A 287,961-nucleotide genomic window follows, 5' to 3' on the forward strand; every position below is an offset into this window, starting at 1 on the left:
AAACTGTGTATGTGTATGAGATAGAAGATGAGTATTAGAATGAAACTATTATAATTCTCTTATAACAGTATGCATTTGAATGATCACCTAGGTATACCCACCTTGGTTCTATAGAGCCTACAGAGTAGAAAACCATTCTTGGTTTTGTTGAAGTTGGATCCAAATGGTTTATACACATAATTGTTAATAGGAAGTAGCTAACCCTTATATTATGTGAGTATTATCACTTTGGTATTGAGCATTTTGTTGTTCAGTAGTTTTAAACACCAACAAGCTATAAGCCCCATGGAGCTTGTGCAACATTTGAATCTAGCTATGTGCACTAGTTTTTTCAATACATCTATAAAGTTCTCCTTAGTACCAATCTTTTGTAGATTTACCTTTCCATCTTCAACCATGTTGCATACAAAATGATGTTATACATCAATTTTTTTTTTGTGGCATGGAAAGTAGGATTCTTCACCAAACATATTGTACTCTACCTATCATAGAAAATCATAATTCTTCCAGCATCATAGCCAATGTCTAAACACAAATGCTTAAGCCAAATTGCTTCTTGAATCACATGTGTAGATGCCATGTATTATGCCTCAATTTTTGATACTACAACTACACTCTAGCATTTTCTCATCCAATTAATAACACAACCATTTAACATGAATACATATCCACTGGCAGACCTTCTTCTATCAATGTGTCCAACCTAATTAATGTCAACATAACCTTCAATGCTAATCAATATATTAGATCCAACTAAGTTACCTTGATAGCAAAAAACATACTACGACTTCAAATATACTAGAACTCTTTTCACAACATCCCAATGTGACTTGCCTAGATTCACCATAAACTAACTCAGTACTCTCACTTCTTTTGCAATGTTTGTCCTTGTACTGACCATCATATACATGAGGCAACACTTGCATAAGGTATCTAATTCATGTATTTAATCTCATTAGGAGATTTTGGATTGTCACTAACCAATAGCTTCATTCCATGTAGCAATGAAACTACCTATTACTTCCAATCAGCCATATTAAATAGCTCCAAAATGTTGGTAATATATTTTCTCTAACTACGCAAAAGTTTTCTACCGAACCTATCCCTTCTGATTTACATCCCTAAAATAATTTTTTCCAACCTTAAATATTTCATTTCAAACTATATAGACAATTGGGATTTAATTCTAAAATCATTTTGTTACTATTGCCTATAATAACATATAATCTACATATAGAGCAATAATGAGTATCTAATCACCTTCAACTTTATAAGACACACAATGATCTAATTTAGATTTCATAAAATCCAAAGGAAAAACATATGTATCATACTTTTGATACCACATTCTACGTGACTGCTTCAAACAATACAAAAACTTTTTTAGCTTACATATCATATGTTATTTACCTTTTTCCGCAAAGTACTCTAGTTGGCACTTATATATCTCTTCTTCAAGATCACCATGAAGAATTGTTGTTGTCACATCTATCTGCTCAAATTCAAATTCATGTGCCACTACAAGTGACAACAAAAATTTGATAGATGTTACCTTAGCTATGAGAAAAATATTTCTCCATAATCAATCCCTTATTTCTAAGAATACCCCTTCACAACCAATCTTGCCTTGTACTTGTCAATCCTATCATCTAGACCATACTTCTTCTTAAACACCCATTTAAATCCCACATGCTTTCTACCTTAAGGCAAGGTACAAGATCCCAGGTTTTATTCTTCACCAAGGATTTCATTTTATCCTTCATGGCATTCAAGCAAGAATTTGAATTTGGTATATTTATTCCTTCTTTGATAGTCCTAGGCTCATCAACATCCATAAGCAAAGTGTAGGCACAATTAACATTTAACATAGAATAAGTAAACCTCTCTGGTGAATAACCATACCTATCAAGTTTCCACCTCTCTTGAGTAGATCTCCTCACTTCCTATGGTGAAACTTCATGTGGTTCAACATGAGGTTCAAAATCATGTTCTTCTTCACTTGCATGACCGCTTGAGCTCTCTTCATCCTCATTCTCAGGCAATTTTGGATCCTCATTCTTAGCTTCATTTAGAGTCTAAACTACCTTCCATCTAAAAGCCAAAGGGATTTAAACTTCTTCCTTTCTCTTTTTTTTCTTCTTTGACTACTCTAGTGAGACAGGTTTCATCTCACAAAAAATAACACTTCTACTGCAAAACACATTTTTAGTGAGAGGGTTCTATAATTTGTATCCCTTCACATTAATCCCATACCTAATGAAAATACATTTCCCCACTTTTTTATCCAACTTGGACCTACTCACTTCAGGTACATTAGCGTATACCTCACAACCAAAAACACACAAATATCATAACAAGGGCTTCTTGTTGGAAATATCAATGGGAAAGTAAGTTCAGGGGGGGTGAATAAAAACTTGAAACTTTTGCCTATATCACCAACATCGATCTCATAACTTAACATGTAAACTAAAATAACTTAACATCCATCACATACATAGCATAAAGTAAATAAAACATAACATGATAAATTGGTTACCTAGAAACCCTCCAATGAGAAGGTAAAATTGGGGTGGGGATGACACCCACAAATCTTCACTATTGCAATTGTAAATTGTGGCCAATTATGGCTACAATGTGTTTGATCATAAGTAATGATCTACCCTATGAAAGGTTTTCCCTATTAAATTCTTACAAAGACTATTAGGTCTTACCTTTTTAGAGGATTTAAACTTACAATAAAGTAAGCACTCAGTTAAGAGGTTTACAATAGCCTGTTAGGCCTACTCGATTAAGAGATTTTCTCTGCATCACCTATTAGAATGATTCAACACTGTGATCCATTAGTTAGTACCTTGCTTCTTGATTTCAGATCTCCTCCTTACTATTTAAACCTTGATCATCCTTATTGATCCTCCTTCTCAAATATGTCTCCTCTATCCTTTCACTTCTTTACTCTATTTTTCTCAAACTGATTCTGCAATGTATAACTCTATCATAGCCATCTAAACCACCATGAATGCCCTCTAAACTCTTAGCATTCATCTTCTCATGCATTCATAAACCTTTTAAGTTTTGGCTTTCTTAAATAAACATTGGTGGTGATGGATCAGGTAACAATCAATGGGTGTGGTTGATCCTTATTACCATCTAATGCTTCCCATAGTTTAATTGGTTGCATTTATTTCATAGGGATTCGTAATATGACTCCATAGTTATGTCTTATATCAAAATTATTATTATGTTGGCCCAAAAATGGTTTACATAAAAGTTTGTGCCATTACAAACATCTATGACATAAATTATTCACTCAACATCCAAAGGCTCGGCTATTACTATGCTCTTAATATTGATACTCAACTCTTAAATAGCTTGACACACTCTATTTACTTGACACCAAAATCACTTGGCATATACTATTTACTTAGCTCCATCTATTGGCTCGGCACTTGAATGACTTAGCATACACTGACTTCTCATCACCTACTAGTGCTCGGCACTAACAATCATATTACTCGACATGTACTATCTGAGAAATTATGTTTTGCATGCTTTGATTACTCGGCTTGCATTGATTGCTTGGCTTGCTCTGATCACTCAACATGCACTCGACACTCATCTTGTGTTATTCTTTGTTGAATAATGACTAAGTGTTTTATCACTACTTTTTCAAAACTAATATGAGATTAACAATCTCCCCCTTTGACATGAGTGGAAAAAACTTTCATGGAATATACATTATTATCTAATGCATAAGTCAGATAATGTTTCTTCATTTCTCGGCTTCAATACAAGACTTCAAAATTTTAAAATTTTAAAAAAAAAATCTATTATCCATACCTTATTACTCCCCCTAAGTAAATACTTCATTTCTATTTCTCCATTCATTACTCTTGCCAAGTAGATATTCTTCCTTGATAAATTTCCTTCAAAATTTCACAAAAATACATATCCAAAACTTCATATCCCCCTTTTTTGACACTTATGTGGGTTGTACACTTATAGTGTGTTTTTCTAGGAATGGCTAGTGTAGCTCCATTATAATCTTCAATGTTGCATCTCAGTTATCACATGTTGCATCTAATGAATGAATATATATTTCAAGATTTGCAACTAGGTCAACTAAGCCTTCATGAGTAGAAAGTTGGGAATATTTCTTCATCAAAATGTTTGCAAAGGCTAGTTCCTTGTGTAACACTTCCATGTGAGTTATTAACATGGACTAGATACTGATCAGAGTAGATCTGATATTGGCATCTTTTTCTTGTAACTCCAAAAGCCTACTTTGAGCCATAATTAACCTCTAAAAATGTATCTGACTATTACTAGTAGATAGTTTAATGTACTACCTATGAGTTGCAAATATCCTTGTAGCTAGTCAATAACCTATTGATTTTCCTTAGTGAGTAGATAAATATTGTATATCTTTGTGTAGAAAGAGAAAATGTTCTCCAACACCTTCTTCATACTTTCCATTTTGGTTACAAGATCAACCTATCTTAGTCAATAGCACTAGATATCTTCTCTGAAACCTTTGTATGAAATTTCATTTCTAACCATTCTAATGATTTAACATTGGAATCCAAGTCTTCATCCTTTATCTCATCCACAATGGTGACACATTGCTCTATAATGGGCTTATCTTCATTCATTTCTAGGAGACTGTAAGCAGTAATAAATATGTCTTTTATTTCATACAAAACTTGCATTTTCTTATGCTCCCTCCTTAAGATTTCTTTCCTCTTCTTCCTTTGTAGAGAATCTTGAAGAATGTTCACTTCTTAAACTATGATTTTATTCAAATCAAACTTTGGTAGCTCAACCACTTCATCTAAGCTTACATCCTCAAATGTGTTGGAATTAACAATGGGAAAGTAAACTCTGATAGGAGGTGGGGAAGGTCAATCAGCCCTTCTAAACTTTAACCATAAAAAAATTCACCACACATCCATCTCACAATTAGCATATAATTAAAATACCAAAATAAACATATTCATCCATAGCATAAAAATAATTAATACATATGACACAATATATTTGGTTACTTAGAAACCCTCCAATAAGAAGGTAAAACTAGGGTGGGGATGACACCCACAAATCTTCACTACTACAGTTGTAAAGTATAGCCAATTAAGGTTACAATAAGTTTGATCATAAACTATGATCTACCCTGTTAAAGGGTTACACATACTATTAGGTCTCACCCTATTAAAGGATTTCAACACCTTGCTAAAAGTGTGCCTGGTTAAAGGACTTTAACTTATAATCAAGTAAGCACCCTCTTAAAGGATTTATAAAAGCCTGCTAGAACTACTCGGTTAAGAGATTTTTACTAATTTACCTTTTAGAATATTTTAGCCTTGATCCTTTGGTTAGCACTGGTCTGCTAGATATCAAATCTTATCTTTCCTAATGTATACTTGATCCTCCTGATCAAATGTATCACTTTTGTCCTCTCTCTGCTTTCCTTTATTCTCTCTAACTAATTCTACAATTCATTTCTCTATCACAATTCCCTAGCCACCATGAATACTCTATCTGCACATGCAAACCTCTCCTTGCACACACAATCTCTTTAGGGTTTTCCCTCCTTAAAAAATACTTAGGTGACCTAAGGTTAGGTACGAATCAATGATTGTGATTCACCCATTTTTTTTCTTAGAACATCCCTTTTTCTGATTGGTTGGATTTACTACATAGGGATTCCTAATATACCTTTGTATACATCTTCTATAATCGCAAAAAAATCCTTAAGTTGGCCCAAAAATGGTTTACATAGAAGTTTGTACCATTACAAACAACTATGTCCAAAATTGTTTACTTGGCACTTGAAGCCTCTAATGCTCGGTATCTACTACATCTTCAATGTTATAACTCATCTCCTGAATAAATCAACATCCACTATTCACTTGGCATCTAAACTACTTAGCATATACTAGCTTTCTCATCACTAGAGTGAGTCATCACTATTTGTTTGCTTGGCACATACTATATATTACACTTGACATGCATCATTTGACATCTTATGCTTGACATACACTACTTACTCAAAATGCACTTTATGAATATGACTAAGTGTGTAGTCACTCATATGTCAAAACCAATCTAAGATTAACAATCTCCCCCTTTAACATGAGTGGTAAAAATACTTTGCCATGCATATATAACCTTAACTTATGAGCATAACTCAGATAATCTATATGCTTTACTCGACTCACATACAAAATTTCAAAATGTCAAAATTTTGGAAAACTTGTGACTTATCAATCATACCTCAAAAACTTCATAACCCCCCTGAGTTGATTGTTCTTTGTTGTATCTGAATTTGATACTCTTGTTGAGTAAATTTGTTGAATTGTTGGCTTGCCTTGTTTCTGCATTTACTCCCCCTTTATGTATGCTCTCTTGTTTGTCTCTTCTCCCTATTTAGTATTATCCCCCTTTTCTCAATATCCCCCTTTTTTGACACTTATGTCATGGGTGGTACACAAATAGTGTGTTTTTCCAAAAATGTTTGATGGTCCTCCATTATAATCTTGAGTATTACATCCTATTTTTTGCACGCTACCTCTAGAGAGTGAGATTGAATATCTAGCTTGGTAGCAAGGTCTACTAAGCCTTCATGAGTGGAAAGATGAGAATCTTTCTTCATCAAAGTTTCTATAAAGGCTAGTTCCTTGTGTAACACTTCCATGTATGGGTTCAACATGGATTAGATGGTAATCAAGGTAGCTCAAATGTTAGCATCTTGTGTTTGTAATGTGGTTAGCTAACCTTGAGTAGATAGAAGTCTTAGAAAATGTTATTGACTTTGACCAAGAGATCATTTTAAGGCTTTACCTATAATCTTCAGATCTCCCTCTAGTTGGTCAACATGCATCTATACTTCTTGAGTGAAATGCTTCACATCACACAACTTTATGTATAGAGAAAATATAATCTTTAGTACCTTCTTCACATATTCCATTTTGGTTGCAAGCTCAACTTGTCTTAGTGCAATGACACTAGAAATCTTTTCATTGAGCTTCGATTGGAACTTCTTCTCAGACCATTCTAGTAATTTGGTATTTGTATCTAGGTCTATATTACTTATCTTGTCAACAATAGTCACCAATTGCTCAATTATAGGTTTTTCCTCATTAGGTTTTGGGAGGCTAAATGCATCAAGAAATATATCTTTGATTTCATGTAGAACTTGTCTTTTCTTATGCTACCTTTTGAGTAACTCTCTGTGCTTCTTTCTTGCTAGAGCTTCCTACAATATGCTCATTTATTCTATGGTGTTTTTTGTAAGATCAAAATTTGGAAGTTCAATCACCTCATCTAAGTTGACATCTCCATAAGATGTGCCTTCTCCAACCTTAGATGTATTAGGACTAGGCCTTGATGATTGTAATGGTGTAGCATCTAGACTTGGCCTATGAAGAGTTTGACTAGGAATAGGAGATGTAGAGATTGGTAGGGTAACCAATGTTTGAATTGCTATCTATTCCTCTTGTTTCATAGTCAAAACTAACTCTTTATCCTATTATCTTCCTTCTCTTCTATCAAAACTTTACCTTGTTCCTGTGAGATAGGTGCAAGGTTGACTTCCTAACCTATATGGACTTGTATCCCTTCCTGCTCAATGGTCAAAATTGCTTGCATCGAAGCATTTGACACTAATGTGTTGAAATTTGATGTCATTGTGTCCTTTCTATGATATACTACAATGGGCATTGAAACATGTGTGTCAGTTATGACACCTTGTTTTCCTTTTGTAGCTTTTGGCTCTGTAGATTCAGGGGTCACACTGGATGTGTCATTTTTCTTTTCCCCTATTTATGCTTTATCAATATCAGTTGTTCTTACTAATACATGATTAGTGCATAATGTTGTAGCTAAAGTAGAATCCTATAGTATCCTTTTCAAGTTGTCATCTATCAAAGGATTGATGTTTTGAACTATGTTATCAGAAACATCCTTTACCTTTATTATGTCCTATTGACTTGCTTGGTCCACATGAGGGGGACAATCACTCAACATATGTAACTCAAGTACATTTTAATCTTGTTGTTGCTCTTCTTTAGTTGTAGCCTCTTCATCTACTTCCTTCTATGTGCCTCCCTCATGCCCATCTTTGACTGATACATCCTTAACAGTCTCTACCACCTCTTGAGCATCTTTTTCTTCACCAACCTCCTTAGGTGCTTTTTCACCTTCCTCTTCATTTTCTTTTTCAATTGTCAACCCATAGATGACTTTCCATATCTAGGTGCTCTATTTGACAACCTCCTTAATATTATTCTGTAAAATGTTGAAAGCTCTATGTTTTGGAACAAATCTCTCCTTATATTTTTTTTATGGTGTTATTCATTGATGAATAATCCAAAAATGACATTACTCTAGCTAGAGTAGTCTCCTTTATATTTCTTCCAGTTGTTTAATTTTATTTCCACCTCTACTCAACTCTATCATATAGAATTTTTGGTAAAGAGTTGGAAACATCAATAGGAGTGGTTCTAAATGTGGCCATCATCATATATATAGACTCTTCCACTTTATTCATGTCTAAATTTCCAATTTTATCAAAATCAACATGTGTGAACCTAGATAAATCTATATTATTCTTGATATTGTCACACAAGATGTCTAAATCAAAAGAGGGGTTGTGGCTTACCACTTGGAATTGATTGTTCTCATCTGATTCTATCCTCTCCTCATCTAATTCATATAGAGCTAAAAAAATTCTCCTCTTTCTCTTCTTAGGATCATCCTCCTTTGTAGTTGCAATAGTTATTTTGCCTTTAGGCTTCTTAGTTTCTTGTGTCTTCTTTATAGTTTCCCTTGTGCTAACCCTGGTAACAAGTACTATTGGGTTTTTTTGTGTAAGTTTCACAACTTTCTTTGGTTTACTCATTGCTAGCTCCTTAGCTATTCTCTTTTTTTTTTTTCTAGTTTAGGTGCTTCCTTGGAACCTTCATCGTGTTCTTCTTCTTCTTGGTCCTCTCCTTGACCTTAAGTAAGTGTAAGTGGGGCTTGGGTTGGTTGATCTTCTTCATCATCTTCATCATTATATTCTTCTTCTTCTTCTCCTTCCCCTTCACCAAATCTCTCTTTTAGCTTCTTGACAATTTTATTTTTCTTTCTTATCACAGAAGTATTTTTTAAGTCAATTGAGATCTTTGACTTGGCTTCCTCATAGTTTCTAAATGAGGTGGCACTTTTGTCTATGTCCTCTACCAATAGTGTTGTGATGGCTTCTGATGCCTCATCCACATTGATTTCATAGGGCAATGGTCTGATCCATTTGACTCTTGGAATATATGCTTGAACATATGTATGATCAACATCAAATAAGAAGCAAACATCATTATAATGTTTCTCCACTAGTGACACTATAATCCTCAATCTCTATTTCATAGACTTCTTGAAATCTTAAAAGTAGCTAGTCATAACTATTTCAAAATTTTCTCCAAGTTGTTCTATCAACTCTAACATTTGCACTTTTACTGGCCTATTTTCTTTCTACACAACCTTACTAAATGTGGGAAATGTGTTCTACACATGGAAAAATATGCAAACTAGTAGTGAACCAAATTTGCATTGTGCATTCTTTGTCTTTCTTATGGCTCTAAAGTTTTCTGATAATTGTTGGATTTGCAACTTAGCAAGATCATAAGAGTGGTCCTTCTTCACTATCTTGTAGCTTAAATCAACTATCATGCAAGACACATTGTTCAATCTTCTAGATTGAAAGAACTTGTGACAAATTATTCTCACTACAAATACAATTAGGGGATCTAAAATTATGTCTATGGTCATTCCTCTTTTGTTCCATATAGCCCATGAATTCTTCTTTATTACCTCCTTAGCATCACTATGCATGGTCTTGGGTTTGTATAGAGTAGGATAGCCTATTACTTGGTGGATGATTCTTTCTGTGATCCTAATAGTGCCATCTTCCAACCATATAGAGTGATCATGTATTCTACAAAGTACAATCTTAATCTATTCCATTTTGAATAAATTTGGAAAATCTAGGGCATAGGTTAACCCTTTTCTCTCTATGATTTTGTTCTCCTCCTTCAATAATCCATCAACACAATTTTCTATACAAATATCTAATTTCCATGTCTTCAATACTTCCAACCTTATAGGTGCAACAACATATAACATCCTTTATCATCAAAACTTGTGGTGGTATCATAGATAAGGCACCATATGGATCTCCGTTGTATGTTATCTCAGAATTAGCTTAGAAGGGTGGTTGTTTAACCTCATCACTTATTAATTGAACATTCAAAACTTCTTTTCCTTCCTTCCTAGTAGTAGTAGAAGAACTAGATGCCATTTTAAATAACTAGGGTTTTTGATAATTTAGACAACATAGCTTAGCACACAATAAATACCTTATGAATCTGATGATTGGTGATGAGTAGCAGTTGAATCCAATTCACAATGCTTGAATCTTTCTCCTCTATTTGCCTTATTCTCTTTGTTCTCTCTTCAATCTTAAATGAATACATATGATTCAAAAAATGACTATATAACCCTTAAAACTCAGCAATAAATGTTGAATGCTTACATAGCTATAAGCTTGACTAACATAGCAATTTCAACTCACTTGGCTAGCAACCACAATGAGCTCGACCAATAATATCACCTTTAATAGCTTGATATCAACTAAAATTTTATTTTCACTCGGCAGCAACTATGTAACTTAACAAAACTTATACATTTTTTCTAGGTTCTAACCAATACATTGCATCTTAATTCATGCATATATAATATTTTTAGAACTTATATTCTTGAAACTAATGTAGAATATATCAATTAATACCAGTCCCACATACCTTTTGATTGCCTAGTTGAGGGTGATGTGATCACCTAATCCATTGGATGAAGTGACCTCATCTAAACTTGATGTGTTGTAATCTTCCTTTTGCTTCCATGTCTTGTTCATTTACACTTTGACTTTTTCAACATCAACCTTCTCTTTTCCTTTGTTGAATTCATTGTTTGGTGCTTTTGACCTTGTTGGACAATTCTTGCTAATGTGACTAGTCTTCAAATAGATAAAACATGTAGTTTAACTCAACCATCTACTATAATCGCTTCTAAAATGTGTTCTAATGCAATTCTTAGGAACATGTCCATACTCTTGACAATAGTGACAACTATACCTTGTATTATAATTCCAATTGTAGTATTTTCCATTTTATTGTCCCTTTGTCTACTTGTTTGTTGTCCACTTGGCATCAATTATGCATTCATAAGCATTATGTCCATACTTCTAACAATGGTAGCAATATTCTTCAAATATTTTTGTGCTTGAAGTCTTGGTCCTACATTCATGTGCCTGACATCCTTTATTTTTGCACTTATGAAAGTTAACCATAAATTTCTTCTTTGGTTTCTGACTTGCATTGTTGCTCCTAAAAACATTTGTTTTATGACCTAACTTTCCATAATTATGACAAGTGGGTTTATAGTTCTTACCTTTGTCATTCCTTTGTTCACCACTCTTAGATGATTCTCCTTCTTTAGTACTAGTGTATCCCAATCTAGTAGTATCCTCATTAGATCTAGGAGATCTCATCAATTTCTTGAAGTACTTGATGGATTCACTATGTCTGTTGAGACTTTCAACAAATTACTTTTCTTTTTTTATTTTATTCCTTAGTTGTTCATTTTGTAACTTCAGGGTTGTGATCTCAATGTCCTTTCCATTCAACTCTTGATTGGAAATCATCATTTGATTCATTGTTTCCAGTTGTATGTGAGCAATCTTATTGACCTTTGATGTCTTCTCTTCCAATCTATTGGTTAGTATTCTTTTGTCATCTTCAATCATGACTTTGTCTTCCTTAGCTTTCTTTTTTTGATTGGTCACCTCACATAGCAATACTGATTGGACTTCTTGTTCTATCTTGAGACTTCTAACCTCTTTGGTTAAGGAACCATTCTTTTCCATCAGATCTGCAAGTTCTACATCAATTAACTCACCTAAGTTTCCATCTATAAAAAAATTAGTAGTTTCATCCTCTTGGTAATGAGTGTCATTTTTCTCAATAGCTATCTTTTTCCTTCTCTTCAATGAGCACTTTAGCTCCCCTCTTGCATTATTTAGTTGATGTAGGGCAAGTTAGATTTCAATATTCTAGTTGTCAACTTGTAGACTTCCATCTTCAAGATCTTTCCTCCAATTTTCAAAGCTTTCCTTTTTAGAGAACAAGGATCCAATACCAATTGTTGGAATTAATAATGGGAAAGTAAACTCTAGGGGGGTGGGGGTGAATCGGTCCTTCTAAACTTTAATCATAAACACATTCACCACACATCCATCTCATAATTATTGTGTAATTAAAATATCAAACTAAACATATTCATCCATAGCATGAAAACAATTAACACATATGACACAAGATATTTGGTTACCCAAAAACCCTCCAATGAGAAGGTAAAACTTGGCTAGGGATGACACCCACAAATATTTACTACTATAGTTGTAAACTGTAGCCAATTAAGGTTACAATAATTCTGATCATAAACTATGATCTACCCTATGAAAGGTTTTTCCTGTTAAAGGCCTACAAATACTATTAGGTCTCACCCTATTAAAGGATTTCAACACCCTACTAAAAGTGTACCTAGTTAAAGGACTTCAACTTACAATCAAGTAAGCACCTTGTTAAAGGATTTACAAAAGCCTGCTAAGACTACTCGGTTAAGAGATTGTTACTGATTTACCTATTAGAATGTTTCAGCCTTGATCCTTTGGTTAGGATTAGTCTCCTAGATATCAAATCTACTCTTTCTTGATGTATACTTGATCCTCCTAATTAGATGGAACACTTCTATCCTCTCTCTACTTTCCTCTATTCTCTCTAATTGATTCTACAATTCATTTCTCTATCACAATTTCTTAGCCACCATGAATACTTTGTCAACACATGTAAACCTCTCCCTTCACACATGAACACTTTAGGGTTTTCCCTCCTTAAAAAAGACTTAGGTGACCTACGGTTAGGTAGGAATCAATGATTGTGATTCACCCATTTTTTTGCTTAGAATATCCTTTTTTCTTATTGGTTTCATGTAGTGCATAGGGATTCATAATATACCTTTTCATATATCTTCTATAATTACAAAAAAATCCTCAAGTTGGCCCAAAAATGGTTTACACTAGAAATTTTTGCCATTACAAATAACTATTTACTCGGCACTTGAAGTGTCTAATGCTTGACATCTATTGCATCTTCAATGTTGTAACTCATCTCCTGAATGACTCAACATCCACTATTCACTCAGCATATATTAGCTTGCTCTTCACTGGAGTGTATCATCACTAACTATCTTCTCGACACATACTAGTGCTCGACACATTTTGGTGCTCAACACATACTATATATTATGCTCGACATGCACTTTATGAATATAACTAAGTGTGTAGTCACTCATATGTCAAAAATAATATGAGATTAGCAAAATGATGTAACTTCAACACTCTTTGCCTTCCTCTTTTTCTTGGCAACCTTAGGTGCTTCATTAGCTTCTTCTCCCTCGACACCTTCATCTTCTCCAAGGCCTTGTGTGAAAGTTCTAGTGGTGCTTGGCCTTTTGCTTCTTCTTCTTCTTCTTTTGCTTCCTCATCACCTTCACTAAACTTCTCTTTTAGTTTCTTCACTATTTTGTTCTTCCTTCTTATAACACAGGTAGTTTGTAAATTTATTGTTATTCAAGATTTTGCCTCATCATAGTTTCCAAAGGATATAGCATACTTGTAAATTTCCTCGGCCAATAGAATTGTGGTGGCTAAAAAGGCTTCATCCACATTAATTTCATATGGAAAGGGTTTTAACCATATGGGTATTGCTTCTTGCACATATGTATAATCTACATCAACTAGGAAACACACATCATCATAATGTTGTTCCACTAATGATATAGGAATCCTCAATCTTTGTTTCATGGATTTGTTGAAATCCTCAAAATAGCTAGTCATGACTAATTCAAAATTGTATCCAAGTTGCTCAATGAATTATGTAATCTTCTATGAAAATGACATGTCGGTCTTCCAAGAAACTTTACCAAAAGTGGGGAATGTGTTTTTCACATAGAAAAATATGAATACAATCAAACAACCAAACTTAAAAGATGCACTTTTGGCCTTCCTATTGGCTTCCAAGTTTTTTTATAATTTTTGTAGTTGTAACTTGGAAAGGTCATAGGAATGATCTCTCTTCACAATTTTATAACCTAAATTGACTCCCATACAAGAAACATTGTTCTGTTAGCTTGACTGAAAGAACTTAGGGAAATGACTTTAACTGCAAAGGTAAAAATGGAATCTAAAATAGTGTCAATTGATATCCCTTATTTATTCCATACAACACCTATGTTCTTTTCAATAACCTCCTTTACATCAATCTGCATGCTCTTCAGTTAATCAAGGTAGGATATCCAGTTACTCTATGCACAATCCTCTTAGAAATCCTGATTGGTCGACCCTATAACCAAATCTGGTTGTCATGTATATGGCTTAGAAAAATCCAAATCCACTTAGTTTTGAAACCTTGAGGAAATTCTAGGGCATGCGTTAACCCTTTTTGCTTGACAATCTTATTCTCTTCCCTCAAAACACCATTGTCACACAGCTTCTAGTAGGCCAACTTCTCCAATATGTCCAATGTAGCAACATCTCACATCCTAGATCATGAGAACCTTTGGTGCTATCATGGATAGCACACCAGAAGGATCTCCCTTGTATGAAAACTTGGGAATTACTTGGAATGGGGCTACTTCACATCATTGCCAATTTAATTTCCTAAGGTTTCTAATTAACAAAACAACATAACTCAGGACAAGGTAAATAAGTCTTGAATTTGTGGAATGGTGTTGAGTAGCAGTTAGATATGGTTAATAAATACTAGAATCTCCTTTTTCCAATCAATTTCATGTTCTTTGTGCTCTTTGACCTCTAGTGAATGCAAATAAGTTAAAAATCGACTATATAATTTATGCATAAGGCCTAGGGTTCTATGCAATAACCACTCCTAATTAAGGTTTTGTCCTATAATCATCCAATGATTCTTTTTTCTTGTCCTTCCACCAATCCAAGCCTCCAAAACTTCTCCTCCAACTTGCCTCCTAGGTTGTAGTTGGTTTGGTGTAGAGTTAAACTCCTTTCTAAGGCACTAGTCCTACTAGCCCTTCTTTGCCCTAGAACCCTAACCCTCACTTAGTATTTTTACTTCCACTAAATTAGAGTCTACTAATAATGTATATACCCACCATGACTTTCTTGACCTCATTCAACACTTATGGTCACAACAAAACCCAAAGAAAACTCAATTTCTTCACATAGGCTAATTAGGCCTAAGAGCTTTTGGGTCTAGTAACCCTATTTTTCTCTCATTCTCCAAATTATTCTAAAAATCCCTAAGAAAAACTTAAGAACCTAGTACCTATCTCCTATCACACCAAGAATCCAGATTTTTAGAGCTTTAGGGCACCCATAACCCTATTTACTCTTAAGCCCTAGTTTCTAGCCTTTATTTTAGGCCTCTAGTCTAGTCAGCAATCAAAAATCTCCCAAGTGTTTTAAACTCCAAATAAAACCTCCATTATACTTACACATTCAATCTAACATCACTTGGGCTTCTAGGAACTCCATTTTTTAGGCCCAACATGATCATGGTTGTGCTCTACAACATCTTTTATAAAATTGTCGAGGCTCACATACTCCTAGCAATCAGCCTAGGGAATCATTCCACATCTTGGAAACTTACCATAAAAATTTATAATGAAAAAAAAACACTATGTAAATATTCTAACCTATCACCCCACTTGGTTTCATGCATTTTCCACTATGGGTGATTAGGTTAGAACCATTTTTACACAAATAGCCCTGTGAAGATGATCCTCAAGCCAATCAACAAGAAAAATATATAACTTGCAAACCCGAGAACTCCAAAAAAAATGTGAATATGAAAAAGAACCAAGAAATTATAATCTATCAAAAACATAAACTTGATCTCCTGTACCAATATGTACATTGTCATACTACATCATAAACCAATGGAAAACTCTATAGAAATATTTGTATAGTACTCGCACACATGCACAAACTAGTGGTAATTCTTTCGACCCTTCAAAATATGATCTACCATGCTCATATACCCAAGCATAGGTAGTTACAACCTGAAAAACTACTAATTACAATTTCTTGCAAAAGTTGTTCAAGCAATTTTTGGACAACTTTGCAACTTTTTCTCTTTGGCCCTTTTGGTCAAATGGATTCAACTAGAACCTTTCTAGGACCATAGGACCTATTTAGACCATCAAAACCATTAGTTGACCATCCCTAATTTTATTTGACCTATTGAGCAACTTTGGCTCAATCAGAAACTTTGGCTCAATGAGCAACTTTTGAGCAACCTAAGACCTCGTGAGAAACATCACTCTTGTTAGATTGTGGCGACTGATCAGGAAAGTACTGTACATACTTCATAAATAGTGGGGTTCAGGGCATCACCCTGAAAAAAAAAATTTAGCAGTAGTCGACATGGTAGCCAACATATTATGGCCGACATATGGTCGACATGTTATAACCCTAAAGCGGTTTAATACTTGTATAAAAGGGCTTAGGGTTGGGTATTTTTCATTATGTTGTGATGCAAAATTGGTTCTTGCGGTGGTATTGAGCTGTAAGGGATTATGGATTGTAATCAGGTTGTAATCACTGGATTGTAATAAGATCAGACTTGCTGTTTGGTGGACGTAGCCCAGGGATTGGGTGAACCACGTTAAATCTTGGTGCCTTGTGTTCATTTCTGTGTGTTCTATTATTTTTCTATTATTTTTTATATTTGCATGTAGTTTTTATTTTTTTTCGTGGTTTATTCTAACAAGTGGTATCAGAGCAAGGTTGTCTTTCAATTATCCTTTGCAAGAAAGTCTCACAGTTAAGTGGGAGTCTCACAGTTGAGTGGGAGTGATGGTAGATGAGGGTAAGTTGAGGGTTGACAGGTTTAATGGGCAGAACTTTCAGTTATGGAAGATCCAAATGGAAGACTATCTATATCAGAAGGATTTATGGAAGTCGTTGGAAGGAAAAGCCAAGAATCAGGGAACTATGTCAGAGGCTGAATGGGATCTTTTGGATAGAAAGGCACTCAAAAGCATTCGATTATGCTTGGCACCATCAGTGGCATTTAATATTACAAAAGCAAAGACGACAGAAGATTTGATGAAAACCCTAGCGACACTATATGGAAAGCCCTCCGCTTCCAACAAGGTATTTCTCATGAAGTGTTTATTTAATATGAAAATGGCAGAAGGTGGATCAATTGCAGATCATTTAAATGAGTTTAATACTATTACTAGTCAGTTATCTTCTATGGGTATCAATTTTGATGAAGAAATTAGGGCTCTCTTGATTTTGTGTTCTTTGCCTGAAAGCTGGAATGGCTTGGTAATGGCGGTGAGTAATTCTGTTCCTGGATCTAGTACCCTAAAATATGATGATGATATCGGTGTTGTTTTGAGTGAGGAAACTCGTAGGAAATCCTCAGGTGGATCTACATCAGGAAGTGCTTTGAATGCACAAAGCAGGGGCAGAATGACTGAAAGAGGAAGTAACTCTAGAAATCGTGGGAAATCAAGAGGAAAGTCAAAGGGGAGGAGGTCTCAATCGAGAGGACCAAATGATTGCTGGTACTGTGGGAAACCAGGGCACAAAAAGAAAGATTGTTGGAATCAAAAGAAAAAAGAAGGAGATAAATCAGATGGAGACAAGGAGGAAAATGTGGTAAGTAACAAATCCGAAGAGGATGCTTTGCTTCTGTCTTTAGAGAGTGTTGATGATTCATGGATTTTAGATTCTGGCGCTTCATTTCATGCTACACCTCATAGAGGTTATTTCATTGATTATGTCCAAGGGGATTTTGGGCTTGTTTATTTGGGGGATAATGAACCCTGTCAAATTGTTGGAAAGAGAAAAATTAAGATTAAGTTGCAGAATGGGAATCATTGGCTACTACATGAGGTAAGACATGTTCCAAAGCTAAGTAGGAATTTAATTGCAGCAGGGCAACTCGGTGATGAGGGTTGTGTAGTTACTTTTAATGATAAAAATTGGAAAGTTTCAAAATGTTCCCTTGTAGTAGCAAAAGGTGTGAAAGTAGGCACCTTATATCTTTGTACAGGTCATATTGTTCCTTCTACTTTGATTGTTTCAGAGAAAAATGAATGTTCAGGAACAATTGCTGCAGTTGAGCAAGGAGAACAAATAGCTGCTGTAGATTCTGATACAGCGTTGTGGCACAATATACTTGGGCACATGAGTGAGAAAGGTATGAAAGTACTTCATTCAAAGAAAGTTTTACCAGGTCTAAAATGTGTGAATATGGATTTCTATGAAAGTTGTGTGTATGGAAAACAAAAGAGAGTGAGTTTTGTAAAGACAGGGAAGGAAAACAAAAAGGAGAAATTAGAGCTTGTGCATACAGATGTATGGGGACCGGCTCAGGTATCTTCCCTTGGTGGCTCTCATTATTATGTTACATTTATTGATGATGCAACTAGAAAAGTATGGGTTTATTTCCTTAGACATAAATCTGATGTATTTCAAAATTTTAAGAAATGGAAATGCTTGGTTGAAAATGAGACTAGTAAGAAATTAAAATGTCTCAGATCTGATAATGGTGGTGAGTATTGCAGTCATGAATTTGAAGATTATTGCTCCACTAATGGTATTCATAGACAAAAAACTATTCCAAGGACTCCACAGGAAAATGGAGTGGCTGAACGCATGAATAGGACTATAATGGAGCACATAAGGAGCATGAGGTTGCATGTTGGGTTGCCCTTACACATGTGGGCGGAGGTTGTCAATACTGTAGTATATTTGATTAATAGAGGTCCCTCTACTCCTTTGGGCTATGGTATTCTAGAGGAAGCATGGACTGGTAAGAAGGTGAGTTATTCTTTTCTCAAGACCTTCGGCTGTGAAGCTTTTTCTCATATAGACTCTGAAAATAGAACCAAGTTAGAAGCTAAATCAAAGAAATGTGTCTTTGTTGGATATGGCATTAATGAATTTGGCTATAGGCTTTGGGATTTTGAAAATCTTAAAATTGTTAGAGTTTGGGATGTCATATTCAATGAGAAAGTGTTGTACAAAGATCTATTGCAGCAACATGAGAAGAAAGAAGATGATTATGTAGTGTTGGATGATACTCCAAAAGCTGATGTTCCAGCCATTCCTCATGATGTGAAACAACTGCAACAAAAAATATCGCACACACCAGTGAATGTTAGACGGTCAACAAGGCAAATTAGACCTCCACAAAGGTTTTCTCCCTCTTTGTATTCTATTTTACTTACTGATGCTGGTGAACTTGAAAGTTATGATGAAGCTGTGCAGGTGGATACTAAGATTCAATGGGAGTCTGCAATGAAAGATGAAATGGACTCTTTGCTGAAAAATAAGACATGGCATTTGTGCAAGTTGCCTGCAGGTAAAAAGGCTTTACAAAATAAATGGGTTTACAGGTTGAAAGAAGAGGAAGGAGGTAAGAAAAGATTTAAGGCCAGGTTAGTTGTAAAAGGATTTGCACAGAAAAAGGGAATTGATTTTGATGAGATATTTTCTCCTGTTGTTAAAATGACTTCTATTCGTACTATTTTAAGTCTTGTGGCTACTGAAGATTTGCATTTAGAGAAGATGGATGTTAAAACAACCTTTCTTCATGGTGATTTGGATGAAGAAATATATATGGCTCAGCCATAGGGTTTTGAGGTCAAAGGTAAGGAGAACTTAGTGTGCAAATTGAAGAAAAGTTTATATGGCTTGAAGTAAGCACCTCGGCAATGGTATCTGAAATTCGATAGTTTTATGCATGAGCATGGATATAACAGGTGTCATTCAAATTATTGTGCTTATTTCAAGAGGTTGGATGATGATAGCTACATTATTTTTATGTCTATATGTTGATGATATGCTTATAGCTAGGTCTAACATGCATCATATTAAGGGGCTAAAATGCCAATTAGCACATGCATTTGCTATGAAGGATTTGGGGGCAGCAAAAAAAATCCTTGGTATGAAGATTTGCAGAGATAGGAATAACAGACCCTTGACGCTATCTCAGGCTGATTATGTTGAGAAGGTGTTGCAACGTTTCTGTATGGAGAATGCTAAAGCTGTCAGCACACCTTTACCCAGTCATTTAAATTGACTAAGGAGATGTGTCCCAAGACACAGGAAGAGGAGGATAAGATGTCCAAGGTACCCTATGCTTCAGCTAAAGGAAGTTTGATGTATGCTATGGTATGCACTAGGCTAGATATTGCACATGCAGTGGGAGTCGTTAGCAGGTATATGAGTCATCCAGGATTTGAGCATTGGAATGCTGTCAAGTGGATTCTCAGATATTTGAGAGGAACATCCAATAAGTGTTTACACTTTGGGGGCTCTACTACTGATTTACAGGGCTATGTTGACTCAAATTTGGCAGGGGATATTGATACCAGGCGGAGTACTACAGGTTATGTCTTTACTGTTGGTGGGGCAGCCGTGAGCTGGGTTTCTAGATTACAGAAGATTAATGCTTTATCCACTACAAAGGTAGAGTATGTTGCTGCTACAGAGGTAGCCAAGGAGATGATATGGCTTTAGTTCTTCTTGGAAGAATTGGGACATCCTCAAAAGGATAATTATTTGTTTACGGATAGCCAAAGTGCCATTCATCTTGCTAAGAATTCAGCTCTGCATTCTAAGACCAAACACATACAGTTGCGGTACCATTTCATTCGGTCAGTTTTGGAGGATGGACAGTTAAAGCTGGAGAAGATACATACCAATGACAATCCAACAGATATGTTGACAAAGGTTGTAACCAGGGAGAAGTTGAACTCCTCTTCAGCTTCGGTTGGTCTTTTAGACTGAACATGAAAAAAAGAACAGTAGAGTCCAGGATGGTTTGATCCAGTGGGAGCCCCATGTGGTAGTGGTATTGCTACAAGATCAGTCTCCAAGTGGGATATTTTTGTTTAGTGTGGAGCCTGATCAGTCCCCAATTGGGAGATTTTTAGATTGTGGTGACTGATCAGGAAAGTACTGTACATACTTCATAAATAGTGGGGTTCAGGGCATCGCCCCGAAAAAAAAAATTTTAGCAGTAGCCGACATATTATGGCCGACATGTTATAACCCTAAAGCAGTTTAATACTTGTATAAAAGGGCTTAGGGTTGGGTATTTTTCATTATGTTGTGATGCAAAATTGGTTCTTGCGGCGGTATTGAGCTGTAAGGGATTACGGATTGTAATCAGGTTGTAATCACTGGATTATAATAAGATCGGACTTGTTATTTGGTGGATGTAGCCCAGGGATTGGGTGAACCACGTTAAATCTTGGTGCCTTGTGTTCATTTTTGTGTGTTCTATTATTTTTTTGTTATTTGTTATATTTGCATGTAGTTTTTATTTCTGTCTGTGGTTTATCCTAACAACTCTTACATTTGGGTGAGTTGCACTTGAATGACTCTTGGAGATTATTTAACACACTCACACACCTAACTAACCCCTAAACATACCAAAAACCAAAATTAGGGAGGTTCCCTACACCAATAACTCAAAAATTTAGCATTAAATGCTTAATGCTTATACATCTGTAAGCTCAACTATCATAGGATTTTTAACATGCTCAGCTAACATAGGGAGCTCGTCTCATACTAGCCTTGTCTCCATCACTCAAAAATAACTAAAATTCCTTCCATGCTTATAAATAATATAGAAGAAAATATATCTATAGAGAAACTCTCACTCTTAACTTCTTCATTGCATCTTGATTCATGCATATTTATTCTTTTTAGATCTTAGATATTTGGAAATGACACATAATATAACTTTTTAAATGTTAATTCCACAAATACCTTTTATTTCCTAGTTAGGGGTGATGTGATCACTTGATCCATTGGATGACATGACCTCATCTAGACTTGGTGTACTATAATCTTCCTTCTTTTTCCATGTCTTGCTCATCTACACCTTCACTTTCTCAACATTGACCTTTTATTTACCTTTACTGAATTCATTGCTCAACGCTGGTGACCTAGTTAGATAGTTTTTGTTGACATGACCAATTTTGAGACAACTAAAGCATGTAATCTCACTCAACCATCTATTTTAGTTGCCTCTAAAATGTTTCCTTATGTAATTTTTAGGAACATGTCCATATTCTTGACAATAGTGACAATTGTACCTTGTGTTGTAATCCCAGTCATAGGAGTCTCCATTGTAGTGTACCTTTACCTATTTTTTTGATGTCCACTTGGTCTTAGATCTGAATTCATATGCTTTGTGTCCATACTTTTGACAATTGTAATAGTATCCTTCAAATCTTTGAGTGCTCATGGTTTTGGTCTTGCATTCATTTTCCTGATGTCCTTGTTTGTAGCAGTTGTAGCAGTATCCTTTGTATTTCTACTTGGGGTTATGGTTGACAATTTTGCTCCTATAAACGTTCACTATATGACCCAATTTTTGACAATTATGACAAGTGGGTTTGTAGTTCTTACCTTTGTTATTCCTTTCCTCACCACTTCTATCTGATTCTCCTTCCTTAGTATTAGTTTATCCCAATCCACCAGTATCATTTTTAGGTCTTGGTGATTCCATCAATTTATCAAAGTATTTTATGGCTTCACTTGGTTTTTTTAATGTTTCAATGAATTCCTTTTCCACTCTTAATTTATTTTGCAGTAAGGTATTTTGTGTTTCCAAAGTTGTAATCTCAATGTCTTTTCTATTTAATTCTTGATTTGCAATCATCATTTGATTCATTGTATCCAATTACATGTTTTCAAGCTTTTGCACATCTAATGTCTTATCTTTAAATCTTCTAGCTAGTCTCACACAAGAATACTGATTGAACTTCTTGTTCCATTTTCTAGTTCCTAACTTCTTCACTTAGGGCATTGTTCCTTTCTATTAGATCTACAATTACTGCATCAAACTCTTCTAAGTTTCCATCTTTAAATTATCTAGTAGTGTCAACTTCTTGGTATTGAGTGTCATCTTGTTGAATAACTATCTCTTTCCTTCTCTTTAATGAATTTTGCAGTTCAGCTCTTGCCCCCTTGAGTTGATGTAGGGAGAGTTGTATTTCAATCTTCTAGCTCTCAATAGTCTTTCCCAACTTGTAGACTTCCATCTTCAAGATCTTACCTGCAAAGCTGTAAAAAATTCCTTTCTAGAGAACTTAGATCTGATACCAACTATTGGAAATATCAATGGGAAAGAAAGTTCAGAGCGAGCGGGGGTGAATAAACACTTTAAAAACTTTCCTCTAAAATATATCACTAACATCCATCTCATAATTTAACGTATAAACTAAAATAACTTAACATGCATCACATCCATAGCATAAAGTAAATAACAACATTAAACAATAAATTGGTTACCCAGAAACCCTCCAATGAGAAGGTAAAACTAGGGTGGGGATGATACCCACAAATCTTCACTACTACATTTGTAAAGTGTGGCCAATTTTTTCTATAATGTGTTTGATCATAAGCTATAGTCTACCCTATGAAAGCTCTTCCCTATTAAAGGCTTACAAAGAGTGTTAGGTCTTACCTTGTTAGAGGACTTAAACTTAGAATAAAGTAAGCATCTGGTTAAGAGATTTACAACAACCTATTAGGACTACTTGGTTAAGATATTTTCTCTACATCACCTATTAGAATGATTCAACACCTTGATCCTTCGATTAACACCTTGTTGCTTGATGTCATATCTCCTCCTTACTATTTAAACCTTGATCATCCTAATAAAAAATGTCTCCTCTGTCCTTTCACTTCTTTATTTTGTTCTTCTCAAACTGATTCTACAATGTATAACTTTGTCATAGCCATCTAAACTACCATGAATTCCTTCTAAAATCTTTGCATTCATCACCTCACACATTCATAAACCTTTTAGGGTTAAACTTTCTTAAATAAACATTGGTGGTGATTGAATAGGTAAGAATCAATGGTTGTGGTTGATCCTTATTGTCGCCTAATGCTTCCCTCAATCTGATTGGTTGCATGTATTACATAGGGATCCATAATATGACTCCATACTTATCTTTTATAATCAAAATTATGATTATGTCAGCCCAAAAATAGTTTACATAGAAGTTTGTTCCATTACAAACATCTATGACATAAATTTTTGCTCGACATCCAAAGGCTCTGATGCTCAGCCTTCACTATGCTCTTAATACTGATACTTAGCTCTTGAATATCTTGGCACACTCTATTTACTCGGCACCAAAATCACTAGGCACATACTATTTAGTCATCTCCCTTTGTTGGCTTAGCACCTAAATGACTCGACATGTGCACTGACTACTCAACACCTACTAGTGCTTGGCACTATCATATTACTTGGCATGTACTATCTTAATAATTATGCTCAACATGCTTTGATCAGTCGGCTTGCATTGATTGCTCAACTCGCTTTGATCACTTGGCATACACTCGACACTCAACTTACACTTTTCTTTGTTGAATAATGACTAAGTGTTTTGTTACTACTTTGTCAAAACCATTATACCATACCATGTTTCCATAGGCATTTTATAAACTAGTGCTACCATAGGAGAATGATTCAACAAATAACGTGTTGTAGTCACTACTTTGGCCCAAAAATTTTGCTCCAGTCTAGCACTTCCCAACATGCTCCTTACTCTCTCCATCAACAATTGGTTCATCCTTTTTGCTACTTCATTCTATTAGGGAGTATAAGGTGTCATTTTATTCCTCTTGATGCCATGATCTACACAAAATTTGTCAAAATTTGCATTAAAAAACTCACCATCATTATCTGTCCTTAAACATTTAATCTTTCTCCTAGTCTAATTTTCAACAAGGTTTTTAAATTTCTAAAATGACTAAATGCTTCTGATTTATTATTCAAAAAATAAATGAATGTTCTTTTTGAATAATTATCAATAAAAAATACATAATATCTTGAATTAGATAGAGAAGGAACACCCTTGGACCAAATACATCTAAGTGAATATAGTTCAACAAACTAGAAGATTTTTGAGAACTAGAATAAAATTGGACACAATTTTTCTTTCCATAGATCAAAATGGTCATAAAAATCAAATTCAAGGTTACAATCAACCAACCCCTCAATGAGGTTTTTATTCTTTAAGGTTCTCAAATCTTTCTCACCAATATGGCCAAGCCAATAATGTGTTGCCATATTAATTTTATTAGACTTGACAAAGCCATTATTAAAACATACAGGTTTGGCATCTAACTTATACAATATTCCAATGCATTCACCCTTAGCTAAAATAATAGAACCCCTAGTCATTTTGCAACCACCATGGACAAATGTTACCTAAATACATCATTTAGCTTGCTGAAAAAAAGTAAGTTTCAAGCCAAATCAGGTATATGAAGTACTCGATAAATTCTCTTTACTCTACTACCAAGAGACTAGATTCTTCCTCTTCCAATAATCTCCAGTATAAGATCGTTTTCCAAGAACACTTCTCCACCATCGTATGTTTCATACTTAGTGTCAAAAGTGTAATTCTTCTTCTTCTTTTTCTCCTCCTTATAATCCTTCTAAATATGACCTTTCTGTTGATAGTTCCAACATTTCACCTTAGACCTTTTTCTAAAAGTGGAGGATCGTTGCTTATGAGACTTTTACTTTGTGTCCTACTTCTTACCTTTGTCCTTAGATCTACCTCATATAGTGAGAGATTATTTGGTTAGTTCAAAGAACTTCCTTTTCATTTCCTCTAACAAAAGTACAACAACTACTTTGTCCATTTTAAACTACGTAGTCATGCTTTTGATGGCCATTATCAATTGATCCCATGAATTAGGCAATGAGCACAACAATAACATGAAACACTCTTCTTCACTAATAGACACACCAACACATGTCAATTTCTCAATTACCATATTGAATGATTTTATATGATCTACCACAATTGTTCCTCCATCCATCCTCAAAGGGTATAATTTATTTCTCAAGAAAAGCTTGTTTACTAAGGATTTTCCTTGATAAATGTCTCCCAACTTCTTCCACAAGGAATGTGTAGTTTTCTCCTCATGGATATTCAATAAATTGAATCTACAAGACTCAGTCTAATCAGTCCTCTAACCATCCAGCCCACTAGATCCCAATATTCCTATTGTTGGAAATTTATTTGGGAAACTAAAATACTAAGAGGGAGGGGGGTGAATCAGGATCTATAAAACTTGTATCCTTCAAAACAACTTTACTACATTCACCACATTGACCTTCTCATATCTAGTTTATGCATATCATAACTTGTAACAAAAAAATGGTGTAGTAAATAGATCTAACTATTAATCATAACCATGAAATGTAAACACATAACACAAGATATTTGGTTACCTAGAAACCCTCCAAGGTGAAGGTAAAACTAGGGTGGGGACGACACCCACAAATCTTCACCATTGTAGTAACAAAGTTAACCTGTTAGGGTTACAATTTGATCACTTTTGATGATCTACCCTATGAAGGGTCTATCTTGCTAAAGGTGTTTAAGACTATTATATCTTACCCTATTAAAGGATTTTACACTTACAATAAAGTAAGGACTCTATGATGACCATCTAATTCTACCTTATATATGACTAAGTGTTTGACACTAATAGACAACAAGACTTAGAGATATCAACAATCTCGCCCTTTGACATTAGTGAAAAAAAAAAATTTCATGATTATATCTTTACAATACAAAGAATAATAGTACTCCCCCTAAGTCTATGACTCAATTCCTATAGAACTTCAAAAAAAATCTTAATATACAAACTTGACATGACTCAAATAGTGTAGTTGTAATACCTTGTTTGTTTTTGTCCTTTGAATCTCCTCATTACCATTTCAACTTCATTTTCCATTTTATTATTTCAATCATTAATCTCCCTTGTATATATATTAGTCATTAATCATCAATCCCCCTTATTTGTGACACTTATGCCTGTTGCTTTGCCTGCTAGGGTTGTGAGGGTGGAATTAAACCATATTTATCAATAAATGGTTCATGAATTTGGTTGATCATAGAAAATGCATGATCCCATGTGGTTGTTGTTGATTCCAAAACATGATTCTTCAAGTCCAAATTTGTTGCTAAGTCAATCAAGTTGTCAACAATTAAAAGATTATGATCTTTTTGCACTAGATCCTTTGCTGAAATCAACTCTCATTGCATAACCTCCAAATGCGGCATCTATTAATCTCATTATGGTTTTGACAAAGTAGTGATAAAACACTTAGTCATTATCTAGCATAGTTGGTTGGTCATCACTACTACTGAGCCATTACTAAAGCTAAGTGCATAGTGTGTGTCGAGTGAACAGAGTGAGCCAAGTGATCAGTGTGAACTAAGTGACCAAAGCATGCTGAGCATAAGTGTCCAGACAATACATGTTGAGTGATATGATAGTTAGTGTTAAGCACTAGTAGGTGTCAAGAAGTTAGTATGTGTCAAGTCACTCTAGTACTAAGAAAATAGTTAATGCTAAGCAAAGAGTGTATTCTGAATAATTCAGGAGTCAAGCAAACAACATAGGCACTTAATGTTGGGCATCAAAAGCCTGTTGATACTGAGTGAACTAATCATTAACATATAAGTTTGTAATGGAAAAAAATTTTATGTATACTATTTCTGGCCAACATAATCTTAAATTTTTGATATCAAGAGATAAGGATGGATTCATATCACACATCCCTATACAACCCATGCAAGCCATCAGAAAAAAGGAAAGCATTAAGTGGCAAAAAAAATAAACTAGAGAGATGACTACTTAAAGAGGTAAACCCTAAGAGGGAGATATAAGAAAAAGATAGATAATAAGGAGAGTATCATGTATGTAAGAAGGCATGGAGAAGATGCCTAAGTGAAGGTCAACCATTGTAGATCTAGTTGATGAGAACTAAACCGGTTGTGAAGAGAAACAATTTAAGGTTGGAGAAGATACATTCAATCAGAAGGATCAAGATACAATCAAGAAAGAGGAGATCTGACATCTAGTAGAAGGGAGCTAATTGAAGGATTAGGTACTGAATCATTTTGACAGGTGATACAAGGTAAATTTCTTAACAAAGTAGTCCTAACACACTTTTTTAAATCTCCTAATAGAGTGCTTACTTAATTTTGAGTTTAAATCCTTTAAATTAGGTGAGACCTAATAGTCTTTGTAAGCCTTTAACATGGATAACCTCTCATAGGGTAGATCATATATTATGATCAAAACTTTGTAGCCATAATTGGCTACACTTTATTGCTATAGTAGTGAAGATTGTGGGTGTCATCCCCACCCCAATTTTACCTTCTCCTTGGAGGGTTTCTAGGTAACCAAACTCTTTTATGTTATGTGTTAATTTAGATTATGCTATGGATGTGATGCATGTTACATATCTAAGTTTATATGCTAAGTTATGAGATGGATGAATGGTAAAATGTTTTATGGTTAAAAGTTCGAAGTACTTATTCACTCCCCCCACCCCTCTCAAAAATTATTTTCCCATTTTTATTTCCAACAATTGGTATTAGAGCTTTTTTCTTTAGAAAGTAAAGTTTGACAACTTGAGAGGAAAGATCTTGAAGATGGAAACCTAAAAATTAGGAAATACTATTGAGAACTAGAAGATTGAAATACAACTTGCCCTACATCAATTACAGGAATAAAGAGATGAATTGCAACAATCATTGAAGAGAAGAAAAGATATGGCCATTCAAAAAAATGACTCTCAATATCAAGAAGAAGATAATATAGGATTGTTTGAAGACAAGGACTCCAAAGAATTTGATGCAACAATTGTAAATCTGATGAAAAAGAATAATATCCTAAATGAAGAAGTCTAGAATGTGAAAAGGGAATAAGAAACTCAATCAGTTATGTTGTGTGAGATAACTAAACTAAAAAAGAAAGTTGAAGAAGACAAAGTCATGATTGAAGAAGATAAATGAATACTAGAAAAAAAACTTGAGGAGAAGACATCAGATGTGCAAAAACTAGCAAACATGCAACTGGACACAATAAATCAATTGCTGATTGCAAATCAAGAACTAAATAGGAAAGACATTGAGATTGCAACTATGAAATCACAAAATGACCTACTACAAAATGAATTGAAAGAAGAAAAATAATTTATTGAAAGGTTCAATAGACCTAGTGAAGCCATAAAATACTTTGAAAAGATAATGAATATACCAAGAACAAATGATGATACTACTGGATTGGAATATTCTACTACTAATGAAGAAGAATAATCTAAAAGTGGTGAATAAAGAAATAATAAGGGAAACACCAAAAAACCCACTTGTTATAATTATGGAAAATTAGGTCACACAACAAATGCTTATAGAAGTAATAGTGACAATCAAACCCATAAGCAAAAAAAATAGAGGACACTACTATAACTGCAAGAAGTAAGGACATCAAGCACATGAATGCAAGACCAAAACTATCAACACTCAAAAATTTGAAGGATATTGTTACAACTGTCAAAAGTATGGACACAAAGCATATGAATGCAGATCTAAATCTAAGTGGACATCAAAAAAGCAAATAAAGGTACACCATCATGGAAATTCTTACAATTGGGATGACAATACAAGTGCAGTTGTCACTATTATGAAGAATATGGTCATGTTACTATAAATTACATAAGAACTCACTTTAGATTCAATTACAAAAAGTGGTTAAATGGAGATATTATATGCTTCAGATGTCTTAAGTTCAGTCATGTATGTAGAAATTTCCCAACTCAGTCAATTGCACCGAGAAATGAATTCATCAAAAGTAAAGGAAAGGTAGATGCTAAAAAGACAAAGATGCAAATGAACAAGACATGGAGAAAGAAGGAAGATTGTAGAACATCAAGCCAAGATGAGGTCACTTTATCCAATGGATAAGGTGATCACATCGCCCCCAACGAGACAATCAAAGGTATATATGGAAATAATATCTAAAATGGTATATCTTGCATAAGTTTCAAGCATTTGAGGAATGAAAAGATTTATTTGTGTGAATTAAGGTGCAATGAAGTGATTAGAAGAAAGAGAAATTCTATCATTATGATATATTTTGTGTTGTTGCCAAGTATTGAAAGAATTGTAGTAATTGTCGAATATTCAAGGAATCATAGTGGGTTCCAAGTTAGCTATGCTGATTGAGCACGTTGAAAATCCTATGGCAACTGGGCTTACAATTGTGTAAGAAATAAGCATTAAATGCAAGGGTTTTAAGGTTATATAGTCAATATTTGAGTTATTTTCATTTACTAGATGATTGAAGAGCAAAAAGGTGATTTGTGAAAGAGGATTCTAGTGACTACAAACAAGATTCAACTGCTACATGACAATTTCCATTGAATCAAGAGGTATTTCACTTGTGTTGAGTTACATTGTTTCACATTTTGAAAACCCTAGTGAGTTAAAATGGTAGTGAGCTCTTCACCAATAGAGAGGAAGGAAGGTAAAGAGGTTATGAATGTTCAATTGATCAGCAATGATGTATGGAAACCTCTTGAATTTCATGATATACCTAAAATTTTGCATAAGGGAGACCCATTAGGTGCTTTATCAACAATTCCAACAAAATTTCTAATGATACATGATGTGAGGTGTTTCTTTATGTGTGAGGTAGGACAAGCATAATGGTATATCCGCATTCTTCATTGTTCTCTTTACTTGTCATCACATCCTAGTATATTTCCTCCTTTTTATTTCATTTTCTCTTCTTGCTTTTTGTATCCTTTCACTTTCACTCACCTTTTTTTATCATCTTTAGCATGGATGCATCTTATTATTTCTATGGCTTAACTTCCACAAATTTTTGCATCCCTTATTTTATTAAAAAAACATAACACATTTCCCTTTTTCATATTCTTTATTTCTCACCCAACCAATGAAACACTCAAATAAACTTCTTTATTTGTTGTTGTTGTATCTTCAATTTCCATATTTTCTTCCTTTTAAAACATCTTATCTTCTAATAGTTGCGGAAATCCTTCAAACTTTTTATAATTACTGATATTTTTCACAAATAAAAATTTATATGATCTTTTGAACTTTTCTATAATCTTTTTAGCTAGATTCATCAATCCATCCACAGTTTTTTTTTTCACACTCTAGCACTGATTCTTTCTTCCATTCTCTATTCCAACACATCTTTTTAGAAATATTTTTTAGTCCACAAATCTTGCATGGATACAAGTCCCAACACATCTCTTTGTTGTGACCCTCTCTATTACAATGAGAATATTTCATTTCTTTCTTTCCTTGTGCTGATTTTTTCACACATACATCATATTGAACATTATTATCACCATTATTATATCCAAAATCTACATTTTTTGGTCTCCAAATTGGCTCAATAGGCTCTCTCATTCCTTGTTCAAATTTTCCCAATCCTTTACCTTCATAACCCATTTTCTTCATTATCTTCAAGCCAACACTCTTATTATCATAATAAACAATTTTTTCAAAAAATTAACATTTTCTTTCTTACACTTTTTATCACAAACATTTTTAGCTCTAGAAAAATCATATTTCTCAACCACACAATCACACAAATCATTTGTGTCATATGATGCATCACATACAAGTGGTTTTGACTTGAAACTTTCATTATCTTGTTTCAGATTGGACATTTCTTTCTTCAGCATACAATTATCCTCTTCCAATTTCTTCACCTTTTCTTCTAAAATTTTGTTCTTTTTCTCAACATTATCAAACTACTTTAACTTTTCTTCTAATTTTTCATTCTTCTTTTTGACATCATCAAATAGTTTTAACATTTCCTCTAATTTGTAATTTTTCTCTTTAGCTTTGATCAATTCCTTTTCTAAATCTTAAATTTGCAATAAACACTCATAGTTTTGTTTTCCAACTTCTTTATAACATTTTATCAAATTTGAATTATATTCTTTCACACTTGTCAATTCTTCTTCCAAACTTAATTTTTCCTTTACTCTTTTTCTACCTTTTCCCATTGAGATTAAATTACGAACTCAATCACCTTTTCTAGAAATTTTTTAAAATTACTCTCTTCTTTTATTTTCCACAATAACTCAAAGATCTTAAGTGACAAATCCAACTCAATACACACTTACTAAATTATTTCTACATTAAAAGAGTACTAAAATTATTAATTGTTCATGTTATCTCTAGAATTTGTGCCTCCGACTGGATTCTAAAATTTAGTCACTTATACTAACATGGAAACACTCCTAGGTAGTGGGTGTGCCAAGGGTAGGAGTGAATCTCTGGGTTCTAGGTTGGTTCCTTATGATTTTTCACCTACTTGCTTCTTCAAACATGAAAATTAAACTGGAGAGGGAAAGGGATAGAAGGGTTACAATGAAAGTAAATGCTAAAAGGTAAACTAAAATGATACACCAAATATTAAGATGAAGATATTGTTGGCCTAACACGATGCAACCCTTCTGAATAGTTAAGATAAGCACACTATTGATCAGACAAAACTCATACATAAATATTTCACAAGAAGAAAAGTACTTCAAACAAGATGCTAAGGGGAATGCTAACATTCATAGTTAACTACTTGAGATAAAGTATAACTTCTGTTAGAGTAATTATTTGTTCTAACTTATTAATTAAATCACTTTGATTTAATTAATTAAGTTTCCTATTACTCTAGTTTTCTTAAGCTATCTTGTAGGTGATTATAATTAATATTTTATTAATTATATTGTGCAACCCTAGCTTTTTTAGGCTTTAGTTTCCCTTTTCAGGTTTCGTGATTCCTTTATAAGGATTCACCTCTTTGTATTTTATTGATTCACTTATTGGATTATATGAGATATTGCTATTTGCATGTCCATAAGATGGATCTGGCTTTTTGGCCTCCTTGATTTTTCCTTGCCTCTGTTCTTCGCTTCATCCATGAGATAGGTTTAGGCATGCAGGTGTTCTTGGGAGATTAGTTTTTCACCTAATCTAACAACTTCATGACTTAAAACCTATATGAACGCTCCAAAACTTTACTTGCAAATAAAACTAAGATAGAAACTCAGGGATTTAGAATGAATCATAAAAGCTATATTAGATTAGTAATTTAAGCAACAAAAGACACAAGAAGGGCTTTTGAACTATTCCTTCATTTAGGATTCAAAGGTAGTTCCACAACATTTCTCCAGACTAACTATAAAACAATATGCCAAAAAAAGCTATGAAGGATTCTTTAGAAATCATGACAAAACTATTCTTTACATAAAAAAACTCCAAAATTCTAGCCCTTTTTCCACATCTTGGAAATCCTTATAAAGAGAAGGATTTCAGAAAGCTTTAGATGGGAGGGGCACATCTCAAAAGACTATTAGAATGATACATATATTTTCAAAAAATTATATTTTTACACTTTTTGTATTCTAGTAAAACCAAGAAGATCATTATGAGATTCACCAGGTGGTATTTGTTGCAAGGACCCTTTAAACGATTGTGTTTCTTATATTCCCTTTAATCATGAAACTCTTTAACTAAATCAGCTCTTCAAGCCATGCCATATTTAATCACTCCTACCACGTCCACTTCTTCTTTGGGGCCATTTGAAATATCTAATCCTTTCTCCCAATTTCTTTGCTTGACTACTTAAACTTGAACCTATTAATTTCCACCACCTTTAGTCAAACTCTTAGTTGATTTCCCAACATGAGCCACATGTCATTATTTGATAAGCTAGACTCACCACCCTTTGCATCCTCGCAACTATATTTCCATGCTAGCCAGGTTAACTTGTGATGACATGATGTTACAACCTTACGATCACTTTATTAGGCATAACATCTTATCTTTCCCTTGTCTATCCTATGATCTCATGATTTTAGTTTAAACTATCCTTGGCATAGATCTTACTCTTTCTACATTTACCCTATGATCTCATGATTGTGATTAGCTGACCATTTTGTAACATCTCAAGCTTTATTTCTCTATTTTATGACCTTACGCCTAGTGTAAGATCATAACTCTACTTTTATCGGCTGAGTGATATCAAATTAACATACTTTCCTTTATCAATCAACAATCCTTCAAAAAATTAGACTTTGTCATGTCATGCGATCCTGCGATGCCATGATGCTATGAATAGATCTCAATCACCCCATCGCTATAACTAAGCCCTTAACACCATTTTAGATTGCAAGCATGCAACAAGTAGGAAATTTAATTGTTTCACAACCTCACATTCCATTTCATTAACTACTAGGTTTAAGTTGCAATGTTGCTCTAACCTTGGATGTTAATTGCTCTGACATGATTTTGTAGGTTTACAAGTTAATCCTTAACTCAACCACTAACCCCTGTGAACATGCTATCCAAAGCTTCACCATTTCACTGCACCAACCTCAGGTCAACATTAAATCAGTGTGACCAAGTGACAAACCATTCCTTACTACTTCTTTGGATGAAGGATGTTGAATGAATTCATGTTTCTTTCTTCAATGAAACTCATTCAAAATGTGACTATACCATATTTGCTGACCTTTCAACCTTCTTAGAGTGTGTGACATGTCAACCTTTGATTTTTCTCCCTCTAACTTTTTGCAATCTTGCAACTATCTTTCTTTGTTGACCATGTTGACCTACGATGTTGCAAACTCTTCATTCTAACCCTTATCACTCCTTCATAGCTCCTTAAAATCTTAGCTCTTTAACTGTCAAGATTGAGCAACACACATCACTTGACCATTTCTCTTTGCAACCACTAGCAGTCAATCCATTCATACCTCTGTGATATTGTGATTTTTGAATTTGCCCCTTGTCACTACTTCACAACTTAAGCTTTTGGTCATGGATGAGGCCGTGCAAAGTTGTGACCATTAGTCTAACTATATTTTATGTTATCATTACTTCACAACTCGATCCCTTAACTCATCACTAATCTTGGCAACCATGCAATGAAGTCATTCATGGCTTTGCAACCTAAACCATGCTTTACTTCTAACCTTTTGTAACTGTGTGAAGGCACTTAATTTGACTACAGTTCTTTCCATTATCGCACCATCACAACTTAAAGTTGAAGCTCATTTTGACAAAAATCACATCGATCCAATGGATGTGCCTTCATCCGATGCACTCCATCAAACAATATTTTCCTAAGCCACGTACCTAATCCACCATTCCATGTATCAACATGTCATATTCTCGCATTGACTAAACATCAATCATCTTCAAAATGTGGGCATACATTGATGATGGATCTTCTAAGATATGATGGTTCTAAAAGAAATCTGATTAGACCTCCTAGAAATGCAAGAGGTACTTGCTAGGATAGGTGTCATACTTCTACCACTTCACAACTTACTTCTTGACTTTAGCATTTAATTCTATGATCATGTGACTATCTATTAAACTGGTTGTTTCCTCTATCAACGCATCATTGTAACTTGAAAGCTTAATTGGATATTTAACCTTGTGATCAAGTGATATAAGCTTTTGCATCTTTGAGACTTAAACTCATGATTAAAGTTAACCACCTACAACTGTGCAAACAAGGTTTTTGCAGCATTACCACCTTAACTCAATGTTTTGTCTAACTCTGTGCAATCTTGTGAAAAAGAGTCTTTTTGTTTCACTGCCACTCTAGCCTTCTGGTTAGCTTAACCACTTGGGACTATGCAAGAACCTTAACCCTAACTGTTAGAAAGGCCAATTCGTACCATCACAACCCTCTTTATAGTTAGGCCATAACCTCTTGTAATCATGTGGACAAGCATGAATCATAGGATCACAACTTGACTTTGATTAAGCACAAAACATGAAAAAATAAGGGGTTAGAAAATTAAGGAATATAATCTTGAAGTTCATAATACAAAGAACATGGGTCATGGCCGCCACCCTGGATGTTTGAAACTGGTCAACATTTCTGTCAATTTTCATAGTGATAAAAATTGGTAACAGTTCACAAAAACCACTTTCCAAATATTCTAGATCAATAGGATAGGGGAAATAAAAATCTCACCTTTTAAAATCAGCAAATAACATTACAAAATGACATGATACTTGATTTTTTTGCACCCACAAATATATCTCTTGATTCTCTTTGTGAGATTTCCAACAATGCTTGTTCTTTTAGTCTCCAACATTAGCAAACAATCCTTTGTTTCTCTTCTCTAACTTTTTCACACACTTTTTGTTTCTATTTGTATAGCTCTCAAAAATACTTTTAATAGAAATAATTTGTTAATCAGCTCCTTGGATCTCCATTATTCTATGGAACAACCTTCAACTCTCATAAATATTCTTCACACCCAATCTCCTCATGTTTTTTTTTTGCAACAAATTCACACTGCTGCAAACCCTCAACTTTGTCTCTTTCCAATCATCAACTTTAGCTCTCCTGAATTTTTAACCTTGGGCTCTAAATCTTTCTCTACTAATTCATTCAACACTCTAACCATTAACTTTTCTCACATTATTTGTTGCAAAGCATTATAGACATAAACACTGAGCTTGATTCAATCATCAAATATCTTTTATTGTTGGTTCTAATCCACCATCAACTCTGATACCATATTAAAAATTTAGAATTCTCTAATACAATTATTCAAATTAGAACAAAATAGAGGAGTCTAGTGCTCAATTACCACATTGGAAACATAAATGTTGAAGCATAACATAATCAATAATATAGAGCCAAGATATTAAATTATATGCATTATCTTGATTCTCTCTACTCTATGATTCAACTTAATGCTTTGCAATAAATACATTAATATAAAATAGGATAGTAAAGTTGAGCGTCAAAACACTAATTTAAAATACAAAACCGAATGCCATCATCTAGAAATTTCCTAATTTCAAAATTTGTAATAATTTTTTCGTGTGTGGTTAATATGACTAGTTAACTGACCCAAAAAATGACAATTGGAGTCAATAATTACTTTTGACGAGCTCTTGAGGTCTCCCTCCATGAGTCAACCTCTGTATCAGACCAAGTGGACACATCATTTTTGTGGTTGCTTATATTTTAGCTAATATGATGCATTTATTTATTTTCAATAAGCACTACTTCCATTTATTTTGTCAAAATTATTTTTCCAACTTTATTTGGACTACAAATATAGAGTACGTTGGAGGGAAGGATATAATCTTCAACCACATAGGAATTTTTGAAGGCAGTTCTTATATAATTTCAGCTCTCACTATTTGGAGATAGTGATGCTCTTGCTTTTCCTAAGATATTCCAAAATACACTCTATGTGGAATTTGAAATATTCATGGAATCATTGACTTCTTAGGATGAGTAGCTATAACTTTTTGCATGGGACCATGTTGGGAAATACATATCACTTTTCTTTGGATCGAAAAAAATTATTCCTAAATTTTAGTAAGCAAAACTAAAATGTGTATAACCCTCCTAAATTTTTCTAGAGAAATTGTGAATCACATCAAGGTCTATGTAGATTAAGGTCATGTAGTTGGCCTTTGGATGAATGCAAAAAGTTACTAAGTACTCATAGATTCATACATGAGAAGGGGTAGTAATTGTTAGGAAAGCAACGGTGCAGAAACACTTTTCTAATGTCAAATTGACAAGCGAATTAGACAAATAAATTTTAGAGACAAGATATGTAAGAAATAAGAACATGCACAAACCAAATACAAAGGATAAAGAAATACAAAATTTAACATGGAAAACCCTTCTAGGAAAAAACCCACCACTAAAAAACCCTACGAAAACTTTTGTATTACAATAAAAAAATTTACATATAAAACTTGAGATTTTTCACATGCCTGGATTGCTTTCAATCTTTCTAATTTTCATTATCATGCTAAATCTTTTTGAATCTCGGAGCCATTTATGCACTCTACAATATATTGTATAAATTTGGTATAGAAATTGTTATATTACAAAACAACCTACCAGCTCAACTATCGGATGCAATAGAACTAGCACCAAAAATTAGCTTCAGCATGCTCACGCTACCTTCCTCCTTCACCACACATTTTAGAGACAAATCACATGTCATCCTCCCTCTTAACTCATCATATACCATGGATATAGAACATAGATGGGGATTGTAGGTACTCAACCAGATGACTATACAGACTTCACTATACTCATCAAAATTACTCACCGAGTTAAAATTGGAAAACCCCAACATAGAATGGTGTCTCTATATGGTGTTTCACTATACTGTACCTCACACTTTAGTATGGTAATTTTACATCAAACCATCATACGATATTTTCAAATTGTTATACAATGTTTCATTGTACGGTGATTGAACACCGCACTTCACCATCTTAATAATCTCCCATTTGAAAAAGTACAAAATTACTCAAACATGATTGACAAGAGTCAAGGGCTCTAAGCCCCATAGAGCTTGTGCACCATTTGAATTTAGCTATGTTCACTAGTTTTTTGAATGCATCTATGACATTCTCCTCAGTACCAATCTTTTGTAGCTTTACCTTTCCATCTTTGACCATGTCATGTACAAAATGATATTGTATATAAATGTGTTTTGTCTTGGCATGAAAAGTAGGATTCTTTGCCAAACATATTGTACTCTAACTATCGTAGAAAATCATAATTCTTCTAGCATCATAGCCAATATCTGAACACAAACTCTTAATTGATTCTTGAATTGCATGAGTAGATGCCATGTACTCTACCTCAACCGTTGATCATGTAAAATGATGCTCTTGAATCCGCCAACCATACATCATCAGATGCATGCACTGCCAAGGCTGCTATGAAGGAATCAATGTCACTCAAATAAGATTTAGTGTCATAAGTGTAATTATTCTTCTTCTTTTTCTCCTCCTTACAATCCATTTCACCTTGGACCTTTTTCCAAGAGTCAAGGATCGTCACTTGTGACACTTTCAATTTGTGTCCTTCTTCTTACTTTTGTCCTTATATCTACATTGTATAGTGAGATATTCTTTGGTCACTTCAAAGGAATTCCTCTGCATTTCCTCTAACAAAAGTGCAGTAGCTACTTCATTGATTTTAAATTGGGTAGTTGTACTTCTAATGGCCATTACCAAGTGATCCCATGAATTAGGCAATTAGCACAACAATAACATGCAACACTCTTCTTCACTAATGGACACACCAACATATGTCAACTACTCAATCACCATATTGAATGAGTTTAGATGATCCACCACATTCATTCCTCCATCCATCCTCAAATATTACAATTTATTTCTCAGGAAAAGCTTGTTTACCAAGGATTTTTCCTGATAAATGTCTCCCAACTTCTTCCACAAGGAATATGTCATTTTCTCCTATGGACATTCAATAAAAATGAATCTACAAGACTTAGTCTAATCAGTCCTCTTGCCTTCCAACCCACTAGATCCCAATCTTCCTACTATTGGAAGTTTAATTGGGACACTAAGATACTGATATGGGGGGGAGTGAATCAAGATCTATAAAAATTGTATTCTTCAAAATAACATTACTACATTTACCATATTGACCTTCTCATATCTAATTTATGCATATCATAACTTGTAAAATCAAATGCTATAATAAATGGATCTAACTATCGATCATACCCATGAAATATAAACACATAACAAAAGATATTTGGCTACCCAAAAACCCTTCAAGTTGAAGGTAAAACTGGGGTGGGGATGACACTCACAAATATTCATTACTGCAATAACAAAGTTAACCTATTAGGGTTACAATTTTGATCACTTCTGATTATCTACCCTGTAAGCAGTCTGTGCTACTAAAGGTGTTTAATAGTGTTAGGTCTTACCCTATTAAAGGATTTTACACTCACAATAAAGTAAGGACTCTATGATGACCATTTAATTCTACCTTATATGTGACTAAGTGTTTGACACTAATAGACAACTAGACTTAGAGATATCAACAATCTCCCCCTTTGACATTAGTGAACAAAACATTTTTTCATGAATACATCTTTACAATACAAAGAATAATAGTACTCCCCCAAATTCTATGACTAAGTTCCTATAGAACTTCAAAAAAAATCCTAATATATAAACTTGACATAACTCAAATAATCTAATTTCAATACCTTTTCTATTTTTTATCCTCTAAATCTCATAATTACCATTTTAACTTCATTTTCCATTTATTCTTTCAAGCATTGATCCCATTTGTATATATATCAATCATAATCATCTATCCCCCTTATTTTTGTCACTTACGTCTACTGCTTTGGCTATTGGAGCTATAAGGGTGAAATCAAACCATATTTATCAATAAATGGTTTGTGAATTTGGTTGATCATAACAAATGCATGATCCCATGTAGTTCTTGTTGATTCCAAAACATGAATCTTCAACTCCAAATTCATTGCTAAGTCAATCAAGTTGTCAACAATCAAAATATTGTTATCTTTTTGTACTAGGTCCTTTGCTGAAATCAACTCTCGTTGCATAACCTCCAAATGATGTATCTGAAAATCTTATTATAGTTTTGACAAAGTAGTGACAAAACACTTAGTCATTATCTAGCATAGTTGGTTGGTCATCACTATGACCAAGCCATTTCTTAAGCCAAGTAAATTGTGCATGTCGAGTGAATAAAGCAAGCTGAGTGATGAATGTGTGCTGAGTGATCAGAGCATGTCAGGCACAAGTGTCCAACCAATACATGTTGAGTGATATGATTGTTAGTGTTGAGCACTAGTAGGTGTCTAGTAGTCAGTATGTGCCAAGTCACTCTAGTGTTAGGCAAACAATTAATGCTGAGAAAATTATGTGTGTCATAGGATTCAGGAGCCAAACAAACAACATAAGACATAGTTAAGGTCGTGCATCATAAGCATGTTGATGCCGAGTGAACCATTCATTGACATACAAGTTTGTAATGGCACAACATTTTATGTAAACCATTTTTTCCTGACATAATCTTGATTGTTTTATATCAATAGATAAGGATGGATTCATAACATGCATCCCTATACAACCCATGCAAGCAATCAGAGAAAAGGGAAGCGTTAAGTGGCAATAGTAATCAACCAAAGCCATTGATTATTACCTAAAATTATCTCCAAATGCCTACTTAAAGAGTTAAACCATAAGAGGGAGATATAAGATGAATATAGATACTAAGGAGAGTATCATGTGCAAAATAATCCATGGAGAAGATGCTTAAGTGAAGGTTAAGCATTGCAGAACTAGTTGATGAGAACTAAACCAATTGTGAAGATAAGCAGTGAAATCTTAGCGAAGATACATTCAATCAGAAGGATCAAGATACAATCAAGAAAGAAGAGATATGACATCTAGTAGAAGGGTGCTAATTGAAGGATTAGGTACTGAATCATTTTGATAGGTGATATGGGATAAATATCTTAATAAAGTAGTTCTAACAGATGTATGTAAATCTCCTACCAAAGTGCTTACTTTATTGTGAGTTTAAATCCTTTTGTCAAGGTGAGACCTAAAAGTCTTTGTAAGCCTTTAATAGGGTAGGCCTCTTACAAGGTAAATCATATATTATGATCAAAACTTTGTAGCCATAATTTGCCACACTATATTGTTGTAGTAGTGAAGATTTGTGTGTGTCATCCCCACCCCATTTTTACCATCTCCTTGAAGGGTTTCTGGGCAACCAAAATATTTTATGTTGTGTGTTAATTTACATTATGTTATGGATGTGATGCATGTTACATATTTCAGTTTATATGCTAAGTTATGAGATGGATGAATGGTGAAATGTTTTATGGTTAAAGTTTGAAGTGCTAATTCACACACCCTCTCAGAATAGTATCAACATGACTATATAGAGATCAATTTGGCTCTCATTCTACTATTTTTTATATTTAACTCAACCAACCTTCCTTGTGAAACAATAATTTATTATAGTTTATTGAGCTTGATTGAGATGACTCAGAGATAGATTCTATATGTTTTTTTGAAATTATTTTGTAAATATTGGCACATATCAGAGTATATGTTGGAGGTGGGGGGGGGAGGGTAGGTGAATTAGTTATCCAACTAATATCACAATTATCAACCTCATTAAACTTTAACCATATGAGCAATATAATCAAAAACCACAACAAGATACTCATACACAATAACACCAGATATGTTAACTAGGAAAACCCTGGTGGGGATGCTACCCACACGATGATGTACTAATATAAATATTCCTTGTTAGAGGATGGAGCTTGTTAGGAGTCTATGAATACATTTTGTACATATGAGTCCCTATTAGGAGAGTTTGAATCCTTGTTAGGATATTCTAACCCTATTAGGAGTTGTGCCAACCATGTTAGGATTTTTGGAAGATAGATGGACCCATTGCCCAAACAACTTCAAGGGAGAGACAAATGAATCCACTATCCAAATGATCTCTGTATTATTCCTTGTAGAATAATAGAAATGAAATTTACTTCCTTCCTCTTCTTTTGTCCTATCAATTGGACCTCTGCTCCTTCTAATCTTGTAGCCAAATCGTAAAACTCACTTTTAATAACCTCTTGGATCACTTACACACATTTACCAAACACTCTGCTCCTTTTTTGTACTTTTCACTTCATACTCCAATGAATATTACCATTGATCACACATTTTAAAAACAAGGAAAACATCTTTCCTTTATACCATATCTTCAAAATAATTCCTTGAGTCGGCCTTGAGGTTTTCCCAATTAATTATAATAAGATAATTAATTAATTATAATTACAATATGTCATGCCCTAAATTTGTGAGCCAAAAACATAACCTAATTTTTTTTTTGAAAAAAGTACTATAGATTCTATGTGTAGGTCTATACTTCTTACGGATGTTCTATTGAACGAGGAGTAATCTAAATAACATTCTATGTTTCCTTGAGGGGGTTGGAAGTTTATAAATTTGATCATTCAAAAACCAAGGTTTCAAGCCTTCCATGAGAAGTCACCTGGTTGTCTAACATCGATAGCAATACTAAGTTATAATTATGTTATGGTTATATACCTTTCATCTTCTATACTCCAATTAGGACACTTAGTATATGCAAGTGAAGTTCAATTTCTCATCTTAATGTAGTTGCAATGGTTCTAGGGCTTGCGAACATGAAGATGTTTAATAATTGTCCTAAATGTTTTGAATACAAGTTACCCTATCACATACCTCTCTCATTTATCTTCCATTTCCATTTTATTGCATATATATATATCTCCTTAATGAACTTCTTATATCTTACCCCTCTTCCGACCTTGAACAATATAATACATTACTAATTAGGTATTTTGAATTATTTATTTGGTTACAATTTAGGGTTAATTATTTATTTACTTATTCATCAAATTTTGGTTTAAAATTAAGTATTAAATATTTATTGGATTTTATTTCAATTAATTTTTATTTATTTATTAATTACTCAATAGTACCAATATCCCCGAATGAAAGAATAAATCAATGCATTTAATTAATTTTGAATTGATATGACATGTCACAAAAGGGCATAAAATTTAAAGGCTAACATTGCTAATCATCATAATTTTTTTGTCCATTTAATAAAAATCCCAATAATTCTCACTAATATAATGTATTTCTAATCATCCCATTAAACACCACACCTTACTAATTTAATTAACCCTTAATTACACTTCCATTTATTAGATTCAATATTACAATTTTCTATAACCTAACTTTACCTCTACCTAACCATGACTTGAAAAAATAACCAACATAATTAAATAATGTAAACATACTTTAAAAGTTACATTAACTATCTATTTCTATGCCCCACCCCAACTTACTAATTCTTTAAATGTAGTGTTCCTTTTCTACATTCCTAACACTACCTAATACCATATTACTCTTTCACCTCCCCCCCCCCCCCCCCCCCACTTACTTTCCATCTCCAACATGGCCCGCCTCCTTCCTAAGTCCACATGACATGGGGCTTAAAGAGAAAATTGCTGCAATACATTTTCTTGGGGTTGGAAATGAATGATTTTAAGTATAAGACTTTTGTCCTTTCCTTGCAAGCAACTTTTTGTTGAAAACAACCTAGAGACAACCCTTTGGTCCTCCCATCTGTGAGGAGGAAGGAGTGATGGAGAGGCTTCCAAGGTGGTCAACCTTGGGAAGTCTCCCTAGTTTCTTTTTCATTATTTTTTTATTTATTAAGTACCATGTGTATTAGAGATGTCAGTTAAGATTTTATTTATTTATTTATTTGGGATTTCATTATTATTTTGTGGGAATTTACATAGGGTACTTCCTAGTATTATAAGATAGATGTCTAGAGTCCTTGTGATCATAGGCTTAATTAGTAAGTACACACTCTCTCTCTCTCTCTCTCTCTCTCTCTCTCTCTCTCTCTCTCTCTCTCTCTCTCTCTCTCTCTCTCTCTCTCTCTCTCTCTCTCTCTCTCTCTCTCTCTCTCTTTGTATGTTTTCTAAGATAGTGACACAAGGGTCATGAGATTTATGAGAACCCTTCCTTGTAAATGATTTAGGACTAGATGTTTTATTGTTGTTTGAGACTTACTCTAAGTCAAGATATTCTCCTATTATTATACTATGCACAAGATTTTAAGAATATTCCTTTTATTTTTTTAATGCTCTGTATTTGGGGGAGGACTTACTTTGTTTCCCCATACATTTTCCATAGAGGAAATGTATACCTATAGCAAGACTTTTCATAGATTTGGAATATGCATTTTCTCTTCTCAAGCAATTTTTATTTTAATTTTATTCTACCATGGAATTTTAGTGATTGAGTCGATGGTGTGAGGATGTTATCTTGTCTAAAGGTTTAAATAGACTTGAGTTCTAAATGAACCAATATTCTAGCGTGTATAATGAGCTAACACTTTTTCTTCCATTGTATTAAAATCACAACCTGTTTACATTACAATCATCCACATTAATTTAACTATTTAGGAAGAAGTATCATCCACAACAACTATGTAATATATCTATCAAATTAGTTATAGATCATTTAAAGAAAGAGGGTTTCATTTCTTAACTTCTCCATGGTACGTCAGATTACAAAAGATAAGACTCACAATGGAGCTTTCTTTGCAAGAAAATGAAATACAACTTCTCAATACTTCCTTACATATTTTCATCAACATACATTAATATGGAAAAATTTTACTTTACATCACATTGAAAGAAAACAAAATGGAGTTTAATCTTTACAACACTTTTTGTGATAACATGGGAAGCTTGATCTCTCTACACACTTGATCTCTCTACATTGTCAAGGGGGAAATTATAATGTCTTCAAGGAATTCCATCTTCACAAAATTTGCACACACACACAAACTAGGAGCCATGGAAGCTCACCTCCCATCCTAAGCTTCTATGAAGCCACCCACCAAGTAGGGGAAACAAGGTCCAAACAAAATACACGCACACATATCACCTACCATTGCATGAACACAACACATAACACAAAACAACTCCCTCCCATGGCTTGCACAATGATTCACCACTGGAATCGTCTCACATTGGGTGAAGGTGGACTCTATAAAGAGGAGATGCCATAACCAAACATAAACATCATATTGCATTTGCATTTTCCTTTCAAGGCCATCATAAAGATCTCCTCTTTCTTACATACAAAAGCCCTTGTATCTCCCCAAAATAACAAGGTATATGGCCTCAATGGTGCTCATACTCCATGAAGAAAAACAACTCCTCATCATGAGGTAAATCTTCTCAACTACAATGTTGAGCCCAACTAATTCCTTCACCCAAGGCTTCTCTTCCCTCCCAAGGGTGAGTGAAGCCTTCACACCCATGATCACATTCAACATTCAAATCCAATAAGAAAATCAAGACGGAAAAACCAAGAAATCTTCAAGAACACAATACACATTCACATTACCACAACACAATACCAAAATCCAAAATGCAAGATTCACAATACAATGCATGCTCCATTGACAAATCCTCCATACTTGTAGATTTATTTTTCCATACCAAAAGAAAGAAAGAAAAGAAACATGTTTTGAGACACCAACCTTGGTCCAAGCTAAAGGCAATGATAGTTGTAGTAGAGCTTGTTTCATCTCCCTCCAAAACCTAACTGCCTCTAAACTTAGAGAGTGGGTGAACACCCCACTATTTTGTACAACACTCTCAAATAAGGCCTTCCCACTATCTATTTTAGCAAAGACACTAAGCCTTTCCCTCTTACAAACTTGTCTCCTTCTAAATTTGCTATATTTGGCTTGGTGGGAACATGGAAGAGAACACATGTGGCAACTTAAATTTCGAATTGATGGAAGGATGCATGGGTAAAGGGCCCTCCTAGGCTATCTAGTCACTATCATGGTCAAAATTAGGTCCCTAACATGATATACTATCATATGGGTAACTTATTTCCACATAAAAGTCACTCTGGGACCACCTAATGGCCCCTCAAAACTCTAATCAAGTCTAAATTCGAATTTCCTTTGATTGAGACCCATCCTATCCTTTGTCAAGTGGGTTTACTTAATCACTAACTAGGTAATTAGTTTTAGGGTAACATGCTATAATGACCAAAACCTAGATGGCATGTCATTAACACACAAAATTCACAAGTGTCAAGTGACACATAAAAGCACATTCCACATCATCATAACATGTCCCCAATGCATTTTTGAGATTAAAAATTTCACACATAGCCAAGCTTATTACATTTACAACATAAAATACATCACAATGAGGCTTTTGAATCTTCCAAAGATTCACCTTTGTTAAACTGTGTTCACATAGGTGTGGACCTTGTTTCCCCCAAAAATTTCCATGGTTCCACTTCTTGCACTCTAAACCCAAGCATCAGTAGTCCAAGAAGGTCATATAAAATACATGTCATAAATACATTAAATTCAAATGTTATGTAATCCATATTAACATAATTCACTTAAATTTCTTTTCTTAACTATTTCAAATAAGACATTCAAAACGTTAAAATATCAAAATTTGCACATCACATTCAATAATAAATCATCATAATCAATTTAACACTATGCATCACTTCATAATCCATTTCCTATCATAATTTGACAAAATGTTGAATCTATATTGCTAAATCAGCCAACATGAAAATTAGTTCCAAATCAAAACCACCAAAATGTAGTCATCACAACTAGTATACTTGATTCAATTAAATTTAGTTTGATTACTAACACTATCTTGTTATCATTATGATATATTACATGATAAGGCATATGTCTCTAAAATTTCTAATGTTAGGAAATTAGGATGTTTTCATAATCATGTCTACATAGATTCAAAATCAATCATTAGGTAAACCCATTATATGTGTTAGTCAATATATTATATTTTCATCTTAATCAGCATTCGTTGTAGCCTATCCACCTAATACTATTTGTACAAAAATTGACTTATTATATTTACATTAAGCCGAGCTCTACTGTGTAAGCCTTTTCTAAATTTGATAACAATTTCTGTCTATAATTTTTATTAGTACTCACAAGGGTGGGTGTTAATTCAACTTTCCACAATGGCCTCCTAAAAAAACTATCCTAATAGATCATAACATACTACAGATCCATCAACATAGTTTTCTAAGTGATAACATCTCGAGTTGTTATTCTATAGGGTCTTAGCTTACTACCTTGATAAAATTTTGAATACGATACTTATGACAATAATGACCATAATGTATATTAGTACAATAAGATCTCAAGTTCAATAATAATAAGAAGGATACCAATCATGACATTGCTAAATCCCAAAACCTACTTATCATCATCCTACGATAAGGTGTATGGTAATAGCCTATAATTAACATATCTTGCATGAGAGATAAAGACATGATATGCCACTTCCTTACGCTTCCTAGTTTTGACCATATTTGTGTTATTTAGGCTTTATAATGTGGTACTGGGGAAGGGGCCTTACACAATATCGTTGTTGGCTCACAGTCTATACAAAACTTCACACATGCAATACTAGGGCTTGCAGACTCACTGATGTCACCAATTGATTATCCTCTATCACGGCCTAATTGTGCATCTTCTCACTACATCTCATATGTAAGATAGAGAACAAACATTAGGAACTTCTTTCCTAATACTCTGTCTCTAAACTACTCTCTATAAATTAGGTACAACTTCTATACATCTTTAACTTGGACTCTACACACTTGACCATGTCATCAAGATATAGTGTAGAAAATGTCCATGACTACATGTCACCAGATAATCAAAATATTATCAGTACCATTAATATCTCTTTCTGCTACTCGGCCAGTCTTTATAGAAACCATGCTATGTTGACATTAGTGACAAATACAGTCATGAATGCAACATGTCAAAACTCTCCAATTCTTCGGATACTCCCCCAAAGTAGTATCATTAGCATTCATGTTAACAATCTCCCCCTTTTGAATTGATGGCAACATTGATGAAAAACCATATAAGTTCCAAGAATACCAAATAGTACTCTACTACTGCTGTTGTCCTCTGGATTCTAGGATCAACATCAGTTGTCCACATGCTAAAACAATTCTCAACACATCAAGTACATACTCCTACTTCCTTACATGAAACATTTATGTTCTTCTTCTTTAGGATCGACAACAATTATTCACTTCACACTAAACAACTCACAATACATCAGGTGCATATTCTTGCTTCCTTACATGAATCTTTCTAAATCTCCCTAAAGAGATATCTCTTCCTCATTCATACTTAGGAGTTCTTCTCCCCCATTGCTTAGGAGATGTTTTTCATGCATATTGACTCCCGCATTGGCATCAATGTCAAAGGCCTCAATATTAAAAAATACCAATTGCTAATATGATGCTCCAAGTCTTCAACTAGTTTGAGTCTCCAAAGACACTATTCACAACCAAATACCAAGAGTCCTCAATGACTCAGCTTGTCATAGATACTCTCTCATATGGGAAGCATTAAAATTTAGTCTAGTCTACCAATGTGTTATGTACCATTGGACTGATGCACTTACTACATCATCTACTCAAAAGTAGGTAGGGGCATAACCCTAAGTATACCTCTCAAGTACTCAAATGTATCTTTAGGCAAAGGCTTTGTAAAGATATCTGCAATCTAATCTTTAGTACTCACATATTCCAATCTGATCTACTTTTCTATTGCTTTCTCTCTTAGCACATGATACTTAATAGATATGTGCTCAGTCTTAGAATGCAATACATAATTATTAGACATGCTCACTGTACTTGTGTTATCACATTAATTGGTAACATGTTCTTACAACTCAATTATGATATCCTTTAACATTTGCTTCATCAACATAACTTGATTACAGTTATTTGTTGTTGCAACATACTCTTCCTCAATTGTACTTTGTGAAATACAATCTTGCTTCTTGCTTAGCCAAGAAATCAATCTTCCTCCAAGAAAGAATGCTCCACCACTAATGCCCTTTCTGTCATCCATATTGCCTATCTAATCCGCATCAATATATGCACATAGAGTGAAATCACTCGATCTATCACACCAAATTTCATAGTCAGATGTTCCTTTCAAATATCTAAATATTCTCTTTACTACTACAAAATGATATTCCTTAGGATCATCTCAAAATCTAGCTACAATCCCAACTACATTTTCTATATCTAGTATGGTGTGAGTCAAATACTGCAAACCTCCAATCAAGGATCTATACTTCTTTTGCTCTATTGCAGATGTCTCATCTTTGCTAGATAACTTGTGACCAATTATCATAGGTGTACCAATAGGCTTAAAACTTTCTAATCTAAATATCTTTAATAAGTCTTTCAAGTACTTAGCTCGTGAAATAAAAATGCCATCACTATTCAACACAATCTACAATCCTAGGAAAAACTTCATTTCTCCCATCATGCTCATTTCAAACTCATTCTTCATCTCTTCATCAAACTTATCACTTGCTTCATCATTACGTCCAAATATTATGTCATCAAAAAATATTACTATTATCAGCAAACCATTCTCAACTTCTTTCAAATACAAGTTACTATTTGTTGTACATTTAGCAAATCCAAGCTTTGCCAATTAGTTGTCCAACCTTGCATACCAAGTTCTAGGTGCTTGCTTCAGACCATATAGAGCTTTCTTTAATCTGTATACCATGTCTTTGTCTTCTGATAAAGGAAAACCTTCAGGCTACTCAATATATACCTCTTCTTCAAGTTCTCCATTCAAGAAGATTGATTTAACATCCATTTAATAAACCTTGAACTTTTTATTTGTTGTATAAGCCAAGAACAACCTTACTACTTCCATTCCAGCTACAGGTGCATATATCTCCTCATCATCTATGTCTTCTTGTTCTGAATATTCCTTGCATACAAGTCTAGCCTTGTTCCTCACAACTTTGTCTTGCTCATTCATCTTGTATCTAAATACTTATTTGGTTCCTATCACATTTTTGTCTTTACGAACTAACTCCCATGTATCATTCTTCACAATCTGATCCAATTCTTCCTTCATTGATTGAATCCAATGATCATCTTTACATGCTTCATCTGTGTTCTTAGGTTCAACTTGAGATATCAAACATATCTCCTCATTTACTCTATTGTTTGTCATCACACCTTTGTCTTTGCTTCCAATTATCTGCTCAAGAGGGTGATTCTTTGTCAGATTTATCTCTAGGTTCAAATTTTTGCTCTTCTCTTTTCTCAATAGTTAACACATCATTCTACAAATCATTTTTAGTTTCAAAAAAAACTTTTGCATTTTGTCTAACAATTCTACAATTATCTTCTTCTTCATCTGAATTATACTCTACCATCTTTTCCTTAGTTCCAAACTTTTCATCAATCCTTACATTTGTGCATTCAACTATTTTCTTAGTTTTATAGTTAAAACATTTGTATGTCTTGCTTTTCAATGAATAACCAAGAAACATACCTTCATCACTTCTTGGATCAAACTTACCAATGTCACCATCTTTCTTTATATAACATTTGCTCCCAAATATTTTGAAATACTTAATTGATGGTAAATGACCAAACCATAGTTCATAAGGTATTTTGCTCATACCTTTTTTGATTTGTACTCTAATCAGAGTGTACATTGTTGTATTGACTACTACTCTCCAAAATGTCTTAGAAACACCTTTCTCAAACAACATCACTCTTGTTGCCTCTGCTACTTAATTATTTCTTCTTTCAACAATCCCATTCTACTCAAGTGTTCTAGGTGAGGATAACTATCTTTTGATTTCATTCTCTTCACAAAATATGTTAAACTCTCTAGACGTGAATTATCCTACTCTATCTGATCTCAAATATTTTATCTTAACACCAAATTCATTCTCAACTCTATTCTTAAATATCTTAAACTTCTCAAAAGGTTCAGATTTCTCTTTAAGAAATGCTACCCACATCATTCTAGTGAAATCATCAAAAAAAATCACAAAGTACCTTTCACTATAGAATCATCTTGGTCTTGAAGGACCACTTAGATCTGTGTGAACGATCTCCAACTTCTCTGTGGTAGTGAACTTCTTGCTAGGAAATGATACTTTCTTATGTTTAGCCAAAATACATTCTTTGCAAACAACATTAGTAGGCTTTGTAATCTTATGTAAGTCTCTGACTGCAAATGTACTACTAACCTTTATAATATTATCAAAATTAATGTGATAGAATCTTCTATGCCACAACCAACTATTGTCCACTTTAGCTATCAAACATGTCATTTCAATAGGATTCAGCTAAAATACATTACCTCTAGATCTTGTGCCTATTTTAATCAGCTTACCATCTCTATCTTTGATGATACAAGTTTTTTCAGTGAATTAAAATTGATAACCCTTGTCCACCAATTGTCCAACACTCAACAAATTATGCTTCAATCCATCAACACAATAAACATCATCAGTGTTAGTTTTACCATCAATAGTAATGGATCCAATTCCTATTATATGACAAGCTACATTGTTACCAACTCTAACAATACCTCCATCATGATTCCTGAACTTAACAAACTTATTCATATCACCAGTCATGTGATGTGAACAGCTCTTGCCAATTATCCAATCATATTTCTTTTCAACTTGGGAAACTAGAGCTCTTTCTTCTCTAATTTATCTATCAAGATCATCTTCCTTGATATCCACAAATCCCAATTCACCATCACTTTCACTTTGACCTTTCTCATCAGATTCTTCATCTTCATTGGTATACAAACAACTTCTATCTCTTCTAGGCTTAACATTTCACTTATAATTTTTCTCTCTTTTAGGACACTTACATGCATAATGACCAAATCCATCACAAGTCCAACATTTACAGATTTTCTTACCATCTTTTTCTCTTATCAGAAGAAGGGCTATACCTTTCTCAATCTTCTTGTCTTCATTCGATCTATTGCTACCAACAAAATCTCCATATGTTCTTGCACTCCTTGTCAAATTAGGTCAAATGTTCAGAGCACTAAAAGTTGTTTCAAATCTAGCTAGATCTCCAGACTATCTCAGATCTACTTCTAGAAATTCTAATCTTCCCAACAATGTTTCCTTGGTGAAATCCTTAATGTAGGGCATCAATAGTTGAATCATCTGAGCTACTTGATTGAATGGTGGCATCAAACTTTTCAAGATCTTCCATACTACTTCATCTTCTTCCTTGGTTCCACCAAGAGATCAAATTCCTACAATAATTTTTGATATTATACCAATATAGTTTCTTATAGATTCATCTTCCATCATCTTAGCATCTTGAAATACACATATCCAATTCTACAATCTCATTCTTTTTACATGTGCATCACCTTCAAAAATAGATTGTAATGCTTTCTAAATTTTGTGAGATTTTTGAAGTGACATTACCTAGCTGTATTCATTCTCTAGAAGAGATGATAGTAGAACTTCTTTAGCTCTCATGTTACTCATGAAAAAATCTCTCTCTGCTTTAGTGTATTGTTCAAGATATTCTTCTTTCACAATCATCTTACCACTCTTTGTCAAGATCCAATAACCTAGATCCATGCACAATAGCTAAATCTTCATCTTCTTGTTCCAATTGTCATAGTTAGCTCCATCAAATCTTGGACTATCCTTTCTAAAAAGATTCTCCATTGATCTCCCAAAGCTATTAAGATTATCCTTCAAGGACCTGAAGTTGTGATACCAATTGTTACAATATATAGTCCACCAAATAATATCACAATTATCAACCTTATTAAACTTTAACCATATGAGCAATATAATTAGAAACTACAACAAGATACTCATACACAAACACCATATATGTTAACTAGGGAAACCCTTGATCGAAGAGAAAACCCTGGTGAGGATGTTACCCACAAGATGATGTACTAGTATAAATATTCCTTATTTGAGGATGGACCCTATTAGGAGTCTATGAATACATTCAGTACATATGAGTCCTTGTTAGGAGACTTTGAATCCCTGTTAGGAGATTCCAACCCTGTTAGGAGTTGTGGAAGACAGTTGGACCCACTACCCAAACAAATTCAAGGGAAAGACCAATGAACCCACTGCTTAAAGGATCTCTATATTATTCCTTGTAGAATAATAGAAATGAAATGTACTTCCTTCCTCTTCTTTTGTCCTATCAACTAGACCTCTACTCTTAATCTTGTAACCAGATCACAAAAATAATATCTAATAATCCCTTGGATCGCTTACACACATTTACCAAACACTCTTCTCATTTTTTCACTTCTCACTTCATACTCCAATGGATACTACCATTGATCACACACTTTAAAAACAAGGAAAACATCTTTCCTTTATACCATATCTTTAAAATAATTCCTTGAGTCAGCCTTGAGGCTTTCCTAATTAATTATAATAAGATAATTAATTAATTACAATTACAATAGCACTGTTGGCTCACAATCTATACAAAACTTCACAAGTGTGATACTAGGGCTTACACACTTGCCAACATCACCAACTAACTATCCTCTGTCACTTCTTGATTGTGCATCTTCTCATTGCATCTCAGATGTAAGATAGTGAAAAAAGATTGAGAATTTCTTTCCCAATACTCTGTCTTTGAACTACTCTCTATAAATTAGGTACAACTTCCATACATCTTCGACTTAGACTTTGCACACTTGACCACATCATCAAGACACAATGTAGAACATGTCCATGACTACACATCACTAGAAAATTAAAACATTGTCTATACCATTAAGATCTTTCTCTTCTACTCAGCCAGTCTTTACATAAACCATGCTATGTTGGCATCAATGAAAAACATAGTCATGAATGCAACATGTCAATACTCTCCAATGCTTAGGATACTCCCCCAAAGTAGTATCATCAACATTCATGCTAACATCATATTTCACAGATCTTGTACTTTCTTTACAAGTTCTTCAATATTCTATACAAGTGCCTGCAACTCAACTTTTCTAAATGCAATGGTAGTAGAAACTTTCTCCAAGACTCTCTTCCCAAATTTCTTCTTAGACCATGCCATTAGTTTTTCATTTTCATCAATATCTTTAGTGATTCTAAATTTCTACCAACTAAGAAATAATGGGGGCTTGCTCATCAATGGTTTGAATGTCAAACACATCAACAAATTTTCTTTAATGCCATCCAACACTTTCTTTTGTTGTTGTTCGCTTTTCATCTATTCTTGCTTCTTCTTCCTTGCTAAAATATCCTATAAGGTGATAGTTTTCTCAAGAGCAAGATTGGCTAGATCCCATTTTGACATATCAATTACTTCATCTAGACTAACAATATTATCTGGAAAATTGTCTATAACCTTCTTTCCTTTACTTTTCTTGGAAGTGTTACTGCTCAACACTACTAGAGTAAGAGTAGGTGATGAGATGCCACCAATCGGCCTTGCTTGAACTTCAGTGCTTGGAACAACAATGGTAGCACTCGGTACTACATTCTCTTTTATTGTTTTTTCTTATCCAATCTCCTTATCTCCCTCATCCTGAGGTCTTGAGACATTTGGTCCTTCTTGACTTGTAGTAGAAGTTTATACATTGGTTTCCTTGACTAGTTCCTCTTGCTCTTTGCTTCTCCCTTGCTAGTTCCTTAGCTTCAGAGGTCTTTATTTGTTCAACAACAAGAGTGTTAGGTGTAGTATCACAAATAAGTGATAAGTTTCCTTATGGACTTGGCACACTTGAGATTTCTTCATCACTTTGATCATCTTTGATGGTCACTATGTCCACTACTTTCTCCTGTTCAACTTTATTGGTAGTTAATCCAAAAATATTCTTCAATAGAAACTCATTTTGTTGTACAATAACCTTATTATTATTCTGTAATATCATGAATTTTTTGAATTTAGAAACAAATCGATTGTTTCTCCAAAAATGTTTTTATTTATTTGATAAATTAGTTATAATCTTGGCCAATATGCCTTCTCTTATTTGTTTCTCTACTTATAATGCATGTTCCCATCTTCTATCTAATCTACTATACAAGTCACTTGGAATCTTCTTTTCCCTTTCAGTAGGAGCTAGTTTATTATTAGCCATAATATCTATCATGGCCTCCTCTACCTTAATTTCATCATCATTGCTCAATGTATCATACTTCACACATCTAAAACTTGATAACCCTATAGAGCTTATGATGTTGGCATATACCACATCAATATTTCTTGTCTTTGAAGGTACTATGATGGGGTGATGTCCAAGTTCATTAGACTCGGTCTTCTCTACATCTTCCTCTTTAATGTATTTCTTCTTTACTAGCCTTCTCCTCTTTGTTCGGCCTTTAGTGTCTATCACGTTCCTCTTCTTTGTACTGGTGCCACTAGGTTTAGTGATTTTAACCACTCCTTTCTTCATTGGTGGCTTGACACTTACTGTTGTTGTTATCCTAGTCCTCAGTCTTTGTGGTGCAAGAGGAGAGAAGGGCTTGGATGTTGTCTTCTCTACAACCTTTGTCACCTTAGGCTTTGTGATTTTCATTGTCTTACCCTTCTTTGCTAGTGGGGGAACCAATGCTAGGGATTTGACCTTTTTCTCTTCACTTTCTTCCTCTTTCTCATCACCACTGTCATTTTCTTCATCTTCTCCTAGACCTTGAGTCAACATCAAAGGTTCTTTTCCTTTTGTCTGTTTACCTAGTTTACCTTCTAGGTCTTCAATCATTTTATATTGCTTCTTATCTGTAGAAGCAATCTTGATATCAACTATTATTCTAGCCTTTACTTCTTCAAACTTTCCAAAGGGCTCTACCTCTGCATAAATTTCTTCCTTGAGTAGTGCAACAATGTTTTCACTCACATTATCAACTTCAACTTCATAATCAAAATATTCAAGCCATGTTTTTGTAGTCTTAATTGCCATTACAAATGTGTTATATGTATCTACTAGATAATATACATCATTTTAATGTTTCATTACTAATGATGTTGGGATCCTTATTCTTTTTCTCATCTTTTGTTTGAATTCCTCGAAATACTTATCCATAACATTTTCAAAATTTTCTCCCAACTGTGTTATGTAATCACTTATTTGTTTTGTAAAGATTTTCCTTGCTCCCAAATAATATTTCCAATAGCAAGAAAATAATTTTGAACATAGAAGAAATTATACATAACTAATGATCCAAACTTACACATAGAACTCTTCATCTTTCTAATTGATGTCAAGTTCTTTGCCAATTGTAACCTCTGCAAGACCATATTCGTGATTCTTCATCACAATCTTTCATGCTTTGTTAACCGCCATACATGGCACACTATTCAGTCTACTCGACCAATAAAATTTGTGAGAGGTGACTCTCAATGCAAACTCAATCATTAGATCTATAATGGTTGAAATAGACAATCCTCATCCATTCCAATTGACTTTTGTATTAGCCTCAATTTCTTCTCTCCTTAGGCAATGTATTGTCATCTTCTTATCCATTGTTAGATATTGATTACGTTATGAACTACTTTCTTCAAAATCTCAATAAGTCCATTCTCTAACCGCAACTTCATGTCATGAAATATGCTTAGAACTGATTTAATCTATTCAATCTTAAAATTCCTTGGAAATCTAGGACACAAGTTAACCCTTTCCTTTCAACAATTTTGAACTCATCTTTTAGAACATCTTCATCACATAATTTGTCATACGCCACATGGATCTCATAGTATCCAACTTCACCAATTTTGAACATGTAAAAACTCTTTATATCATGTATCATGATAACCTTAGGTGGTATCGATGATAACACACCCTTTGAATCTCCTTTTATAACAATATCCAAAATAGCATGAAACTTAGGTGGACAAAAAGTGTCATCATCACCAATTAAACATTGCTTACCTCTACTCCTTGGTTCTTTGTTGTAGATGATGAAGATGCCATATTCTCGTGTTAGAGCTCTGAAACTTTCTTTCAGTTCGGCACAACTAAAGATCAATACTTGATCACTCTTTCACTGCTAGTTTGCTTCCAATCACTTTTGAAATTGCTTCACTAATTTCTCAAATTGCTCTATGTTCTCAAAATTTGAATGCAAGGTGTAAAAAATACCTTGAAATTCTTGATATATATACCTCCATTCATTCAAGTTGGGGTCTCTATTAATGTTGTAATCTTTGTTAGGTGTAATCCAACTGTCTCAGTCATTACTAAACCCTTGAACTCAATCTCCACTATACAACTCATTCAATTCCATCTAACTCGGCCTATACATCAGTCTAACATTTGGGGTACTTGGTCCATATTGCAATGCTCGGTCAATTTAGACAATTTTACTAATGTTTGACACCCATTGTGTAAATAATTCTTTTGCACTATTCTTTTCATAGATCTATTCTATTACATCTTTTCTCATGTTAGTATAAAACTTTTCACATTTTATGTTAGGAATTGATGTAAGAAAAATCATTAAGTACTTAGTTCCTTACATATCTTTCTTGATCAATTTGAGGTTGTGTAATCACCTTTTCCATTGGATTGGGTGACCTTAACTTCATTTGTTCCACTGCTTCCAATTTCCACCTTTTTCTTTGAGGTTTGATTCATCTCCTTATTTGTTTGTTCAACATCCACTTTTTCTTTACCCTTGTTGTGTTTATTATTTGGTACTAGTGCTTGGGTCCTACAATTCTTATTCACATGTCCAATCTTGTGACAATTAGAACAAACTTTCTTCTATGTATTCCTATTTGTCTAGTAGGGTTTTGACTATGATCTACATTCATATGCTATATGCCCAAACTTTTTACAACTATAATAATAACCTTCAAATCTAGGTGCAACAAGTGTATTTTCCATTCTTGATGAACACTCACATATTTGACGTCCTTGCTTCTTGCAATAAAAACAATAACTAGTAAACTTAGGTTTAGGGTTTTGCATACCATTCTTTCTTCTACAAATGTTTGTAGTATGATCAAGTTTACCACAATGATAGCATGTTTGTTTGCCTTTTCACTTTGCATTGCTTGGTTCTCCACTCTTGTATGATTCTCCTTCTTTAGAAGATAAATTTTACTTTGTATGTACTTGTCCAGAGATGTTGCCAAATGACCTAGGTGATTTCATTAGTTCTTCAAAGTATTTTGATGTTTCACTGGGCTTGCCCATATTTTCCACAAGTTCTTTCTTAGATCTTAAATCATTCCTCAATAGGCCACTCTATGATCTTAGATTTTCTATCTCCATGACTTTCCTATTCAATTCCTAATTTGCAAGCATTAGTTGATTCATCATGTCTAGTTGAGTGTTTGTAAGATTTTGCACATCAGATGACCTTTCTTTAAGTCTGATAGCCATTTTTCTTTTTTATTTCATAGCTACAACATTTTCTTCTTCATTTTTCTTCTTTAGTTTGGTCCTTTCACATAGCCTTACTGACTGGATTTCATGTTCTCTCTTTAATCCTTTGACTTCTTCATCCAAGATATTATTCTTCTCTAGTAGGTCTGCAATGGTTGCATCATTTCCATTAGAGTTTCCATTGTCAAGCAATCCTTGTGTATCAAATTTTTCATAATGTGTATCATTTTGTTGAATCGCCAAGTCCTTTCTCTTTCTAAGGGATTTCTTCAGTTCCTCTCTTGCTACTTCAAGTTGTTGTAGTATGAGCTGAATGTCAATCACCTGTTGTCAAAAATCTTTCTCAATTTGTAAGCCTCCATCTCCAAGATCTAAACTCACATGATGTTAGACTTCCTTTAAGAGAACCAATGCTCTAATGCCAATTTTTGGAAGTTTAATTGGTAAACTAGGATACTAGGGGGGGTGAATCAAGATCTATAAAAAAATTATCCTTCAAAACAACTTTACTGCATTCACCATATTGACCTTCTCATATCTAGTTTATGCATATCATAACTTGTAAAATCAAATGTTGTAATAAATAGATCTAACTATCAATCATACCCATGAAATGTAAACACATAACACAAGATATTTGGTTACCCAAAAACCCTCCAAGGTGAAGGTAAAACTGGGGTGGGGATGACACCCACAAATCTTCACTGCTATAGTAACAAAGTTAACCTATTAGGGTTACAATTTTGATCACTTTTGATGATGTACCCTATGAGGGGTCTTCCCTACTAAAGGAATTTAAGACTGTTATGTCTTACCCTATTAAAGGATTTTACACTTAAAATAAAGTAAGAAATCTATTAGGAGATTTACAAAGGTCTATTAAAACGACTTTGTTAAGATATTTTCCCTGATTCAATCTGTTAGAACTGTCTCAGTACTTGATCCTTCAGTCTACACTATAATTTTTGATTATAGATCTCCTCTTTCCAATCTCTAATTTGATCTCCAATATGATATATCTTTTCTTAGTCCTTCACTACTTCATAATGCCACTAACCTCTATTCTCCACAACTCTCTTATGCATGCAACATCCATAACTTAACTCATTTGCTTCCTTTGCACACTTTGCAATTTCTTTTGTGGTAGCTCTCATCACTTTGATAAAAATAAGGTTTGGATCTATCTATTTAAAGACTTCTATGGGGTCTTCTAGATGCTTCCCTTTTTGCCTCTTCATCTAATTGGTTGTTCATTCCTCATAGGGATCGATGATCCACATCAAAATGCGTAACAACCTCTATAACAAACTTTGCAATTATTAAATGTCATGTCCATGTCATCTTCAAACAACTTACCTCAAAGTTTGTATCATTCCAGACATTTATGTTCTCTCTGTGTCACTCAACACTCACTATTTCTGACGCTTGGTCATAACTGTTATCTCTTCTATTGCTCATCCTTAACTGTACTCATTTTGTTCTGTCTTCTTGGCATTCAATAGGCTCGACTTGTACTGAGAATAATTGGTGGCCAAAGACTTGCTTGACTCCTATAGAGTTTGACATATGCATGATTATTTACAAGTCTTTACATGATTCAACCTATATAGAGTAGCTCGATCGCAGTAGTGACCATCTAAATCTGCCTTATATATGACTAAATGTTTGACACTAGTAGACAACAAGACTTAGAGATATCAACACCTACTTCATAGGTGAAGGTCTATTGCCAGACATAGCGATCCACAGATCTTGACCAACTAGCATATCTTCAACTTTAAGTTTCCACAACTCAAAGTTTATGCCTTACTTTTCAATGTCCACTCTTCCTGACATACCATACATCTTAAATGTTCAAGAAATTTTTTACAAAATCCCACTTAAAACAAATTCATACAAAAAATAAAACCCTACTCGACAAGGATAACACAACTGGCCAGGCTTTGATACCATTTGTTAGGAAAGCAACGTTGCAGAAATGCTTTTTAAATGCCAAATTGACAAGGGAATAAGAAAACAAATAAATTTTAGAGACAAGATATGCAAGAAACAAGAACATGAAAACACCAAATACATAGGACAGAGAAACACAATATTTAACATGGGAAAACCTTCTAGGAAAAAACCCACCACTTAAAGCCCCGATCAAAATTTTGTATTATAGTAGCAAAATTTACATACAAAACTTTGGATTTTCACAAGTCCAGATTGCTTTCAATCTTCCTAATTTTCAATCATCATGCTAAATATTAACAAATCTTGGAGCCATTTATGTAGTTTGCAATACATTGTAGAAATTTGGTATACAAACCATTATATTGCAAAATGGTCTACCAACTCAAATGTCGGACACAATAGAACTGACACCAAAAAATGGCTTCAATATGTTTGCCCTACCTACCTCCTTCACCACATATTTTGGAGACAAAATACACTCCATCTTAACTCATTGTATGCCATGGAGTTGGAACACCGATGAGGACTGTATGTGCTTGGCCGGATGACTATATGGAATTCACCGTACTCATCAAAATTACTCACCATATTAATATTGGAAAACCTCAACATAGAATGGTGTCTCCATATGATGTTTCATTGTAACGTACCTCACTGTTGTAGATGACTGTACATCAAACTATTGTACGATGTTTTTAAACTATTGTATAATGGTTCACCACATGATGACCAAACAGTATACTTCACCATCTTAACGATATTTCCATTATTCTAGAAAGGAAGTAGTCCTTGACTATAAGATACCTTCCCATTGTTTCTTTATTTTGAAGACACCAATCATTCTTTTCCAAAATAAAGGGGATACACTGCTCCAAAATAGATACGGCTGGGAGGTCTTCTCTCATAGTGGAAAAAAATATTATTTCATACATTTCTAATTTTATCCTAAACAGAAATCACAGTTTTTTTTTTTTGAATTTTTATGCCAAATTTGCAACTTTGTTTTCTAGTTGTATAACATTTAATTGTTTTAATAAATTATAATCACGCAGTTGTTTATAATTTAAGTTTCTTTTCACTATTGTTGGGAATCTTTAGCTGAGTTGGTGCTATTTATAAATTTATTAAGGCTCATATCAAGAAAATATTTTTATTCCTATATTTGATTTAGTTTAGATAATGTGAAATATGTTAAGTGTAAAATAGATTTATTCAATGTATCGATTTGGAAATAGTTTTTAACTAAAAAGAAAAATGAGACTTTTGCATCTTAATTTGTTTGTACAATCAAACAATTGTCTACGTTATTATGATTGCATGCTTTCACTTAGGGAATATTTTTTTCTTCTGTATATTTGAATAATATTTTATATTCTTAGGCCTGCATACCCTTCACTTGTCTCTTGAAATTTGTAGGGTCTATCTAGATTTCCCCAAAATGAGCCTCATATTGCATAGTTCTCCTCAACCTTTATGCCAATTGTTTCACTAAATTAGAATGAAAATAAAATTTATATGAAAACCATGGATAACAGTGGCAAGGGTTGGATCCAATTAAATGTAACATTGTATACTAGATGACTCACTTAGGTAAATGAGCACTTTGCGATGCACAGTTGAGTGAATGACTAAGTAGCTGATCCTGGTTTTGGTTTGAATTTTGAATCTGAATCTAAGGATTTGAAAGTTAGCTTGAAAGCGAACTTGACCATCTTTTCTGTTGCAAATTTGTGGGGTAGTTAGAGAATAAGAGTTCAATTTTTATTTGGCTACTTTCTCTATTGCAGTAGCATCATATCAATGTTTCAACACTTCAATTGATCCCTCTCTACGCAGCAAGACTGCATAACTATCTTGTGTACTGTTTTGAATTATTTATATATATTTCTAAAGTTTTTAATTAGATTTGTTTTACAATTTTATTTTATTTATGTTTAGGTTTATATACTAATGTTTTATTTCTCACTATATTAGATATTTTCAATGTATCCTTTTACATCTAAACTAAAAATTATTTTAGTTGATTAAATTTTAGTGTTTTATTTTGTTGAACTTAAAAAATATGTTAATATATTGATATTAGATTTATTTTAAATATTAATACTATATTTATTATAGATGTTTTATTGATATTAGATTTATTTTAAATTTATTTTTAATATTAATACTATATTTATTATAGATGTTTTATTTGAATGGTTAAAGATATCATTTTTTCTATTTTAAATTGAAAGATATATTTGTGTTTTAAATTTACTACAATTTAATATCAAGACATTTTTAACTCTATGTAAATTAATTTTTATATTTATATTATAAAGTGAAAGATATATTCCTATTTTAAATTTATTACAATTAAATATTTGAAATCAGTTTTATAGATATTAAATTTTACTTCTATTTTATCAAAGACTAGATAAAATAACTAACCAATTAATAAGATCTCTCAAGAAAATTAATATGATTTGGAAGGAAAGTGTAATCTTCAGCAAATCCATATTATATATTTATGGTTAAAAATTAAGTTTAAAATATTATTTCTATAAAAAAAATAGTATAATTTATATGAAATTGATAAAAATTAAAAAATTATTACAAATAATAACTCAAATAATGATTTTTTTAATTTAATAAATAATTAGTTTTCTAAACAATTCACATATGATAGCCTTTCCAAAATAATACATATTTGGTTGGTAAATTTAATAATTCATCTAATATATTTTAAAAAATCTAATAAGTTTATAAATTTTCTAAGCATATGATATGCTCAACTTTTTATGTTGGAGAAGGAAGGAGGAGGGAGGAAGAAGAAAAAAGAAGAGAAAGAAGAACACAAGGATGAGAGGAAAGAGAAGGGGGAGGATGAGAGGAAGGAGAAACAAGATGAGGGGGAGGAGGAGGAGTAGGTGTTAAGAAGAAGAAGAAGAAGAGGAGGAGGGGGGGGAAGGAATAAAATGGTAGAAGAAGCATAAGGAGAAAGATGAAGAGGAGACTGAAGAAAAGGGGTAGAAAAGTGGCAAAAGAATAAAAAGAAGAAGAATAAGGTGAAGAGAAAAAATCTAGAGGGTGAGGAGGAGAAGGGTGAAAGAAGAACAAAAGGAACAAGTTGGAAGTTGAAAAATGAGAAAAAAGAAGGTGAAGATAATAGAGGAGGGAAAGAAGGAGGAGGAGAAGTACCACAAGGTGGAGGAGCATTAGAAGGAAGAGAAAAAGGAAAAAATAGGAGGAGGATTAGAGATAATTCATGATAAAGATAATTGTTGAGTATGACATAGAGACATTAGAAACATGTCATATGCTACAAAAATAACACCTCATAGAGTAAAGTCATCCTTTCACCTCTTTTAATGTAGGTAGAAAGGTAATCCAATGAATAATGAGGATAAAATCTACCACAATAATAGAGGACAACTAAATAATAAGTTTAAGACATTGACACTACTCAAATTTGCAAGGTCATTTACCCAATCTGCAAAATATAGACAAAACCAATGGAAGCCATCATCTATGTAAACACCAACTTTTACAACATTTTAGAGGAGGATTTGGAACGATTCAAAATATTTTGCTCGATAAAATTACTCCCATATAAATATTTTCACCACATTGAACATGATATGAACATCACAAAAGATGCAATTAAAACAAATTAGAAACAAATTAGTACAATAAACTACACCATTTGGCACATCGAACATATCACTCCAAACAACAAATGAAGATGTATAAGATAAAGAAGAAAACATTGGAAACAACAATGTTACTCTAGAAGTTAACAAATGAAAAATGCTACAACAAGTAGACCAACATCCACTCTAGAAATTAACAAATGAGAAATGTTATCACATGTGGGACAAACATCCAAGAGTAATTTGAATGAACTTGAATGCTACCATAGATGGGATCAATATCTAACAGTAATTTGAATGAACTTGATTCCAAATAGATGGGACCAAAATGTGATTCCTTCTCACTTCACCAAATAGTGACAAATTTTATAGAGCTTGCCAAAAAAAGCTCATTGACCATAAACACACTATTCTACAATGAAAACCATGCGCACTCATTATCCAACCCCTAGAAGCAATGTGTAAACATAATTGTCAACCATGATATAAGTGCCTCTACCATACAATTGAACATGATCATTCGATGAATGATGGGTACAAAAAAACCCTTGGACCTACAAGGTACAAGTGCTAGTAAATAAATGAAAGACCCCTTTGAAATATGCATCTGTATAGCTATGGGTGATCTATGCATGGCGATGCAAAACATGACACCATATCTCATTAATAATAAATATCATTTATGTACTGTGGGGAGTGCATTTTATGTTTTTAATAAATTTTCCCATTGCCATTTTTAGTATTAACCAATCAAAACAAAAACAAATAGTAATTAAGTCGATAGGCTTCACTCCTTGAGAATTGTTGACCAGATTGTTCAAAATTTCCTGATAGTCTTATGTCGGCTTAAAGATTTGCAATGTCAAGAAAGAGTATTCTCTGCCAAACAATCTTCAATCATGTGGAGTGCAACGTCATCCTTCTTTTGAGAAATTTGACAATTTGAAAGTCTTAAGTTGGAAAAGCAATATCAGGAAATGGCTTAAATTTTTTGTCCCAACACATGGTCACACTAGTTATCAGGAAACTTCCATGGGAAACCCATATGCTGGTGTTGGTGTGAAAAGTGATTACCAATAATTTTGATGAAAATCACTTTGATTTTTGTTTAGAATGTAGCTATTTACAATGCGAATGCACAATTAAGAGCGTGTGCTTGCAAAGGTAATTGATTATGTTGATTATAATTGGTTATACAAATGATAGGGTTTTCTTATTTCTAATTTTTCTTTTGTTGTTGTATTAACAGATGAATAAGAAATTTAAGGCAACATATGTCTTGTTGGAGAAGGATACTTTTGTGGTAATGGTGGAGCTTAAAATCGATTGTGCTTTCATTATTATTTTTTAGCTATTCTTGATCTAATCACCAGAAAGTCTCATGGATGAAGGCAATCAACACACACACACGCACACACACACACACACACACACACACACACACACACACACACACACACACACACACACACACACACACACACATCTTTTTAACTAGACATGCATCGCTAATAAAAAATTCAAGGTAATAGAATACTTCATAAGTTTCACTATCATTGCAAATGGACAAAACCAAATTGAAGGGTCTGGGTTTATATTAGCAAATCCACTCTAAATGATCACTTTCAATAATTTATCCTTCATTTAAGAAGTTCTAAATTACTTTTTTCCTGATTGAGTTGTATGACTTTAGTTAGAACAAAATTTGGTACATGTTGTATGTTTTTAAAAATATTAAGCTAAATTCAAGGTTAAAAAAAGAATATTCAGTTCACTTTCATTATATAATTTTTTTTCAAGGCATAATCTAAAAATTTATATTTTTGAGATATAAATTATATTTTTTTAATAATATGATTAATTTCTATTTAGCAAAAAAATTTCATAAAAAGATGGATCTTCAAAAATATTATTTGACAATTTATTAGAATTGTTAAATTATGCTTTTCAAAAAAAAAAAAATCTTGAAGTGTTAGAATAAATGATAAATTAGAAATAAAACTATAGAATCAAGATGTAAAAAGATAAACTTTGTACAATTAAATCAATTAATTACAAAACTATATAAATATATCAATAAATAAATAATTTTATAATTGAAATGATGAAAATTTGATTTATTAATAAATAAAAATACAACCACAATCATACTAAAAAAACTTTCATATACCATAATGGAAAAGAGAATCTAATGTTCTATACAATGTAGAACGTGAGTCAAACATATGTATTCAAAGTTCTTGAAGATATAAACGTTGCACAAATTTGTTTGGGCCTACAAGAAGAAATATTATACTGATAGGAAAACAATTGTTTGCACTCTTATTAGCCATATACCAATAGATAATAATTGATGAATTTTAAAAGTATTTAGCCTTTTCAAACCTTTTTACTTGAAAAGATGTTGAGAAAGAGTTCATTATAACTAAATTCTAAAATCAATAAATATATAGAATTACACAATGACACCATGGAATTATAATGACAAGAGTTTATTCATAATATAATTTATCATTATTACATGATGAATTAAATTAACTTAACAAAATTTAAAATTGAATCTATTTCGTTATCATTATCTAGTTAGTATATGTGGCCACTCCATCTCAAAAATATTGTAACGCTATTTATATATAACACTATTGGCCTAATCCTTGCACCCTTCAAAGGTGCAAGTGCTAATTTTAATAATCTTTATAAATATTCATAACCCAAAAGCATTCAATAGAGAAGAATAGATCTCAAGATGAACGTAGTTAATGGGTCCCTTAAAATGTGATCTCGTAACCCAGAAGCATTCATAGAGAAGAATAGATATCGAGATGAACGTAGTTAGTGAGTCCTTAAAATGTGATCTCGTAAATGTCATTAAAATTCATTCAATTCGCTGCTTAAAATAAAACAAATAAAGAACTAAAGGGTATTTTTCGTAGAAAATCTGACGGCTGAGATACGTTCAAACCGTCTTCCGTTGTCCTCAGTTAATGTCTAACCATTGATCGTCGAGGCTCTCTCGTAGAGGCAACGCCTTCCACGTTAAAAAAATGTTTTAAATTTGAAGCATTTTCCCCGCGGCTTGAAAACTTCACAGAGCGACCCTATTAGTTTTATGCCTGCTCCAAAAATCTCTATAATCTTTGGGCAGCTCAAGCAAACTAATTTGCAAACTTTTCTCTATTCTTTGTTAAACCCTTACTAAAACATTTTCTGTCTGTTTAGTGGATTGTGATATTCGAAATTAAGGTAATTTAGCTGACGATCATTTTGTTCTCAGTCTTACATTGAGATTCAATTTGGAAGCAGAGTCAACAACTATCCTGAAATTGGACGGATTTGTTGTTTGTTTGCTTCAATATCATTCTATTTGTAGTTATTTTCCAAATTCTTCTTTCCATTCATGCTTCTGTCAGTCCAAGAAATTCCGTCTTTTGAAGTAAATAAGCTTTAAATTCGTATTCTGCAATGCGAGTTAAGCTAAACGCTGGCACATTTTATAAATATTTGCATTTATTTTAGTTAAATCCTTACATCAGATGACTTTGATGAACTTTGATGCTCAGAAAACGACTTTATTTTGGCAGATTGTAGAAACTCTTCTTATAGCGAGATGCAATTCACATTCCAAAACAAACTGGCCTTGAGGGCCACGGCTCCAATATCCTTGGAGCAAGCTTTGAAGAAAATAGACGTCAACCTAATAAGTCCTTCGGAGTTATTGTCTGGCACCTTCGTGGAATCCTTATGCTGGAAAATTTGCAGGGAAAATAATTTTGTTTGCATTATGAATCCTTTTGATGGTTTAAAGCTCCATTTTATTTACCAGGTACAAGCGATCTGGCCTAGAATCTTTCACTTCGTTGAATTTGAAGGCTTAATTACCGATTCTATCTAGTTCTAAATTCCATTCATGAACTGTTATCTCTAAAGTAAATTTTTTGTTCTGGAAAATCTACCAAATAACAGTACCAGTAGCCTTAATTTCAAGAAAAACCAGGAATCCTATCAGTGCTTTCCGAATTTTTTGAAGTGCTTGTTACACCTGTCCTTTGGCTAAGCCATTAACGGGAATCCATGCTGTCAAATTCACCTTAGATTTGCACCTTAGGTCTGGTTGCAAATACAAGTCTGACCTGCAGCTTGCTTCTAGGCCATAGCTGTGGGGACTGAGTGGTGTTAGTTTTAAGGAAAACTATTTTTGCAGAAGTTTAGAAATTCTGGAAAGCTCGATTTGGCATAAATGAGCACTATTTTCCTAATTTCCTTTCATATTTTGCCTGTTCTATAATAATCTAGCAATTTAAAAAAAAAATTAAAAATAATATCGGCGAATAGGAGGTTTTAAAATTTTTTTGGCAGTGTATTGGATTGGATTGCTTTTTCAAAGCTTTCCTGTATAAATTATATATAGTCTATTGAGAATTTTGTGTCGTTGATCCAGAAAAGCATCAGTAGCTTCTGTAGAGATTATCAGAAAAGCCTTGACATGATGAATATCTAAGAAAATACTAGTAGTTGGTTCAAATATCATTTGATCAAAATAGAGCAAATCTTCATGATCGAATTGTTTTTTAGTAGAATGTTCAACAAACATTGCATTCAAGGAGTATTTATTACTAAAATTATCCTTAAGTCCTAAAGTTGTTTTGGAATTTCAACTAACATGTGCACTGATCTTTGCAGAATGCACAGAGGAAAGCAGTTGAAAAAGCATTGATCGAACTAAAAGAATATTTACATGTAATTCTCAAGTTCTCATGCTATTTTTCTTGGTCGTTGAGGTCATTTGAAATAATGCTTTCTGTATATTTAATATTTTAGTTTAAATGTATTTGAAGGTTGAAATTGACGAAACGGCACACGTAGATGTAGTTTCCAGAACCCTGATGACCAAAGCTGTTGAAAGTGGTATGGCATCAGCATTAGTGAATCGAGGTTGGACCTCTCTTGAAAACGGTCTGATCATGAATGGTAATATTGCTTTCATGGAAGAAGGAGCTCACCTGGAGGCCATTTCTGTGGTAGATATCTAACGTTTTGATCTGATAAAGTTTTTTGTGGAATAGGCTTGAACAAGCTCTTCTATTAGAGTTAGCATATTTCTTTTGGCATTTAAAGGTGCACAGAATCATTTTGCAGGCAGCAGAGCTCGAAGGAGATGATCAAATGGTTTTTGTTATAGCACCAGATATTGTATGCTTCCATAGAATTAGGGTATGAAACCATTTAGTCAGAAACTTCTATCTATATTCTAAATGTCTGTTTAGTTTTGTACTTCGAATTTGAAAGTTTTGGCACTGAAATGCTTATAGATGTCACTTTTCTGGCGAGATATTGTCGTTGTGAGTTGAATTTTCAAGGGTTCTATTATTCTTTTAGGTGGCCTTTACCTATGAGGACCAACAAAATGAACAATGATTACCTATAGATCATCCACTATCATCAACTTTTCCTTAAATAATCTGTTTCACCTTTCCTGTGGTAAATTGCATACAATTGCGGAGAGGAGGCAAAAAAAGAGTTAATTCAGAGTTTGAAAAATGATCAAATTAAATGAATGAAAGGCCCATGTGATTTGGGGGAATGTCTTTTTATGTTGTTGGAGACAGAAAAACTGCTACGGTACTTCAATAGCTTCATTATTTATTATAGCTGCTATAGTATTCAGTAGCATTACTTCAGTCATCTATTTTATTTTATTTTGAAATATATGATATTTGAAGGTCGAATATTGTCATATTGCTTCACTGCCTCAAATTATAGGTTATATTAGACTTATAACATAGTCAAATCAAAGTGCTTTAAATGTTAAATTTGTTACAGAGTTGTCTTAGAACCAAGAATAGAATTTTCAAGTAAGGCGATCATCAATTGGATAACTGTCCAGATCAGGGATTTCTTGCCGATGGAAATGGAAGAAAGATTTGATAGTGGCTATGAAGTCAACTTGGAAGATTGGCTATGGAACTTGTGGGATGATTCAGGCCTTGAAAAGATAAAATGTTTTGTGCTTCCTTCCTTGACAGAAGGTTGTATATTGGGTAAGAATCATTTTCTGGTTGAATTTGATGTTAAATGCTAATATATGGCTAATTTTTTTTATTGGATCTAAACAATTCATATGATGATAACAGGCCTGAGTAAAATGCCCCCACAAAACAAGGATTTCCAAGAAGCAAAACAGTTTTGGCTACATAAAGTATGGGAAAAAGTTTATTTTCTGATTGACTTGCAATTTTTTTTCCTTTTCTTTCAATGAGCAAACCACCGTTGACTGTTTGTTATTACTGAGAGGGAATATGTTTTTTTTCCCAGAATGGTTTGGAATTTCCCAAAGATTGTTTCTATATAAATGTTCAATTTACTTTGGATGAGGAGAACTATAAAACCTGGTAAAATCTATTTGCCATACTGAATTTCATGTTTATTAATATTTATCAAAATTTAGAAGAATTCAATTTTCCTTTCCACTTGAATAGGATGCTTTTTATAGTGTATGAGAAAATTCTTCATGCTGCCAATATATCTTTGTCCTTTGTGGAACATTTTTGCTGAAAATCTAATCTATATTAGGTTCCCTTCAAGTTTTGTTTTTACAAGATCTGGCCTGTTGCCAGTGGCTCATACGATAAGAGCATCAAAAGTGTTACATGCTCTTGAGAACTTTAAAACATCTATTGCAGGTATAATTTTTCATTGAATTACAACTTAAAAAATTTACATTTCCAATTAGCTCAAAAGAAAATTAAGGATATTGATTTAATGAACTATCTGTCCAGGGGTTTGAGTTCAATTTGTTAACACTTTGGGTTTGAGTCTTGACTCTTGGTTTTCTAATGTTGAAATCTAGTATGGCTGTGATATCTAAAGGTAGATTTCCAAGATGTGACTGGGTTTTCCATTGTTGCTTTCTAATGTTGTTTATCATTAGTGCTCGAAAGGAGCTTGTATTGGTCTCATGTATGTCTTGAAAGGATCTATGAATTGTCTTAGTTGCTTGTATGAGCTGGCATATTTATAAACAATCTGCAATCTAAATTACTTATTTGATGTCCCAAGGAAACTAAAATGAATACTGATTTATTTTTCTTTTGGAATGCAGAATGGAACTTCTTTGATGGAGGTACTCCAAATTTTGAGGTAATTGTGCTTTCTATGTGATATTAATTAGTATGTTATCATTAAGATTGCCGTTACAGAAATTAAGTAAAAGTGATCAAAATAGTTCGGTAATATACTTTTAAGTGGCATTTGCAACCTGATTGTTGGAGGTTCTAAGTTTGATCCTTGAGGCAGCAGGGTGTATACCTTATTGTAAATGGAAAACAATCACCATGTGGGCTTCCAAGGGGAGTCCTAAAAAATGCATATTTTTTCAGACAGTCAGTCCTTAAATCATCTATAAAGCTTTTAACATGGTAGTGTTTTCTTTGACAGAGCATAAGTCAAGTTAATTCATCTCTGGAAGTCAATACATGGGTCACAGCAAAAGATATCCTTGGACCCCATTGTTCTACTGAGAGTCACAATGACCAAAACTGCACATTGAGTGACTGCACAATGAGTTCTTTGACAGTTTCTATATCAAGCCTTGGTATCAACAATCAACAATCTTTAAGATTCTTGTTAATACTGTATATGCTATCAACTTTTTCATTTATGCAGAACTGGTGAAAAAGGAGAAGCTAATATTATGTAACGCTGAATAGATTTTCGCAGATCAAAACCATTAACAGTTCAACCTAAAAAAGAAGATATTCAGGATATGTCTCAAAGACATGAGAACCAGTTTTGTATATGTCCAACTCCGACAACAAAACCCAAAAATGTTGTTAAAATTGTACCACATTTCACTAATCGTAGAATTAACCAAGGAAAAAGCACATCTCCAGGTATTTCTAGTGGTTCCCTGCTAGATATTAGCATGAGTAGAGTTGGTGTACCATGTTGCATTTAAACTGATATTGACTCAAAAACTTTATAGTGAGAAGGAAAGAGCAATCTGCTAACAAGATTCAGGGTTCTGATGGCTTCACTAAGGACTTTACTGCCATATCAAATGGTGAGAATAAGATAATTTAGGGTTTCATTTCTCTTAATTATTTCTCCAATATTAAGATGCTTCAAACATTTTACCAGCAATTATTCACATGATATGAGGGAATTTGAGAATCCTTGAGCAATGAAGTAATATATGTTAATAATAATGTGAATATGGTTTCAACTTTCAAGTGCAAGCTAATATTTAGATTGTAAGCAGAAGTAGAACCGGACAAAATCGTCTCTCCAGCATTAGCTACAGAAGGCAGACAGTCTACTCTCAAAGCTCCAACTTTTGCAAGGAGAAAACCATCTGCTAGTTAGTAAAGTACAATTTGTGTTTTGATTGAAATTACTGTTGTGTGATTGGATTTGCACTCAGCTATTGATTCCATGCAGCAATTCTACAAAAAAAAGTTAAAGCTGAAAGCAAGAATACCTCATCTGGAAGCCAAAGCAAGGATGTAAGTATATATCATTTTTTTATTGAACATGTTGAACTGCACAGTAATTTTTCAAGCAGACAAGACCATTGTGTATGGTAAAGAATTTATCTAGTATGTAGAAATATTTGCTTAAAATTATTGATTATTCATGTTTATTATGAGAGTTGCTAGTGTATTGACACTAAATTTGAACTTTGCAGGAAATAGGACGAAGTTTAACTGCTAGCACAAGTTTACCAAATGTAAGGGTCAAGAAAAGGACTTTTCTATACAGTAGTAAATTCTCTTCAATCTTTTCCTTGTCTGCCTCCATATTGTGAGAGTTGCAGGTGTGTTAACACTTAATGTGACCTTTCCAGGAAATGGGAGGAAGTACAAATGCTTTCACAAAGGTAACAAATGCAAGGCTTAAGAAGACCTCTTAAGTAGACGGATAAATCTCCATTTATAATATTTACTTTATTGTTTCCTTGACTGTCTAAATACTACTGCATTGTTATTTATAATTTGTAACAGGGAGTGAAAGTGACAAAGAAAAAGCTGGGTGAAAAAGATGTGAAAGCTATCTCCATTTGTCTAAAAGAAGTCCCCAAAAGAGTTACAGATGAAAAAGGATCTGGAAGCAAAAAGAGTAAGCATGTTCTAATCAACTAAACATAAGTTCTTTATCCTTGTCAGTATTGCTGTCTAAATAGAAATTGATTAGGCTTTCATATAATTTGATTTCTTCTTAGACCTTGCTTGTTCTGACTACTAAGTCTTACACAGATTTTGTTTTGTGCTTTCTTGGAAAATGACATTAATGTAGTTACCAAGAAGATGGGATCTCTGAGTTCAACTGGAGGACATCAGGTGTGTTTCCAAAACTCTCACTGTTGTCAGCACACAATCAGTTTTTGCTTGATTACCTACTGCTTGCATTAAAATTGTGCTAGGCAATTGTTACACACCAGGAATGCAACTTTAACATTGTACTGATATATTTGTCAATTGATAGACTATTTGAATAATCTTGGAAGTATAATCACAATACAGAAGCAAGCTGTTTCAAAAAGTAAGGCAAGGACTCCGCTTTCAAGAAATTAGTAATTAGATTATAGAACCATCTTGCCATGGAAAGGAAGATCACGTGATCACTATTGGTATAAATTCTCCAGGTCAGGAAAATTCATTGTATTGATCTGTTAAATTACCAGCATCACACCGGGTCAGTTTCCCTTAAGAAGCTCATTGAATGTGACACATCATTTTTAAATATAACAACCTAGATGCTTGGACAAGAAATTGACCCAGTTCTCATAAACTGTCCTTCAGGTCTCAGGATACCCAAGAAATATCTGTTAACATGTCCAAAATCCTTGGAGTGCATTGTAAGCATCTTATGAATGTCTGTCCCCAGTGGAGACATTCCTAGGTATGCCTGTATATTGCCCAATGTTACTAAAGAAGGAAAAGAAAAATCAGTTCATTTTCCTTTGTCTAAACCAGCGTTCCATAGGGAATGGGTCCTAGGGGGCTAGGACATATTCCCGGCCTTTCTTGCATTTTATGGGGATTCATCTCAAACATTTATAAACATCACCAAAACACATGGGGATGTTCGTCCTAGATAGGATGTGTGTAAATTCTCTTACCCCTTCTTAAAACCTCAACAAATTAAAAGGTGATTTCATTTGCTTAAAACTCAAACTTATTCACTCAGTTCTGTTGGACATTGCAAAAAATTGTGAGTCTCATATTCCTAATATTATAGGATTACTTTTGTTATCTACATTTATTTTGGAAAAGCTCTAAAATAAGGTTTTTTTTCTGTTACAAAAGTTAAGACAGAACTTTTGTTGAGCTATGATGAAAGTTTATTTGAGGGAATATATTGTTATAAATGGTTTGAACTTTCCGATTAAGTGTTCAGGTTCAAATTTTGAATAATTATGCAATTTGATTTGGTCTAAAATAAAATAAAATATACATTTGTAATTAGTTTTATATATCATAAATAACAAGTGCTTTAGCATTGTGATCGTTTGTTTCTTTAAATTATTTATTAATTTTTTCATGAATCCATGATCTATAATAGACTATAAAAATACATCTTTCGCCTAACTATATAATTTTTATTTTTTAATTTATTTGATGATACTTAACATTTCATCTTTACTGTCAAATAAAATTTGAAGATGGTCTTTGCCTTTAAGTAACATTGTCTTACAATGAAAAGAACTATTTTAAATTTCAAACTTCATTGTCAGCAGTTCCATACAATAAAATTTCTCTGTACTGTATAGTTGTATGATTAAGTCCACCTCATGTTTGATTGGTCACGTTGAGAGTTACAACATTGGTTACTGAAGCATACATGAGTTAAACAAGGGCCATAGAATTGGCTTGTTCCTGCTTTAGTTAGGTGGAAAATAGTTCTTAGATTTATAATTAATTTGCAGTTGAGAAATTGAAGTTTCTTGAGCATACATTGAATTGTTGTAGTTTTGAAAATTTTGGTGAGCACGCCTTTGTTTCTAAATGCAATTGTTTACAAGGTCAAGAATGCCAATAAATGTAGAGGCTTAATGCCATCTTGACAAAGTATTAAAATAGTCAGCTATCTTAGAAATAGAATGATCAAATAAGACCTCAATGGTTTTGGTCTAAGTTACCAATTCAGATTCTAGTTCGGATATGAGTTCGACATTTAGGTTCACAATTTGTTCAATTTTTTTGGGTTGGGTTTCTAGGTTCATTTTGGGTTTGTCTATACAAGATTTAAAAAAAATAAAAAAATATGTATTCATGTAAAACTATGCTGCAGCAAATAAGTTCGTACGCTACTATACTATTATTAAAGCAACTTAGCAAATACACCACCACATATATTAACATCTTAGTTCAAATGACATAACAAAATGCCAAAATACACCACCATATCAATGTTGTGGTTCAAAAACAATGTCAACATTAATAATCAGTCATCTATGGTCAAATATCATTAAAAACCATAAAACAAATCATCATCATTTTGCTGTTGCAAATTAGAAGCACAAAAAGTGCCACTAGCATCAGTACTAGCAGCCTTGAGATCAACCTCAGCATCACTAAGTAACTTGTGATCGCCATCATCAATTGCAAGTGTACCAAAGTGGGCTTCCAACTCTGCAGACTTTGTCTCCCCTTTATTGTAAGTATTTTCTTTGTGTGTTGTGAGCCTCAAGTTTGAATGCACAAACACCAAGTTATCTGCCTTCTTGGAGTTTAGTTTGTTGCGTTTTATTGAGTGGATGGAGTGTGTGCTCCAGTTCCCTTAGATGATGATGAACTAGCAACCTAATTCAAGATTTATAATGTTGAAATTAGAGAGTTAAGAGTTTTGAATATAATTTTTTGAAATACAAATTCAACATTTATCAACAAGAATTTAGAAATTAGAATCTTAAGAGTTCAAAGCTTAGTTATGACAATTTTTTAACAACAATGGGTTGTAGGTGTTGGTACATTTGTCCACGGGAGTACCACTGTTTATGAGAATAAACATTGTTCTTGTCTTCAAGAGCTTCAAGACCACAATCATCGGTGCTCGCAAAACTCATGAATTTAGACCTCATTGTAGGTTGTAGGTGCTCGGGAAAGAGTCTTTGAAGGCTGCCTTGTACCCTAGAGAAAATTCAGGATCTTTGTATGGGGCAACTTTAGTGGTACTCCCCTTGAGGACTAATTGACTATGGAACCTAGGGCTCAATGCAAAGACAAGTAGTCATTTTGTTCCATCATTCAATCATAATTAAAGAACCAAAAATCAGAATCGGCAAGGCCTACTTGAATCGTGAATTGCCTATGAATTGCCTATGAATCGGCTACAAATTGGCAAAGTGAAAAACCCTTGAAATTTAAAGAGTTTAACGATTTAAAACATATTTCATGCACTTAATGATTTAAAACATATTTCATGTACCCTTTATTGAATATAACTTAAACATAGTATAACATCATCAAATAGAAGCTAAAGCCTAACATACATAAACATTAAATCAATCACATACGTACAAAAATTTGGCAATTTTTGGGGCCAATTTTGGCGATTTTTGGCAATTTTTGGCAATTTTTGACAAAATCGTTGAGTTAGATGATTTTTGAGAAAAGATTGCCGAGATGAGTTACCTAGTTAGAAAAAATCACCTAGGCTTGCTCGAATTGCCAAATCATATGAATCACCACGATTTTTGGTTCTATGATCATAATTACTTGTAGCTTGAAGAACTTTTCATTAGGATCTTCCTCTTTCTCATTTATGATATTTCTAATTTCCTCAATCACGAAATCAATGCCATCATATCTCACTCAAGCAGGGCCTATCCATGTCAGTGTATCGGATCAAACTCAATATAGGCTCAATGAACTTTAGAAGTTACTCAACACAATCCCACTAAGAGTCATCTAGTATCAATGCCTTAAAAACAACTGCCCTGGCACTATTAGATTGCCTCCATATGCTCCAATTAGCAATGATTACCATTCTAGACAATGCCTCTTTAACCTTGATAAGGCATCTCAAAACAATAGTGTTGGAGGCAAAGCGGGTCTCGACAACCTATTTTAAGCTCAAAACAATAATAAATTAAAATCAAGACTAAAATTTCAATTCAAAAACATAAACATTTTACTAAACTAGAGTAACTAGATTTCTAAATCATGTTTAAATTTGTTGCCCCACTTTTACACCTTGTCCCAATTTTACAAAGTGGAGTAGATCATAGTCTTGTGTGGTCTGGTCAAGTCAATAGGTCTTTGCCCTCTTAGGTGAGGAGCTTCTTCATCGGGTTTTCACCTGTAGCCTTCCTCCGTATCACATATGAGCCGGGTGGGTTGTTCCTTGACTATTATAAGTCGGAGGGGTAGTTTAGATCCTTACTCGATAAAGATTCTCGGATTGTACTGCATCATGTGACTTGCCTTCAATATAGCCCACTTTGAGTTAAGAAAATCAAGTCGGCGGGAAATTGGGTTCTAGCTTCTCCTCGGCGGATTTCGCACCCCGAAGGCCTTTTTCCGCAGATCTCAGTATATACAGTAAAGGAATTCAACTGGAGCGAAATAGTTCATGTTTCTAAGAAATCTTTCGTATGTTGTCGCGATCCTACCACCGGAATCAATTATAACTTAATGGAATGATCAAAAGGTAGATGTGCGGAAAATGAAGAAAGGGCTTCTCCTCGGCGGGTTTCGAAATCCTAAGTGAGATTTCCGCAAAAGCACTATTAGAAGGGAAAGTTGACATATGGGTCCCACCTTCTGGCGAAGCTATTTGGCGATTTTTCGAAAAGGAGCTTTCCGAAGAGATAATATAAGACGGTGGGCCCTACCTTTTGGCGAAGCCGCTTGGAGATTTTCCGAAAAGGGTTGAAACGAAGTGACTTAAATAAAGAGAAGGCAGTGGCGGAAAAACAGAAATCGACTTCTCCATTGCGGGTTTTCTACCCTCAGAGGCGATTTTCCGCATCAGATGAGAAGACGCAACTGTAAGCATGGTAAGTATTCAGATTGATTGCAGATGGTTTTCAGAGGGGAATTGAGAGCAGATCATCCAAATTCACCTGTTATTTCAGAGAGAATTGACATATGCGGATTTTGCCCGAAGGAGTACTCCGTTTTCATTTTTCCGCGGGTTGCTAAACGAGAGGTAAGGCTGTAATTAATGAAAGTTACCGTTGAAATCAACGGGAATAGTGAAAAGACAAGGTTAAATCCGTTAGAAATTCTTACCCTCACTAACCCAACGGATTCAATCATAAATTCGCTCGTGTGGCGCGATTTATGAAATTAAACGGGCAAATCTGAAGTTTTCTATAAAGGGGAATGTAACAGATTTTCAAACTCCCGCTTTACTGTCGAATTGTTAAAATTGCTTAGTATATGCAATAATTCCCGAGTTTGCTGAGTTTGTTTTCTGTTGCATCACTATTATTCATCCGCATATCCATTATTATCCTTCAAGCAATATGGCAGCGAGATTTGCAGGTTTCGATAGCATGGGTGGCATCAAGTCCGCATGGTCGACCATAACGGACACTTCACTCCGTTTCTACGACATGCAGGACTTTCAGAGGAGATTGAAAACGGAACCTATCCACCCTATCACGGAGAGACTCAGAGGAAGCGGATTGGTGGAAGCAGCTGGCTTCCCAGTAGCAGTTCAAGCCCCGGAGTTGATTCTCGAATGCATCAACAACTACAACCCGGACACCAAGCAAATCCTCTTGCCTGATCAATCAGTTTTGATTTCAATCGACAGGCAAGCAGTGGTGAACTGTCTGAGAATTTCGGAGAGAGAAGAATTCTCTGACCTAACCATGGGTGGAGCTATGTCGGAGTTCTCCTTGAAGAAGATGATCTGGAGGAAAGAAATAATGAGCTCTTGGTTTCAGAAGCCAAGAGGAGCCAAGAGTAAGGTCCCTAAAACCCTCTTCGGTACTGACCTCAAACCAGAGATTGTGGACATCCTGGTCCTGTTGCATCGGCTCAAAGGTGAGGTAGAAGCTTTTAATTTTATGGAGCAATGTTTCTTTCTAGTGCAAGTTATCTGCTCAGATACTCAGTATATAGATTGGGCGCATGAGGTGAGTGAGCATCTTGCTAGAGCTCTCGCCGCAGCTAAGTTTTATAATTCTTTCTATATGTCGTCCTTTTTGATATACATGTTGGCTTCTCTTCAGTTATGGCCAGGACTTCCCAGAATTGAGGAATTTCCTGAAGATGTTAAAAGTTATGAGTTTTATCCATGCTTACAGTTGCAAAACAGTTATGCAGATTATGTCAGAGTGAATGACGCCTTTACTATGAGAATTTGCAGGGAACTTCAAGGATGTCCGGAGCGGAGATTCAGTCCTGAAGCGATGGCGGCAATCAGTCAATTTGGCTGTTATTTCATCCAGTTCTTATCCTTTTCTTATTTGCGTCTTGCAGCATTTGATGGTTTCCCAATGAAGCTGCCTAGATACCCAGACGACATGATCGTGCTCGTAGAGATCGTGAGACAAGCCGTCCAGGTGAACGTGCTGAGCGCCAGTATGCGGAAGAAAGGGTATGAATTCCCCATAAGAGTCAGAGCTTATAGCTGCGAGGCCAGACCGGATGCAAAGAACATCCTCAAGGCGTTTGAAAGCAAATACAAGCTGGAAGAGTATGAGGTAGTCAGGCCCATGTTCGATCCCAATGGTTATGCCCGAGATGTGCTCCAAATTGGGAGCGTGATCAAACATGTGACTACCATGGAAGACTACTGGGCGGACTGTAAAGACGAGCTGGAGAGCCGTGATCGGGCATTTGCAAGATTCACTGTGGAGCAGGTAAAAATGTATGGCGTCAATCTAGACGTGGAAGGAATCAAAGATGACGGCCAAAATATGTATAGTCATACATATTTGACCAAGTTGCGGAACACGCCTGTCAGTTCCGAACCATACTTCAATGTCGAGGAAGATTTCGATGTTATGATGGCGAAAATCATCAAGCGGACTGGAAAATGGGTAGAATGGACAGCTAAGAAAGGTCGGAGCAGAAGTAAAGCCACTCAAGCTTCACCAGCCACAGCTACCCCTGCTTCATCACAGAGCGCTACTCCCAGTACCACAACTTCAGCTGCACAAGGACCAGCTCAGTCCGCCGGAGGAGGAGATCAACCCCCAGAGAAGAACATTCCGATAGTACCAACATGCCAAGGCGGATCGTTGCTAGTCATCGGAACTCAGGCTGCAGCAGAGGAAAAGGAGGCCGAAGAGCCAAAGGATGGATCCACTTCTCCAATCCCTTTTTCTCTTTCCACTCCACCCCCATCTCCTCAGCTCGCCCCAAGTTCACCATCTCATCATAGCCCTACTCCAGCCATAAGTGCCCCGTCCTTGAAGCCTACTGGCTCCTCTATTCAAATTGTAAAGATCAAGGATGATCAAAGTAGTAGCACTGAACCTGAAGAAGAAAAGGAGATCCCTAGTTCCTCTCGACTTCTCTCTTGAGACCAGAGGAACCCATTCTCTGCGACTACTGCTGCAGTGACTCAAGTAAAGAGGAAGATGTTCACCATTGAGTCTCTGGGAACGGCCTCTAAGATAATTAGCACAGAGTCTTGGCTTGAAGACACCCTGGAGAAGAAGAGGAAGAGGAAAGATGACAGCACTCCTGCGAAAGATATAGTGTCTCAAGCAGTTCATTCGGGATCGATGATGGTGAAGGCCAAGAAGCAGAGAACCCTATCCATACTAGGGCATGATACAGAAACAGGGCACCTAACCATGGAGGTGGCGAAACCAAACAGAGTGGGAAAAATTGAAGATTTGACTCCAGCAGACTTCACTCTGCATTCCATCGATCTCGGAGAAGCCAGGCATGACACTAAAGTGGGCCTATGGAAATCAAGTAACGAAGTAATAGAGGAGCAGCTGGAGAACCTCAAGGTATCAAAGATTAAGATGAAAGCTGAGATCGAAGAACTAAGAAAATTCATCCGACAGTTAGTTGTCCCATTGGCAACTATTACCGGTTTACCCGCTACAGAGGATCCTTCGGCAGAAGAAGTGCAGGCCTTCATATCACAGCTGCAGAAAGATAGGCACTTCGGTCAGATCGGGAAAGAGTGGATCGAAAGGCTTAATACTGATGGAATCGCCCTCATTGGTCAAATCGGCAATGTGCTCATCCGATTAGAAGCAGAAAAGGGCAATATTACTGCCAATAGTAATATTCTGGCGGGAGAAGAGGCGAAATGCACAGAATCCATTTCTCTTCTGAATATGATCATCCAGATGAAAGCCAAGGATGCAATTGAAGCAAAGATTCTGAAGAAAGGAGATGAACCATTGAATGAATGGATCAGAAGCATGCAATTCAAGCGGGAAATGATCCAGGAAGCCGAGAAAGGGCTTAGAGAAACAGGGGATAAAGTAAAGAAGGCCCAAGAGAAAGCTTTTGAGCTCATGCGAGGATTGCACACTGAATCACAAACCAGTGGGCAAGGGAAGTCCTTCATCGACATTGATATGATGAAAAACAACTTCTCCACGCATTTGAGCAATCTGTCTGGGATAGCTTCAAGCAGCCAAAACAGAGTGTCAGAACTACAAACACTTAGCGGATGCGTGCACGTGGTAGCTGAGAAAGCAGTGAATCAGCAGAATCAAGCCAAAGAATTTACTCAAGAACATGCAAGGTGGCTATTGAGATTCACAAATGTACACGTACCAAGCTATGATGAATTAACCCCAATCATAGCGGCTGCTAAAGCATATAAGGCGAAAACTGAAAAGGGGAAGAAGCCCAAATGATTCAAAATTCCCCCTTTTGTTTTCTATTCCATTAATCTTAGGATTTTGTAAATGTGTAGATATGATAAGTTGGCATCTCGCCATTTGTCATCTTGAGAAGATGAGCCGATTTAAATTCCATTGTAACGGTCATCTCTCTCACCCTATATGTAAGATTTTGAATGATTAATAAAGGGTCGGCAAATTTTTGGTGTGAATCCGGTTGCAGAGACAATTGAATTTGTGCCATTTCTTTACTGTCCTTTTCTTTTCATTTGTGTATGAGATACTTCTTCGATATTGGATGGAAATGGTTTAGTGAACAGAGTTTCATTTCGTTGTTTCTATTTAATTGAACTAGTGAACCGATCAGAGTATTGGAGCTAGTAGTGGGAAATATCTCGGTTAGTGTTTTGTTCTCCATATGCATTCCCTTATATTTCAGTCATCTGCATTAGATCTTATATTACATTGTTGCGTGTCGGAAATCATGAGATCGTGAAGATCCGAACGCAGTAGCACTAACTAATCATCTCATATTGCATTCGCGGTCCATATCTTGCATTTCATTCTGTTGTGTTGCGGGAGCCATAAGATTGTGGGTGCCATATACATAACATCCTAACATTTAGATTCCTGCCTGAGTTTCACTTGTCTGGGTGAGACTTGGTTTCCTCTCCTGCTCTCGGGTTAAGAGCATACCCCGCATTAGTTTTAGGAATCAAACATAATTCATCGAATATCATTCATAATAGGGAGCTGTACCTACAAATTCAGAGATAAGCCAGTTAACAAGAAAACGGCTTTTCAACTGTTGCAAACAGATTTTGTTTATTGTTCGGGCATCAAGAGTCATATTGACAGAAGTAATTAAAAAGAACGAATCTGTTTACCAACAAAATTATAATTTTTAAACAATTTAACTTACCTTCAAGAGCTCCAACTCCAAGATTTGTCTAAATATGGCTTATGTCATATGGTGGTTCATGACAAACATTTGGATCTCTTGTGCATCTTCATACATTTTTTAATCCACTCAATCTTAGTACCAATTTTTTGTAGCATTAAGTTGATTGAGTGCACAACACAAGGTGTCCAAAAAGCATATTCAAAGCACTCCTCAACCAATAAGCTATCATCCCTACAATTCTTGGCATTGTTGGTTATTAATTGAACAATATTTTGAGGGCCAACTTGCTCAATGGCTTGGATGAGAATGCTTGCAATGAAAGGACCATCCTTCACCTCTCCTTTCCAATCCATAGCTTTTAGAAACATTGCACCTCTTGTGGACACTACAATAGCATTGACCAAATGACGACTTCTCGGATCTTTCCATCCATTAGATACTATGGTCACACCTGTTTCGATCCATGAATCCTTGATGGGCTGCATGGCAGCCTGATCACCTCTCTATCCAATAAAGTGGTGCACACCTTCTCATATCACAGGCCCTTCAACCCCTTTGGGGCCTCATTAATTGATCTCACCATTCTTTGCCAATACGATGAGCAAACAGCCTTAAATGCCAATCAACATGCATAGATACATCTCACTACAGCTTCCTCAACAAAGTCTCTAGCTTCCTTTTGAAATGACGTTTCCAAGGGTCCCATTTCTCTCTTTCTTATACCCAACTCTTAAGGAGGACCCAAGTGTTACATCCCAATTTAAAACATTCATATAGCCATTGAGTTTTCACATGAAGTTAGTTGACAATTAATTTTTTTTACAATCATGTGAAATGGTAAGATGGTTAATCGTTATAATTTCATAAGAAGATGAAATGCTAGTTAACCGTTATGATGATATTTTGAAGCTATTTTGGGAAGTTGATTATTTATCATGAATTCATGGGAATTGAAAACACGGTTAGCCATTATGATCGTTTATGATTAATAACTTGTGGAGAATTTCCTTGTAGGGAGCACGTCAAAGGGGTGGAAGCATTGTCAGAAAAGAATTGGGCACAAGGGCACCACCATCATTGGGCAAATAGGTGTGAATCTTGAATCACCATGGCTAAAGGTAAACGACTAGGCAAGCAAGAGTGTACGTTGGACAATACCATGACCTACTTGGATAACATATAAAATATTTAAATATTTAAACATAATCAAATTTGTACCTTTGATTATTTATATTGGTATCCTCATCATTTCATTATATACATATATAAATGCACATATGTATAAAGGTATGATGCCACCATGGTATTAAATTACCCAAGCTCATCTCTATTAACATACGTATACATATATATGCATATACTTTGGGAGGATATGAAGATAAAATAAATTCTCCAAATTATGCACATATATAGATATGCGTATCCTAATAGGTATAACCTTGGACACAAAAATAGTATGATGACATCATTCAAAAATAGTATATATATGCAAATATATATATATACATATATACATAATTATAAGTTATTCTTTTAATAAGGAGTCCTTCGAATTATTTTTCTGATAATTATAAGTCTCTATAAGAGACGAGGAGTACAATTGGCATCTTTCCTTCTTTTAAATCAGTGAACTAGGAAGCCGATAATCTTCTTGTAACTGCTATCAAGAGCCGCAGCTTCTATTTGAGCCTCCTATATTGTTCTCATTATATAGAAGCTGAAGAGTATGTTTGGTAGTAAGCATCAATTCTGTTGTTCTTTCCCATTCCGTTTTCTCTTTTCTTTTCCTTATTCTTATGGTTGATATTGGAGTCAAACCAAGCTACTGGTCTTGTGATTAGAGGCTCTACACAATCTGAAATCCGCATTGGCAAATCAGACTTTCAAGAGCCGGCCATTCAGAATTAATCAAGATCCATTGCTTCATTGTTCAGATTATGTGAATAGTTTATCTAATCTTTATTTTGGTATATGCACTGCATTCGAAAATATAGATGCAAAATAGTTTCAAGGATTTTCAATAAGCAATGCTTGGCTGTAAAGTAAATTAAGTCTATCGAATAGTTCATTCAATCAAGCACATTAAGTTATCTAACCATGTTAAGCTTGAGCCGAATACATATGTCATGCTATGATTTCCATCTGAAACAAGCTTGTCTTTCAAATCTGAATTATAATGCTTTGAAATTTCTTACAAGAAGTCCTTGAGTCTTAAGGATGACTTCATGTCAGTATTAAATATTATCTTCCATCAAATGGATTTCAGCAAAAGAATTGATATCCTCTATGAAAAGACACCCAGGACTCACCCAAATTGGATGGCCAAGAGAGAAGGTGAAGAGGTGGAAAGGAAGTTCTGTGAAAACAAAGAATAGGAATCAAAATTGATATGATAACTTTATTTTTAAAGAACTATTCAATAAGCTCATGTTTGTCAAATATGTACCCTGTTGCCAAGTCGAGTGGTGGAATTAAGAACCAAAATACTTAGTGGCTGGACAAGGTGTTCCATGTCTATTTCGGGTAGGGAGGGCCTTTCTCGAATGAGATTTGTGGGGATATTTTGAGGGTCCAAAGTTGGGAAGTTAAGTGTTACATCCCAAATTTTTGCCCTAAATTTTAATTTGATCATAGCCGTTGGTTTAATGAATTATTTTCATGTGAAGTGAGTTAGTTAATTATAGACGTTGCATCAATTTATTTCTTTTTTGATCATGTGAAGTGAGTGAGTTAATTATAAACATTATATCAATTTATTTCTTTCCTAATCATGTGAAGTGAGTTAAATTATATACGTCGTATCAATTGATAATAAGTTATTTTCATGATCATGTGAAATGAGTTGGTTATTATAGACATTGATGAAATCTCTAACGGTCACTAGATGATTGGCAGTGGTTTGAATTAAAAATTAATATATCTTGAAATAATGTCTTGGCGAGAATGTTTGTTTGAGTGAATGCAGGAAGAAGACTGAAGAGAGGGGAAGCATTGCTAAACGGGATCATCGGAAGGGGATGGTTAAATGGTCCAGTTACCAGAATTGATAGGTTTGACTTAAGACTACCCTGGTAAGGATACTAGGATTTGACAACATGTTGCATTGTGGAACTACATGAGCTATTAAAGGAACAATAAAATAAATAATATAAATAAAACATAATTCATATCTTTAAAAAATTATCAATGAATTTATTATTTAATCATTATTATACACTCTCAAATACGAACATATTTATATAAAAATAAGGTGATACCAATAAATTATAAGTTAGAATCTAATGATGCCACTTTATCAATACATGCACATGAATGTACATAAGGATGCATAACAATAATAAAATAATAATAAAAACTCTTTAGCTTCTTTTCTTTTCCCTCCTCTTCATTCGATTTAAATAGCTTTCGAATGGCTTCTTGTAATTGATGGTAGCCAAAGAGCCAAGCTCTTTCTTTTTAATATAGAGTCTCATGATTGTATCAGACACAATCTATTTTTCCTTCTCTGTTATCAGTGGCTCACTACTCTCTACGTTTATTCATAGAGTGGAGAAACTAGGAATAATTTCTGACCTCATTAACTGTTCTTCCATATTTCCATATCACCTTCGTGTCTCTATATCCACGGGTTCTAAGCAAGGGGCAGAGTCCATTCTTCCTACTGCGGAGTTTTAGAAGCAGATAGAGGTGTCACGTAAGATACCGTTGACCGTGTTTACTTTTTTTTAAATTTCCTTCCATATTGCTATGTCTGTCATGAGTAGGGTTTATCATGAGAACCGAGTATAGATATCGTTAGCCATGATTATGTTTCCTTTCATAATGCTATATCAGTTGGGTATCTTGTTTGTATAAAACCCTAAATATTGAAGCCAATTTAATTACAGACTGAATCGGGGTTGATAGTATTAGATTTCTAGTTCATAGAATCTGTCTTAATATCACAGATGTTCTTTATACATTAAAGTGTATCAATCACGTATATAAGAGATGGAATGCCATATAACCATGGACAACTAATTCTGCTAAGAATTTATAACATTCAATTATACCTTACAGAGATGAAAATAATATCATGAAATCCAACACCAAGGAATTCACCAGCAATAATGCCTTTACAAGTGAAGAGGTGTAAAGCAAATATAGTGGATATAAACTCGTGAGCACCTAGGAATCACCGGCATGGTAGCCTAAAAAGGTGAGGAAGTGTAGAGAGTCTGCACAAGCAAGAATGGAATCAGATTAAATAAATAATAGAAAAAAACTATAATAGCTCATGCATGTTCCAGTTATGAAATATGTTGTCAAGTCGAGTGGTGGAGATCGGATTTGCGAACCCAACTTGAAATCCTTGGCCAGGGTAGAAATAGGCAGATGTACCGAACATGTGATCTTTGTTGTTTGTCCAGACGCTTCAATTATTTTGGAGAATAATTGTTGGGACACTCAAACCACCTGATTACTCAGATGGCTGGACTAATGAACATCCCAAGCCCGATCTTGAGGTTCTCACATGGAAAATCAATACATATTGACAAATAGTCGAGAATATCTGGAAACACAATCATTATTTCATATCATCGTTCTTTCTAAATACACTTGATAATACAAAAAAGTCGACCACATATCGATACCATATACAAGAAAAATATAAATGCTGAAAATGACTCATATGAACATAACATCTTTGCCAAAACTATGTCGACCTGCATGTCAAAACATGAATGTCCATAGACAGATGAGAATGAAACATCTCCTTTCCAAAGATGGTCCAAGTGGGAATGGAACATTTGTTATGATTATTCCCCCCCACAATGTAAAATTCCCGCTTATTCCATTTTCTAGAGTCAAAACATTTCTTTCAATTTGCTTTAGTAGTGAGCATGTAATCCATCTTTGTTCCTATGGTCCTGTTGCCTGCATACAAATCTATCTCCTAAATACTTTGTGTTTCTCTGATGCACCATTGAATCTCTGAGTCTCCGAATAATCTAATGTGTCAGAAAGAATCCCTCAGTAGCTAGTAATTCCAATATATCACCCTCCTGTATATTGTCTTTGTGTGCTAGCATCTATCCCAAATTTGTAATTTGTGGTATCCTAATGAGATCTGTTGATGTCAGTTTTGTACCACTACATAACATATAGTAATGGAACACTTGATATGGGATATCAAACAATCAATTCCTCTTTTGAAAAGTTAATACTCATGAAGACATGAGAAAAACTCCAATATTCCTTACACCAATTTAGGATGAGTGGGGATAAGTAATGGTCCGCGGTTGGGAGGTTAAGCCTATGTCAATGCTTCTCCTCTCACCAATGCCGAGGCTTGGACAACAAGTTAAAAAGATTCATTTGTTAATACTGCATGTTTCTTTTACTTTTAACCCTTAGAAAAATAGATAGATATTTTAATTTCTAGATGGAGAAAACATTTACTTTTATGTTGAATAAGCATTTCAGTTGATATAATTAGTCGTTACTTTATTTTCAGTTGAATATGTTATCAATTAGAAATAGTTAAGTTGTTAGCAATAAATAAATATTTCTTTTTGTTTCTCGTGAAAATAGCTAAACATGAAAGACAGTTAGATTGGAAAGAGTTTCTTTCAGTTATAACCAATTAGTAGAAATCATTGTCATGTGACATGGAATCAGTTACTTATAAAATTAGATTAATAGGAGTTTAAAATTGGTTATGAAAAATTCGTATGTTACATTAAGCCCCTGACAATGTTTCCCCTCTCCACAAGATGCCAAGATATGCACCAGAAAAAGATGAGTTATGCATTCAAACATTTGTTGGTATCAATTATTTTACTTTGATAATGTTTATACAAGTAGAAGATATGATGGATTGATTTATATCATCGATTCAGTTATTTCCTTTAATGAAATCAATGTAATTGGTAACCAGTTAGATCGTTTGATCTTCCAAGTTCCAACTGAACATGGAATATATCTATATGCAAGAGATAGGTTTATCTGATGGATTGTTATTTCAGTCTTCCATTTATGTGAATAATGAATATGAGCATATTTTCTAATTGAATGTTATTGCCATAGTAGCAATGAAAGGAGAAGCGATGATATAGTGGTATTTGATGCTCTAAATGATACAATGGTATTTGATGCCCTAAATGATACAGTGGTATTTGATGCCCTAATTGATACAATGGTATTTGATACCCTAAATGATACGGTGGTATTTGATGCTCTATTGATACATTGGTATTTGATGCCCTAAATAATACAGTGGTATTTGATATCCTAAATGATACAGTGGTATTTGATGGTAATGGTGTTTCGATGAAGTGGTATAGCTATTTGATCCTAAGTGGTATATATGTATTAACCTAAGTTTTGTAGAAGCATTCCTAGAGGGATTTCAGTTTTTGAATTCTACGGTATGTAAATTTTTCCCCTGTTAAAATTATTGATGGTGTTTTCAAAATGTTAGTTATGAAATTTTCCATTTAATAGTTTTGTAACCATTAATCTCATTCACATGAACATAATTGTCATAACTATCTTCCTATGAATGTGAATTAGTACTGTATATCATTGAGATGTTAGTTGATAACTAAGGCTTGGAAAAAGTGGTTGTTGCACCAAGAATGTATGGCTCTCTGTGGGTGGTATATTGGGAGTGGAAGTTAAAGACATAAATGTTGTTTTTATTTTTTTCCTAGCATTTTGCTAATGATGAGAACTTGCCCTCTTGAGTGCTTCGTCTGCTTGTTTCTATTCTTGAATATATTTATTCATAATGTGGTTTAGAAGAAGGGTTTTAGGTAGTACTCCATCAACTCTTGGGTTCCTTGTACGAAATTTGATGCTGCTTTGAGGAATAAAGCACAAATGTGTTTTCACTCTACTATAAGAGCTACTAAATTTCTCTTTGTAGTGGCTGCAAATCTACATATAACCTCCACCTAGCAAAGGCTGAACCATTTCCACATATTTCCATTGTGGTCAACATCTATCTATTTTGAAACAAGAGTTTTCGGTGCTCTTGCAGCTATTCCGTGACTTTGAATCTACAAACAAGTTACAAGCGATATTAAATATTAAATAATTATAAAGAAAAACATGTGAAAAGTAGAAAATCCATGGTTCATACATTATATTATTTACAGTTATACATATACTAATTACAAAAACAAAAACAAAAACAAAAATATTATAGTTCCTCCAGTCATTGGTGTAAAACAAAGATATGAAGCGAAATGTGAAATTAGAGAATCAAGAGAATGCAAAATGCAAAATCACAGAGATATTCTAGGTTGTATGGTATATATATATATATTTTATAAATTGAAAGACAAATGAACATAAATTTGAAAGATATGAATAGAGAGATATGAGACATATGGACTTGCTCATTTATATCAATTTTTAATATTTATACCTAGAAGTTAAAACTAAAATAAAATCAATACATTCTAGTTGTATACAAAACCAAATGTATAGACAAGGTCAAAACTAGAATCAACATGCATCTTTTCTTTGCATATTGAAACAAAGAAGGCCAAAACCAAAAGTATAGACAATGTTACAAAAGTGGATTGTGAAACTTACTGTATTCTATAAGAAGTGGATTGTGAAAAAAAAACACAATGGGCTTCTACCGTGTATCGCCTTCTCTTTTGCAAATGTATTGTCGTTGCTGAGTATGTCAATTTTTTTTGTGTATCTCCTTCTACCTTTGACTTTGACTTCACCTTTCCTACACTTGCAAATGCACATGAAAGAATGCAAGTAGCAAAAACAGTAGACACGAGAATAACAAACATGGTGGACACAAGAAGAATGGTTATCGTACGTGCATAACAAACCCTGAAGAATGGTTATTGCACGTGTAACCTAAAAAATAAAAATAAAAACAATTAAAAAACTATTAAAAAAGTCAACCTACCTTGATGTCGTCCACATTCATAGGTCATTTGCACGACATTTCTTTTTGGCATGCCATCGCCAATGAATGCTTGGCAAAAAATTGTTGCAAATTTGACCAAGGTGTGTTTTGGCGAATTTGCAGTGAATTCCTTAGACAAAAAACAAATTTGCAACAATTTTGATTCGAACTCGATTTTGACAAGAATCGATTCTCAAATTCCAATGGACATGAGCAAATATGGCAACTTAGGTTTTGGCCAATAAAAAAAAACATTGATGCAAGTTGACCATTGCAAATCATGTAAATTGGCCTCCAACAAAAAATGCAAGTATGATTGGTCCAATGGTACAATGAATAGTTTGTGTTGGTGTTTTTTTTCTTGCAACCCTCAATTCTAAGAGATGACACAAAACAGGTCTTCTACACTTTAAGCTATATAGGTCTTAGGAGGGTGATCCTAGTGAAGGCCTTATAAAATGATATGGATTTTGAGGGAAATTAATACAAAGAAAAAATCAAGTCCAACTGGCATAGTGCATAAGCCCTAGCGATTGTTACTAACCTTTACTATGTTGATTTTATATAAATTTGTAAAGACCTTAAACTTGTAGACTATTGAAAATTTTTGTCAATGTACGAGGGAAGGATTTTCTTTTTAACAAGTGGAGGTATAGAAATAATTAATAGGAATTGGTTTATCCTCATTCAAATGAGCAAAAGGTTAATAAAACAAGTAGCATTTACATTCTTCCTTCGTAACTTTTTATCTTCATTACAAAAAGAAGACAATTTATATCTTCTCTAGATGTTTCACTATAAAGTTGAAATGTTGGATTAGTTGCAACTGACTATGCAAGGTGCCTAACTCATTATAACAAACAAATGCCTGCATCACATGGGTTCAAAAAGATTAAAGGTTACCCGACTTTGTCTTGCAAATCTTAAACCCTTAATATGTTTCTATTCATCAAAGACAACTTAACTCAATCCATTATGCCATTGTACTAATCATCTCGTATAATGTATTTAAAAGATTCACAACGAAATTATGTTGAACACTATTCTGATTGCATTTCAAACACAACAAATGCATGCCTAGAAGTGTGTTGTCCTCAATTTTGACATCAAAAAATTGTGGCAATACTATGCAATTTTCTCATGGATTGTAGGTGCATCCTCTTTGTTTAACGTATTGGTAAATTGTCATGAAAGAAATTCGTTATCCTTGGATCATGCTCTATAACTTTATTCGTGCATTTATTTTGAAGGTTTCTATAGAGTTAAATCCCCAAATGTTTGTAAGAAAGTTTTTCTTCTCTTACTGTAAATGCTTGATTTTTGGTAAAATTTCATGTCTTTTCTTCATTTTTCTTCTTGTTGAAATTAGTTTTGCATCTTGTTTTTGCCTTTTGGTAGTAGCCCTTGCAATCTTGCTCGTTTCGAGCTAACTTAGGCCTCAAATGGAGTTGTCTAGCTCAAGTTATAAAGGAAAAGGTAGGGTTTCAGGTTAACAACATGCCTTGTTTAAAAATTCTCCAAAAGTGGGCTTTTTATTGGCAATTACTAAAATAAAATTATTTTTAATATCTAAACTGGCTTCAAGCATCCATTTTAAAATTTCAGCTCATTCTAAGTTCATTTGACCATAGTTTTTAATGTTTTATGAAAAAAAGCCTTTTAAAGTATATTTTCATGTTACTCTATTGAAAACTATAGATATTTATTAAATTTAATTACATGAGACACTTCAAATGCATAAAGGTGGGGTTTTTATTACTCATTGCATATCATCAACATGCAAATCATCTTTTAAAACCTATTGCCAATAAAATAAAACTCCTAAATGCTTGTAAGTGGACTTTATATTTGCAATAACATAAATTTTATCACTTAAATGCTTATAATTGGGGGAATTTGAACCCAAAAGCACATGTTATTGCACTTTAAAAGTCCATTAATTTGATTTTTGACTTGAGTTATGATTTAAATGCATAATGGTGTGGAATTTGAACCCAAAAGCACGTGTATTTTAAATTACAGGAGTTTTTACATCTTAAAAACCCATCTATACTTCTCCAATAGAGGCATTTGGACATGATAATTCATATGGTGGAGTTTTTGAAGTGAAAAGCGCATGCTTTTCTATTCTAAAAACACGTCATTACTTTCATTAACACTGAAAACTCATTATGATGGGGAGTTTATTGCCGAAAGCACATGTGTTTGCATCTAAAAAGCACGTCTTTTCTTATAATAAGAGGCATTTTTTGCTAAAATACTCATGGGCGACGATTTTGAAGGCTAAAATCTATGTTTTGGCAATAAAAGAGTGCATCTTTAATGAGAATCCAACCATTGAAGCACATAGTGGTGATTTGGGATTGCGAAGCACATGCTTTTCTTTTCCAAAAAATCATCTTTACTTGCCTTTAAGGCATTTGAATCTTGAGTGGTGATTAGGACCCAAAAGCATGTGTTTTGGCCATGAAAAGGCTTGTCTTTACTCATTACTTCATGCACTTTTTATCAAAATAGCTTGGGTGGCAATTTCCAAGTGAAAAACATGTGCTGTTGAGTTGTAAAAACCCACTCATTTTGGGCGTTCTCAGGAAAAAACAGGTTTTTGGAGTAAAGAAGCACAAGATTCATCCCCAAAACTTCAAGATTTGCTCCTCTAGTAGGGTCGTTTTTGCATTAAATCCCTCAAGGATCTTTCATGGCTCATCAAAAGTGCAGATTTGGAGACATTTTATTCACAATACAGCCTGTTTATGACATTGTTTTGCACAAAAATACCTTAAGTTTGATCATTTCTCTCCATCAAATCTTCTAAGTGTAATACAGCCTGTTTATGACACATTTTTGAACAAAAATACCTTATGTTTGATCATTTTTCTCCATCAAATCTTCTAAGTGTTGCCTCAAGGCAAGTTCTAAGGTATTGTATTTCATTTTCAGCTTCTTTAGGGCTCTTTCCAAGTTCTTTTTGATGCCTTGGATGGCATTTTTTATATGCATTGCATATTGCTTGGTCAAAATGGTTGCTATTACTATGCATTTTTAATCTCCAACTTCCTAAACTTGACAAGCTATGAATTTTGACCCAAGAATGCACTCATTTTGCAAGGAATGATTCAAGATTCAAAGTCTATTTAACTCTCATTCATGCAATATTTCTAAATCCAAAAATCACATTGGATTCATTTTCAGATTTTGCATAAGAGATTAAAGAGACTTCTTCCTTTGCTTCTTGAGGAAAAAAGGTAAGATTCTTTGCCACTTCCATAGGGCTTTGCTATATATATTTGTTCTTTTATTTATGCAAGTCATTTCATTTCAATTTTCAGATTTGCATAATGTATATGATGTGTTCCTATTTAACGTTTGAATTCTCTAAGTTGCATGTGGAAGTACTTCACCTTACTTGTATGTGCAGTTTGGATTAAAAACCCTGTTATTGAAAGAAAATATCATGTAAACTGAGCTTATTTGAGCTCATTCACCACATGTTTTTGTGTCCAAAAACCCCACTTCCATGATCGCATGCTCTCCATCCATACTTTACATACCACTGCCACATGACTTAAAAACTCATGATAGTGCTCCCTTGCATGTGATTGCACATCTACTTATAAAGAAAACACAAAATCTCATTATAAGTAGACATTTTTAATCCATTTCCATGCATTTTTCATATAACATCATTGCTGTCTGCATATGTTTTCATACTCCAAAAACCCATTTTTGGGTATTTGAGCCCCAACATTTTCATCCATTTTCCGTCCCAACAAATTTCATCCATACCTTCCATGCAAAAGTTCTGTACTTCATGCTTGAATGCTAAAAAAATACAATGAATCCCTCTTGAAAATGTGTTTATATTGTGGAATTTTTAATGTCGTAGTTGCTTGGCGTACACACTTGCCATGATAGAGGATATCACTCCAGTTAAAGGTAAATAGAAACAAAAAATGAAGTACGAGTATGACTAGTATCACAACTCCATGCCTCCTTCACAAGTCACTTCGTATTGTGAAACATTACGGACATTGATATCTCGCACTTATATATCAAGGACCTTTTGAAGAGGGTAGATGCTTCCACTACAAGTGATATGTTATACATTAAGAAAAGTGGGAATCATCTAGTCTCTACTTTTCCTATGGCAGCCCATGAACTTGAGTTTGTATGTGCCCGCACCAAGAACTTTGATCTCCCATCAAGGACTATTAGGAACCAAGATGGGAAGACCATCATTAGTCTAGATCTAGAGACTATTGATAGAATCTTCCAAGTTCCACCTACTCCATTGGTGACTAACATCACAAAACAAAAAGCCCTGGAGAGATGGAACAATGACATGGTAGAATACAGTAGCTACGTGAATGCCAACTGGTTGGTAAACAAGAGGCCGAATCTTGTCAGATGGCCAAAAGAAGTGAACCGTTCTGATTTTAAGGAAGGAATCAATGATCTTATCATGTTACTTAGTTGCATTGTTGGACTTAGAATCCAATACCTTTGAGCCATAGATGCACAAGTATATCTCTCTCATTGTTCTCTCCAAACAAAAGAGGATCTTTTGAGGGATGATTAGTGATTTGTTATTAGAGCAAGTGCCTCAACCCTCTTCAATTCGGACTTTCTATACGAACTCATACCTAGTGTACATTTTTGCTGCTCTGGGTTCTTTCTGGGGTCTATCTATAAAGGGTGATTGCATGACAACACCAGTTTGGGAGTATTTTGATCAGCTCACCTTGAGGTCCAGCCAAATGCACTATAGGAGGGTACAAGATGCTTTCTTTGGGCATCATAAGTGCCTATTCAACAAGGAACTTCCAAAGAAGCGTGTATCCAACAAGGCTTGGGCGAAAGTGAATGAGTATGGTTGTTTGTTCTTCCACTTTCCCAACTTCACATACATGAGAGTTGGTTATTTTAGAGACGATCCATACACTCTTCCAAGGTATCCTACCAACGAGATCATTCTCATGGAGTTGGCAAGACAGTTGATGACGATACAATCTTACCAATCTTCCTTACATAGGCTAAGTGTTTGGATTTCATCAAAGAATTATCTAAAAATTGGTGGCTATTCACTAGATACAATACTAAAAGCCAAAAAACATGGAGTTTGAACTTCAAAGGATCAATTTGAAGAAATTCATGACACGGGCTTGTTTTGATTGGTAGGGCATAAATGACAAAATTAGAAAATCTTACATTCATGTTCATCACTTTGAAGACATTTGGGTTGATTTAAGCATAGAGATTGACATTCACTAGATGGACTATTGTTGATTGACTCTAAAGAAAATCATAGACTTTAACCTCACAGAGATCCTCGCGGCAGTTGAAGATGATGATCAAATACTGAATTTGGAATATAATGAGCATAATCTTGATAGGATGCCTATTTCTTCTCCATCCTACTCTTCCAAGGAGAGTGTTTCCATATGGGATCATTTTCAGTCTATTCTCGCCAACACAAATATCTGGTTGAAGAAAAGAGGGCTGAAAATCAGAAAGGTTAAGCTTGGAAAAGATTTTGGTCTTGGTGCTCTGATTGGTCGAAAGATCGAAATGAGAGGCAAACAAAAGGATGACATAGAGTCTTCAACAAAAAACTATTCTAAATCTCACCATCAAGGGTGACAAAGCAAAGAGATGTGTGATGAAATCTGCAGAACCTCAAAAGATTCAAATTGACCTTAGTGATGATGAGCATCCTCTGCCACCAAGAAAGTGCTCTCCAAGGAGACCTCTAGAAGTGTTCGTCTCTACTATTCTTGATTTTGTGCCAACCTCAGAGGAATCATTAAATTCATCTTTGCATGGTGCCATGGAAATTTGTTCTCTTGAGATGACATCATTTCATGTGGGTCCAACTCTGATGACACCAGCTATGTCCATCTCCTTGGTTGCTCCTGTAGTTTTGACAATGGAGCAACATCACAACTTGGAAAGTGTGTTTTATGCTTTCACCATGTCAATCGCTAATGTCGTGGTTCCATCCATACCATTAATGAATTTTCCTCAGCACAATTTGAGCAATTTATGGAAAAGGTCATGCATAGTAGCCCAACTCCAATGGTGATCATCTCCAAGGTCCCAACTATTGTAAGCATAGTTGCAAAAACCGATCTAGTATCCACTTGATTACCGCGACTACTACAAGGTCCTCTTCATACTTCCTCCTTGGCTTGTTGCAATTACTCAAAAGAGGAAGAAGGAAGAAGTTCCACTAGAGGACCATGATTCCAACATGGTTACAAAGGCTAAGATTCCTAAAACCGAAAAGGCCAAAGTGGTGTCAAGGATCTTACTAGGTGTTGACAACACCAAGTATGTGGAGGTGGTCGAGCATCTCATTGAAAATCTAGTAGAGAAAATGCAAACCAATGATTACAAGTTCACTTAAATTGAACTTGGTAAAAAATCCCTCTTAGCTTGTCAGTAGGATGCACATGATACTCTCAACATGATCAACCTAAAGGATGACAAGCTTTGGGAAAGGAATGTGTGGTATGAAATGCGAGTCAAGGATAAAACTCTAAGTTCATCACATAACCTACACATACATATGCATATAGAAAGAGAGAAGGCAAGGAGAAGAATCCTTTCACTCTCGATTCTAGAGAGCTAGGTCTAGAGAGATTAGTGCTAACCGAATAAGCAAGGAGCACTAATGCAAACTAGGTCTAGGAAGAATAGGGGAAAGATATCCAATTCCTTGAAAACCCTTGGTGTGTGTGTGTGATTAAAGCTAGATATATGTAAATATGTTGAAAGGAATAAGAAGGTAAAGAACACACCTTTGAAGCCTATTTTATGCTTCTTGTTCTGACCAAAATGAATGGAAATCTTCGGATCTAGGCTTGAAACTGTGTAAGGAACAAAACCCATAAATCTTTTGGCGAACTGTCATGGGCGAAATGGGATCATCAGGGGTCCAGTGCACCCCTATTGATAGTGTGCGATGTTCATTTTGATTTTGCAGTTCCAAAGAAAGCCAGAAAGGGTATTCAAATCTGCAACCTGTTCATCAATTTGATATCTGCAACCTACAATAAAAAGGGGTTTTTGTTGTTGATGGGGGGTTCGCCTTGGTCAAACCCTAGTTTAGGAATTAACCTTGAATTGAAATAGCATGAAATGTAAAGTAAATGTACAAATTCACCTTACAAAAGCCGGATCTCTTGAATCAAATGCAATATGCTTACTTCACCAATTGATTTGGACCAAGAAGATGAAGATGAATGGATGTAGAAGATGCAACAAAGGATCTTGAATGGATTGAAGAAGATCTTGACGATAAACTCCTTCAATTACTTGAATGCTTGAATCCTTGATCTTCAATGAAGGAATGCTTGAAAATTTAAAGACTTGAATGCTAGAGCATAGAGAGCTTGAGTTTGTGGATGCTTGAACACGTGTGAATGAAATATGAAAATGGAGCAAATGGAAAGGTTTAAATGGAGCTTTGAATTGACTAACTCTTGTAGGCCAACCTACATAGGAATTAACACCCTGAATATATCTTGACACGGGACTGAAAGGGGAGACCTAAGATAGGTTCCAATTAGGGGTGCACTGCACCCCTAACAGCTAGGTCCCAGGACCTCCGGGATCCTTTCAGGATCCTATCATGACCTAACAATGACATACAAATCAATCTATTTTAATGCATTTATAACATGTGCAAAATTATAGAGACCTTATCCATGATAATCAATATACAATTTATATTATTGTTATACTAAAAACCATCAAACTATATATATATATATATATATATATATATATATATATATATATATATATATATATATATATATATATATATATATATATATGCATACATATGTATATATGTATATATATGTATGTATATGTTTATATATACGTATATATATATATATATATATATATATATATATATATATACACACACACATATACAATTACAATTGAAATTTAAAATAATACATTACAATGAAAATAGAAATAGATAGATAATAGTCTATAAACAATACTTCACAACAATTAATATTAACAAATCTATTTTTAATAATAATGATAATTTATACGATTAAGAATTGTTTTGGATATTACCCAATTAAACTCATTAGCCATGAGATACGACTGCTCAAGTGACCATTCAGGATAGTCATCGCCTATATATGATTATTAATGCAAAAGAAGGATTGGGGAGAATAAAACATAATATGCATACTGCATAGACATATAAACAAGCAACGAACAAAGGTATCTAAGTAAATAGGAAGTTGTCCATGGACAATAACATGGCAAGCAAGACTTCTAGTAGAGGGAAACAAAGAAATTACGACCAGACCAGAAGAGAATAAAATAACAGACCAAAGAAGATGTGGCATGATACTAAGTAAGAAAAGAAAAGACATCAGCATCATATAGGTAGGGAATTATACAAGACAAGGACAATGTGGAATACTAATATTTAAAACAACAGGCAAACCAATAGAAAGACACAGTCAGCGTAGAATAGAAAGACGATAACCAAACAATGGGTATCATGAAAAAAACTAAAGCAACATGCAAGTCACTAGCCATTATCTATAGAAAGGAGTAAAAAAAGTATTGGAGAGACAAGGGGCTTGATAAGGTAGACGACGTGGAGTCAATACCAGTAGCAAAGAGATTGATAATAAAAGTAGGAGAACTAGTTGCAGGGACAAAACACACAAAGAATATAATAGTGATAGAGGATAACAACAGGGATAACTTGAACTCAACATTTTTAATAGTCAATATAAGAATTAGATACAGAGAGGAATTAGCATTAGTTCATAGAGACCATCAAAGGACTGGTCATTACTTATGAAAGTCCATTATTTTGATAAATTATTAATTCCCAATTAAGGAGATAATATAAAGAAGTAAGACTAAAATCCAAATAAGATCATAGAGCATCCAGTGCAATCCCAAATGTATATTATACTTTCTTTATCAAGTAATTCATAATGAGATAAGAGCTTTATAGTTCTTATAGGACCAAGTCAATCTTAGTAGAGGGCATCTGCTATGGTTGTCGAGTTTCTCCAAGTGAGAACTCAGTGATTAGAGGGCATTCCATATGATTGTCAAGATTTTGAATGGGGAATCGAGGGAGAGGTTTGTTATGAATCTCTAGAGACTATATATATATATATTGTAGTGGTCAATCATATGCATATGTTAGAGATAAAGAGGCTTGGTTAGAGGTGGGATCTCTACCAAGTAGTGTTGTAAAGAGCATAATCAGAGATCCCAAGAGGCCTTAGGAAGGGCACTCTTCATATGGTGATCGCCTAATCGAGAAGTTATTCTTATTAGAGGGTTAGGTGATTTGAGAAGAGTCCCTTTCGAGGGATTAGTAAGGGATAGTTTTTAGTTTGATATTTAACTTATTCTATGTTTCTAACATGTTTTTGGATTTTAATATATATTTCCCTTAATGTACTAACAAATTTGTTATATGTTGCGACATTCATTCCTTAAGATAGAAATGGGGACATTACAGATCCCAAAAAATTCTTGGATCTCCAGAATTAGGTGTAGAGCCCAAGATATAGCCGTTATAGCGCAAGGAGCAGATTCCAAGTGGATATATGAATGGAAGGAAGAACCTAGGGGAAATAGATTCTACCTCGAGCTTAATGCCATGAAAATAGGAGCTTTAAAGAGGATCTATTAGGTTTTACCCCAATTCCACCTAGTAGGAAGGAGAGAAAAGGGAAGAAGAGATGAAAGCCATAAGGAGATTGATGATCTAGCATTAAATAGGTAATAAACTTTCATTAAATTTGAGTTCGTCCAATTTAAGACGGTACAAGGAAGAGCAGGCAAAGAGAGGAGGATTCTAGATTGCATGACATCATTGAAATGATGAAGGCCTCTTCTGTAACGACCAAATCTTCAAAGTATGTTGTACAAATTGGGTGTGGAGAATTGGTGTGATTGCCTAATGTCTCAAGGAGTGGATGTAATCAGTGACAATTTTAGAGTATTGAGGCATGGGAGAAATATTCAGTTGGGTTGAAGGAGCTTCTTGATTCGTTTCATCAACAACTCAAAAATCTCTTGAAGTGGATCTTGTCGAGTCTCAAAATTGCAACTTGAGGAACATGACCTTGTATACTTATAACCCTAAATGTACAATCTTGGCCAATGGATAGGTGAAACCACAAAAGGGTCAAATTCTCTACTCTTTTGGTTTTGCTATACCAAGGCCGGTGTACCTTTACACTTTACTAATTTCTAAGAAGATTTAAGTAACTTCTAAAATAATATATAATTGAAACATCAAAATTATTGGAAAACCCTAAATCCTATTTACTAAGACAAATAAAATCTATCGCAGACCAGTCCCTTATCCATTTCAAGGTCAGAGTCAACTTGCTCCAAGGTTTTGCATAATTTTACAAGACAGTCCAAGATTTTTTTATGAACCATCAACCACCCAACCCTATCAATGCAAGAAAACTGAAGCTATAGTATTAACCGGTCTAATTACATTTAATGCTCAATGAAGAACCAATAAGATAAAAAACAACAGGACAACATTCACAATTGCTTCCTATTTATTCAAGTTAAAACCACAAGAATTCAATCGATTGCACAAGTTTTGAAGGTAATAATTAAATGTACCATTTAGTTATTGAAAAGACTGAACTTGAAGAAAAGGAAACACATTGCATCCAAAATGTGAAACAAGGATTTGCATATTGTATTCATACATACATATACATACATACATACATATATATATTTCTTTACATTGCATATTGTATATCATATATGCCTGCATATTATCATATATATACCCTTAGAGACCTAGAAAAACAAAAAATGACTATGGTTTCCACTTGCAAAAGTACATTTTCAGCCATAAGATGACATAATCCTTTGCCGCAAATTAGCTTGGTTGGCTGTATCTCCATATCATATTCCTTGATCTTGGCAATCCAGTTTCCTCTTTTTGTACCAAACTCCTGTTGTGTCAAGATGGTCTTGACAGTAGTATCCGAAACTAGAGCAGTGATATGAGAGTTCAATATGTAGAACTTGAAATGCTTCAGTGCTTTGACGAAAACACAAGCATGCTTCTCCATCTGGTTGTATTTCAACTCATGAGTCTTCAGAGGGCAACTCATGAATGAAATAGGTGATTCGATGCCTTCATCATTTTTCTACATCAAGATAGTAGATAGTATGCTTAGAAGCATAACTATAAATGATGAAGCTTTTCATGTAATCAAGACATAGGAGCATAGGTGCATGTGCTATTGCATCTTTGATTTTTGCAAATGCTGTCCTCCCTTCATGATTCTAGTGGAAAGCATCTTTCCCTTTCATCATATTAACAATGTGACGAGTCTTTTCAATGAAGTTGGGTACAAACCTTCTCAAGAAATTCACCTTCTCAAAGAAAGAATGAACCGTTGTCTTGTTTGATGGCAAAGATAAGCTTTGAATTGCTTGCACCCTCTCGGATCAATTTTAATACCTTCCTTGGACACAATGTGTCCCAACAACTTGCCTTCCATCAGACAAAAAGTTGATTTTTTGGTATTCAGTGATACGCTATGCTGTTTGCATCTCTCCAAGACTTGTCGGAGATGAGAGAAATGATCTTAAGTGCTTTGGAGAAAACATTCAAGTCATCTAAGTATACAATGATGCTTTCATTGATGAGACCATCGAAAACAAGGTACATTGCTTGCTGAAAAGTCACCCCGACGTCAATGAGACCAAAAGGCATTTGCTGGTATGCAAATGTTCCGCATGGGGTAGTGAACAACATCTTATATTGATCATCCTCATGGACTTCAATTTGATTGAAGCCTGAAAAACCATCCAACATAGGCAGCATCTCTGAACTAGTAATAACTTGTAACACTTGGTCCATGACCGATAGTGGATAACGCCACACATGTGGATTTCTCCATTCTTCTTTCGTAAAGGAACTATGTTAGTTACCCACGATGAATGATGAATGGGAAAAATAACACCCGCTTCTAGCATCTTTTGAATTTTGGATAGGATGGTACCTGAAATCTTGGGATTGTATTGCTTCTTCTAGCGGAAAAGAATTGCACCAAACTTAAGGGGAATATCATGTTGGACTTCCTTAGGATGAAAAGACTTTAGATCTTCGTAACAATATGCCAAAACATCATTGTATTCATGAAGCAATGTGATGAACTTTCCATTTTCCTCATTTGTACACCAATTACCAATGCTAACTAGTTTTGAATCATCTTCAGTTCCAATGTTGTATTTCTCATATTGTCCCGAGGAACTTGTCCTCATGTTTTGCTGCTCTTTGACATACCTATCATGCTTGTCAAACAACTTTTCCAAATAAATCAGACCCTTGGGGATCTTATTTCCTTTCCATTGAATAACTTCTTGACTAGTGTCACTATCTTTATTAGAGATAGCTTCATTGGGCGCATTTTCTCCTCCTTCAAAATACATGCCATCAAATCCTTCCTTACTCTCAAGGAAATTGATGATCAGAGTATCATCATTGAATACTTGCCAATGCTCACAGTTATTTGGGATACTTGGTTGGTAAACCAATTGTATCTCTTATATGCCATCTTCAAAGTCTTGGTGAGGAATGAGCAGAGTAGCTGAAACGACAAGTGAATCAGCCCTATCATTTAGCTCCCGAGGAATTACCAAGATATTGAAAGCATCAAATGTCTTAATGAAGTCCCAGACTAAATTACAGTAATGTCTAAGTTGGTCATTTCTGGCTTGATATTGACCTTTGACTTGACATACCACCAGCTCGGCATCCCCTTTGACATGAAGATTCTAAATTCCTTTAATTTGCACCATGTTTAATCCCAATATCAAAGCCTCATATTCAGATTTGTTATTGGTATTGGGAAATTGCAGCTTATAAGAATAAGAGAAAAACTCCCCTTCAAGTGAAATCAGTACAATTCCTGCTCTAGATCCTATAGAAGCACAACTTTCATCGGACTCCATTGTCCAAACATCATTAGAACTGCTTGTACTTGCTTCACAGTCAATGAGAATAAATTTTCCTTCAAGGGAAATAGTAGAATCCCTTTCAGAAACATTTTCTTCTTCTTTAAGAAGATCCATTGGATCATCTTCAAGAAATTTTTTTCCTTTAGCCGTGACTGACAATTGATTTGGAATGACAACCTCATCTAGATCTTTAGCAATATCAACAAATCTTTCAGTATTTGAAGTAAGGAAGAACTTTCAGAACTTGTCGAGTCCTTTACAAATTCTGATACTTCGTTAGCATGTAGGTAATAATTACCTATTCCATCTGATTCAAAAAGAATTTGAGCATGTGGATCATTCAATTTGACTACCAAATACTTTGTTTCTCTCTCAGGATGCAATTTCTGCATAACGCCTTTAATAGGTATTCTGGCTTTGGTCATGTCCATATTGAGTTCTCCACCCACGTCCTTACCGAAATTACGACCAAGTAACATGTCATAAGAAGCAGGCACATCTACAACCAAGATAGTCATCTTGATCTTTTTGTCCAGGAAGGACACAAAGGCAAACTGAGCATCTTTGATTTGTCCTTTCAGGGGTACTTGTTTATTCTCCATGGAATAGCAATTGCCAAAGGACTTAGTTAAGGTTAACCCCAAAGCATTTGCAACCTTAACTAGCTTAACATTGTCAGAAGCACTAGAATCTATGACGTAATTGCTTAGCTTGAAACCATTTATCAATAGGGAAAGGTAGAAAGGCTCAATCTTTCTTGGAACTGAGGATGGAATAGTGACTAGGTTATTGGGCATGCTTTTAGATTCAGGGGTAGACAAATGAGGTTGAGTAGATTGGGATTCCTTGATGAATTTTGTGAGCCTATCCAACTAATCTGGATATGCTTGTAGGTATTCTACCTCAGACATCTAGACTTTTGTCCTCTTAGCATGATCTATGATATCAAAAGCTTGGAAAGAGCTAGCTAGAGAGGAATTGAAATTTTCAGCCTGGGGTTTAGCATTAGCATTAAGCACACTGGGCTTTGAAATTCTAGAGGGAGTAGGTTGATCAACACTTACTTGGTTTTTAGCTGGGTCATTAGGTAGACTTGGCAGAGTTGTTCCCCTTTTTGCAATGGTGACAGGCATTTGAGGAGTGTCCAATTTCTTTTCAGCCTCTTTTTGTTGTTGAGCCAGCTTTGTTTGTGAATGTGTCATGACTGTGTAAGCTTGTGCGAAATCAATCTCATGGTCCTCATCATTAAATTGGACGTACCCGATAGTAGAGTCGCCAACTGCTTGATGATCTTCATGATATTGAGCTGTAATATCCTCAGAAGGATATTCTTCTTGATTATCACCAGTGAGATCAGCTTCATAGTAACTAGTAGCTGAATTGCTTGGTGGTGCTTCAAGTGCAAACCTCTGCGAAGGAGGAAACTTCTTCTAATTCTAGTTGCATAGTTATTTCCAGCATAAGGATATGGCCGCCTTGGTATATCCTTGTATGGAGCAGCAAACGACCCTTGAGATATGGTCTTCTTGAGAGCAAGAAGTTTATTTGCCAGTTTCTAAACCAATGTATGCAGTGAACCTGTTCATCGTGTGCGATCAAAACTCTTCAGAATCAAGATCAGCATTGACTCTATTTGTATCCTTTGAGATCATTTCCTCTTATGTGACCAAGTTGTCTTGTTTAGTAAGGACATTGCATCCCATTTGTTCCAAATTGCACATGACCTCTGTTTCAATTGATTGATAGTCTTCTAAGGCTCCTTGCAACTTTTTTAGAAGCTTTCCAAGTGTCTCTTCTTTGTGAACCATGAGTCCTTGACATCTATAGAACATTTTTGAAGATGGAATGACTTCACATGCAATCATGCTGTCTAGATCAGCATTAGCCATTTGATCCCAATCACACAAAATCTCTTTCAAGGTATTGGCTTCTTGATTCAAAGAAGCAATTAGGTAATGTAACATCTCTTCAACACCTCTGATATGTTCAAGAACTTTTACCACATCTTTGATGGCCTGAACTCCTTCAGAGACAACTTCTCCAAACGAAGTCTTTGCTTCTTCAATCATCCGTTTTTCCTAAGTTGTCTGAGACATGGTGATTGTATCATGTGAAGATTGTTGACGAATGACCTTATTTAGACGAGTAACCTCCTTCTTAAGCTGATTCTTCTTCTCCCAAACCTCATGATTGCTTTTAGACACATTGGCAAGTGCATGTTGGGCATCCTGCAAACATCCCAACCGTGATTGTTTACCAAGTTCAATTTTGGTGAACTTGTAATTAGGGTATTTTTTAGTGGCTAATATTCGCTAATTGGCTAATTTTAGAAAATTTTGGCTAATAATTTAGTTCTTAAAAATATTTAAAATCGCCACATTTTTATTAAATTGAGTTATAAAAAATAGTTAAAGATTTGCCAATTAATAATAGAAATTATTTTTATTTTTCAAAATAATTTAAGATTCGCTAATATTTTTATATCTCTTTTTCGAGGGGGGTTGCTTAAAGTTTACCTTGCTTGTAATCTAAATGGTTAAACTCCTTAGTTGGTTTATCTACCAAATGTTCTGCAATTTCTACAAACTTAGTCTTTTCAAAATCCACAACCAATCCTTGAAACAATCTTATCTTTCAAAGATTTAGACTTAGTTATCTTAATGGGAAGGTTGTTTGGAGGTACTATGCCTTTCTTCTCTTCATAGTGATTTTCCTCAACCATGCAAGCAAACTAAAACCCTCATCTGTTGAAATAGGGACAATGGCTACCACAGACATTGATCCTGATTGTATTTCAGTTGTGAATTCATGGGTGCTTGATGAGAAGATTCTGTCATGGACATTTTGAAACCAGCGATTGAGGTATCAAGTTGGGAAACCTGACCTTCCGTGAGAGTTGGAAAATCTTCAAACACATTTCCTAAATTCTCACACTGTTCAGCTATGAGAATAGAAGTTGCCGAAGAGATGGGGAGTGCCATATTCACTTCTGAAGCAGGGATGGTAGATGTAAATATTGTGGAGAATGAATCCACATTGTTGTCTATATCATCCAAGAAAAGGTATTTCTTGATTAGATGGACCTTGAGTATTTGTTGGCTGTGGAGGAGATATGATGACGATCCCTTCTTCCTCGTCATCTTCTTCATCAGACTCTTCCTTCAATTCTTTATCTCGTATGGGAACTTGAGAGAATTCTTGAAGTGATTTTGGTCCCTTTTTGCCTTTGAGCTTAAACTTGAGAGATCTAGCTAGGACTGAGGAACATGCACCATCTTTGCTTGTAATCTCCACCCAAGATGTCCTTCCAACTAGTCCAAAATGATCACAATCTACCCAGAGCTTAGGATGTACTCTCTTAAGACGATTGATCTTCAACCACTTCTTAGTATTTGCCAGGATGGACTAGAATCTATTAAAGATAGAAACACCTTCTTTTTGTTGCCAATGAATGGGAAAAGGACAATGCTTGTCAAAGCCGGCTTGATGATATTTTGGATCTAGATTGATGCCATCATCCTTGATCTAAAAATTGGGTCGAATCTCAATCATGTTGAGCTCAATGATTTGTTTCAATGTGAGCTTGTAGTAGTTAATCTTCATGATATCCAACTTTGTGCGCAAGTCAATCCGTATGTCCTCTATGCGATGAACATGGGTGAATGCTCTTTTGATATTTGAATGCATTCCTTGGTAGTCAAATTCAAACCTAGCTTTCAATTTTTTTAATGTGATACGCTGAAGTTCTACCTCCCTAACTTTTTCCTTGTAGACTAAATTGAGCATATATTGACCAATTGTTAATACTAAATCCTGGCCTATGCTATGTATTTTGATATGATTGCACCTCTATGAGCTGTCTGACCAACTCTATTAGAATGATCTTATTAGTAGCATATCTTGGCAAGGTATATGGTCCTCCTTTGAAATAACCAACTCTCAAATAAGTAAAAGTTGGAAATTGCAAAAGTATGCAACCAAATTGATTTGTCTGATTCCAAGCTTCATTTGATACTCTTCTAATTACCAACTCTTTATCAAACTGACACTTGAAATATCCAAAAAATGCATCTTGGACTCTCCTATAGTTAAATTTGCTCTATGTCAATGTGATTTGATCTTGATAGTTCCAAATAGGATCTTGAAGTCAGTCCCCTTTAATGGAGAGCCTTGAGAAGGATCCCATGGGAGCAATAATGGAAACCAAGTATGAATTCATGTGAAATGGTGTAACATACGAATTTTCCTAACCAAATTGATCTTCTATTTTACTCATAACTGATTCTACTTCACATGAAAAGGATTTCTATTGTCTATTATAACTAAAGAAGTAACGACTTCCTATTCTATTTGCCAATCATATTTGAACTGCTGAAATGAAATAAATAAATGAATATGTTACTAACTTTTCATCCATTATAAGATCAGCTGAAAGTGAGAACAACTATATTCTTTATCATCTAATATCTTCAAACTAACTAATAACATGTAAAGCTGGAAAACAAAGTAACAACTAACTAGCTAATCTATTATGAAAATTGAAGGTTAAGGTACAGGAGAAAAACATACAGTAACAATGCGAAAATCTTTTGACATGTTGTTCAAGCCTCAACATTGGTGAGAGGAGAAACATTGACATCGGCTTAACCTCCCAACCACAGACCATACTTATCCCCACACATCCTAACTTAATAGAACAACCCTCCCCACCTCGGGATTGGGCTTGGGATGTTCTTAAGTCCGGCCATCTGAGTAATCTGGTGGTTTGAGTGTTCCATCAATTATTCCTAAATAACTGAAGCATCTGGACAAACAACTAGATCTCATGATCGACACATCTGCCTATATCTACCTTGGCCAAGGATTTCAAAGTTGGGTTCTTGAACTCAATCTCCACCACTCGACTTGACAATGTATTTCATTACTAGAACATGCATGAGCTATTATGTAGTTTTCTAATACTTAGATAATTGATTTCTTTTTTTGAATCTTGCAGGTTATCTTCACCTCTTCAGCATTCTTGGCTTCCTACTGGTGATTCCTAGATGCTTGAGAAATTATATCCATTTCCTTTTAATTTACACCTCTTCACCTTTAATGGCATCCTTGCTGGTGAGATCCTCGGTGTTTGATCATTATGACATCATTTACTCTTTTATTATATGCATAGAAAGAAATGTAAAATGATGGACATGATCTTTGATTCATGGATTTTAATACCGATTCCATATAACAAAGCTGAGACAATCTCATAATTCTTTAATAGTATAGCAAAGGACATTATATCAGTTCCTTATGATGGTTTCTTCTAAAGATACTATGGTTAACATATTGTTCTCCACATTCAAACCAGTATTCAAATCGACTGCAATAATATCATCAATACAAAATGTGGCACAAAAGCTTATCACAGACTTGATGTAACAATGCGGATAGAAAGGAAGATAGAACAGACAGGCTACGTTATGGACTCATGTGATCTGAAGCAAGTTGTTTCTTCCTTCTGCGGCTGGGTTGATGAACTTCCTCATTTTCCTTGCTCGGTACTTGATATCGGGTGTAAGAGAAAGATAGAAAGGACTTGAAACATAATGGTATATTTGAACCTGAGGTCGTTCTGATATTTACTTGGCTAACTAAGCAAGAGATGGACGTAAGGAAGAAAGTAGTGTAGTACACAAATAATGATGTTCTTTTAAATGGCCGGTCTTGGCTCTTCGGCTACCTTTAGTTATCAAGAAGGCCATTCGTATGCATCACAAATTCAAATTATTAAAAGGAAGAAATAAGAAGGAAAAAGGAATAAGAAGAGTTGAAGAGTTTTGATTTTATTTTATTATTATTATGTGGTCTTTTATATGTTCATGTGTATATATTGGTGAAATGGCATCATTAGATTATTAAATTATAATTTATTGGTGTCACGTCATTTTTATATACATGTGTTCATATTTATGAGTTATAATAATGATAAAATAAGAAATTCCAATAATAAATCTCCAAAGGTATGAATTTATATTTTTAAATTATTTAAGTTTTTATTATATTGTTTTATTAATAGCTTATGTGGTCCTAATGATGCAATATGTTGTCAAGTCTTCATATCCTTTCCAAGGTAGTCTTAGGTCATACCTGTCAATCCTGATGACTAGACAAATCGACCATCCCCTTCCAATGATCCCGTTTGGCAATTCTTCCCCTTTCTTTAGTCTTCTTCCTGCAATCACCCCAAGCAAAACATTCTTGCCAAGACATTAATTCAAAGGTATATTGATCGTTAATTCCAATCAAACAATTGTCGATCATCTAATGGTAGCTTGATTATTTTCATCAACGTCAATAATAACTAACTCATTTCACATAACTCGTTATCAATTGGTACAACGCATATAACTAACTCACTTCACATGATTAGGAAAGAATAAATTGATACAACGTCTATAATTAATTAACTTGTTTCACATGATCAGGAAAGAAATAAATTGATACAACGTTTATACTTAACTAACTTGATTCACATGATTAGGAAAGAAATAAATTGATACAACGTCTATAATTAACTAACTTGTTTCACATGCTTAGGAAAGAAATAATTCATTAAACCAACGGCTATGATCAATTTAAAACTTAGGGCAAAATTTGGGATGTAACATACCCACCCCCTTAGATTTTTCATCGTCCTCGATGAACATAACAACAAAATTCAAGAAATACTTAGTTTATACTGGAAGAATAAAAAATATTTAGTTTTTAGTTTTCAGAAAAAAGATAGGGATATCTTTGAAACATGTCATGATAATCCTCCTAGGTGGCATTATCCTCAGCATATTGGTCCCACTGAACCTTGCACTAAGTCACTTCCCGATTTCATAAGCGTAGTTTACGTACTTCGAATATTCTGAGTGGTTTTACCTCTACCACCCTTGGTTCTCGTACCTGCAATAATTTCCAATCAATCATATGTTCATGGTGGGTAATATACTTTTTAAGATATGACATATGGAAGACATCATGCATCCTGGCAAGGGCTAGTGGTAAAGCAATCCTGTAAGCCACTGGGTTCACAACTTCCAGAACTTCAAAGGGTCCCACATATCTCGGGGATAACTTAGCATTTTTTCCAAACTTGATAGTACTCTTCTGATGTTTAACCCTTAGTAATACCTTATCCCCTATTGAGAATTCCCTATGTATTCTTTTGGCATCAGCATAACTTTTCTATCTATTGTTTGCTTCCTTTAACCTTTGATGAATTCAGGTTACTTGTTCCTCCATCTCTTGAAGCATTTCAGGCCCAACAATGATTCTATCTTCCAACTGATTCCAACTTATTGGGGTTTTGCATTTACAACCATACAAAGCCTCAAAGGGAGCCATTCTAATGGTGGGCTGATAGGAGTTATTATATGCAAATTCTACCAAGGGTAAGTATGTTTCTCATTTGTACTGTTGGTTCATATAGTATACTCTTAGAAGATCTTCTAGTACCTGATTTATTTGTTCTGTTTGACCATCTGTCTCAGGGTGATAGGCTAAACTAATGTTTAACTTGGAAGTCAAGGTTGTAAATAATGTTTGCCAGAATCTGGAAGTTATCCTAGCATCCCTATCTGAAATAATTTTCTCTGGAATTCTGTGCAACTTGAAAATCTCTTTCAAGAACTTATGGGCAATCTCGGGTGCTCCATCAGTTAAATTCCTTGGTATAAAATGAGCAACCTTTGTCAATCTGTCAACCACAACCAAAATAGTGTTGTGTTAGTTCCGTGTCATAGGTAATCCTTGTACGAAATCCATGGATATTACCTGCCATTTCCACTCGAGTACTTCATTTGGTTGCAATAGGCCTATTGGGTACCGATGTTATGCTTTTACTCTCTGGCATTCCAAACATCCTGACAAACTCAATTATGTCCCTTTTCATCCCCTTCCAGAAGTATAGAGGTTTTATATTAGATAACATTTTTGTTACTCTTGGATGTCTCGAATATGGGGTTGAATGAAATTCACCTAAGATCAGTCTTCGGAGTTCAGGGTTGTTAGGCACATAGATTCTGTGGTGATATCTTCTAAGCTAAACTCCGAATACTTAGGATCTTGTAGGTCTTTGACAAGAGCTAGACTGATTTCTGCATAAAACTCATCATGCTCTAAATGTAATGTTCCCAAATATGTTCAACTTTGAACAGACGAGCACTGTAACACAATAAACAACAAAGTGATGTATTTTGAGGTTAGAATGGTATCCAGACTGTGTGTGGCCATATGGTTGAGTACCTAGTGACTGTATGGTATCCTTCATTGGCCATACGATGGCATATGAGGAGATTGTACAGTGGAGAGGGAGAGAACAGTTGATGGCCATACGACATGCAGGGTGAGTAGTACGGTGGTGGGGATATGCCGTACGAAAGGCAAGGCAAGCCATACGGTGACTAGAAAATGGCAGTACGGTATACTTAAAGTAGTCTGTATGGTCTCAAGATGCTTGGCTGTATGGTACAGCAGGAGGAGCCGTACGGATACAAGGCCGTACAAACTCAGACAGAAGGATGAGGCGGTATGTGCCCTGAGTGTTATGAGGTGCAAACGGGGTATGGGAAGAATTGATTGAGATCTATACTGGACAAGTAATCACAAATATATCAGGTAATGCCAACAAGAATGAAGATACTGAATAGAAATATCCTTTAAGAATTGCCAAAAGATGGTGCTCCGATTGGCCGGATCCGAGTGAAGTGTTACAGGCAACAAAATAGGGTGAGGGTTGAATCCCACCGAATTTGCAAGAGCCAAATAGGGAAGATCTTTCACCTCTGAAATGGCGAACAACCAAGAATCCCAACCGAAATTCGCAGTACAAAGAAGATAATCCAAATTGCATACCTACTACTACCTACAAGCCGTGCTTAAATACCCTTCGAATAAGCATCCCGAAGGTTTACAAAAATAGCCGACGGCCAACACCTACAGAACAATTAAATAAAAATAGGTTCAAGATATACTAAATCAATCGAAACTTCTAAATACAAACATTAATAACTTGGGTCCAAATTAATTAAAATTGGGAACATTACAAATCCTCGCTACCCAAAAATTGCTTGTCCTCAAGCAATTTGCAACTCCAAGATCCCAAACCGTGCGTTGCCGTAGATAGCCATATTTGTTGGAAACTCCATGCTTCTTCAGGATCACATGAGCATGATTGAATTCAATTGAGGTTAGTAGACCACCATTAGGATTCCGATGCACCACTCTGATATAAACGTTGTCATATCCTGAGTCACCGAGATCCCAAGGATGCCAATCATAACATATATCAATGTCATCATGTTCATCAATTTCTTCAGGTATGGTGATACACACAGATGCCGATGTTGGTACAAACCCAAAAATTCTAGCTATAGATAAAACCTTGGTGGCACACAGAACCCTGGTTGAAACCTTGACGATGGATAGAGCCTCGGCAATGAGCAATGCCTCAACGATTGTAGCTGCACTGGTGGACACACAATGATGACATGGATGACCATGATGATGACGACGGGCACAAGCTCGACGAGGGACACAAACTCAGTGTTGGTGATAGACACAAACTTGGTGTTAGTGACAGGCACAAACTTGACATCGGTGACGAACATAAACTCAACGATGGACACAAACTTGGCATCAGTAACGGACACAACGATAGTGATTGACACAATGATGGTGACAAACACAATGATGACGATGAATAGAACGACGATAATGATGGTGATGGATACGACGACGACAACGAATACAAACTCGACGACGGTGATGAACACAACAACAAAGATAGACACGATGGTGGCAGACATAATGGTGATTGACATAAACTCGACAACGATGATGGACACAACAACGTTGACATACATGATGACGATGGACCTGGCGATGGACTTTGCAACAGACATGGTGACAATGATAGACACGGCAACGGCCACGGTGATGATGATGAAAACAAACGCAACTATGGTGACGGATACAACCACAATGACAGACATACAATCTTGGTGATAGACATGATGATGGACATAGCTTCGGTGAAAGACACACAGTTTCAGCAACAAGCTTGGTGACTGGCATAACTTGATTTGTACGTCTTCACAAGATCCATGTGAGCAACTTCTTCAGTTTTTTGGTGTTCTCCCCCAGTTGGTGTAGAAGAAAGTTTTAGCAATTCCTCTTGGAGCGGCCCTGTAATAATGTCTTCCTTCTAGTGGAATGCATCGTCCCTATTGCTGCCATCTATTTTCTCCCACTTGTGCAAATGAGATTTTAGTTTTTCTTCACAATGCTTGAAAATATGATTGACCAATTTACATGCGGCTATAGAGGGGACACATTCAAGATTACGAACAACCCATAATATAGATGTGATGGGTTGGGATATTTCATCCATCTCCTCAATGCACGAAATCATAAGACTCTCCATAGCAATTGGAATCTTAGTATCATGATTTTCCTTGATGGTGAACAAGAAGTGATGAAACATATCCTGGACCAAATTTTGCAATTCGAGATCTAAGAGAAGATTACTTACTTTGATATTTGCACAATTCTCCAATATTGTAGATCTCCTAACAAAAGGGTCACTACTGAAGTCATCAAGACTCTAAAAGCTGTCAACTATCAATTGCAATATCTCTATCATGGTGTTATCATTATACGGTGCTTTAGGAGCCGAAATTCTCAAGACCTCACTAAGACATGCTGCAACTACCAATCTTTTATCCTTGTCATTGTGTCTCAAAAGCCTGGGTTGACTTAAGACATCCTTAATCGGCGAGAGGATTCTCTATATAAATTTTGAAGGTAATTGGTCCACTTGACACAAACATACTCACAATATATCTAATGGAAGATCAACACCCTCACTGAGCTCTTTGCCAATCCTTTGTAGTGCCTTCAACCACCACTCTCCATCGTTGTTTGGGGCCATAGTGTGATCCAAGTACCAAAATCTCTCAATCATCTCAGTAGGCTGGCAAGATCACTAGCTCTGATACCACTGTAATGTTCTCAAATACGTTCAACTCTGAATAGACGAGCACTGTAACATGATGAACAACAAAGTGATGTATTTTGAGGTTAGAATGGTATCCAAACTATGTGTAGCCGTACAGTTGAGTGCCTGGTGACTGTACAGTATCCTTTACTGGCTGTACGATGGCATATGAGGAGACTGTATGGTAGAGAGGGAGAGAACAATTGATGGCCATACGACATATAGGGTGAGCAGTATGGTGGTGGGGATATGCCGTACGGAAGGCAAGGCAAGCTGTACGGTGACTGGAAAATGGCAGTACGGTATACTTAAAGTAGTCCGTACAGTCTCAAGATGCTTGGTCGTACGGTACAGCAGGAGGGGCCGTACGGATACAAAGCCGTACAAACCCAGATAGGAGGATGACGTGGTATGTGCCTTGAGTGTTATGAGGCGCGAACGGGGTATGGGAAGAATTGATTGAGATCTATACTAGACAAGTAATCGCGAATATATCAGATAATGCTAACAAGGATGAAGATACTGAATAGAAATATCCTTTAAGAATTGCCAAAAGATGGTACTCCGATTTGCCAGATCTAAGCGAAGTGTTACAGGTGATGGAATAGGGTGTGGGTTGAATCCCACCAAAACCACAAGAGTCAAATAGGGAAGATCTTTCACCTCTGAAATGGCGAACAACCAAGAATCCCAATCGGAATTCATAGTACAGAGAAAATAATCCAAATTGCATACCTACTACTACCTACAAGCCGTGCTTAAATACCCTTCGGATAAACATCCTGAGGGTTTACAAAAATAGCTGAAGGCCAACACCTATAGAACAATTAGATAAAAATAGGTTTGAAATATACTAAATCAATCAGAACTCCTAAATACAAACATTAATAACTTGGGCCCAAATTAATTAAAATTGGGAACATTACACTAAATGTCGTAAAATCTGATCTCTTAACCTGAAGCCTATAGTAGTTATCGCCGAGATGTGTCTTCTCCGGCTTAGGGCATCTGCCACCTTGCTTTCCTTACCTTTAATATAACTTATGTCAAACTCATAATCAGCTAAGAATTCTAGCCACCTCCTCTATCTAGCATTAAGATTCGGTTGGGTGAAAATATACTTCAAAATATGATGATTAGATCTAAGTGCAAAAGGTTTTCCGATTAAGTAATGTCTCCACGTTTGCAACGCATGCACAATTGTTGCTAATTCAAGATCATGGGGTGCGTAATTCTGTTCATAGTTTTTCAATTTCCTAGATTCATAGGTAATAACTTGTTCATCCCGCATTAATACACCTCCTAATCCTTCTCCGAATGCATCTGTTATAACTATGAACTGCTTTTGTGGATCAGGTACCCTTAGAATAGGTGCTATAGTCAATTTTTCTTTCAGAGACTCAAAAGCTGATTGACACTTCTCTGTCCAAATAAATTTCTTTCCCTTCCTCTAAAGTGAAGTGATTGGATAGGCTATCTTTGAAAAATTTCTGACAAACTTTCTATAGAACCCTGCTAACCCCATAAAGCTCCTAACTTTGGATACATTCCTAGGTATGGGCCATTCCTTAATTGCTTTTATCTTTGATGGATCCACTGCTATGCTATACCCTGAGCTGATATAATGTGCCTTAGATACTGAATTTCCTTTTGGTAGAAATTGGTAAAAAGCGCACTTAGATAATTTCCCATATAGTTTGTGTTCCTTTAATCTTTGTAGAACTATTTCTAAATGCCTTTGATGTTCTTCCTCGTTCTTAGAATATATTAAGATGTCGTCTATAAAGACTGATACAAACTTGTCCAGACAATCTTGAAAGATGGTTGTTCATTAGATTCATGAAAGTTATTGGGGCATTGGTTAACCCGAATGGCAACACCGTGAACTCGTAATGTCCATACCTGGTTTTGAATGCGGTTTTATGTATATCTTCATCCTTTATTCGAAGTTGATGGTATCCTGACCTTAAGTCAATTTTTGAAAATATTGTCTCACCCTTCATTTGATCAAAAAAATCATCTATCCTCGGCAATGGGTATCGGTTTTTGATGGTGACTTTGTCAAGCATCCTGTAATCTATGCATAATCTTATGGTTCCATCCTTCTTCCTCACAAACAGAACTGGGGCTCCCCATGGTGAGACAATAGGCTGAATCAACTTCTTATCTAGCACATCTTGAAGTTGGATCTACAATTCCATTAATTTTGTAGTTGTCATTCTATACGAGGCTCGAGATATGGGTTCCACTCCTGGTAACAAGTCTATGGTGAAATCAAATGCTCGAGAAGGGGGTAGTCCAGGAAGTTATTCAGGAAACACATCTTGATAATTCTTCAAATAAGGGTATTTTTCTTTGAAGGACTCTTTTAACTTTTGATTGATTTCTCCATCTTCATAAATGTAGTCATCTCCATAGGTGGTGTTTTTTGGTTCCCTTGTGTCCTCTATCCTAACTGCAAAAATCTCACAGCCCTTTCTCCCATATCTTTGAACTTGCATTGCAGAAATCTGTTTAGATCTAATTTTGTGCTTAATCCCTGAAATGCTTGTTGGTCTACCTTGATCATCCACACAGTTTACAGTTTTGGCAAGACAATCTACTTTGGCCTTATGTTCACTGAGCCAGTTGATTCCTATGATAATATCCTATGACCCAAAGGGTGCTACATATAAGTTCAATTCCGTTAAAAAATTCGGGAAGTCAACTGAGCTTCAAATAGGCATTGCTCTACCTCAGCTCTTGACTGGTTCGCATACTCAACTGTCCATGGTTTTGCCATAAAACTAGATCTTTTCAGAAATCTACTTAATAGTCTAGGTGATATAAAACATTCAGATGCTCCAGTATCAATTAATACGGACACAGGGTTTCAGTAGATCTTACTCGGAGTTTCAATGGGGCCTATCTGTTGGTCTGCTTGCCTATTATCCAAAACTGCATGAATCCTTTGCTGAAAGACTTGCGGCTGCTGTGGTAAAGGTGGTCGTTGTGGCTGGCTGACATTGGGTTTACTAGGGCATCGATTTACATAATGATCTCCTCCATAGTTAAAACATCTTCTGGTGGTCCTTTCTTTTCATTGTTCCTGTTGTTTTTACTCATATTATAATTGCTTTTGGCATCCTTAGCTCCATTGCTCTTTAACTCTAGTTTGCTGTTTTTGTAGTCCTTAAATTTCTTTTTCTGAGGCCCGAAATCAGCACCATTTGAATTCTAGGTTGTCTTCCTTTTGTTGTCTCGGATGGAGTCATCCTTTCTGATCTTGTGTTTTTTCCAAACAGCCTTCTCTAGGGCCTCTTTGATGGTTCAAGGAGCGAGAACATCCCAAGCTCCTCCTATCCTATTGTTCAATCCCATGATAAATTTCCTCACCTTCAAATTGGTGTCTTGCTAATAAGGTGGCACGTATTTTAGCAATCAAGTTAACTTCTCCCAGTACTTATGTATTGAAATGTCTCCTTGTTTCAAGTTTTGGAAGTCTAAAAGCTTCTGATCATAAAATGTTTACGGCAACCAATGTTTTCGGATATGTTCACAAATTTTTTCTAGGTCATTTAAGTGGTTCTAATGTTCTATTCAACCTTGGTATTTCCCCACCAGGTTGCAGCTTCTCCGATAAAGTGATATATTCCCCAAACTGCCTTTGAGGTTTTAGAGAAATTCCTAATCTCAAAATATTGTTCCATCTTAGTTAACCATGCTTCTGCTTCCTCCCCGAACTCATAACCAAAAAACTTAGGTGGTTTTATTTTCTTAATGTTTGTTGATAAATCAGCCGCTACCTCTTTCTTCTTTTGCTTCTCCGATTGCTTGAGAGAGGGAGTTTTCTTATGCTCAAAGACTTCTATCTCCGCTCTGGGAGGTGGTGAGGTTTGAGTTTCCTTGCGGTTCTGCCCTATCTGGGCTGCCATTTCACTCATTTTTTTTCCATGGTTTCTAGCTTTAGTTGTGTTTCTTGCAAGATCTGGAGTAGCAATTCATTAGAAGATTGAGGGTTCTCACGTATTATATCTTGATTTTCATTGTTCTCGTTGCTGTTCATTTTTATGTTTATGGTTTCCCACCTATTAATTTACAGTTGTCAATTATGTGAAAAAGAAAAGAAGAGATCTTTACAAAAAGAAAAGTCTTACGAACACATAACTAAATTTAATTTATTATTTCGTTGCTTCATTTAGAGCAACCTTATTTACAAAATTTCCTCTATTGAGGATGTTTACATCAACATAACATTTAATCTTACTTTGCATTACTTAGTTTTGGTTCAATTTGGTATATATCCTGCACCATCCAGGATCTATGAAACTGTAAGAGAGAATTGCTCTGTTGAGCATTCTAGTTTTGAATCAGCTTGTTTCTATATGCTGCTTTGCTAGCAGGAGTCCACTTGACTCTTTCCTTCTTCATCTGCTGATTTGCCTCATTCAGAGTTTCATTATCTTGGGGTATAGACGAACAAGTGTAATCAAATTTAGTCATGTTTTTAATGAGATAGGGAAAGATGGGGTGTCGAGTATTCTTGTGGGGTGTTTTACGTACTTGCATCCTGTAGTCAATTCAGAATCCTTTCAAGTTTGAAGAAGGTAGTGTGCCCTAGGTTCAGTGTCGAACCCAACACTCTGATACCATATGTAACATACGAATTTTCCTAACCAAAATGATCTTCTATTTTACTCATAACTGATTCTACTTCACATGAAAAGGATTTCTATTATCTATTATAACTAAAGAAGTAACTACTTCCTATTCTATTTGCCAATCATATTTCAACTGCTGAAATGAAATAAATAAATGAATACGTTAGCAACTTTTCATCCATTCTAAGATCAGCTGAAAGTGAGAACAACTATATTCTTTATCATCTAATATCTTCAAACTAATTGATAACATGTAAAGCTGAAAAACAAAGTAATGACTAACTAGCTAATCTATTATGAAAATTGAAGGTTAAGGTATAGGAGAAAAACATGCAGTAACAATGGGGAAATCCTTTGACATGTTGTTCAAGTCATAGCATTGGTGAGAGGAGAAGCATTGACATAGGCTTAACCTCCCAACCATGGACAATACTTATCGCCACACATCCTAACTTAATAGAACGACCCTCCCAACCTTGGGATCAGGCTTGGGATGTTGTTAAGTCCAGCCATCTGAGTAATCTGGTGGTTTGAGTGTCCCATCAATTATTCTTAAATAACTGAAACATTTGGACAAACAGATAGATCTCATGATCGGCACATCTGCCTATATCTACCTTGGCCAAGGATTTCAAAGTTGGGTTAATGAACTTGATTTCCGCCACTCGACTTGACAACGTATTTCATTACCAGAACATGCATGAGCTATTATGTAGTTTTCTGATACTTAGATAATTGATTTCTTTTTTTGAATCTTGCAGGTTATCTTCACCTCTTCAGCATTCTTGGCTTCCTGCTGATGATTCCTAGGTGCTTGAGAAATTATATCCATTTCTTTTTAATTTACACTTCTTCACCTTTAATAGCATCCTTGGTGAGATCGTTGGTGTTTGATCATTATGACATCATTTACTCTTTTATTATATGCATGGAAAGAAATGTAAAATGATGGATAGGATCTTTGATTCATGGATTTTAATACCGATTCCATATAACAAAGCTAGGACAATCACATAATTCTTTAATAGTATAGCAAAGGACATTATATCAGTTCCTTATGATGGTTTCGTCTAAAGATACTATGGTTAACATATTGTTCTCCATATTCAAACCAGTATTCAAACCGACTGCAATAATATCATCAATACAGAATGTGGCACAAAAGCTTATCTTAGACTTGATGTAACAATGTGGATAGAAAGGAAGATAGAACAGACAGGCTATGTTATGGACTCACGTGATCCGAAGCAAGTTGTTTCTTCCTCCCGCGGTTGGGTTGATGAACTTCCTCATTTTCCTTGCTTGATACTTGATATCGGGTGTAAGAAAGAGATAGAAAGGACTTGAAAACGAATGATATATTTGAATTTGAGGTCATTCTGATATTTACTCGGTTGACTCAGCAATAGACGGACGTAAGGAAGAAAGTAGTGCAGTACACGAATAATGATGTTCTTTTAAATGACCGATCTTGGCTCTTCGACTACCTTCAGTTATCAAGAAGGCCATTTGTATGCATCGCAAATTCGAATTATTAAAAGTAAGAAATAAGGAGGAAAAAGGAATAAGAAGAGTTAAAGAGTTTTGATTTTGTTTTATTATTCTTATGCGCTCTTTTATACGTTCATGTGTATATACTGGTGAAATGGCATCATTAGATTATTAAATTATAATTTATTGGTGTCACTTCATTTTTATATACATGTGTTCGTATTTAAGAGTTATAATAATGATAAAATAAGAAATTCCAATAATAAATCTCCAAAGGTATGAATTTATATTTTTAAATAATTTAAGTTTTTATTATATTATTTTATTAATAGCTCATGTAGTCCTAATAATGCAATATGTTGTCAAGTCTTCGTATCCTTTCCAAGGTAGTTTTAGGTCATACTTGTTGATCCTGATGACTAGACAAATCGACCATCCCCTTTTGATGATCTCGTTTAGCAATGCTTCTCCTTTCTTCAGTCTTCTTTCTGCAATCACCCCAAGCAAAACATTCTTGCCAAAACATTCTTGCCAAAACATTAATTCAAAGATATATTGATCGTTAATTCCAATCAAACAATTGTCGATCATCTAATGGTAGCTTGATTATTTTCATCAACATCTATACTAACTAACTCATTTCACATAACTCGTTATCAGTTGGTACAACGTATATAACTAACTCACTTCACATGATTAGGAAAAAATAAATTGATACAACATCTATAATTAATTAACTTGTTTCACATGATCAGGAAAGAAATAAATTGATACGTCTATAATTAACTAACTTGTTTCACATGATCAAGAAAGAAATAAATTGATACAACGTCTATAATTAACTAACTTGTTTCATATGATCAGGAAAGAAATAATTTGTTAAACCAACGGCTATGATCAATTTAAAACTTAGGGAAAAATTTGGGATGTAACAAATGGTGCCAACGTTCCCACATTAAGTAATTGTTTACATAATGCTGTATTGATAATCTCTCCCCAGAAGATGGGTTCTTCGTTATCGAAGATCTGAACGATAGACTTGTACATCCATGGTTCAAAATCATTAGATTCCTTAAGGCCATATGCTCTACTAAGGAGAGTAATCAAATCCTTACATTCTGGCTTGAAGTCAGATCTGTGTATTGTCTTGGGCCATCTGCAAAAGTTACTTCTTTTAACATCCACCCAATATGCATTCATATACCTTTGATAATCCAACTTCTTCTCATTCCATAATTCTAGAGACGTCTCTTTTGACAAGTCTACACATTTTGCACTTGGAGGAACTCTGAAGATCTGTTCAGTAAAATCTGAGTCCAGGTTGATGATAACCTTGCCATCTGCATTCTTGATTGTTTTGGTCTTAGGACTAAAATGTCAAGCACATCCAAAGATGAATATTGGTTCCAAGGTGTTATGAAGTTTTCACGCCATTGCCCCAAAACTTTGGGGACCCCCTTTTTTTGATCGCCTTGGCAATAAATAATTTTTTGAAGTTGTCCAAAAATTTTCGGTTTTAGAAAATTTTACTTCTTGGACGCCTTCGGGTCGAGAGGGAGGAGGTTAAATTTATTTTTCACCCAGTTTTAAGTTTGATTTTCCAGAATGACTAATTTTATCTTTAGGCCGAACAAGTTTCAAAGAACAACACTTGACAAGATAAAATTGTAAATTTTGTACTTAGACGATTTTTTTTTGAAAATTTGGATATAATTGTATAAACTTGAGTAATTTTCAAAAAATGAAATTTTTGTTAGATTTGGGTTTTTTGGAAAATCTTGAATTTTTTCAGTGAAAAAAAATTAATTTTTTGATGTAAAAATCAAATTGCAAAATCAATTTTGGATTCTAGAGAAATGATTTATTTCTGTTAATAAATTAAAATTGCATAGCAAAATCGATTTAGTTTAAATTGCAAAAATTGGCATTAAATGGATTAAATCTACCTTGAAGATTTTAAAATATTTAAAGAAATTGGTAATTTAAAATTGAAAAAATCAATTTTGGCTTGCCAAATCCAATTTTTAATGATATATTAATTACCAAATCGTCATTAAATGAAAACATTTAGCATCTCCAAGGCTCTTTTTTTTTTTTTTTTTTTTTGCAATTTTGGTCTAACCGGCAATTTAAAAATGCATATTTCATTGTGGCAAAATTAATTTTTAGCTTATCATTTAATTCGGGCTAGAATTGTGTATTAATTAATATTTTTTTTCCCTCCTAGGTGTAACTCGGCCAGCAAAAGAAGGCAAGTGAATTGGGTATAAGAGAGATCTCCTTCCCCTTACCTCCTCATTCATTCCATCCTCCTCTTCTATGCTTGGGCGAATTTTGAGGAAGGCAGCGATTTTTCTTAAGGTGATTTTTCCAAATTTTGGGATTCTTGCAAAGGTGGATTTCCAGTGTTGGCAATCTGATTTTTTTTCCATGAAGGTTGCATTTTTGCCTTAGGCAACTTCTTGTGGCAAATCAGAATTTCTTGCTCTAAGGCGATTTTTGTGGAGCTGAAATTTGTGGAAGAGAAAATTCTGATTTTCTATAGGGGTTGCGATTTTATAGCAGATCTGGATAGTATTATTTGGCAAAGGAAATAGGTGATTAAAGGCTGATTTTTTTGCACATGCATGGGCAATTTCAAGTGGGCAGAATTCTGATTTGTTCAACTAGGGCATCAATATTTGCAAAGGGTTTGAAATTCTTAGGTCTGATCTGAAATTCAAAAGAAGACCCGGCCATTGGTAAAGGTAAGTTCAATTCATTTAGAGTTGAAAGTGGTCCTTTAACGGATTTCGCTCTTTTGTTCTTGTCTAGTTTTGCTTCTCTTGGTTCTTCTTGCATTCATCATTCACCACTTCATCATCACATCCTAGGTTGAAGATTGGAGATTGATAAGTGTAGAATTCATTATAGGACATTTGAAGAGGCAGAAATAAGCTACACCACCCTAGGAATGAAGTTGAGAGATATAAGTGTAATCCATCCTAAGGCACGAAGAGGCAAAAATAAGTGTTAGTCCCATCCTAAGTTGAAGATTGGAGATTGATAAGTGTAGTGATAGGACTTGGCGAGACAGAAATAAGTGTAGAATCCATCGATAGAAAGAAGGTTGGAGATCGATAAGGGTAGTCCATATCACTTAGAATGAAGGGGTAGAAATAAGTGTTTAGGATGGTAGATGTTAGTACAAGCAAGAACCCTAAGGGAACAAATACTAAGAAAGACAAAGAGGATATGATGCCCAAAACAACTTTCTTCTTAAAAATGAGGTGAATAACCGATACCAATGTCGGTACAGTAAATATGATACAGGGAAAGGACAAACTAAAGGAAGGACAATCCCCCATGGCAAAGAAGATATACAGAAGTGGAATTGTACACGCAGCATCTTTTCCTCCTACCTTGCCTTGTCCAAAATTGGTTATGGAGTGCGCATCTAGGTTTGATCTGATTAGTAAATCCATCATTTTTGATGAAGGTAAGAGGGTGTTAGCCAACATTGGCAGATAGGCGATCGAAGAAGCATTTAACATTCCCCAGTACAAGAGCCTGACAGTGGTAATGATGGATCAGGCCGCCAAGTCATTTCAGGATAACCAGGAAGCTTATTTCATGCATCTAAAACAGAATTGGCTACACGAGGGAAAGAAAGGAGTAACCAGATCATCTAGGCTCACGGTGGTAGATTTCAAATTAGAATATGGAGATCTCATTGTGCTCCTCAACCGGATCATGGGCCTAGGTCAAGGTATGCAATTCAAAAATTAGATGTACTTCTTTATTGATGAAATTGAAAAAGGAAAAAGAAGATTTGATTGGGCTAGGATCATAAGTGAGAATCTAGAGTTGCAACTTAGAACTGTACAAAACCAAAAGCAATTCTACATGGGATCCTATCTAAATTACCTAATTACTAGATTGTATAAAAATCTGGGACTTAAGGCCTTAGGAGAAGTCGGCAGTGGGCTGGGGCAATATTTGGTGCATGAATGCTATTCACAGCTTCATTTGCACAACAACAAGGATTACAAAATGTTTTGTGATGCCTTTGCCATGAAGACAGTAAGGGTATTACAAGGGACACCTGCTAGGAGACTCTCATCGGAAGCAGAAGCAAAGATAAAGAAGTATGGGAGTTGATTTATCTAATTTCCACAATTCACCTACATTAGAGTAGAGTAGGAAGCGTAGTTTGTCCCAAGAGGCTTCCAAGATACCCACCTGACCAGGTAGTTTTGATGGAATTGGCTAGGCAACTTGAGCATTATGACAGAATAATGAGAATCGAAGGTAAGACAGGGATTACCTTCTCATCCGGAATTGGCAATGATAGTTGCCCCAATCAGGTCGCCTTTGCAGTTGCGGAGAAGGAATTAGAATGGTATCATTTGGGATGGTACAAAGCAAGGCAAGGATTTGATCCTAATGGTCTTATCAAGGTATCTCACAGAAATGCATTTAAACATGTTCCCACTATAGAAGACTTTTGGGCCAATGCCAAGGATGACTTTCACGTGAGAAAGCTAGCTTTCTCAAGGTTGTCAGTGAACATGATGAAAGATATCAAATGGACAGGCCTTGATATTCCCGATCAACTAGAAGATGATGGAGATGTGCTGAGAGAAGATTATGATACAGTAGAAGGAACAGTGTTGGATCTAGTAGATTGGGATGATCATCAGGATCCTTCCTTGGAGGTAGTTATAAGAGCAGTTGATTTGCATATTGAGTCATGGTACAATGAAAGATTAATGAAGCTACAAAGTCAAAGGATTCCCCTTACTTATGAGAAGATGAAGCCAAAAGAAGGTCCAGCGGAATTAGTCGGACAGAAGGGTGAAGGAAGTAGCCAACAACAAAAAACAGTTAGGAGCAAGAAGAGAGCTTTAGAGGTCAAGAAAAACAAAGAACATTTAGAAGCTCCAACAAAGAGATAGCTCGCAACACTGTCAAGGGAAAGTATACTTCAGGCTAGAGGCCAAGAAGATAACACAAGCGAACAAAGGACCGCGGTAGAAGTTGTTGATGCGAGTTTTGTGTCACTACATAACATATTAGTAATTGGATGCTTGATACAAAATATCAAATACACAATTCCTCTCTTGAAAAGTTATCTCTCATGGGACATGAGTATAACTCCAATGTTCCTTACACCGTTGGATACTCGCTCAGTTTTATCAATGTGATTTGCTGGTAATCACGTAGGCGGCCTTACGTTTTCTTGTTTGAGAAAAATTTGGATCTTGGTGAGAAAATGGAGATGGTGGTTCGGTGTGAATGCTAGATGATGTTGATGGCGCGATGATGGCAATGTAGGGTGAATGGCGATGGAAGGTGAGAATGCCGACGTTTTGGTTTACTTCTCTAACTAACCTCTTCTAAGCATGAAATTTGGCTGCTCAACTACTCCTACTCCTAAGAATGGAAGGTTAGCAGATGGACGGGGATCGAATCTAATGAAGGCTAACCAGCGGCCCTACCTCCATAGATGCAACGCTTCAAAGGAAAGTAAACTAGATCACCACACAAAGCCTCCCAACCAGCCGCTAGGATGCTAGTGGCCTAGTGTTGACCCCTATCAAACATCTACCAAAGCTACCATGCAACTATCCATTTTATTTTACTCTTACTCTAACAACTTGAAATGAATTGCTTCAACTTGAAAAGAAAATTTAACTATGTGGAAGTAGAAAACATGCAATAACACCCAATGTTCTTAGTCAACATGCAATGAAAAAGAGAGCACTTTGGTATTATTTTCGCAACAATTTCTCCAACCCCCTTCCCTTTACAAATGAGAGCCAATGGCCTTATATAGAGGTCCAAAATACAATGGACGGTAGAGATCAAAACAAGATTGACGATCCAGATTGGATCCAAAACCCTAATTAGGGTTGCCACCCCATCGGCCAATGAGAAGATGCCACCTCATCAATGGACCAATGAAAAAAGTGCAAAAGTGGCAACCAATGAGAAGGCACCAAAATGGTGGCCAATCAGAAACAAACACTTGTCCTATTCTAGAAGAAAGAGAAAGTTGCCACTTGGGCTTACATAAGATGATCTTCTAATATAATTCTTCCTTTTTCTTTTGTTCTTTTAGCTAAGGCAATGAACTTAGCTAGCCTTTCGTTAACTTCTTCCATAGGAGGACAAGGTGTGTGTTTCGCTCGGAGTTCTGCTGACTTTGCCACACTGTTTGCTGCTTGTAGTATCCTTTCGTGATCCTTCTCATATTCCTTTGCAAACCCAATAAAAGCATTGAGTGAGGAAAGGGTGTTCAGATGTTTCCTTTTGCGGCAGCCTTTCCTAACTCATCCAATCTCGATCCAAATCCTGTCTCACTGACATCCTCCTCTCTAATACCCTCAAAATCAAGCGCCACCCCAACGTCGCTCATCATGGTCGAAATGGAAGTGTCGACGCTTGGGCCGTGTTGTGCAATCTCATCATGAATTTCTTCAAGTGTTCTGAATCTGGTAGTCACTTGATTCCGAATCAGAGCTCACCTCCACTGCGGCCCCTTTATCACTCGAATTGACCTCTTGGCTTCTAGCCTTAGTTATACTCTCCCTTGACGGCGCTGCCCGCTGTCTCTTGGCTGGAGGTTCCGAACGTTCTTGGCTTTTCTCTACCTCCAAAGCCCTCTTCTTGCTATTTCTAACTGTCTCCGATTGCCGGCCACTTCCTTCACCCTTCTGTCCGATTGATTCTACTAGACCTTCCTTCGGTTTCATCATCTCATAAGTAAGGAGAACCTTTTGTCTTTGTAGCTTTCTCAACTTGGCATTATACCACGACTCGGTATGCAAATCTACTGCCCTTGTGACTGCCTCCAAGGAAGGATCTTGATGATCGTCCCAATCCACTGAATTCAACTCTGTTCCAACTACTGTCTCATAGTCTTCTCTCAACACACTACGATCATCTTCCAATTGATCGGGAATATCAAGGCCTCTCCATCTGATATCTCTCATCATGTTCACCGACAATCTCGAGAAAGCTAGCTTTCTCACGTGAAAATCATCCTTTGCATTGGCCCAAAAGTCCTCTATAGTGGGAACATGCTTAAATTCGCTTCCATGAGATGCCTTGATAAGACCAACAGGGTCGAATCCTTGCCTTGCTCTGTACCATCCTAGATGATACCACTCCAATTCCTTTTCCGCAGCCTCAAAGGTGGCCCGATTTGGGCAACTATCATTGCCAATTATAATTGAGAAGGAAACGCCTGTTTTCCCCTCATTCCTCATTACTCTATCATAGTGCTCAAGCTGCCTAGCCAATTCCATCAAAACTACCTTGTCGGGCGGGTATCTTGGAAGCCTCTTGGGACAAACTGTACTTCCTGCCACTCTAATGTATGTGAATTGCGGGAATTGGATGAACCAACTCCCAAACTTCTTAATCCTTGCTTCTGCTTCCGATGAAAGTCTCTTAGCAGGCGCCCCTTGTAATACCCTTACTGTCTTCATGGCGAATGCATCACAAAACATCTTGTAATCCTTGTTATTGTGCAAATGAAGCTGCGGATAGCATTCATGCACCAAATATTGCCCCGGCCCATTACCAATCTCTCCTAAGGCCCTAAGTCCCGGACTCTCATACAATCTAGCAATTAAGTAAAACAGATAGGATCCCATGTAGAATTGCCTTTGGTTTTGAATTGTTCTAAGTTGCAACTCTAAATTTTCACTTATGATCCTAGCCCAATCAAATTTTCCTTTTCCCTTTTCAATTTCATCAATGAAGAAGTACATCCAGTTTTCGAATTGCATAGCTTGAGCTAGGCCCATGATCCGGTTGAGAAGAACAATGAGATCGCCATATTCCGGCTTGAAATCTGCCACTGTAAGCTTTGTTGATTTGTTAACTCCTTTCCTTCCTTCGTGTATCCAATTCCGCTTTAGATGTGAGAAGTAGGCCTCTTGGTTACCTTGAAATGATTTGGCCGCCTGATCCACCATTACAACTGTCATGCCCTTGCTCTGGGGAATATTAAATGTCTCTTCAATTGCTTGTTCGCCAATGTTGGCCAACACTCTCTTCCCTTCGCCAAAAATGATGGATTTACTGTCTAGATCAAATCTGGATGCACACTCCATAATCAATTCCGGACAAGGCAAAGTAGGAGGAAAAGCTGCTGCATGTACAATTCCGCTCTTGTATATCCTCTTTGCCAAGGGGGATTGTCCTTCCTTTAGTCTGTCCCTCATCCGTATCATGTCCACTGTAGCGATATTAGTATCGGTTATTTTCTTCATTTTCGAGAAGAAGGAAGTTTTGGGCGTCATATCCTCTTTGTCTTTCTTAGCGTTTGCCCGCTTGGGATTCTTACTTGCACTATCATCCTCCATGCTCGTCGCCCTATTACGGGATGGTAGAGTGGTGGACCAAAAGGCAAGAAGAACCAAGTAGTGCAATTCTTAGAAAAGAGCGAAAGAATGGATGTCAGCTTAAGCACTCCTTGCAACTCTAGATGATGACTTTCACCTTAACTAATAATCTTACAGCAACTTTTCGGAACCTGGGATATGACATCAAAGAATTACAAATCCCTTTGCAAATTAGAAAACAAAGCCTCTAAGCTTATCCAACACTTGCCTTCTATGCAAAAATCAAACTTTCATATGTATCTCTTCTCCCAACAAAATTGCCCAAATCTGATATAAAAATTGCGGCCCCTCTAGAAAATCAGAATTTTGTCTTCCCCAAATTTCGGCCCTCACAAAATTCGGCTAAGCATGAAAAAAAATCTGCCCTTCCACAAAATTCGCCCAAGCAAAGAAGGAGCAAAATCTGTAAAATCTGCCACCTAGGGCACAAATCGTAGCCCACAAAGTGGAGCAAAAATCCCCAAAAACGCAAAAAATCTGGCCCTTAGACAAATCGCCCAACAATGGCAATGGAGAAATTGCCCAAAAATCGCCAAAAAACTGCCTTCCACCAATTTCGCCCAAGTCTGGAAATCTGCCCTTGCTTCAAATTCGCCCAAGCATGAGGAGCAAATGAATTGATGAAAATGAAATGGGAGGGGACTCCCTTTATAGCAGCTTTCACCTTCCTCCCAGGCTGGCCGACTTGGTCCTATAGAGGAAAAAAAACAAAATTAAAGCTAAGTTAGTGGCCCACTTTAAATACTTTGCCAAAATTTTAATTTTCTAAAATGAAAACTGCACTTTTAATTTACTAATTAACCACAAATTGCAAAACGAAATTGAATGGTGCCTTGGGGATGCTAAAAATTTCTATTTAATGAGGGTTTGCTAATTAATACATCCTTGAAGTTGAATTTTGGCTAACCAAAAGCCATTTCTTAATATTAATTTACCAATTTCATTAAATACCAAAAGCTTTCAAGGAAAATTTAATCTATTAAAGCCAATTTTTTTGCAATTTCCCTCTAAATCGATTTTGCTAAATAATTAAAATTTTATGACAAAAAATAAAATTGCCTCTAGAGTAAAAATCGATTTTGCAATTTAACTTCATCTTACAAAATTAAATTCTATTTCACCAAAAAAAATAAGATTTTCCAAGAACCTAAGTCTAACGAAAAATTTCCTTATTTGAAAATCATTCAAATTTACAATTAAATCCAAATTTTCAAAAGAAATCGTCTAAGTACAAAATTCACAATCTTATCCTGCCAAGTTGAAATCAATTTTGATCTTATTCGGCCTAAGGATAGAACTGATAGCTCTGGAAAATCAAGTTGAAACCGGGCGAAAAATACATCTAACCTTCTCCACTGGCCCTAAAGGCGATTAAAAAGGGGGTCCCCAAGATTTTGGGGCGATGTGTGAAAACCTCACAACATCTGGCGACTCCACGGGTGAAATGTTCCTGAACATTTCGAGAAACAAGTAACTAGAACAAAATCTCAGGATGGCCTATCCGCAAATCACTTAAGGACGAGCACTCAACAAGGGAAAGGACTCTCAAGTTGAACCTAAGCACTCTGACCATAAGTTACTCACGTGTGTGCAAATGATTTATTCCCCGCTCGACAAGAAGTTGATAGTCTCTCAGATCCATTAAACTTAGCTATTATAAATATCCTTACTTCGAAAGCAACCCGGATAGAGCTCCGCTGCCAGTCAGGCGTCTATAGCCCCGACGGAGTTATCGCTGTGGCACCACAATCACGGTTCTGCCTTTAGTGATTATCTTTATAGCACCGGCAGAGATGACTGCACACCCTTTAACCAAATTTTATCTTTATTTTCACTCTAATATTGCCTTTTCTCTTTTCTCCTGATATTTTCTCTTTTTTTTCTCTCTTTTCAATCTTTTGTTTGGTTTGCAGGCAATGAAGCTTGCGGAGGGTTTGGAAGACCACAGTGGCGCTGAAGCAGGTGTATGATTTTTACTAAGTCCAACTTCACTTTAAAACACCAAGAACTTAGAGCAATTAAGTGTGAGTAGAATGTTGTGACCATGTCAAAAGATAACTTAAGAACCTCTATAGAGTCTAACCCAAATTTATGACAAGTCCTACCATAGACCAACGACTAAACACATCCTTTAATCTCTGAACCTTGTTAAATGCATTCGAGAAATGAACAAGACAGACTCCGTTTCGTCCCAATATAATATAAAATCTACACACCTCGCCCATGAGTGATAACATGGAACCCTCCTTTGCACTTGCCAAGGTCCAAAACCAAAACTACTCTCCGACTGAGGGAAGCAAAAAGATCTCAAGTCAAATGACTTGATGCAAATCAAATTCAAGCTCCCTCAAAACACCTAAACTAAGCAACTAAAAGAAAACTACTCTAAACAATTGAAAGGGAAACTACTCTAACCCTTGGGCCAAATGGTCCAAGATAAACTCTATTCTAAAGAACTGAAAGCAAACCTAAACTAACTATGTACAAAGGGCTTCGGACAGAGTCCTAGGCTTGGAAATAATGCTTGAGGAATTGCCCATTGACGGGCAATGGGACATCTCCTCCAATGAGTGTCTTGAGTCTAAATGCATTATCTCCGATGATCTTAGCAGTCTGGAAAGGACCTTTCCAAAGTTTGTCGAATTTATTATGTTGTCCTTTCTTTTCATGGGCTTTGTCCCAATATAAGACCAAGTCAGAAATCCTGAAGGCCTTGTTTTGTGCTTTTCTGTCAAACCAACGTTTTACTACCCCTTGATGTTTTGCAAATTTTTCCAGGGCTTCGTCTCTTTTCTCATCTAACTGCATCAGTTGAGTCAACCTGCCTTGGACTCTGTCTTCGTTCTCATCATAGTATTCCTGTATGAACCTTAAAGTTGGAATTTTCAATTGAATTGGGAATACAGGGTCTTGTCCATAAACCATATGAAAAGGAGTGATCCCTATGGACTCTTTAACTCTTGTTCTATCTGCCCACAAAGCGTATCTCAGTTGTGTGTGCCAATCTTTTGGGTTCCTGTCTAAAAGTTTTCCAATCACAGTCAAAAGGTTCTTGTTTGTGGATTCTGCTAGGCCATTTCCCTGGAGATAGTAACCTGATGAAAATTTTAAAATAATCCCGTGATCAAATGCCCATGTATGAAATTTCAAAGAAGTGAAAGCAGAACCATTATCACAAACAAAAGAAGGACACCCAAACCTGGTAGTGATTCTTTCCTCTAAAAATTTGATAACAATCTCAGCAGTGCAATTCTTGAAAGCTTGGGCTTCTGACCACCGAGTACAGTAGTCAGTTGCGGTTAGAATATACCTGTGTTGTGCTGAGGAAGGTGGATTGATAGGACCGATGAAGTCAAGTCCCCACATCGCGAAAGGTCTCACCTCGATGATTGGCCGCAGAGGCATTGCCGGATTCCTTTGTCGTTTTGCCGAAGTTTGGCAAACATGACAAATCTTTACGTGCTCGTGAGTATCCTTGAACAAAGTTGGCCAATAATATCCTGCTCTTAGTATCCAATGTGCTGTGGCCAAGTCTGATCCGTGTCCTGTTCCCCATTTATCATGAAAATGTTCCAAAATATTTCTGGCTTCTTCCTTTCCGACACATCTCAAATATATCCCTTCATGATTTTGCTTGTTTAATACTGCTCCTTGTAACATATATCTTCTGCTCTTGAATCTGAATGCTCGCTTCTGTACTGGATTCAAATGTGAAGGGCACCGATGATTTAACAAATAGTTGGTTATGTCCTGGTACCATTCATCGGGATGTACATCCTCCAATTCATAAACTTGTTGCACAAGTCCAGGCCCCTCTGATGCCATGGTCTGTGCCAATTGTTGTCCTCTAACCAATTTCATTGGTAGGATTTCTATGTCATATTCCTGGATAGTGGCGACCCACTTGCCTCTTCTTTCTCCAAGCTCACTCTGCATCAGTAGCGTCTTCACTGCTATATCAGGTACAATTGCACGTACTTTACTTCTCAAGATGTAGTGCCTGAATTTCTTCATTGCCTTCACCAAGGCATAAGCTTGCTTCTCCACATTTGGATAATTCAATTCAGCTTCTCTGAAAGGTGCACTCATGAAGGCTATCGGGTGCTCTTCATCTTCTTCATTCTTCTGTGTTAAAATAGCCGCGCATGCATGATCAGAGGCGAAAGAATATATATTGAATGGCCTCTCATAATCTGGACTCACTAGAACTGGTGCATTGATGATAGCATGTTTTATCTCTTCAAATGCCTTCTTAGCTACTGGAGTCCAATCCACTTTTGCATCCTTTTTCAACATGTCATTCATTGGCTTCACGATCTCAGCAAATGCAGATATGAACTTTCTCACAAAGTTGATCTTTCCAAAGAACGATTTGAGCTCCTTCTTACTTCCTGGCATGCCAAGTTTGGAAATTGCTTCCACCCTCTCTGGATCTATCATGATACCTCTTTCTGAAATTATATGTCCTAGCAATTTACCCTCGGTGACTCCAAACATACATTTCTTCGGGTTCAGAGAAATTCCATACCTACTACATTTCCTGAAAACTTTCCTCAAATCCAGAATGTGATCTTCTCTGTTCTTTGAAAATATGGTTATGTCATCCATGTAGATTATAATGCACTTGTCTTTTAAGTCCTTGAAAGCATAATCCATGGCTCTTTGAAATGTTGCACCTGCATTGATCAAGCCAAAAGGCATCCTTCTGTATGCAAATGTTCCCCACTTCGTGGTGAAAGCCGTTTTTAACCTATCTTCTTCTTCGACTATCACTTGATTGTATCCCGAGTATCCATCCATAAATGACATCATTTGGGCTCCATTTACAATTTGCAAAACCTCGTCTAGTGATGGCAATGGATAATTGTCTTTTTCTGAGGCTCTGTTCAAATTTCTGAAATCTACACATAGTCTTATCTCTCCGTTCTTCTTCCTTACTGGGACAAGATTGGCGACCCACGTTGAATGTCTCACTGGGAAAATGATCCGCGCATCTAGCAACTTCTTTACTTCTTGATATATCAATGGTTCTAACAAAGGATTGACTGGCCTCTGCCGCTGCCTGAATGGCTTACTCCCTTCCTTCAGTGGAATTGTATGTGTGATGATAGAAGGATCATATGTTTTCAAATCTCCATATCCCCAAGCAATTACATCTGGGGATTCCTTCATCAAACTCAATATATCTGCCTTCTCCTTAGGTGTGCAAACTTTCCCAATGTGAACTATTTTGGGACAATCTTCTGTCCCCAAATTAACCTTTTCACACTCATCGCTCCCTGTGGGTTGATACTGCATTTTGTGGAACTGGTCCATGTCAAATATCCTTTCTAACTCAATAATCCCCTTTGGAATAGTATTTTCTTTTAAGCTCATAATTCCTTCTGCATCAATCTCTGCTTCTTCATCCACTTCACTATCTATGATTTGCGCTGTGAAAACATCTGAATTGGTCAAGAATTTGAGGATATGTCTATCATCTTCAAACACTTGGAAATTCTTGACATTGTCTGGTACTGATGGAACCGATGCCAACTCAACTCTGAATTTCTTCAAACCATCCAACTTAATTGGTGCCAGCGAGCTTGCAGTCTGTGCGAGGGCATTTGCCACCTGATTGTTCGCTCTATAGCTAAACTTGATATTGAAGGCATCGAAGTCCTCTATCAAATCCCAAACCCTGTTTCTATATCTCTTCAATCTCTTGTCATAGCAGGCGAACTTCTGTTTTATCTGCTCAATTATCAAATATGAGTCCCCAAGAACATGTAGTATTTTGGCACCTTTCTTGATAGCGCATAACAATCCTAAAATCAAAGCTTCATATTCTGCCACATTGTTAGTGCATGAGAATTGCAATCTATGTGCCTCTAAATATGTTGTCCCTGTTGGGCTGACTAACTCAAATCCGGCTCCAGCTCCTTGTTTGGTTCTGGAACCATCGAATCTTAGAGTCCATACTCCATTTCTTTCTAGATGCTTCTCCTTTTGGAGACTCTCCGACTCGTCTATTTCATCATCTTCTTTTATTTCCGCACTGGGTGGTGTAATTTGGTTCTTTGTTTCACCCATCATGTTGCTTTCTGCTTCATCAACTTGTTGAATCTCAACCTTCTCAACTTGTTGAATCTCAACCTTCTGTTTACCATGTTGATCTTCTCGTTTTAGAGCCCCTGGTATTCTCTTTTCCACTTGTTCTAAGGCTACTGTACACAGAGAGCAAGATAACTCCGAGTGGAATGCATTGTGAATTCTGCACCAATTGGGTAATAATAAGTCTCTTACTGGTGTTCGGTTACCCAACTCCATTCCTTGTTGCACGGTCCTAGTCACGAAATTCTTGAAATTTTCAAACATGCCTTCACCCTCATCGGACGAAGCATCTGGATCTGACTCAATCAGGATCTCAGTGGAATCCCTTCCTTTGCTTATGATATTCATTGTCAATACTTCTACTTTCTTTGGTTTGTAGGTGCTCATATTTGTCTCCACAAACAATATTTCGTTTGACTCCCCATTTTCGGTCACTGTCAATCTCAACCTTGGGGTGCTATCAATTCTAATTTGATTCGCCAAACCTTTCCATGGGAGCCACATGTGGGAGAAGTCAGTAGCCATATATCCATTCAATTTTCTAGCCCAATCTCTCCCTAGGATCAATTCGTAGGTATCGGCTACATCCACTACTGAAATGTCTACCATGTGTTCCATCCTCGGATCAGATGCCAACTGCATATGTATATTGTGTAATTCTCCTACCACTGGCACTTCCGTTTTATCCAATTGAGTAACTCTTCTGTTGGAGTCCAAAGGCGTGATTCCTAACCTTCTGCAAATGTTCAAAGGCATGACGTTGCTTGATGCTCCTGAATCTATCAAACAATTGTGAAGCAACTTCCCGAACATCCTTACTGACAACAAGAATGGGGCTGGTTCCTCTTTCCCTTGATAATATACCACAGGTGTCTTATGTGCTTGCTTTGGCTTCACTCCGAAATCTATTGTTTGAGTAATCTCTTCCTTCTTCACCTTTTCTTTATTGTTCACCGGATTTTGACTCTTTTGAGTTTGTTGTTCTATAGGCGTCGATCCTTGAGCCACATAAATTGGTTGAGGCCCTAACTGGCCATCGAAACTGCTAATGTCGCCATATGCAACCTCTTGTGTAGGGTTCTCCCCCTCACCATACGAAATTTCTTGAGATGAATTTGTCATATTCGCTCCTAGAGCGTCTTGGATTACATGCACCAAATTAGGAGGAGACCTCCCTTGAGTATGTGTTACTGTACTTTGAGTTTGAGATCCTTGTGGTTTGTTGTCCTTCAAATTGTTAAGGAACGTATCCCTAACCTCTGCTATCTTCAGTAATTCGAACAAAGGGAGACTGATCTTGATCTTCCTCATCTCCTCTGTCACACTTTGTCCCAACTTCTTCAATTCTTCGTTATTGACAGTGTTGTTTCCCGTTCTTCCTCTATTTGTTTCTTGTGTCGACTGGACATTCTGTGATCTTTGAACATCTTGATTGTTCTTTTGTATACCCTGTTGAAAATTCTGTTGTCCATTCCCACTGCTATGGTTACTCTGTCTGTATTCAGGGGCATCCCTTGAAGCATTTGGTACATTGCTCGCATTGGGGTGTGGAGGTGTATTGAAATTATTCAGGGGAATGGAGGATGTGAAGGGTCCGTCATTCCTCCTGTTGTTTCTCTGATAAAATCTTGCGTTGCTAGCCGGTTGTTGAAATGTTTGATTCCCCCCTGTTCCTTGAACTAGAATAGTATCCTCCAAAGGTGGGAAAGAAAAATCCGACTCATTGTTATATTCATTTTGATTTATCACCTCGCTAACTGGCCCATTGGCCGATTCGGGTGGAAATCTTCCTTGGTGCTCTTTATATGCTTCAGATTCTGGCGGGAATGAAAACTCCTCAAAAGTCAAACACTGATCATATCCCGGGGATGGAACAATCTCATACCCCGTGACCTTCACATCTTCCTGACTATTTGACTCATCTATTATGTTTTGAAACAGGTTAGATGCCCTCTTGAACTCAGCACATCCTAACTCCGAATGTAAATCAGTCTCATGAAATCTGCAATATTTGGACATAGCGGACTCAGCTAGAAATATTCTATCTACCGGTCTACTGTCCGCTGAGGCCTGATTATCAAGTGGCGACACCACATTTCCATTGTTTGGGCCTGTGTTCCAAGTCTTCCTTTGATTAGACTGATTGCTATATCCTTGGTCTTGTGACTGATTGTTACCTTGATAGTTGTTGTTTTGATAGTTCCTTTGATAACCACCACCTTGATTGTTTCTTTGGTAGTCTCTATCCTGATAATTTCTTTGGTATCCCCCTTCTTGATGGTTTCTTTGATACCCTCCTTGATAACTTCCACCTTGATTCTGGTAATTATTCCCTTGGTTCTGATAATTGCTTCCTTGGTTGTTTCTATGGGAACTTTGGAGTTGATTGTTCTGATTTCTCAAATAGGTGACTTCCGTGGATAGCTTCTTGACTTGGTCAATCAACTCTTTCATCTCATCCTTCTCTTCTTGTGTCCTCGTGGAGGAACCTGCACCTTGTAGATAAACTGGTACTGAGGGTGGTGCTTGAGATAATGGAGGTCCCCGGTGTACCACCAATTGATTTGTAGGAGCTTGGTAAGCAAGTTGTGGAACTGGATTGTTCGGATACCTTACACTTTGAGGTTCTATTCCTTGTTGGCCTAATTGCCTCCCAATCTTAATTGCTTTAGTGTAAGCCTCAGTTAGCGCTGTAGGAGCAGGATTCGCCATCCTTGTGAACATAGCCGTCTGGCTGTCTAAGGCACTGTAGTATGCTTCCAATGCACCTGCCTTTGTTATTGTGTAAGGAGCTTGCAATCTCGTGTAAGCCTTATGGAAACGATAATTGAAGGAACTTATTGACTCTTTATCACGTCTCCTGATGTCCACAAACATTCTATGTAACTCCAGTGGTGTGGTGGGCATACCAAACTTTGCAATAAAGGCTTCCCTGAGTTGAACCCATCCCGTTATTGATGATGCTGGCAAATTGACAAACCAGTAATATGGTTCCTCACTCAATGAATAGGGGAAAAGCCTACATGCAACATCTTCTTCTTGAATTCTTCTGTTGCATAATGCCTCTTGAAACACTTTGATATGCTCTTCTGCTGTGCGGTTAGGGTTATTGACAAAAAACTTGGAGCAAAAAACCTCAAGATTCTTAGGTAGATCATGGTACTGTTGGAATGAAATGGGTGAAGCATTGTTTTGAATCCATGGTGGTTGAGCCATTGTTGGTTGATTGGCTTGAACTTGAACTTGAACTTGAACTGGAAAATTAACCAAAGCTTGGATTGTTTGACCACTTGAGGAGCTAGCTAAGTTTGAGATATCAGCTACCTGACGATTCCTTGACCTTTTGGGAGATTCTAACACAAGTAAGTCTTCTTCTTGGTGTGGTGTATTTCTCAATATCCTCTGTCTCTTATTCGATATCAATCTCTCAAATCTTTCAGGGGAAAAAGATCCAATCTTTCTATCCAGCTTGAATATAGTTCAGACCCGACTCAAGTGATTCTCTAATTCGAGTTTTCTTTGATAATAGCTTGAGCTTGTCTTTGCGCCTTTCTTTCTCTCTCAAGCTTCCTTTCCAATTCTCTTTGGCGTTCCAACTTCCTTTGAATTCTCCTTTCAATAGCTCTTGCTTTCCTTTCTTCTTGATTCAATACTTCAATGGTGTCCAAATACTCTCTGGTGTTTTCACTTTCCTCCCAAGCAATTGAGCCCAAATTGGCTACAAGGTGATCCTGAAGTGTTCTCCAAGTTGCTCTAGGTTGATTTGATCTAGGAAGCACCATTCTTCTTCATACTTATCTTGAAAGTTTCTCAAAAAGGAAAATTTCTTGCCCTTCTTCTAGCGCCAAATAATGTTGATGCGAGTTTTGTGTCACTACATAACATATTAGTAATTGGATGCTTGATACAAAATATCAAATACACAATTCCTCTCTTGAAAAGTTCTCTCATGGGACATGAGTATAACTCCAATGTTCCTTACACCGTTGGATACTCGCTCAGTTTTATCAATGTGATTTGCTGGTAATCACGTAGGCGGCCTTACGTTTTCTTGTTTGAGAAAAATTTGGATCTTGGTGAGAAAATGGAGATGGTGGTTCGGTGTGAATGCTAGATGATGTTGATGGCGCGATGATGGCAATGTAGGGTGAATGGCGATGGAAGGTGAGAATGCCGACGTTTTGGTTTACTTCTCTAACTAACCTCTTCTAAGCATGAAATTTGGCTGCTCAACTACTCCTACTCCTAAGAATGGAAGGTTAGCAGATGGACGGGGATCGAATCTAATGAAGGCTAACCAGCGGCCCTACCTCCATAGATGCAACGCTTCAAAGGAAAGTAAACTAGATCACCACACAAAGCCTCCCAACCAGCCGCTAGGATGCTAGTGGCCTAGTGTTGACCCCTATCAAACATCTACCAAAGCTACCATGCAACTATCCATTTTATTTTACTCTTACTCTAACAACTTGAAATGAAATTGCTTCAACTTGAAAAGAAAATTTAACTATGTGGAAGTAGAAAACATGCAATAACACCCAATGTTCTTAGTCAACATGCAATGAAAAAGAGAGCACTTTGGTATTATTTTCGCAACAATTTCTCCAACCCCCTTCCCTTTACAAATGAGAGCCAATGGCCTTATATAGAGGTCCAAAATACAATGGACGGTAGAGATCAAAACAAGATCGACGATCCAGATTGGATCCAAAACCCTAATTAGGGTTGCCACCCCATCGGCCAATGAGAAGATGCCACCTCATCAATGGACCAATGAAAAAAGTGCAAAAGTGGCAACCAATGAGAAGGCACCAAAATGGTGGCCAATCAGAAACAAACACTTGTCGTATTCTAGAAGAAAGAGAAAGTTGCCACTTGGGCTTACATACGATGATCTTCTAATATAATTCTTCCTTTTTCTTTTGTTCTTTTAGCTAAGGCAATGAACTTAGCTAGCCTTTCGTTAACTTCTTCCATAGGAGGACAAGGTGTGTGCTTCGCTCGGAGTTCTGCTGACTTTGCCACGCTGTTTGCTGCTTGTAGTATCCTTTCGTGATCCTTCTCATATTCCTTTGCAAACCCAATAAAAGCATTGAGTGAGGAAAGGGTGTTCAGATGTTTCCTTTTGACGGCAGCCTTTCCTAACTCATCCAATCTCGATCCAAATCCTGTCTCACTGACATCCTCCTCTCTAATACCCTCAAAATCAAGCGCCACCCCAACGTCGCTCATCATGGTCGAAATGGAAGTGTCGACGCTTGGGCCGTGTTGTGCAATCTCATCATGAATTTCTTCAAGTGTTCTGAATCTGGTAGTCACTTGATTCCGAATCAGAGCTCACCTCCACTGCGGCCCCTTTATCACTCGAATTGACCTCTTGGCTTCTAGCCTTAGTTATACTCTCCCTTGACGGCGCTGCCCGCTGTCTCTTGGCTGGAGGTTCCGAACGTTCTTGGCTTTTCTCTACCTCCAAAGCCCTCTTCTTGCTATTTCTAACTGTCTCCGATTGCCGGCCACTTCCTTCACCCTTCTGTCCGATTGATTCTACTAGACCTTCCTTCGGTTTCATCATCTCATAAGTAAGGAGAACCTTTTGTCTTTGTAGCTTTCTCAACTTGGCATTATACCACAACTCGGTATGCAAATCTACTGCCCTTGTGACTGCCTCCAAGGAAGGATCCTGATGATCGTCCCAATCCACTGAATTCAACTCTGTTCCAACTACTGTCTCATAGTCTTCTCTCAACACACTACGATCATCTTCCAATTGATCGGGAATATCAAGGCCTCTCCATCTGATATCTCTCATCATGTTCACCGACAATCTCGAGAAAGCTAACTTTCTCACGTGAAAATCATCCTTTGCATTGGCCCAAAAGTCCTCTATAGTGGGAACATGCTTAAATTCGCTTCCATGAGATGCCTTGATAAGACCAACAGGGTCGAATCCTTGCCTTGCTCTGTACCATCCTAGATGATACCACTCCAATTCCTTTTCCGCAGCCTCAAAGGTGGCCCGATTTGGGCAACTATCATTGCCAATTATAATTGAGAAGGAAACGCCTGTTTTCCCCTCATTCCTCATTACTCTATCATAGTGCTCAAGCTGCCTAGCCAATTCCATCAAAACTACCTTGTCGGGCGGGTATCTTGGAAGCCTCTTGGGACAAACTGTACTTCCTGCCACTCTAATGTATGTGAATTGCGGGAATTGGATGAACCAACTCCCAAACTTCTTAATCCTTGCTTCTGCTTCCGGTGAAAGTCTCTTAGCAGGCGCCCCTTGTAATACCCTTACTGTCTTCATGGCGAATGCATCGCAAAACATCTTGTAATCCTTGTTATTGTGCAAATGAAGCTGCGGATAGCATTCATGCACCAAATATTGCCCCGGCCCATTACCAATCTCTCCTAAGGCCCTAAGTTCCGGACTCTCATACAATCTAGCAATTAAGTAAAACAGATAGGATCCCATGTAGAATTGCCTTTGGTTTTGAACTGTTCTAAGTTGCAACTCTAAATTTTCACTTATGATCCTAGCCCAATCAAATTTTCCTTTTCCCTTTTCAATTTCATCAATGAAGAAGTACATCCAGTTTTTGAATTGCATAGCTTGAGCTAGGCCCATGATCCGGTTGAGAAGAACAATGAGATCGCCATATTCCAGCTTGAAATCTGCCACTGTAAGCTTTGTTGATTTGTTAACTCCTTTCCTTCCTTCGTGTATCCAATTCCGCTTTAGATGTGAGAAGTAGGCCTCTTGGTTACCTTGAAATGATTTGGCCGCCTGATCCACCATTACAACTGTCATGCCCTTGCTCTGGGGAATATTAAATGTCTCTTCAATTGCTTGTTTGCCAATGTTGGCCAACACTCTCTTCCCTTCGCCAAAAATGATGGATTTACTGTCTAGATCAAATTTGGATGCACACTCCATAATCAATTCCGGACAAGGCAAAGTAGGAGGAAAAGCTGCTGCATGTACAATTCCGCTCTTGTATATCCTCTTTGCCAAGGGGGATTGTCCTTCCTTTAGTCTGTCCCTCATCCGTATCATGTCCACTGTAGCGATATTAGTATCGGTTATTTTCTTCATTTTCGAGAAGAAGGAAGTTTTGGGCGTCATATCCTCTTTGTCTTTCTTAGCGTTTGCCCGCTTTGGATTCTTACTTGCACTATCATCCTCCATGCTCGTCGCCCTATTACGGGATGGTAGAGTGGTGGACCAAAAGGCAAGAAGAACCAAGTAGTGCAATTCTTAGAAAAGAGCGAAAGAATGGATGTCAGCTTAAGCACTCCTTGCAACTCTAGATGATGACTTTCACCTTAACTAATAATCTTACAGCAACTTTTCGGAACCCGGAATATGACATCAAAAAATTACAAATCCCTTTGCAAATTAGAAAACAAAGCCTCTAAGCTTATCCAACACTTGCCTTCTATGCAAAAATCAAACTTTCATATGTATCTCTTCTCCCAACAAAATTGCCCAAATCTAATATAAAAATTGCAGACCCTCTAGAAAATCAGAATTTTGTCTTCCCCAAATTTCGGCCCTCACAAAATTCGGCTAAGCATGAAAAAAAATCTGCCCTTCCACAAAATTCACCCAAGCAAAGAAGGAGCAAAATCTGTAAAATCTGCCACCTAGGGCACAAATCGCAGCCCACAAAGTGGAGCAAAAATCCCCAAAAACGCAAAAAATTTGGCCCTTAGACAAATCGCCCAACAATGGCAATGGAGAAATTGCCCAAAAATCGCCAAAAAACTGCCTTCCACCAATTTCGCCCAAGTCTGGAAATCTGCCCTTGCTTCAAATTCGCCCAAGCATGAGGAGCAAATGAATTGATGAAAATGAAATGGGAGGGGACTCCCTTTATAGCAGCTTTCACCTTCCTCCCAGGCTGGCCGACTTGGTCCTATAGAGGAAAAAAAAAACAAAATTAAAGCTAAGTTAGTGGTCCACTTTAAATACTTTGCCAAAATTTTAATTTTCTAAAATGAAAACTGCACTTTTAATTTACTAATTAACCACAAATTGCAAAACGAAATTGAATGGTGCCTTGGGGATGCTAAAAATTTCTATTTAATGAGGGTTTGCTAATTAATACATCCTTGAAGTTGAATTTTGGCTAACCAAAAGCCATTTCTTAATATTAATTTACCAATTTCATTAAATACCAAAAGCTTTCAAGGCAAATTTAATCTATTAAAGCCAATTTTTTTGCAATTTCCCTCTAAATCGATTTTGCTAAATAATTAAAATTTTATGACAAAAAATAAAATTGCCTCTAGAGTAAAAATCGATTTTGCAATTTAACTTCATCTTACAAAATTAAATTCTATTTCACCAAAAAAAATAAGATTTTCCAAGAACCTAAGTCTAACGAAAAATTTCCTTATTTGAAAATCATTCAAATTTACAATTAAATCCAAATTTTCAAAAGAAATCGTCTAAGTACAAAATTCACAATCTTATCCTGCCAAGTTGAAATCAATTTTGAACTTATTCGGCCTAAGGATAGAACTGATAGCTCTGGAAAATCAAGTTGAAACCGGGCGAAAAATACATCTAACCTTCTCCACTGGCCCTAAAGGCGATTAAAAAGGGGGTCCCCAAGATTTTGGGGCGATGTGTGAAAACCTCACAATAGAAGTGAGCTCTAATTCAGAGTCAAGTGGTTACAATAATAGCATTGAGTACTCTCCTCTCTCAGAAAACCAACAAGGAGATGACATGACAGTTACTAGTGGAGAAGAAAATGGACCGATTGATATTGAGGAAATAAGTCAAGCGCCTGAGGCCGTTGGTGATGTTTTGTTAGTTGAACCAAATCCAAATTTGGAGAGATGCACCGCACCACTATGGTTAAGGCAAATGCTTATGCCAAGAGGCAAGGTAGTAACTACCCGAACAGTTGAGGACATCCAAGGATTAATAGAAAAGGGTGATAAGCGAGAACCAAAAACAAATGGTGAAGGTAGTGGCAAATGTAATCAGGAGTGACAATGATGGTCACCAAAAGGTTCAAATTGCTATACCAATAGTCAACAAGGCATTGGATGAGATTGCAACTCAAGAATATGAAATAATAGAGCACAACTTGGGAAGAAACACAAATGACATGGAATGTGAGGAGATCTAGGAAGGTATAGCTTTAATCAGAGAAAGGTTGAGGAAGACAAATGAAAGGATTGTAAAGTTGGAGGCCAAGAACAAATATTGGAGAGATTGCCAACCTATCCAATAGTTGCACCAGATAGCCTTTCCTCAAGACAGCGGGAGCAACCTAGAAGAGATATTGGCTCAGTTACATGAAGTTAGGGATTGGATCCATGATACAATCCAAGATCGGTAGAATTTCTTGCCTTCCTTCATCTCGACATTCCAGTCATTAGTGACTATTAGAAACAAATTCAGAATATTTGAAGAGGAGTGGAAGGATTTCCTTCCAGTCAAGGATTTAGCTATTCTCAGGCTACTAGCATTCATTGGGCTACTAGAGGCATATTTGGAAAGGGCCAACTTGGTTGATGAAAGAGGATTGAGTATGGTTGAGTCTTGGTTTGTTGCCTTGACTACCAAATTGGGAACACTCGAGGAGATACAGAATATAGTTGCATAGCACAGCCCAAGTGTCGACACTTCAATTTCAACCATGATGAGCGACGTTGGGGCGACACTTGATTTTGAAGACATCAGAGAAGAGGACATTGATGAGACAAGAGTTGGATCAAGATTGGATGAGTTAGGAAAGGTTGCTATTAAGAAGAAACATTTGGGCACCCTTTCCTCCCTCAATGCCTTTATCGGATATGCAAAAGAGTATGAGAAGGACCATGAAAAGACACTACATGCAACAAGCAACATAATGAAATCGGCTGAGCTCAAAATAAAGCATACACCTTGCCCTCCCATGGAGGAAGTCAATGAAAGGCTAGCTAGGTTCATTGCCTTAGCTAAAAGAATGAAAGAAAAAGGGAGATTTATATTAGAAGATCATTTGATGTAAACCCAAGTGGTAATTTCTCTTTTTTCTAGGGTAGGACAAGTGTCTAATTTTGATTAGCCACCATTTTGGTGCCTCCTCATTGGTTGCCACTTTCCCTTTTTTTTCATTGGTCCATTGATGAGGTGCGTCTTCTCATTGGCCAATGGGGTGGCAACCCTAATTAGGGCTTCTAGGATTCAATCTGGATCGTTGGTTTTGCCTCTTTATCTCTTCCATCGATTGTACATTTTGGCCTCTATATAACGCCATTTGCTCTCATTTGTAATGGTCGGGGAAAATTGTTGCATAAGATAATGCCAAAATCGCTTTTTTTTTCCCATTGTTGTAACTTGCATGGTGATTAAGAACTTTTGGTATTGTTGCATGGTTTCTACTTCCACTAATTAGAATAAGATTTCCTTTAAAGTTGCTAAAATAGATTTCATTTCAAGTTGCTAAGTAAGATTAAGAGTAGATGGATAGTTGCATGGTAGCATTAGTGGATGTTTGATAGGGATCAATAACTAGGCCATTAGCATCCTAGCGGTTTGTTGGGAAGCCTTGTGTGGTAAACTAGTTCATTTTCCTTTAAATCATTGCATCTATGGAGGTGGAGCCACTAGTTAACTTTCATTAGATTCGATCCTCATCCATTTGCTAATCTTTCCATTCATAGGAGTAGGAGTATAATAGCAAGTAGTTAGGAGTTGGAGTTTTGAAGAGGAGAGTTAGAAAGACGTAAGTCATAAGAACATTCACCCTCCATCACCATCACCTTCTCCATCAACATCATTTGGCATTCACACCGAATGACCATCACCATCATTCCACCAAAGACCAAGTTATCTTCAAATGAATAATGTAAGCCCGCCTATGTGATTACCGGAAAATCACATCGATAACTGAGTTAGCATCCACAGGTGTAAGGAACATTGGAGTTATTCTCATGTCTTCATGAGTATTAACTCTTCAAGAGAGGAATTGAGGATTTGATATCCCATATCAAGTGTTCAATTGCTATATGTTATGTAGTGGTACAAAACTAACATCAACACAAGGTAGCCATAGGAAAAGTAGACACTAGATGAATGTTACTTCTCTTGATTTGACTCATCTCTTTGTTAGAAGGAGCTTCAACCCTTTGTAAGAAATCAACTATGTCAACGTGTCCAATCTCTATGTCAGATACTTGATCCAGAGGAGATGAGACAAGAAATGCAGTTGCACAAGCTAACTCCTTGTCATACTTGTACTTCATTTTTCCTTTGGATTTCGTAGATGTGGGCATATCTTGTGCTGCGACATAAAAATTCCAAAGGGTGAATACACCATCAGAAGATATTGACTCCATGAAGATGTTGATATTCGATTGGCAAAATGGGATGTTTCAAAGCTCTTCCATGTTTTCTAGCTGTATGGCTAAGCTTCTTTGCTTTCTTGTAATGTTCTTATCCCTTATCTGATTTTGTTTGAATAGGAGAAGAGGGTGATATACTCAACTTTCATAACGATTTATCATGTGAGAAATTTTTTAGATGGGAAATAGAAGAAATGGGCAAGTGTACTGTAACAATATAATGGTAAAGCAGTACTAAAAGTGAATGCTTTCTTTATTTTCTGGGGTTTTACTTTATTCTTCCAAATTTTTGCAGAATTCAGGAAGCCGTTGCACCATGTGCTTGGATTATATGAAGAATATTTATTTCATCAAAGTTTCTTAGTACTTCAATTTTTTACTTTTATTCTAAGAAATATTTGGAGGTTTAAAGAGACGTACAATGCAGTTGCACCACATGGTTGGATTATTTGAAAAGTATTTATTCCATAAAAGTTGCTTGTACTTGCACCCAACCTCATCTCCTTTGTCTCACATATCATGGGCAAACCACAACTAGAATGGAACCTCAGTGAATGGCATACAACTCAATACAATTAACAAGAAAATCCATATATAGTTTACATTAATTTATTTTTTGAGAGATTCACACATTTTTTATCTGAAATATAAGCTGAATGCTCTATTTACAAACTAGAATTCTAAAGTGCACTTCAGTAAAAGTTTAATTCTATTTGTCTGCTAAAATAAAATTTGGTTCTCATGCAGGCATTAGATCCAACAAAGAATCCTAAGGAGAAGGCAAAGGTTCCTAGACACAGACCTAAAGTACGAGCAAATTTGCAACAATTTAAAATCTAGCTTTCTGCTTTTAAAGAATCATTTCCATAAGATTTGTAGACACATTGTAATATATCAGTACTTCAAAACATTAAACATCAACATCATTCTTCCATGCTCAATTATAGAATGGACAGAAGCCACAGACAAGCTGCGGGAGTTCAACTTTTGAAGTCACTGAGGCAGATGGCAGCACTAAAATAATGCAGAACACCATCACTGCTGGTTATACATTAGATGAAAGCTTCAATGGACATAGTCCAGCCCTTGTAACAGGTATTATGGCATGGTATACATTAGTTTCTGTGTTTTTATTTATGGAACATTACACGAATGAATTTGATATATTGTCTTTTATGATATTTTGGTGCTTGAAAAAGAACAAGAAAGGAGAGAATTATCTGACACAAACGATGATTTTTGTATTTCAGAACTAAATGCCAGTGAAGCTGAACTCGAAAACCAGACTAAGAAGGCAAAACCAGACCAGAAGGTAATTTTGTTGCTAAACAACTTTATTAATCTTGAGTAAAAACTGTTGGTGATGGATGGAGATGAGTGGAATGATACAATTTGAGAAATACAAAAAACAAATAAATTTCTTAGCATCCAGTAATCCATTGAGACAAACCATCACACATGCTCTTGAATTCTATGAAATTCATCTAACTCATCTTGCTTATGATCGCTTGATCATCTTGCCACTTCATGCTCAATCCATTACAATTGCCTCAATATGTATAGAGATCTTTAGAAGCTTCATGGATAACTCTAGAATTCACATAGTTTGTTCCAGAACTAAGGCCGACCTGATCAACTATTTGATGTTTTTCACTCTTTGTCACTATTCTAGAATAATGTCTATCTTATTTAGATTCACTTCCAGAATTCTCTATTTCATTTATTTTTCTCATTTAATATTGGTGGCACAAATCGTATCTTCCAATACTCTCCCCTAATTTTGACCACAAATGATGCTGCATTGACAAATTCCTTTTCTTTAGACCACTGTCTTATTTTTTATTCTTTTTGGTAACTTAAAATTTATTCAAATTCTTTTTCATTTCTTGATTTCTTCAAACCATCTCTCGATCTTCAAATATTTTCTCAATCATGATGCCTTTCTCGAGGCATCCTCCAACTGCTGTGGCAGTCCTTTAGACCTTCAAAACTTTGATCTGAAACTTCCTGCAAAGTCGCTATCTGTAGATGTCTTGGTAGACAATGTTTTCCTTTGACCCAACTCATTCATCCTTCTTGAATACTCAGACCTTTCATGATTTTGATCAACAAATGAAGATTTATACTTGAATGCTTTTTTGACCATATCTGTAATATTGTGCCACTTGACCCATAATTCCATCCACAATCCATTTTTATGCAACCTATCATAGATTCATTCCTTGTCTCTTTGTTCGAATATGTCTTTACCCATAACTCCATCCACAATCCATTTTTATGCAACCTATCATAGATTCATTCCCTATCTCTTGTTCCAACATGTCTTTTCACAATGATTTATCAAAACACAGATACTACAAGGATCTCCACCACTTGTCCTTTATATGTCCTTACCTGTATTCAGACTTTTCATGATTTTGATCAACATATGAACATTTATACTTGAATGCTTTTTTGATCATGTCTATGATCTTTTGCCAACTTGATCCATAACTCCATTCACAATCCATCTTCATGCAACCTATCATAGACTCATTCTTTGTCTCTTTGTTCCAACATGTCTTTTCACAATGATTTCTCAAAACACAAGTACTGCAAGTATGTCGATCCCAACACTTTTCCTTTACATGTCCTTGCCTATGGAAATGTTTACATTAAATACACTGCTTCCCTTGATTTTATTTGCTTCAACCTGTAAAACCTGTATTAATTTTTCCTCTTCCTGCATACCAAAGACAGACATACTTTTGGTCTCACTGTTGACTCAAGAGGCTCTTTCATTCCTTGTTCACACTTAACTAATCCTTCACCTTTATATCCCATTCTTTTCAAGATCATCAAATTAATATTGTTATCAAAACAACTAACATTTGCAAAATCAATTTCATTATCATTACATCTTATTCGCTCATCTTCACACCTTTCTCACAGACAAATTTGTGATGTCCCTTTCCTAGTCTACCCTCAAATCTACCCTAAAAATCACAATGGCAGCAAAATAGAGTTAGAGTTACATCTTATCAAGTAAAATTTGTCCAAATACTGCAATTGTGGATTTGAATCCTATAATCATAACATTTTTTAGATTACAAGAATCAGGTACAACACCCCCTATAAACTACAGTGTGCTGAATAATTTTTTTAACATGATTAATGATGCTAGTGTGACACATCCTATGATACCACATGGGCTCTAGGGGGAGATTAGACCTCATGATCTTGTGCTTTACCATATAAAGCTCTTGCTAATTGAGCTAGGCCACTAACCCCCTATAATCATGACATAAGAAACAAGTACACAAACACATATAAGCTTTATTACACATAACACATATGATAGGTCTAGCCAAAGCCATTTACCACACTAAGTACAAGAGTGGAAATTTGGTCCTCTTGACCCCGGTGGCAGGCAACATAGACATCCACCTGGGGTCCATATCTAGTGGAGTACTTGTATCTGCTTTCCCTATCCATGCTTTATCTCATAAGTTTTAGTAGCCTTTGTTATAGAGTTTGAGGAAAGTTGTAATGGAGGTTCCTTGATTGCCCTATATAAGTCCAACAGTGAAACTTTGGCTCTCTTGGCCCTAGTGGTAAGAAAAATGAACATCCATTTGGGTCCCTACCTAAATGGAAATTCTCATGATTCCTCTTCCGCTTACACCACCTTCCTTCTATAATGCTAGAAATTCACAAACAGACCATTGATACATGTATCTACTATTGGCAAGTTGGATGTGTTATTGATGTCAACATGACTATCACTTGATGATGGTATGTTTATCATAAAGTTTGGATGTTCAGTCATGCTGAAAAAAAGGTCTATCGTTTAGTATGAATGTTTGCTATATTGTTTCACCAATAACAGGAAATGACATAGAAGAGTTAGTCAAGTATGTTACTGAAGATGAGTTGCTCACCTCATGGGATGCAATAGAGGTTGTCTACATGATGTATACAAAGCTTCAGATGTTGACATGATGTTTTGAGTGAGTTATGGCATCTCAAAGGAAGACTTGTTATTCATTATTTGATAGTGTAATTGAGTTATGGAGTTGCAGAGTTTGAGTTCACACAAGAAAATGTGAGAAGATCTTTGGTCGTGCAGTTGGGGAATTGTAAAGGACATAGAAACGTGTCTACCATTCAACGGGTTTGTGATTTTGATAATCCACAAGACAATTACAAGTATTTTAATAATAGCATTCTTGAGAAGGCCAAAATTACTGGCAAATTCGTAAAGAGTGATGAACTTGCTTGTTTGTTTGAGCTTTAGTGATGCCTTAGGATGATCTAGGATTATGTGCTTGATGTGCTAGCAATTAACATTGTTTACACTGATTAAGGTGACCAAGTTCAATGAATTTGAAGGAAGTTTTTGTCCTAGGCTGACGTGCTAGAAGATCATAAAAATCAGTAGAACATTTTGGGGATAGGGTTATGATCTCAAGGTGTTTGAGATGGATCAAAGATATGTTTAGAAAGCATGCAGTGATCATGATGGTTGATTTTGCTGCTAGGAGATGGATGTTTTGAGATTAGGTTTTGCTGATCTAGTTCTTGATAAATATGATGAAGAAGGTTTTGAATTTGTGTGTTGCACAAGAGATGTTTTTGTTGTAGATGCTAGGGGTTTGTTTTTAAGTTTTTTTTAGATCTACTAAAAGCTGAAGTGCTTGTCTGCATGTGGTAGAAAGAATTGCAGTGAGAGATCTGTCTGTACTTCAAGGGAGTGAACTAGTCATGATCAGATGCTAATTATAGTTCATTTCATGTAACATATTGTAGTTTGTATTGTGTTTGTAAGTCAGTGAGACTTCCTTGGATGGGTCCCTAAGGTGATTGAGTAGTGGGCTCTAGGCAGTGTGCCCGAATGCATATGTTTTCCCCTTATTGTAATAAGCCATACTTCTAACAAGGTAGTAAACTCATTATGGGTATTAGCCCCACTGGGGATTTCACCCTATTTGGATTTCTACAATAAAAATCTTTGTGTTATGTGGTGTTTTTTTCTTATTGATTTATGTGGACATGTTTTACTTTATGCCAATCAGTAACAAAGCATAAGTGAATAAGGTTTTATTGCTTTAAGGGCTTTAAGGGATTTTAAGTTGTGTTTTGGAAGTAATTGATTCAACCCCCCTTTCAGTTTCTTTCTTCTATTTCCAACAATTGGTATCAGAGCCTAGTCCCTTGAGGAAGTCTAATAGCTTGAGAGAGATCTGATGATAGCAAACAACGACAATCCTAGATTTGATGGACCAACTAAGCATTGTGTAAGAACATAATGATTGTGCATCTCAAAAGTACTGATGAAGACTGTTGGAAGATCACAAAGAACTCTCACAATCCGCAAAATCCAACTCTAGATGAAATTAGTGACGACAAGGAGAACATTATAACGAAAGAAGCTTTATCGAATACATTGACTGATGCAACAATGATTAATGTCATGGAATTGGAGACAGCTAATCAGATATGGGAGAAGCTAGAGATTCTTTATGAAGATGACAACATAGTAAAGATGGCCAAGCTGCAGAGCCTCAAAAGAAAATATGAAGTCATGAGGATGAGTGAAGATGAAAATACCTCATCCTATTGAAAAATCAATGAGATAGTGTGTGCTATTAGATGCACTGGTGGTGTACTTGATGAAGATGAAGTTGTTGCTAAAGTTTTGAGATCATTGCTTCTTGCCTATGACAACAAGGTTGCATCTATTGAAGAAATAAGGTCAGTGACGACAGTGACAAGGGCTTGTTAAATTTTGATTTAAGTGCCTTAGGTGGTGTGCTACCAAAGAATGAGACAACATTCAAGCCCCTAATGACTTGAAAGAACATTCAAATATCATATTAGAATGACAAACCCAAGAGAGGAATTGAATAGATGGGAAAGAGAGATGGAGGAGATGGAAGAAGAAGAAAAAGAGCTTGAAGAACTTGAAGCAAATTTTGAAAAAAGAATGCAATATAGAGCTCCTGCCACCAGTAAGTACAAAGGAGAAATGCCTTTTAAATTTTTTTCATATGGAAAGTTAGGACATGCATTTAGATGTCCAAATAGAGTTCTTAAGTACAAGTATAAGCCTAATCCTAGGGAAAGATGTTAGTATGCTCTTGATGATGAAGGTGTTATGATGAAGAATTTGATGAAGCTGACAATAATGATGTGAGACTCACACTCACTATCATTAAAGATGATGCAAATTCTATTACTGACATGGAAATGTCTTCTAGATTCACCAATAAAGAGAAAATTCTAATGACTCAAATTGTAAAGGGAGATAAGTGGGTAATTGATAGTGGATTCTCTCAACACATGATTGGTGACAAAAGAGAATTTGCAAGCTATGAGAAGTATGAAGGTGAAGAAGCTAATTTGTCAATACATATTCGAGGATGGGTTTGGGTACAAGAATTTGATTGGCGGATTCATGATTTAATTTTCAAATTATGATTCGTATGGATTCGTCTATATCTATATTAAAAAAAAATGCATTATATATATGAATTCGTGTGTACTTATTCCAAGTTTTCCTTGCGTGTCACTGGGGATCCATGCAGATTCACTCTAGATTCTTTAGGGTTTGCATAGATTTGTGATGGATTCCCCTAGGTCCACATGAATTCATGACAGATTAATACAGGGCCTAGATTGTCCCTATGGGTCTGTCCAATCCTACGTGAATCTAGTACATACCAATACACAAATTTGGACTTGATATGGACCCAGATCTGGTTTGTGACACAAATGCATGAATCGGGTAATGCAACGAAGAAGCAAAGTGGGGAGACAATTCTAGTGGAAAGATCAAGGGAAGATGATCTATTACTTTGGATGGCAAAAGTAACATTGAAGATGTCTTTCTTGTGGAAGGTTTGAAACATAACCTTCTAAGTGTTGGTCAATTGTTAGATGAAGGGAATGGTTTGCATTTCAAAGGTGATATATGCAAGATCCTAAATGACCATGGAAAGGAAATTTCTACTAGATCGAAGACAAGAGGTAACATATTTCTTTAAATAGTGGGTAGAAGTCTTGTTTGATTGCTCAAATAGATGAAAGTTGGCTATGGCATAAAAGATTGTGTCATGTAAACTTTGACAATATAGTTGCTATAGGTTCTGTATCTCCTGTTAGAGATTTTCTCTTGATGAAGAAGCTTGTTAACAACTTTTGCAAGGAAGTCAATTGAGGAAACTAACTAGTGTTGTGAGGGTTTCACACCATTGCCCCAAAATTTTGGGGACCCCCTTTTTTTGGGTTGCCTTGGCAAGTTTTTCAGAGTTGTCCAAAAGTTTTCGATTTAAAAATTTTACACCTTGGACGCCTTTGGGCTAGGAGGGATTTGATGTGATTTGTTTTTTCACCCGATGTTAACTTAATTTTCCGAAACATGTAATTTTATCCTTAGGCCAACCAAATTGCAAAAGCAACATTTTTTTCGATGTTTAGAACAATATTCGGCACGATAAATTTGCAAATTTTTGGACTTAGATGGATTTTTGAAAATTTGATATAATTATATAAGCTCGGACATTTTCAAGATAAATTTTAGATTTAATTGTTTTGGAAAATCTTGATTTTTTTGGTCAAAAGAGAAATTTTTGATAGTGAAATTGAAATTGGAAAATTGATTTTGAATGTTAGAAAAATGATTTCTTTTGTTTAAAAAATTAAAATTGCATTGCAAAATTGAAAGTGGATTAAATTGCAAAATCTCATTAAATTGGTTGAAATATTGCTTAGAAGATTTTTTAAATGTTGAAAGAGGTTGGTAAATTGGAATTGAAAATGGATTTTAGCTTGCTAAATTTGATTTTAATGATATTTTAATTGCCAAAACATTATTGAATGAAAATTTTGGCATCTCCTAGGCTAACCTTGTTTCTATTTTGCAATTTTTGATCAAAACCGATAATTGAATAGGCTAATTTCACTATGAGCTAAGTAATTTTAGTATGACATTTAAATCTGGGCCATTAATAAAGAGGCTAATTAAATTTTGTTTTCTTCCAAGGCAAGTCGGCCCACTTGGAGAGGCAAGAAAATTTGGTATAAGAGGGGGCTCCCCCCCTCTTGTTTCCTCATTCCTTCTTCCTCCTCCTTTGGTGAGCGATTTTCTTCTAGAAGAGCAATTTGCAGATTTGGGCGACTTTTGGGCAGATTTTCTCCTTGCTTGGCGGCATTTTCTTCTTCTACTTTGGGCGAATTTCTCCCCTAGGTCAGATTTTGGAGCAGATCTGAATTTTCCCCAGCTTTGACGATTTTTTGAGGTCTGATTTTCTTTCCAAAGGCTGAGATTTTTGCTTCCAGATTTAGGCGATTTTGCTTGGTGAAGAGGCTATGTGATCCATGGGTCTGATTTTTGGCAAGTGTGGGCAATCTCAGGAAAGTCGAAATTCTGATTTTGGCTAGGGCATCATTATTTGCATGGAGGATTGAAATTTTCGAAATCTGATCCAAATTTGAAGAGGACCTAGTTATTGGTAAAGGGGGATTTAAGAGAAAATTCTATTCATTTTAGAGGTGAAGATTGGTTTAAAGGCGGATTCTCTTTCTTGTTCTTGTCTGGTTAGTTTCCCTTATATTCTTCTTGCATTCATCATCCACCACTTCATCATTCCATTGATAGGCTGAAGTTTGGAGAGATAAGTGTAGATTTCATGATAGGACACTTGGAGAGGCAGAAATAAGTTATACCAACCTAACCACTTCATCATTTCATTGATAGGCTAAAGTTTGGAGAGATAAGTGTAGATTTCATGATAGGACACTTGGAGAGGCAGAAATAAGCTAGACCAACCTAGGTTTGAAGTTGGGAGATATAAGTGTAGTCCATCCTAAGGTAACGAAGAGGCAGAAATAAGTGGTAGTCTGACCCCTAGGTTGAAGGTTGGAGATTGATAAGTGTAGAGATAGGACTTGGAGAGGCATAAATAAGCTAAATTCCATTGATAGAAAGAAGGTTGGAGATTGATAAGTGTAGTCTATATCATTTAGAAGGAAGGGGTAAAAATAAGTGTTTAGAATGGTAGATGTTAGTGCAAGTAAGAACCCAAAGGGAACGAATACCAAAAAAGGCAAGGAAGACATGATGCCTAAGACCACTTTTTTCTCGAAAGTGAGGCGAATAAGTGATACCAATATCGGTACAGTGAACATGATACAATTAAAGGATAGCTTGAAGGAAGGACAATCCCCCATGGCAAAGAAGATCTACAAGAGCAGAATTGTATACGCATCGGCTTTCCCTCCTACCTTGCCTTGTCCGGAATTGGTAATAGAGTGTGCATCCCAATTTGATATTGTTACTAAGTCCATCATTTTTGATGAAGGGAAAAGAGTGTTAGCCAACATCGGCAGACAAGTGGTCGAAGAAGCATTTAATATACCCTAGTATAAAAGCATGACAGTGGTAATGATGGATCAGGCGGCTAAGCTATTTCAGGATAATCAAGAGGCCTACTTCATTCATCTAAAGCATAATTGGTTACACGAAGGAAAGAAGGGAGTCACCAAGTTATCAAGGCCCACCAAGTTAGATTTCAAATCAAAGTACGGTAATCTCATTGTGCTTCTCAGCCGAATCATGGGCATAGCTCAAGGTATGCAATTCGAGAACTGTATGTACTTCTTTATCGATGAAATTGAAAATGGAAAGAGAAAACTTGATTGGGCTAGGATTATAAGCGAGAATTTAGAGTTGCAACTTAGGATCGTGCAAAATCAAAAGCAATTCTATATGGGATCCCTATCTTTTCTATCTAATTGTGAGACTATATGAAAATCCTGGACTTAAGGCCTTAGGAGTGATTGGTAATGGGCTGGGGCAATGTTTGGTGCACAAGTGCTATCCACAGCTTCATTTGCACAACACCAAGGATTATAAAATGTTTGATGATGCCTTTGCCATGAAGACAGTAAGGGTATTGCAAGGGACACCCGCTAAGAGGCTCTCATTGGAAGCAAAAGCAAAAGTTAAGAAGTATGGGAGTTGGTTCATCCAATTTTCGCAATTCACATATATTAGAGTAGAAGGAAGTACAGTTTGTCCCAAGAGACTTCCAAGGTACCCACTCGATAAGGTAGTTTTGATAGAGTTGGCTAGGCAACTTGAGCATTATGACAAAATGATGAAACTTAAAGGTGAGACATGGATTACCTTCTCATTTGGAACTGACAATGATAGTTGCCCCAATTCTGTTGCCTTTGCAGCTGTGGAGAAAGAGTTAGAATGGTATCATCTAGGATGGTATAGAGCAATGCAAGGATTCGATCCTAATGGTCTTATCAAAGCATCTCACGGAAATACATTTAAACATGTTCCTACTATAGAAGATTTTTGGACCAATGCCCAGGATGACTTTCATGTGAGAAAGACAGCTTTCTCAAGATTGTCAATGAACATGATGAGGGCAATCAGATCGAGAGACCTTGATATTCCCAATCAACTAGAAGATGATGAAAATGTGCTAAGAGAAGATTATGATACAGCGGATGGAACAAAATTGGGTCTAGTGGATTGGGATGATCATCAGGATCCTTCCTTAGAGGTAGTTACAAGGACAGTTGATCTGCACACCGAGTCATGGTACAATGAGAAGTTAAAGCAATTACAAAGTTGGAAGGTACGCCTTACTTATGGGAAGATGAAACTAGAGAAAGGTCCATCAGAGTTAATTGGACAGAAAGGTGAAGGCAGTAGCCAGCAACAAAGAGTAGCTAAGAGCAAGAAGAGAAGTTTGGAGGTTGAGGAAAGTAAGGAACATCAAGAACCTCCAGCAAAGAAACATAATGCAGCACTGTCAAGGGAGAGCATAATTGAGGCTAAAAGCCAAGAGGATAATACAAGTGGACAAGGGGTCACAGTAGAGGTGAGCTTTGATTCAAGTCAAGTGGTTACAGTGACAGTACCGAGTACTCTCTTCTCTCGGAGAACCAACATGGAGATGATATGATAGTCATTAGTGAAGAAGAGGATAGGCCAATTGATAGAGTAAATAAGCCAGGCACTCGAGGCCATTGGTGATGCTTTGCTAGTCGAACCGAATCTAGATTTGGGGAGATGCACTGCACTGCTATGGTTAAAGCAAATGCTTATGCCAAGAGGTGAGGTGGTGACTATCCGGATAGTTGAAGATATCCAAGGATTAGTGGAAAGGGTGATAGCGAGAACCAAAAACAAATTGCAAAAATAGTGGCAAAGGTAATCAGGAGTGATGATGACGGTCATTGAAAAGTTCAGATTGCTATACCAACGGTTAGCAAGGCATTGGATGAGATTGTAGCTTAGGAATATGAGATAGTTGAGCATAACTTGGGAAGAATCACAGATGACATGGAATGTGAGGAGATCCACGAAGGCATGGTTTCAATCAGAGAAAGGTTGAGGAAGGCATATGAAAAGATTGTGAAGTTGGAGGCCGAAAATAGTTATTGGAGAGATTGCTAGCCTATCCAACAGTTGCACCAGATAGCCCTTCCTCAAGACAGTAGGAGCAACACAGAAGAGATATCGGCTCAGTTGCACGAAGTCAAGGATTGGATCCATGGTACAATTCAAGATGGGTGAAGTTTCTTGCCTTCCTTTATCTCAACATTCAAGTCATTGGTGGATATTAGAGACAAATTCAGAACATTTGAAGGGGAGTGGAAGGATTTCCTTCCAGTCAAGGACTTGGCCATTCCCAGGCTACAGGCATTTGTTGAGCTACCAGAGAAATATTTGGAAAGGGCCAACTTGGTAGATGAGGGAGGAATGAGTAAGGTGGAGTCTTGGTTTGTTGCCTTGACTATTAGATTGAGAATACTTGAAGAGATACAGAACGAGATTGCACAACACAGCCCAAGCATTAACACTTCCATTTCAACCATGATGAGCGATGTTGGGGTTGCACTTGATTTTGAAGATATCAGAGAGGGGGATGTCAAGGAGGCAAAATTTGGATCAAAGTTGGATGAGTTGGGGAAGGTTGCCATCAAGAAGAAACATTTGGGCATCCTTGCCTCCATCAATGCTTTTATCGGATATGCGAAAGAATATGAGAAAGATCATGAGAAGACACTACAAGCAGCAAGCAACATGATGAAATGAAGCATACATTTTTCCCTCCCATGAAGGAAGTCAATAACATGCTAGCCAAGTTCATCACTTTGGCTAAAAGGATGAAAGAAAAGGGTAGAACTATATTAGAAGATCATTTGATGTAAGCCCAAGTGGTAAATTCTCCTTCTTCTTGGGTAGGATAGTTGTCAAATTCTAATTGGCTACCATTTTGGTGCCTTCTCATTGGTTGCCACTTTTCTTTTTTTCTCATTTGTCCATTGATGAGGTGGCATCTTCTCATTGGCCGATGGGGTGGCAACCCTAATTAGGGTTTCTAGGATCCAATTTAGATTGTTGATTTTGCCTCTTAATCTCTACCGTTGGTTGTAATTTTGGCCTCTATATAAGGCCATTTGCTCTCATTTGTAAAGGGTTGAAGAAAATTGTTGCTATGATAATACCAAAATTGCTTCTTTTAATCATTGTTGTGACTTGCATGGTGATTAAGAACACTTGGTGTTATTGCATGGGTTCTACTTCCAATAGTTAGAATTAGATTTCCTTTAAAGTTGTTAAAGTAGAATTTGTTTCAAGAAAGTTAGTAAGAGTAAAAGTAGATGGATAGTTGCATGGTGATATTAATGGATGTTGGATAGGGATCTATAACTATGTCGCTAGCATCCTAGCAGCTCATTAGGAAGCCTTGTGTGGTAATTTAGTCTTTTTTCCTTGAATCATTGCATCTACGGAGGTAGAGTTGCTAGTTAGCTTTCATCAAATTCGATCTCTGTCCATTTGCTAATCTTTCCATTCATAGGAGTAGGAGTAGAGTAGCAAGTAGTTGATTGGTCGGATTTCATTCTAAGAAAGTTAGGAAGGCATAAGTCATTTGAATACACCCTCCACCATCACTACCACCATCAACATCATCTGGCACTCGTACAAAATCATCACCATCACACCAAAAGTCCAAATTATCCTTGAATGAACAATGTAAGGTCGCCTATGTGATTACCAACAAATCACATCGATATAATTGAGTTAGTATCCATAGGTGTAAGGAACATTGGAGTTTTTTCTCATGTCTTCATGAGTATTAACTTTTCAATAGAGGAATTGAGAGTTTGATATCCCATATCAAGTATTCAATTGCTAAATGTTATGTAGTGGTACAAAACTGACATCAACAACTAGGTCCACTCTTTACTTTGAAAAAGGAAACTCCAAGAGATTACTTGATCTCATTCATATTGAATTTTATGGTCCTATACAGACAAGAAGCTTTCTAGGAGATAGGTATTTTGTGCTATTTATAGTTGATTACTCAAGTATGATATGGGCAACCTTTTTGAAGAAGAAATATGAAGTTTATGATAGACTCAATATCTTCAAGGCATTTGTTGAAAATGATACAGGTCAAAAGATTAAGAAGTTGAGATTAGATACTGGAGGGGAGCACATATTAAGCCAGCTCAATTTATTTTGTGAACTACATGATATCAGATGTGAGTTAGTTGCCCTTAGAACATCTCAACAAAATGATATGCGAGAGCGCATGAACACAACAATTTATGAAACAACAAAGACCATGTTGTTGGAAAGGAATGTTCTAAAGTTGTTTTGGAGAGAAGATTGAGCATTGCATTCCACACACTCAACCACACAAATCAGAGATGGAACTGGTAAGACACCTCGTGAACTCTGGAATGGACATACACCTACTGTCAAGTATTTAAAGATTTTTTGTAGTAAATGTTATGTTAAAAGTGTTACAAGCTAGGGTTGTCATTACACTAAAAGATCAACCTATTAATGCCCAATACAACCGTTAGACTTATAGAACATAAGAGGCAGTTAAGCCATGTCACGAATCTCGAAGGGGAATGTTGGCAGTTAGTCCAACAATTCCCCCCTCAGCGTTACCCGAGGAGATTCGAACCTGTGACCAAGCTTTGATACCACTTGTTACAACCAGGGTTGCTGTTATACCAAAAGATCGACTTGTTAATGCCCAATACAACCACTAGACTTATAGAACATAGGACGCAGTTAAGCCATGTCATGAATCTCAAAGGGGAACATTGGCGGTTATGTAGTATTCCTCAATGCAGAGGCTTGGTGACGACCGTCTGGATGGCCATAAAACGCCTAGGATGAGGGTTGTATGGTGTGGGGATCTCAGTAGTGGTCGTACAGAGGCTGTATTGTGGCCGTACAGTGAAAGGTGTGCAGTTATGGAGGATGTATGGTGATTGAGGTGTGCCGTATGGTGTCAAGGATGATCGTATGGTGGTCAAGGTAGATGTATGGTGGTGAGGGATGGGTTTGGCATACGGTGTGAGATGAGATGGCCGTACGGCAAGCCGTACGAAGTGAGGATGGAAGACAAGATGAATGTACAGAGATGTAGGTGGAGGGTGAAGGCCGTATAACCAAAAAAGGAGTTCGAGAGGTAAAGGAAGTGGTACAGATAGATATTTGAGCTCACGGTGACAACACTCTTGTTCAAACACAAGCAAAAAGATTTTTATGGAAGCCAGATGCGATAGTAGAGACTCAATACAGATAATTCCTTCAAGAAATATATATTGCCGAAAGATGATACTCCGATTTGCCAGATTCAAGCGAAGTGTTACAAGTGACGGAATAGGGTAAGGGTTGAATCCCACCGAAATCAGAAGAGCCAAATAGGGAGGGTCTTTCACTTCCGAAATGGAAAACAACAAAGAATCCCAACAGGAATTTGCAGTACAGAGAAAATAATCCAAAATTGCATACCAAAGACAATCTACATGCCGTGCTTAAATACCCATCGGGGACAACTTTCCGAGGGTGTACAAAGATAGCCAACAGCGGCACAACTACGGAAACAAAATAAAAATGGGTCTGAGATACAGTAAATCAATTGGCCTGTTACAATAGTTTGATAAAATGATTCATTTTATAACAGGAACATTATAGGTTAGTTCAAAAAAAAGTAATGAGGATATAAGCAAGTTTGATGCAAGAAGTGATGAGGGGATTTTCCTTGTTTACTCTACTCAAAGTAAGCTTTATTTTCTACAACAAAAGATTGAATAAGCTGGTAGAAAGCACAAATGTCAAAGTGGATGAAAGTCTCGAGAACCTGACAAGATGTAGTGAGAATGAGTATCAAAAGGACAATGATGATCAAAGACAACTAGAGCAAGTGCCAAATACAGATCTAAATACAACTAACATCATAGAAGATGAAGCATACACAAGTGGAGAAGATGAACAAGAAAAGAAATCTGTGACAAGGCAAAGACTCCAAGATATGTAAGACTCAACCATAATAAGAACAGATCATTGGGGACAAAAACAAAGGGGTTTAGACAAGAAGAAATGTTGTGCAGAATCAGGTATGTCTAATGTCTCACACTAAACCAAAGGATGTAGAAGAAGGATTTCAAGGTGATGATAGGACTGGTCAAAGGATGAAGTGTAAAATGCTGAAAATAATCAATCTTGTTCAGAATTAGAAGTTGACTCAAATGCTGATGATTTGACTAGAACCATCAAGGAAGAAATTGCCACCACAAACAATCATATTGAGAATCTCATGCTTAAAGCTAATACACTTAAGGTGATATTGGAAAATGAGAACAATGGTGTTAGAATTGTGGAAGATCAGTTTTCTAGGACTCAACAACACAAACATGAAATTAAAAGACAAATGAGGAGTGAAAAGAAGTGTGAAGAAGAGAAGATGAACCAAGACAAAGAAAAGAACATGGAAGAAAGGAGGAAGACTCAAGAGAAGAAGAAAAAAAGGGCAAGGAACAAGACTAGAAACAAGAAGATTTTAGACAAAGGACCCAAGCCTAAGAAACTCAAGGGCAAGTGTTCTAATTATGGGAAGTATGGAAACAAGGTTGTTGATTGCAGAAAAGAAGATCATCCGTGGATAAGGAAGAACAAAAGGGGCATCCACAACTCAAGCATGTGGAATAATATGAAAAGACTCGATGAAACTGTAAAAAGGAAAATGAGCAGATGTCCAAGTGCCTTGTTAAAAGGAGATGACAGTGGTCAAAGGACTGTTGTACGCTTGAGGTACAATGAATCTGAACATGTTACCTCGCAGAAACAAGAAAGAAAGCAATAGAATCTTAGCATGAAGGGTCAAGGGAGTGAAGAAGTGCAATAAAAAAAGAAGCTTAATGCTATAAAGAAAGGCTTGAGCGTAAGAAGAATAAAGAAGAAAGGAAATAAGTTTAGACGTGGGAAGAATCACAAGAAAGGAAGCAAAACGAAGATGGGAAGAAAGCAAAATTCTGGAAGCAAGTCCAAAAGAGGGATGCTTAAGGATACTTTTGTGTATCTCAGTGGCAAGTTAGGGGTGGTTATGCCTCCTGATTCGAACTAAGATGCAAGAGGTTGCACCAATCCAATGTGCTTAAAGGAAATATCTTTCAAACTAGATTAATATATGAGGGCTGCTACCCAGGGGGGAGTAGACAACATGATGGGTCAAGAAGTAGTGTGCATGGAAACGTGGAATGTGTTTGAAGATGATCTGCAATATGTGCAAATGTTTGGACAACAACTACTACTGAAGGGTATATGATATGCCAGCTGTTGGATGTGCTCTAAGATTTCAAGAAGACATGTGACAGAAGGAAAGGAGAGCTTGGCAAACAAGGAGAAGCAAAGAAGGAAAAGAAAACAAATATTGATGAGATGGGTCAAGTTGAGTGCAAGTGCTGATGACACACCCTTTTTTATTGATGTCAAAGGGGGAGAGAGACAGATGTGAAAAACAAGTCAGCATGTAAAAAGAGGAGAAAGTGAGAAGAGACTGGTGAGAGTCAAATGTCAGCAAGTAAGAAGAGAAGACGCAGATGCAAGTATTCAAGCAATTGTTGTAGAGAAGAGAGAGCAAGTTCATATACTTGCACATAAGAAAGTGTTTTCAACTGTAGAAGAGAACAGTGCACATCCAAAGGGGAGCAGTATCAGATCTGCGTCAAAGAGACTTTGAAAGATAATGATGTATTTCAGATATTGATTGTTAGAACTATTGGTTGCTGCTTGCATTACTTGTTTTTCCCATCACATGTTGCCATCAATACCAAAGGGGGAGATTGTTGGCAAGTTGGATGTGTTTTCATTAACGTCAACATGTCTATCACTTGATGATAATATTTTTATCAAAAAGTTTGGATGTTCATTCATGCAGATTACATGTCTATCACTTAGCATGATTGTTACTTAAACTCTTTCACCAATAATAGGGAAAGAGTCGGAAAAGTTGTGCGAGTATATTATGAAAGATGAGGAGTTGCACACATCACAGGATGGTGTAGAGGTTGTCTACATGATGTATGCAAAGTTTCAGATGTTGACATGAAGTTTTGAATGAGTTACGCCATCTCAGAGGAAGACTAGTTATTTCACTGTATGATAGTGTAATTGAGTTACGGAGTTGCAAAATTTGAGTTCAGACAAGTGTTAAGAAGTATACTTTAGACACAATTGAGAGGGATGGGGGTGAATCAGTTGTGAATAAATAAGTAAATCCAAACTTATAAAATTGATCACCAACAATTAGAACAATGCAGATCAACAATACGAAACCATAAACCATAGCACAATGATTTTGTTGACTAGGGAAAATGTAAAATTCCAGAAATATATTTGTAAATAGACAGGTGTGTAGGTATATAGAGATTGCCAATACCCTGATTTTTATTCTGAGATTCTCAAATTTTGTTATAATTAATTACAGCCAGCAATTATTTGTGGTCCTTAATGAATGCTTCAAACAAATAGCAAATCAAAGTAAATGCTGGAGATAATGGCTACATAGATACTAAGAAATATTAAATTAATGATGCACCTGTAGCAACGTGTGGCTATTCAGAACTAGACCAATTGCATTACAATATTCAATATCTCCAATCCAAACATGATGAAATATTATTTTCCGCCATACTCCACAACTTCAATGCTGTCCTTTCCAGAAACTGAATTCTTTTTGTATTTCCAACTTACTCCAGTCACGTGGCTCAATGGAGTAATCAGATACGAATATCCAATGCCAAGTCTGCACGCACTCAAACTCTATATCTCCTGATGCCCTTCTGCCTCCAGCGAATGAAAGAAACCACGTATCGGGCCTTTCTATAATTGACAAATTCCACCGTCAGGCTTCTTTCCAACTATACGAGGATTCTTGATTTCTCCCATTGCAATGGATAAACAAATTTTTAATTTGTTATTTCCTCTCCATCCATGATTGATTGATGGGACAAGAACTTGGCAAATGACTGAGTTCAAAGGGACGACCAACTATTTGATATTCCTGATATGCATAACCCAACATCCCGATATGCATAATCCAACATATCCGCAATTGTTCTCTAACTTCTACTAGGCCAGACGGACTTCCTGACAAAAGGAATTCAATTCTTCAATCTCAACAATGTGTGAAATGCTTATTTCATTCCCGCCTCATAAAATTCCAAACTAGCAATTTAAAGGCACTCAATTCTACATTCCCATGTGCAACTGCCAACTGAATCTGGGAACCACTTATTAACAATAGGTAACTAGGAAATATTTTCAAATATTTAATTAATTTATATTATTTCATTAAGAATTGAAACTAATATAAAATAATTAATATGATAAATATATGTGTACTTATCTTCATAAAGATAGTCTTGGAGGGACATTACAAATCTCCCCTTCCCCATGTTGATTGCCCATAAGCAATTGTACATTTGGATGATGTAGCACCTGTTCGCCTTCCCATGTAGCATCATCCACTAGCAAATTCTTCTATTGTACTAGATATTCCTTGATAGATTGATTACACAATTGCCTTTCTCGTTCATCCAGAATTTCTTCGGGTATGATTTCCAATTTTCCCTCGAAATCCAAGGGTGGTAATTCTTCTGATACTATCACCTATTTTTCCAAGGCCTTTTTAAGACGAGACATGGAAAATATTATGTATACGACTGCCCTTCGGTGAATTCAGTTCATAAGTGATGTTGCCAATTTTCCTAACAATCTGGTAAGGTCCATAGAAGCAAGGCTTCAATTTTTCAGCTCCACTACGTTTGAGCAAAGATTTTCGATATGGCTGCAACTAAAGATACACCAACTCTCCTTCAAAACTGTGCTTGATACATTTTCTATTTGCATAATTTTTTTTTTGATTTTGTGTAGTTTGTAAGTTTTCCTTAAGTGCTTTTAAAATATCCTGACAATCATGAAGCCAATTCTAGGACTTGGGCAAATGATTGGTGTCAAAAGAAAGATCAACAAAAGATAAAGTATCATACTCATATAAAGCCTTGAATAGAGTCATACCAATAGACATATTGTAGCAATACTCTCCCAAATGTAACCATTGAATCCAAGCCTTTTGATGCCTCGCAACATAATTGCGGAGGCACCCTTCAACCCATTTGTTTACAATTTCAGTATGACCATCTGTTTGTGGGTGATAGCTGGTGCTGTGATTCAACTCTATACCTGTTAACCTGAATGATTCCTCCCAAAAGATGTTGAGAAATCTACTGTCTTGATCACTGATTATATTCTTTCATAAACCATGTAAGCGGAAAACTTCCTTGAAAACTAGTTTTGAGATCTGAACAGCTATAAACTTTGTAGTGATAGAAAATAAATGCGCAAATTTCGTTAAACCTGTCAACTATTACAAAAAAGTAGTCTTAACCTTGTGCCTGGGGTAATCCAGTAATGAAATCCATAGAAATACTTTCCCACTTCTATCCTGGAATAGGTAAAGGCTGTAATAATCCCGCTAGATATGTGTGTTCGGATTTATTCTGCTGACAGGTAATGCATGCCTTGACATACCGCAACAAATCTCCCTTGAGCCCTTTCCATGTGAATCATTCACGGATTTTCTTGTAAGTTTTAAAATATCCTGGATGTCCTGCCAAGGGTAGATCATGAACTACCTACATGATTCTTAATTTAAATTTAGAACCCAGAACCACAAAAATTATATATTTGTAGTAAACAATATCATTTACAATCTTGTATCTATCATCCTAAACATTCCCATCCAATAAATTACAAGAAAATGAGTTTTTAGAATATTCCACTAATAGAAGAGATTTCCAATCAACTGTTACCCTTGATATAGCATTTATTTTAGGCTTTCTGCATAAAACATTGACAACCACATTGTTCTTACCTTTAGCATATTCAATTTCAAAATCATAAGCTTGGATCTTACTGATCCACTTTTGCTGCCTATCATTCAAATCTTTTTGACTCAAGAAATATTTCAACAATTATGAATTGTTCTAACCACAAATCTACCACCAACTAAATACTGACGAAATTTAGCCAATGCATGCAATATTGCCAGCATTTCCTTATCATAGATTGCATATAATCTTTTAGCACTATTGAGTTTCCTACTCTCATTGGCTATAGGATGTTTATTTTCGATTGAAACTGCTCCTATTCCTCCACCAAAAGCCTCACATTTTAATACAAAAGGCAGATTAAAATCTGAAAGTGCAAGAACTGGGCAAGAGCTCATTACCTCTTTAAGTTTATCAAATACCTATTGTGCTTCCTTAGACCATCTGAACGTCCCCTTTTGGTAAGATCTGTCAGTGGGACTCTAAGCTATGAGAATTCTCTAACAAATCTCCTGTAATAGCTGCATAAGCCAAAGAAACTCCTGAAATCTGAAAGATTTTGTCGGGGTGGCCAATCCAAAACGGCTCTAATCTTCTCTTGATGTACCTGCACACCTTCAGCACTGATCATGTGACCCAAATATAATTTTTTTATCATACCAAATTCACATTTAGAGGCTTTTGCATAAAGAGACTACGATTCCATTTTACACAAAATCTCATCAATATGTCTCAAGTGTTCCTCCCAAGTTTTATTGCAAATCGGTATATCATCAAAGAAAACCAACAAAAAATTCTTCAGCTATTCATTAAAAATATGATTCATACAAGATTGAAATGTTGCCAAAGCATTTGTCAATCCAAAAGGCATGACTAAAAGCTCATAATGACCATAATGAAAATGGAAAGTAGTTTTATGAATATCTCGTTCCCTTAGCTTAATCTAATGATACCCTGACCTCAAATCAATTTTAGAAAAATACATAGCACCATGTAATTCATCTAACAATTCATCAATTCGGGGAATCAAATACCTGTTTTTTATGGTCTTTTTATTGAGGGCACGGTAATCTATACACATGCATAGAGTCCCATCTTTCTTTTTAACCACTACTATGGATGAAGCAAATGGACTTGAGTTGGGCCTGATATGCCCCATATCCAACAACTCCTTAATAGTCTTTTCTATTTCATCTTTGAATGCCTTAAGATGTCTGTATGGAGTAGTGATGACTAGTTTTGCCCCTTCTTCTAGTTCAATAGTATTTTCAAAACCTCTAGCCAAAGGTACTCTTGGGGGTTATAACAGTGAAAACCAAACTATGTGAATCTAAAATTTGCAACAAATCATCTTGATAATGTTTAGATTCAAAACCTATTACCTTGGTGGAGATAAAACATAGTGTTGGCCATGCAACATCACCATGATAGAAAATAACCTCCATTTTGTTAGTAGAGACAGTCTTGGGTCAACTATTTGACATTCCCCTGAGAATTACCTTATAGTCCATCAATTTTGAAAGAAAACTCCATAGGTTTGAAACTTTGAGAATATTTATCCAAAGTTTCCATTCATTGAATTCCCAAGATAACATTAGTATTAGCCAAATCAATAATATAGAAATCATATGTCATAGTATAATTACCAAGAGCAATACTTAATTGAGGAACCTTATGTGTGCTTACTAAATTAGTACCACCGGCTACTCGGACATTAAATCTTTCATGTTTCTCTGTATGTAAGCCACGGTTTTTTACTAAGAGCAACATCAATGAAATTATGTGTAGCTCCATTATCTAGCATAACTATTACCCATTGTCCCTATAAAACCTCTCTTACTCTAAAAATACAACAATTTTTTGTCTCTTAGTAATCTCAGTTACTAGGATTGCTAACTTCTCAAATTTAGAAATGTATTGTTCCACTATCCTTGTTTGTTTAAGCTGAGTTAAATTCTTAAGATAAAGTTCAAGGTCCTTAGAATCAAACCTATCTACGAGTCCCTTGATGAAGGTAACACGTGCTAATCTGGTTATGACCCAAGGTTATTTGCCCATGGTGCCAACATTAGTGTGCCACCCCTTCTAAATGCAAAGCTGCATATTTGATTGCTTCATCTTCCATCTTAGAGTTTAATTGAAAGTAGTTGTCAACTTTTTGCACCCAAGCTTTGGCAGTTGTTTTTCCTAATCCATCAAAATAAGGGATTGACATCTTACCAAATTTTCTCTATAATTCTTGTAACCCCGCTGTCCTTTAGCCCTATGTTTCATCTTGACATCCAAGTATTCTCTAAAAGTCATTGGTGATCTAAATTCATTCCTTGATTGTATCCAATCCTGGTATATTTCTTCTTGTAATTCTATAATAGAGGGATCTCTTTTAGGCTGTAGATTCCTAGGGGTGAAAGTAGGCATGAAAGACCTGGAGGTTATAGAACCCTCGGACTGGTTATTTATGAATGATCCACCTGACCATCATTTCTCCCTCCATTATTCTGATGATTAAGATTGTGAATCATAAACTAAGTCATTAGATTAGTCATACAATTAACATTGTTTTGCATATCCTGTTGGCTCCTAAGCAATGCTACTATTAGATCCTTAGTATCATTTCCTTTCCCCATGTTATTATTTTGTTCAAAAAAAAAAAATTCTTCGTCTGGTTCTGTATGACTATCTTCAATATCTACCTGTATGGATGAACTAGATGACTCTACTGGAGTGCTAGGATCCCTATTTTGTCTAAGTTGGGTATTACAAAAGTTATAATGTCCTTTTTGCATATTTCTGATCTATGTAATTTTCTCCATAGGTTGACAGGAATGAAAACTTTGATACCAATGTAAAATTCTAGATGTATATTTTTAAATTGACAGGTGTGTTGGTATATAGAGATTACCAATACCTTGATTTTTATTTTGAGATTCTCAAATTTTGTTATAATAAATTACAACTAGAAATTATTTATGGTCCTTATTGAATGCTTCAAACAAATAGAAAATCAAAGTAATTGCTAGAGATAATGGCTACAAAAATATTGAGAAATATTAAAACAATGATGCACCTATAACAACACGTGGCCATTCAAAACTAGAGCAATTGCGTTACAATATTCAATATCTCCAATTTGAACACATTGAAATATTATTTTCCGCCATACTCCACAACTTCAACATTGTCCTTTCCAGAATCTAAATTCTTTTTGTATTTCCAATTTACTCTAGTCACGTGGCTCAATGGAGTAATCTGATACAAATATCCGATGCCAAGTTTGTGCGCGCTCAAACCGTATATCTCCTAATGTCGTTCTGCCTCCAGTGGATGAAAGAAACCACGTATTTGACCTTGCTATAATTGACAAATTCCATCGTTTGGCCTCTGTCCAACTATACAAGGCTTCTTGATTTCTCCTGTCATAATGGACAAACAAATATTAAATTTTTTATTTCTCTTCGTCTACGATTGGTCAATGGGACACGAACTTGGCAAATGATTGAGTTCAAAGGGACGGGCAACTATTTGATATTCCCGATATGCATAATCCAACATATCTGCAATTGTTCTCTAAGCTTCCACTAGGCCAGGCTGATGCAAGGAGAGGCGAATAGCTAGGGCCAAAGGCACGGTTAACTATCCACTCACCTTGCCGAGTAAACACAACAGAAGCAAACAACACACAGAACAACACCAAGGAGAGAAGAAACAACAATTACTTTATTAATTCATCAAATTGTCTGCATACATTCCCGACTGTGAGGCCTTCTCGGTTACAGCCAATCAAATTTACGAAATTCCAAACTTACAATTTTCAAAAATCCTTAATTCGGACTTCTCGCTCTTCTACTTTGCACTCTCCATTTCTAAGCATCCCTAACCTAACCTAAACACCCCTATTTATACTTGCCCAAATGGCTTACAAAAGATTCTAGATCATTACCTAATAGAAGGTCGACCTCAAAATGGTCTACACAAATCCCAAGACAAGATCCTTATATTAAATTCATAATCCAATTTAAATACACAAGTCAGCTCATACTAGGAAACAATCATAGATAAAATCAGTCAAAGAAGGAACTGAACATCAGCAAACATCAAGTCCACTCGGCGCATGAAGGCACACTCGGCCACCAGAGCACTCGGTTGTTATCGGGCAAGTTGGCCAACACTGAACAACTCAGCAGCAACTGCAGCTCAGCAACCACTGGAACTTGGGGCTAACAGGCAGAATGAACAAAGATGAGTAGGTTAGCAAGGCAACCTAGGATGCTCCTACATCCCAGGCAGACTTCTTGATGAAAGGAATTCGGTTCTTCAATCTCAACAACATGTGAAATGCTTATTCCAATCTTGCCTCACAAAATTCCAAACTAGCAATTTAAAGGCACTCAATTCTACATTCCCATGTGTAACTGCCAACTCAATCTGGGAACCACTTATTAACAATAGTTAACTAGGAAATATTTTCAAATATTTAATTAATTTATATTAGTTCATTAAGAATTGAAACTAAACTAATATATATATATATATATATATATATATATATATATATATATATATATATGTTTAGTTATCTTCATAAAGATAGTTTTGGATGGACATTACATAAACCCTTGATTAGAGGGAAAACCCTGGTGGGGATGAAACCTACAAGATAGTGTACTAATATATAGGTTCCTTGTGAGAGGATGTGACCTTGTTAGGAGTCAAATACAATTGATTTAGCACAACAGTCCCTGTTAAAGGACATATCCCTATTAGGAGACCACGAAACCTTGTTAGAAGGTTCTAACCCTATTAAAGGTTGATAAGAAAAATTAGATCCACTGTCCAAATGCTCTGACAAAAGGTGAAAGATATATCTTTTAGGATAACATATCCAATAAGCACGAACTCACTGATCTGCAACTTACTTGCCAAAACAGTTCCTTTTAAATCCACTAACATCCAAACAACTTCTTTGGTCTTCTCTAATAATCCAACATCAAGGCTTGCATCACTCCATTCATATCATCAAGTTTACACTTCCCAAACAAGGAAAACATCTTTCCTTTATACCTATTACAAGTAATCAATTAGGTCAGCCTATTAGATCTTCCCCAATGTACAAATAATTATATAGGACCATGCTAAGGCATACACGCCTTCATAAGCTTCTATAGAGTCATTAAATAAAGTGCCCCACATGATACAATAGGAATATAACATTTGCTAACGATAATTCACACACTACAACAAACCAGTCGGCTGCCAATAAAATGCATTGCATGTTACACACCAACGACCTTTCTAGAGTAAGCCAAATGACTCACAAGTCCAAATATATGTGCATGAACAAGTCTTCTACTATCTTCCATACTCCCCAACTTAAATTCCTATTTGCCATCAAGATATAGCAAAGACTCTACAACTGCCTCTGTCATACTATCCTGCTCATTGATCTGCTACTGGTCTTCAAAAAACAAACTATAACTCATCCATAATATCACGTAAAGTACAATGAACATAGACATGATGTCTACACTCATTCTTATATACAAATGTAAGCTTGCATACCCAAATATGTAAGCCACTGTCTACGCTGAACTCATAAGTAGCTTGCAATACTCAAAATCTGAATCTGTCATGAGCCAAAGAATATAAGTTGACATTAATGAAAAAACTTGTCATGAATACAACATCTCTGCAATACTCCCAAGTACCAACAATATCCTCTATTCCTAACAACAAGAACATGTGAGAAGATATTTGGTTGTGCGGTTGAGAACTTGTAAAGGATATAGCAATGTGTCTACTATTCAAAGGGTTTGTGATTCTGATAATCCACAAGGCAGCTACAAGTATTTTAGTAAGAGGGTGATAGTATTCTTGAGAGAGCAAGAATTATTGGCAAATTCATAAAGAGTGATGAATTTGCTTGTTTGTTTGAGCTTTAGTGATTCTTTAGGATAATATGGGATTATGTGCCTGATGTGTTAGTCGTTTACATTGTTTACATAGATGAAGCTGACCAAGTTCAATGAATTTGAAGAAAGTTTTTGTTCTAGGCCAACATGCTAGAAGATCATAAAAATGGTTTATGAGAAATCGGCAATTTTTTAAGAGTTGAGGTTATGATCTTGACATGTTTGAGATGGATCACATATATGTTTGGAAAGTGCACAGTGATCCTGATTGTTGATTTTGCTGCTAGAAGATGGGTGTTTTGAGATTAGGTTTTGCCAACCTAGTTCTTGATAAATATGATGAAGGGTTTGAATTTGTGTGTTGCACAAGAGATGTTTTTGTTGCAGACATCAGGGATTTGTTATTGAGACTATTTTTTTAGATCTACTTAAGGTTGAATTGCTTGTCTGCATATGGAAGAAAGAATCGCAACAAAAGATCTGACTGTACTTTAAGGGTGCTGAACCATGCATAATGGGATGCTAATTACAATTCATTTCTTGTAATAGATTGTAGTCTGTATTGTGTTTGTAAGTCAATGAGACTTCCTTGGCTGGATGCCTAAGGTGATTGAGCAGTGTGCTCTAGGCAGTGTACCTGAAGGCTGAATGCATATGTATTCCCCTTAATGTAATAAGCTATACTTCTAGCAAGGTAGTAAACTTATTGTGGACATCACCCCCACCATGGTTTTCACCCTATTTGGGTTTCCACAATAAAAATCTTTGTTATGTGGTGTTTGTTGCTTACTGATTTATGTTCACATGTTTTACTTTATGTGAATCAATAACAAAGTAAAAGTGACAAAGGGTTTACTGCTTTAAGGGTTTTAAGGGGTTTTGAGTTTTGTGTTTTGGAAGCCACTAGTTCATCAACCCCCTGCCCCCCCTGCCTGCCCCCCCTCAGTTGCTTTTCTTCTATTTCCAACATCTATATCAAATCATAAATAAATATATAAAGATAATTGATTAGAAATAATGCACAAGTCATGATAATACCATAGAACCCTTGTACGGATTATTAGAAGCTAATGATAAAAAGTATGAATCAGATTAGTGAGTCTGGGATCATGAATATGTGTTTGTTGTTAACATGATTTTGATTTTGCTTATTGTTCCTTGTGTTAGTGTATTTATTTTAATCTATACTTAGGCTTAATTAAGCCTACTTAGTTGTCCATGTATTTGACACTCGTTTAGACAAGTTGTCATCATTTAGGAGTTGATTAGAGAGATGTTGATTCTATTTTGACACCTCATGCTAGTTTACTGGAAAGAAACTCGTCAACGCTCATTAGGTTTTGGGTTCAACTTATGATTCGACCTAATCACTCTTCATTTATGTGTTCTTTTCTTCTCCAATTTATTTATCTCGTCAACTTTGCTCTCATTGATGTTATTGTTCTTATTTTGTATATTTGATTGGTTCTAGAATTCTACATAGTATCAGAGTAGCTTTGAGATGCTTTGAAGCCTATATGTTTTGCGACCTCACTTGTATATTTTCATGGGCTCTATTCTTGGCCTTGTGACATCCCCTAGCAGTCTCTCATGGCCATCTACATGCTCTATCCCCTGATGATGTCCCATCACAGTGCTTGTGCTCAGGCGCCCGCCCATGTTTAGTGATTTGTGTTCGTACCATCTATGCATTGGTCCTCATAGGCTTTGCCTATCATGTACACCTTGGTGCTCATGTACCTCCTTGGGCCTCTTTGTAGTTAAAAAAAGGTTGTAGGTTGAAAAAGACTTTCTACGGTTGGAAAAAGGTTAACGATCACACACCTTGTTTGATCAACTTTATGGTCACAATTCATCTCTAGAAAGTGCATATTTTGATGACACAAGAAACTAGGGGGAGTGTTGTCATAGAAGAGGGTACAACCTTTTCAGAATTTATCCCTTAGTCATATGAGATTTGAGCCTTTGGTTCTTTCCACCCCAAGGGGACTTATATTTGTTCCTTTTCTATTTGGCAATCTAGTTTAGTGAAGCCATTTTTTCTATGGAGGATTACTTTTGTAACAAGGCAAAATTGTTTTTCTCGTAACTTTTGCTTAGTAACTTGGAATTAAGTTCTTTTTTTCTGCAAAAGTGCATGCTTTTCATCAAGAATCTAAAGGGTACACTCACACTCTCATTATAAAGTGCCAAAAACAAGGGGGGAACAAAAAGATAATCAAGGGGGTGTTGTCTATTTTTCACACTTCCTCAAGAAGTGCTTTTTTTTGCGGTGTGTCATTCCTTCACTTTGTTGCATTTCTATAGCTCTTCACTTTCACATTCTACAAAGCAACAATCTAAGTCTAGCTGCATGGATTCTAATGTGACTATACAACCTCTAACACCTTTCGATTATCATGATGAGAACAGAAAAAGAACCTAATGCAGCTAAGGACAAATAAAGACTTTTCAATAATTGTGACCAAGTATTTGGTTTCTTATGTATAAATCTATATCCTCACTGAGCATTTCATGTTGAGAACATGAAAACATCCAACAAAGTTTGGGAAGCTCTATAAATACTATTTCGAGAATTGATGAACTTATAGGTCATGAGTTGACAAATCAACTCTTAGGTCTAAGTCCTAGAAGTTTTACAACTTCAGAGGATTTTTCCTCTATGTTTATATCTTTAAAGTTGCACTTAAAATATTGTCGAATTGACAAGAAAGAGGATCAACTAAAAAATGCTGAAGGAAAGAACACAAAAAAGACAAGGAAGGGAAGAAGAAGATTAAATTGACAACTTCGAAAAGGATAACTCATCTCAACAAAGTAAATCAAACTATTGAGAGATTTAAATGCTCCTTTTGTACGAAAACTGGTCATGAAGAACATTAGTGCATGAAAAAGCGAATTGACCACCTCTCTTTTCTACTCAAAAAGAATAATACTGGTGTAGCTGATTCTATCAAAGCATCTTCTTCAAATCTGGAAAGTACTATAAACAAAGAGAAATTGAAAGGCAAGGCTGATCTGAATTAAGAAATGGGCTGAAACAACAACATCTGGTGTGGATGAAAAACCTGCAATGTTTATGTTCAATTTGGAAAAACTTGCAAACTCGAAAGATTTGTGTGCAATCCAAAAGCCATCTTATTTGAAATTGTAAGAATATATACAATCATTGAACATCAAAAGTCACCACAACATAAGAATTTAAAATAACAATAATTATAAGTTTTTAAAAAAACTAGGAATTTATCTACCCCAATTTGGTGGGGTCATAACTTTTGACTTGATGCTTAAAATTCAGAACCATTTGCATTGTTGGAAAGAAAAACTAGAAATATACTTTTCGTTCCTAAAATAGCGTGCCTTTGGCAACCAAATTTTAGGAACTGGTGAAAATCTCTACTTCAAATTGTGACCAAAAGACTGAAAATGCAATTTACTCGAACCTAGAAAAAACCAAAAACAGAAATAATTTATTTTTTTTTCAAAATTTTCAGTTTGATGTCAGTGGACACTCTAGATCAAAGGCTCATCATCATCTTTATCTTCGTGGATTATAGATTCTAGTGTTGCACACCATATGGGTTCTCAAAAGTTTGAGTTTTCATCCTTCGAAGCTAAATCATAAGGTTCGAATTCAAATTCGAGTTCGGCAACTATAAAATTTGAATGAAGTTTGGGAAGAGTATAAATTCAAGAAAAAATTCGAATTAACTTCGTCTTACATAATTATAATTATTTTTAAATGTATGTAATATATCCCATAAATTATCAAAATAGTTAAAATTGCTAAATAGAATTGACAATTTTATAAGCACGATGACACATTTCTTAACAATTAAATATGATCAAAATTACAATTCAAAACTAGTACTTTTAAAACTATACTATTTAGCATAAATAATATTTTTTTTAAAATTAGAATTTAACTTTAAACTATTTAAGAACATAATTTAAAAAAAATGTAATCAACTATTATTCTAAAAATTTAAAATGTAAATAATTATACTATTAAAAATTAATATATCAATATTTAAATTTCTATAATATTTCATTTACAATAGAAAACAATTGTTTCATTTAATCTTAGAGACATGTTACTTAGAAAAACATTATTAGGAAAAACATTTTATCAAATTGAAATACTTAATAAAAATGAAACACATTTTAAACTATGGAAACTAGAAAAGACATTTTAAATGCCGACTAAAAAAAATAGAAAAGGCATTTTAAGTGTCAAATAAAAGGGTGGTTGCCAAATTTCAATATTTGAGCAACAATAGTAAATGGTGCAGCCCAGCCAAGAGTACGACGCTCCTCCCCTCATACTGATCGTAGAGTTCAGACGGATCTCCCTCTGCTGCACTTGCTACACCAGATTTTTCTGTGCGTTTGAGGGAAAGTTGTTTCAGAAACCCTAAAAGTAGATGCCAAAAGACGAAAATAGCATGTTTTCAATATTCACGGCAACAAGAAAAAGCCCTAGAACGATGAAAATAGCATTTTCTAAATATTCATGATAGAAAGAAAAAGGCCTTATTTTTGCTGTCGAATATTGCGAATCTAGGCAAATAATTTTCTTTTTTGATGAATAGACCTTTTCCATTGATTAAAATTTAAAGATATGTATTCACAAAAAAAGGGTCAGGGGATACAAGATCACTCCACAAGTTCACTCTGCACAAGGCCAGAAAAAACAACTATTCATCAAAAAACATATTAAGTAGTGTACAAAAAGCCCTCAGGCTAAAGAGCAGTGCCAGTTGAAGAAGGGTCTTTATCATCAGAACCCCAGAAGTCCTTGGGGTTGGTGGTTAGCTCAGGGGGAGCTCGACCATCATTAATAGCAGCATCAGTTTCTTTATCTCCCTCTAGCTTAGGTGGAGAGATGGCTAAGTCCAATCGAGGGAAAGCCCCCTTGGGGTTTCTAGGTGCAGACGACCAACCCACATCAAGGGCAGTAGGAGGAGCCACAGGGGACTAGCCTAAACCCATCCTCCATGGAGGCGAGGCCGAGGGGTGACGGCCACCAAAACCACCATTGGGAGAGCGACGGTGAGGCTGCGACCTAGGAGTGTACGAATGGCATGTAGAGATGCTCCAACCTCTCCGATGACCGCGAGGAGGTGTGCAGTCACCGGACAAAGCATCCGGTGGCACGCGGGCAACCATACAAGGGGCATTTCCCTAATGAGCTAATAACTCCTACAGGTGAGCCACCTCTAGCATGACTTTATCAATTTGTACTTGAATCTGCATCATGACATTATTACAGATATGTGCTTTAGAGTACATAGCAACATGAATATCAAGAAAGTTGTGAGAGAATAAAATGACATTACAGTCCTTCCAAATAGCAAACAAAATCTCTATTCTGAAAGTATGCCAAATATGGGTATATCTAAAAGGAAGCCTGGGCGAATCTCCTAGCCCAACCATATGCCAAGTGAAAGCCTCTGGATTGAAAGGCTTGAAAAAATCATGGATCCAGAGCCAATAATTTTGGGCTTGCCTGCAAAACCAGAAAATATGCAGGAAGCTTTCGGGATGACCACAAAAAGGGCATCTAGGATCCAGGACACCCAGATACTAGAGCCAAGGGCCTAATGGCAGACCTTGGAAAAGGAGACACCAAGCAAACTGAGTAATCTTTGGCTCCATAATGGTTTGCTAGACAGTAGCAAATCTAAAAATCCAAGTCTTATGAGAGGAATGCAAATGCCAACGCTGATTGAGAGTATCAACCATCGGAAGATGGGGCACTAGCCACTGATACCCCAGCTTGGGTTTGTAACTGGTCATAGGAGTGGTAGGATACCACTTCCAATCTTTCCACCATGGGTGAGAAGAGTAAATACCAAGCTTGTGTAACAGATGGGGAGGCATCGCAGAAACTAGAAGATCAACTATCTGTCGATCTGGACGGATAAGCTTGAACTGCACCTACAGGTCCTCCCATGAGCGAAGGCTCATAGTAACCCTGGAGAACAAATCTTTGGGAGTCTTGATGCCCCTTTGAAATAAGTGCAACGCACTGGCTCCTTGGATTTTAGCTAGAGGAACACCTTGAATAGCAAACAAGGGAGACCACCAAAGGTTTTGCTAGTTCATTGAGAGCCAATCTCTGAACCCATTACCAGCCCAATGAAGCCATGGTTTGATGGCTTCCCAAGCTTTCCAAATGCTCTTAGCAACACAAGTGCCCTGAATCTGAACAGGTTCAAGATTCACAAGAAGGGTCTAAAAGCCAATCCCCTTCCAGGCAGGCCGGTTAACCTGAAAGCCTGAAGAAATGCAATGTCGTAACAAGATTTTCCAGGCCTCATCGCCAGTGAGAGCTTGAATGACCCATTTAGCACAGAGGGCAATCCCCTGCTTGCGAGTGGATAGCAGCCCAAGCCCACCAGAGTCTTTGGGAAAGCAATAGAAGTCCCAAGAAACTCTATGAAAGACATGATGCACATCATCAGAGGCCCAGAGAAAGTCCTTGAGGAGAGGCTCGAGCTTGAGGTATGAAGCTTTGGAAGGGGCCCGACAGGAGGAGTAGTAAACATGTGTGGCAGAAAGCACTTTAGAACAAATTTGAAATTTTCCTGAACGGGAGAGGGGCTTGGTGATCCAATATTCTAGTATTCGTGCTAGGACAACATTCCACAGCTCCACGAGGGAGACTTGAAAAGCAAAAGGAATGCTCAAGAACTTAAAAATTTCTCCATGTTGGACCCATTTCCACCCATAATACTACAACCATTGAGGGCCTGGCAAGAAGGATTGCCTATAACAAAGGGTTTTGTGCCATTGAATGCCAGACCCAAAGGCAAGGCAAAAGCTATCCAAGCATTGCAAGGTGTTGGCAATATTGTCTTCATCTTCCAATAAAGTAAGAAAATTCAAAAATATCAGAATCTCATTTTAGTTCATCATTGTATCCAAGCTCCTTCTTGTCGACATTGTAGTCGGCAGTATCAGAGTGGTGATCAAAGGAGGCATCCACACTTCATCATGATCTGAAGAATACATTGTTAGCAAAGACATTAGCAATGGATAAAGATCAAATGGGGTACTAGAAGCATCCCAAACATAAGTTGAGTCAATAATGCATATGCAATATTTTAGGAAAAATAAAAATTTGAAAATATCTGAATCTCATCCTTCAAATGTGCCAAACACTATGACATAGCTTCGGAGAAATCAATATGCCTTCAATCACCCTAGAGGATGATAATCCAACATTGGTCAAAGGGAGAAGGTCTATTGAAGTTGATGATGAACAGATTTTTATTTTTTTTAAAGTGTCCCTTCACTATCAACTAATCTCCTTTCAGTAAATTAAATAGCTCATCCAGGGCTCTCCAAATTCAGTTGAGATAAGAGATCTTCATAGCAACAATTTGGTAGTAATAGGGGAGGCAAATCACCAATCCAGGTTATATAGCTTCTCCAAATTACCTCAGATATTTCTCCAAAAGATCTAATAACTCATTCAGATGACAATAGTAAATTGTGGCACGAGCAGTTTGGCCAACTTAACTACTGCTATTTTGAGCAACTATGTCAAAAAAATATAGTCAAGGGATTACCTAAGATTAAGTTTTCTAAAAGAGCTTGTGAATGTTGTCCATTTTCTGAGATTTTGAAGCATCTGAATTGTTTATTTGAGTCTTCTCTTTCTAGCTGAATGTGACAAGCTTTTTTTTTTTTAACTTCATCAAACAGTTTTACTTCTTCTAACTCTACATATTAATCTTAAATTTTGTTCAATTCTTTGCAAAGATCATTATTTCCTAGAAGTGTTATATGTTTCTGTTTGCCTGTCTTTTATAATTGCTATTATTTTCGAAATCTCTTTTTTAGTCTCTATTAATTCTTCTAAATTATTTTTCTCTTTGATCCTTTGACCTATTTCCGCCATTGTAATAAGAAAATTAAACTCACCTTATCTATGCTTGATATAATTACATCAATTAATCTTTATCTATTCTGTAACAGTGTCTTTTCTTTGCACTACTTCTAAATCAACCAATACCAAATCCTCATTCCACTTTTACTCTTTAAACAGCCTTTCTTTTAAGCAGTCCTAGGAATTTGCTTGGCTATCCTTGCATCTTTCAGGCCATGTTGGCATTAATCATCTTGAACCTCGACTTCAGCGGCTCCTTCATCTACAGCAATCATCCTTCAGACCAGCTCTCTGTCCAATGATTACTGCCTTCTCAGTCCTAGGCCTGCCCAAATACCTGCACCTCTCCAATTAGTTGAATATCCTCTGGCATTAGCTCTGATAACACTTGTTGGTGGTGGCTGGAGATGGACAAAATAATACAAAGTCAGAAACATAGAAAATACTTAAGTTTTTTATCAAAAGTTTCTGTGCTACAGCACCTCAACTCCCATTAATCTATTGAGAAGAAACATTACATGTGCTCCTGAATGCTACAGCATACATCTAACTCATCTCCCTTGATCATCTTGCCACTTGATGCTCAGTCCATTACAATTTCTACAATATATATAGAAGTCTTTAGAAGCTTTATGGATAACTGCAGAACTTATATAGTTTATTCCAGAATCTAGGCCGACCTGATCAAATATTTAAGGTTATTCACCATCTATCATAGAACAATCTATATCTTATCTAGATTTACTTTCAAAGTTCTCTATTTTACTTTTGTCTTTTTCAATTAATATTTGTGGGAAAAATTATATCTTTCAACACCAACATATCTAAGCTACATAATCTATTTTACAAAATAGAATTATAGCAAACATCTGCACTTCATTTTTAAAGTTAATTCTGTTTGTATTCTAACATGAAATTTGGTTCTCACACAGGCATTGGATTCAACAAAGAATCCTAAGGAGAAGACAAAGGCTCCTGGACAAAGACCTAAAGTATGAGAGAATTTGCAAAAATCTAAAAGCTAGCTTTCTGCTTCAAAGAATCATTTCCATAAGTTTCATGGATACATTTAATTTATTTTTTATTTTCCTACTTCAAAATGTTAAACTTCAACATCCTTCTTCAATGCCCAATCTTAGAATGGCCAGAAGCTACAGGCAGGTTGTGGGAGTTCAACTTTTGAATCACAACATGCTGAGACAGCTGGCAGCACTAACATAACGTGGAAGATTGTCTCTGCTGGTTATACTATAGATGAAAGCTTCAATGGACATATTCCGGCCCTTGTAACAGGTATCATGGCATGGTATACATTGACTTCTATGTTTTCATTTGTGGAACATTTGATATATTGGCTTTTACGATCTTTTGATGCTTAAAAAGAACAAGGAAGGAAAGAGTTATCTGGCACTCTTGGTATGTCACAACTAGCTGCGAATGAGGATGAACTTGACAACCAGACTAAGAAAGCAAAACCAGATCAGAAGGTAATGTTTGTCAGTCCATACACTTAGTAATCTTGAGTAAAAACACAATAAGTAAATTCTTGTTGATGTTTATTGTCGATTCGATAATTCAAGATGAAAGAAAAAAACTGATGTTATTGTCAATACTATTCTTGGAGTTAGGCTACCCTTAAACATCACACACTAAGGAAGAAATTAAACTTGGAAAATAAGTCAACTTCGACTATTTAACACTTTTAACCTAGGAATCAAGTCTTAATGTGTGATGTTTTAGCGGTCAAATAAAAACACGGTAAATGCAAATTTTTGTTGGTGTTTATTTATTCATCACAGGTGGATTCTATAGATCAAGATAAAAGTAGAAAAGCTGATGTTGTCATTAACACTACTCTTGGAGCTATTCCTGATGGGGAACTTAAACCTGAGAATGCCAATAAGCGGAATAGCTCTGCTCTTGACCATGATTTTCGTATGTCAGAACTAAATGCCGATGAGGATGACCATGAACACCAAACTAAGAGAGCAAAACTAGACCAGAAGGTAATGTTTGTCAATCCATATACTTAGTAATCTTGGGCAAAAACACAGTTAAAATGAGTAAAATTTTGCTGATGTTTATGTACTCGTCACAGGTGGATTCTATAATTCAAAATGAAAGGAGAAAGGCTGATATTATCGATGACTCTATTATCGATAAACCTAAGAATGCTAATAAGCGGAATAGCTCCGTACTTGACCCTATTGTTATAGATGAAAAGGTATAAAAACTGGGTGCGTTTAAATTTGAAATGCCATTTCTTCACAGATGTTTTTTTGCATTGCTTTACAGTTTTTTGGCTTTCCTTTTGATCAGGTACGGAATTGCCATTCCACGGATAAACTCAAGTCCTTGACTGTTCCAGAACTCAAATGCTTCCTAAGTGCGAAGAAAGCAAAAGTAGGAGGCAAGAAAGAAGAACTTATCCAACGTATTGTAGTCTTGCTGGCGAGTTGAAATATCACCATGTACAGTGTCTTTCTTTATCTGTAGATATCCAATGCCTTATATGTTAGCAGTTACAAGGCACGGGATGTTTCTTCCATTCAAGTCAAATTGGATGATATCACATGACACACAACTCGACACTTGTATTTTTCGTTTCCTCTTGTTCATTGAAATTTGAAATAAATGAGTGCAGGATTGCATATAAGTCTAAAATGATGCTTGCTTTTTCCAATGGTTTCAAAATAAAAACTTAGAACAATTATGAATATTAAAGAATTGCCATGAAAACATCTTTGAAATACAGAATGACGTAGTAGGCTTTGCTTTGCAAACGAAGATGGCCTTTGAAAGGTCCATCGTTTCGGCCCCAGTTGATTGCGAATGTAGTCATTGGATAGCCGAAATTACTTCGACTCTATAGAAGTCTAACAGGATCATGCAGGGCCTGGAATATTTAACTTCAATTATCCAAATAATCCAGTTATAGTAACACTGACAGAGTAGAGTATCTCGTTCTTAGCTTCCGACTAATTAATTAGTGTTTGCCCTCTTGCAAAGTTGGGTGCTTGCTCTTCTTTTCTTCTTTTTAGTGGAATGTGTGGGTTTTCCAAGACTATGATGATCGATCGACTCCTGGTGATTTCTTTCTGTCACGGCTGTATAACGTTTCAGGGTTTTATACAAATCTAGTGTCACTTTTATAGGTTAAACTTGTGGTTAGAATTCAAAAAATAAAGGGGTATTTATTTTATCATGTGAAAGAAAGTTGTCTGCTATTATTTCAGTTTCATTTTTTGGAAGGCTGGGACTGTGCACTCTTTGCATTCAAGAAGACTTGATTCGTGACGAGTTCATTAAGAACCATTCAACTTTACTAATAGACTAAGGCTTCATTGATGATTGAATTTTTTCCATTAAGATGTGAAATCATGACTACACAATCAAAATCTCATTACAATAGAGCACAAGGTGTTGTGGCACCAAGCAATGATCTCCCAGTCATTGAAATTTTCTCGGTGTTAATTTGCATTGCATGTATGATTGAATTGGTTCCATTAAGATGTGAAATCATGACTGCACAATCAAATCCGCATCACAATAGAGCACACGGTGTTGTGGCACCAAGCAATGATCTCCCTCTCATTGGACTTTTCTAAGTGCTAATTTGCATTGCATGTTGTGATTTTTATTAAGATGTTTTAGGTAGTTTTTTTATTAAGTAGGTAGAGAGAGGGCCCTGATCTCGTACAAAGAGTCACATTACAACATTACAATGCAAATAACAACAATAACAAGCAACAACACCAATACAACTTACCTACTTCAAAATATCAAAAACAACAAAAAGCAAAATCCAACTATACAAACCATATGCAAAGAACTACTTTAAGTAATTGTCAAGCTTACTATTATTAACCATATAATTGCAATTCATAATAAGAAAACATATCTTGTCAATATTAAGCAAAGTGTAAATCCCCTGTGTGACAACAATGAGAAACCAAAATAAAATAGAGCACTTAAAATCATGAATGTTCAATCTTAAAAACTGAAAACAACCGAAAAAGAAGAGTAACACAAATATTTTAGGTTGTTAGTTGAGTCATTTCATTTAGCAAGAAAATAAATAGTAGAAATGAGATAATTAGCTAAACTGAAGTTTCATCATATGACAAGGTCTTATGTGGATGACAATGAGAATATATATCGATTCTAAATTGAGAGGTTATAACTTTCTTAATATCCAGTACAACACTTCCTAAGGATGCAAAAGAAATAAGATTATGATTTTAGGGTCCAAGTTTTATCAATTTGATATATCAATTTTGATACTTGAATACATACATGAGACAAAAAAAAAAATCAATATAAAGGATCGTATCCTATTTCGCCTTTATATACGTCACTTATAACCACTAATCATTTGTACGCATTGGTAGGCACCCAATTATTACTAGTTTAAGAAATATAAGATATAGGAAACCAAAGCTATTTATGATTTCAAAGTTTTTCTTATAGATAAGAGATTGAATAAAGAGTTGTGCCTTACACAAGTAACATGAAATCAATTATCAAATATTGTAACAAGTGCTCAGATTAAGATTAAATAATTTTTTTTTATGGGAGTTTACATTAATGAATGCATCAACCAATTAAAAATAAAAACTAAGCTTTTCCTTTTAACAAACACTTCATATTAAAATATATAACCAAAAAAAAAAATAGTACAATATTCGCAAACAAGTAATAGGGTCGTAGATTATCCACCTACATAATTTAACAATTGAACAAAATACTATGGGCTAAGCCTTAAAAAATTAAGTAGCTAAAGTTATGTTAGGTGGGAGATGTGAGTCTTGATAATTGAGCTTCCCCCAATCATTATAATGTAGAGGACTTCCCTAAGCCACTCAAAATAGATGCTCTCTTATGTCGTGCTAGGATTACTCCACCCAACACTCATACACAACAACAAAGTATAAATACAAAAAACCAATAAATAGGTTCTCTTCTATTTCTTAATGAAATGAAAATGCACACATGCTCGTCAATGAAATGAAATACAAAGCCTTCAATTGCAAAAAAATAGCGAAGTTTCAAGATAGAGATGCAAGCTATTCTTCTAAACCTTATCTACTTTTTATCTATGAAGAGTTTAGCTCAACTCTGAATGAACAACCTCAACTCCCTCGGTTGACTCCTAAAAGGTGTCTTTTCGACTTTCCAGAGCAGGTGCCTAAAAAGGTCTCTTTTGTCATTCCTAGGTAACAATTCAATAAATATGAGCGCATGACTCTTTCCCTTCCTTATTCATATGTCAAGAAGGGTATTTCTCTAATTTTAACATTATCAATGATAGAAAAAGGTGTCCCTTATTGAAGAATACGATTGTCTGAGTTACACATAAGTCACAAGTGTTAAATATTTTCAACCTCGTATGTCATTTTGGACACTTAGGTATGAGGAGACTTATAGATGCTTGTATTTATTTTTTATCACCTAACCTTAATAAAATAATAATAATATTTGTTTGGGAGATTCGGGATTGCTCTACACCCGTGGATTCTCTTACATAGGCAACACCATCATCGATTTAGTTTCATGCAATGAGAGTGACATTGCCATCTTCATTATCCTTGAAAGGTTGATTGACACGAATGGATGAAACAATGATCAATAGACAAGTAAACTATCAATTTATGTCCAACTAGAATCTTGATTAAGAGATTGTGGATGGGAAAGTTAAGCCCATACACCAAGGACATCAAAATCGTTGGAAGTTTAAGGCAAGGGATCAAGTGAATGGTAACCATGGTCTTGATGGATTTTACAATCACTCTTGAATGATTGGTTATGTCCATGTAGATTCCTTAAGAGGAGGTGGAGTTGAGAGGAACTTGGTGAAAAATGCAGAAAGTGTTGTCCCAATGGTCTAGTAGCTCTTAAAGACAGACAATTTAACAACTTTGTTGGCTGCACTTGAATTTGAATGAGAACATTAGAACAAACGATAACTTTAGCATCCAACAAAAGTCATTGTTTAGCATCCAACAAAAACTATTGTGGAAAGACCAAAAAAAAATCATTGTGGAAAGTCCTTGTTCAAGACCCTATATAGGAGTTAACCTTGAAATTGAATTGCATAAGAAAAGATAAAATGTAAGCTAGAATTGAAATATAGTTCACCTTATACCTTAACAATCCAACACCTCTTTAAATATGATTACAAGTATGGATGCAATAGCTTGGACTCCAAAAAATTCCACTAGGAAATCATGAAACCAAATCCTTGAATGGTGAATGTTGTATTTTTCCACAATGGTGGATTTGGGAAGAAAGTGAAGAAGAAGGATTGAAATGATTGATGGCTTCCTTGCATTTTAGTCTCTTGAATGCCAAATGATATCATGCATGTAGATGTCCTTTATCTTGAATCATATGTACAAGAATGAGAGGAGGTCTCCATTTATACACATTTTAGGGCCTAGATTTTGCAAGGACGATGCTAATTAATGGTTTAAAAGATAGAACCCTACATTGGGCCCAGATCCACAGGGTTGAATTTGGTCAAAGATAAGTTCTTAGCTTCTTCTTGTCTAGGGAGTAGTGTGATTTTTCTCAAAGGCAGAGAAAAATGGAGAAAAGTTGAGTAGAGCAAAATATCTTATGATAATGAGTTGATTTCTTTGTTATTGTTGAATGTTACTATCAATGAAAAACCAAGAGATTGTTAGAATGTGTAGTTGATGCTATTTATAATTTTACCATTAATGATTATCATTAATATCAACATATTTGATGCATAGTTGTGATTCATTTGTGATTTGGCTATTTTGGTGTATTGGTTGATGTTTGCATTAATATAGAATGTGTATTTGTCAAAGTTTTCACTAGTGCATGCACTTTAAATATTTATCCTTGTCCGTGTTGGTTCAATGGTTCCTTTTTTTTTTTTTAGACATATGGTGGAATGCTTATTTTTGTTTGGTCCTATTCAAAGTATGTTTGTTGCAATGTGTTACTAATAATTATCATGTAATGCATTGATCATATCCAATTTTTAGAAAGTCTTGGAGAAGGTGTAGCATGCTAATATACATACAACATGAGGCATGTTGTATTGAGTTAGGTGGTTCACATTTCATTCCTTACTACCATGGAAATGCCTTTGTGTGACCTATTTCAAAATTCTTTAGGCCGACTTGGTTGTTAGCATCAAGTTGTATAAAAAGAGGAATAATCTTAGTTGGTGTGATGCTTGTATCTAAATATTTATGGAATGAATAAAAATATGATAGAAAAGATCTATTGTTGGAAACTACAATTGGAACAATAATTATGTTGTCATTGATGTCAAACCTTACTAATGAGACATTTGCTAACATTGTAGAGTGCCATATCAGTTGATTGATGAAGAGGGTTTGAAAAGAGAGTTAACTTGATGAGCTACTGAAGTTGTTGAGTAAAGAAGAGCAAGTATGATGGAATTACAATGGGCACGTGATTAGTTAGTCTTTGAAAATATAATGTTTTGTTTAAGCATTATATGAAGTGAAGAAGATAGTTGAGTTGATGTATAGAAGAAAAGTCAAGAAGTTGAGTAAAACACTAAGCTTGACCGAGTAACAATTTTACTAGGTCAATGAAGCAAACGATTAAGGAACTTAAGAGATAGCCGAACAAGCAATATCAACCAAGTGATAGTTATGGTTGAGTGAGGTGAAGGAGAAAACTGAAGAAGTGACCTAGCAAGACAAAATAGTAAAGACTGAGCTATCCAGTGATGATTGAGTAGAAGAACATAGCAATGACCAAGTGTTAGCAAAATAATAGTTTATGAAAAAATCAAGGTTTGAGGTTGACATGGTTGAATTTTTGGATTTGTCAAAATGTGTAAATGATAAGGATTGATGAGCTGGCATAAAAATGCACGAATTGAGTTTGTTGGGTAATCAAACGCAAGGATTCAAGGAGAAGTTTCTAGAAGTTTCAAGAAAGGAGAAGAAGGACAAAATGATGGACATATTCAATGAATCTGATCAAACCCTAAGATCGATAATGATGTTTAAGTGACAAAAGATCAAAGCTACCTATTTAAGAAGGGACAAGAGATGTTTAATAAGGTTGGTTTGTTGTTGATTGGTGAATTTGTGAAGAACTTGTGAAGAATAGAGTAGCAATGGAAAAGTGAGAAGATTGGTGAAGCGTGATTGCTTGAAGGGTTGCCAAGAAGATCAAAGAAGATTATAATGAAGTCCAGTCAATGAACCAACAATTGAGCCAAATGAAGATCTGAATTTGTAAATTGAATTGTATCTTGATAGATAAAACCTAGCTGTTACTTTCTAACCATTGTGGTAGTAAAATCCTTAATCAAGGTTGACCTAACAGTCATTTGTAAATCTTTTAATCAAGGTGGAATTCTAATGGAATGATCCAAAGTCCTCTAACCAGACCACTCCTAACAGGATGATTAAATCCTTTAATAGGGTCACACCTAACAATATGTTTTGTAACCTTTAATAGGGCTAGCTCTTAACTGAGCTCACTTCAAAAGAGTGAAAAGTGGTAGAATGTTACTTGGTGATTTTTCCCAAATTGAGCTTCCACATTAAATATCGATGTTATATGTGTGAATCTTGTTTTTTGATGTATACTATTTACTGTTTTTTATTTCGGTTGGTCAATATATACTTAACATAGAGCTAGTGATGAATGAATAAGTTAAGTTGTTGATAAGTTTCTATATTGGTCGAGTGATCTTATGAGAATGAATAAGTTGATTAAAGTTGTTAAAAGTTGAATTGGTACATCTATACTTGAGTATAATTGATTCACCCCCCTCTCAGTTATTCTAAATATTCTAACAATTGGTATCAAAGCATTGGTGCTTGTAAGGAAAGTTTGAAGGGACTTAAGCTGAAAATCAAGATGTACAAGAGAGAGGTACCTAAACTAAACAAAGAGAACTTCCCAACTTAGCAACGGTTGATGAGATTGCATCTATCTAGAGTTGGAGATTCTACATTATACTACTTGGATAATGAATATATTGAAGTGCCTAGACCCATGACTATTGAGAAAATGAAGAAGAAGCGTGAACACAATTAAATGATGATAGATCTAGCATCTTCCCTGAGTTATGTTGAATTTGATTTGTAAAGAATTGCACTATTGCAAAGAAAATGTGGGATAAGTTGGCACTAATTCATGGAGGACACAAAAATGTGTTAAGGGCTAAAGCAGAAAGTCTAAGAGGCAAGTTTGATGATATGAGAATGAAAGAAGGAGAGACTATTGCATAGTATTGTGGCCGAATCAAAGAGGTTGCGAATTCTATTAGAGGATCTAGAGGAGACATATCCGATGAGATTGTGATAAGAAAGGTATTGAGGACTTTACTTACTATCTATGAAATTAGAGTATTTGCAATTCAAGACTGAGATATACACGTGGTAATGATCTAACCTTGGATAGTCTAATTGGTAGACTCGTTGTATTTAAATTGTCAAATTTTGATAGCTATACACCTTCTATTGTTGAATGTGCTTTCAAGTCTCAACTAAATTTTGATGGATCTAAAAGAAAGAAAAAGAATAAGCTTGTGGATAGTGATAGTGAATCAGATGATGACCTTGATGAGCTAAAAGCATTATTGGCAAGAAGGCTACCAAGAGGAAAATGCAAATACAAAGGTAAACTTCTTATTATTTGTTTTACATGTAACAAATTTGGTCATATTGCTACAATATTTCCTAACAGAGATGAGAAGGAAGAAAGGAAATATAACAAATACTGAGGAAGAACCGACAACAAAGATAGCAGAGGTAACAAAGGATACAAAGAAAAATGTAAGAAATCGTATTAAATTGCTGAAAAAGATGGTTCTGATAGTGATTCTAATGAAAATGATGAAAAAGTTGTTTATGTTGCAATGAAAGATGAATCTTATGCGGATAATAAAATTTCTCTAATCTCAAATGTGAATAATAATGATAAATGGATAATTGATAGTGGTTGCTCACATTATATGACTAGTGATACAAGTAAGTTTTAAAAGATTGAACATTATAATGGGAGTAGTGTTAAGTTTGGAAATGATGCACCATGGTACATGAAAGGTAAATGATTAATAATATTGAATGATAAGATCAAATATGACAATGCATATTGTGTTGATGGATTAAAATATGACTTGTTGAGTGTGGGATAATTGAATAGTTCAAGCTACCGAGTTGAATTCCAAAATAGGAAGGAAAAGATCTATGATGCTACTGGTGAACTAATTAGAAGTGGAGATCAAACAATAGGTAACTTGTTCTATCTAGACCTATCTAAAGATACATGCCTATTTGTACAATTTGAAGATATTTGGTAATGGCATAAGAGGCTATGTCATGTGCACTTTGATAATTTGGTAAGCATTAGTAAGATGAAAATAGTAAGAGGATTATCAAGATTGATAAAACCTAATAAAGTGATGTGTAAACATTGTCAAATGGAAAACAAGGACAAAGTCTAGTTTCAAGAGCAAGATCTATTCTTCTAATGATATTGTGGAGTTAGTTCATACTAATTTATATGGTTCTATTGGAGTGGAAATCTATAATGGTGACAAGTATTTTATTCTCTTTGTTGATGATTTCTCCAGGATGATGATTGTGATATTTCTTAAAGAAAATTTGATGTATTTCAAATGTTTAAATGGTATTTGGCTATAGTTGAAAAGGAAACAGGTAAGAGTCTAAAGTTCTTGAGATCAGATAGATGAGGTGAACTCATATTAGATGAGTTCAATACATTCTGCAATAATAAAGGAATGAAGAGACAAATGAGTACACCAAGGATTCCACTACAAAATGGGATAGCTGAAAGAAGGAATAGATCAATTGTGGACTGTACAAGAACACTGATGATAGAAAATAATATTTCACAAAATTATTAAAGAGAACTTGTAAGTACTATTGTTTAAGCATTGAATTGAGTTCAAGTTAAGAAAGGTACAAACAAAACCCCTATTGAACTTTGGTATGATTATGCACCTAATGTCAATTATTTCAATATCTGTGGAAGCAAGTGTTACATATTGAAAGATGTAAGAAAGGAAAAATTGATGCAAAGAGTGATGAATGTATATTCCTAGGATATTCCACTAAGAGCAAGTCATATAAGTGTTTGAATACTAACACTAACAAAATTGTTGAAAGTGCAATGCTAGAGTTGATGAATTTGTAGAAAAGAATGAAGAGGAATGAAAGAAAGAACCTAAAGATTACAAAAAAATTGTCTACATCTATGAAGGAGAACCTATTACATTACCTAAACTAGAGAAAGAGGTTGTTGAGCATCAGTATCTGGGCACTATTGAGGTACAATATAAAATCTCTACCAAGCATCAGGCTTTAGGATCCAAGTCACACAGAGAAGAAGTTGAACATTGGAGAGAGGAGGATGAACACTAGAAATACAATGTCGAGTTACAACTAGAGATACTTGAAGAAGATAAGAAAGCAAGACCAAGTGATATACCACAAGAAGAAAGAATACATACCATTGGATCCTTGATCTCTAGCTTCATACCTACCAATAGTTGCTTGAATCAAACAATATTTAAACAATTAACTCCTGCTGCAACATACTATGCCTTTGTTGTAGACTGAGAAATACAATTCTTCTTCTTACTTGTCCAAGACACTAGTCTTTTACCAAGAAAGAACTCTCCACCACTAGTGCTCTTCCTGCCATCAAAACTTCCTACCTAATCAGCATTAGTGAAGGCTTTCAAATCCAAATTGCCTCCTTTCTTGTACCATAATCCATAGTCTTTATCACCCTTCAGATACCTCATGATCCTTTTAATTGCCATCATATGATTTTCTTTGGGATTTGCTAAGAATCTTGCCACCATACCAACTGTTAATGCAATATCAGGCCTTGTATGCACTACATAGTGCAGTTTACCAATCATTGATTTGTAGGTGGTCTGATCTACTTTCTTGGAAAGCTTATGTCCAGTAAGCATAAGTGTTCCAACTGATCTTGAATCCTCCATTCCAAATTTCTTTAGTATCTCCTTGATATATTTAGATTGAGAATGTAGATACCATCTTTCTTCTGTTGAATCTACAATCCAACAAAGAATTTTATCTCTCCAAACATGGACATTTCAAATTCCTTACTCATTTCCTCTGAAAAATATTTGCATAAATCATCATTTCTAGTAAACAATGTGTCATCCACAAAGATTTTTGCTAACACAATCTTCCTATCTAGTCCTTCTTTGATGTATAGGTTGTTGTTATCATTTGTTCTTTAAAAACTAATCTTTAATCAAATAGTTATGAAGTATTTCATACCAACCTTTGGGAGCTTGCTTGAGACTATACAATTCTTTGTGCAGTTTATAAACCATATCTTTTTGGCTAGGATCTACAAAACCTTTAGGTTATTCTATGTAAACTTCCTCTTTAAGAATTCTATTCAAGAATGTAGATTTCACATCCATCTGATAAAATTTAAATCCTTTATATGTAGAGTAAGAAAGTAAAGTCCTAACAGCTTCTAATCTTGCAACATGAGAAATTTTTTCACCATAATCAATACATTCTTCTTGAGAATAGCCTTTGCATACTAACCTTACTTTGTTTCTTGTCTCCATCTTCATTCAGCTTATTTCTAAAAAACCCACTTTGTGCCAATTACATTTTTATCCTTGGGTCTAGGAACAAGAGTCTAGGTCTTATTCCTTTATATCTATTCTATCTCTTCATTCATTTCTTCAATCCAACTTTCATTATCCAAAGCATCTTTAACTTATCTAGGTTTAAATTCAGTAAGAAAACATGTACCTTTCAATTTGTTTCTTATCATTGTTCCATCTGACTTGTCTCTAATGATCTGATTACGTGCATGGTGCCTTCTAAATTATCTTGCTAACACATGTACTTTGGATTTAGAATGTGTTCCAGTTGCCTCACCATGATCTTTTGCATTATACTCAGGTCCCACTCTCTATGACTTTGGTCCTTCAGACTCAGTTTGCTTTGGCTACAAGTCGGTAGCCTCTGATTGTGACTCAGGTCCTTTAGACTATGAATCAGGTTGCACTAGATGAAACTCAAGTGCTTCTGGAGATTTTGGGAACTTAAGAGGTGAAGTCTCCTGACTTCCAATTAGATTTGGCAATTTATCAGGTTCAAAGTAAATAAACTTTTTGTAATCTTCAAGTTCTTTGTTGCTCTCTTCTTCACTCTTTTCTGTAGACTAATCAATTCTCACATGTGCACTTTCTATTATCTTATGAGTGGAAAAGTTCAAACATTTATATGCTTTACTTCTGTTAGAGTATCCTAGGAATATGCCTTCATCACCTTTGACATCAAATTTACCTTTCCTAGTCTCTTTTAGAATATAACATTTGCTACCAAATAATTTCAAGTAACTTACATTAGGTTTGTAGCCATACCATAGTCCATAAGAAGTTTGATTTGAGTATTTCTTTAGCTATACTTTGTTCAAAGTATGCACTGTGGTACTAATTTCTTCATTCCAATATTTGATTGCAACAATCTTTTCTATCATCGAAGTTCTTGTACAATCCATGATGGATCCATTCCTTCTTTCAACTATACCATTTTGCTGAGGTGTACTAGGGGATGATACTTGTCTTTTGATCCCTCTTTTAGTGCATAATTCATTGGAAATGAATTCATCTTCTTTATTTGACCTTAAACACTTCAACTTCTTTCCAATTTCCTTTTCTACTCTTGCCAAATACCACTAAAACTTTTGAAAAGCTTCAGACTTATCTTTCAAATACATTACAATCATCATTCTAGAATATTCATCAAAAAAAGAATAAAGTAATTATCTCCATTATAGCTCTCAATTCCAGTAGGTCCACATAAGTCTATATGAACTAGCTCCAAGGCTTCTTCAGAATGATAGTTCTTGTTTTTGAAACTTTTCTTGCTCATCGTACCAATTTGACAATTTTCACATAGGCCCATATTAGGTTTCCTCAAACTAGGAATACCTCTCACTCTTTTTTTTTTTCTTATCTTGATTAGATTATCAAAGTTCACATGACATAACCTTTTATGCCATAACCAACTTTCTTCTATTTAAGAAATGAAATATAAACTTTCACTAAGATCTAGGTAGAATAAGTTACCTTTTGTTTGGTTACCAGACCCAACTAGATTTCCTTTTCCATCTAGCAGCTTGAACTTCCCATTCATGAATTCTACCTTGAATCCAATGTTATTCAAATGTGTTGCACTTAGTATATTATGCTTTAGTCCTTCAACCCAATAAGCATTATCACATCTAAGTTCATTGGTTAGTGAGATACAACATTTTTCCTTTATGCAAGGTTCATTGTTTCCAAGTCTTACACTTCCACCATCATAGTGTTCCATATGTTCAAACTTTTTATTATCACAAGACATATGATGTGAGCAACCCCTATCAATAATCTATGTACCATTTTTTCTAACATGGTAGATAAGTGCCATTTTATCTTCTTCATCATCAGATTCATCTTTCACAACAATATGGACCATTTCATCATCATCACTACTATCTAAGTCTTTAGCCATGAAACAATACTTCTTACCTTTTTCTTTGTAGTCCTTGAAATTCTTGAAATCATTCTTTCCTTTGTACTTATTGTGCTTCTTCTCATATTTTCCTTCTCTATTTGGGCACCTTGTAGCAATGTGACCAACTTCTTCACAAGAAAAATAGATTAAAAGAATTTTTCCTTTGTACATTCCTTTGCCTTTGGGATACCTTCTTACAAGAAATGCTTCAATAGCTTCAAGATCACTGTCAGAACTATCTTCCTGTTCACTTTTAGATTGTTTTACTTTAGACTTTGTAGCTTTCTTCTTGAGTGATAATTTGGCTTCAAATACAAACTCAAGACTTATAGAACTAGGAGTATAATTATCATAGTTATCTAATTCAAAATTTGTCAATCTTCCAACTAGAGTATCCAAAGTTATTTTGTTATTTTGATCACATCTCATCTCTTGAATAGAAGACACTCTAATTGCATAGATAGGAAGAAGGGTTCTAATTACCTTGCTTACCAATGTTACATCATCGATTTTCCCTCTAGAGGCTTTGATTGCACTAACACTAGCTTTGATTCTCTCAACATATTTTGCAATGTTTTCACCCTCTCTCATCTTCATTTGATCAAACTAACCTCTCAACCATTCTGCTTTGGCTCTTTTCACATTATCATAACCTCCATAGATATCCTTTACTTTGGTCCACACGTCATGAGTAGTAGCACATCCTTTTACATCATCAAATTTAGCATAGTTAAGAGTTGATGAAATGTCAATCATCATAATGTTATGATTTTTCTTTTCAACAATCTCCTCCACAGTCAATGTTCCAATAGGAGCCTTGTAAGCATTGTCCAAATATTTCAAACCTAAATCACTGATGGTTTCCAAGTGCAACTTCATAAGTTCCATGCCTCAAAGTTATCTTTGTTTAACCCAATTGGGAATCTCTATTCTGTAAGACATCCTGATCTTTTAGCTTAGGTCCTTGAAACCTTTTCTGCAAGCACCAAAAGATCTGATACCAATTGTTGGAAATATAAGAGGAGTAATTAAGAGGGGAGGGGTGAATTAGTTACCGCTAAAATAAATCCTAGATCTCTTAGATGTCAGAACAAAACATGAACTTTACTGAAAAATAATGAAGCTTGGTAAACACACAAACACTCGGTTAATACTGATAATATGTTGTAACTCGGTAACCACTAAAATAATAGTTGTAACTTGAAAAATGCTTAACATGTAGATATTAGGATATTATCTATGATTAATCTTAATTAACTTAGTTTCATACACATAAAAGAAATAACATGAACACAAGTGACACCAAGATTTAACTTTGAAACCCAATTTGGAAAAAACTACCAATTGCACCTAGTTACAAATTTTCACTCTTATGAAGTGAACCCTATTAGGAGGCAACCTTGTTAAAGGTTACAAAACACACTGTTAGGTGTGACCTTGTTAGAGGATTTAATTACCATGTTAATAGTGGCCTTGTTAGAGGTCTTTAAACACTTCAATCTAGAAATGCCACCTTGTTAGAGGATTTACAAATAGTGGTTAAGCCAACTCTGTTAAGAGATTTAGATCACTTCTACAATGGTTAGAGAGTAATAATGATATGACCTGATTTCTGATGCAACTGTATTGCTGATTTTAGATCTCAATTATGGCTGGAATACTTGATCCTTTCTAATTGAATGTATCTTTGCAACTCATCAAGGATATTGTTCTTATCCTTCTAATTTGCTTCCTCTAAGAATCTTCTATATTTCCATACACTTTGCACACATTTAATCATCAACTTGACCTTACACTTATATGATACATAATGTCAAGTTGGCTTGAATGCAACTTAGAATAATTAATAATCATCTCCTTCGTCAACTAGAACTAACAAACAAATCTATTATGCTCAATATTCCAAAACAAGAAAATCCTTCATTAGCCAACCTTGCTTGGTAGACACTAACTCAAAAATGACTTTCCTGCGTTAACCAAGTGAACTCAGTTAACACTACATCTTCACTAAATTTCTTTGGTAACCAAGTGAGCTATATTAACACTAGTCCCATCCAACATTTCTTTTGTTACCCGAGTGAGCTTGATTAACACTCAACTTCTGTGAACTTCTCTTCAACACCTGAGTGAACTCGGTAGACACTATCTTCTGAACTTGGAAAACACTAGAATGCTTAGCAGACACATGAAATTTTCTTCATTTCTTGAGTGAGCTCAACATACCCTAACTAGTAAAGATATGACATTTTGTGTAACATCAAAGACAATACATGATTGACCAATTGTTTTCAATGGTTCATAACAGACCTGATATTGCATTAGTTGTTGGTATTGTTGCAAGATTTTTTGCTAATCCTAAGGAAAATCACATGATGGATGTGAAATAGATATTGAGATTTTTGAAAGGAACAAAAGACTATGGATTATGGTACAAGAAGAATGACAAGTTTGAGTTGAATTTTTGCATAGATGTTGATTGGGTTAGAAACATTGATGAAAGAAAGAGTACAAGTGGAGGAGCTATCTTTCTAGGTAGAAGATTGATTTCATGGACAAAAAAGTAGAAAAACTAAATATCTCAATCCACAATAGAGGCTAAGTCTATTTTTGCATTACTTAATTGTTCAAACATTGTGCGGATCAAGCAATTGTTGAAAGATATGGAGGAGGGGATTACTAAACTTGTGGTGATATATTGTGATAACACAAGTGCTATAAACATATCTAGTAATCTTGTGATGCATACAAAGAGCAAGCATATTTCTATCAAACTATCTTTAATTAAGAGAGTTAGTACAAGATAAATAAGTCACACTAGAATATGTGAACACAAAGGAGCAGATAGTTGATATATTCACTAAGGCATTACTTGAGGATGCATTTGAGTATCTAAGAGGTATGTTAGGGGTCATTCCCCTATTTGAAGCAAGCTAAGATGGGATGAAACATTGTATCAAATGTTATGATCAGAATATCCTACACATTGATGTAGGAGGTCACACTTTAGGAGTTGCCTAAAGTTGTGAAGAGATGGATAAAGGTATGAGTAGATGAAGCTACAAGTAAAAGATGATAGAGGGAGTCATATTGCAAGATCAGTCAAGATAGTGAAAAAAAAGATGATGTGTACATAGAGTGGATGATGTCTTTGGCATTGTTGTTAAAGAGGGAGAATGGGTTATCAAATTACCATTTTACATCTAAAAAGGGAGATGTTCTGTTACAAGTGTTAATAAAAGTGGCGTTAGATTGATGAATATGCAATTGGTATCATAGAGGGAGAAGTGTAATAGAAGAAAAGAGGAAGCATATTGAGGTTGGATGGATGAGAATCATAATGAAACTAAGGATAGTAATGAAGATATGATACATATTACATAGGGAGATGTTAATGACAAATCTTGAGAAAGTCTTTTGCATTTGCATGGTAGCTAGAAGTGTTGCCGTCAATGCCAAAGAGGGAGATTATTGGAAACTACAATTAGAATGATTGTTATGTTGTTATTGATACCAAACCTTACTGGTGAAACATTTTTTAATAGTGTAGAGTGCCATATCAGTTGATTGATGAAGAGGATTTGAAAAGAGAGTTAACTAGATGAACTAGTGAAGTTGTTCAGTAAAGAGGAGCAAGTATGATGGAATTACAATGAGAACTTGATTAGTCAGTCTTTGATAAGATAATATGTTGTTTAATCATTATATGAAGTGGAGAAGACAATTGTGTTGATGTATAGAAGAGAAGACAAGAAATTGAGTAAAACACTAAGCTTGACTAAGTGACAGATTTATTAGGTCAATGAAGTAGAAGATTAAGAAACTTAAGAGATATTTGAGCAAGTAGTATCAACAGAGTTCAATAGTTATGGATGAGCAAGGTGATGGAGAAAATTGAAGAAATGATCAACATTAGTGAAGACAGGGTGAGCCAGTGTAAGACAAGAAAGATAGAATAGTAAAGACCAAGCTACCTAGTGATGACCAAGTGTCGTCAAAATAACAATTTCTAAAAGAATCGAGATTTGAGGCCCACGTGGTTGAATTTTTGGATTGGTCAAAATGGGTAAATGATAAGGGTTGATGACTTGAAATATTTAATGAATAGATTTAGTTTGTTAAGAAATCAAAGGCAAGGCTTAAAGGAGAGGTTTCTAGAAGTTTCAATAAATTAGAAGAACAAAAAAAAGATGTACAAATTCAATGAATTTGATCAAACCCTAAAATCCACGATGATGTTTAAGTAAAAAATTGTCAAAGCTACATTTTTAAGGAGGGGCAAGAGATGCTTAATAAGGTTGGTTCATTGTTGATTGAAAAATTTGTGAAGAACAAAGTAGCAGAGGAAAAGTGAGAAGATTGGTGAAGTGTGATTTCTTGAAGGGTTACCAAGAAGATTAGAGATGGAGAGTACAATGAAGTCTAGTAAATGAGCTAACATTTGAGACTAATGGAGATCTAAATTTATAAAGTTAGTTGCATCTTCACATATCAAACCTAGTTGTTACTTTCTAACCATTGTGACAGTAAAATCTTTTAATTGAGGTTCACCTAATAGTCATTTGTAAATCCTTTAATCAAGGTGATATTATAATATAATGATCCAAATCCCTCTAACTAAGACACTCCTAATAGGGTGATTAAATCCTTTAATAGGGTCACACCTAACAATGTATTTTGTAACCTTTAATAGGGTTGGCTCTTAACTGAGCTACTTTAGAAGAGTGAAAAGTCGCAACATGTTATTTGGTGGTTTTTCCCAAATTGGTTTTCCACGGTAAACTCTGGTGTCGTATATTTGTGAATGTTATTTTGTGATCCATGCTATTTAGTATTTTTTATTTTAGTTAGTCGACATATACTAAATAGAGAGCTAGTAATGAATGAATAAGTTGAGTTGTTGATATGTTACTATATTGGTCGAGTGATCTTATGAGATTGATTAAGTTGATTGAAGTTGTTAAAAATTGAATTGGTACATCTAGACCTGAGTACAATTGGGGTCAGTGCAAGAAGCTGGGTCTCACTTTTGGCCAAAAATTGGAATTTTTTTCTTTTCTTGTTTTTAGATTTTCTTGTCAAATGATGGTAGAATTTGAGGCACTTATAGTTTGAATATTAGAAAATTTTAGTAATAGAAATTGTAGTGCTTAGAGTCTACTTTTTGAATATGTAATTTATTTGAATACTTATATGATAGATTTTTTGTTTTGTGGACCTTCAAAAACCATATTTTTAAAATGCCTATTTCAGGATCATACCATGCTTGTATACAGACAACATAATTTGACACAACTAAATGATTTTTTGTGAATCCTTTTACAAGAAGTTACCTGACACACCAAAGATTGATCAGATTAATTTTCCTTACAATTTTAATGAATTTATTATTATTAATTTAATTGATGATTAAGATAATTTCTAAAACCTCTCATGTACAAACACCATAATTTAATGAAAATTTAACTTTTTTGATATATTTTTTAAACTTCAAAAGAATTGTGTAGATTGATGACATGTAAATTAATTTAAAAAATATGAAAAATTTAAAAAGTTATTAAAGTTTTAGTGAATCTCACTATTTAATGTTTAAGTAACACTTTTGATTAATAAATAATGCAAAAAATATAAAGTGAACTCATAACACTATAAAATTTACATTTATGAAATCAAAACAGTAAGATCTACAATAGGTTTTTGTTTTGTCAAAAAATTCGATGAGGAAGACCCTATACATATTATGGAAATGCCTAAATTTTTTGAATAATTGCCTTTGTCAAAATTTGATAGATAAAGGCACAGGCTTGGTCCCACCAAGCCTGTACCATGCCTTTCCCCAAGGAAAAATCTGATGCTAATGGGAAATTCCCACCCATGGCTTTAGGATTAGGCATCTGATTCTTAATTCAAAAATTAGGTGTCTGATTTTAATTTAGTCGTTGTAAAAATCGAGCACCTAATAATTTAAAGTATCGAGTACCTAATTTTAAAATTGTGTACCAAAATATTTAAAAATTGGGTTCTTGATTTATAAATTGAGCACCCAATTCATACATACCTATTGGGCCCTAAAAGATAACCCACAAAGTACTAAACAATTATTGCAATCATTGTTTCACAGACCCCAATTGCAACAATGAATGTCTGTCATATTATTCTACTTGTCATCTTCTACATTTTCCAAGCTTTGACTAATTTGAATTCAAAGTAGGTGCAAATATGGGATAAAAATAACAAAGAAAGAAGAAAATGAAAGTTTTGACAAATGAGGAAATTGTAACAAACAAAGAGAAGGAAGGACAATGTCAACAAGAGAGAAGACAAAGAATTAGAGAGTTGAGCAATGTTGGGTCTTCAATTTCAAATATTCTTTCAGAAGAGAAGGACATTGAGGATACCTTGATGGATGAAGAGGCTGAAGAAGAGAACCCAATACAAGCATATTTAGGTGCACATTATCATTAGACATGCAATACAGATGTGTCTCCAAACCTTCAAGTTTATTCTCATGATGAAATTGGAGATTTTGTAGAAGTAGGTTACGATTTAAATGACTTAGGTTTTCTTCATGAGAATAGATTGTCAAATGATCATGTATAACAAACTCCAATGGAAATGCAAGCCACAAAAGAAATACCAAGAAAAAATAAAAATGAGATTCAAATCCAAATAACATTGAAAATGAAATGCCAATTGAAAACAATAATTATATGAATGTAGACATGGAAACACCAAGTACTAAAGAAACATGTTTGAATGATACTAAAGCGCATGAACATAATTTTCATTTTTCTAATGACATGCTAGATAATCTTCATAAATTGATTTCATGGAGACAGATTAGGACACATGCTAATAGATTATATAGACAATTTTTTAGAATAAGAAATTTGGGTTTCAATGTTAGTTGATGTTACAACTAATTAAAATGTCTAAAATGCAAAAAGTGATGAAAAGATTAGGAATGGATGCAAAACCCAAGATTAAAAATGAGTCTTTAAAACAAGTTGTATCCACTATTGCTAGTGCCTTTAATGATATAAAAAAGAGAAGTCACTCTAAAGATAATAATGTGACATGATGAGCAATAACAATAGCTTTAGTTAACAAATCAACTTTTGATAAAAGATTGATTAGTAACATAAGTGGATATCTTTTAATGTGAGCCGTAAAACTTTAGAAAGAGTTGTAAAGAGAAGGGTGAACTTTGAATGTGATTCAACAAATAGTTTGTGGACTTGTAGTAGTAGACACGTGATATGAAACTTACTATTGAAGTCAAAAGTTTGGGTGATTTTTTTTGGCACAATAATACAAGAGTATCACCTAATTCAAGAGATGTTATTAAATTAAGAGTTCACTCAAAAATATGTGATCCACATCCTAAACACCTTTTGGAGATGACTCAAACTAAATTATTCAATTTTTTTTTTTAAAGATGATAAGGTGTTAAATATTTCCATTAGTCAAAGATATTCTAAAAAGTGTAAACCATGATATGTAAGGATTAACAAGGAAAGAGCCACATGTTGTAAAACTCATGTTCAATTTCATTACCATTATGATGTATTTTGATTTATACATAGCACCATGCATATTAAAGAAATTTTGTAGGACTATGGTATAAAAATATCACCTCAAACTATAAAGAATTTTGTATCAAGTTTGTTTTGCAAGCCACCTAATGACCAATATTTTCTTTTCAATGCATCTCTTTCTAGTACATATGATATGTGTGGAAATATTGCTTTGTTAGATGAATGTTTACATGAAATTTTTTGACTACTTTTGGACAACAATTAGTTGATGTAAAAAGATCCAAAACTATTGAATATTCATTGAAGGATGGGAAGATTGGAAGAAGGTGTGATCTAGTTAAAGATAGAGTTGGTTGTCATGCATTATGGATGAGTATAAGAGTGTGATCATACCAAAATATGTTAAAAACTCTCAATATGCTAGATGGCTTGATGGAAAAAATTTCATATGTAAGAATAAGTTTTCAATTAGTACTATACTTTTAGTCATTGACTTTGTAGATAACTATACACTTGCACCCCAAGGTAAGGTACACACACAATATTACAATTCAATGCAATTAGAAATTTTTGTTCATATAGTTTATAGGCATGTACCTGATAGTACAAAAGAGGATAAAAAAATATTGAGAGAGTACCATTTATATATGAGTGATAATAAACTTCATTAATTTGAGTTTGTCCAATATTGCATCAAGGTCTTTTATAATAATTTAAGAGAGAGATGAATTCAAATGACACAACATCTAATATGGTCAAATAATTGTACATGACAATTCAAGAATGTTAGAATATTCTATTAGTTGAGTAGGACACATAGGAAAACTAATATCCAACATATGTGGAGCTTTTTTGAGGATGGACATGGTAAAGGAGAACATGATGGTGTTGGTGCATACGTGATGAGAGCCCTTTGTAGAGAGAAATTAAAATTTGAGGATAAAGCCAAATTCAAAAATGTATGTGACATTGTGGAATGGTGTAACAAATATATTTACATAGGATCAAGTTAGAACTCTACAATCTACTGTTTCTTCTACCTAGTTGAAGATAAGAATATCCTTTTCAATAGATGATTGTGATACAATTAGTGGGTTAGCTAAATGACATTTGTTTAGGAGTTTGGATTCTATCACTTGGACTATATGGACTAGGGAGCTTGCTTATTTTTGTCAGTTTTTTCTTGTATGCGAATGGGAAAAATAAAAGAATAAAGAATGGGTTGAAGATTGGAAACAAAAATCATTAGCACCTACTAACACACATATTGAAGATGATATAGTAAATAAAGGCCCAAATGTTACATTTGCATCTAAAGACTGTGGTCATATTCTAGACCTCATACAACCTAGTATGCATATTTTAAATAAATTTTATTGTGATCGTGCTTCAATCTATATTATTTTTTTATGTACATGTCATTAATATAATTCAAGTACATTTTATTAATATATTATTTTTTTATGTACATGCCATTATTATTTATGTACTTTATCTTATCTTGTAGGACATGTTTATGTTGTTATTGCACCTAATGATAACAATGAACATGCTCAGTATTGGCTAGTTAGATGTGTGGAACCTTAAAAAAAGTTAATATCTCATCAAGTAGATGATGATGGTTTTGAGTATCCAATTGGTTTTTTTGTTGTAGCTGGCACTTGGCTATGTTCATACCTAACAAGAATAAATGGTTTGCCAGCATTTGAAGATTACCTATCAGAAAATAAGAGTTTACACTATTCTCATTTGGTTGTGGCAATGAATATCAAATTAGAAAGATAGAAAGGGAGACCCACCAATAAGGTATTATGGATAATTTCAATGGAAGACCAGGAGGCAATCATAAATGCATTCCAAAAGAGATCTATGTAGATGGTACAATAGGATGACTACAAAATACACACATGTAAGTTTTTTCTTAATTGTGCTCTTTTTATATATGTACTTAATTAATTTAAATGTGTGTATGTGTTGTCGATAGAAAATTAGATAACTTATGAAAATATAAACGTTTTAGGTGGATCCAACATCAACATGTTGTGCTATTATACATAGTGAATGTACATTAAACACATTAATATAATACATATAGGTCTTATAAATTTATGCTTTTACTAACATTTCAATTTGTGTATTATTTTTATTTGCAGGACCTTATTTGAAGAAATGTGTTCAAACAATTTTTTATTTCAATTGAAACATGTTGTAAACATTTAAAAACATGAGTTAACTTCTATTTATGTCCTTCATATTGTGTTACATATATATGACTTCACTTTTTCTTTAATATGTGAGTTCAATTCTATAAAATATAGGAGTTAACTTCTATTTGAAATTTATTGATGTGCACTTGATATTAAATTCTTTGTCAATTTGTAATGACCTTCTATATTTTTCTATTAATTTTACATTCAAACATGTTTAAATTAATGTTCCTATGTTTAGTTTAAAATATTTAAATTATTGTTCATACCATATACTAACAAAATGTGTCATGACATGAATAAAACATGTCACAATAAAGAAAATGACTCATACTTACAACATGATAACATAAGAAGATACCATACACTAGCATGATACAAGTTGTGAAAATGTATGACATGGTCTAATATGTGATAATGTTCATGATCTATGAAGTCAAAAAATATATAATATAGATAACTATCCTAATACAAAGTGTATCATACAAAATATGTCATAAAAATACAATGTAAAGGTTCCAAAAGACCTAATCTATCTGATTTGTAGTCATCTTTACTCCATGTGAACAAGACTCAGATGGATCATCCTGTGTAACATGACGTGTCTCACCATGTGGAGCATGTTGTGTCACATCCTGTGTCGCATTCTAAGAATACAATATGTACATGCTTAATTGAAATGAGTTTCAAAATCTAGTTTTCAAATAAAATTAAATATTTAGTGCTTATTAAAATTGTACCATGTGAGATAAGTGTCTCTTTGTAATCGGAGGAGGTATGTTGTCATAGCTACCAAATGTGGTAGTGGTCAAGTCCTGTAATATAATACATAAATTTTAAAAATTTGATAAAGATCATAATTAACTATGTATAAATAATAATACGGACCTCAAAAGATGATGTTTGTATCTCCATATGGCTTAGTCCTATATTCCCACCAATACTCATGGAAAAATCCTCCTAAAATCATGGATACATAAACCTTGAGTCAAAATTATATATACATGAATTATACAAAGTATGCAAATTAAAAAGTACATAATTTACACTACAATTTTTTGAAATAAAATCATATATATCATACTTGACTACTAGCCAATTTCACAGATAAGTCTAGACATATGCTTTTACCATGATGATCACATACTCCAATGGCCTACAATTACAAAATAAAATGACGAATCATAGTTATAGATATAAGTTAGTAAGCATACATATGCAAAAAAATAATCTTGAAAAAGTACATACAATATGTATTTGAAGCTGAGCCTCACTACTAGAAGCATTGAAATGTCTAAAATGGCCAAAAGATGAAGGACTTGAAAATAGACTATATTGAGGCCTAGATGGAATAGTATGATTCATCCCCTATTTGTAAAACCAACATACATTATTATACATGAATCAAAGTTGAAGACAAGTTAATAACAATGTGTGCATAAAAATAGTAAAAAGTATTTTTCTTGAAAAGTTCATACTGTAGGTATTTGAGGTTGTGCCTCACTGATGGATGGACCAAAACCTATAGTAGCATCTAACTATGTAATTGTGACGATCCCTACAAAATTAGACAAAAAAATATATGAGTACATGTTATTGAATTCAAGTTACAATTTACATTATTTTAAGTGTAATTCAAAGTGCATATTGTATGAGGGATGCTAACATCTAAAGGTTTCAAAAAAAGACTATATTGCCTCCTAGGAGGAACAATATCATCCATCCTATGTTAATTTAAAATCATCATACATTAATATTGTTAATACAATTATGCGTATGTACAAAGTAAATAATAATGTACTTTATAAATTTTAATTAAATTTTTACATGCTGCTCCCGATTACCTCCCTCCCCACAAAGAAGGTCAACAAATGATGACGCATCAATATCATCACTAACACTACCATGAGCAACATACACATCATCATCAGAATCACCACCCTTGACATCATGGGCATCCTATGTTGTATCTGCATCACTTTGGGAGGCTCTACATATACCCCCACAACTAGTACAAATGTGTCTAAGGGAACGAATATCCCTCGATGATGGAGAGGCGTTGGAACAACTGGTGAAGGAAGAGGAACAAAAGGCTGGGGACGTCAATGATTCCTTGTATTATCATTGAGATTTACCCCAGGCCTATCCTAAGACATCCATCCATAGAACCCTTGAAATGATTTTATATCAAAATAATTGGGTTTCTATTGTGAGGTTTTCACACCATTGCCCCAAAACTTTTGGGGACTCCCTTTTTTTGGTTGCCTTAGCAAATTTGGAGTTGTCCAGAGGTTTTTGATTTGACATTTTTACACCTTGGACCCCTTCGGGCCAGGAGGGGATTTGGTTTGTTTTCACTCGACACTAAACTTGATTTTCTAGAACATGTAATTTTATCCTTAGGCCAAACAAAATTCAATGACAACATCTTTTTGATGGTTAAAATGATATATGGTAGAATAAAATTACAAATTTTGGACTTAGATGGATTTTTTTTGAAAATTTAACATAATTGTATAAGCTTGAGCATTTTGAAAATGAATTTGTTAGATTTAGTTGTTTTGGAAAAACTTGAATTTTTTGATGATTTTTTTTTTGATAATGAAATTAAAATTGGAGTTTGAATTTTGAGTGCTAGGAAAAGGATTAATTTGGTGTTAAAAAATTTGAAATGGTATTGCAAGGTTGAAATTGGATTGAATTGCAAAATTGCATTAATTTGGTCGGAGTTTTGCCTAGAAGATTTTTAAAATGTTAAAGGAAATTGATAGTTTGGAATTAAAAATCAATTTGGCTTGCTAGATTTAATTTTAATGATATTTTAATTACCAAAGCGTTGTTAAATGAAAATTTTGGCATCTCCTAAGCTTTCCTTGTTTCTATTTTTCAATTTATGATCAAAACTAGAAATTAAATGGGTCAATTTCACTATGGACTAAGTAAATTTAATGTTGCATTTAAATCTGGGCCATTAATTAAGGGGCTAATTTAATTTTGTTTTCCCTTGAAGTAGGTCGGCCCACTTGGAGAGGCAAAAAAGTGTGGTATAAGAGGGGCTTCCCCTCCTCCTTGGATGTGTGATTTTCTTCATAGGGAGGCAAATTTCAGCTTGGGCAATTTTTGAGGTAGATTCTCCATTTCATGGCAGCATTTTTCTCCTCCTTGCTTGGGAAAATTTTGGAGCAAATCTGATATTTTTCCAGCTTGGGCAATTTTTTGAAGTCTGATTTTTCCATCTTTGGCAGCGATTCCTCCTTCTAGAATTTGGCGATTTCAATTGGTGACGAGGCTATATGATTTAGGGTCTAATTTTAGGTAAGTGTGGGCAATTTCAAGGAAGTCAAAATTTTGATTTTTTTCTAGGGCATCATTATTTGCAAAGAGGCTTGAAATTTATGAATCTGATTTAAATTTGAAGAGGGCCTAGTTATTGGTAAAGGCAGATTTAAGGTAAAATTATATTCATTTTTATAGGTGAAGATTGGTAAAGACAGATTCTATTCCTTGTTCTTGCTTGGTTCATTTTCCTTATTTTCTTCTTGTACTCATCATGTGCCACTTCATCATTCTATTGATAGCCTAAAGTTGGGACATATAAGTGTAGATTTCATGATAGGACACTTGGAGAGGCAAAAATAAGCTAGACCACCCTAGGACTGAAGTTAGGAGATATAAGCGTAGTCTATCCTAAGGTAATGAAAAGGCATAAATAAGTGGGATTCCCATCCTTGGGAAAGAAGTTTGGAGATTGATAAGTGTAGAGATAGGATTTGGAGAGGCAAAAATAAGATAGATTTCATTGATAGAAAGAAGGTTGGAGATTGATAAGTGTAGTCCATATTATTTAGAATGAAGGGGCAGAAATAAGTGTTTAGGATGATAGATGTTAGTGCAAGCAAGAACCCAAAGGGAACAAATACCCAAAAATGATAAAGAAGACATGATGCCTAAGACCACCTTCTTCTCAAAAGTGAGGCAAATAAGTGACACCAATATCAACATGGTGAATTTGGTATAGTTAAAAGATAGATTGAAGGAAGGACAATCCCCCATGGCAAAGAAGATAAAAAAGTGGAATTGTAGATGCTATAGCTTTCCCTCCTACCTTGCCTTGTCTAGAATTGGTAATGGAATGTGCATTCTGGTTTGATATTGTGACCAACTCCATCATTTTTGATGAGGGAAGAGATGTTGGCTATCATTAGTGGACTAGTAGTCAAAGAAGTATCCAATATTCTCCCGTATAAAGGCATGACAATGGTAATGATGGATCAGACGACCAAATTATTTCAGGATAATCATGAGGCTTATTTCATTCATCTAAAGTAGAATTGGTTACATGAAGGAAAGAAGGGAGTTACTAGGTCATCAAAGCTCACCAAGTCCAATTTCAAATTAGAATATGGCTATCTTATTGTGCTTCTTAGTCAAATCATGGGTGTAGCTCAAGGTATACAATTCAAGAACTGGATGTATTACTTTATTGATGAAAATAAAAATGGCAAGAGAAAATTTGATTGGGATAGGATCATAAGTGAAAATTTAGAGTTGCGACTTAGGATAGTACAAAATCAAAAGCTATTCTATATGAGGTCCTATCTTTTCTATTTGAATGCGAGACTATATGAAAATCCTGGACTTAAGTCCTTAGGAGTGATTGGTAATGGATTGGGGAAATTTTTGGTGCATGAGTGCTATCCAAAACTTCATTTTCACAAAATCAAAGATTATGAGATGTTTTATGATGCCTTTTCCATGAAGACGATAAGGATATTACAAGGGACACATGTTAGGAGGCTCTCATTGGTAGTGGAAGCAAAAGTTAAGAAGCACAGGAGTTGGTTCATCCAATTTTTGCAATTTACATATATTAGAGTAGCAGGAAGTATAGTTTATCCCAAGAGACTTCCAAGGTACACACTTGACCAGATAGTTTTGATGGAGTTGGCTAGGCAACTTGAGCATTATGACAAGATGATGAAACTTAAAGATGAGACAGGGATTACATTCTCATTTGGAATAGGCAATGATACTTGCTCCAATCCTATCACCTTTGCAGCTATGGAGATAGAGTTAGAATGGTATCATCTAGGATGGTATAAAGAAAGAGGAGGATTTAGTCCTAATAGTCTTATCAAGGCATCTCATGAAAACAAATTTAAACATATTCCTACTATAGAAGATTTTTGGGCTAATGCATAAGATGACTTTTACGTGAGAAAGATAGCTTTCTCAAGATTGTCAGTGGGCATGATGATGGAAATTAGATGGAGAGGCTTTGATATTCGCGATCAACTAGAAGATGATGAAAATATGCTAAGAGAGGATTATGATATAGTAGATGGAATAGAATTGGGTGTAGTGGATTGGGATGATCATCACGATCCTTCCTTAAAGGAAGTTATAAGGATAGTTGATCTACACACTGAGTCGTGGTACAGTGAGAAGTTAAGGAAATTAAAAAGTTGGAAGGTAGGCCTTACTTATGAGAAGATGAAACCAGAGGAAGGTCCAATAGAGTCAATCAGACAAAGAAGTAAAGGTAGTAGCCAACAACAAATAGTAGTTAAGAGCAAGAAGAAAAGTTGGGAGGTTGAGAAAAGTAAAGAACATCATGAACCTCTAGCAAAGTGATGAAATGTAGCACCATCAAGGGAGAGCATAATTGAGGCTAGAGGCCAAGAGGGTAATACAAGTGGAAAAGGGATTGTGGTAGAGGTGAGTTTTGATTCAGAATCAAGTGGTTACAGCAACAGTACTGAGTACTCTCCTCTCTCAAAGAACCAACATGGAGATGATGTGATAGTCAGTAGTGAAGAAGAGGATATGCTAATTGATATTGAGGAAATAAGTCAGTGCCTCAGGCCATTGGTGATGCTTTTCTAGTCGAACCAAATCTAGATTTGGGGAGATACATTGCACTACTATGGTTAAGGAAAATGCTTATGCCAAGAGGTGAGGCGGTGACTGTTAGAATAGTTGAAGATATTTAAGGGTTAGTGGAAAAGGAAGATAGTGAGAAACATAAACAAATTGAAAAAATAGTGGCAAAGGTAATTAGGAGTGATGATAAGGGTCACCAAAAATTTTAGATTGTTATACCAAAGGCTAGCAAGGTAGTAGATAAAATTTTAACCCAGGAGTATGAGATAGTACAACATAACTTGGGAAGAATTATAGATGACATGGAATGTGAGGAGATCCAGGAAGACATGGTTTTAATTAGAGAAATATTGAGGAAGGAAAATGAGAGGATTGTGAATTTGGAGGCCAAAAACAAATATTGGAGATTTCTAGCCTATCCAATAGTTGCATTAGGCAACCCTTTCGCAAGATAGCAGGAGCAACATAGAAGATATATCTACTTAGCAACATGAAGTCAAAGATTGGATCCATGATATAATTCAAGATGGGCAAAATTTATTGCCTTCCTTTATCTTGATGTTCAGGTCATTGGTGGCTATTAAAGACAAATTCAGAACATTTGAAGGGGAGTGGAAGGATTTCATTCCAGTCAAGGACTTAGCCATTCCTAGGCTACATGCATTTATTGGACTACCCAAGAGATATTTGGAGAGAACCAAGTTGGTAGATGAAGGAGGAATGAGTACGATGAAGTCTTGGTTTGTTGCCTTGAAAATCAAATTGAGAATACTCGAAGTGATATGGAATGATATTGCACAACATAGCCCATGCATTGACACTTCCATTTCAACCATGATGGGCAATGTTGAGGTTGCACTTGATTTTGAAGATATCAAAGAGGATAATATCAATGAGACAAAATTTTTGATCAGGTTGGCAGTGGAAAAATACAAAAATAATTTACAAATCGGAGCTAGGACTAGAAAGTTATGCCTTATCCAAGTGGACCTATTTTTTTATATAGTTTTTTTGATAATCTTGGTAGTTTGAATAAGTTTATTTATATTAAACATTCAATGACTCTTCATTTTCATTTTTGAAGGGATTCTAGTGACCCTTGAGATCCTCCATATTTGTATAAACTCATATTTTGAACAGAATGGAGTTTTCAGTTTTTGGTTGGCAATCTTATTGTTCATTATTATTGTTTTTCAATACCGTAGGTTTCACACCAAGTATTATAATCTGAATCTTTAATTCAAATCAATTTGGTTCAAGATTGGATGAGTCAAGGAAGGTTTCTATCAAGAAGAAACACTTTGGAACCCTTGCCTCTCTTAATGCCTTTATCGGATATGAGAGGGATCATGAGAATACACTACAAGCAACAATAAACATGATGAATTCAGCTGAGCTCAAGATGAAGCATACGCCTTTCCCTCTCATGAAGGAAGTCAACGACAAGCTAGCCAAGTTCATCATTTTGGCTAAAACGATGAAATAAAAGGGTAGAATTATATTAGAAGATCATTTGATGTACTCCCAAGTGGCAATTTCTCCTTTCTTTAGGGTAGGATAGGTGTTTGATTATGATTGGCTACTATTTTGGTGCCTTCTCATTGGTTTCCACTTTCCTTTTTTTCATTAGTCCATTGATGAGTTGGCATCTTCTCGTTGGCCAATGGAGTGGAAACCCTAATTAGGGTTTCTAGGATCTAATGTGGATCAATGATTTTGCATCTTAATGTCTACCATTGGTTGTAATTTTGGCCCCATACAAGGCCATTTTTTTTCATTTAAAAAGGGTTGAAGAAAATTGTTGCTTAAGATAATACCAAAATTGCTTCTCTTATCATTGTTGTGACTTGCATGTTGATTAGAGACACTTGGTTTAATTGCATGGTTTCTACTTCCAATAGTTAGAGTTAAATTTACTTTAAGTTGTTAAAGTAGACTTTATTTCAAGAAAGTTGTTAAGAGTAAGTATAGATGGATAGTTGCATGGTGATATTAGTGGACGTTTGATAAGGATCTATAAACTTGGCCATCGGCATCCTAGTAGCTTGTTAGGAAGCCTTGTGTGTAATCTAGTTTTTTTCCCCTTGAATCATTACTTCTATGGAGGTACAGCTACTGGTAAGCTTTCATTATATTTGATCCTCATCCATTTGCTAATCTTTCCATTAATAGGAGTAGGAGTAAGGCAACCAGTAGTGTAGTGGTTGGAGTATAATCAAGAAGAAAGTTAGGAAGGCATAAGTCATTTGAACATACCCTCCATCATCATTGCCATCAACATTATTTGGTACTCGTATACATTAAAAGACCAAACATCATCACCATCACAACGAGAGTTTGACAACCCTTGAATGAACAACATAAGGTTGCCTATGTGATTAACCAGAAAATCACATTAATATAATTGAGTTAGTATCCATAGGTGTAAGGAACATTGGAGATTTTCTTAGGTCTTCATGAGTATTTACTTTTCAAGAGAGGGATTGAGTCTTTGATATTCTATATCAAGTATTCAATTGTTAAATGTTATGTAGTGGTACAAAACTGGCATCAACAGTTTCAAACCCAATTCAAACTCTACTCATAATTTCATAACAAAGTACATGGGAACCTCATGATTAGCGTATGGTGGATGGTCAAATACTATCCACCATTGTTCACAAAAAATATTTGATATGCGAGGGTGTGTGCACCATCTAATAGATATACGAGGCTTCTTGTCACTTATCTCTTCACCCATCTTTGGGTTCTTAAAATATCTTTGTAAATTTCCTTTATTTATTTTCAGTTTATGGACCTATTTATAAGATAGTCCATCAAAATAGAAGGTGGGGTGGTGGTGGGGGGGGAGATGGAGGAGGCATGGTTGGGGGTGGGGGTGTGTCCTCACCAAATATGTTGCCCATGAAATATAATCAGCATATATGTATACAACATAAAATTCACAAAATTACTATTTAATTAAAAAAATCTAAAACATATAAATCTAATTACATGTCTTTAAAACTATTTAAGCATCTTAAAATGCATATTATAGTTAGGGTAAGGGTTTGAAATTATGTAATGGAAACCTATTTTGTCATCTAGGTTGGTACTAATGCTTAGTGATAGGGTTAGGGTTTAGGTTATGATTAGGATGTAATAGTTAAGTTTATGATTCAAGTTAGCAATATAGTTAGTGTTATGATTATGCTTAGACTTTTGGTTCTAAAGTGTTAGGGTTCATATATTACATTTTAATGTTTATGTGTTTATATTATGTTTTCACTTTATTTGCACAAATTTCTCTTTTGTTTATATAAATGTTTCTTAAAGTGTTGAAATAAAATAGAATGAATTAAATGATATTGAAATAAACATTAATAATTAGCATGTCAAAATTGCATTTACACAATTCAAATTACGATCAAGATTCTATCAACCTTGTAATAAAAAACTAATATCAAGTGGATATATCATCCATAATGGATGAGAGACTTACCATTTAAATAGTACATATTATGAATTTTGATAAACTCATGGATGTGACCTTTCTACCGTTGAGGTTTTGGATAATGCATGCCTATGGCTATAGAAACAAACTCTTATATGATATTTTGGTTAGTGTTATATGTTTCCATTAATGTCAACCTTAAAGCTTACAATATGTATTATAGCATTTGATGATGACAAGGACTAGAAATAGTTATGAGTAGACATTTTTTTTGGATTAAGTAAAAATAAATTTTGTAAGGAGATCCAAAACCCCGAATATAAACTAAAACTTTTGAATGACAACTCTAAGTTAACAAAATGAACACACAATTGTCTAACCCTAGAAATATAAATAACTCAAACATGTAACTTAAAACCCCTTAAAAATAACCATTGTATTAGATTTTGACTTAGTTCATATTATTACTTATGTTTAGTGTTAGGGAACTAGGCTTTAGGTTATGATTGGGATAATAGTTAAGTTTATGATTTGAGTTAGTAGTATAGTTAGTGTTATGATTGTGCTTAGAATTTTGGTTCTAAAGTGTTAGGGTTTATATTACACTTTGGGTTATGGTTACACTTGATATATGGATTAGGTTTTTAGTTAGGGTTTAAATGAAAAATCTCTATCCTAAATGTTGAATCCCAATTTGATAATCAATAGTGCTAAATACTAAATCTAAATCTAAAACAATAAACCCTAAATCCTATTAGGTACAAATAATCCTAAATAGTGAACCCTAAATGTAAATAAAAAATCATAATTGTAACCTTAATCATGTTGGAATTACAATAGGAAAGGTAAACTTTTGAGAGTTGCGGGGTGGGGGTGGTGAATTAGTAGTTTAACCTTGGACCCATAAAATTTTCACCACACATCCATCTCATAAATTGAATGAGTAAACTAAAATAATATGTAAAGCATATACATATAAATCATGTAAACATGTAAGAATTCACATACATAACACCAGATATGATTACCCAGAAACCATCCAAGTGAGAAGGTAAAACTGGGGTGGGGATGATACCCACAAATCTTCACTACTATAGTAATAAAGTGTATCTAATGGAGGTTATGATGTTTTGGTCATGAGTCATGATCTACCCTGTAAAATGTCTACCCTATTAAAGGCTTACAAAGATTGTTAGGTTTCACCTTGTTAGAGGATTTCAACACCCTATTAAAAGTGTGCCTTGTTAAAGGACTTTAACTCATAATTAAGTACGCACCCTGTTAGGACTACTTTGTTAAGAGATTTTGATTGAAATCACCTATTAGAATGTCTCATCTTTGATCTTGTGGTTAACACTTGCTTTCCTAATAATAGATCACCTCTAAACACTTCTCTTCTTGATCCTTCTTGATCTGATGTCACTATGCTCTATACTCTTCTCTATCGTTTGTTTTTCTCTAACCAATTTTGCAATTCAATCTCACTTCATAACTTCTAAGCCACCATGAATGCTCTTTTTGCATATGAAAAATTCTTTCTTCACTCCAATACCTTACACACTCATAGAGAGTTTAGGGTTTCATCCTCCTTAAGAAGACTTAGTGACTTAGGGTTAGGTATGAATCTACAGCTGAGATTCATCCAGTTTGCCACTTAATCCTTCCCATTTTTTGATTGGCTACATGTAATTGCATAAGGAATCCAACTAGAGATTTTTCCTTATCTCCAAAATATCAAAATTCAATCTTAAGTCAGCTGAAAAATGGTTTACATAGTCACTTGTACCATTACAAAAAAATATGTCAAAACATTGTCACTCGGCATCTGAAGTCTTTGATGCTCAGCTTGCACTAATCTTCCTACTATGACTCAACAGCCATATTTCTCAGCATCCACTATTTACTCAGCTCCTATATCACTTGACATATACTGTCTACTCAGCACATGAGTGGCTCAACACTCACTATGACTCGACATTGTCTATGGTTTGCTCAGCATATGTTACTTGTTCGACATGAACTAAGTAAATAGCTTAAGTGTGTTGACACTCACTTGTCAAAACCAATCTGAGATCAAAAATCTCCCCCTTTGACATGAGTGTCAAAAACACTTGAGTATACATTATCATCCTTAATCTTACAAGCATAACATGTCTTAACTCGACTTATATACAAAACTTCAAAATTTCAAAATTTTGCAATAACTTAGATACTTTAAAGTGTGATAACTCCCCCTAAGATGATATGTCTATTCTGTATCCAAAATTGGGTAATCCTATTGAGTAAATGTGTCTCTTCTAAAACACTTTGACTTAATGCTGATTCTCTTTCACTTGACACTTATTGTATTTTGATGCTTGCTCTCCCTTAGCTAATTTTGGTTTTTCTCTACTTCTCTTATGTTATTTTCATTTTCATTCTCAAAAGTATGTCTCCCCCTTTTTCTTATTCTCCCCCCTTTTCTTTTTCACCCCCAAAAATATATCTCCCCCTTTTTGAAACTTATGTCAATGGGCTATACATTGGTTGTGTGTTTGTCCAAAAAGGATTTATGGACATCTAATATCATCTTAAGAGCTGCATCCCAATTCTCACATGCTACATCCAATGACTTGATTTGGATTGAAAGCTCAACAACTAGGTGAACTAGGCCATCTCTAGAAAGATTGGGGTCTTTCTTTAGTTTGGTTTCAGCATAGCCTAGCTCCTTGTGCATTATTTCCATATGGGGGGTGAGGGTTGCTTGGATGCTAGTCAGTTTGGCCCTTATGTTGGCCTCATCTGCTTTTACTATAGCTAACTGACTCTTTGTTTGAAGCAATGTCCTGAAATGATTCTCACTCTAAGATGGATTTTTGGTAGTCTTGCACCTGATGTAGAAATTTGGCTCTCCAGACTTAGAATGTGACTTCTAGTCTCTTGGGTGAAGACTGTTGGATTGCATAATTTTATGTACAACGAGAATATGTTCCCAAGTGCCTTCTTCACATCCTCAACCTTAGTTGCCAATGCAACTTGTATTAGTGCTATATCACCAGTTATTTTCTCATTTACTTTGTTTTGGAACTTCTTTTCTAACCATTCAGTAATTTGGCATTTGTATCTAGGTCTTCATTACTAGCATTCTCCACTATATTTGTCAATTGATATCTAGAGTTGGTAGACTAAATCCATCTAAAAAGATGTCTTTGATGTCTTGAAATGCCTGCTTCTACCTATGCTCCCTTCTAAGCATTTCCTAATGCTTTTTCTTTGCTAGGGCCTATTGCAATATGCCCATTTGTTCTATTGTCATGGTATCAAAATCAAATTTTGGTAAAATTATCTATTCATCAAGGCTCACATCTCCATATTGAATTACTTCTTTAGCCTTTGATGAACTCAGGCTTGGCAGTAAGGTCTACAATGGAGTAGCATCTTTTCTCAACTTCTAAAGAGTATGACTTCATGGAGTGCCAGATGTAGAACAAGATTTTAGTGTGCAAAGAACATTAACAATAAGAGAAACATTCACAAACTAAAAACTAAATTCACATATAAGTTTAGACAAAGAAAGCAAACAAGAAATGCAAACCTCAAAAGAGAAAACACTCCACGCTTCCTTGATTTTGTAGATGTGTCCTTTGATGTGGATGTATGCTCAATTGCTTGCCCAATTTGATTCAATGGTGGAGATGGGTAATGGAAAATTGGTAGCCTTGTGAGCTCTCAATTTGGCATTATAAGGTTAAGATTGAAGACTTTGGTTCTCAAAATAGCATGGTAACTTTAGCTCAAGGATTGTGATGAAATGGCTTAGGAGGGGATTCAATTTATAGGCTAAAGGGTAGAGGGATGGAGGGCTAAGATGCAAGGATGTAGAGATGGTTAAGGAGGGCTAAGATGCACTCAAAGGGGAGCACATGGATTGTGCTTGTTTAGCACCAATGGGAAGGTGACACTTGTCACAAGGAGGATGAATGTGAGAGGATAGGATAAGGGGTTGGTTAAAGGCATGATGAGGGAGATTGAGTATGGAAGAGGGATGTAAGAGTCATGAGTGGGCTTGTAAGAGTCTTTTATGGTTTGTAAGAGCACTCATGGCTTGGTGGTTGGGATATTTTGGAGAGGGGACTTTGATTTGGTTTAGGAAAGTCTTAAACTTGTTTAGGGATTGTGACAACATTAGGGGGTGGATTAGGCTTGGGTTTAGGATTAGATTAAGGATGTTAGATATGTGCAAGTGGATGGCATTAATGAGGTTGGGTGAGTTAGTGGCTAAGCTAGGTTAGTATGGGTGGATGGGGTGGATTAGGCTAAATGGAGGATTAGGGATAGGTTAGGGGTTTTTAGATTTGAGGATTTTATTTATCAAATAGATTTATTTAATAAATGGGGATTTTTGGAATTAGATAGGAGAAAAGGATTTAATTGATAAATGATAGGTTATTTGATTTATCAATTAGGACTATGGATGATTAATTAAATTAATCAGCTAGGGGATGACAAAGGATTAATTAAATAAGAATTTAATTAATGATGCCTTTGAGATAACTAAATAGGATTACTAAAGCGGTGTAATCAAATTTAGGTGTCTACATTTTGCCCCTCTTTGATATAGTGTTGATACAACACTATTTCAAAGAAGTTCGAGTGAAGAAGACATGAGGAAGATGTTTTAGCAACAAGGTTGCCCCAGTCTCGAATAAGAAGAGGAGAGACTAGACTTAGATGATGCCCCCTCAAGAAAGCTTGCAGAGAGAGAAATGAGGTTCAACGGCTTCTTGAAAAGTACAAGAAATCGAGATGAGCAGAGACACAAATTGGCAAAGAGGAGGGGCCGAATTAGCTCAAACTCTCACTACGAGAGAATGATAAATGAGAATCAGAGGCACAATAGTAAAGCAAGCTTAAGAATTTCCAGGATTAGGGGGGAGGATGGAGGAGTAGAGCACTATAAAAGGAATCCATGGTAGGGAGATGGATGATGGAATGATAAAGCTGATGGAACAAGATTTCAAAGAGTTAGATTGGTGGAAGATGGGTTTCAGAGATCCCTAGGACTAGGATTGTGGATCTCGAAAGATGAGGCTTGGTGGATTGATTTGATTGGTGGATCCCTAAGACTAGGATTGTGGATCCCTAAAGCTAAGCACGAGGAGTGATTCAAAGATATACTAATGCATAAGCTGGGGGAGGAGTGACAGATGCTGGAGATGGATGGGGGATAATGGAGATGAAGGGAATCCATTAAAGCTTTTTTGAGCAGGGGGGATACTTCAAAGAGAAGTACCACCATGTAGTTGAGCACTAGATTTTCTATAGGACTATTGGTTAATTGACAAGGTTACCAAGAACATCAAGGCCTTTTCACCAACCATCCAGAGGACTGATGAACTGACTCAAAACAAACACACAAGGATTGCCCCAGTATCACACATGAATCCCAGAGGAAGTAGCATGGAAACAACACTGGGTAACCCACAAGCAGAAAAGAAAACAAGCAAAAGAAAAGATCAAGACCTAACACTCAGATTGCCCCATTCGCAGTATACCATGATATGGAAGATCATGGCAACCTTGAGGAGGGAACAAAAAGATTGCTTGGAAAAGATATTTCAAGACCCAAAAGGGAAGATTCCAAATCAAAAGAAAGTGAAAATCCAAAAGAGAGCCATTTTCCAACGAGATGGGTAGGACGAGGTAGTAACGGACCAAGATCAGACATGAGGAAAGCTATATCCTGCAAGGATCTATCAGAGAGCACCAATTCTGATGGATCTGGATGAGTGATGTGTCTGGCAAGCTGAACTAAGAAGGATAACACTTTGGTGACATGAGATCTAGCTAAAGGATGCATTGGAATAGCTAACCAAGATGTGCAATGTGTGCAAGATGCTGATCAAGGATGAACTGACATGAACATTGGATAGATACAATGGTACTAAGCTAAAGAGGATGTACAAGTTGATGGACCAAGATATGTTACAAATGTACAAGGTTGTTCATGTTTGGGTTTTGTGAGATGGAAATGTTTGTGAAGGGTGGGATGTCTGTAACAGTTGATAGGCAGATAGGTAGATGGTTTGCGAAAAGCTTAAGAAAAATGGGGTTCTTTGTGTGCATGTGATAGGATACAAGCTAGGATACAAGATTATTTACAAGCTAGAATATGGTACAAGCTTTGGACAAGATTTAGATATACAAGCTATGGTACAAGATTTACAAGGTATAATACAAGCTTTGGTAAAAGATTTACAAACTGAGGTACAAGACTTACAAGCTGAGGTATAAGATTTACAAGCTGTAGAGGAGATATTTACAAGCTTCATCAGATTTTGGATATTTGGTTGGAACACCAAGGGAACAAGCAGGTGTTTTATAAGATGGTGGGTGGATGGATGAGGGATAGGATAATGATAGATAATGAATTAGTCTTAGTACACAAGGCACCTGAATTACCATGCTTTTACCAAGGTACCTATCCAAGTTGCTTGAATTGCCAAGTTTTCACCATTGGACGCTTATTTCTCTTTACTATTTTTTTGTTTTTTCAAAAGCTGGGTATACCAAGGATCTTCAAGCATAGAACTTCTTGAGATGAATGATGTTAGTAGGATCATTCAAGAGTTCCCCTTCTGGTGTAGATAGCTAATAGGCTCCGAAGCCAAAGGATGCAGTGACAACATAAGGACCAAGCCATGTAGGTTCAAACTTGCCTTTCTTTTCTCGATCTGCTTGGACTTTCATGTTTTCTTTGAGGACCATGTCGCCTGGCTGAAAGTATCGTGAAAGCACCTTCTTGTTGAAATTCCTTTTGAGATGAGTTTCATAGACTGTGATATGATCATAAGCTTGTTGTCGCTTCTTGTCTAAGAGATCTAGCTGGGTGAGCCGAGCTAGTCTGTATTCTTCATCTGATATTTGCCCTTGCAAAGATATGTGAAATGAGGGAAGTTCAACCTCTATGGGTAGTACCGCTTCGGCACCATAGACTAAGGAGTATGGAGTTGTTCCTGTGGATGTTCAAAAGGAGGTTCGATAGGCCCATAGAGTTGGATTTATTTGTAGGTGCCAATCGCGGCTGAAATAATTGACAACTTTCTTTAGGATTTTAAGGAGGGTTTTGTTACCTTGTGGGAAATAAGGTCTAGAAAAGCAGTGATGGATGCATAGGGAAGTGCATAATTCTTCCATGTTGAGATTTTCAAAGTTACCTCCGTGGTCAGTGAAGATGGTGGATGGGATGTTGAAGTGGCAAACAATGTGGTACAAGATGAACTTGGAGACCTGAACTCCTGTAGCTAAGACTAGGGTGACTGCTTCCACCCATTTAGTGAAATAGTCTATAGCTATTATTATCCATTTATGTCCATCAGATGAGAGGGGTGTGATAGTTCCAACTAGATCAAGGCCCCAACAAGCGAAAGGCCAAGGTGGTGCAATAGGCTATAGATCTTGTGCTGGAGCGTGCACAAGATTTGCGTGTTGCTGACATGGGAGACACTTTCTGACAAAGTCACATGAGTCTTCTTCAATGGTAGGCCAATAGTAACTTTCTCTAAGGATTTTTCATGCTAGGAAAATACCACTTGTGTGGGCACCGCAAAGTCTAGAGTGTACTTCTTTTAATGCCAACATGGCCTCATTTTCATCTAAACATCAAGAGAGAGCATCGTGATAACCCTGACGATATAGGGTATTGGCTATGACAACATAGCAGGATGATTTTTGGATGAGGTTCTGGCGTTGGGTACGTGTGAGGTGAGGGGATATGATACCATTGTTAAGGTAAGCGTGAATCTCATGGTACCAAGGGGATTGGGGACCAACCAAGATACAAACACGATTTGAATCCTCATTCACATAGGAGGGTGTGAGGAGCTACTCGACTAAAAACTCATACTGTGTAGCTACTTGGGGAATTTCCAAGAGCGAGCCGATAGTAGCCATAACGTCTGCTGCTTTGTTCTACATTCGAGGAACTTGTGTAAACTCAAGCTTTGTAAAATGTTGGGTTAGCTGATCAACTAGCTCTTTGTAGGGTAATAGATTTTCATCTTTGGTTTGATATTCATTTAGGACTTGCTTGATGATGAGCTGAGAATCGCCAAAGATTTGTAACTCAGTGATGTTCCATTCTGCAGCTATCTTTAATCCTGCTATGAGAGCTTCATATTCTGCTATATTGTTGGTGCTAGGGAATTATAGCTTGAAGGCTTTTGGAATGTAATCTCCCTAAGGTGTAACCAACAATATTCCTGCCCCTGATCCATGAGATGTGTATGAGCCATCAAAATAAAGTTTCCATGGGGGTTGTTCTTCAATTAGACAGATATGCTTATCTGGAAATTCTGTGATCAAAGGATATGCATCTATTAGAGGTGCATGAGCTAGGTGATCTGCTATAGCTTGCCCTTTGATTGCCTTTTTGTCCACATACTGGATGTCAAATTCGCTAAGGAGCATAACCCATTTGGCCAAATGGCCTGTAAGTGCTGTTCTAGAGAGCATATACTTAAGAGGGTCAATCTTGGAGACTAGTTGGATGGTATGACTTAGCATGTAGTGACGAAGCTTTTGAGTTGAGAAAACAACTACCAAACAAGCTTTTTACATAGGAGTATAATTGAGTTCATAACTAACTAGGGTTCTACTGATATAGTAGATGGCTCTTTCTCTGCCATAGTCATCAAGCTATGCTAGAAGTGTCCCTAGAGTAGTAGGCGTTGCTGATATGTACAAAATTAGGGGACGACCAAGAACTGGTGGAACCAAGATAGGGGGATTGGTGAGATACTGCTTGAGCTTATCGAAGCTGCGCTGACATAAAGGATCCCACTTGAAGTTTTCATCCTTCTTCAGTAAATGTGTAAATGGTGTACACTTATCTGCAAGCTGGGAGATGAAGCGCCAAACGGATTGAAGCTTTCCCTGAAGAGAGTGAAGTTGTCGCAGTGTCTGAGGAGGAGGCATGTCTAAGATAGCCTTGACCTTCTTGGGGTCAATCTCTATACCTCGTTTAAAAATTATAAAGCTTAGAAGCTTGCTAGATGTGACCCCAAAGACACATTTCTTGGGATTCAACATGAGATAATATTTGGCTAACCTATCAAAGACTTTGTCTAGGTTAGCAAGATGATCTATGAAGGTGTGAGATTTAACCAAGATATCATCCACATAATCCTCCAAAATGCTATGGTTAAGATCATGGAAAATGGCTGTCATAGCTCTTTGATAGATAGCCCCAGCATTCTTTAGGCCAAAAGGCATCATGTTGTAGTAAAAGGTTCCCCAAGGGGTAGTGAATGCTGTCTTATGTTGATCCTCTTCTAAAATCTTGATTTGATTATACCCAAAAAATCCATCCATGAGGGACAAAATTTCATGTCCAGCTGTAAGATCTACAATCATATCTATGTTGGGCAAGAGAAAATCATCCTTTGGACAAGCTTTGTTAAGATCTCTGAAATTAGTGTAGATTCTGATGTCACCGAAAGGCTTAGTGATAGGTACCATGTTGGAGATCCACTCTGAGTAGTCGATAGGTCGGATAACCTTAGCAGCTAACATTCTTTCTAATTTAGCTTTGACCAGTAATGCTACCTTAGGGTGCATTTTTCTAAGCTTTTGTCTGACAGGCTTGATCTTTGGATCAACTGCAAGATGATGAACTACAAGCTTTGGATCAAGTCCTGGCATGTCCTGATATGACCATGCAAATCGGCCAATGTTCTCTCTTAAGACCTCAAAGAGGAGGTCAGCTTGGTCTTTCGATAGGCATGCAACAATGTGAACAAGTCTAGGGATCTCTAAAGAACTGATGTTGACTTCTTGAGTATCCTCAATTAGAATAGAAGACACCTCTAGTCGATTATCTTGAGGAGGCAATGCTAAATCCTCATGTTCTGCTTGTGACTTTGGATTTTCTTGCTAAGGGGCTTTCTTTGCTACCTTAGCTAGTCTCAAATTCACCCTAGTTCCAGTTTTGGGTGTATCAGAACTAGGTTGGGGATTTTCTCCAAAATACCCCTTGGGATCTAGCTTATAGATATAGGTAGAATCTAGCTTTTTTTTCTTGTGAAGAGTTTCGGCTCCCATCACTAGTACATTTAAGACCATTTTTCGACCATTATTGGTCGAAATTTCGACCCAATTTTTGACCAAACTTTGACCAAATTCGACCAACCCATTGGTTGAAATTTTTCCGGTCAAAATTTTGACCAACCTTCTGGTTGGTCAAAATTTTGACCAATATGTTGGTCAAAAAACCTCCATTGCCATGGTGCAAGTTCTGTCAGGAATTGGTCAAAATTTTGACCAGTGAAGGTAGAAAATTTTGACCAATAAAGGTAGAAATTTTGACCAATGAAGGAAAAAAATTTTGACCAATAAAGGTAAAAATTTTGACCAATGAAAGTAAAAAATTTTGACCAATAAAGGTAGAAATTTTGACCAATGAAGGTCAAAAATTTTGACCAATGAAGGTAGAAATTTCTACCAACAGGTAGGTGTAAATTTTTTTTCAGGCATTCTATAAAACAGTCACATGCCTTGCGTATGATATGACATTTTGCATGCATCCTGCACTCTCATCCGGCTGATGATGGATTATGGAGAGTGATCTAAAACCATGATGCTAAAAAACACACACAATCAAATCCAAAACGAACTTGCATTACAAATGGATTGTGGAAATCTGATATTATTAATTTTGCATGCATGTCTACCAGGACAAATATATGTTTAAGTTGTGATTGTCCTAGTAGACATGCAAGCAATTTTACCAATATCAGATTTCCACAATCCATTTGTAGTGCAAGTTCATTTTGGATTTGATTGTGTGTTTTTTAGCATCATGGTTTCAGATCACTCTACGTAATCCATCATTAGCTAGATGAGAGAGAGTACAGGATGCATGCAAAATGTCATATCATACGTAAGGCATGCGAACTGTTTTATAGAATGCCTAAAAAACACTAACAATAACTAATATGAAAAATATATAATTAGTTATATGATTGAGACAAATCATGTACCAGTGAGTTGGTCAAAATTTCAACTAGAAAAATTTTGACCAATGGGTTGGTCAAATTTGGTCAAAAATTGGGTCGAAAATTTGATCAATGAAGGTCAAAAAATGAACCCAAATGCATTAGTGCAAGTATGCTCGCCAAGTTGACTCTTTGAGTTTGATCATCAAGTCACCCCACCAAAGTGCCTCATCAAGGTCAGTCTTTAGGTCCACTCATTGAGCTTGCTCACCAAGTTAGCTCGCCATGTCATGTCTCTAAGTGGCCTCGCTAAGTCGACTCACCAACTTGCCCCACCAAGTTGCCACTTTAAGCCCACTCACCATGTTAGATCGCCAGGCCAACTCCCCAAGTCAGCTCACCAAGCTAACAATTGAAGTATGCTCACCAAATTGACTCTCTAAGTTCGCTCGCGAAGTCTGCCCCCTAGGCCAACTCTCCAGGTCAGCTCACTAAGTCACCCCCACCCAGTCACCTCAACAAGTTGACTCATTAAGTCAACTCACAAAGTTGACTCACCTAGTGGTCTTACCACCTTGCCCTAGCAAGTGGGCTCACTCAGTGTTCTTACAAAGTTTCCCCTTAGAGTTGCTTCTCTAAGTTCGCTCACCATGTAAACTCACTTGGTCGGCACACCAAGTTGACACTTTAAGTTTTCTCATCAAGTCACCCAACCAAAGCACCTCATCAAGGTCAGTCTTTAAGTACACTTAGTAGGTCGACTCACCAAGTTGCTTCATGAAGTTGCCTCACCAAGTGGCCTCGATAAGTCAGCTCACCAACTTGTACCACCAAGTTGCCACTTTAAGTCGACTCGCCATATCAACTTGCCAGGCTGACTCCCATAGTCAGCTTACCAAGCTGACAATTCAAGTACGCTCACCAAGTCAACTCTTTAAGTTCGCTCACCAAGTCTTCCCCCTAGGTCAAATCTCCAAGTTAGCCCACCAAGTCACCCCCACCAAGTCACCTCAACGAGTTGACTCTTTAAGTCAGCTCACCAAGTCTACTGTTTAAGTACACACACTAGGTTGGCTCGCCAAGCCCACCAAGTCATGTCACCAAGTCAATTTTTTGAGTACACTCACAAAGTTGACTCTTTAAGGTTGGCTCGCCAAGCCAGCCCACCAATTCATGTCACCAAGTTGCCTCACCAAGTCGGCTCGCCCACATGTCCCACCAAGTCCTCAAGTCTGCTCGCCAAGCCAACAATTCAAGTGTGCTCACCAAGTCGACTCTAAGTTTTCTCACCAAGCCCATCCCCTAGGTCAACTCTCCAGGTTAGCTCACCAAGTCACTCCCATCGAGTCACCTCAATGAGTTGACTCTTTTAGTTAGCTCACCAAGTCTACTGTTCAAGTACGCATGCTAGGTCAGCTCGCCAAGCTAGCCCACCAAGTCATGTCACCAAGTCGATTGTTCGAGTACGCTCAAAAAGTTGACTCTTTAAGTTCGCTCATCAAGTCGCCCCACCAAAGCACCTCATCAAGGTCAGTCTTTAAGTCTACTCACCAAGTCAACTCGCCAAGTCACCGCACCAAGTTGACTCACCTCTCACCTCACCAAGTGGACTCAATAAGTCGGCTCACCAACTTGCCCCACCAAGTCAACTGTTTAAGTATGCTTTCCAAGTTGACTCTTTGAGTTCGGTCATCAAGTTACCCCACCAAAGTGCCTCATCAAGGTCAGTCTTTAGGTCCGCTCATCGAGCTTGCTCACCAAGTCAGCTCGCTATGTCACGTCTCTAAGTGACCTCGCTAATTTGGCTCACCAACTTGCCCCACCAAGTTGCCACTTTAAGCCCACTCACCATATTAGATCGCCAAGCCGGCTCCCCAAGTCAGCTCGCCAAGCTGACAATTGAAGTATGCTCACCAAGTCAACTCTCTAAGTTCACTCACCAAGTCTGCCCCCTAGGCCAAATCTCCAGGTTAGCTCACCAAGTCACCCCCACTTGCCCCACCAACTCGCCACTTTAAGTCGACTCGCCATGTCAGCTCGCCAGGACGACTCTCCTAGTCAGCTTGTCAATCCAACAATTCAAGTACGCTCACCAACTGGACTCTTTATGTTCGCTCACCAAGTCCACCCCCTAGGTCAACTCATCAAGTCACCCCCACCCAATGCTTATTGTGAACAAACCAATCTGGATCATAAGAGAAGTGATTAGAGATTATTATGAAAGGGTGCGACTGAAAAGAGACATAACTCACGTCATTTATGACATGACTAATCATTTATAATGAAAGCTGTAAAAAGCTAGTTCTATCATTCAACTCAAGATGATTGGAAGAACTTATTATATTTTGTATCTCACAATGATCGCTCTGTAAGAGAGCATATTGCCTTTGGCACCCATTCAGTGCAGGCATATAAAGTCTACCATCAGAAACGACATCATCTTTGAGTATATTTATATTGTCATATCAGACAACTTATCACATTATTTAGAGCATAAATATAAAGTTATATCAGAGACGGCTTGCATATTTGCAAATTCTTACTTTTATATTAGACACAACGAACAGTACAAGGTACTGAGAATTTCCTCAATCATTGCATGTAATTTCCTGTTTATCAAAAATAGCAAATATATATCATCTTGATTGTTATGCAATCATAATTATTTTGATCTGAACCATACTGTATATGCATTTGGAATTAAGAATCATTCAAATATTACTTTAATACAAGAAACTATTTCTATATTCATTGAATTGTGAAGAATTCAAGTAGTATCTCATAATCAGAAACATAAGGAAATTACAACCACCAAATTATGTGACTGAGAAGTGAGTTTGCAGAGTCTGCAGTTGCTCATTTTACTATAGACAACATTTTCCTAAGAAGCTTTACCCCAGTCAGGAATTGATACTCCAATGACACATACTCACAACCACTAGTTTTCTGTCCACCAGGGTCCCTGCCAATATTTGAAGGTTGCATGTGATGCATGACTACTACTAGGATTTTCTCCACAAAAAGAAATTCATGTTGTCATAAAAGCTATTGTCTAGTAACATCCTAGCAAATCTCGTGCCTCTAAATTTCTAATGATGTCTGTATATGTCGGATCCCAATTGTGACAGTCGCAAATAACACATTACATATCTTCCTAGAATGTTCTTGACAAGAAGAGATTCCCTGTTTTAAAATAAGACAGATCAAAGTCAGTCCATTTAAAAATCAGATATACAAATATAGGTTGCACACAGTCTATTAGAAACTTAAGCTTCCACTCTACTTACCAAACATGAGAGTCACAGTTGTTGTTCCGGTTATCGCCCATCACAAAAACATAGCCATGAGGCACATGCTACAAATGGATATAACATGAAATGTAGAGATTTTAGTTAACTTTATTTATTGTGTAATCAATGAATAACAAAAGGATATGTGATGTGTGAAACCTCTATCTTTATAGATATTGTAACTTTAATTCCCATATGAGTATTGTTTCCAGTGTATCAAATTATGTTAATTCATCAGGATTCAACTGCGAGGAGGGTTTGAGTCAAAACTTATACATTTAGCATATTTTGCAGCGGGACCATTGTCTTCTACACCCAATATAACATGTTAACAAGCTCTACACCATATGCAGCAAGAACATAAAAATATAATTTCTTGGATTCAATCAACACTAAAGAAAAATTGCATATTTAATTGAAACTACTTTGAAGCCTCTATGATAAACTTGTAAATCTTTAAATGGCACTACAATTTATTACTGAGAGACTTGGTCCAGAAAGATAAGATGGATGACTGAATAGATTTTCCCCAACTAACAATTTGCTTTTCTGAGACTTCAGGAAATGCTATCAAGATCCTTTACAAATCAAAATTGGGGCAATTATATTTTTTGATGAGAACCTGACTTTGCCCTCAATAATTAGACATTTTCCCCTTCACAAACTCTTTACATTCTCAATTTTGACTCCTTAAACATAGACATAGCTCTGATTTTCATTGTTTCCCACATCAAGGTAACATCAATGGCCATAAGCAGTGATGTTCAAATTAAATTTAAAAAGGACCAATAATTATGGCAAGGTAGTTAACTAAGTCCAACCCCAAGCCTTCCTCCAACAAAACCTAATATGACATCCATAACTTGATTTTGGAGTAAAAATAATGACTATTACAACACTATATATTTCTTTCACAAAAAAAATACCAACAAGATAGGTATCAAATGACAGTGGTCATGAATAAATTTGTCAAGATGCCAAATGCATCTAGTCACCATATACTCTAAAAACTTAATTGCCCTGAGACAAGATTCATGGGCAGGAAAATAGCCAGTATACAAATTGAGAAGAACTGAAATATTAGGCAGAATCTACAAAATAACATATCTGAGTACCCCATGAAAAGTAAACTAGATTTCAAAAAGTTTGCTATCAATATGTATGGCATGTGCCATATAGCAAGCAACGTAGCAACATCCCCAACACAAGTGGTAATTCTGTGGGAAGGAACACTGATATCAAATATAAAATTTGATAAGAAAGAGAGAAAACTCATTTTGATATTTCTTATGAAGGCTTGACCATGAAATCGTAATAGGGGAACCCATATCAATTGGACCATCAAATTGTGAGAATACTTGCTCAAATACCCAACAAATCACAAAATTTCCAACAAACTCAAACTCTTTGCAAAAATAAGGTTGGGGACTTATCTAGGCATGTGTGCAATTGTGTTAACTAATCAAATATTGTTATACAAGAATACATTGCAATTTTGGCTTGTAGAAGAATATTAAATGGGTTGGTGGTAAAAAAACTCTTTCAAGTTACTCCTGATTACATGTATGCTTGACTACCTTCTACGGATTGGTGCAATTAATTGAACCTCCTATGAGGTCTTCATGATTCTAGGAATGTTTGGGCTAAGAGACAAGAATTTGGTCTAATTATCTACCTAAAAAAGTCATTTTTTCAGATAGTTTTGTTGCTTAATAAATTGGTTGTAGGGGATAACTCTTCTAAGTCTATCTAGATGCCACATTATCTATTGTTGTGAATAATGTGGCAATGCAGGTTCATAAAGATAAAGATGATGGTAAGAAGTTCTGTCCAGATGGGGACTCCTATTCTTTATGCTAAGTGTCAGAGAAGTCTTTCAAAAGGTGCAAGTAAATGTTAGAGGTATTATCTTTGAGACAAACTCTATTCAAACAATTTGATGCACCTTAGGCATATAGCTTGTGCCAGCCCTTGCAAAGAAATGGTTATTTAAAAATTTTGAGCCAATGATACTATTGTAGACTTAGAAAGTATATGTTGGTTTTCTTAGATCATATCTGTACAGAATATTCCTTTGCTTCAACTATTTTTAGTTGCAAAATGTAGCTAGGAGTAGAGAAAAATGACATCACTAACAAACAAAATAATCTCAATATATTTTTCTCTACATGGATGGTTCCTCAAATGTGATGATCCCTCTCAAATTCTGCTATAATTTTTTCTTATTGTTTTGGTTTTGAGTTATTGTGATTGAATATTCATTAAAAACATATATTAAAATGCAAGTGCAATTCTGTTTGACAACAAAAATGAACAGCATATATCTTCACAATAAAATACTGTTATAAAGAACATTAAGTAGATATGAAGCTTCTAAATATAATGGAGGTTACAGATCTACTGTAACAATTCTCCCTTTATATGAAGCTGTATATAGATATAAACATTATAAGAAATTAAATATATTATTCAATTACTATGAAAAGAAACATTTCACTTAACAAAAACTAATATATCAAGTACCTCCATTTGAAGAAAAATTATCACTTGTTGCTCGAACATCATGGATACTTAATTGATGAGTAAGTCTTGACAATAAAGATGCCTATTTTTTGAATCTCTCACGTTTCCTTTTTGCATTCTGATCTTCTTGGAGAAGTTCTTCAATCTTTGTTGTACTCTGAGAGCTGTTTGAAGTAGAATTGAAAAATAATATATGAGGAACATAGAAAACAAATATAACTAGTACCATGGCCATATTAGCCACATGTAATTAACCTTCACCTGACAGAGCTATAAAGTTGAGTCAGCATTTCCTCTTTGGCTTTCTCAACTTGGCAGAGAACCACAACCTGTCAATCATTGAAGGACAAGTTAATACTCATGAGAACCATATAGAAGAACGTCTATTTCTGTAGTTCTTTAATGCAAGGATGTTCTAAGGTTCTTACTTTGGGTACATTTGCAGCAAGACTATTCAGAACAGCTTCCACATAACCACATACTTCCTGAGACATCAACCTCACTCCTCCTCTGGATCAACTGGTCACCTGGCCATTGTATCCTAATTACAAAGAACATGAATAAAATGAACATTAGCTTTGCCTCAGTATTTAATTTGTGTCTTGTTAGATAAATTAATACGCATCATGATCAATCAACCTTACAGAAGGAAAAAACCATTCCTAGCATTTTCATTAAATAATTAATAGAAAACCAGCACAAATGTTTTTTACCACATTACATAAGTTTGTTTTAAGAATGCAGATTGTAAAGCGCAGAGCTACTACAATTTTATTGTAAAGAAACTATGAGAAATAAATTGGCACATTGTTGAAAAGTCATCTAAGCTCCATATGAATGGATATTCCTAATAATACATGAGTCTGTGTCTCATCTCACATTCAAACTCAGTGACCTTCATTACCTAAGTTGAATTCCTTCTAAAAGGTAGCAACTAAGAGATAAAAAGATTTGTATGGTTGATAATTGACAATAGTTCCATAGGGCAGACTAAAGGGGAATCTATTTGTCCATCTCACATTCAAACTAAGGTTTTGCATATCATCTCCACAGTTTCTATTTATCACTTTGGCTAAGATATATTATAATATTAATGAAGTTGCATAGACCATAGTCAAGGTACCTGGTCCATTAAGAAATTTATCAAATTAACTAAAAAATTTACAAGGTAGTTATCTTGAGCTAAGATACATGGCATGTACATAGGCAAAGATTTTTAATTTTTTACATTAAGCTTCTTAACTATAAAGGTCAAAACTCTGCATGGGCATCCTATACTATATTTCAATATAGTTATGCTTATATTGAGCTATATTATTATTTTAGTTAGATACCTAAGTTACTTGCGGCAAAAAAATGTCTTCCAGTTGATGTCAAAAGCATTGACAAAATATGCAAGCTCATCATCCTTTATTTGCAAGAGTCATTCGATGAAAATTCCTACAAAAATAACAAAGTTCCAGATACAAGTAAACAATAATGTGCTACTCATCTTGCATACTATGCCTTCCCACACCTGAGATATTAATATCTTTAATTTATGAAATAGTAAATGCTACCACCAAAATCTCTTCAAATTCTCAAGCTACCAACTAGTAGCTTGTATAATATTTCTGCACTTCGATTCTCATTCAGCCACCTCAAGCTACAAGAGCCTCTTCTCATATAAAAAGAATGTTTCCTTTAAAAAATTAAATTATGCCTCTCAAAGCTTGATTCTATTCTAGGCTATGATAGCCTTGTGATCACATATATGTATGCCATAGAGATGTGTTAAAGAGACATCATACTAAGACAGCTTTGTAGTCTACTACTCAAACCACAGTAAGGTCTCACAAACAAAAGATTAGACTTTACTATTAGAGACTAAAATTTTACAGTAAAAAATCTGACTATTATACTTACAGTTTAATAATAGGATGAGCCACAGCCACTTAAGTATCCACCACCCATGCCACGTCTTGAATACAAAGATGAGTAAGAACCTCCACCAATCTGAATACAATAGGAACTAGTTAATATTGTTACAAAATTAAACAAATCAAAATAGAAAGATATCAAGTTACATAGATTAGCACTGCTAGATGAAAAATAGTCAAACACATCACAACCTTTATTTTCACGCTGAGAAGATGTAGCATAGGAGATGACAAAATAAAGGAATTAAGTCAGTATTTATCTTCATCAAGCAATAGGCATACACATGGTAGTTTCTAAACTGTAAATTGTGTTGTCTTCAATCAGAGGTTGATGTGGATTTTGTTTATGGATGCATAAAAATCATTACAACTACCAACAAGAGGAAAGGAGGAGCTCAAGTAGTTCATATATAGGCTTTCATCAGCATCAAACACTTTATGTTGTATGGGTAAACCATTCAAAGGGACAACCAACATGACATCTTCAAACTAGTCAACATGTAAATTGTAAACCAATAACCATCACAAGATTATCCATGATCAAATGGTGAAGGATCCTCAGCGTGACATCTAGTATTGAGAAATCATTCCTAGATGAAGGAAAGTACCATATTAGAGAATCACAACTATGGATAAATCGTCATTTAGAACTATTTTCACTAGTAGCTAAGATATCAATCTGCATCATACATGGAAGAAGTTGAAGAGCAATCAATACACATCAACATCATGAGAAGAAGTGATTTGGTTAACGAACCAATTACTAAATCAATATGGAGTGATACATAATAGCAAATGAGGAATCCATAATGGGTATTCCGGTTCCCAAGTGCTGATAAGTATGATAGCTACTATGAAGACCAAAAACCAAGTGATAATTGATCAATGATCATATGTATATCCAATGATGGTCCATGATTACTATGTAACAGGATGATACACAAATCAGGAGAAGTTGTATCAATAAATATAAATAATCAAGAGGACATCAATCAACATATGACTGAGCAATAATAAGCATGCAACACTCATAACCGATACCAATATGGAGGAACAATAATTATGTTATGATAATTATTAAGTGAAAAAATGACAAAATTTGAGATCTATTGAACCAATGAACCATATTATTATACTAGCTCATAGGAATTTCTAAGGCAATGCTCACTCTTCTCTTTTCTCCATGACTGATTCCTCTCAGGTGCTAGATTCCTATGGGAGTGTTGGCACATTCCTAAAGACCCATATAATATCAACCAATCAGCAAGCCCTTTGTAATGAAACACGTGGGCCTTATATGACCAAATCAAGCTTAAACTAGATATAATGATGCCTATAATCAGGCCTACGATGAAACATGAAGCTCAAAACTCGAGATTGGAGCCTAAAAATTATTTAAATAGCCTCTCGGTCTAATGAATGGACCTGATCTAATTAGACAAGTCCATAATTCAATGTAGAATGGGCTTGATTAGGCCCCAATAGCTGACATACAGGCCTAATTAGGCCTAGATCCAAGTGGCTAGGGCTTTAGCATATAGGGTGTGAATTTGGGAACATATACCAGGCTAAGTTTGAGACAGATCTAACCTCAAAAGGGTAACATGTGGGCCTCGGCCCAAAACATGAAACATATAGGCCTTAGCCACATGAAATAAGACCCAAATTTGGGCACAAAACTTGTAAACAAGGACCTAAACCAGATCCAATCCAAACATGTCGCCTCAAATCTACAAGGCGGATCCTAATTGGCAAGGTGATGGAAAACTAAAAGTTTACCAAAACAAAGAAAATTTTTAAATAGAAGAGAGACAAGGGATGGAAAACTAAAAGTTTACCAAATTATGGTTCACTAACATTTATAGCCATTGTCTTTCACCATTACTATGTCTCTGTTGTATAGAGTTGTGAGAAAAACCAGTTGAGTCATTGTCTTTACCTTCGAAATTCCCCTCACCCATGGACTTACTTGGAGTAATGTGCACGTTTGTTAGGCTGGAAATCCTACTTCCAATGCAAGATGACTTCTCTGAAGGTAAGTTCAGCATTTTGGACATGGGCATTAGAGCTGAGATACTATGTTCCCAGCTTGACTTTTGACTATATGAAATGATTCCTGAGACAATTTGCCTCAAAATTAGAGAGAAAATTGGGACTTGAACTAGAGTTGATAGTCTTGTTTCTGGTACGGGCATCCTTGAACCTAAGGAGGAGCATCTTGGCAGTCTCTTTGCCCCTCAAAAGGCAAGCTGCTTCATCATTTGCAGTGTCAAAGGTGCCCAACAAACTGATCTTTTGAATGTTGTCTTCTATCTCTGCAACCTATCTCCTTGATGGCCTTTGTCTAATAGTAAGACCATTAGTTCTGATAGAAGAACCATTTCCTATAAGCAATATGTGTTGACACCAATAATATCATATCTGATTCTCATCACACTAAATATATATGGTTTAATCTTCAAAACATTTGCGGAGTTCAAGGATTGCTTCTTCTGTCAGTTTAATGTTTCCTTGTTTAGCTTCTTCTTAATCAGAATACCAACAATCTGTTGAGTTAGTTTCTCAGTGAGATATTAGATGATACACATTTTATTATCCTTGTCTTTTTGGCCCACTACCAAGAAATCTCTCTTCCAATTGTGGTAAAACTTTGTACATCCCGGGCAGGCTTGACAAAGCAAGGTTTCATAGACCAAAAAGCATGTAGAATCCCAAAAACAATTCCATAAAGGAAAAAGCATTCCAGCCTAGCATGTATAGAAGATATAAAATATTAATTGTGAGCTATATTATTTCTTGAATTTCTAGAGGCTTGTATGATTTACTCTATGTTCTTTAGATTCATATATTTGCACTTATTTTTCTCATCAAACTCATTCTTTGAATATCGTGAATAACCTTCTTTTCTTTGCACTTAGTTAGAGCAGCATCTTATTGTTGGATTAACTGTCAACATTTTCTTTTGAAATTTGTGAGATGGCTTAACTCTTTAAGTTCGCTCACCAAGTTCACTCGCCATGTCGGCTCGTCGAGTCAACTCACCAAGTTGTTTGAAGCAAAGAAAAGTTTGGTGTATTGTGCAAGTCTAAATAATGCTATCATTTTATATTTATAAAACCACTTACTTGGAAACATAACGAAGTGTTCTCCCCTTAGATTACTTCCCATTTAACAAACCAAGGAAAATGCAATAGATATATTTATCAACAAAGAAATAACATCAACAAGAGTAACCATGCCATCTCTTAGCATTCTCAGTATTGCCATTGGCACATAAAGAATTGGGCTACACTTCACAATGCCAAAACCTTGATCAGAATTCACTATGAGAAGAAGCAAGTTATGTTTCCTTGGCAGGTGTTAGCTTGCAATCATTTCATATAACATCTTATAAAAGAATTCCTAAAGCTAACCACATTTTGAAATGAGATAACAACTGATATATATCATTTAAAACTCAATTTATTCCTATTTGTGCATAACATTAGCAAGTTAGTGTTATGCCAAGAGAATGGAATTTATGTATCCTCTTGACTCTAACAAAGACAAAGGGCCATTCTTGTCACTCTTTAGAGGTAAGCCATAAACTCTGAAGAGACACTAAGCCAAAATTATTGGGCACACAAAGGTCAAAAAAATGGCAAATGTATAGGACAAATAGAGTCAACTTTTATGAAAATGATAAATATCTCCCATCAACAATTGAGAAAGGTTCAAAGCACATGCCTCCTCATACAAATTTAATAGCATTTCTGGATGAGATGTTATCATAGCAGACAAACACTTAGCTGCTGCCCTCTGAACCTTCCAGTTGATATCCTCATCATCACTATATTCATTAGCACTCTCTCTACATCAACAGAATAGTATTCACATGTTGGTCATAAAATTCATAATTACATGAAAATAAAAGACACCATTGTGCAAAAATTAAATTTTCTCAAGCAAATAATTATCTTAAGCAATTTTAACATACTCATCCTCCTCTCCATTACTCTCTTCTATATCTTCTTCCATATTATCAATGTAGTTTAGATCATAGCTTATGTAGTCCAGAGCAAGTTCCAAAATCGTATCACAATAAACAACCACATCTCTGGCACAACATAGGAAAAAACTCTCCAATGCTTGCAAATTGCATCTTCAAGGTGATTATTTACAGATTTTTGAATAATCAGGGTTTTCTATTTGAAGAATGAAATCTGAAGATGCATTTCACAAAACATACATATACTTTCAATATAGATGATATGAACTTTTAAAATGGAACCACTAATGTTAACAAATAGTGTGAGATGAAAATACATAATTTCTCTACAACCAAACTCTTTTAACACCTGCAAGCTATATTCTCTTAGCTCCTCATCAGTTTCAGATGCACTTTTACAATAGTTAATAAGTAGGGGAACAGTTTCATTTAGATGCGGTCCAAACCTGTACCCAACAGCTCGACTGCATGGGGAAAGGACATATATTAGAATAAGACTATAGCTTATATAGCTAAAGGCCATTGATGATACATTGATGAACTCGTGGAGTACAAGATTAAAAAATGGAAACAAAATATAGAATCGCATTTTTAAGTAACATAAAATTTCACAAATATTATATTGTTTTTATATTTTCTATATCAGTTACAATATTCAATTATTTTTCAAAAGGACTTCACTTTTTTAGCTTCTAAAACCATTTTTTCCATAAGAACCAACCATTAACTACCCAACACGGCAATATATTATTAGTAAGTAGGAGATATTTTCCACAACAAGTCAAATTATGATATTGCTATGCGGATTCAACTTTGTAGATTTTAAGTTAAACTCATTGACCCATGTTTCATGAGTAATAGTTCACAAGGACTCATCTTTCATGAGAATGAATGGAACACTTAGCACTCATTGCAATTAGATGATGCTCATAGGTGGTGGATAAGCTAATGTTATAATTTATTAACTATAAACTAACACTATGGATCATAAACAAACAAAAGACTAGTAGACTGAAAATGTGTTCTTAGCAAAAATAGTTGTCTATTTATTTAATGTGACAAGAATGTATTCAAAGCCATGCATGAGAATCTCAAAAGAAGTTCAACCTTCACTGTTTGACTATCATGGCTATACTAGGATAACTGTGGTACAAGGGGTGAATTGATAAATGTGTCCCTACAATTGGGACTGACAATAGCAACAAATAAATAAGAAATATTTGAGAGAGATTTAAACAACATAGATCACCTAGAAGGCTCTTAAGGTTGGTGCTAGATGACAAAATTAGAGGTTTGAAAAGAATAGTTGAATTACTAGTCATAATGGGAAATAGAGGCTTGTTGCCTACCGCTTGGAGAGCTAATGTGGATCCAGAATTGTAACATTTCTCGTTCCTATACATGTGATTTGAGATATAACAATGCCTTAATATTGACTATGAAACTTAGTCTTTGCTTCTTTATAGTTAGTTCTGCAATTTATATTTCCAAATCATTGATGAGAAATATCATTCAGTGTGAATCTGTAATTTGCTCAAGTAATCTGGTTCCAGATGTTTGGTGTAACAAGATCACAATGTACTAGTCATTTGATTTCTTAGTTTTCAATATTGGAATCAAATTAAAAAATCAAATTATAGTGTCATTCAAACTTACCATATCTGAAGGGATATAGTGGCTGAAAGTGCATATTAGATTCGTGGCACTGAATATAATGGCTAGAAATTGCATATCAAACCTATGTAGGATAATATCAGTCTTTCTGTTGCAGATCATACTTCATATCATACCTTAAAGTGGTCATTTACTAGTCCCAAAGTGGTCTACAGAAGCCTACAATAGCTAGCTAACATCTGGATGTGATACATGTTGATTATATGGCATTAAAACCTATGGATTGAATTGTTACAGTTTGATTTGTGACTGATAATAGGTATGTAATCTCTCTTTTCAGTCTTAGCAGTAAACAATAAAGTCATATTTTGCCATATCATTTAGCTATACATGTTTTCATTCATTGCATAGTCATTTCCTTTAATCATTTGTAATCTGTTATCATAAACAAGCATCAAAGTGAACTCAACCAAAGTCAGATCAGAATTGCCGAACTTAGAAACATCACCATTCCTAGGAGTCCAAAACATACATCAAACCAAACAAAATGGAAAAATTGGATCGGGTTTGGGTGGGGATCTTTCACAATTACTTATTGATGCTTGATCTATCTTGTGGTCTTGAGGATTTGCAAAACTTCATGGAAATCAAACTACCATGTTTGAATTAGAAAAGAATCGGTGTATAAAATAATAGCAATAAAGAATATAATAGAAAGTAACTGGTATGCAAGTATTCTTCTCTTAAACTCCATATAAATTTGTTAAGAAGATGCAGTAGTAATGGTCGTCCCTCGTCAAGTATGCCAATCGCTAGATGGATGGACTAAGGGTTCTACTCAGAGGCTCATTCCATGCCCTTGGCCTTGGTTGAGGAAGAATATCTTTGATCCTCTTAACAAGGAACATAAGATTAATAATTATTTATCTGATTTCCATCAAACATCATATTTGGGATCAATTTGAAAATGTTTGATAGAAAGATGCACCAGTACTGGTTCTGTCATTAAATACAACAACTACAAGATGATAGATGTCTTGCCATTCTCATGGCCCAAGGGGCCATATGACTTGGAAACTCATTATGTGCCCTTGAGTTTAATTGAGGAGGATAGTCTCAACTCTCTCAGCATCCTATCAAGCTTTTCCACCGAATTCCTAATATGGTCAGCTATTAGAAGTATGCAGTGAAATGGATACAAGTGAATTTAGGGTGTTCTGTTTTCAATATCATTTGTATAATGATCATAAATCCTTGATACAATTTTCTCTAAATTGAATTGCAATTACGTATTTTATATATAGAATACTATTTATAAATAACTTGTGTTGTGGGACTTGTTATTTTTGGGCAAAATCCAATATATCCCATAAAGAGATCATTATGCTGCTTGTGCAGGAGCCCCATCATTCTGAAGAATCATACCATTTTTGGTAGGCACCTAAAAGGAAATTTCCATAAGGAGTTGATGCCTTCCATTGGTTAAGATAAAAAATTAAAATAGATCTTTGAGGAGTTACTGCAGAAGATACTTGAGAAATTGTAACACAATTATTGTTGTTTTCTGGAAAGCCTTAAAGCATCTACAAATGTAGCAAACTGAGGCAGGCAATCACATTTTAATATGCAATAACAAACAATTCATGCACTCTCTTAGGTTACCATACTCAAGGCCCTAGAGCCACTGGGCTCTAAAATGACAAATAAAACTTCAAACTAAGAACATGAAACATGAAATTAATTACTAACTAATGTCGTTATGCCAACATCACTGCTGCACTGCATCCTGGAATAGTTTAACAATATACACTACTTCCAAATGGCATTTAAAGTATGCGAGCTAGAAAGCAAATCTAGGTAACAAAAATGAGGGTCAATGTCAAGGTCAATGTTTTACCCTGCCATTTGGTAGAGTCAGTCAAATATATTCAACCTACCCTTGAAAAACATGAGATTTGTTGAACATCCTTAAGATTCATTTTTTTTTTGCCCTTACCTGTAACTCGTGGTATGCAGAATAATATTGTGGATATCTTCCATTTGACCCCCCAAAAGCTTCCTACCATGTATCTAGCAGGACCAAGATCTTTTCTCTAACATTTAAATTAGGCTACAAAATAAAATACAAATAAAACCCACATAAAGGATTGCTAAAAATATGCACTAAGAGCACAAACCAAAAATTGTTTAAGCTACAACCCAAAAAAACATGTGCAAGTTACACAAAAGCTTTTTTTACAGACCTTTTTCTTTACTATCTTGACCATTTCATGTAGCACATCTCTCTCAGCAACTTGCAAGTGAATAGTATCACCACAATTTTTTGTAAGTGTCTCTAATAGCTGCAAAAATAACCAGGAAAATATTAAATCAAAGTTATCCGTCAAAGTCAATCATAAATGAATTATTACTATAGTAATTTTTTTGCACTCATAATTCAACCAAATATCTCAGTAATGATAACTTAAAATAAATCAAAATGTATATAGAAATTTATAATATTATTCAATACTAACCGTCAGAGAAAGAATTTGGATCTTAGGATTCTTATTGGCAATGCGTTTCTTAATTGCTTTGATTACTTCCTTTGCTTGTCTGTTCCAACACAATCATATTGACCAATATAGACCCTTCATTACTATCACCATATCCAAATGTCCATTTATAAGAAAGAACTTAGAAGATAGAGCTGTTAACCTGCTTTATAAAAACCATACCAACATCTCTTATGTGAACTCTATTCATATAAAAAAGATGGGATTACATTCTCTGAACATGGACTACCATTAATGCATAATACAAAGAAACTACCAATCAAATAATGTCAAATTGGATTTACAAAAGAGGATAACAGTGTATCAATATTTGCAAAGCATAATCAAGAAATCTGAACCTAAGGTGGATTAAAGCAATTTAGCATGATTCTATGCCTTGTAACTCAGAGATGAAGGTATTTCCAAATATTTTGTATGACTTCTCATGTTAGACAAAATATTATACAGACACATCTTATAAATATAGCCAAGATAGAATATATGACAAAAGGAGTAAGATTTCTTTGTGCCATTCAAGGTTCTTGGATAGGCAACATGAATAAAATGAAATTCTTTCATTTCCTTAAAAATTCTTGAAATCCATGTTTGATTGTGACTACCATACATGTTGATCTGAGCATGCCTGGCCCCCAGTTACTACTATGATATAGTTTAAGATTACTGCTATAACTGATAAGTGGTGATGTAGATGAGAAAATTTGGATAACAGTTTCTATATGTTAGGTGTCGAGAAGGTTCACTTTACAATTTAAAAAATGGTTCTACCATACATGTTGTTTTATTTTGTGTCATCTTGGAAAACATTGGATCATTCATGTAAACAAACCTAACAAGCTCTCTTGTGTGTTTATACTTAAGTTCTAACGTTTCTTTTCCAGCCTGCACTAGAAGACTCTTCTGAAAAGTAATTCAACATTATAACATAACTATGAGCTACAGAAGCATCAACTGTATCAAATCCTTACATAGCTGAAAAATATATAAACCATCACTAAAAAGTGATCAATATTACTCAAAAGATGCATTCGTTAAAACCATTGATTGATCAAAAGATGCACATCTTGTTTCCAACTCGTACTGTTTCCATTTCTTAATCTATTAATTCTCTGAGCTTGATTGTTCTAACACTGTGCATAATGCTTTTATTGTTCCTTCCTAAATAGTCTTTGAAAGGTATCAGAGAGAAGGTGCATATTATAACTAAGTTTGGATTGACTTGGAGTAATGGAGAATTTGGTGTGAAGGGAGATCCTGCATATGTCAGGGCTGCCTGTGAAGCAAGCCTCAAGAGGCTTGATATAGACACATTGATTTATTACCAGCATAGGGTGGATATTACTGTACCCATAGAAGCTACTATAAGTCTTCAAATTCCAAACCCTTAACCTTGCACCAAAATACTATTTTGTCATGGTGCTGTAAGTTTTAAGATTCAAAATCTGTACTACTGTGACAGGTTTTTTATTTTAATCTTATTTATAAAATTTTGGGCAATGGTTTTTCTCCAAAAACTACATAGTTGAATCTTGAATTTGATTTGATGTGAGAAATATATTTTACATATCAATTCTTGAGATTGATAAGTATGAAATATTTTCTACAGCAAGTCAAGTTGTGATTTTACTACAAGGATTCAACTGTGTGGTTTTCTAGTGAAACGCATTGACACAAGTTATTTTAATAGTGGTTCACAAGAACTCATTTTTCATAAGAATGAATGGAACACGTAGTACTCATTACATTTAGATGATGCTCATAAGGTGAAGCATTAAGCCTTTCCAGAAGGTCACTAAGTGCAATACTACTCCAACTTATTGTCATGAGAGATGAGTTCTTATGAAGCTAATGTAACATGAGTCAATGAATTTGTCTCAGAAACAACAAAATCAAAATTTCAAACCTCTAATTTCACTAGAAAATATGTGTCTAATAATCAAGGTTGTATGGATTTGGAGGGCAAGATTGTATCCCTCTGGCTCTTTACTGACGCCTAGCAAAACATAAGAAATCTGATAACAAGCAAATCAATTTTCCTTTTATACAGATGGGTGAATTGAAGAAGTTGGTATAAGAGGGAAATATAAAAAATGTGGGTCTATTTGAAGCCTCTACTTCAACAATCCATAGGGCCCATGCAGTGCATCCAATCACTGTTGTGCAGCTTGAATGGTCTCTCTGGAGTAGGGATTCTGAGGCCCAAATTATTCCCACCTATAGGTAAACATTGTGATGATATAATACCTCAATAGTCAGTGATTCAATGTTTACTTTATAGATTGCAGAGAACTAAGAATAAATATTTGTGAATTGGGTTCACAGTATATACCAAAAGTTGAAGTTTTTAATAAGATTTTTTTTGAACTTTGTTCCATTTGAACTTAGATAAGGAATACAAGCTTACTTATATTTATTTTATTTCATTTTATTCCATTCATAGGGAGTTGGGGATAGGGATTGTTCCATATAGTCCTTTAGGCATGGGTTTCTTCAGCACAGGAGGAAAACTTCTTCAAAGTGTGACAGATAATGATAAAGGATAGGATTTTTTTTTTCCATTTAATAATTGTACCGTTTTAAAGATGATCTGATGTTGAGTTCAAACATTGAGACTGAACAACAAATTAAAATCTAAACAAAAATCTACATGACAAGATTGACAATAAAGGTAAAAATTAATTTGATTTGATTTTGTCATTTTTGATTGTTTCATATCATAATAATTGATCTGTTAAATAGGGGAAACTGAGGTTTTAAGGTGAGAATCTTGAGCGGAACCAAGATCTATTACTAAAGCTAAGTAAGATCAATTTAAGAAAAGGGTGCAATCCAAGCCAGGTTGCTCTTGCATGGGTTCAAGACCAGGGAAATGATGTTGTGCCCATTCCTGGAACCACCAAGATGAAGAACCTGGATGATAATATCTTCTCTCTCGGTAAAATTGACAGAAGATGACATGAATGAAATCAAAGCCATCTTTCCTGTAGATGCTGCAGCTGAAGACTGACACAGAGCTGTTGATTTGCAATTGACCTGAATAAATTTAGAAACGCCCCCATACAACACTCTCCATTGAATTAAAGCACGTAAATGTTTGTGTTCCAGAGAAGAACATTTGCAATTGAGTTAGATGAATAAAGGGCTCTGAAGAGTTAGCAGCATTAAAAATAAAAGAATCTAAATAAATGGATTTTTTAGCCTTGTACTATATCAGTTATAAATGCTTATTATTGAAAATGTAGTATTTTAAAGTCTATTAATAGAGTATTTTCAGAGCCTATTAATAGAGAGCTTTTGGTAAATGACTCTATAAAGAGTTTTATAAACCTGGTGGAAATATATTTCGTTAATAGTAATGATACTGGCATTTTAACATTTATGCATGACAATATTTATGGACTAGTGATAAACCCAAACCCTTCCACATGGATCTTAAGTAGGAGTTAGTAATAAAGATCCAATAAATGAGTCATAATGTCTCCAAGGTTCTCTCAGAGACTTCGATATTCAACCATTGTTACTCCACATAACTTGTGGGCTTGGACATCAGGATAAAAATATGCCATTTATTATCAATGCATGCCAAGGATACATTAGAGGTTTTCACCCCATATGTCAACAAATTCATGTTTCAAAGTAGATAATCTAGAATGTCCATCCGGTGCCAATTCATGTTTTATTATCAAGACAAAGCACAAGAACCCGTAGCTACAATAAATCCAAATTTCCTTGAATTTCCTTGAAACAATATGAAACACACTCAAAGAAGTGGTATAACATTGAATAAGACCCATATTACATTACAAAAACCATATAAAAATCTCAAAGTCTTTCTAATAAAAATTTCAAACTCGTTTATGATCATATTAATTTAAACAAAAATAAGTATATAATGGTAAGAAGTTGCATGCAGAAATTATTTATAATATTGCATTCAAATTCATTGATATGCACAGAAGTAGTGCCATGTAGAGTGCGGGAAGGGTCTACGTTGTATGGGTATGTCTCTCTTGATACATAGGTGTGACACCTAAGAAAGAAATGGTAGCCCTCGTTCACTATGTTGTGTACACAGATGCCACTTTTCTTGATACTTTAGAGTCTTAGAAACTAATAAAATTATTGTAGGGAAAGTCAGTCAACTTACTAAATCTATTATGACACCTCCATTCTAAACGACATTATCATATTAGACTTTGTGATCCAACATATTGAAGAAATTACCTTAATATTGAAGAATTAATACAAGTGATGTTGCAGGTGTAGTGGGATTGCTTCCAAATTCTGACTCTTCCACAATACCACTCTAAATATATAGTCCATGTCTAGTTCCTTTGTGCTCATTCCATTAGGAAGACTCCAGTTGAAGGAGTGAACCAACGAAGCAAAAATTAAATGAAGCATCTTATCAGCCAAAGGAAGCCCTAGGCATATTCTTCTCCCTACTCCAAATGGTATAAGCTCAAAATCTTGTCCCTTAAAGTCCACAGTAGCTCCCTCTCCCTCCAAAAACCTCTCTCACATAAATTTGGAAGGCTCCTTCCAACACAACAGGATCCCTCACAATCACCCACACATTAACCCATACTTGTGTGTCTTTGGGGATCACAAACCCCCTATTTCACAAGATCTTGATGCTTTATGAGGGATCAAAAGAGGACCAGGAGGATATAGTCGAAGCACTTCTTTCACCATTGCATGAAGGTAAGGTAGATGATCAATATCAGATTCCTCCACTCTTCTACTATGACCTACAACCTCCTCTAACTCCCCTTGGACTTTTTCCATTTTATCTAGATTATGAATGAGTTTTACCATTGCCCATTCTATTGTTGCACTAGTGATGTCGAAACCAGCAATTAACAGATCCTGCATTATCAAAACACCCCATCCTCATTAACCAACACCGCCCCTCTCATCTTCAGCCCTAACTTGGCCTCCTCATTAGCAGACGACAACATTGATTGCAAGGATTTCATTAACACCGTCGCTGCCACACCCGTCTCCACGCACCCCCTATACATAGATGCCCCTTTCTCAAAAACCTTCGCCTTTGCCTCCTCCAGCCTGTGAAATGCTTCCTCCATTTTCGTCCTCAGCAACAATGAGTTTTTCCCACTTTTAAAAAAATTTAACATATGAAGCCCGTGTTGGTCGAAAATTCGACCAACACGGGCATGGATTTAAAAAAAAAGATATTTTTCCTTGCATATTTCGACCAATCTAAAACATTTTAATAGATGGTCAAAAATTTTGGTCAAAAATTGGGGTCAAATGTACTAGTGTGCATGAATCTCAGAAGTGCTTCCTCTGATGTGAACTCATCAATGTGTATGACGCTTGGTTGGTCCCAATCTATGAGTTGTGGATGGGCAAGTGGTAGGTCAATGAGGTGGATGGATAGTTCTTGGAGGATAGAGTCTTCGAGGGAGATTTGGTCTGGGAGATCGGCGTAGGCTCTCTTTTCAACTTCCTCAAGAATGTCTTCAATTTCGACAAGGTCACGGTGAATGTTTGAAAAAGTGTGACCGTCCATATCGGTGCCCCCAGTTGTGGGTATGCCAAAGCCAAGACCTAACTTCAATTCCCACTTGTGTCCATCGATGGGGCACTGCATGCCTCTTTCTTCTGGTCCTAGACCACCACCTTGATAGTTCCATTTGTTAGTGATGAGCTTATGTTCTTGGGGATACTTTTGGCTGAAGTGATCAAGGCGTGCTTGATTTTTTAGAGGTGCATCCTTATGTAACCAATTATTGATATCTGGAGTGAGTTCCTCATGAAGAGGGATTTTTGAGGATACAAAGGTTGTTGGGCCAAACTGTTTGTATCAAGGAGGTGGAATCTCCTTAGCTTTGTGATATGTCAGTTGTCCATGGGCATGTGGATCAAGTGGGAGTGCCCCGACAACAAATGCATCTGACAGACTATACTCTCCACAACCATTCTTATTGATCTTCACGGTAGATAGGGTGGAGGTGAGGATGGTTTTTGGGTCATTACAAGTATGGGATGAACTAGCGATGGTTGTGCCGATATCAATTCCAGGGCAATGCTTTGTATATGAAGCTTCAATCACATTGCAGTAAGCAAAGGGTTTTGGATTGGCATGAATGGTCACCTCAGTGCCCTGATGCAAAAATTTGATGCACTGATGGTAAGTGGATGGAACAACTTTCATGGCATGAATCCATGGGTGGGCAAGGAGGATGTTAAATGGTAGGTTTAGATCAATAACATGGAAAACTATCTCTTGGATGACCGACCCAACCTTGATTGGCAGCAAAATAGTTCCTTCTGTGGTTCTTTCCAAGTTGTCATAAGCTTTGATGGTGATAACCTCACTGATCATATCTACCTCAGTATACCCAACTTGTTTTATGAATTTTAGGGTGCAAATATTCAAGGCTGATCCATTATCTATCATTACTCTTTTTACGGAAAAATTGGATACCATGATGGCTATGCAAAGTGGAAGGGTGTGATCTGGCTCGACCATGGGTATGTCGATGGGTTTGAAAGATAGGGCACATGAGGATGAAAGGTCCAACAAGATCATGAAAATCAGTAGCGTTGATATCTGAAGGGACATGGGATTCTATGAGAGCACTGTCAAGGATGTCCTTGTACACAGGACTAGTGCAGAGAAGGTCTAAAATGGAGATTTGGGTTGGCATGTTCCCAAGGTGTTCCAAGATATTGTACCATCTTTTTGATGGAGCTGATGGTGCTGATGAAACTGGTGGGCCTACGATGTTAAATCGTGCTCTTCGAGTGGTGACTGCACACTCATTGTCTGGTCCTCGAATATTGATAACATTGACAGAAGGCTCTTTCTCAGATATACAACCTATGAGGCTACCATAGTCTATATAGGATGAAGTGTGGTCATTGTTCTTCCCATGCTGTTGGTTTGGCTGGCGGTTGTTGGTGTTGTTGTTGTTGTTATTTTGGATAGGTGCTTTTTCAAGATTTTGGTTATTGTGAGGAGGAAATGCATTTTGATAGATCTGCAAGCCTGCATTGGGAGAGGTTTGTGCTCCAACTGTGATTTCTTTCCGATCAATGAGGTCCTGCACATAATCTTTTAGTTTCATGCATCTGAGGGTGGTGTGACCTTTTACCCTATGAAATTTGCAATACTCATTGTCTTTGTACCATGCAGCTTTGGATTGGCCTGGATCAATTTGCTGGGTAGGAGAAAATTGGATGAGGTTTTCCTTGACTAATTTCTCAAAAATGACATCCAATGGCTCACCAAGGGGTGTATAGTTTCTAGGTGCAGGTTGGAATCTGGGCTTTTTCCCTGTAGCTACATTGATGGCATTAGCTTGATTGCTAGATCCTTGGAAGTTGGGTCTTGGATTGTGGTTTTGATAGCTTTGGTTACTCTGCTGTTGGTAGTTGATATCTTGTTGATTGTTTGGTTGATATGGTGGGTTGGATTGATTTTGAGAAGGACCAACAATATTCACATGTCTGGTGTCAGTGACGCCATCTGTTGCAACGTGCTTGTTTTTGTTCCAATACCTAGACTTGTTATTGGAATGTGATTGATTTTGGTTGGTTTCCTTGTAAATCTTGACCACACCATCTTTAATGAGTCCTTGCTCAAGGATCATTCCTTTCTCTTTGATATCTTTATAGGTCTACAAACAGTTCATGGTCATGAGGTGAGCCAAGCTAGGATGGCATTATCAATAAATATTTTCACCACATGATGCTCTGGCAAGGTGCAGAATATACAGGTGGTAAGGGTTTGCCATCTTTGCAGGTATTCGGCAAGGCTTTCTCCACCTTTTTGCTTAGTGTGGACAAGGTCAACTATTGATAACTCTATTTCAACAAGATGGGCATATTGGGCTACAAATGCCTCAGACAGTTCAGCGAAGTTTTTATTTGTGCCATATGGGATTCTATAAAACCATTCAAGAGCTGGCCCAGCCAAGCTTTTGGGAAAGAGGCGTAAGAGGAAGACGTCACTGTATGCCACTTCTTGGCAGTGCATGTAAAATTCTTTGATGTGGGTGACTGGGTCTCCTTTTCCTCTAAATTTGTCAAATTTAGGTATCTCAAAATGCTTGTGGAATGGAGTCATAGTAATGGCTCTATCAAATGGATAAGGACACATAGTCTCAAACTTGAATGTCTTCGGATCATTCCCTTCTTGGATAGCTTTCAGAGCTGTCTTCATTTGTTCCCATTCTGAATTGATAGGTGATGGCTAGGGTGTCCCTAATGTAGGAGTGCCTTGAGGTAGGTATGCACTAGATGGGGCCACTAAATATGGATGGCTGTGAGGGATTTGCTGATAGGGATTGTACATCGTTTGGGCAGCTGCATGGTGGATGACAGGTTGCTGAGGTGGAGGTGGCACATATTGCTGCATGTGCTGTGAGGCTTGCTGTTGATATGGGATTTGAGGTTGGGATTGAGGAACATAAGCTGGCTGTGAAATAAATGGATTGCTTTTTGGAAGTAAGGTATAAGATGGTTGTGAAGCTTGGGGAAAGGATCGGGGAGCTTGTGGAACTTGAATTTGGATTTGAGAAGTTTGACCAATATATGTGAGTTGCGCCCCCATTTGGGATGGTATATACAAATAATTGGTGGTTGGATGGGGTGGTGGATTACCTCCTAGAAGTGGCATTGAAAAGTAGTTGGTAATAGGAGGTAATGGATTAGTTGGTGGTGGAGGTGGCGGGAACTGAAAGCTTGGGAATGGAACTGATGGGGTTTGATAGCTTGGTGGCTAGATTTGAAAGTTTGGTAGAGTGGTGGCAGGAGCTTGGGTCACTTGAGAGCTTGGTAGAACATTGGTGGTAGCTTGTGGGGTTTGATAGCTTTGTGGGGTGAGGGTAGTAGCTTGTGGATTTGTGGCTGATGGCACTGAGCTCCAAGGACCTAATGGAAATGATGGAATTGTGTTTTGGGCTGTGGTGAACAAGCTAAGGGTGATGAAAGGTTGATTACTTGGCCCCATAGGTGGCATTCCTGTTGTGTATTACTGAGGTTGGCCAAAGAGGCTAGCACTGATTTGGGAGATGGGTGGATTTGGAAGGCTGGGTTGGAGAGTAGCAGCAACAATAGTGAAGGGAGTGAATGGTGAGGTGTTTTAGTTTGGAGTGGAGAGGTATGAACCAAGGATGGAGTGGTGGTGGCTAGGTTGGCTTGCGGAATGGAGATTTCAACTTGGGTGGAGGATGGTATGTTTGGGTCTGTTGGATCATATGGATTGTCTTGAGGCTCTTCTTTTGGCACATATTGAGGATAATTTGAATCATAAGAGCCTATGGGTGGTGACAGCTTCCCAAACAATGGGTGAGATGGATTTGATAACGGAGGAGGTCTTCTGAAGTCGAAGGCTCCTATATTGTCCCTTCAAAAGTTAGCCATGATTGTTTCTTTGTTCTTGTCTATAATGGCATTCACCAATACTACATTTCTTGGTTGGTTCATGAAAGCTTCAATGTCAGTAGGTGATGGTATAGCATTCTTTGGGTTGGAGGATGGTTGAGTGCTCAAGGGGAGCGATGCTGTTTGATCCAAATGATAGGGCTCTATTGTTTCTTTCTTCTTCTTGGCTAAGCGAGTGACGGGTGGCATGAAAATGCTCCTAGGGATGAGATGCAACAATGCTAGTGGATGCAAAGGGGGAAGGCTTTTCTATGCAAATGATCTCCTAAGTTGAGGCAAAGCTGTATGACAAAACCTAAAGAGGATTGGGTTAGGGATTCTAACTTCAAAGATATGTTGCCAAAGCATGAAAGGTCTACTTTCCTATGTGCAAGTTTGGTGGTGATTGTGTCAACTTAAGGATAGGCTGATGATCCTTTGGGAAGAACACGAGATTGACCACTTGTGGATCCCAACCTTTAGCTCAAGGTGATGAGGGATAACAAGTGACAAAGCTAGATTACCCTAGACAAAGCTCTGTCAAAGGGATAACCTTGGTGAGATTGGTGGATTTGGACGATGTTAGGAATGGAAAACTTTGGCAATGTGACAACAATTTTGAAAGCTTGGATGCAAATTTTTTGGATTGTTGGCTAGATGGTTTGGTTCTAAAAGAGATGGATGAGCTAAAATGCTTAAGGGGATGACCTAGAATGGCTGGCTTTCCTACAAAGATGACTCTGAAGTGTAGCTTAGGAAAGATGATGTGGAGAAACAAAGGGGTCTAATCATAGAAATCATGCCTAGTTGGTAAGGCATAAGCAGGGTTAACTCTTGGATGTTGGCTAAATTTGATAGTGCGATCTAACTAGGCTTCTTGAAGGGCTTCGTCAACAGCTTTGTCTTCTGCTTTGTGGAGTTTGGCAATTCGAGAGCTTGGTGTTATTTCCTTTCTCTTGGCTGAAAGTTCTTGGTATGCTTGAGATGGCTTGAGTTTGACTTTGTGAAACTTTTGTTTGGGTTTGGGTTGTTCCAACATAAATTCTTGAATCTACTTGGATTTGAGAGATCTCGGTTGTTTTTCTTCGACTCGTTTGACTTCTGGAATAGGCAGTGACTATGGTAAGTGTGCCCTAAGCTAGGATCGACCAAGTTTGGCAAACATTCATTCAACAAAATAAAAAATCAAGCAATAGATAGGAATAACCAGATAGAAGTTTGTGATTCTCAGAAATGTGATACTTGCGCCAAGGAGTGTGTATGTTCTACAAATGTTTCGATCAGTCACTTCAAGCACATTAACATCCTAGATGGTTGTTTGCAAGGCTGACAATTGGTTTAGCTAGGGAGTCCTCGATATACCCAAGGTACATGAGGCCCAACTCCATAGATGAAACCAAAAAGATGTCACACAGCCAAGAGGAGTGGTAACCAACTTCTCCTCTTTCACTTCTCAAGGGTATAAAGTTCCTTGAGGCTTTGCCAGAGTGACAAAATCTTGATCCCAAGAGAGGTGTCTTTCGATTCACCTCCCGATTCTTATACTCCGTCGGAACGCTAGAGTTGAGGTCGTCCCAAGGGGTGATGAAATCTCCAAGTAGGCCTCCTAAAAATTTAAACAAGATTTTGGATCCTAATCTTATGCACCCAAGATGGCCTTGAAAGACGACAAGGAGAGAGAAGACTTGGATGATCTTGGGCTAAAAGACATAATTCTTTTCCAACTGACACTTATGTTTTCTAATCTAGACTTTGCAAGCACTCATGTTTAAGATGCAAATGTTCAATTCCAACTTGAAATGCGCCAACAAAAGTAAAATTGATCGAAGAATGCAAGCAAGAAGAAGAGTTAGGGTCAACAAAAAGCAAACTCGCGCGCCCGGAGGCCCTCCACGTCAAGTTCCGATTGATTTTCTTTAAGGCATTCAAGATTGAGTGTGAGTTTATTTTAAGCCCAAAACAAAGATGTGTGAAACTCGATTTTAAGCGCGCGCCCAGAGGCCCTCCACGTCAAGATTTGTTCAAATTTTAATGCCCAAATGAAGTGTTAGCGAGCCTAATGTGCATTCAAAGAATTTTCTTAGTTAGAAAAACTAATAAAAACACAAGTAAGTGAAGTTTGATCTTTGTGGAACACTTAACACCCTCTTAGGTGGACCCATCCCCATAGATGGCGCTAAGATTGCAACCAATGGTTAAATTGATGGGTGATTAAAGAGGGTGAGTCCAACTACAAACTCCTTAGAGCGTCTTTATTTGGTTTTTATAATTTAGGAAGTTTTTAGAATGTAGATTCTTTTTATGCCCAAAATTGAAGTGTGAGATATTGTATTGATTCATTGATCCCTTGCATTCAAGATTAAGTTTGTTTGTTTTAAGCATGCATTCCAAGAAAGGTTGATTTTAATCCATTGCATTCAAGATTGTGTTTGAGCAACATTCATTCAAAGAAAGATGCTTAAACATTCAAGTTCATTTTAGCAATATGAGAACCTGCAAAAAATATGGTTAGTGGTTTCATATGTGCTCCAACTTGCAATAGCTACAAAAAAAGTCAAGTTGATTAGTAACCCCAAAAATCTCAAAATTTGAAGCTTAACTATGGAAAAAATAAAATCAACTTGTTTTGTTCTTTTTCCTAAGCGTAAAAATTCTTAAGGGTCAGTGCAAGAAGTTGGGTCTCACTTTTGGCCAAAAAGTGGAAGTGTTTTTCCTGTTTTTGAAATATTTTGTCAATTGATGCCAAAATTTGAGCCATTTAGAGATTAAATATAAAAAATTTCAAAAATAAAAATTGTAGTGCCTGGAATCTTCTTTTTGAATATGTAATTTATTTGTATACCCATATGATAGATTATTTTTTTGGTATGGATCTTTAAAAACCACTTTTTCAAAATGCCTGTTTCAGGACCATACCACGCTCGTGTACGGACACCATAATTTGACACAAATGAATGAATTTTTGTGAATCCTTTTAAATGGAGTTACCTGACACACTAAAAATTAATGGGAATATTTTTCTTGAATTTTTTAATGAATATTTTTTTATTTATTAATTTTTAATTAGCTATAAAGTAAAATTTTAAAACCTCTCGTGTACAGACACCATAATTTGATCAAAATTTTACTTTTTTCAATTTTTTTTTTTTAACTTCAAAAGAATTGAATGTAGATTGATGACATATAAATTAATTTAAGAAAAAATATAAAATAAAAAAGTTATTAAAGTTTTAGTGAACGTTGCTATTTTACATTTAGGTACCATCTTTGATTAAAAAATAACAAAAAATAGTAAATAAAATCATAACTCTATAAAATTTATATTTCTGAAATCAAGACAGTGAGAGCTCTAATGGGTTTTTGTTTCGTAAAAAAAATTGATTGGGAAGACCCTCTAAAAATTATGGCAAGGTATGAATTTGTTAGTTCAATGCCTTAGCCAAATCTTGAGAGGCCAAGGCATAGGCTTGGTCTCACCAAGCCTGTCCCAAACCAAAATCCGAGGCAGGAAAAAAAAATTTCGCCTCATGTTGTAAGAAACGGACACCCGTTATTTGAATTTCAAAAAATGGGTACCTGTTTTGAAAAGCTAAAAGTGGCATGTGAAATCTGCTGAAAACTTTTAAAAATGAATTTTTAAGAAATAGGTACCCGATTTTTACTTTTAAAAAATGGGTACCCAATTTTTAAAAAAATGGGTACCCATTTTTTATTTTTTAAAAACAGGTGCCCGTTTCTTAAAAATTCAAATATTTTATTTTTGAGAAACGGGTACCCGTTTTTTGAAAATAAAAAATGGGTACCCGATTTTTAAAAATAACGAGTGCCCGTTTTTAAAATTTAGCGTCGGGCACCCGAGCCGAAAACGGGTGCCCGTTTCTTAAAATTGGGTACCTGTTTCTAAGAGGTCTCATTTCGCAGATTTGACTTCCGTGGAATTGCGACCCAACTTTGTGCATTCACCCTTAAAATAACCTCTACTCTATGGAACCACCAAAAGATATTAAAACAAAAATGCAACAAAGATAGGCGGAGATGACAGTTCATCAGGCGCAGATGCCAAATCGCGAAGATGCTGATTTGTGGAGACATCGATCTATGGAGACGACAGAGAAGGAGGTGTAGACGACAGTTCAAGTTGGCGGCAGTGGAGACGACAGTTTAGGTTGGCGGCAGCAGAGACGACAGAGTATCTGGCGAAGATGACAGTTTGCAGGTGTAGACGCCAATCTGCGGAGATGACAGTTGAAGTTGCAGAGACGACAGAATAGCTTGCGGAGATGATAGTTTGCAGGCACAAATGCCAATCTGTGGAGACGATAGTTGAGGTTTCAGAGATGACAAAATAGCTGGCGGAGATGCCAATCTGTGGAGACGACACTGCGCAAAAAGAATTGAAATGCGTGAATTTTTCTAAATTTTTTTAAAAAAAAATTCGAGTTTTTTAGAGGGTATGTCTTCTTCCTAAGTGTGCCTTTCAACCTGCAAAAACAAGGAAAACACCCTACAACCTACTCAAACAACAAGCAGCATTAGAGGGTTAGTTTATAAAAGTAACATGTAGATTGAAATGGATAAATAAATGACCCATAGTGGGGTCCCACTGGGTGTGCCAAAATGTAGAACAAGACTTTAGTGTGCAAAGAACATTAACAATAAGAGAAACATTCACAATCTAAAAACTAAATTCACATATAAGTTTAGACAAAGAAAGCAAACAAGAAATGCAAACTTCAAAAGAGAAAACACTCCATGCTTCCTTGATTTTGTAGATGTGTCCTTTGATGTGGATGTATGCTCAATTGCTTGCCCAATTTACTTCAATGGTGGAGATGGGTAATGGAAAATTGGTAGCCTTGTGAGCTCTCAATTTGGCATTATAAGGTTAAGATTGATGACTTTGGTTCTCAAAATAGCATGGTAACTTTAGCTCAAGGATTGTGATGAAATGGCTTGGGAGGGGATTCAATTTATAGGCTAAAGGGTAGAGGGATGGAGGGCTAAGATGCAAGGATGGAGAGATGGTTAAGGAGGGCTAAGATGCACTCAAAGGGGAGCACATGGATTGTGCTTGTTTAGCACCAATGGGAAGGTGACACTTGTCACAAAGAGGATGAGTGTGAGAGGATAGGATAAGAGGTTGGTTAAAGGCATGATGAGGGAGATTGAGTATGGAAGAGGGATGTAAGAGTCATGAGTGGGCTTGTAAGAGTCTTTTATGGTTTGTAAGAGCACTCATGTCTTGGTGGTTGGGATATTTTGGAGAGGGGACTTTGATTTGGTTTAGAAAAGTCTTAAACTTGTTTAGGGAATGTGACAACATTAGGGGGTGGATTAGGCTTGGGTTTAGGATTAGATTAAGGATGTTAGAGATGTGCAAGTGGATGGCATTAATGAGGTTGGGTGAGTTAGTGGCTAAGCTAGGTTAGTATGGGTGGATGGGGTGGATTAGGCTAAATGGAGGATTAGGGATAGGTTAGGGGTTTTTAGATTTGAGGATTTTATTTATCAAATAGTTTTATTTAATAAATGGGGATTCTTGGAATTAGATAGGAGAAAAGGATTTAATTGATAAATGATAGGTTATTTGATTTATCAATTAGGACTATAGATGATTAATTAAATTAATTAGCTAGGGGATGAAAAAGGATTAATTAAATAAGAATTTAATTAATGATGCCTTTAGAGATAACTAAATAGGATTACTAAAGCAGTGTAATCAAATTTAGGTGTCTACACCAAATACAGGTAAGGTTACTAGAGCTTAGATGGTAATTTTCTCTTTTAGCTGTGGTGTCATCTCACTCTCTTTAGGCTTGCCCTGTACTTGCACATTGTACTTGTGCAGTAGGTGTAGATAAGTCTATCTAACCTATTTCTATAGTACCAACTTGCACTTCCACTATGCTCTTTTCTACAATATCAATCTTGACAATTATATCAACCTTATTTGATATAGCTTCTAGTATCTTTAACAAAGGTTGTACATTAGTGACTGGAGGGATGGTGGAAGGTGGTTCTTGTGGATTCACCTTTTCCCTTGCAACATTAGTCACTAATTTCTATAGCTCATCCACACTTACCAAAATAGGATTGTCACAAAGTTTGGCCTATAGTGTAGACTAATCTAAGATCTTCTTCAAATCATCTATAGTAAGGGGATTAATGTTCTGAGCTAATAGATCATAAACATCCTTGATATTTATTTTCTTAGTAGTCTCACTTGTGACATGTAGAGGACTGAGACTCAACAATTGTGTGTCTTGCACACTTTGTTCTTCTAGTTACTCGGGCTTAGTTGTTACCTTGTCATCTTCTTCCATTTTTGTTCCTCCACCAACTGTGTCACCTTTATCATCATCTTCATCATCCTTTACTTCAATAGGTTCTTCTTCTCCTTCCTTTACTATTGTCAACCCATAGGTAAGTTTCCACATTTGAGTGGTCTTCTTGACATCCTAAATGTTGTTTTGCAAAATGTTGAAGGCTCTATATTTAGGTACAAACCTAACCACATACTTCATCATAGCCTAAGCAATTTTTGCCTTTGTTAATTCTAGCATCACTTGCGCTAGAGACATTCTCTTATTTGTTTCTCCAATTTTAGACAATAGTGCCATTTTTTCTCAACTTTTTCATATAGACTCTTAGGCATTGAGTTGGCAATCTCTAGTGGAGTTGTCTTGAACTTTGCCATCATGGTATATATGGCCTCATCCACTTGATTATTCTCTACTTTACCTAATTTATCAAGTCAACATGACCAAATCTTGATAGGTTTGCACTATTCCTAACATTTTCACATAAATTATCAAGGTCTGAGAGAGGATTATGACTCACCACCTTAAATTGGCTATTGTCACCTGATTCAGTTTTCTCTTCATTAGACTTTGCTTATGCCACATAGTTTCTTCTTGGTCTCTTTTTCTCTTGACATCCTTGTTCAATTTTTTTTGTCTTTTCCTTGGCCTTTTGTGTAGTTGCACATGTGCTAGCTCTTATAGTAGATGTAGTGGGCTTAGCTTGGTTTGGTTTAACAATTTTCTTAGCCCTTGCCACAGGTTATGCCTTAGCCTTCCTCTTCTTTGGCTCGATAGGAGTAGGTGCTTCCTTGGCTTCTTCTCCTTTGGTACCTTTAGTTTTGTCTCCTTCTTGATCTTCTTCTGTGCCTTGTGTCAAAGCTAGAGGTGCTTTTGCTTGGGTTTCTTCTTCCTCTTCATCCTCCTCCTCTTCTTCTTCTTCTTCCTCGGCACCCTTTGGGAACTTAGTTTTCAACTTCTTGACTATCTTCTCCTTTTTCTTCAAAGTTGAAGTAGTCTTCAATTCCATGGAAATTTTGAATTTTACCATCTCATAGTTTCCAAATACCTTTGCACTTTTGTCTACCTCTTCTGATAGTAAAGTTGTAATGGCTACAAAGGCTTCATCCACATTTATTTCATAACCAAGTGGCCTCAACCATCTTACTCTTGGTGTAGTAGCTTGCACATATGTATAATTAGCATCCACAATAAAACATACATCATTATAGTATTTCTCAACTAATGATATTGGTATTCTTAATCTTTTCTTCATTGACTTCTTGAAGTCTTCAAATAGCTTGTCATTAGAGATTCAAAATTTTCTCCTAGCTACTCAATACACTCACCAATCTATACTGCTACCAATCTGTTGGTTTTCCATCCCATAATAGCAAATGAGGGGAATGTGTTTTGCACATAAAAGAATATAAAAAACAAAATTGAACCAAATTTTCACTGTGCACTCTTAGTTTTCCTAATTGTTCCAATGTTCTCTGTCAATTGTTGCAATTGTAGCTCTGCTAGATCATATTTATGATCTTTCTTTATAATCTTATATCCCACATCCACAACTATACAGGACACACTATTTAGAACTTGTGTGATATTACCCTTACAACAAAATCAATCAATGGATTAGTGATTGTATCTATTGCCATACCTCTTTTTTTCTAGACAATTGCAGTGTTCTTCTCAATCACCTCCTTAGAATCACTTCTCAATCTCTTAGGCCAATCTAAGGTTGGGTAACTAGTAACCCTATGGATTATTCTCTTAGTTATTTTAATAGGTCTATTATCCAACCATAATGAACTGTCATGGATTCGGCTAAGCACTATCCTAATCCACTCTACCTTGAATACATTTGGAAAATCTAGGGCTCATGTTAATCCCTTTCTCTCAACAATTTTGAACTCTTCCTTTAAACCACCATTATCACAAAGTTCATTATATGCCTCCCTAATCTCCATGTCACCAATGCTACCAATCTTGCAGTTATAGCATTTTGTTACATCTTGCACCATTATTATATTCGGTGGAATCATTGATAATGCACCAGAAGGGTCTTTCTTATATGAAATGTTAGGAATGGATTTGAAAATAGGTTGTTTGACCTTATTGCTTACTAACTGAACATTCAAAACTTCCTTCTCTTCTACATTCTTCGAACTAGATGCCATAATGAGAAACTAGAGTTTGCAAAATTTTAAACTATATAGCTCAGCTCTTGATAAATACCTTGTGAATCTGACAAACTGGTGTAGAATCACTGCTTAGATCTTTCTACAATTTCTTGGATGTATTTCTAGATTATCTTATGTTCTGCTTGCTCTTTCTCAAATTTGAAATGATGAACAATGAGCTAGAATTGATCAAATACCCTTTGAAAACCTTGCAATAAATGTTGAGTGCTTACACAGTTGAAAGTTTAGTATCAACCAATTTCAGGCTTACTTGGCATCCATTGACATTTCCATCACTTGGCAACCACTACGAGCTCAACATCAACTAGCCAAACTTCTAGCTCGACATCTTCTAATATTTCACTCAACACACATAGGAAATATTTCATGCTCGGTAACAACATAAAAACTTAAAGATTTATCTTGAATTCCTAACAACATCTTGCATCTTTGTTCATGCTAATGCAGTCCTTTGTATACTAGCTTCCTTTTGTAACTGATGTATGATATAGCTTTTAAATATCATTCCCACATACCTTTTTTTTGCCTAGTTTGATGAGGTGTGATCACCTGAATCATTGGGTGAAGTGATCCTTCTCCATTTGATGTGTTGCAATCATCCTTTCTCTTCCATGTCTTGTTCATCTCATCTCTAATGTGTTCAATGTCTGTCTTTCCTTTTCCTTTATCAAATTCACAGCTTGGTGCCTTTGACCTAGTTGGACAATATCTATTGATGTGACTAGTCTTCAAACAGTTGAAACATGTGGTTTGACTTAACCACCTTTCATAGTTACCACTGAAGTGTGTCCTAATATAATTCTTAGGAATATGTCTATATTCTTTACAATAGTGATAGTTATATCTTGTATTGTAATCCTAGTTATAAGAGTTGTCATTGTTGCTTACCTTTGTTTGCTTGTCTGATGACCACATGGATTTTGATCTACATTCAAAAGCTCTATGTCCATACTTCTAATAGTTTTAGCAATATCCTTCAAATATTTGTGTATGCATTGTCCTGGTTCTACATTCATGTGCCTGATGACCTTGCTTGTTGCACTTATGGTAGTGAATCATGCTCTTATGATTAACATTATAATTAGTAATCTTGCTCCTGCACACATTAGCAGTATGTCATTTCTTACCACAATTATGAAAAGTAGGTTTGGAGTTCTTACCTTTGTTGTTCCTTTCTTTTTCACTTTTGGATGATTCTCTTCCTTTAGTACTTGTGTATCCTAGTCCAGATGTATCATTATTTGATCTAGGGGATCTCAATAGTTGCTCAAAGAATTTGATGGCTTTATTTGGTTTGTTGAAACTTTCAGAAAATTCCTTTTCCCTCTTTAGACCACTCTACAATTATTCAATCTACAACTTTAATTTAATTATCTCAATGTCCTTGACATTCAATTCATAGTTGTTATTCATAATTTGACTTAGAGTATCCAATTGCATGTTGAAAATCTTGGTTAGTTTTGGTGATTTCTCTTCTAGTCTATTGGCCAAAACCTTTTTGTCTTCTTCAATCATGGCTTTGTCTTATATGAATTTATTTTGTTCAATCACCTCACATAGTAGTATAACTTGTGATTCTTGCTCTAATTTGAGATTTCTGATTTCCTCATCTTGGACTTTATTCTTTTCCATTAGATCTGCAACTGCTACATCAAATTCTTTTGAGTCTTCATTTACAAATAGATGAGAAGTGTCTATCTCTTTGTATTGTGTGTCATTCTCCACAATAGAAATTTCTTACCTTCTCTTCAAGGATTTCTTTATTTCTTCTCTTGCTTCATTCAGTTGATGTAGTATGAGATGTATTTCAATCTCTTGGTTCTCAATAGTCTTTCCCAACTTGTAGACTTCCATTTCAAGATCTTCCCTAAAAGCTACAAAGCTTCTTTTTTAGAGAACAAAGCTCTAATACCAATTGTTGGAATTACAATAGGAAAGGTAAAAATTTTGGGGGTGAATCAGTAGTTTAACCTTGGACCCATAAAATTTTCACCACACATCCATCTCATAAATTCATTGAGTAAACTGAAATAATATATAAAGCATATGCATCTAAATCATGTAAGCATGTAAGCATTTACACACATAACATTGGATATGATTACCCAAAAACCCTCCAAGTGAGAAGGTAAAACTGGGGTGGGGATGACACCCACAAATCTTCACTACTACAGTAATAAAGTGTATCCAATTAAGGTTACAATGTTTTGATCATGATTCATGATCTACCTTGTGAAAGGTCTACCCTGTTAAAGGCTTACAAAGATTGTTAGGTCTCACCTTGTTAGAAGATTTCAATACAACCTACTAGGACTACTCTGTTAAGAGATTTGGCTAAAATCACCTATTAGAATGTCTCAGCTTTGATCTTGTGGTTAGCACTTTCTTGCCTGATAATAGATGACCTCTGAACACTTCTCTTCTTGATCCTCCTTGATTTGATGTCACTATGTTGTATACTCTTCTCTATCCTCTATTCTACTCTAACTAATTTTGCAATTCAATCTCCCTTTATAACTTCTAAGCCACCATGAATGCTCTGTTTGTGGATGCAAACTTCTTTATTTGCTCCTTCAATTCCTTACACACTCATAGAGAGTTTAGGGTTTTGTCCTCCTTAAGAAGACTTAGTGACTTAGGGTTAGGTATGAATCTATGACTAAGATTCATCCATTTTTCCACTTAATCCTTCCCATTTTCTGATTGGCTACATGTAATTGCACAGGGAATCCAACTAAAAATTCGTCCTTATCTCCAAAATATCAAAATTCAATCTTAAGTCAAATAAAAAATAGTTTACATAGTTGTTTGTGCCATTACAAACATGTCAAAACTGTGTCACTCAGCATCTGAAGTCTCTAATGCTCAGCATGCACTAATCTTCCTATTGTGACTCAACACATGCATTGCTCAGCATCCACTATTTACTTAGTTCTTGTGTCACTTGACATATATTGTCTGCTTGGCACATGAGTGGCTCTGCACTCACTATGATTCGGCATTGTCTATGGTTTTCTCGGCATATGTTACTTGTTCAACATGAACTAAGTAAATAACTTAAGTGTGTTGACACTCACTTGTCAAAACAATCTGAGATCAAGAAATCATAAATGTTAAACCCTTTTCATCCTAAATGATAAACCCTAACCCTTTAATACTAAATGTTAAACTCTAATCTCATTTTAAAAAATCCTAATCATAACCCTATCCCTAAATCTTAAGCTTAGGTAATTACAGTCTAAAATGGAATACAATCCATGATACTAAATGTTAAACCTAATCCTAAATGTTAAACGCTAAACCTTAATCCTAGGTCATTGAATGATCTAGGATGATGGGTTAGTATTTAAGGCTACAATTAAGATTATGAATTAATATTTAAGATTAGTTTTTTTAAATTAGGATTATAATTAGAGCTTGGCATTTACTTTTAGTGTTAGGATTTAAAATTATGGAACTTAACATTTATGAAATTAGGTTTTACTAGATTGAGCATTAATATATGTTGGTTACGATTTAGGATTTTACCTTTTCAATTAAAGTTTTTCCATTTAGAATTAAGGTTACAATTTAGCATTTAGGATAAGGGTTAGGCTTACATGTAACATTATGATCTAGCATTTAGTATTAGGGTTATAATTTAACATTTAAAATACAATTTTAGCGTTTGTAATTAGGGGTAGTATTATGGTTTGTTGTTGACAACTATGGTTTAATATTTAGAGTTAGCACAAGTTGTTTACATTTACAATCATTGTTTACTATTTTAGAATGTTATTTTATTTAGTTAGGGTTTAAGCGGATTAGAGTTAAGTTTTGGGTATGGATTAACATCAACTTAAAGTCTTTAGTGTTTAAACTAATACAGAGGAGCTCAAGGACAACATGAGATGAACGCAAATTTTTACATTTTTTGGTTTTCTAAGTTTACAATTTTCAAATTTAGATTTTTTTTGTATGATAAAGTTTATTTTTAATTTATTTGCCTAATTTTTTATTTTTTGTATTATTTTTATTACATTTTATCTAATGCTAATGTTTATGTTTTCTACTTAATTTTTATGTTTGTAATTTGAAATTGAACCTATACTTTATGTTTTTTGTGTCAGCTGAAACTATGATTTATGTTTTTGTTTATAGTCTACCTATTCTACATTTTATATACTAAATTTGTCAAAGAAAACAATGTTTAAAGTAAATACAATGTAAATCAAGAATAATAGATATAAAACTATTAATTGTGAAAAAAAATTGACCAAAATTTAAAGAAAAAAACTAAAACCAATGAAATAAAATAATATAAAACAAATCAAAATGCCTGGAAGAGTGAAACAGTCAGTTGAAGGGGGGGTGTTGTTCGGTCAATTTATTACTTTAATAATAAAGGATTGGACATCCTTTTATAAAGATTTTATGGTCAGACAACATCACGTGTTTACTTAAAATAGTACACTGACTTCATTTAATTTGTCAACCCAAGAGTGTAAACTTGAGAGGATGAATGCAAAGTCTATGCTCTAATTATCCTTCAAGTCATTACAACTAATACAAAGGAAATGATGAAGGAAATCTATGCTAGCAACTGAAACAACAACTTAACTTAAAGCTTGAAAATAATGTTGCAATAGTAAACCTATCTATTCACCTATGTTGCAGGAATAATTCATTGATTTTGTTATCAATGGCTCTAAGAGAAACACATTTCTATCATGCAAGGAAATGAAAAAGGAAATGAAATCTATTCTAATAGAACAATTCACTTACCAAGTGGGCCCTCTTGGATGAGTGAACAGAAAAGATAATCAAGACAAGGGAAATAGACTTGAATTTCTCATTCTATTCATTCATGGTGAAGGAAAAACACTTGACTAAAAACTAAATCACAATCTACTGTTATGAAAATAAACCCAACTTCTTTCTTTCTTCCAAGAGTTGCTCTTGAAGCTACAATAGACATTATTTAAAGGAAACTACAACTACTCCCTAACTCTATGATCACTCCATTAATGAGGATCAATTACAAACTCATAAAGTTCAAAACTAAATCACCATTAACCATGAATAAATCCTCCAAGAATATAGCAGGTTGTAGAAGCTACATTCATTGTTCCAATAGAAAGCATATAATGACTTGTTCCTCGCGATGATTCAACAATTCAATTGGCTCTAACTTTAACATTAAGGTGTTGACTCTTTGAATATATGTGGCAAGTACCTAAAAATCATTCAATGCACACACCACTTCCACATACATATATTTATTTTAACATCAATAATAGAAAAGCTGTAAGTTCAAATTATCACTCTTGCAAATCCTATGGTTAGAACAAGAAAACTACCCAAGACATAGCATAAATGAAGAAACATTTATTAGCATGTAACATCACTTTATTATACCATTTTTTTCCATAGATTCACACAATTATAACATATTTGAACTATTCATACTTCTAATTAATGTCTCATCATATATAGAGCATATACATGAAAACATAAGTTCATTTACTTAAAACCATAAAGTCATAATTGTTTTTGCAAGAAAACTGCTTAAAAACAAGATTAAAAGATCTTAAAATAATGGCCTTCTAAAGAACCATCAAGGGGGTCAGTAGGATGTCTAAAATTGGGTTCTCATCTTCAAAAGTCACTATCACCAACACAAATAACAAAAAAAAGCCCAAAAAATGGGATTTAATTTTTTACAAATCAGGCACCTGATTTTATAAAATTGCATGTTTGTTATGGTTTGGAAGCTCGATCCATATTCAATAATTGGACACCCAATTTTTGAAAATGGATTGGGCTACCAAACCATAATAGGTACCTAATTCATAAAAAATGGGTGTCCAATTTTGAAGAAGTCTAATTTCATGAAATGGACTTCCACGGAATTGAGATTCATCTTTGTGCACTTACCCACTAATTCTGAATATTCTAACATCTATGTGTTGCAAATTGATGTAATCAGTAGAAGAGTGATATATCATTTTTTCATTGAATACTCTCAATGGTCAATCCAATATCATTTCTTACATTCTGGCTATGAGCCTATTTTTACTATTAATGAGCCCATTTGTATCGATAGTTAGCCATATTCAAATTTAGGGGCAGTTAGCCCTATTGATAGTGATCCAACCTATAGTGATCCAAGTTGTAAGAATCACATTAACTTGTACACATTTAATGAGATTAGATTCTTCAAGCCTTTTCATAGTTCAAATTTCCACATAAATTTTAGTGTTCATTATGTTGATGGTATTTGTGATTTCATGTTCATGTATATCATAAGTTTGTAGTTACTTTAAGTATTTACTAGTCCAATAAAAGTTTAAGAATACTCTTTTGAATAAATTACTCATGCCGCTCCACTATTTGTTATTCAATTTGTTCAACCTTCACTTAGTAGGGGTGTTAGAGTAGCATTTTTTTGCATTAGGTAATTTTTATATGTTGTGCCAATTATTTGTGTACATGCTCAAGAATATTCTCATGCATAATATGGCATATATTTTCATAATCATGCTCTAGTTTGAGTTCACTTAGTTAAGCCTAATTTAGGTTAGTTTTGTCCAGTTGGGCTCTAGTTTGCACATTGTTATCATGAACTTCTAGTTCGTATATCTAGCTCTATTTTTCTATTTTTAGTTTGAGTTTTCCTTTAGAGTTTTTAATACTCTATCTTTCAATAAAGTAATTCATCCATTCATTACAATGTATCCCAATTTTATTATGTACAATGAATTGTTGTGTAGTAGATTTTTTCCTTGAATATGATCCTTGGATTGTATGGTTGCTTCATTAACTCTTATAGGCCATGACCACTTTTGAGCTATTGTAGAGCCTCTAAGGTCTTCAAAATTAGCTTTGAAACTTTCATTTGCAATTTTATTAAAATTTATACTTTATTATTTTCAAATCTAGACATGAACTTGAATAATAATTATCACTATACCTGGCCTACCCACAAATTTTTTGAAAATTTTGGACCAACTAGAGGCCAAAAGGAAACTTATTATAATTTGTAATCTTATGTAAATTTAAGGTTGAGGCGCCATTTCCATAATATTACCATGGTTTAGAAATTTACTAAGAGCCTTGAAGAAGGATATTTTACTAGATCTTGAAAAAAATTGGAGCAATGTTAGTAGATAAGATCAAGGGATGAATTGAGACATATCTATGATCTTACACATTGGTGCTTGAAGAAACATTCATTAGTAGCATTTCAAATTTAACTCTTAGTGGTCCCACATTATAAAGTTTTAACTTGGGATCCATGTTAAGCTAATATGGATATTTATGTTGCAAGAGTTTGATTACTTCCTTGGTAGGTGGTGCTCAAAGTATAGGTCCTTGTATATTTTTATCAATGTTATAACATGCAACAAGACTATCATATCTTTTAACATCAAATTTGGAAATTTAAAAAAAAACTAAAAGAAGAATTTCCATGTATTTATTAGTTTATTTTCTTTTTAAGGTATCATCACCTTCCATGAAATGGTAAGAACACCACTTCTTGAAAATTGAGACTCCTAGCTTAGATCATTAGATTAGCTAAAGTCATTCTAATATTTTCTATTTGGAACATTTTTAACTAAAGTATATTAAAAAAACTAATCACAACTTGAAACATTTTACAAAGATTGATGTATTAGATGTGGTGTGTGACTATGATTTTAATCACTTTTTGATAATCAAGATCCCTCTAGGTCAAGTTATATGTACACTATGAATAGTTATGATGGCCTTAAATTGGTGAAGCTTCTTGTACTAATAACCCTGGAGAGATATCTAATACCTCTTTCAGTGAAGTTTCAAGATAAATTAAGTTGAACACATATAGATAAGTAGAAATGAGAAAAATAAAATTCTTTAATTACCCTCATAACACCATTTCAAGAAGGAATCATCTATAAACATTATATATGTCTTTTTAGAAATAGCTAGATATTGATGTGACAACCAATCTTGTTCTCTACAACCCTAAGCTCTCTAGGGTCTTCTTAGTTCTTTCATCAAACTAAATAGGGCTTCTTCTCACCCTATTCCCTCTAGATATCCTAGCCAATAGATCTTGTTCCTTCAACTAGTGTACATCAATTGGATAAAGTTTGCTCATTGCTTCCATCAACTCACAAATAACCCCAATCTTAATTGGATCTCCCATATGATGAAATGGACACCTAGGTATGCCTTAGGTCATTCATCAAGATGCCAAACCCCAAAAAATGACAAAACCCTAATCAAGTTGCAATCCACAAGTCAAATTGCCCTCAAGTGCTTGGGAAAAGGCTACAAGGATTAAGCCTCCAAATTCAATAAAACTAAGATAACTTGCAAAACTCCTTAACACTAGCCAAAACAAAAAATCATTCAAGATACCCTTTTCAAAGATCTTGAAGATTTTGAAGGTCTTGAGCTTCCAACTTGTCTGTACAACCCAAGCAAAATTTTAGCCTATTATTAAGGATTTCAAGGGTTTGAGTGCTGTTTGATTCAAAAACTTGTTTTACAACCTCACCAGAACTTCTCCTCAGGATTTGGGTTATCTCACACCTCCTTCTTACTTACCACATTCTTGGATTGAAGAATTAGACCTTTCAATCCACTTCAAAGCTCTTTTTCCCGAACTATGATCCCTAACCAAGTTGGTTTCACTTCCCTAGGGCGTCACTTTAAAAACCAATCCTATGCATTCCAAGGGCCCTTCATTACTATAATGAATTACATGGAGTATAGTTCCAAATCCCAAAGAACTGTACAAATCCAATGGTGGGAAGTGGCCCTAAGACTCCATTTTCCCAATACAACTCTATTCAAACCAATAGATTGTTAAAATGCAAAAGATTTATTTACAAGACTAAAAACTGATTAAAAGTACAAAAAATGCTTTAAAAAGATTCTAAACAACCTGAAGAAACTTATCTAACACAAAAGAGCAAGATCTAATCCATTTTCCAACAAATATAAACAAAATTCATTAAACTAGCACTGTTATGTTAATACATAGTCCGTACAAAATCTTCTCAATAAACCGATTGGAAGGGTTGGATTTGGTCTTTTATAGTTCCTCCCCTTGTGTTCATAAATTTTCCAAGTAGTTAGAGTCTTGCCAAGACAAAAATGCAAAAATTTGCACATTGCAAGAAAAAGTTGTCAATGTTGTCATTGACAACATTGACAACATTTGAGCAACTTTTGCCCCAAGTGGAGTTAGACTTCCAACTTGTTCCAATGATCATGTAAACATGTAATATGAATAAAAAGACCTTAATCAACATATCTAAGGCCTTAATAACCTTATTGGACCAATTCACCCTCCATAGGACCTAAGTCACCTAGTTTGACAACTATGAGCAACTTGGCTATTTTGGGCTCTTCCAACCTTCCTAATCACACCTTGGGACCAAGTTGCTCCTCTTATTGAAATAGTGATTTGGATAGCATCACTAAAACCCAAAACAATAAATAATCCCTAGGTGTACCACTAGACTACCTAGGTGTTCTTGCACCATACTCCACCTTATCAAAAAAACTAAGTTATACCTAATGGCAACATGTCTAGGGGAATACCAACCTTCTTGAAATTTGTTTCAACAACCCAAGTAGCCTCTAAATTTGGCTTTCCCTTCCATTGGATGAGGTGCTCCATATACACCTTGTGCCTTGTAGACTTCTTTACTCTAAAGTCTAAGACCTTCTTTGCCTCCAACTTGTTGATACTAGGTGTTGCAGCAAGGTCAATTTCATCTTAGACAACTAGAATGATCTGAGGTAATGTACTCTTAAATGCCACCAAGTCTTTGACATTGAAAATAAGGGATATGCCTAGATCTGATGGTAAGTCTATCTTATAGGCATTTTCTCCATACTTTGCCAAGATTTTGCAAGGCCCTACCCTCTTCATCTATAGCTTGGTAGGAACACCTTTTTTAAGGCTTACTTTGTTCAAATGGACCATTACATAGTTACCAATAGAAAACTCAACATCTTTCCTCTTTTCATCCTCTTTGAGTTTGTGTTTATGAGTGTTTGCTTGTATGGTTTGCTTGACTTGCTCTTGAATCTCCTTCATAGTTTGAACAAAGACTTCAGCTTGACCACTTATCTTATCCATATCTCCAAGATACCTCAATTCACATACAACCCATGGATGCATTCCATAAACTATCTCAAAAGGACTCTTTCCAATGGTCCTATTCCTGTTATCATTATAGGCATACTCTGCTTGTGAAATGACAACATCCCAAGTCTGACCATATTCTTTAGTTAGGCACCTTAGAAGGTTACCTAAGGTCCTATTTACCACTTTAGGTTTGACCATTAGTTTGGGGATGGTAAGCTGAACCAAATGACATATTTGTGCCAAGCTTTCTCCACAAGATTTTTGAAAAATGGCTTATAAATTTAACATCCCTATCTAACAAAATGCTTAATGGGAGTCCATGAATCCTTACGAACTCCTTGTAAAATAGATGGGCAATATGACTTGCATCATTAGTTGTCCTACATGGAATGAAATGTCTCATTTTGCTGAATCTATCAACAACAACATAAATGCTAGCATAACCTTGCTTCTCCTATATTAGGTTCTCTCTCATGGAACCCCTTGGTACACACAACTAGTTACCCTTGAATAGCAACCCATTTTGCAAAGTATATTCTGAAATTTTTTATGAAAATTATTCTCAAAATTATGGCATACCTTATAGGCTTCAGCAAAGTCCTCATCTTCTTTGTAAAGTTTTGAAAACTCTCTATAATTATATCCCAATGCTTTGAATCTGAATCTCTTGGACTGTCATGACCCTTCTACTTAATGCATCTTCCACTTTTTTTAATTGGCCCTTCTTATGCTTGATTGTGAAGGTAAAGGCCTACAAGTACTCCATCCACTTCAAGTGTTTATTGCTTAGGTCCTCTTAAGTGTTGATGTAGCTAATAACTTGATTATCTGTAAACACAACAAACTCTTCAGGAAATAAATAGTGTCTCCACTTCCTAAGACATTGAACTCAAGCACAGAGCTCTAAATCATAGGATGAATTTACTTCTTCTTGGCCTCATTGAGTTTCTCACACTTGCATCACATTCTAGGGTGAACAAATTCTCAAAACTAGGAAATTGTAGGATGGGTTGAGTAGCTACTTGTTTCTTCAACATTTCAAATGACTTTTTAGTTTCTAAAGTCCACTTAAACTTAGACTTGAGTCTACCCTTTATAGTATCAAGTAAAGATGCACAAATACCATTGAATTTCCTAATGAACTTCCTATAGAATTGAGACACTCCATGGAAAATTCTTACCTCAGTAGATGTGGTAGGTGTTGGCCTATCTAGTATAGCAACAACCTTCTCCTTGTCCATCTTTAATGTTCCTTGAGACACCACAAAGCCTAGGTACACAAATTCTTATTTGAATTAATCACACTTCTCAAGGTTGATGGCTAGTTTCCCCTCATGAAATCTTTTCAAAACTGCCTCAACATGTTTGGTATTCTCTTCTCTAGTCTTGTCAAAGATAAGTATATCATCTAGATGTACTACAAATCTTCCTATGAAATCCTTAAGCACTTCATCATGAGCCTCATGAATGTGTTAGGAGCATTGGAAAGACCAAATGGAAATAAAATCCATTCATAAAGACCATCAATAGTCTTAAATGTTGTTTTACATGCATCTCCCTCCTTTATCCTTATCTGGTGATACCCACTCTTCAAGTCTAACTTAGTGAAATACTTAGCTCCTCCAAGACAATTCATAAGGTCTTCAATCCTATGTATGGGAAACCTATATCTGATTGTAATCCTATTGATGGCTCTTGAGTCCATACATAATCTCCATTTCCCCCTTTCTTAGATGCCAACACAACAAGGATTGCACATGGGCTTATGCTCTTTCGTATCAAACCTTGATCCATCAATTCTTGGACTTGTCTTGCCACTTCTAAATTTTGATCTGGAGTGAGCTTATATGTTTCTTTATTAGGCAAGGAAGCACCTAGAACAAAGTCAATTTGATGACTTATAACTCTCCTAGAAGGTAGGGTAGTTGGAGTACCATCACTCACTATGTCCTTGTACTTTTCAAGAAAAGTTTGGGCTTCAATTGGTAAGGGTTCCTTGGCTATATTTTCCTTTGCTTCAGATTTCATCACTATTGCATAACTTTGACATTCCTAATGTCTAAGATCTTTGAAAAATTCTTTTCCACTACAAAAAAATACACAAGGTACTTTGGACTGAGATTCCTCCCCTTCCAATAAAGACCAAATTTTGAAGGTCTTACCTCCCTTCTTAAAAGTTATGACATTAGCTCTACCATCATACACAACTTATCTAGAAAATTTCCAAGGCCTGCCTAGAAAAATATGGCAAGCATCCATAGGCAATACATCACACAACAATTTGTCTTTGTATCCTACTATGAAAAAATCCACCCAAGCTTGCTCATTCACCAAGATGCTCTGCCCCTTGTTAAGCCAAGTAACCTTTTAAGGGTTTTCATGAGGAATCTTTTACAATTTTAGTTTAGTAATAGTCTCTTCTGATATTACATTATCAATAGGCCTTGAATCTGTTAGAATCTGAAAAGATTAATAACCCAAAAAACTAGTGCAAAGAGTAAATATCTAAACTATGAATGCAAATGATACAAAATCAAAATAGCATCATAGAGTTAGTCTCCAAGAGAGTAATGCAAATGCTGGAAGCAAAATAGCATTAAGAGGATGCAAAAACAAGAGATACAAATACAAGCCAGGTAGCATGCTTATATAGGCTAGGAAGAGGGAGGAGGTGGCAACACCAACCAATGAGGAGCAACCATCTATCGGACTAAAGATAGCAAAGTATCTTCCCAAGATAGCTAATGGATGCTCACATGTAGGAAGATGACACCTCACAACCATTCACCTAATAAGACATGCTTTATTAACCTAAGCGAGATTATTAAAAGTGTAGGAAAAACCTAGCAAAATAGGAAAAATAAAAAACTACACTAACAGAATCCACCACCACTTTGCACACTTTTCCTATGATTTTGCATTTTATCCTAAACAATTCCCTTTTATGTCTAGGTAGGAGCTGGTTTTTTGGTTAACACTCTCCTAAACATGATATTATCACCTTTTTAAAATTCAATGTGGTCCACATCTAACTGTTTGTTGCAATTGTCCTCTTGCACATATGTCATCCTTTTGTCTTGGTTTGAGGAAGAAGGCTTCTCCGGTCATCTATAGGTTGGATGACCCAACTATCCATAGTTATAATATTTCATACTTACAAAGTATGAGTTGGATCTTCCTGATCCTCTCCCTCTATTGGATCCTCCTTGATTACCTCTTCCTCTATTATAACCACCTCTTGAGGAGTTGTCACTAGTTTTTTCTGTGAGCTTTCTCTCACCTTGATTCTTCTGCTTACTTCCTCTACCTCAGTAGCCTCCCCTTTTTCCTCTTTGATTTTTGCCCTTGCCTCTATCCTTGAAGTTAGAATCTCCTTTCCTTTTTTTCTTTTATTCCACTTTTAGAGCTAGTTTATGGCATCTTTGAATTATGGTAGGTGCCCACAAACTAAGCTCCTCTTTTATATTCCACTTCAAACCACCCAAATATCTAGCCACTTTGATTGGCTCATCCTCTTTCTTTTTGGATCTTAGACATAGCCTCTAAAATTCCTCAGTATAGGAGGTTACATCTAGGTCTTTTTTCTTTAGTCCTTGCCTTCTTTTGTGGAGTTGGATCTCAAAGTCTTTAGGTAGAAAGTTCTCCTTCACTTTAGTGACCATAGCATTCCAATTAGCTATAGGAGTCTTACCCATGTTGATTATTTTATCTTGTAGGTATTTCCACCATGTCAATGTTGAACCTCTGAGCCTTGACTTAGCAACCTTAACCTTTTATGCCTCTGATACCCTGTTACACTCAAAATGGTTCTCCATGCCATCTATACAGTCCATGACTACATCTATGTCCATATTTCCACTGAAAAGTGGTACACCTTCCAAAGCTTTTCCTCCTAGGGCTTTGATATCCTTCAAGAAGGGCTCTTCATTCAAGATAGGGTTAGGTTTATGGACTACATCCTCCTCTGCTACCTCTTAACCCTTCTCATACTCCTCTTCTTCCTTTCTCCTGGCTACTTCAGCAAATGCATCCAATTTCACCTTCACCTCTGCTAGGGATTCTTCAAGAACTTTGTTCTTCTCCCTCTATTCATCAACTTCCTTGGATAGTTCTACATTAGTCACCATGCTAGTTTCACCTATTGACTCTCCAGTAGCTACAAACATCCACCAATTCTTCCAAAATCTTTAACCTACTTTGATACCACTCTGATGTGACAATCAATCTTGCTCTCTAAAACCCTAAGCTCACTATGGTCTTATTAGGTCTATCATTATCTCAAATAGGGCTTCTTCTCACCCTTTTGTCTCTAAGGATCCTAGCCAATAGATCCTATTCCTTCAACTAGTGCACATCAATTGGATAACACAAGTTTTCTCATTGCTTCCATCAACTAACAAATAACCCCACTATTGATTGGGTCTCCCATAGGATGAAATGGACACCTAGGTATGCCTTAGGTCATTCTCAAGATGCCAAACCCAAAACAATGACAAGACCCTAATCAACTTGCAATCCACAAGTTGAATTGCACTCAAGTGCTTGGGAAAAGTCTATAAGGATTAACCCTCCAAATCCACTAAAACTAATATAACTTGCAAAACTCCTTAACACTGGCCAAAATAAAAAATCATTTTGAACACCCATTTTAGAGATCTTGAAGATTTTGAAGGTCTTGAACTTCCAACTTGTTCATACATCCCAGGCATAATTTTAGCCTATTATTAAGGGTTTCAAGGGTTTGAGTATTGTTTGCTTCAAAAAAGTTTTTTGTAACTTCACCAAAAATTCTCCTCAGGATTGGGGTTATCCCACACCTACTTCTTACTCACTAGTTGCTTGGATTGAAGAATTAGACCTTTCAATCCACTCCAAAGCTCCTTTTCCCAAACTGTGATCCCTAACCAAGTTGGTTTCACTTGTCTAGGTCACCACTTCAAAAACCAAAGTTTTGCATTCCAAGGGCCCTCCATTACTATACATTAAGTACATGGAATCTAGTTCTAAATCCCAAAGAACCATACAAATCCAATGGTGGGAAGTGGCCCTAAGACTCCATTTTCCACATACAACTCTGTTCAGACTAGCAGAGTGGTAAAATGTAAAAGATTTATTTACAACACTAAAAATTGATTGAACATACCAAAAAAATGCTTTACAAAGATTCTAAACAACCTAAAGAAACTTATCTAACACAAAAAGAGAAAGATCTAATCCATTTTCTAACAAATGCAAACAAAATTTATTAAACTGACACTATTATTCTGTTACACTGTCCGTACAAACTCTTCTCAAATTTCACCAACCAATTGGAAGGGTTGGATTTTGTCTTTTATAGGTCCTTCCCTCGTGTTCATAACTATTCCAAATAGTTAGAGTCTTTCCAAAACACAAATACAAAAAGTTGCACATTGCAAGAAAAAGTTGTCAATGTTGTCATTGACAACATTTGAGCAACTTTTGCCCCAAGTGGAGTTGGACTTCCAAACTTGTTCCAATGATCATGTAAACATCTAATATGACTAAAAAGACCTTAAAAAACCTATCTAAGCCCTTAAAAACCTTATTAGACCAATTCACCCTCCCTAGGACCTAAGTCACCTAGTTTGACAACTATGAGCAACTTGGCCATTTTGGGCTCTTCCAACCTTCCTAATCGCACCTTGGGACCAAGTTGGTCCTCTTATTGAACTAGTGATGCGGCTAGTATAAAACAACAAAGAAGCCCTAGGTGTACCACTAGCCTATGTAGGTGCTCCTCCACTAGATACCTTCAATCAGAAAACTCATTACAATAAATAAAATTTTCCCAAAGGCAATTTTAACAATCCCATACATGTGGGTTGACATTCATACTATGCATCCTCCTTTACAACTTCTATTTCAAGGTGATCAATAAAGAAAATGCACCCAATTAATATTGTCTCATATATAGTAGAATACGAATCATAACATTATGCTAACAACACACCCAACTACATGAGAGTTGTAAGACCAATACCTATTTAGAGGTTTGCTTGAGATCACTTGCACATTCCAAGAACAACATCACATGTCATTATAATCATTGAACATTAAGCATATTCCTATATTTTGAAGTGATGATTAAGTCAACATAGCAACTACCTTATACTATACGAACATAATTGACAATCATAGGAAATTCTTTTCTTCATGAAAATAGTAGTTCATGTGCTCCCTTATTCAATTCATGTTTACCACATTAGGAGTGATTTGACTATATTCAAGCCACATAGAAGCACACTTTCTTCATATGCAAATCACATAAGTAGACATAACCTATCTATATGAAAATCATATTAATACAAAATGTGTACTATTTGATGTCCAATTCCTACTACATAATAGCAGTTAATAGATTTAAAACAACATAGATCCTTGTATTTGATAGTTATTTGTCATCCCATATTATAAATTCTTATTTTTACTCAATCATATAAATCTCCTTCCTCTTTGTATTCTCAATTTAAATTTATCAAACTTACATACTCATCTAAAACTAGATATTTTTGTCTAAGTTACTTCTACTTATTATCAATTTCTTGATTATATTTAATTGGGATATTTATTGTGGGGTATTATTATCCGGCATTGTTATTAACCTATGTGCTCTATTCTTTCCTTTCAGTGAAAAGCAAGGGAGTACTGAAGCAAGAAGTCAAAAGTGTGCTGGCCCATTGGTTTCCCTAGGATGAAGAGAATCTATCCCCGTGAAGTTCGAGTACACGTAACCTTATCAATAATGGCCCTCATTTCTCAAAACAATCAACGTACTTCTCCCTCGGACGGCACCAAGTATAATTAAAAAATCCTTCGTACGTATTTTCATGGTTCATAATCTGTTTTGACACTTGAATATTTCTTTTCTCTCAAAAGCCAAACTCGCCTATACAGTTGCTCTGTTAATTCCCGTGTTGTAGAGAATGGAATCTGCCAGCTACAGCATGAACAGTTTTCTTTCTTCTCAATAGATATTTCATTCGTCTGCGTCTTATCCACATTCACATGTATTGCCTAAGCCACTTTAGTCTTCCGTGTATTTAGGCCCCACACCACTCTTGTATCCAATCCCATATGTTCAAGATGCAACTCAACTTATTATATAAACAACGTTAAACCACCATCTTTTTCGACAACACCACAAAACATTCTTTCTCCATGGCGTGGGCGTGGGCACTGGCATTCATGCTTTCATTTGGTAGGACATGAAAAACTCCTCCTTTGTTGAATTCTTTGATGAGCTCGATTATGGAGAACGAGTTTGTAAGTGAAATTATCATTAATCAAATATATTCAATGGGTGATGTGCAGGGACATATGCTGGAGCGGGCGCAACGGTGTTCACGATCGTCAATAACTGCGCATACACAGTTTGGCCCGGAACGTTGTCGGGCAACGGAGGCACTGCCTTGGGCGATGGGGGCTTTGCTCTGCCCCCCGGAAAATCAATGCCCTTCACCACTTCTCCCGGGTGGTCGGGACGCATATGGGGCCGCACTGACTGTAAATTCGATAGCACAGGTATTATCATCTTAGCTCTTTATAAGATAGAAAATATTCAAAGGCTTTATTCCTAAATTAAAACTGTTAAATAGTTGAAATTAATTTATTGCATATCACTATCAGGTAAAGGGTTCTGCATCACTGGTGATTGCGCCAAGTCTCTGAAGTGCGACCATGCGAGCGGAGAACCTCCTGCAACTCTGGCGGAGTTAACTCTGGGTGACAAGGATTTCTACGACGTCAGCCTCGTCGATGGCTACAATCTCCCCCTCACCGTCACCGCCGTGGGAGGCACCGGCGTCTGTAAAACGGCAGGCTGTGTGAACGATCTGAGGAACAGCTGCCCCGCCGAGCTCAGTGTTGTAAACGATGGGCAAGTGACTGCGTGCAAGAGCGCTTGTCTTGCTTTTGGGACGCCCGAATATTGTTGCACGGGCGAGCACGCCAACCCACAAACGTGCTCACCGAGTAAATATTCCAAGGAGTTTAAGAAAGCTTGTCCTAATGCTTATACCTATGCTTTCGACGATCCTTCCAGTCTTTACACTTGTTCCGCCGCCAATTATACAATCACTTTCTGCCCCACTACTTACTAGAACTCATTAATTACATACGGGCCTCGGTCGACTCTCTGCTTATGTTATGATTTGCTTAAACTATTTATATCTTGCTTTTGTTGCTGACCGGATTAGCTGCAGTTTCTTCTTCTGAGAATGGATGGTGTGTAAGGGCGAGGAAGCCCTCAACTCATTGGGACTCCAAATAGTCGTCCACTATTATGAAGCTACGTGTTTGATATTCTATCGCTTTTCTTTGGTAAGAAAATAATGTACAGTCTTCTGCCATGTCAGACTATTCCACAATGGCATCATTATCAATCAGCGTAAACGAATATATATATATTTCTGAAATGTGTCCTAGAGCCCTCAGGTGTATATTGGTATGGGAATAGTGAACCGATAGACGTTACATTGATTTTATGGTATGAAAGGGAAGACGTGTCTAATCTGTTGCGTGCTGCCCCACGGATCATTAGGTCGAAATTAAGTTGGAACCCTACTTGAATCTTTGAGGTTCTAATCAACACTGCAAATATTGCGAAATTAGCAGTTGCATTCTTCTGTGAGTTCATTACTTTACAGAATATATGAAGAGAAGGATATAAGAAAATGTTTCATGTGTTTTATAAAAAAAAACATTTTCAAATATCACACATTTAATATAGGAAAAATAAAGTTTGAAAAAAAATGTTAATTTTGACTATTTAACATTTTTAGTTCATAAATCAAATCATAATGTGTGATGTTTAAATCTTGAAAAAAGATTATATATTAATTTTATAATAAGCAATAGATTAAAAAATTTGACATTCAAATGATTATAACTCCCTTCCAAAAAAATTATATTAGAATTTATATATTAGATCGCCACTAAATTTAATTTTTTTAAACAAAAAATTATATTTCTATTTTAGAAAAAGCATTAGTTTATAAACCAAATATCTTTTTTATAATATATTAGTACACTCTTATAATATATGAATACGTAATACAACTCAATTTTCCTCAGTGTACTCCACAAATTCACTCTTCATTAATAAAAAACACTCAATTGGCTCATGATTTTTGTCTTTCAAACAAAATTGATAATGACATTTCTTATGTCATAATTAGTGATGCCATACAATAAAATTATGTAGCCATACTTAAAATGATTGCTTCATAAATTAACAATATTAATCAATCTATAATCTTAACAAAATAAAAGTAATACATAGGAAAAGTAATTGTACCAATTTACCAAATGTCTCTCTTATTTGTATGATTATAAATAAGATATTTATTATATCAAATGAGATTTCACCAACATTATTGAAATGTTGACAATTATTCAAATTACAATGCTCTTCATTTCATTCGGTCCTTTTAACATCACTTGTGCACACCACCACTGTAAAGTCTTAGATTTTGTTTTAAGCTTGAACCCACAACAAAACATGCCAAAATCACAAGCCATTTGAGTATTTCTTTATTCAACGTGTTTCTTTGCAAGTGGCATAGTCATTCGATGAGCATAAATGATATGAAAAAGAAAGGACCATAATTAAAACTACAAAACTTGGTAAAATATATTTTCTTAACATATTCAATTCCAAAAAAAATTCATAGTGATAATACCAAAGAATTAAAACAACCAATCCATGTCTAACATTTCAACCATTTATTATTAGGGCCACCTCAATACAAGTAATAAACCCCAAGTTTGAATCACAAGAGATATTAGAGCAGGAATTAAACAAACATTTCATGATCAAGGACTATCTCAAATAGGATTCAATTTTTTTTTACAAACAACAAACTATACAGACACCTATCAAACAAAAGCGAAATAAATAGAAACACTTCCATCAATTGGAACAAAATCACAAACATTCCTCAAGAGATTATAATTTTTTCAAACCCTTTCTCTAAAACCAAACAAAAATATACTATATAGAAAATACAAGAAAACCACGAGCATGAAACCATTGCTAGCTAGTAAACATATTTTTAAAATATCCAAAAGGCTCAACAAAGAGGTGATTTTATTATGCAAAAGTAATAGGAAAAATTACTAAATAATTATAATGTCGAGTTTTCTTGTAAAGGCCAAATAAAATCCATCAAATGAGGAGGTGGAAAATAGAAATTGCAAACTAAATTAGAAATATAAAGGATAGATGTAAGAATTAGAGGGTGGATGATAAAAGATAAGTAAATCATTATCTTTAAACATAGATCAAAATATTATAAAAAACTAGCAAGGGATGACAATTTGTCAGTGAAAATTTATAATTTCTAGGGGAAAAGCTCCACATAGCCAAAATTCATACCAAAAATCTGTAATGTTTGCACCACTACATATGATATGACAATAAAACTCAACTAGCAAATTGATATGTCAAAGATGAACCTCCATATATGAGATTATAAAAATCTAAACACATAATACCAAAGTTTACTACAATTAGCAAGCTCCCTTGAATAGAAACTATGTATAGGAATAACCCTTATTAAAAACAAAAAAATAGGAAAACTGGAAAACTAGAAATAGAAATATTTTTGGGTGATGCAAGATTGCCCTTACACCCAAGATGCTCATGCATCAGATATTCACCAAATACTTAGAGTATTGGCCTGCAAAATTTCAACATATGATATTCATCAAGTACTCAATAAGGTAATGGCTTGCAAAATATCAACATGTGGTATTCAAAAAATACCTATCATATACCTATACAAACAATTCATAGGCTATCAAGTGAATGACATCTAACACTTAGTTTTTTATTTACAACATATAATTTATCATGGTTTGTTTCAACATTTACATAAAATTCATGAGGAGAATTCATGGGTCTAAGGATAGGATAGAGGATCAAGGCTCCAGTAAATGCACCAAAGCTAATTCAAAGAAGACAGAGATTGTGGAAGACAAATAAATTGATGAGCTGAAGGCATCTGCAGTGAACACGAATATCCTTGCAGATAAGGTTGACGATTTACTGAAGACCTTGTAGCTATCCTAGTGCTATCTTTTTGCTTCTTCTTTTTTCCTGTTTGTTGTATTAAGACTTCTATCTTAGTTTGTTTTGTTTCTTTGGTGCTAATGCACAGTTCCTTGTGGGCTTTCTTAGTTGTTTCTATCTAATACTTTGTAAAAGGTTTTGGGTCCTTTAAAACTTGTTTTACTTAATCAAAACATTTACATAAAATGTATATCATGATTTAAGTTATTGTAAGATCGTCACCTTCCAATAAATTATGCAAATTTAAGTGATAACCATTTTGCAAGCCATCACTTTCTCATGATGTACATAGGGGGTAGGTCCATTAAAATTATATAGTGACACATATGGACTTTTGAACCCACTTTGAATATCAATCATCTGAGCTTTTCATCCAATGATGCTTCTAATGAAGTGTTAGACTCCCTCTCAAATATTTTTATGGTAAATATGGGTCAAGCCAATCAATCATTTCCTTTTTAAAATGCTTTATTGCTCTTTATTCATTCATTTAATACTGCATTGACATCTATGGTGGGTCCCACCATTCTTACATGGCCTACTGATGATTGGTGAGAGTTCTTTGTTTTCTAATACAACTCTTCCACTAAATTGCTATCTCCATAAATCCATTTGTTAATGATTATTTTTCTTGTTTATTTAAATACCTTATGGGGTCAACACCCAACATCCTTACCAAACCTCGATATTCGATGCTAAAAATGGCTTCCTTTATTAATGTGCACGAACATTATACTCTCCTATTCCTTTAAATATACTAACAAGGTAAAACCATACACCTATGTCACCCTTTTGTAAAGGAAAAGGCTAACAAAAGTATAACTGTTCACCTTCAATGACAACAAATTGGTATTATTATTTTGAATTTGGAAAAGAAGTAAACTAATGAAATGTGTAGAAATGGATGAAGTTTAGGATTATAATATTTAATAATTATTTGGAATAAGAATTGATATATTTTCCTAATTTTTTAGGTGTTGAAAGTTACTGAAAATTAGGGGCTAGTTCCCACCACAAAACTATATGGAAATAAACTTATTTCCCTTTGATCTCAAACTATGTTATAGATAACATATCTATCTAGAATAATAAAAAATAAAAATCGGCTTTAGACCTGTATTTTCTCTTTTATAAGGATTGAAATCTCAACTCACCTGAAATCGATAGTTTTCATCTCCCATCACATTTTCAAAACAAATCTATTATAACCAAGAGAAAAAATATACGTTCTAGAAGAGGACTCTCTCCTCTAGAACATCATATAATTTTAAATTTTTTTTGATATGATCTAATATTTTTTCTTTCTCAAAACAACATCTTTTCAAATGTTAAAATAAGTAGTGGTAGAATTTTTTAATTGCAATATACTATATCTAATTAAAACACTATAAACTCTATATGAGAATATTCTTGACTCTGAGCACTATAAAATGGTGTTTACATATCATTAAAAATAATAATAAAAAATAGTTAGAGTTATTGAAATGCCACTTTTCTAAAATAATTTTATTTCTTTAGTAATTGGATACAAACTAGTATAAAACATGCATTTAATAAACATTTCCAATTGGAAATTTGTGAGACCATATATAACTTAGCTAGAATGAATTTATCTAGATCATATGTTTTTAAAAAATAGCATTTTAGATAGAAATACTCAAATTCAATCGTTCTAATAAGTTAGCCTAAAAGGTGACACAACTTTATACTTTTATCCAACAATATTATTGCATACTCTTATCAATTGACTTGGGCACATGAATTAATCACTAATCACCTGGCATGACTGGACCTCATTCTTTTCCTACTTTCTTGTCTTGGATCTTTTTTTTTTCTCATGTTGTTTTCTCAATGGTCAAGGCAGCAATAGAATTGATTTGCTCAATGCGAACTACCCAATCAATATGTACAATGCCCTGATACCATTTTTCATGGACCAATTATATAATTTGATATAGAGCCACACTTTGGAAAACTCAGGAGACCAAAAGAGACATAAAACTTCACATTCCTCCCCCCGTTCGAATCATTTTTTACATAAAAGATTGGCTTTTTAATAACCAAAGTCTGACTGGCCTTGCTGTCTAGTAGTAATAAAAATGTTTTCTTTTCCATCTAAGAATAGGAATCTAAAAGATGTTTTACCATCCATACCATGCAGCAATCATGGATATTCTTGTAACTACTAAGAATAGGAATCTAAAAGATGCTTTACCATCAATACCATGCAGCAACCATGGATATTCTTGTAACTGCCTATTATCTGTCACCAGTATTCGATGGGATTCTCTTTAATTATTGACCACATGGCATTTCTATTACTAATTTTATCCTTTCTAAAACTGACACTAACATCATTAACCCTTTCCTCTAACTCTCTAACATATCCGACTAAAAACTATAACATTTATTTAATAAAACACCTAATTCTATCCACTAAGACACAATCCTAAATTCTTAAAATTGACCATTTAAAATATATGGAGAATCTTGGACCTTTGAAATGATTTAGTAATGAGATGCGCCTGCATCATACTCTCGGGGACAGAAAAATTCAAGTCCCATTGAATTGCTGCAATCTTTTTCCGGAGTTTCCAATTGTATGTAAGCAATAATGTCACCATAAGAATGATGGAATTGATGCCGCTTGCCAGAACATTCTGATTCCAAACTGTAGAATGAATACCTTCCATGGTACCTGTGTCGAATCTTGGAACAAATATATTTAACAACCTCATATCACCTGCATAAAAATACCAAATTATCATACCAACATCTGCTTCTCATTTGTATATCTCTAGAGCATCATAATGATCAACAAATACTTCATTCTTGTCATCAATATTCTTCTCTTCAGCATCTGATCTTTGCACTACATCTTTTCCTTTCTGATCATTTGTGTCAACATCTCCATCATCTGGGCAAATATTATCTGCAACCACACCTGTCACCAACTCTTCTTCATCTGCAAGAACCTTTTCCTCACAAGGTTCAACAACAACCTCCTGTTGTTCACTCTTAGTCTCTACACCAACATTCACCTGCTGTCTATGCCCTTCTAATGGATTGTTTTCCTCTTCTTGATCTAACTCTTCATCCTCTACCTGTGTGCTTTGAATCACTTCTTCCTTCTTATCCTCAGCCTCCAAAATCTTTTTCATAGGAGTACCTTCCAGCATTGTACTCTTCTCTATTTTCAAAGGACATGTTACTGTTCCAACCATAGATTGTTTGCATTCAAATTCAATAGGGCTTGTCTTGTTACTGCTCTCGTCAAGAGATACTTGCTGCACTTCTTGTTGCTGCACTTTGTGTTCTTGCTGCACTTCTTTCAACTTAGCTTTATTCTCTTTCAACTTAGCATCATTCTCCTCAAGTCTCCTTCTCAAATTGTTTATCTCCTCTTCTATCTTGCTTAGATCTTCTCTTTGTTTTCTCCTTTCTTCTTTCTCTCTTTTCTTCTTTTCCTCTATCTCCTTCTGTTTAGAATCCTTTCTCTGTCGATACCTTCTAAAAAGATACAATAAAGCTGCTTCTTCTTGTCCCATCATTCCTCAGTTAGGTTATTTTCTTCTTATCTAGTCTCCTGGACTTCTTCTCAGACTATTTCTCTCAATCTTTCACAATCACACAAACATATACACAACTACTTTTTCCCAAACCTTTTGCTGAGCTCTGATACCAAAAATGATGCAGAGCCACACTTTGGAAAACTCAGGAGACCAAAAGAGACATAAAACTTCACATTCCTCCCCCAGTTCGAATCATTTTTTACATAAAAGATTGGCTTTTTAATAACCAAAGTCTGATTGGCCTTGTTGTCCAGTAGTAATAAAAATGTTTTCTTTTCCATCTAAGAATAGGAATCTAAAAGATGTTTTACCATCCATACCATGCAGCAATCATGGATATTCTTGTAACTGCTAAGAATAGGAATCTGAAAGATGCTTTACCATCAATACCATGCAGCAATCATGGATATTCTTATAACTGCTAAGAATAGGAATCCGAAAGATGCTTTACCATCAATACCATGCAGCAATCATGGATATTTTTGTAACTGCCTATTATCTGTCACCAGTATTCGATGGGATTCTCTTTAATTATTGACCAGATGGCATTTCTATTACTAATTTTATCCTTTCTAAAACTAACACTAACATCATTAACCCTTTCCTCTAACTCTCTAACATATCCGACTAAAAACTATAACATTTATTTAATAAAACACCTAATTCTATCCACTAAGACACAATCCTAAATTTTTAAAATTGACCATTTAAAATATATGGAGAATCTTGGACCTTTGAAATGATTTAGTAATGAGATGCGCCTGCATCATAATTGGTCTTCAATCTAATCGCAGAGTGATGTAGGTTGAAGTCTCTTAACTGTGAGCTAATTTGTCTTTTTTCCCATCTTGTCAATCATATTTCCATATAGATCCTTCCAATTTGAAAATTTATGGGTCTTCATTTTTATAGTACATTTTCATCCAACCTCTAATACCATGTTGAAGCATTCAACATTACTACAAATGTACTAAGCACCGTCATGTTAGGTATGTATTTTCCAAAGCAACAATCTCTTCTGTTTATATGGAAAATCAACCAAGAAGAGATGTGTCCCTTAATGGTTAATGTCTATTCATTATCACAAAATTAACACATTGACAACTATAATTATAATAATCAATTAATTATTGCAATATAAGTGAAATTATTTTGTATAATATTTGTCATAAATTATTTATACATCTTATACATATATTTTGATTTATTTGACTGAATTATAACATTAGCACTCATGTACTTGATGTGAGTAGGTCAAAGTTGGATAAGAAAGTGGTGAAAAGTATCTTCATTGGGTATGGAATTGGTGTAAAGGGATACAAAATATGGAACCCTCTCACTAAAAAAGTGTTGTATAGTAAGACTATTATATTTCATGAAATAGAACCTATCTCACTAGACCAACTAGTGAAGACATAAAAGAAAAAGGAAATAGTTGAAATCCCTTTAGCTTACTAAAGGGAGAAATTTAAAATTCCAAATGAACCTTAGATTGATAATCCATATATGCTCAAGAGTGAAGATGAGAAGAGCTCAAGCAGTCATACAAGTGAAGAAGAACACGATCGTGAACCTCATGTTGAACCTCAAGAAGGTTCACCATAGGAAGTGAGGAGATCTACTCAGGAGAGGTGGCAACTTAATAGGTGTATGACTATTAATCAAAGAGGTTCAATAATTCCATATTGAATGCTAATTGTGCCTATGTTTCACTTACAAATGTTGATGAGTCCATGACTATAAAAGAAGCAATTAGTATGCTAGATTCAGATTCCTAGTTGGAAGTAATGAAGGATGAAATGAAGTCCTTGGAGAAGAATGTAATCTGGGAACTTGTACCCTTCCCTAAAGGTATAACTCTTGTAAGTGGGTATTTAAGAAGAAGTACAATCCAGACAATCCAGATGGTAGCATTAACAAGTACATGGAAAGATTGGTTATGAAGGGGTATTCTCAGAAAAAAGGGATTGGCTACGTAGAAATATTTTCTCCTACAACTAAGATAACATCCATCAAATTTCTTTTGTCACTTATAGCAACACATGATTTAGAAATTGAGTAGATGGATGTGATGCCAATGTTTCTTCATGGTGATCTTGAAGAAGATATACATACATACACACACACATACATACATACACATACACATATACATATACATATACATATATATGTATATATGTACATATACATATGTATATGTACATATACATATATATATGTATATGTACATATGTACATATATATATATGTGTGTACATATACATATATATATATATATATATATATATATATATGTATGTATGTATATATATATATATATGTACATATATATATATACATATATATATATATATGTACATATATATATATATACATATATATATATATGTATATATATATATGTATGTACATATACATATATATATATATATATATATATATATATATACATATATGTATATATATATATGTATGTACATATACATATATATATACATATATACATACATACATATATATATATATATACACATATACATATATATATATATGTATATATATATGTATATGTATATATATATGTATATGTACATATATATGTAAATATATATATATATATGTATATGTACACATATATATGTATATGTATATGTGTATATATATATATATATATATATATATATATATGTATGTATGTATGTATGTATGTATGTGTATATATATATATATATATATATGTATGCATGTATATATGTATATATATATATGTATGTATGTGTACATATACATACATATATATGTATGTATGTATATATATATATATATATATTCCAATTGGATTACATTGCAGAAAAAGGTAAAAAGAATTTGACATGTAAGCTAAAGAAGTCTCTTTATGGTTGGAAACAGTCATCTTGAATGTGGTATCAAAAGTATGATACATATTTTTTGTCTTTGAGTTTTGCGAGATCTTAATCTAATCACTTTGTGTAATATAAAGTTGAAGGTGATCAGATACTTGTTATTTCTCTATATGTAAATGATATGTTATTTATAGGCAATAGTAAGCGAATGATTTTAGAGTTAAAATCTCAACTTTCCTTGAGATGTGAAATGAAATATTAACGACTAGTAAAATTTCTTTTGGGGATGGAAATCAGAAGGGATAGAGTCGGAATAAAACTTTGGCTCAACAAAAGTAAATCTATCACTAATGTTCTTGAGTGATTTGATATTATTGATTGCAAGTAACAAGTAGTTCCAGTGTTACATGGAATAAAGCTCTCAATTAATAACAGTTCAAAATATCTAGATGAGATTGAAGAGATGAATTGGGTACCTTATACAAGTGTTGTTGGAAGCTTTGTGTATGCAATGGTCAGTACAAGACTAGACATTGTCAAAGCAGTAGGAGTATTGAGTGGGTTCATGGAATATCTGAGCAAGGCACATTGGGATGTCGTGAAAAGAATTATGAGTTATTTGAAGGATAAATCACAATATGCATTGTGCTATCAAGGTAACTCATTTGGATCAAACAAATCAATTAGCATCAAGGCTACGTGGATAGTAATTGGGATGGGCACATTGACAAATGAAGATCCACTAGTGGTTACGTATTCATGGTGAATGGTGGTGCTATTAGTTGGATAAAAAATGATAGAGTGCAGCTACAATATTGACAACTGAGATAGAGCACATGACATCTACACATGCATATCAAGAAGCGGTTTGGCTTAAGCACTTGTGTTCTAATGTTGGTTATGATGTAGGAAGAATTACAATTTTTTGTAACACTCAGAGTGCAATATATTTGGCGAAGAATTCTACTTTCTATGCCAAGACACAACACATTAATGTACAATATCATTTTGTAGCTAGCATGGTTTAAGATTGAAAGGTAAACATAGAAAAG

The 287,961-nt window shown here is 35.4% G+C and overlaps 2 protein-coding genes across 2 annotated transcripts; both read left to right on the plus strand.

Moving 5' to 3' along the window:
- The first annotated feature begins 67,237 nt into the window (after nt 1–67,237).
- Nucleotides 67,238–183,539, plus strand: LOC149535376 (uncharacterized). The gene is made up of 28 exons (XM_089805784.1): nt 67,238–67,494; nt 67,833–68,074; nt 68,932–68,988; nt 69,087–69,269; nt 69,388–69,462; nt 70,136–70,289; nt 70,383–70,447; nt 70,564–70,640; nt 70,822–70,931; nt 71,351–71,388; nt 71,686–71,842; nt 71,958–72,140; nt 72,233–72,310; nt 72,509–72,607; nt 72,688–72,752; nt 72,935–72,976; nt 73,094–73,126; nt 73,251–73,365; nt 73,543–73,586; nt 147,609–147,668; nt 147,809–147,956; nt 148,112–148,173; nt 181,808–181,867; nt 182,015–182,168; nt 182,259–182,362; nt 182,675–182,881; nt 182,974–183,099; nt 183,195–183,539. Exons 2-28 carry the CDS (start codon nt 67,859–67,861, stop codon nt 183,333–183,335), a joined length of 2,853 nt encoding a protein of 950 aa, XP_089661910.1. The 5' UTR covers nt 67,238–67,494; nt 67,833–67,858; the 3' UTR covers nt 183,336–183,539.
- A 92,991-nt stretch (nt 183,540–276,530) lies between these two features.
- Nucleotides 276,531–277,813, plus strand: LOC149535377 (pathogenesis-related thaumatin-like protein 3.5). The gene is made up of 3 exons (XM_089806938.1): nt 276,531–276,597; nt 276,711–276,920; nt 277,026–277,813. Exons 1-3 carry the CDS (start codon nt 276,558–276,560, stop codon nt 277,496–277,498), a joined length of 723 nt encoding a protein of 240 aa, XP_089663064.1. The 5' UTR covers nt 276,531–276,557; the 3' UTR covers nt 277,499–277,813.
- The last annotated feature ends 10,148 nt before the right edge of the window (nt 277,814–287,961 follow it).

This window comes from Cupressus sempervirens, chromosome 10 (assembly GCF_028749045.1).
Source record: "Cupressus sempervirens isolate cs-2001-9-10 chromosome 10, ASM2874904v1, whole genome shotgun sequence".
Taxonomy (NCBI): domain Eukaryota; kingdom Viridiplantae; phylum Streptophyta; class Pinopsida; order Cupressales; family Cupressaceae; genus Cupressus; species Cupressus sempervirens.

What these genes read in the sequence shown, in the direction of transcription:
- LOC149535376 (XM_089805784.1), top strand. Translation starts at nt 67,859, where the DNA reads ATGCAATTCACATTCCAAAACAAACTGGCCTTGAGGGCCACGGCTCCA. An exon ending in GTACAAATGCTTTCACAAAG is followed by an intron (nt 73,127 to 73,250) that starts GTAACAAATGCA and finishes AATTTGTAACAG; the next exon opens with GGAGTGAAAGTGACAAAGAA. An exon ending in TTCCTAGACACAGACCTAAA is followed by an intron (nt 147,669 to 147,808) that starts GTACGAGCAAAT and finishes GCTCAATTATAG; the next exon opens with AATGGACAGAAGCCACAGAC.
- LOC149535377 (XM_089806938.1), top strand. Translation starts at nt 276,558, where the DNA reads ATGGCGTGGGCGTGGGCACTGGCATTCATGCTTTCATTTG. An exon ending in GGCATTCATGCTTTCATTTG is followed by an intron (nt 276,598 to 276,710) that starts GTAGGACATGAA and finishes GGTGATGTGCAG; the next exon opens with GGACATATGCTGGAGCGGGC. An exon ending in CTGTAAATTCGATAGCACAG is followed by an intron (nt 276,921 to 277,025) that starts GTATTATCATCT and finishes TATCACTATCAG; the next exon opens with GTAAAGGGTTCTGCATCACT.